At 37.8% G+C, this 243,793-nt stretch overlaps 4 protein-coding genes across 6 annotated transcripts; 2 read left to right on the top strand and 2 right to left on the bottom strand.

Moving 5' to 3' along the window:
• The first annotated feature begins 6,489 nt into the window (after nucleotides 1-6,489).
• kcnh5a (potassium voltage-gated channel, subfamily H (eag-related), member 5a) lies at nucleotides 6,490-138,410 on the top strand. 3 transcript variants are annotated; one of them, XM_063001344.1, is made up of 13 exons: nucleotides 6,490-6,564; nucleotides 21,593-21,716; nucleotides 29,853-29,959; nucleotides 31,376-31,504; nucleotides 47,701-47,816; nucleotides 50,983-51,375; nucleotides 70,744-71,173; nucleotides 102,930-103,129; nucleotides 107,487-107,739; nucleotides 111,701-111,897; nucleotides 137,211-137,389; nucleotides 137,492-138,057; nucleotides 138,109-138,410. In XM_063001344.1, exons 1-13 carry the CDS (start codon nucleotides 6,492-6,494, stop codon nucleotides 138,381-138,383), a joined length of 3,042 nt encoding a protein of 1,013 aa, XP_062857414.1. In that variant the 5' UTR covers nucleotides 6,490-6,491; the 3' UTR covers nucleotides 138,384-138,410. The 3 variants fall into 3 exon arrangements, with proteins under 3 accessions (XP_062857414.1, XP_062857413.1, XP_062857412.1); XM_063001343.1 differs by having other exon boundaries at nucleotides 137,492-138,410; XM_063001342.1 differs by having other exon boundaries at nucleotides 137,211-138,410.
• Nucleotides 138,411-176,768: 38,358 nt separating this feature from the next.
• On the top strand, nucleotides 176,769-199,881 carry ptk2bb (protein tyrosine kinase 2 beta, b). Its single transcript, XM_063002510.1, has 30 exons — nucleotides 176,769-176,954; nucleotides 181,116-181,294; nucleotides 181,789-181,876; nucleotides 182,004-182,083; nucleotides 182,771-182,833; nucleotides 182,947-183,001; nucleotides 183,365-183,505; nucleotides 183,749-183,823; nucleotides 184,614-184,715; nucleotides 184,813-184,942; nucleotides 185,657-185,696; nucleotides 185,818-185,861; nucleotides 185,997-186,044; nucleotides 186,141-186,235; nucleotides 187,542-187,623; nucleotides 187,714-187,814; nucleotides 188,723-188,838; nucleotides 188,932-189,032; nucleotides 189,768-189,857; nucleotides 190,317-190,521; nucleotides 191,210-191,324; nucleotides 191,904-191,963; nucleotides 192,099-192,221; nucleotides 193,141-193,290; nucleotides 193,454-193,489; nucleotides 197,188-197,212; nucleotides 197,290-197,336; nucleotides 197,501-197,635; nucleotides 197,786-197,866; nucleotides 199,264-199,881. The coding sequence occupies exons 1-30, from the start codon at nucleotides 176,769-176,771 to the stop codon at nucleotides 199,501-199,503; spliced, it is 3,033 nt and encodes a 1,010-aa protein (XP_062858580.1). The 3' UTR covers nucleotides 199,504-199,881.
• A 3,198-nt stretch (nucleotides 199,882-203,079) lies between these two features.
• Nucleotides 203,080-217,328, bottom strand: chrna2b (cholinergic receptor, nicotinic, alpha 2b (neuronal)). The gene is made up of 6 exons (XM_063001341.1): nucleotides 216,995-217,328; nucleotides 211,331-211,482; nucleotides 210,568-210,612; nucleotides 209,576-209,685; nucleotides 206,082-207,213; nucleotides 203,080-203,432 (listed from the first exon to the last, which is right to left on the bottom strand). The coding sequence occupies exons 1-6, from the start codon at nucleotides 217,065-217,067 to the stop codon at nucleotides 203,307-203,309; spliced, it is 1,638 nt and encodes a 545-aa protein (XP_062857411.1). The 5' UTR covers nucleotides 217,068-217,328; the 3' UTR covers nucleotides 203,080-203,306.
• A 1,940-nt stretch (nucleotides 217,329-219,268) lies between these two features.
• On the bottom strand, nucleotides 219,269-222,196 carry si:ch211-142k18.1 (uncharacterized). The gene is made up of 2 exons (XM_063002509.1): nucleotides 221,673-222,196; nucleotides 219,269-219,731 (listed from the first exon to the last, which is right to left on the bottom strand). The coding sequence occupies exons 1-2, from the start codon at nucleotides 222,194-222,196 to the stop codon at nucleotides 219,584-219,586; spliced, it is 672 nt and encodes a 223-aa protein (XP_062858579.1). The 3' UTR covers nucleotides 219,269-219,583.
• Between the last annotated feature and the right edge of the window lie 21,597 nt (nucleotides 222,197-243,793).

The following is a 243,793-nucleotide window of genomic DNA, read 5'->3' as shown; positions in this document are numbered from 1 at the left end:
TTAACCAGGGAGACTTATAGAAATATTTCAACATTAAACATTTCCACACTCTAGTTCAAGTAGACTTTAGTTTAAAGATACAAATCTGCTGAAACCCTGTTAGAACAACCGTATAGGTACTTTTTGACAGAAATGGTTCTCAATTTAAGTGCTTACTGAAGAGGTGGGTCTTTAATCTTCTTTTGAAGATGGTGAAAGACTGAAATGTTCGAATTGACAGGAGAAGTTTGTTCCACCACTTTGGTGCTAGAACAGAGAAAAACAGTACAGAGCATAGCCGTGATTTCCTGTTCTGTGTGAATGATCAATACGAGCGAGCACTATTGTTGGGATGTTTAATGCAGTTTGTTGCACTGCATGTAGCCACAACTGTAAGTTGCTTTGGATGTAAGGGTAGGGATGGGATGGAGTAGGGCATTCAAGGGGGTAAAAAGAGTCCTGGCCATTACAGGCACTACAGGGACCTTGGTTCACCAACTGCAAAACAAAGCAAGCAAAATTAAAAATTAGGAATACTTTAATAGGGGACCAGAATTCTCACCTTTATATCTACAGACTAAAAAGTATTTAGTCAACCACTGATTGTGCAAGTTCTCCTACTTAGAAAGATGAGAGAGGTCTGTAATTTTCATCATAGGTACACTTCAACTATGAGAGACAAAATGAGAAAAAAAAAATCCAGAAAATCACATTGTAGGATTTTTAAAGAATTTATTTGTAAATTATGGTGGAAAATAAGTATTTGGTCACCCACAAACAAGCAAGATTTCTGGCTCTCACAGACCTGTAACTTCTTCTTTAAGAAGCTCTTCAGTCCTCCACTCGTTACCTGTATTAATGGCACCTGTTTGACCTCGTTATCTGTATAAAAGACACCTGTCCACAGCCTCAAACAGTCAGACTCCAAACTCAACCATGGCCAAGACCAAAGAGCTGTCGAAGGACACCAAGAAGAAAATTGTAGACCTGCACCAGGCTGGGAAGAGTGAATCTATAATAGGCAAGCAGGTTGGTGTGAATAAATCAACTGTGGGAGCAATTGTAAAAAAATGGAAGACATACAAGACCATTGATAATCTTCCTCGATCTGGAGATCGTGAGAACGGTGAGCAAAAATCCCAGAACTACACGGAGGGACCTGATGAATGACCTGCAGAGAGCTGGGACCAAAGTAACAAAGGCTACCATCAGTAACACACTACGCCGAGAGGGACTCAAATCCTGCAGTGCCAGGCGTGTCCCCCTGCTTAAGCCAGTACATGTCCAGGCCCGTCTGAAGTTTGCCAGAGAGCATATGGATGATCCAGAAGAAGATTGGGAGAATATCATGTGGTCAGATGAAACCAAAATGGAACTTTTTGGTAAAAACTCAACTCGTCGTGTTTGGAGGAAGAAGAATGCTGAGTTGCATCCCAAGAACACCATACCTACTGTGAAGCATGGGGGTGGAAACATCATGCTTTGGGGCTGTTTTTCTGCAAAGGGGACAGGACGACTGATCCGTGTTAAGGGAAGAATGAACGGGGCCATGTATCGTGAGATTTTAAGCCAAAACCTCCTTCCATCAGTGAGAGCATTGAAGATGGAACGTGGCTGGGTCTTCCAGCATGACAATGATCCCAAACACACCGCTCGGGCAATGAAGGAGTGGCTCCGTAAAAAGCATTTCAAGGTCCTGGAGTGGCCTAGCCAGTCTCCAGACCTCAACCCCATAGAAAATTTGTGGAGGGAGTTGAAAGTCCATGTTGCCCAGCGACAGCTCCAAAACATCACTGCTCTAGAGGAGATCTGCATGGAGGAATGGGCCAAAATACCAGCTACAGTGTGTGCAAACCTGGTGAAGACTTACAGGAAACGTTTGACCTCTGTCATTGCCGACAAAGGTTATGTTACAAAGTATTGAGTTGAAAATTTTTTTATTGACCAAATACTTATTTTCCACCATAATTTACAAATAAATTCTTTAAAATCCTACAATGTGATTTCCTGGATTTTTTCCATAGTTGAAGTGTACCTATGATGAAAATTACAGACCTCTCTCATCTTTCTAAGTAGGAGAACTTGCACAATCAGTGGCTGACTAAATACTTTTTGGCCCCACTGTATGTGATCAAAACTGTGATTACATTTTGTTTTAATCATTGTTTTAGGCACCTTAATGTGTACACAGACCCCCAAGGATTCATTTTATGAAAACAACAAAGGTTAAGGACATCAGACTAATATATGCACACTTGTTGTTTTCTCCTTGATGCTTTTTTTACTTAAACAGTTTATTAACTAAGTAAGTGGCAAAGAAAATTGTTGATCCGTTCAAAGACAATGTTTCTCATCACAGTATTACAAATAATTTAGGTCTTTCAGACTCTACAGTAGATAATATCATGTAAAGACTCACAGTCAGGGTAACCCTTGCTAAATGTGCGTCACCATCAAGCCCTTAGGCAGTATTGATTGAGAAACCGTAATGCTACGGTGATGGACATAACCACATGGCTCTGGGAGTACTTTGGAAAATCATTGTCACTTAACATAGTCCACCGCTGCATCAAGAAATGAAACCTGAAACTGTATTATGCAAAGAGGAAGCCATTTATTAATTTTGTGCAGAAGTGCCAGTGAATTTTCTGGGCCTGAATTAATCTGAAATGGACCAAAAGACAGAGGAAACATGTTCTGTAATCAGAAAGTCTGTAATCTGTAAGTCAAAAAACAAATGTTAGGTTTTACGTGCCAAACATGAAGCATTAGTGATGGCATGGGGGTTCATCATCACCCACGGCATGGGTGATCTGCATATATGTGAACCAGTGGCGATTTCTCTAAGACTGCAAGGGAAGCTGAGCTTCCCCTAAAATGTCAAAAATTAAATAGTCAAATATGTACAGTTGTGTTAACATTTCATTGACAAATGCATTAGAACACGTTCATCTCGAAGACGAGTTTGTTCAGAATCAGCTACTTATCACAAATCGACTGACTCGAACTTCTCATACATTCCCGTAGCTCAATGCATTTGCCCGCAGAAGCTGAGCGTCTCTTCACTTCTATGGGGCTGCATGGGAGGTTTTTTTTTAATTGCTTCGAAACTCGTCGGTCATTGGATAAATGCCACGATTTTGTCCCGCCCCCGGACGCTGAGCGTCTCTGGGGGTGAATGGAGCTGTGGGCGGGTCTGGACGCTGAGCTTCTGCAAGATTGGAGGATCAGTCGAAGGGCTGAATCATGTTTTGATTGACAGCTATCACTTAAAGCTTCAGTCCCATTGCGGATTTTGCGAGTGAAGTCTAAAGACAAACTGCATCCCATTTCAGGCCATTTTCTTGAAAAGGAACAGAGGGCACAATTTATATATAAATAAATTGACAAATTTTATGATGTAAGCCGACAATGAGCTTCCCCTGTTTGAAAGACCAGCAGCCGCCACTGATGTGAACTTATAATTGATGTGAAGGCGTATATTGGTATTTTTAAGAGACATATGCTACCATCAAGACAACTTCTATTCCCAAAAGTCCAATTGTATTTTAGCAGGATAATGCCAGACCTCATTTTAAACAAGTTACAACAGCATTGCTTTGTAGACAGAGTGCATGTGCTTGACTGGCCTGCCTGCAGTGCATATCTGTCTTCTACAGAAATATATGATGTATCATGAAGAGCAAGAATAGCCAAAAATTTCACTTGCAAAACTGCAACAATTAGTATCTTCAATTCTCAAATGATTAAAAAGTATTAATTATAAGAAAAGGTGATGTGGCCCAGTGGTAAACATGTCTCTTGCCAGCTTTTAAAGGTGTTGCAAACATCCATTTCTAAATTTGTTTATATTTAACAGATATAATTGTTTTTGCCCAAACTGCCCGAAAACACTCTGCATTTGAACATAATTGTCTGACACGATTGCCTTTTTTGTGCTGATTGATTAAATCCTGTCATGTCATCCTTTGTCAGTTTCTCTTTTTCACTATACAGTGCATGGTAGCACAAGGACTGACTTTTTGTTTAGGATATATTTCATTTTTATTTTACATATTGAGAAAGCTTGGCCAAATATTATTTCTTGCATGACTGCCTCTAAGCCTGTAGTAATAAAAAGCTTGCTTGGCTGTGAGGTTACACGCTGCTTGCTTGTGTTTCAACAGCTCCTATTTCATGTTGGATCTGTTTCTGATGCTTATTGAATTACATCTGACCATCTGGACAAACTTGCACATAGCATAAGGTGACTATTCTCCCTGACTGGCAAAAAAAAAACATTTTAGTAATGTCGGGACCTGAAGTTGCTTAAAAATAGCTCCAAGTGATGTTCTTGGAATTGTAAAAAATAAAACAACAAACACTATCTTATTATCTTATCTTATTATCAGTGCTTAACTTATGTGTGGTTAGGTTCAAGCACATTCCTGTATTATAGTGTAAAACCTATCAGCTAAAAGAAAGACCAAGTCCATATTAATTCCCATTGTTTTGAATGTGATGTCCAGGATTCCATGTAATGTCAGTGTCAGTTTATATTGTAATGACATAAAACAGTCTAACAACATGCTGCATGTTATTTAAAATATACTGGCTTCGGTTTTGAGAGTCATTACCAATAATTTCAGAACTACAACACCTGAAATTGTACTTATTACTTGTACTTATAATTAATACTTATTTTTCTGTTCATAAGGATGTTAAAGAATTTGCTGCCAATCAGTAAGTTTGTCCCTTCCCCAGAGTGTACCACAGAATTATTGAAACCAATTAAATAACTAAATTTATATTTTGTCCAGTACTGCATAGAGGTGTGGGTATTGTGTTCATCCTTATCAAACACAGAATGCCCAGAGAAAACAAATAAGAACAGAGAGAACACAGAGAGTGGCCTAGGGCAAGAATTGAACCCAGATCACCAGAAACCAGTGGTGTGTAGTGGTATGATATTCTGTGTAAAAACCTAAACATTTCCCAGCTGTGTGTAGTGATATGATGTGGTGTAGTATAGTATAGTATAGTACAGCATAGTATAGTACAGTATAGTATAGTACAATATTGTATGGTATAGTACAGTACAGTATAGTACAGTATTGCATAGTATTGTATAGTATAGTACAGTATTGTGTAGTATAGTACAGTATAGTATAGTATACTGCAGTATTGTACTACAGTATAGTATAGTATTGTATAGTACAATATTGTACTACAGTATAGTATAGTATAGTATAGTACAGTATTGTGTAGTATAGTATAGTATAGTACAGTATTGTGTAGTATAGTACAGTATTGTATAGTATAGTACAATATTGTATAGTATAGTAAAGTATTGTACTACAGTATAGTATAGTACAGTATTGTGTTGTATAGTACAGTGTAGTATAGTACTGTATTGTATAATATAGTACGGTATTGTATAGTATAGTAAAGTATTGTACTACAGTATAGAATAGTACAGTATTGTATAGTATAGTAAAGTATTGTACTACAGTATAGTATAGTACAGTTTTGTATAGTATAGTAAAGTATTGTACTACAGTATAGTATAGTACAGTATTGTATAGTATAGTAAAGTATTGTACTACAGTATTGTATAGTATAGTTCAGTATTGTGTAGTATAGTACAGTATTGTATAGTATAGTACAGTATTGTATAGTACAGTATTGTGTAGTACAGCATAGTATAGTACAGTATTGTATAGTATAGTATTCTGCGCTCCTTTCCTTTACGTGTCCACATTTAGCATGTTTTTGGAAGGTGAAAGGAAACTGGAGTACATTGGGACCACAAATGAGGACATTAAAAGAACATGCTAAACTCCCCACTTTAGGTGAGGATCAAACCCAGATTTACAGAAATCCTGTTTGTGTAGTGGTGCATGTCTGTATGGTGTTTCATACATTGTGAAAGCCAATTTTTTTGGTGTATCCCCCTTCTGCATGTTTTTAGGAGAGACACCCAGTCCAAAACCCCAGTGGTGCAAAGTTATGATATTTTGTATTATAAAACAACTTCTCTGGAGTGTCCTTATAATCAAAGAAAATCAGCTAGCTGTTTAGCTGGAGCTAGCATTTAGTGTTCCAAAAACACGCCCCTGTGAAGAGTTTGGTATGTTCTCCAGTGTTCTTGTAGGTTTTTTCCCGTGTATCTGCCATAACATACAAGAGTCGAGGGTCAGTTTAGAGAAGCAGCCTAACCTCTGCACGTTAATAAAGTTTGGGATTAAAGCGCGCTCTCGTCTCCATGGCACCGCGGCACGCGCTGGAGCTTCCAGTGCCATCGGTGCGCGCAATGAGTGCGCAGGCGCGATGTGGGGTGGGGGGGACGCTAGCTCAGAGAGCCTGGCACCGTCTCCTTGCTTTAGAGCAAGTCGGGTGAGCCAGCAGGCAAGCTGCAGCGTTACCATGTTCTTCTCCATCCCGCCGCTACATCCCCGGCCGGTCCGTCTCATCCCCGCCATCAGATTCAGCACAAAGTGCGCGCGTGTGAATCCTCGGAGCCTGAGCGCAGAATGCACGGGGGAAGGAGAGGACTGGTGGCGCCGCAGAACACTTTTTTGGAAAACATCGTCCGACGCTCCAGCGGTAAGCAATGCGTTTTTTTCTTTGCAGGTGTCTAATAAAGGACTGGTATGATTGTCCAGTAATGAGGTGTCTTTGAAATCATCCTCTATGTGTGTGCCAGCATGATTTGGATAGAAAGTGTTCGATCACAATTTTAATCAAAGTTTTAAAGTGTTTCGTGAAGCTGCTCATCAGTATGAACTACTAAGAACTATAGCCCATAAATATGTTATTTAGTGCGCCTGGCTTTATCTGTATTAATATAAACGGACACAATGTTAGACAACAGTAATAATTATTGTTATTGTCATTATCATTATCATTACTGCTATTAAAACAAAACAATACTCCATTATCACAACAATTATAATAATCACCTTAGTCACCATCATCATCAGTTATTATTATTAATATTATTATTATTATTATTATGTTCATCAGACTACACCAGCAACAATACCAATGATGATTAAAGATTCATTTATTAATCCACACTAACAGCTTTATCCTGATCAGGGTCGTAGTGGTTCTGGCGCCACCCCAAATCACTGGGCGCAGAGAGGGAACACTCCCTGAACAGCACACTCATACGCTCACACTAATTACAGTAGGCAACCCACCTTCTGCATATTTTTGGGAGGCAAGAGGAAACCTGATTATCCAGAGGAAACCCACCCGGAATGTGCGGCACACACAATACCAGCTGCGCCACTGTACTGCAATAATAATAATAATAATAATAATCATGTCAGGGTCACGGTGGATCAGGTGCCACTCCGAAACACTATGCGCAAGCCAAGTAACACTTCCAAAGTGCAGTAATAATGCATAGCAGGGTAAACATTACAACAACAACAATTATCTTTAATAAGTATTTATTCTGCTCAGGGTTCCAATCCACTGTAGAACATGGTAAAATCACAAACTTATAGGCCTATACAACTGGGGGCCATTTAAAGTAGCCATTCTACTTACTGGCAAGTTTCTGAGCAGTGGATGAAAACTGATGTACCTGAGATCAAAACAACAACAATAATAATAATAACAACAACAATAATAATCATGTCAGGGTCACGGTGGATCAGGTGCCACTCCGAAACACTATGCGCAAGCCAGGTAACACTTCCAAAACACAGTAATAATTTATAGCAGGGTAAACATTACAACAACAACAATTATCTTTAATAAGTATTTATTCTGCTCAGGGTTCCAATCCACTGTAGAACATGGTAAAATCACAAACTTATAGGCCTATACAACTAGGGGCCATTTAAAGTAGCCATTCTACTTACTGGCAAGTTTCTGAGCAGTGGATGTATCTGAGATCAAAACAACAACAACAATAATAACAACAACAATAATAATAATAATAAGGTCAGGGTCACGGTGGATCTGGTGCCACTCGGAAAGACTAAGCGCAAGCCCTGTAACACTTCCAACAACAACAACAACAAAACAACAATAATAATAACAATAATAATATTATTATTAATAATAATAATAATAATAACAATAACAATAACAATAATAATAATAATAATAATAATAACAATAACAATAACAATAATAATAATAATAATAATAATAATGGATCTTTAATAAGCATTTGTTCTCCTTAGGTTTCTTGTTATCACAAGTCCTAGACATGGTGCCAATCCATTGCAAGACATGACAAAACTTATAGGCCTACACAATTAGGGGCCATTTAAAGTAGCCATTGTACCTAATAGCATGTTTCTGAGCAGTAGTTGGAAACTGATGTACATGAGAACAAAAACTCCTTACAGACAACAAGGATCAGGTTCATTAGAACCTGAAGCTATACGGTAAAATAACAAAAATAGCAGTATTTAATTCTTTTTAAATGCATGCTTTCCCTGATTTATAATAGTATGAACGTGAAACGCGTAAATAGTGAAGTTATAGCCTGTCTGTAAATGTACTGGATTGTAATCAGAAGAACGTTGGCACTGTTGGGCCCTTGAGCAAGGCCCTTAATCTTCAGTTGCTCAGACTGTATACTGTCACAGTACTGTAAGTGGCTTTGAATAAAAACATCTATTAAATGCTAAAATGTTGCGAGGACTTTTGTTGAGTTCCCACAGAAGCAGCAGATGCTTGATGAAAGTGACTTTAGTGTTATTAAACATTTCTCACTATTCCTGTGTGATTGAGAGTGTGGAGATCAGAGTAAACAGTGATCTGTGTGTATGAAGCTGCAGTGCTGGATGATGAAGTGAGTGTACAGTCGGATGTGGGTGCGCTTTGCTCTCGCTGTTGCGCAGCGGTAGATCGGGTGCAGTATCTGCTGCATGTGAAGCTTTAGGACTGGGCAGCTGCTCAGATTAAAGGCGAAGCATCTTTAACATTAAACCTCAAGTGCACTCGACTTGATTTCTAACTATTAGGCACTGGTGTAAAGGTGCTTGAACGTTTGGAGTGGACTGGAGTGAGGGACTGGAGTGCGTATTTGGAGTGGGTGGACGGAGTGTGAGCGTTCTGTATTTGATTTACACCAGAGGAGCAGAGCTCAGCACATCTCAGCTTGCACAGTCTGCCCGCACTGTACCCGACAAAACAGGAACGTTACTGTAATGTACAGGGGAATGTACAGAAAAAGATTATCCTGCGCTTTATGGAGTACTGATTCCACATCCAGTATTTTGATTTTAAACATATTCATTAAAATTAAACAAACCACAGCTTGAATGTTCATCCTGGACACAGTGCCTAACCTGATAACACTGGGCAAAGACAGGGATGCACCCTGGACCCAAGCTAATACATCATATGGTATCACAGACTTACCCATTTGTTCACACCTTAAAGCAGTTTAGGGTAGCCAGTCCAGCTACTGGTATATTTTTTGCACTAATAAGGAAGCCAAAGGAAACCTACCCAAAAGGAAACCTATAAGTTGTGAGGCATTCATGCTACAGCCTGGGTTTGACACATTATGCAACTTGATAATTTAATTCTCTTATGCTGTTCATGTGAGAGCTGTTGACCAACATTATACATATTGTCCTCTCAAAAATAGATGGGACATAACTTTGTTTGGCATAACTTGCTTGCAGAGAGTTGGCTCAGCTATTGACGTCAGTACTGAGTCAGTATCTTGTTGTTACTAAGCTTAGTAATAAACTTAGAAGTTTGAATAAAAGACTACATAATAATAAATACAGAAGTCTTGTCACTAGTTACAGTATATTTGTTATTCTTGACCCATGTCTGTGTGGGTTTTTGGATTTCTTCATGCTATTAAGTGGGGTGCTTTAATTGACTACATGTGAATAAGTAAATGAGTGTGTGGTACTCTGAGATGAAGCATCACTTTGTCCACTTTGTTTACTTCAGTTCTGTGCTTCTGGGATGCTCTATACACCCAACACAGAATGCAGTAGTACTCAGGGTGTGTTAATTATTAAATATAAAAGTAAATACAAATGATAACAATAACCATCATTTATTAATTTAGTAACTCCTTAATCAGAGCAGGATTGCAGTGGGTCAGGTGGCTTGTACTTGCATTAACTGTGGAATACATAATGCTTATTTTACTCCTTTAATTTGGTTATCAAGTGAAAACAAGTGGTTATAAGATGTAGGGGGTGAAACGACTTTTTGCTGTAGTATCACAGCTGGTAAAGTCCAGAATACCATAGTGGGGTCCTTGCCTCTGGTCATTTTCTTTGTGTCTGCATAGATTTCCCCTGGGTACTTTGAGCTACCCACACCTCCCCAAATCATCCCACTGGCTGCTCTTAATTGCTTTTAGGTGAGATAATGAGTATGTTTTACCCTGTCATAGAAAACCCTGTCATGGGAATGCTCCTGCCTTGTGCCGAGTGTTCCTGGGTGGCACCAGGCCCACTGCCTCCCTATTCAGGATTATGTGGTTGGTAAAAATAAAAACAGTTGTAAGAATAAATAAAAGAGTAAAGAAAGAGCTTCAGCTCTTGCTCAAGGACGTTATTAAGGACTTAATGCTGAAATATATTTAATTCTGTCTGTTTTTGCAGTGTATTTATTTAGAATAACTCACCAGCAGATGTCACACATGGTTATAAGAATCAGTAGTTTTCCTTTTTACTTTTATTTATTTATTTTTCACACACACAGTTGTGCATGTCATGGCAGCCTTGGAATTTTGAAAATTCCCACAACTCTTTTTCCAAAAATATGTGGGTTACCAATTAAATTTGTGGCATAAGCCATTAAATTCTTTATTAGTTGTTATGTTTGACTACAAAGTTCAACCTAAGTTTGTTTCTGATCATATGGACAGAGAAAAAGCAGTTGGATAGAATTTTTTTTTGCTCTGTAGTTAATGAGGCTGGGACACACAGTATCACCTATAGATAGATTCTAAGCAGCTTCTAAATTTAGCACACCTGACGTCTGTCCATCCAGACAGGTTTTCTCTCAGTCTAAGATGACAGTTTGTGTTTTTTCCTGTTCTTGTCAAAAGACCACTGTTCAATGTAATTTTAATTAGTGCAGTCAAACTAACTCTATTTATGTCGGCACCTAAAAGGTAACCAGTTGTAGTCAAATTATCTTACTAATTACTAACAGGTAATACGACAAAATGTAACTATGAGCTCTATTGTAATTGTGACGGGACCTAGCGTGTTTACACCAAAAATGTCAAGAGCTCACTACAGAATTTATCACAGACTGGACTGAATAATGAAGAACTCCAATTATTTTTTGCTAGTTATAACTTTTAGTTCAATTTAATTTTGTGTATGTATGCTTGTGTAATTCCTATTATTTAAATTATCATCCAGACCACCCAAGGAGGATGGCTCGCTGCTGAGTGCTATACAAATAAATTTGACTTGACTTAACTTAGCCCTATTGGCTCCAGGGGTGTGGTACAATGGCTGCACCTGCACCCTGACCCCAGCTTCCAAAAAAGCTGGGATATGCAGAAATATTTTATTGTTCTGTACATGTGTATATGTATATATGACAAAAAAGTGTTCCCTCTGTTCTATGTAAAAAATGTAATTATTTATTTGCCATAGCAAGTTGTGCAGTACTGTAAAAGTAGCCCTATTTTCAATCTTTGTTATTACATTTTTATAACATTTTAAATTAGCAGATCCTCAAACACAATGTCATGTATGTGATATCTGTCATGTAGAAAACAAATCTATAATAAATTATATAAAAATTCTGTCTAAAGCACTATTAGGTTAGGCATCAAGACATCTATTCAAAGAACAAGAGACAATCATATTCTAAAGGGCTCAAAAATAAAAAAAAATAAAGCAAGGCACAGTAGGCATAGTATGAAATGTTTTTTTTCCTACAAATATTACAATAAATAAATAAATAAAAAATCAGCCAAATGTGTTCAAACTTTCTTTAAAACTCTTCTGTGCACTCACGCCTATTTACATTTTCAGAAAGTAATGAACTTTGATTAAAAGTTTGTGCCAGCATTAAGTTGTGCCAGACTCTCATCATGTCATACCACTAGAAAGCTTGCATCCCGAATCAATGCAGATTATATAATGCAGAAATTATATTTGTTTAAATCTTTAAAATGGTATTTGACAATAAAAAATAAAAATACACAACTGACGTGATCAGTCTTGTATTGTTATGCACAGTCTGCACAACAGAAAGGTCACTCATAGTGAAGAACTGGCGATGCTGAACAAGCAAAGTTCAGTGCTTTACGATGGAAAATCTATGAGATGAGGATCAAAGGAAAGGTCTGATAGTTTCATTACACAAGAGTGCTTGATTGTGCAGCATAATGTCTTAACATTCAGTTCTTAAATGAACAATAAGGCATTATTTTTTCTGTACTAGACATGAGTGTCAAGACAAACTGAAAACAATGTGTATCTTACACAGTACTGATTATCTCTCTCAACAATTAGCTGTTTGTAATTATCCCTCACTGCTACACACAGTACAATTTATTAGGTGAGTATTTTGAGAGCTTGGAACTTCTTGTAACTATCTGACAAGATTATAGGTGTTCCATCTACACCCATTACCAAGAGGTGTGTAAAATAAATAATCAATAAACTGAAGTATACATCCCCAACTTGGCACTGCTTTAAAGAAAGCAATTTTTTGTTCCCACATGACTGTAGCCCTATGCACAATGCAAGGTCCATAAAAATACAGTTTGGTGTGAAGAAACTCCAGTGGCCTTTACAGAGCCAGGAGAATCACACCAATGGTTTTGACTGAATAGGTAAAAATGTACAAATGCATAATTCGATATCCTGTGAAAAGCCTTTCCAGAAGGTGAAGGCTGTTACATGGGCAAAAGGCAGTTGACCAACAAGTGGGATATCCAACAAGATCATGAGATCGTGGGTGAACAGTAATATTAAGCCTAAAGCATAGGACTTCAGGGATCACCTTGATGTATTGAGATAGATAGATAGATAGATGGACGGACGGACGGACGGACGGACGGACGGACGGACGGACAGACAGACAGACAGACAGACAGACAGACAGATATATAGATAGATAGATAGATAGATGACTTCAGGGATCACCTTGATGTATTGCTTCAGTGGAGCATTTGGGTTGTAAGTTGCTGATGGATTGAACAGCTGGCGGAGTTGCACCTGAGCGCTACTTTTTGAGTCTGTAGCTTTCCTTTTGAGTCTGTACATGTGTTTCTTTCATATTATTGAGTTCTGCTTAGGGCTGTGTCGTGAAAAATAAGGTCAGATGATAAAAGAAAACAAAGATTCAAGTTGACTGCACTGGAGAATTTATTGGCACGATTGTGGGTTCTTACAGCAGTGTATGAACTGAAGAACAAGGAACAGAACTGTGTCACATCGCATTGGGTGTTGGACTTTGGAACCTCCATTCTGTGCTAACTGTTTTTTCTTATCTGCTTACAATATTTTACAACAGCTTAATGAGGCATGTTACTCATCTCTTTACTTTAGACTCCCAGTCACACCTCAAGCACCAACATAAGGATTTATCAACTATAAAGATTTAATGCACAAGCAACATAATATTAATATCCAGGTTATTCTCAGCATAAAATCTATTTTTTCCGTAACAGGCTGCAGCTTTGGTTTTGTAATAAAACAACATACTCAGATATTTTAAATCAGAGTAATGCAAAAAATAGAACTTAAATAGATTAGAAATCTGATCTGAACTGTAGCCTAACCCGGTAATAAATGTATTCTAGTTAAGTCCCTTTTTTAAGCAAATGTGATCTATGTAGAACTGTGTATGTGCAGTAAAATCAATTGCAAAACACATATTGTACACTAAATGATGATAATTGTAATAGTTGCACCACATAAGTGTAATACTTGTACCACAAGACTCATTTAGTACCATTTAGGTCAGTAGCTCTACAGACAGAATTGTCCATGTCTAAGGCAGAGAAGGCAGGATGGGATCTTACATTCTGTGTGTCTGAGAAAGGGAAGGCCAAATGGGATATCACCTTGCTTTTTGAGGTAATGCAAGGCCCTAATCAGGATAAATAAATAAATTAAAGATTGTTGTGACTGTTGAGGTAATAATACCCTGCAAATTTAAGATTATCTAATTTAAATTTTATCTGTTAAATATGGTAATTGTGTAGTACTTTGGTTTGAAACAGTTAGAAGGAGAAGCCAGCGGCCAATAACAAGACAAAAAAAGAACAAAAGCAAATAACAGTGAAGGCAGACAGAGTGAGCTGAAACCACGGAAATTGTAACAAGATGCTGTCACCTTAAGTTAGTTTCTGCTGGGTGAGACAGAGGTCTGGCTCTCTAAATAGTTTTTAATATATTTTATAACATTAAACTCTATGCTACAACCAAACTAGCTTACACGAGGTCTACAGTTTTTAATTGGTAAAATAAAGGGAAGAACACAGGCCCTTAAAATGTAATGTTTTAGGCAATTAAAGGTTCATTTTGTTTAATAGTGTCTATTTCTGCTTTTGCCACCTCTGTAGGAATCCTTGCGTTTTTCTGGCACACACAACAGAGCTTCTCTTTATTGGATTCCGTTGGGTGTTATTAGGTAAATATTAAGGTGCAGGAAAATTGCTCTGTTTTTTTTTTCCTCCAGAAACATCTACCGTTTTTATTAAATTAACCAAGCTACAGTGCACTGTGTACAAGAAGTTTGATTTAGAAATGTAAGATTAAATGTGTAATGGACCTATCACACTTGACAATGCCAAGCCACATTCTGCATGTCACAACAATTCCCTCGAATCTTTTGTTAATCTCTTCTTTTGTTAAATCTTTGTTCGATTTTCAGTGTTTTCGCTGATCATTGTGGTATGTAAATATTAGGGCTGGCACCGATCCGATACTCTGTATCGGCCCAAATCACTGGATCAGATATCGGAAGGAAAAAACGTGTAATCCGATCTGATACTGTTGCTTAATGTAAATAACACTTAATCTAAATAACACTGAATGTAAACAACACTTAATGTAAATAAGACCATTGTTTGTGTGTAAAGCAAATAACACACAAAGATACGTTCCAACAGAGTGCCATTTATTGCCACTCACTCTTGATGACATCATTAACATGTGCCACTGATCTACAACTCATCCGCAACAGCCATTCAGAAATTAAAACACACTGATCTACTTAAACTTTTAGCATTTAAAAAAATCATCTACTACTGCTACATCTAAAAACACTGTTTAAACACAATAAAAACTCGCTTTATAAATGATAAATCGCTCACCTGAGATAAAGAAAAGATAAAGGAGATAAAGGATCTTATCCCAGCTTGGAGATATCTCACATCCTCAACGATTAATCCATTAGTGTTATGAAATAAAACAAACTACACTATTTACATTTACATAAAATCCAGCAGGGTTTTTTAATAAGTGCGTTTTGGTTTTTAATAATCTAAAAAATGTGACAGAACTTTAATGGAAAATATTATCAATTCTAATTGGTCCATCGCATTTGATTGACATCCACATCTTTCAATTGTAGACACTTTTGTTAAACAAGCCAAAATGCTGCTAAATGTTCTGTGTGTAAAAGTGAAAATAAAAACAGCAGTTTTGCATAAGTGTGATGTTGTAGGTTCTGTATTTATTCCTTTAGAATATTTGTTTCACAGTCTGAGCATTGTTATTTAGATAGCTAGTTAACCATGGTGCATTAAGACATGTATTATTACTGCTTAGTTGAAATGACCGTATCGGTATGGGCAGATACTCAATTTGCAGTATCGGTATCGACATAAAAAAGTAGCATCGAGCCAGCCCTAGTAAATATAAACACATTTACAGTTTGATGCCTGCAACACACTCCAAAATGTTGGGACAGAGGCAGGATAAGAGTAAAACGTGTATAAAATTTTAAATTTATGGTGTTTTGAAAAATTGCGCAATAAGCAGATGAATTGGTAACAGGTGAGAGATTTATGATTGGGTATAAAAGGAGGATCCACCAAAGGCTCAGTCTGTACAAGCAGTGATGGGTCGTGGCTCACCACTGGGTTTCAAACTTTATTAGAGAACTGTCAATCACTTCAAACAGTACATTTCTTAATGAAGATTGCAAATAATTTAGGTACTTGACCATCTACCATACATAATATTGTTAAAAGATTCAGAAATCTCAGTATCGTGGTATAGTGAGAAGGGAAACCACTACTCTATGCCCTCAGATGACATAGCATGAAACTGTCATGCTACTGTGATAAATATAGCTGCATGGGCTCGGGAGTACTTCAGAAAACTGCTGCATCAAGAAATGCAGCCTGAAACTGTATTACACAAAAAGAAAGCTGTACATCAATTCTAAATACAAACAGCACAGCGTTTCTGGGCCCAGGCTCATCTCAGATTGACTAAAAGACTGTTTTCTGGAAGAAAAGGACATTAAAATGTCCATGACAAAAAGAAAATGGCCATTCAAATAATTGAAAGCTGCAAAAGCCAACATCTGTCATGATATAAGGGTGCATCAATGCCAATGGCATGGGTGACTTGCATTTGTGTGAAGGTACTATTGCTCCAGAGACATATACAGTGGAATCTCAATTTAACAGACTTTCATTTAACGTATTTTGGAAATCTGGAAAACCTAATATCCAGTCTGATTGTTTAAAACTTCTTTAAGAAGGGCACAAGACCAGTAGTTCAGTAGTTCAGTAATTTTCTGCTAGCTGGTGCACATCTCTCTGTTTACATGAGTGATGGGCTTTATTTTGTCAGAAGGCTCGCTTTGTTCTCACCTTTTTCTGTTCGAAGTTCTAGAGCTTAGTTCTGCACCAGCACTGCTCCAGTAGCCACCAGCAGTGCTTCAGACTCCCCCCACTACACGATCACAGCAACAACAAAAAAAAAAAATCTCCTCCGCCACACAAGGTAAATGAAATTCATCCCCAATAGTACAGTACACCAATTTTAAAATTTATTTACAGGTTTTACATTACATATTTACATATCTATTTACATGTAATATGTGCATGTTTAGCACTTTTGTTGACGTTAGTGCTGTGTTTTCATATACTTTTGCACCTCATGAAAAAAAACCTCGCATTTTACAGGCCCGTGCTAATGCCTTTTAAATGTCTAATGGCTAATGTCCGTTCAATCGAGGTTCCACTGTATTTTAATTTTAGAAAGACATGTTACTATCAAGGCGACATATTTCCTAGGAAGTCAGTGGTTATTTTAGCAAGACGATGCCAGGTCTTATTTTGTATGTTCTGCAACAGCATGGCTTCAAAGACACAGAGTGTGTGTGTGCTTGACTGGCCTGTCTGCAGTCCAAATCTTTCTTCTGTTGAAAATGTATGGTGCATCAACAATCAGACATTATCTACCATGTACAGTTGAGTCGTCTTGCATCAGCAAGAATAAAAAATCCACTTGCAAATCCACTTAGTGTCCTCAGTTCCCAAACCTTTAAAACGTCTCACATAAAGTCTCATATTTTCACTGTGTCTTTAAGTACAGCTTGCATGTTACCTTGATTGTACTGTTTGAGTGTGTATGTGTGAGAAACATGTTTGCCAGTAAACAGTCAGTGATGCAGTCACTGGAGAGTTGCCGGCTGGCCTCCCACATAAAGCTGGTGCTGGTGGCACTGCATCTTTCATCTCTCTCAATATGTCTCCTATTCATAATACACATGATAAGCTTATGCCAGCATCCCGTCCGGTGCCATAAAAGCTTTGCCTACATGTGCTGAGTGAGCGCCCTGGGTTTCACCTGGAACCTATGACCACAGACAGTGCGTAGTGCATACGTAAGGTCTCATTTTAAGAGGACGTCGTCTGGCATGTGAATAAAGTGACCTTTTGTGAATTAAAGGTGGAGCAGGGTAAGAATAAATGTTGATAAATGTTAAGCACAGTATATCTGTATTCAGTTGTGCGTTTGTAGAATTGATCATTATTCAATAAAATAATTGGTATTTTTATTCAATCCAAAATGTAAATTTCAGGGGGCAACTGATAAAAAATTGCCAATTAGCTTAAAATATTGCTCATACACTATATGGCCAAAACAACCATAAGCAACCATTCCATTCCAAAACCATTGGCAGCACAAACCTGTTATATAATTTATTTTATATGTAGAACTGTTAGCAATAAGCGTGGTTAAAACACCTAAACTTAAAATTTAAAAATAGTGTATTTACTAGTCTCCTACAAGTGAAAACATTTGACTTTAACTGTACCTATTAGACACCTAGTTGTGTCTAGTTGTTTTCCTTCACCAATGATACTCTGATGTGCCAAGTTCTCATTTTTTGTTAAGATGCTATCTACAAGCTATGGCTTTTTGTCTGTAGACTGAACCCTGACACATGCCCCCTAGGCTGCTTTAGCAACTTAGGTCCGTTCTTCTTCCCAACCCTGTGCTGTCTTTGTTCATTCTGTTAACTACACAAATGTGGATTCATAATCATAATCAGATATAACGTGTATCCCCTGCACTTGATCTGCAGGATTCGAGTCAACTAGAGCCTCAGGGTAACTTCTTTCTTACTGGTTGCTTACACATGGGCCTTGTGTGTGGACAGCCCTCTAATGAGCCTCCAACATGCATCCTTCCCTGGTTCACCATGTCACTTTAGCCCTCTTTTCCAGTTCTTCTCTTAGCCGGAGACGTGGGAGGTGGACTATAGATAGAACAGAGTTTATTCAAGTAAGAAGAGAAGCAGCAACCTTCTATAATAGCTGTCAAGTGTCTAACTTATACCTTTCTCACACCAGTGTTTTCCATCTCACAGTTTAGCACTCTTTTACTCTCTTTACTATTTTTTGGTGAATGTGTCAACACTGCCTTTCACAGTGTTGTGCCTTACAACAGTGCCTTACACAAACCTTTTCACACAGTGATGCACATCTTAGGTTGGAAAAACATGTACAATTTGATGAGGGACTTTAAATAAAGACCAAACAGCAAAACAACAAAATCCTATTAACACTTTATAAGTACTTACTTACTTAAAAACAACAAAATAATACATAGTCGCTTTTACAATGTGCTTTCCAGTTTAAACTTTCTGGTTGAGGGATGCAGGATTTTATGCAATATCTCTCTGTACCACTGATTTTCTATGCTTCTCACAACCTGATGCTACCGCCACCATATTTTACAACTTAGATGTCACATCTGACTCATGTTTATTGCTAGATCTACACCACACATACAGATGAACATTTACATTGAAAAGTTGCACTTCTTTCTCACTTTCCTCTCCTCTCCTCTCCTCTTTCCTCTCCTCTTTCCTCTCATCTCTCCTCTCCTCTCCTCTCCACTCCTCACCTCTCCTCTCCTCACCTCTCCTCTCCTCTCCTCTCCTCACCTCACCTCACCTCACCTCAAGGCTCATTGTGTACCAACCTGAACAATGTTAATTCAAAAACATTGCCTTTACTTGCAGCCACTGGCAGTTGGTGTCACAGCAACTTTTTGAATTAGTGACTTTCTAGCTTGTGGACTTACAGGACTAGTAATCCAAAGGTCGCTGGTTCTAGCCCCACCACTGCCTGGTTGCCCGCTATTGGGCCCTTGAGCAAGGCCCTTAACCCTCAATTTCTCAGACTGTATACTGTAACTGTAATGTAAGTCGCTGTGGATAAAGGTGTCTGCTAAATGCCAAAAATCTAAATGTGCTGACTACTGTATTTTCTCATTTCTTTTTTAAATGTTTTAAATGGCTTTTTATGTAAGATTTTAGTTACTTTAGACTTTGTTTGTATTGTAGTTGGTCTTCACCAAAATGAGAGACTTCACGAAGAGATCACATGGTTGTTTATCATTGTGAATTAAATAAACTGCTAATGCATTTCTCAGATAATAATTTGAGGAGAGGATTGAACCCAGGTCCTGAGTTATGGACATGTTGCTGAGTGCTTTTCACTCTGTCAGCTGAATCACCTGATGCCCATTGTACTATATTCAAAATGTGCAATTTAAAGCAGTAAAATATTAAAAGATATTTATGGTCTTTGATGACTGATGAAACTGTGCTGTAATTTTTCTCTTCTGTCATTGCTTTTCTATTTTTAGATCAGTTTAATGTAGCTGTAGTTTCAAGCTAAGCTTAGCTTTACTTAGAATGCTTTAAAAAAAAACAGCAAGGTGCTTTTTTTTCTTGACTGCATTTATATTATATCACTTGCAAACTCAATCAGTAAAACGGCTTGATTTGGCAACTTGATTGTCCGGCTCCAGATTAATTTGTTCAGATGCCAAAAGTGCAATTAAATAATGCGTTTTCTTAGAGGTTTAATTAATTATCATTGATTGGGATGATTTCAGTAAAGCATTAGGATTATGGTGCAGTGTGGCCCAGAAGGAGATCTTGATACTCCACTGCTTTAGGGTCCTTAGATTTAGGTTTGAGCCTCACCTCATTACTGGTTTGTGTGCAGTTCTGCATGTGTTCTGTGTGCCCCAGTGTTTTCGGAGTAGATTCCAGACCCCAGGCAGAATAATTTGGTTATTAAATGTCAATTACTCAGATTATTTCAGTAATTCTTTAGAGTTTTAAAATCTTTTCTTTGATGTTTGCTGGGACTGAATAACACAAAGCGGGCAATTGAATAGCACTTTTAAATTTTTCTTCAGATTCTCCAGGCGAACTCTTTTCTGGAAATCTGTTCTTTGTATTTGTGTCTGTTAAATAAAGGTTCAAGAGAATTCAAATATCATAAATTCTTTTTTGTATTGCATTTTACAAAATTTGAAAAATTAAATGTTAACAAGGGCAGTTGTAGTCTAGCGGTTAAGGTACTGGACTAGTAATCAGAAGGTTGCTGGTTCAAGCCCCACCACTGCCAGGTTGCCACTGTTGGGCCCTTGAGCAAGGCCATTAACCCTCAATTGCTTAGATTGTATACTATCACAGTACTGTAAGTTGCTTTGGATAAAAATGTCTGCTAAATGCTGAAAATGTAAATGTAAACAAGGTTCCCAGGGTCCTTTTCCCCCAGTATAAGGATCCTTATTCCTGCCGTCTCTGATTTTTTACTTTTTCTCATCATAGAAACTGGTTTAGGTAAAAAAAATCCTCAGGAGAATTTAAAAAGTAATAATAAAAAACATGTTTTAGTAATATATTGTTTATAAAAAATAGGAGAGTCAAAAGTTGAGAAATGTGGTTTCATTAAAAAAGTGTGGTTTCATTAAAAAAGTTTATTTGATGAGGGTGTAGTGTTAAGCTAATATACCACAATGATATTCATTTATTCATGCCTATAATTGTGAAGCTGTGCATATCTGAGACATCTGAGAGTGGTGGGTGGTGTAAGGTTAAAGATGCCCAAGGCAAAGCCTTGGCAAAACACAGCACTGCTGAATAGCTTAATTGCACTTTTAAAACCTTTAGTTATTGCTACTTTTATTGGATTGTAATAATCATATTCAGATGCCGGGTGCTAAGTGTGCGGAAAAACACATCTCTTAAATTTTGTCTTTATGCAAAGCCATTGAACGGGTGTGTATGATCAAACCAGGTGTGTATTATACAACCAGCAGTCCTACTGTAAATCTGTTTAATACATTGTTTTGTTTTCTTTGTTTCCCTTTATCCACAGAGACCAGTTTCCTCTTGGGTAATGCCCAGATCGTTGAATGGCCTATAGTGTACAGTAATGACGGATTCTGCAAACTGTCTGGCTACCACAGGGCCGAGGTCATGCAGAAGAGCAGCACCTGCAGGTAAGTGGCTTTTCTCTCTAGCTGTCATAACTTATATTTATTATAAAAAGCCATGCCTGTCAGATACAACAAATTTAAGGAAGTCAGCTATTTTGCCAGCCTAAACAGCGGTTTTTGCACCACGGATAAGATATAATTTCACAGATCGACGGGGCAGGAGGATTTACAATAAAATTATATGACGAGCATAATTAATACACAAAGTGCATAACATTACCAATGATACCAATGATGGAAAATGGAATCAGTGGAAACCCTGAGCTTTTTTCGCTGCAACGAGACACTCCCACCTAGGGGTGTAATAACACCCGAAGTGTTTTCCTTATGTGACATAAGTTATGTCCAGTCTGCTCCGTAACTTTGTTTTGGTTGCCATCACTGCACATACTTTTTGAGTATGTAAACAATGCACAATTACGGTCCGATAATCTGTCCCATAATGCAACTGGAGCTGTAAAGACGTTCGTAGCGAAGAAGAAAGATGGCGGAAAGCGGAGTAAGACAAACATTAAACATGTTATGATTTAGTACAACCCTAAACAAGGTTATGAATAGCTTTGTGGAGAACTACAAAACTAATTTTGTTTGAATTTACAATTGTTATAACTGTGGGGATGAGACGTCATGCATTACATGACGTTGGTAAGATGGTGGAGGTAGTACGTACGAGGTTGCATGCATGCTGCGCACTTGCGCACATACTGCCTCAAATCTAGTACGTACTGTTAAAGTATGCGATTTCGGACGCAGCCAGGATGTTGGAAATGGAAGCAGTGATTTCTAATAATTAATTTTTTCTGTGCGGCCCGGTAATGAATGACCCACAGACCGGTACTGGTCCATGGCCTGGTGGCTGAGGACCACTGGCCTAAAACCTAAATCTTAGTCCTTTAACATGAGTCAATTTCAACTAGTTTACTAAATGAGTTGTAGCATAACAGTGGCTTTAAACCTTAAAAAGAAGCGTACAAAGACAGCATTTTAGCATACATACAGCCCATGGTAAGAACTACAAATCAGGATGTTTGCAAAGAGCTAGCACTTATTGTTTAAAATATTCCAAACTGTGCCAATTGTCACAGCCAATTAGTCAAAAAGATATTTGGGGTCACTGCTTAAGTTTAGGAATTAATATAACAGACAATCATTGGATTAACACACTATATACAGTTTATGGCCAAAAATGTATAGACATCTCTTTTATTATGGACTGGATTATTTTAGCATAAATAAACACCTACACAGATCCCTGATCTCAACCCCATTAAACACCTGAGAGATGAACTGAAATGTTAATTTTATCAAAATATGTTTTATTTTTTTGGTAAAAAATATGTTATAAAATGTGGGTCTGATGTTACTTGGAAACATTAGACACAAAGCAGGAATACATCCTGGACAGGTTGCCAATTTATTGCAGGGCATCAGACATATCTACTCACTCAACCCTCTAGTAGCATTTCAGAGCAGCGAATTTACCTAAAAAACTCATGACTGGACACAAGGATAAAACCAAAGGTTTTAAGATTCATGTTGCTATGCTGTAACCGCTTTAACCACTGCACCACTGTCTCCCAACTGCATTTATGTATATCAGAATCAGAATCAGAATATCTTTATTGTCATTATACCAGGTATAACGAAATGAAGGTGCAATACTCTACAGTGTTACAAACAATAAATTTAAAAAACTAGAATATAAAAAATACCAAAATTTGCATTCACTAAATTTACAGAATATACAATAACAAAAATAACAATAACACACAAATAGACCTTCTGTCAGTAACAAGCTGGTGGAAATTGCACATTACCCTTTGTAAACATTTGTAAACATTGCTTGAAATTGCACAGTCCCATGTGTATAGTGAAATTGCACAGTCCCATTTGTTTAGTGAAATCACTTTATATAGAAGTATTAATGAAACTGCAAAAAAGTGTATACCTGCGCCTAACCAATATGAGAATAGGAGTACAAATAAGTCACTTAATGATTGTGTTTCTTTTAGTACAGTGGGTAGTTTTTTGCTTATTTTTAAGTTTGGTACATGTGCTGTTTAATGTTATTTCCAAGCTAGAAACCTCCAGAAAAGTAACTACAGTATATTGAATGCAACAAAATTACTTTTACACCCTAGTGCACTATTAAGCCAATAAAACAAAGCCACTTTACTGATTTTGGCTTTATATTTTACTTTCATCATAGCTTATAGTAAACATTCTGCTCTTTTCCAATTATATTTTAGCCAGTGTACTGTCTCCAGTTTAACTTTCTCTTAATCTACTATAGCGCTGGGATGAATCAACTGGAGCAAGTCAAGGTCTGTATTCGTACTAGCGCTTTTATTGAACCCAGTGGATGGTACACTGAGAGGCAAGGAATGCTCTATGAAGCAATTACAAGATTCATCCCAGAGTCTAACTAAAATCAACAACAAAAACAGAACAACAGAAACAGTAGATTGTCCCCAAACCCCATTCTCAGAGAAGAACACACCCACCCACATAAACACTTACAGAACCCAATACACAAGCAAGTTCCCACAATTAAAACAAAATATTTACACTTTTTTCATGAATTCCAATCTTGAAAGTCCAATCTTTGGTGGTGCGTCTTTTATTTTCAAAATAAAACACACTGTTATACTTGAATCACTAATGCCCCATTTCCATTGCATGGTACCCTGGAGTACAATATGTTCTAAAATCTAAATTTTGAACCAACTTAAAAGCTCTGTAATCAGGTAAATAAACGCTTTTGCACTGGGTTTAAATATGGTTCTAAGGACTTGTCTTATTAAAGTGGCAACTCTGTGACAATTGCAATTGACCAATTGACATTCTTTACTGATGCCTTCCATATGACCCAAGTCAGCAAGCTCGTTCCCTGACCATTTCTGTGGAAAGGTTTTCAACTACATTTTGCACTTTTCTACCAGGTTGTTGGGGAGTGGCTGACATTCAATTGCAAAAGCATTAATTAAAATTAGGCGATGGCTGTGCAGAAAACTTGGGTCCCACTGGGCATTCCACAGCATTGTGCCCAGGTCAATTTGCTCTACACACACCTTTGTAAACTATTTATTTATGTAGTATCATTTAAGAAGTGGGGCTGCACGGTGGCTTGATGGGTAGCAAGAAGGCCCTGGATTCAATTACCAATATTCAATATGGTTCTTAGGAATTGGTTTATTAAAATGGCAATTCTGTGACAATTGCAGTTGACCAGTCAATGTTCTTTACTGAAGCCACTCATATGACCCACATCAGTGAGCTTGGTCCCTGACCAATGAGAACACCATATTGCAGTCTGGAGTGCTTGGGTAGTGCAGTGGGTAGTAAATCACACCAGCTCTCTAGCTCTAGTTCCAGGGTTTGAATCTCAGTAGTGCTATCAGCTGGTCTGGTGTTTACATAGACATGATTGGGTATGTCTGAGGTTGGGGTGGATATCAGAACGGCCTAGCCATTGGGACGCACACTTGTCAGTGTTATCTCATTGCCAGTCCCAGGTCAAGGTGGGTTGTGTCAGGAAGGGCATTCAGCAATGGAAATGTGGGATCACATGCATAAAAACGTGCAGCAAAAAAGATGGCAGTATTAAAATGATGTACAGTTTGTTCTTAGCATTGAATCTGTTCTTAGTGTTGAATTATTCGTCTAGGAGTGAGTGGGACTGACTTACTTTCATGTGTTCCAACCAACTTTTAAGACAAACCTACGCTCATGATTCACGGTCAATTTCATGTTCCACTGTGTTTAAATTAAAAGTGATAAAATGTAATTGTGCACTGGCTTGCCGATGCTTCTGGTCAGCAGTCACTGGTTGGGCTCTAATTATCACTTCTCTCTGCAATGCTGAAAGGAAAATGCCACACTCCTCCTCCCAATCTCAGTGGGTGATGGTTTTAAATTGACTTAGCCCCACTGCAGTCCTAAAATGTCTGTTACCATACAATGCCTAAACTATTTTATTTTACCTAGCCTTTTACATGCTAAATTTCCTCTGCCTTAATTAGGCTTCTCAGAATAGATGATCCTGTTATTGCCCAGTAAGACCAGTAGGCTGTCAGGTACCTATGTAGAAACCACCCACTGAAACTGATAGCATCCCTGACTGACTGGGGGCACAGAGGTGGATTAGAGCCAGATTTGCGGTTAGAAATTCTTAGCTAAAGCAATAAAAGCACTGCAGATGTGTTACTGTATCCTACTAAAGCACCCACTGGTACCGGCTCCATAACCCCTTCGCTGAAGTCATTATGCCAGTAGTGCATGCTTTAGGAGGCAGAAGTAATGGAGAAAGATTGAAAACAAGCGAAAACTTTCAAAAGAAAAGAATTAGGAGCTGCTTTGGGCTAAATTTGTCCTATAAACCCTGTAGCTGCATTCTGTTAACAATCATCACTCAGATCATAGTCATGGACCACAATTAGAGAAAGAGGTAGAGAACAGCAAGATAACTGTACCTCCTGTTTTTGTGAGTCATTGCCACCTGTCTGCAGTCTCAAACTCGACCCTAAATATCTCTGCCAAGCAGTCACTGTTGCCATGGGGACAGCAACTTTCTGATTTCCCTTTTTATAAAACCACTCACAGAACTTATTGTTTTAGATCTGGTGGTGGCCATTGTGAAGCAAAGTTTATCTTTTTATCTTAAATTAACCAGTTTTGAGTTAGTTTGGCTGTATGTTTGGGGCTGTTGCTGTCTGGTTAAGACATTTGGTTGACAGGTGGTACATGACATGTTTACGTTGCTTCATGTGTAATGTACCAGTAACATTTCACTTTGAGTTTTGGTTTCTTGGGATTACACTTGCAAACCTTTTGATTTTCATTGGATGCATACACTGATCAGCCATAACATTAAAACCACCTCCTTGTTTCTACGCTCACTGTCCATTTTATCAGCTCCACTTACCACATTGAAGCACTTTGTAGTTTACAATTACTGACTGTAGTCCATCTGTTTCTCTGCATGCCTTGTTAGTCCCCTTTCATGCTGTTTTTCAATGGTCAGGACTCTCTCAGGACCACTACAGAGCAGGTATTATTTGGGTGGTGGATCATTCTCAGCACTGCAGTGACACTGACATGGTGGTGGTGTGTTAGTGTGTGCTGTGCTGGTATGAGTGGATCAGACAAAGCAATGTTGATGGAGTTTTTAAACACCTCACTGTCCCTGCTGGACTGAGAATAGTCCACCAACCAAAAATATCCAGCCAACAGCGCCCTGTGGGCAGCGCCCTGTGACCGCTGATGAAAGTCTAGAAGATGACCAATTCAAACAGCAGCAACAGATGAGCGATCGTCTCTGACTTTTCATCTACAAGGTAGACCAACTAGGTAGGAGTGTCTAATAGAGTGGACAGTGAGTGGACATGGTGTTTAAAAACTCCAGTAGTGCTGCTGTGTCTGATCCACTCATACCAGCACAACACACACTAACACACCACCACCATGTTAGTGTCACTGCAGTGCTGAAAATGATCCACCACCTAAATAATACCTGCTCTGTGGTGGTCCTGTGGGGGTCCTGACCATTGAAGAACAGGGTGAAAGCAGGCTAAAAAAAAAGTATGCAGAGAAACAGATGGACTACAGTCAGTAATTGTAGAACTACAAAGTGCTTCTATATGGTAAGATTTGTGGTTGAATACACTTACATAAATGCACATCATGACATTTTTATAGAATAAATACTCAGTTGCTGCTATTACAGTCCCCAATCTTGTGAATAGGCTTTCCACAAGATTTCGTACTTCAGATTGTTGGGGAGTGACTTACATTCAGTCGCAAGAGCATTAATTAAAATTGGGCGATGACTGTGCAAAAAGACTTGGGTCCCACTGGGCATTCCACAGCATTGTGCCCAGATCAGTCAATTTACTCTACACACACCTTTGTGAAATATTTATTTATGTCGTATTATTTATGAAGTGGGGCAGCATGGTGGCCGGTGGGTAGCACTGTCGCCTCACAGCAAGAAGTCCTGGGTTTGATTCCCAGGTGGAGCAGCTCGGGTCCTTTCTGTGTGGAGTTTGCATGTTCTCCCTGTGTCTGTGTGGGTTTCCTCCGGGTGCTGCAGTTTTCTCCCACAGTCCAAAGACATGCTTTTAAACAAACTGGTGATACTAAAGTCTTCCTAGGTATGAGTTTGTGTGTGTAAATGTGTGTTTGCCCTGTGATGGACTGGTGACCTGTCCAGGGTGTTTCCTGTCTTTTGCCCTGTAAATCGGATCCACCGCAACCCTAAATAGGGTAAAGCGGTGGTAAAACAAACAATGAAGGAATGAATGGATTTAAGAAGTGGCCCAGCACAAATTATGAAAAGAAGACATAGACAGACCAATATAACTTAGTGCTTAGCTTTTCTGTAATACATAAAAATCCAATTGTCAATCCACAGAATGAGTTTTCACTGCTCAAGCTTATGTTTTATGTAAAACAAAGATTAGATAATATTAACACATACTTTTGCAGCTTATGTAAGAAGCAATGCCATGTTGTATTGCATACATCTATAACACTTGGCTCCTGTGTCTGCGTGGGTTTCCTCCGGGTGCTCCGGTTTCCTCCCACAGTCCAAAGACATGCAAGTGAGGTGAATTGGAGATACAAAATTGTCCAGGACTGTGTTCGATATAACCTTGTGAACTGAAGAACCTTGTGTAATGAGTAACTACCGTTCCAGTCATGAATGTAACCAAAGTGTAAAACATGACGTTAAAATCCTAATAAACAAACAAACAGACAAAACACTTGGCAAGTGTTAAATAAAAACCTGAGCAATAAAACCCAGATAGATAAACTGAGCAGCATGTTTGTGTAAAATGTGTTAAACCAATACCTTTAAAGTAAGGGGCATTTAAGCATTTACAGGCCTCAAATTCAGAATGGTGACTTGTCATTATCAGTGGGACACTACTGATAGAAACATTACTACCACATTAGGAAACCCTAGCGGACAAACCTATTGTTGACATATTTTGTAGAAAATGACCATGCAGTGTAGATTTAAGAATAGTACAGTACAACGAAATTCTTTCTTCGCATATCCCAGCTTGTCTGGGAGCTGGGGTCAGAGCGCAGGGTCAGCCATTGTACAGTGCCCCTGGAGCAGAGAGGGTTAAGTGCCTTGCTCAAGGGCCCAACAGTGGCTGCATGGCAGAGCTGGGATTCAAATTCTCAACCTAGCCCAACGCTCTTTAAAAGCAAGCAAAACAACAGTTGTTTTCCTGTTTTGTGATTGCTTACATGCAGCAAAGCTAAATATTTCTGGCATGTCGGGCTTTCCAGTGTTACACTATACCTGCACTTTAGCCATTAGTGGATGGGCTAATCAATACACTTTCTTGTTTATGCTGATGTGTTGATTCTTGTGAGGTGAGTTCTTGAAAACATAATTGTATCAGTTCTCTCCATCCTCTAGAAATGGCTTTGGTGATAAAAAAAATAATAAACACAGAACAATTTTTACAAAATGCTGATTGGTCCATTAGTGTGTACAACAGAATCTAATAATACTGCTGTTAGATTTTAATAATTGTATGTTCCTGCTTTAATTTCTTTTAATTATATATTGCAATGTAAGATATTATATTTTATATAATAGTTATCATTAACAAATAATTGTTTATGATTTTTACTAAAGTCGTAATGTTTTTTTTACCACATGCTGACTTGATATTTCAAAGACTAGCTTTAGCCTCTAAAAAGAAGCTTAGCCCAAATGCACTATTTAATCCAAGCTAATCAAGTGTCTGAAAATCAGATGTATTAAGTGGCTGAAGAAGCATTAAGCAATAAGATTGGGATCAGTGTTTTAAGCAGGCTGGTAGTGTAAATGTTTACCCAGCTTCCACTTTATTGAAACAGGGCAAATGTGGGGTCATTCAGCCATTGTCAGCAACCACTGTACCCAAAACACACACATGGTAAATGGACCGATGGTGATGGACATGAGTTTGTGAGAGGTATTGTGTTATACAGGTGTATTTAATCAACTGACCTCTGTTTCTATTCCCCTTCTCTCTCTCTCCTATCTTATTCCCACTATCTCTTAACCAATTCTACTCATCCCTGTTTTATTTTCCTTTCTCTTTCCCCACTTTTCCCTCTCTTTACCTTGGGCAGTTTTATGTACGGCGAACTGACAGACAAGAAGACAATAGAGAACGTCCGGCAGGCGTTTGATAACTATGAGTCTAATTGCTTTGAAGTGCTGCTCTATAAGAAAAACCGTAAGTATTCAGGACATGATACAACCTTTTATTTTGTGTTTCAAACTCTCTCAGCTCAGCCCTCAGTGTCCATCATTCCCATAAAGTAAATTCACATGAACCTTTACACCTCATGAAAAGAGAAATGTTGGTAAATGGTAAGAAAAAAAATCTTTAGATAAATGTTGGGAGTTGGCTTATGATTGGCTGTTTTTTTTTTAAATCCTAGTATGCAGCAGTCTGCTGTCACAACCTTCACAACACTCAGTTCTACACCACACCACAACAGAGTAATAACACTTACTGTCCACTCTATTAGACACTCCTACCTAGTTGGTCCACCTTTATATAAAGTCAGAGACGATCGCTCTTCTATTGCTCCTGTTTGAGTTGGTCATCTTCCAGACCTTCATCAGTGGTCACAGGACACAGCCCCAGGGGTGCTGTTGGCTGGATATATTTTTGGTTGGTGGACTATTCTCAGTCCAGCAGTGACAGTGAGGTGTTTAAAAACTCCAGCAGCGCTGCTGTCTGATCCACTCACACCAGCAGAACACACACTAACACACCACAACCATGTTAGTGTCACTGCAGTGCTGAGAATCATCCACCACCCAAATAATACCTGCTCTGTAGTGGTCCTGGGAGAGTCCTGAAGAACCATTGAAGAACAGCATGAAAGGGGGCTAACAAAGCATGCAGAGAAACAGATTGACTACAGTTAGTAATTGTAGAACTACAAAGTGCACCTATATGATAAGTGGAGCTGATAAAATGGACAGTGAGTGTAGAAACACGGAGGTGGTTTTAATGTTATGGTTGATCAGTGTATTTCAGCAATGTAAAATTGAAATAAATATTTAATATTTTTAAAACTAAAGTGGCTAATATTGAGCACAAAATCCTTCACATGAAACATGTAAACCAAACCTTTTAAAGTGTTTTTAAAATAGTTATTTAGTATCTGTAGGGAGTTTGTGTGGAGTTCAGAGAACGGAATCTTCACAGACATCTCTCAGAAGTTTCAATATTAAGTTTTTATATTATATTCTTATATAATATGAGACATTAACAATCTTATATAATGTATTTTTAAGGCCTGTGTTCTTATTATACACCTTCTATTTGTCTGTTCGGCCACTTAAGATCAATAGTCCTAAACCACTTCCTTATCATAAGCCAGTCTAGGTAATCTCATTTTTAATGATTCTTTAGCAGCTTTTACATCCTAATGGAGGAGCTGATTATATTTAAAGTTTCAGCTTTCTCAGCTTCCTTTTTATACCTTTGTTCTCCATACAGTATGTTATCTTTAAAACATTCTTTCAGTACCCTTCTCTTCTTATTTAACTGTACCATTCTGATTCTTTTCACCATTCATACCTCATCCCTCTATTTATCTTCATTTATTTTTATTTTTCTCTTCTGTCTCATCAGGGACTCCAGTGTGGCTCTACATGCAGGTGGCCCCGATTAGGAATGAAAATGATAAAGTGGTTCTTTTCCTATGCACCTTCAAGGATATAACCGTCTTCAAACAACCCATTGAGGATGAGACCACTAGAGGTAGAACTACAACTTTTTCTAAAAGTAGAATAGTAGAGCTTTCAATTACAGGTAGAACTTTTTTCTCTATTGTATAGAAATTCTATTGGAACATCACTCACTCATTCACTAATTCACTTAACCGCTTATCAGGGTCAAGGGGCTGTGTGTGTGCTGGAGCATATCCCAGCTCTTCAATGGGCGCAAGGCACACAGTAACACCCTGGGCAGGGCCCCAGTCCATCGCAGAGCAGACACACATACACACATACACACACCCATTCACCTATAGGGCAATTCAGTGTCTCCAATTAATCTGACTGCATGTTTTTGGACTGTGGGTGGAAACCGGAGCTCCTAGAGGAAACCCACGCAGACACAGGGAGAACATGCAAACTCCACACAGAAAGGACTCAGACCGCTCAGAGATGCTGTTTCAGAGCTGATTTGTGCAGCACTGTAAGCTGAAGTCTGTGTTAGCTGAATAGCTTGGTGCTAAAGTGCAAGACGGACGAACTGTCACTTTGCGTTTGAGAATGCTCTCTTTTCCTGCAGTACAGAAGTGGGCGCTGGGGAATTTCTTTCATATAAGTGATTGATATGCATTGTCAGATCTACCCCCCTGTGTGGTTTCTGTACTATTTCCTCTCTCTTGTTTTTTTCTCTCTCTGGGAATATGATCACGTTCCTTATCAGCTCGCTTAGTTGTAGCATTATTTTGACAGGATTGTTGCTTGCTTTGGAACCGTAATTCTACACACACACACACACACACACACACACTCTTAAATTTGGAGGTAGGCTGGTAGCTTCTGTCATGGTCCTCTGAGGCCTGTGTCTGTCAGTGGCAGAACGACAGTCAGGTGCAAGATTTCAGCTGTAAAACTGAAGCAAAAACTCACCAGAACTCTTTGCAAATTGACATCTAGAACTGAGGAGGAGGAGAACTGCTTTCTCTTCCTCACCATTTCTTCTGGCATGTGGTAGATCTGTAACATATTGCTTTAAAGCTAATGGTTTGTGCAAGGTATGCAGTTTTGATTAAACACTTCTCGCCAATAACCTACCAACTGTTTAAAATGTATTTTACATGTAAAATTTTATAAGTTCAAACAGCATATATTACATAATTAGTTTTGAATAGTTTATTAAGGCTTAGTTATAAATAATTTACATATCATGCCTGCCCTTGTATAAAAGAAGCAAACATAACTACACTGCTCAATAACATTAAGGAAACACTTAAATCACAAATTGGATGAACGAAAGATTTAGGTTAAAAATCTACTAAAATAAATTGTGTAATCTGTTCAAAACAATCTAAACCAAAATCATCAACCCACTGAGACCTGAATTCAAAGTCACACCAAAAATCTAAGTAAAAAATTGAAATCACAGGCTTATACAATCTGCATGAATTTTAAGAATAAGAAGAATAACAATGCCTTTATTTGTCATATATACATATATAGGTGTACAGCACAACGAAATTATTTCTTCACATGTTTGAAAGCTGGGGTCAGAGCGCAGGGTCAGCCATTGTCCGGCGCCCCTGGAACAGAGAGGGTTAAGGGCCTTGCTCAAAGGACCAACAGTGGCTGCACGGCAGAGCTGGGATTCAAACTCTCAATCTTTCAGTTGATAGCCCAAAGCTCTACCCACTAAGCTACTACTGTTTATCACAACAGCCTATGTTGTGACTCAGTGTGTTTGACCCAAATGTCTATGTGAATCCATGACTTTTCCTCATCAGTGTACATGTCTTACTGGTCCTGTCTTCTGATCCATGGCTATGTCAACTTCATTTTTTAAGTTTGTATTTTCGCTGCAGAAAATGTGTAAACTATTAGCATTACAAACACTGTTTGGCAAGTGGTGGCCATGTTTGTTTAGATCTAAAGCAAAATCCAGGCAGAAGACTCATATAAACACAATGATAGTGTTTAAGCACTGTAACCATGCTGAACTTGTGGTATTTACTTATCACCTTTAATATTCAGAAACTCTTCAATTCTTCATGTTCAACCACCTCCATCAATGTACCATTAATAATAGGGCAGTAGTAGCCTGGTGGTTTAGGAACTGGACTAGTAATCAGGTCGCAGGTTCAAGCCCCACCACTGCCAGGTTGCCACTGTTGGGTCATTAAGCAAGGCTACTAACCTTCAGTTGCTTGGACAATATACACTGATCAGCCATAACATTAAAACCACCTCCTTGTTTTTACCCTTGCTGTCCATTTTATCATATCATGCTGATCCACTTACCATAGAAGCACTTTGTAGTTCTACAATAACTGACTGTAGTCCATCTGTTTCTCTACATACTTTTTAGCCTGCTTTCACCCTGTTCTTTAATGGTCAGGACCCCCACAGGACCACCACAGAGCAGGTATTATGGTGGATCATTCCCAGCACTGCAGTGACGATGATATGGTGGTGGTGTGTTAGTGTGTGTTGTGCTGGAATGAGTGGATCAGACACAGCAGCACTGCTGGAGTTTTTAAATACTGTGTCCACTCACTGTCCACTCTATTACACACTCCGACCTAGTTGGTCCACCTTGTAGATGTAAAGTCAGAGACGATCGCTCATCTATTGCTGCTGTTTGAGTTGATCATCTTCTAGACCTTCATCAGTGGTCACAGGACGCTGCCCACGGGGCGCTGTTGGCTGGATATATTTTTGGTTGGTGGACTATTCTCAGTCCAGCAGGGACAGTGAGGTGTTTAAAAACTCCATCAGTGCTGCTGTGTCTGATCCACTCATACCAGCACAACACACACTAACACACCAACACCATGTCATTGTCACTGCAGTGCTGAGAATGATCCACCACCCAAATAATACCTGCTCTGTGGTGGTCCTGGGAGAGTCATTACCACTGAAGAACAACATAAATGGGGGCTAACAAAGCATGCAGAGAAACAGATGGACTACAGTCAGTAATTGTAGAACTACAAAGTGCTTTGATATGGTAAGTGGAGCTGATTAAATGGACAGTGAGTGTAGAAACAAGGAGGTGGTTTTAATGTTATGGCTGATCTATGTACTTTTACAGTACTGTAAGTAGTTTTGGATAAAGGCGTCTGCTAAATGTTGTAAATGTACAATCACCACTAGAAGCAGCTCCACATCTGCATGTAGCTTTAGTTTGCATTCTCATTTTGCTTGAGAATGCAAATATTTGATGTTTGGCTTAATATACTGATCTTTTTCATTAAAAGTACATACATATTTACGAGCAGTCCAGTCAACATCAGACCAGTGGCTAAAAATACTTGGTATTATGCTGGTATTGAGCTGAATTCTGATAACCCGCAGCACCCGGCTCTGCTTCACTGGTATTAATTGGCACTAATGGCACTGATGTGTAATATCTGCTCTGTTCTTAATTTCCATAGAAATAGTTAGCTTTTGAAAATGAAATTACCTTCATCAACTCGCACCATTGATTGAATAATTACTAATCTGTCAATCAGTGTTTAAATGTTCAGTGTTTTCAATTGTTCAGTGACTGTACAGATGTTAAGATATGTTCTGTAGGCTTTGTTATCACTGATAAAATACAGTAACATTTGGCATTAGGAATCATAATCATAGTTTTTTCATTGTGTGTATGAGATAGAATCAAAAAGTCCAGTCCCTAGGTACATGTCAATAAGGCCAGGTCACAATAAAATATGAAAGTGATCAACTATTTATTCACTAACACGGCAGTTTGTGGTATTTGTAGAAATACGGCCCTGTTTTACTGCAGACACTGCAATGCACTGCTGATTTCATTTTTCAGACTCACTTGCTCTGCATTGTTTATCCTTCAGAAGATAGTAGAGCTGATGCTGTAGTGCCTAATGTGTTGTTAACTTCAAACAGGATTAAAACAATATGGCACTTAAGCCATTATGGACATAATAGATATGCTGCATCAGACAGGCTTCATGTTACAGATCTCAGACAGTAACAGATAGGGAATAAAAGGGTGGATTAGTAGGTTGTTTATGCTAGGCATTCTGAGAAAGAGTCTGGAGTGAATGTGAAGCATGTATCACGAAGCTGTTGGCTTTGGTGTAAAAATCAGAATTAGTTTTAGGGGCAAATAATGACATTTTCTTAAAAGCTCTGGCATTATACATTTACACCATTAAAAAAAGATCAACTGCAACTGTTAACCTTTAGGTTACATTTTTAAAGAACAGACCAGCATAGCATTTTAACTGCACATATACAGACTAAATGAATAAAATATTTTCACTGTCTGATTATATGCAGTAGCAATTTTACCTGCAATATATGGCCAAAAGTATGTGGACACTTCCTAATTATTAATTTCAGCCCAAGCCCTGATCTCAACCCCAATAAACACCTTTGGGAAAAATTTGGCACAATTGTCCCCAGACAGACATAGTTATAAAATATTGTTAAAAGCTTTTCCAGAAGAGTGGAAGCTCTTATAGCTGTAGGTTGCTGACCTTATGCAAAACACTACTTTTTATATTTGGAAGTCTATATTGAAGGTGGCACGGTGGCAATAAGCTTGTGGGTTTGATTCCCAGGTGGAGTGGTCCCCTCTCTGTGGAGTGCATGTTCTCCCTGTTTGTGTTTCCTCTGGGAGCTCTAGTTCCCTCCCACTGTCCAAAGACAAGCAGTCAGGTTAATTGTAGATACCAAATTGCCTTAGGTGTGAATGTGTGTGTGTTTGCTCTGTGATGGGCTGGTGACCTGTCCAGGGTGTTTCCGACTCTTCGCTTGGTAAATTGTACCCACCGCGACCCTGAATCTGATAAAGTAGTGGTAAAACACAAATTAATGAGTGATGTCTATGTAGAGTTCATGGTTTATAATGGGATGTCTTATAATGTCATTAAGATGTGCAGGAAACATCCTAGACAAGTCACAAGGGCCAGTGATAGCTCAGTGGTAAAGGTACTGGGCTAGTAATCAGAAAGGTTGCCAGTTCAAGCCTCACCACCACCAAGTTGCCACTGAGCAAGGCCCTTAACCCTTAATGGTTGAAATTGTATACGAAACACAATTGTAAGTCACTTTGGATACAAATGTCTGTTAAATGTCAAAATTGTAAATGTCAAAATACATTCACATATTGGGTTTTAGGCAGTTGTAGCCTAGCGGTTAAGGTATTGGACTAGTAATTGAGAGGTTCAAGCCCCACCACTGCCAGGTTCCCACAAAAACAGGAGTAGCCAAACAAAGAGGCTTTTATACAAACTCTGAAATATGGACTAATTTATACAACACATATCAACAAACAAACTATTGCTAAAATGTTTTTTAAAAATATTCATAATGCCAAAATCCTGGAAAAACTTGGCATAACACCAAGGACACAATGTAACACCAATGAAACAAAAGTTTGATTCAAACATTTTTAAATACAGTTCAACCTATCAAACTGAAATTTTAACAAAATGGCCACCATTTTTCAGACCACGTCATCATAAATATTAAAATTACTAAAATTATTCAATATTATGCATTTTTATGTGAAAATTTTCACACCCTCAGCTATAAAATGAGTAACTATAAAATGAGTAAACAAATAAAGTAAGAAATCTCACAAACCTTATGCTCTTGTCCACTGCACTTTTTCCACTGACCTCTTGACCCAGGAAAAACCCCAAAGAGTATGTGCATGTTTCCAAAATAAAAGTCTTTTGTGTGGGGTAACACCAACGACATAGTTTGTGGGGACAAATATTTATTTTAAATTATATATATTATAATAATTTTTTACCAATTCAATATTCTATTTATTTTATGTAATGTTAACGGTAAATATAAATGAGATTTTATTTAATAAAAAATATATTTAAATGAAAGTACAAAGCTTATCACCCATCTACGATCTAAGGGACATAGTACTTTCTTGATCTAGGCATTTTAAATAAAAGGTTCAAATGAAAGTGAAGATTATATAAATAAACTTTGTTCACTACAGGGACGGTCCATATTTATTGAATATATACAATTAATGTGATTACTCGGTCTAATCATATGTTTTAGCAGGCTGAAAAAGTAAGGGACATGTATTTCCACCATTTCTGTAGAATGACCCATATACCATCACAGTACTGTAAGTTGGAGCATCTGCTAAATGCCAAAAATGTCAATGTCAGTGTGCAGTCAAAAATGTCTTTAGAAATGCTTTCTGTGCAAATTAGAACAATAGCCCTATTGCACACTGTAATAGTCAAATGTTTATTATTAGTGTGGTCAATTTCTTTTTTTTATCTTGGTTAAAAATCAGCTAAACCTAGAATTTATAAAGTTATGTTGGTTCCTAATGAGGCGTGCAATGCATCCTTGCCCTGTTTTGGCAATTTAATAAAATCTGTATAGCTCTTGATAGAATATCTATTTAAATGACAAATCAAATAGTCATGAACTTTAAATACTTTTAGTTTAAAAGCATAATAAAAATAAATCTGTGTGGGCATTTAAAATGAAAGACTACTTCTTCAGAAATAATCTACAGTTAATCTAAACTACACATGACCTTTCTGATTATGTAGCAGATATAATGTTTGACCCAGTCAGGCAGTTTCTGATGTATCAGACACATGGTTACATGCTATGTATCATATCTGTGGGTTACTGTATATGCAGGGACCTTTAAAGTGGGAGATTTATGCATGAACTTTATGAGCCAGGTGTGCCTGTGAAATGATGCATGGTAATTATGGTTTATACACTGTAATCCAGTTTAATTATTAAGGCTGGAACTCACTCATGACATTTATCAAAAGACTGCAAAGAACCTCAGTAATTAATCCTGAAAATAATTTAGGAATTTCAGGTCAGTTTTTTGCAGTTGCTCATGCAGGTAACTTGTGTGGTCATGTAAAAAAATACCTGGAGCAACCTTGTCCAGCCTGGATTTTTACAGGGTCTGTGTTTGGGTTTGAAAATTGACTTATGTCTTCATTTTCTTTTTTATTGGATTTATTTGTAGGTTGCAAAGTTACTGTAAGGCTGCATACGTTTCATATTTAGAAATAAATCAGATCATATTTAAGTGCATGTATATGTATTGATCCAATTATGGCCAATTTTAACCTTAGCTTTGCATAGGACACTACTTCTTTTGCCACATTAACAAGGTGTCAGTTGACATTTCATTTGATTTGATTGGAATTAGTAAACCATATAGTGACATACCAAGCTAATAAAAAATGGGAAAAAGGACACACAAGTAAACAATCTACTATTTCTATCAGTATGTTTTAACAAATATAAAATATATAATTAACATAATGTTAACATGAGATGTGATACATCCACCAGTTTCCAAACGTTGGACATTAAGATGCAGCTTTAACAGCTTTTTATTTCTGGAAAGAGTATGTTTGTGGGACTTTGAGCCCATTTATTTAAAAAAAAAAACTTTTACAAGGTCAGGCACTAATGTTGCACTAGAGCCCATAGCTTACAGTAAATGTTCTAGTTTATCCCAAAGGTTTTTAATAGTGCAGCTGAGCCAAAAGAGTTTCCCTATACCAAAATCTTAATATTCTGTCTTTCAGGTCCTCACTTGCACAGGGGCACAATCATTCTGGTACAGGAAATGACCTTCCCCAAACCATTGCCACAAAGTTGGAAACAATATAATTGGTTTTATATACCTGTTAACAATGGGTGTAACTGAAACACCTGAGCATTATAATTGGAAAGGGATACATGTTTGAGGTAGAACCAACCGTAATAATAGTGCATAATAGTGCAGCTGGCCCATAGGACATCAGGACAAGGTTTTGTACTAAATGCAATCTGATGAGAAGAATAAACTAAGCAGAATCCATTGCTTTAATGTCAAAAGACACTCATTTGCTTTTATTACATACTTTTTATGTTAGTCATTGTAATTAGCAGGAGATGTAGAGCTATTTTAGAAGCCTTATTTCATATCTTGGTGTAGCTTTTTCTACTTGCCTTAGGGTATTAAGATTTCTGAGTAGAACGTATTTGTGTAAATGTGTGTGTTTTAAAGACAGTAGAACTCCCCCCATGGGTAGCGTACACCATTCAAGGTGACAGCGTTAAGATTTACAGTGCTTTTAGGGAAGTTATAAAATATGCACGAGCTCTTCAAAACAACAGCAAACCTACCTCATCTTGACGTACAATATGGTAATGGATTTTTGGTTTTTCCACAAGCTTTAGTGGACAAAATGTGAATTTTTAATAATTACCTGGTTTTCTGCATAAATTACAGATAATGTAATAATAATAATAATAATAATAATAATAATAACAGTAATAATAATAAAATAATACTTTCATTTATACTTCAATACTTTAATTTTTACATGTGTATTTTATTTTTTACCACCATTTTATCATGCTAAGTGTTGCAGTAAGTTTGGCATTCTTGGAAACACTTGGAATAATAATAATAATAATAATAATAATAATAATAATAATAATAATAATAATAATAATAATTAATAAATACATAAATAAATAATACATTAATGAATACTTTTAATCTTTTACATTTATATTTAAAAAATTTTACCACCATTTTATCATGCTAAGTGTTGCAGTAAGTTTGGCATTCTTGGAAACACTTGGAATAATAATAATAATAATAATAATAATAATAATAATTAATAAATAAATAAATAAATAATACATTAATGAATACTTTTAATCTTTTACATTTATATTTAAAAAATTTTACCACCATTTTATCATGCTAAGTGTTGCAGTAAGTTTGGCATTCTTGGAAAAACTTGGAATAATAATAATAATAATAATAATAATAATAATAATAATAATAATAATAATAATTAATAAATAAATAAATAAATAATACATTAATGAATACTTTTAATCTTTTACATTTATATTAAAAATTTTTTACCACCATTTTATCATGCTGTGTTGCAGTAAGTTTGGCATTTCTTTAAAAACTTGGAATGTAACATTTAATAATAATAATAATAATAATAATAATAATAATAATAATAACAATAATAAAAATAATAAATAAATGAATTATAAATGAATTAATACTTTTTTTTATCTTTTACATTTATATTTGAATTTTTTACCACCATTTTATCATGCTTAGTGTTGCGGTGAGTCTGATATTCTTAAAAACACTTGAAATCCATTGTGTAATAATAATAATAATAATAATAATAATAATAATAATAATAATAATAATAATAATAATAATAATAATAATAATAATAATAATAATAATAATAATAATAATAATAATAATAATAATAATAATAATAATAAAAGGTGCTAGGGTGGGACAGTGTTTTAATGCACCAGACCACTTAAGCTATTGAGTACTATTCAAAATCGAAAAAAAAAAAACAGGTCTAATGTGTAGTCTGCTATAAAATCCAGATTTTTTTTCTTGTCTGTTACTCTCTGCTAGAATCTTCCTAACCACAACCACTGTACACAATGGAAATTAATTAAATTTAGCAGCAAGATTGAGAAAAACAATTTGGCCGAATAGACAATGTCATCTATCCTGCTATTTTCTCTCTTTTCAGCTCTGTCACTATGTGTTACAGTAAAGTTGCTGTGGTGCCCGTGTCTTGCGTAACCCAGTTCAGTTCGGTGAGTTTTTATGGCAGTCAATTGTGAGGATAGAAGGCAGAAATTAAACCCGCTTTGACCCCTGAGGGCAAGATCTGCCTTGTGAAACTCTAAGAGAGGAATAGACTGCTCCCCAATAGGATGCTTTGGGGTCTGAGGTCCTCCACTGTGCCATCACTTTGCTCTCAGAGAAAATTAGATAGTTTCAGCAATCTTTTATACTCCAGCTGTCTCTTCATGTTTTTGTGATGTTGCTCTCTGTGCCAGGCAATTCTGACCAGCTTTTGCTATTTTTGCTTTGTTTGAAATTACATGAACATATCTAGAGATATGTTTTAAGAAAAAGCAATTTCATAAGTGTCATATAGAACATATAGAATATATACAATGCTTTCAAAAAGTAATTGCCTTCCCAATTATTTTCTATTTTTGCATATGTATATGTTTTACACTTATGCAGTTTCAAAACTACAAAACTAATTTTAATATTAAGTAAAAATAACCAAAGTAAACACAAAATGACTTTCTAAACAATAATTTCATTTACTGAAGGATAAAGAAGTTGTTTAACCTTACCTGACCCTATGTGAAAAAGTAAATACCCCTTTAGCTACTCAGTTGGGTTTAATTTCAGTAGCCACACCCAAGCATGATTACTACCAGACCTCAGACCTGTCAGATCTAAACATCACTTAAATAGAACCTGTTTGGCCAAAAATACTAGAAATAAAACTTAAAAAGCAGCACATGATACAATGTTCTGATGTGAAACAAAATCATTGACATTTTGAAAAGGTTCTAGAAAGGGTTACAAAGCCATTGCTAAGGCTCTGGGCTCCAGTGAACCACAGTGAGATTTATAACCCACAAATGGAAAAACTTGGAACAGCAGTGAATATATATGACCTTGAGCAGACATAACTGATGGATAATAATAGATGACTTTTGTATATACACTGATCAGCCATAACATTAAAACCACCTCCTGGTTTCTACACTCACTGTCCATTTTATCAGCTCCACTTACCATATAGAAGCACTTTGTAGTTCTACAATTACTGACTGTAGTCCATCTGTTTCTCTGCATGCTTTGTTAGCCCCCTTTTACCCTGTTATTTAATGGTCAGGACTCTCCCAGGACCACCACAGAGTAGGTAATGTTTAGGTGGTGGATCATTCTCATCACTGCAGTGACACTGACATGGTGATGGTGTGTTAGTGTGTGTTGTGCTGGTATGAGTGGACAAGACACAGCAGCGCTGCTGGAGTTTTTAAACACCTCACTGTCCCTGCTGGACTGAGAATAGTCCACCAACCAAAAATATATCCAGCCTACATCGCCCTGTGGGCAGCGTCCTCTGACCACTGATGAAGGTCTAGAAGATGACCAACTCAAACAGCAGCAATAGATGAGCGATCGTCTCTGACTTTACATCTACAAGGTGGACCAACTAGGTAGGAGTGTCTAATAGAGTGGACAGTGAGTGGACACAGTATTTAAAAACTCCAGCAGCGCTGCTGTGTCTGATCCACTCATACCAGCACAACACACACTAACACACCATCACCATGTCAGTGTCACTGCAGTGATGAGAATGATCCACCACCTAAATAATACCTACTCTGTAGTGGCCCTGGGAGAGTCCTGACCATTAAAGAACAATATGAAAGGGGGCTAACAAAGCATGTAGAGAAATAGATGGACTACAGTCAGTAATTGTAGAACTACAAAGTGCTCCTATATGGTAAGTGGAGCTGATAAAATGGACAGTGAGTGTAGAAACATGGAGGTGATTTTAATGTTATGGCTGATCAGTGTATTCTGAGGTAAGCAACAGTGTTAAGATATTGTATAAGAAATAGATGTGGGCGTGAAATCACTGTGAAGCTAAACTTTTTTATTGTGAAATCACATAAACACATTAAAATAAATATTAGTTGAAAGAGAAATTATAAATAAATTAATTAATTAATTAAAATAGAAATTACAGTTATTAACATATAATTTCAGATTCTAGTGACTTGCAAAACTGTAATAGAGGGAATAAAAAATATTTACTCAGATATTAATTATTATAAAATATTTGAATACTAAAATATTTCTAATGTAAAAATACGTTTCCATGGCTTCTATGGTTAAAAATGCTTTAGAACTATATAAGGTGTGTATACGCAACATAATTCTCCAGGTATGCTGTTATATAAAATCTTGAGCTTAATCTACTCCACCAATTAGGTTTTCAAGGCAGACAGATGTGCAGACACAGGCAGAATAAGAATTGGATCCTCTTACCCCTGAGGGAGAGATTAACCCAGGGAGAACTGATGGGAATTATGGCACGTCCCAATAGTGAAGCTGGGTGCTCTGGGGTCTGAGATCCTGCACAGTGCTGTTACTCTACCCTCAGTGAGAGCTAGTTTAGTTTCCACAATCTCTTTTTCAGAATCTGTCACTGTGTGTTACGATTTTGGCTTTGTGCCTAGAGGACAGTCTGTTTCACCCAGTATAATGCAGTGGTGGGTTTTCTAGGCACACAGATGAGCTTATGGAAGGCAGAATAGATGGTCTGGTGTCCTGTATAGTAATTATACTGGATAGCTACAGGGGCTTTAAAAGGATTCAGAATTTTATTCATTCATTCATTCATTGCCCGTTTTACCACCGCTTTGATCTATTTAGGGTCGCAGTAGGTCCAATTTACTGGGAGAAAGGTAGGAAACACCCTGGACAGGTCACCAGTCCATCACAGGGCAAACACACTTACACACAGATTAACACACCCACTCACACCCCTTCGGCAGACACGGAAAGAACATGCAAACTCCACACAAAAAAGACCCGGACAGCTCCACCTGGGGATCAAACCCAGGACCTTGTTGCTGTGAGGTGACAGTGCTACCCACCGAGCCCCTGTCAAATTTTTATTTTCTTTCTTTTTTGGTTTTTACCTAGAAAATTAGTTTTTGATTCAACTGGATAGAAACTTCTTGTAACAAATTATTTGAATGTGTTTGTGTCAGGGGGCACTATTTTTGTATCTTTTTTCCCAGCATTCCATACTTTTACCTTAGTCACATTAATGACCTGTGTTACAATGCTGAAGTCATTATTGCTTGTGTTGTTTTCTCTCATGCACTATAACACCCTTCTGAATCCTTTTTGCAATCTCATTTAAAAGAACGTTAACAGGCCAGCTTGCCATTCTCACCAGTCAGTTCTTACGGTTCATTTGTCGTTCATACCCACAACGGAGCTAATTTGACCAGACAGTGAGAGTGCTTCTGTGTATTAAAGCTGCAAAAGAGACAAAACGGCCTCAAGAGAGACACTATGCTCCAAGCCAAGCTGCTCTTCTTTCCATTTTTTTCTTTGCACATTCACAAGATATGACGTAAACTGGAGAACAGCAGAGCCCCTTCCTGCGGTCCACATAAAGCTAAACATCTTTGGGGAGTAAGCTTATTAACGTGGATCTCATTGCTGCTGTAGGCTAAATTCTGGTCCTCAGAATCATCAGCTTCTCTGTTGTGTAAGGTTTAATAAGGGCCCTTGTGTCTGTTGCCTTAACCCCGTAGGCCCTAAGTGAGTTTTTTCCCCCAATTTTTTCCACTAATCTAGTCGTATCCAATTACCCTGGTTGCGTTACGCTTCACCTCTACCAATACAACCCTGCACTGATCAGTACCGACTGCCTCTTTTCACCTGCACATGGTGAGTTCATATGCGGATCAGCTCTGTGCACAGAGAGCCACACCATGATCAGCATTTTTCCCCAACTCTGTGCAGGGGCCATCAATCAGCCAGCAGGGTCGCAAATCTCAGCTCTGGTGTGCTAGCGTGTTTTACTGCTGGGTCACCTGAACTACCCTAATTGAGTTTTAATTAGGGTGGTTACTTTAAACTCAGCTCCCAGCCTGTTCCCATGCTTCCAGTATTGTGTTTCAGTGCTCTAGAATAAAAATGGAAGTGATGTATTGGCCTTCAAGGATCTTTTGGACAGTGGAAGACTAAAATAAAAGGTGAAGAATAGAAATGTACAGTAGCATTTTGGAGGGGCAAGGATTTAGTGTAAGATGATGTCTGTTTGCTGCATGCACTGAACTGAATGCTAATCACTTAGAATATACAGTGGATTTAGACAGTAATTCAGACAGCCACTTCACCCATCAATCTACACTTATTACCCATACTGACAAAGTAAAAAAATGTTTTAGGGTTTTTTAGAAAATCTATTAAAAACCAAAAACTTAAATGCATTCTGTTTGCTTTATTTATTCTATGTGACTAAAACTCAGTTGGAGTTTACCTGTTGCAATTATAGTTTAAACATAAAGGCCCACAATTTACATGCCATGCCACCAAGGACCCCCAAGGACCCGTCTGTGAATCTCCACGATTAAATCAGGGCAAGGCTTTTAAAGAATATCTAAGGCTTTGAGTGCTCCCAGGACCACACTGCCACCTAATTCAAAAATAGAAGGAACCTGGCACAAACCTAAACTTTTCTAGAGTTGGCTGTCCAGGCAAATTTGGCATCTAGGCAAGTCTCTGAAAATTTTTGCATAGCCAAGACCAAGACCAGACCTAAGCCCCCATTAAACATCTATAGAAAAGCCTGAAGATGTCAGGTTACATATGCTTAACATCCAATTTAATAGACCTTGACAGGATCTGCCATATAGAATAGCATAAACTGCCCAAATCTAATTGTGCAAAGCCTGTAGGGCGCATCCAAGAAGACTTGCATCTGTAATTTGTGCCAAAGGGGCTTCTACAAAGCATTAAATGAAAATCTAAATACCTTTGTGAACAAATTTTCATTCATATAAAAACCTCTTTTTGTCATTATAGGTAATTCACTGAAATTTGATTGAAAATGTTACTATGGCTGAGTGACATACTACTTAAAATGTGTTAAAAATGGTAATTATCCATTTAAAAAAAAGTGTTCTTAAAGTCAAGTGGGTCTGAATAGTTTTGGATTACACTGTATGTGCATCATAATTACATCATTCATCTGTAATTACATAATCATTTTTCCCAGAAAGCATCAGTTTTTTATATATTAATTTTTTTAAATGCAATTTTCTCCCCTTTTTCTCCCCCTTTAGCGCGTCCAATTGCCAAATGGCATCATGCTTCCTCTCCGCCTTTGCCGATCCCTGCTCTGACCGAGGAGATGCCCCCTCCGACACATGGGCAGCAAGCCGTATGCATCTTATCACCCACACATTGACGAGTGTGCCACTTAGCGTTGTGTACGGAGAGACACACCCTAAGAGCACTCTTTTCTCATCTCAGTGTAGCCTCTAATCAGCCAGCAGGTCGTAATTTCACCAGTCTGACAGAGAGAGACCCATATCCGGCTTAGTCCCGCCCATCAGGCCAATTATTGTTCATGTGACCGCTCAGCCTCAGCCGGCAAGGCAGAGCTGAGATTCGATACAATGTATTTGAGATCCCAGCTCTGGTTGCAGCGTGTGTTTTTACCGTTGCGCCACCTGAGAGGCTTTATATATTCATTTTAAGTAAAGAACGTGTTTTAGTGTTAAATATGAATACTACATTACAACCATATACAAACTATTTTTTGCTTAAAAACAAACATTTTTAGCCACAATTATGCTGCATCAAACCTAAAATTGACTGTGTAGTTTAACTGCTTAAACATTTAATGATTTACATTTTCAGCACTTGGCAGACACCTTTATTCAAATCGACTTACAGTACCGTGACAATACACATTCTGAGCAATTAAGGATTAAGGGCCTTGCTTAAGCAACCTGGCAGTGGTGGGGCTTGAACCCGTGACCTTTTGATTACTAATTCAGCACCTTACCCGCTAGGCTACAACTTTTAAAATGTTTCTGCTTGAAAAAGCAAGAACAGGTTTCATAAAAATGTAAAGCTTGTTTGACGATCTATCTATAGTTCAGCATCTTTTTTTCTATTCTATTTATACATTTTTTCCATATTTTCTCCCAGTCTAGTCGTATCCAATTACCTGATCCGCATTTCGGACTCTACCGATCCAGTCCTTTACTCCTCGATCTTAGGAGAGCCACAACCGTCACATGCCCCCTCCGACAACTGTACTAAGGCAGATTAATATGGGGATCCATATCGCCTATGGAGAGTCACGCACCGATCCCCATTATCCCCTGTCTCTCTTAAAGCACCCTTAATCAACCAGAAAAGGTTGTAATTACTGAAGTCCCAGTCCCACCCCATGGCGAACCAATCATTGTCTGTATAGGCGCATGGCAGTTTAAAGTTTAAACTTGCGAGTTCGAAATGTCAGTTCTGGTGTGCTAGTGTGTTTTACCGCTGGATTTTTTAATTAATGTTGGATTTTTGTATTTGATTTTTTGGGGGATTCTTCTCTTATCATAAGGGGACAGTTTTATATACTTTTATATTACTTTTCACTGGGGACACAAACAAGTCATGTTTACTGTATATGGGTGCAAAGAAGTTACCATCTGAAGTCTATAATATTTTCTAATATAGAATTAGAAGACCATGTCACAAAGTTAAATGACTCAGTATGTACTGTATGTAAAGCAGCATAAAAATAAAAGTTTTATGTATGTGTAGTTGTCCAGACATTCTCTAATTTAATTTTGCTTTATTAGGATGGACCAAGTTTGCAAGACTGACCAGGGCTCTAACCACCAGTCGTGGCACCCATCAGCAACTTGCACCCATAAACAAGACTGAAGTCAGTCATAAGCCTTCACGACTGGCTGAGGTGAGTATGTTTCTCCTACTCAAACATATCCAATACAGAAAGGTCAGCTTCCTATAGCAGCCAGGAACATTACTGATGAGTCCCATTCTGTAAAGGTCTGTGCCTTTTTTACACTCAGTTTGTTAGACTGTTATTGTACAAAGCTGACTCTACCACCCACTAAATGCTGATAGATGTAGTATTTCACAGGGAGTCTTTATGTTTCTGTAATGATGCTGTGTTATTTCCCACAGTACCCCTAGAGCACAATTTAAAAGCTGTTTTATATCAAATGCTATAAAAGGAAACCACAGCTTGAGAGCAGATCTAATATTCTATGGTCATACAACATAGAACCTCTGCCAGAGAAACAAATAAGTGGTGGAATTTATTTATCCAATTAAAATAAATAAGCCCCCATTCACAAAGATTCCAAAAAAAAAAAAAAAATTTAATTTGCTTAAAGTACAAGTTTATCAGTGTTTAACTTGAAAATACGGTGTTTTTTACACTTGGTTTGAATACTTGGTCTGTAACCAGGATCAGTTTTAGAAATTTGCATCATTACAGCTGGATTGTGTTCACATAGACATAGTCTTTTAAACCCCGGCTCAACTGCACAACTCTTCATAATTAATTCTCTCACTGATGGCAGCAATCTGTTCACTACCAGAGTCAAATTTGATTTGAATATGATTGACAATTTGTTCGCTCAGACCTTCACAGTGCAGCCACAGTTGTGCATCGCATTAAACAGCCTAAATAATCTAAATCCAACCATTTTTATTTTATTTTCATGTTTTAACACCACCACATCTTGGTCAGGATCACAGCAGGTCCGTTTTCCCTGGAGATAATGTGCACAATGCCGTTCAGGGTGCCAATCCGTTGCAAGGCCTCAGACATGGCCAGTCATGTTTGTATGTACATACTTTTTTTTTTTTTTTTTATTATTATTTTTCTCAGAATTTTCTCCCCAAGTTTTCTCCCAATTTTTAGCGCTTCCAATCTGTCTTCCGCTGCTAACAGGCACACCAGACCTGCATCCAAGGAGAGCACGCCGCTGCCGCTGCCCCACGCCTTCTTTACACGTGTACAGCCCTCCTCTTCTCGTCCGTGCATTCTGCACGGGCGTCTCTTCTGCAAATCAGGGTCCTTACACAGCGCATGAAGACCCACTCACCCACATATAGTCCGGTCCCCCACCCTGCAGGCACTGCCAATTATGCCCGCCAGATGGCGCCCAGCCGACCGGTGGCAACACCGAGCCTCGAACCGGGAGGTTCAGAAACTCGGTGCTGGTGCGTCAGCGAAATATCCCGCTGCGCCACCTGGGCGCCTTGTATGTATATACTTGACCGGCCAATAGCACTACTAGGGAACTGAACCATTAATTCCAGTGGTAGTGGGTTAGAGCAGTTCTGCTGTGCCACCCAGCTCCAAAATCTTTAGTTAATACTTAATTTTATTAGCATTAATACATTTTTAATTTTAACATTAAAATAACATTGCTATTATATGCTGACTAAATATTTGTTTAGAAAAGGCATTATTTAATCAGTAGATCAGTAGTGGCCAATCAGGGGCAGTCATGCTTGAAATAAACCAAAAGTTACAACAATTACATTTACAATAACATTTTCGGCATTTCACAGATGCTCCTATCCAGAGCGACACAGAAGTGCTTCCACAGTAAACATTTTCCCAACCTAGTTTAAGTAGACAACAGTCCAAGGATACAAATCTGCTGAAAACCTGTTAGAACAAAGTTTTTTTGTAAACTGAATGCGGGTAGCTACAGGAAGCCAGTGAAGAGAATGCAGCAGTGGGGTTATGTGGCAGTGTTTAGGTTGGGCAGGCGGACAGCTGCATTTTGAATTAATTGCAGGGGTTTTATAGTGGACATGGGAGCACCTGCCAGAAGGGAGTTGCAGTAGTCCAGCTGAGAGATTACAAGTGACTGGACAAGAATCTGAGTGGCCGAAATGACCGAATATTCCTGATGTTGTAAAAAAGGAACCAGCATAATTTTGTTGCGTTGTTTACAGAGCTTTTAAGCGACTATGATCCAAAAAGTTTTATTACATCTAACTGTAATGCAACCACCCCATAAACATGCTGCTCAAATTTGATATAACATCTTTGGAAGCTTCATCACCGCAGAGCGTCAAAATGCATGTAAAACACGAGATTGCCGATAACACTACTGCCGTGCAACTAGGGTTAGAATACTTAGGACTTCTAACAGCAGCTAGGATAAAAATGTGTCCGTTCATTTGAATTGTGTTAGCTCACATTTTTAGATTCAGTTGGCACCCTCTCCTGCTTCAAACATCTTCCCACACGCCTGACAGATGATATTTGGGTGGTGGACCATTTTCAGCCCTGCAATAAAAATAAAATGGTAACAATGTGGTAGTGTGTGTTGATATGAGTGTATGAGTATGATGGTATGAGTGTATCAGGTGCAGCAGTGTTGTCAGTATTTTTAGACACAGTTTAACATAATGACCTCTGTATTAGGAACACATACTGTGCTCGCATCTGTTGTAGGTGTACATTTAGAGACCATAGGTGTTTTCTTTTATTATGCTCAGAGTGTGGTAATTTTCCTCTAGTCTTATCACTGTTGGCTTTATATATTTTTTTGTTGGCGCACTGTGCTCTCCCAAAAACTGCTGCACCTGATACACTCACACAACTGCAGCAAAAGTGCAGAAATAGTTTGTTCTTGGACAGAGTTTTGAGGTGAGCAGCATTTGGAGGAGCAAAAGGCAGATCATTAGATCATCTGGTGTCTGTTTCTCCACACCAAACTCATCACACCACAATAAAAGGAAATACCCTCCCCAATATCTTGGTGCAAAAAAATGAAAGCATATAATTTATAACCTGTGCATCAGATTTATACTTTCTCATTACTATTGTTTTCTATTTGCACTTTGTAGATTTCTTTCAGGTTTGGTAAATAACAATATTAATGCTAAATAAATCTGTTTGTACTGACTTCACCCTGTAATATTCACCCTTTATTTAAATGTCTTAGATTTCATATAAACTAAAGCAAGCATGCACAACATACAAATATAATTCTGCTTATTCAGATGTTTTACACACAATAGCCATTAGTAAATTTAGATCTTTGTCCATTTTTATTGCTTACTATTCTTTCTATCCTCCCATCCAGGCTCTTCAGTTAGGCTCGGACATCCTTCCGCAGTACAAGCAGGAAGCTCCTAAAACCCCTCCTCATATAATCCTGCACTACTGCACCTTCAAGACCACTTGGGATTGGGTCATTCTCATTCTCACCTTTTACACTGCCATCATGGTGCCATATAACGTCTCATTCAAGACTAAGCAGAACAACCTGGCATGGTTGGTGGTGGACAGCGTGGTAGATGTCATCTTCTTAGTGGATATTGTGCTTAATTTTCACACCACATTCGTGGGCCCTGGAGGGGAGGTCATATCGGATCCTAAACTCATACGTATGAACTACATGAAGACTTGGTTTGTCATAGACTTGCTCTCCTGCCTACCCTATGACATCATCAACGCCTTTGAGAATGTGGATGAGGTAAGTGAGATGGGGCAATTTTCGAACATTTAAATACTGAAAGCCTTAATTTCCATCTTTGATATTATAATCTGTGGTAAAATTATAGTTCTACAATTACTGACTGTAGTCCACTTTTTTAGCCTGCTTTTACTCTGTTCTTTAATGATCAGGACCCCAACAGGACCACCACAGAGCAGGTATTATTTGGGTGGTGGGTCATTCTCAGCACTGCAGTGACACTGACATAATGGTGGTGTGTTAGTGTGTGTTGTGCTGGTATAAGTGGATCAGTCACAGCAACGCTCACCTCACTGTCACTGCTGGACTGAGAAAAGCGCCCCGTGGGCAGCGTCCTGTGACCACTGATGAAGGTCAGAAGATGACCAACTCAAACAGCAGCAATAGATGAGCGATCGTCTCTGACTTTACATCTACAAGGTAGACCAACTATGTAGGAGTGTCTAATAGAGTGGACAGTGAGTGGACACAGAATTTAAAAACTCCAGCAGCGCTGCTGTGTCTGATCCACTCATACCAGCACAACACACACTAACACACCACCACCATGTCAGTGTCACTGAAGTGCTGAGAATCATCCACCACCCAAATAATACCTGCTCTGTGGTCGTCCTGTGGAGGCCCTGACCATTGAGGAACAGCATAAAAGGGGGCTAACAAAGCATGCAGAGAAACAGATGGACTACAGTCAGTAATTGTAGAACTACAAAGTGCTCCTATATGGTAAGTGGAGCTGATAAAATGGACAGCGAGTGTGGAAACAAGGAGGTGGTTTTAATGTTATGGCTGATCAGTGTATGTAGCCCTTTTCTTGAACAAAAATGATCTTTTAACTAAAAGCATGCATATGGATTTTTTTTAGAATTTCCGGAGCCTTCCAGATATACGGTGCAAGTCAATCATACACTACTGACAGGGTGTTAATTAATTGCAAAGCATATCTCACCCATTTACTTACACCTAGGGACAATTAAAAACAGACCATTCTTCTACCTGCATATTTTTGGTGGAGTATACTTACCTGGAGTAAACCCAAGGGAGGAACAACTCCTTATAGACTGTGATCAAAGATAGAGTTCAAATTTTGGTTCACAGAACCCTGTGGCTGTGTGGCATACTACCTGATGTGCCACTGTGGTGCCCTATTTTTTACAATAGTTCAGCTTTTCAACAAGAATGTTTGTTGTTTTATCAAACCAAGACCATTTATAGACATTTTTTGCATGTGTGTTATTTCTGTGTGAAAGACTGCAGTTCTGTAGCCATTGTTTTTAGTTCTTATTTGTTGTGTCTTGTATGTATGTGAACTTTAAAGACTGAAAATCCTACATAATTATTATTTTCTCATGTTTTGTATCGATTGCTGCTAGTGTGTATGTTGAGCTGTACATTAGTTTGAGTAATTGTTGCTGGGGCGAACAGTAGCTCTTGAACACTTAAAATACAGCCTCATTCTCATGCATACCACTAAGGTCTTGATATACCACTCTTTACCAAACCGTGAATATCTACACTGTAATACACAGATAATGCATTTTATAAGCTATACATTTCCACTCAATATGCAACTGGTTTTATTGTTGCCCTGGCAACGGGAGTCATCTCCCATCATGCTGATTCCACTGGTGTGCATACAGCTCAACAAGATGAATGCAATAAAACCGGCAAATTGCAGTGCGCTGGAATTGCAATAAAGAGCTCCTTTACTGTGGCATCTGGGGCTCTGCTGGCATGGTTTAATCTGATGTGCTTAAAGTGCAATAAACTCTGACACAGCAACTGACATGCAGGAGCCTGTAAAAGGCATGTTATTCTCAACTAGCACCGGTCTGAAGTGCTCAGCTGCAAGCTACAGGTTCAATGCAATGAATTTTTTACTGTGTCATTGTCACTATTTAACAGGACTCTTCACAACTGATCATTGTCTATATCTAGCACCTAGTATCCTTTAGATGTAGTCTTTTCTTCTTCTTCTTCTTTTGATCCAAAGAATTGTTACTGCCAAGCAAGTTTTGTATATAAAATTAGAAAATAGTAATATTACAAAAATGAAAACAGAAATACAGTTTTTAAATGGCATAAAAATAAGAGCTTCATTTGTTGTTTTGTCCCAAGAAAAAAAGACACATTTGTCCCAATAAATAATAAAAAAGTTAACAAAACATAAGAAAACCACACCAAATAATAAAGCCTACTAAAACTAGGCTATAAAGCAAATGATCAATCAAAGTTATATTTGCTGCTGTGCTGAGACTCACAAATTATTTAAGACAGTGTTATGACAGGACATTGAAGGAGACCAAGAATAATGAGGATTGGCAACATGGGTTGCGTTATCAGTTTAGAAGCCCAAATGCATCTTTTTTTCTCTTTCTTAAGTGACTAGCCTTCACATCCATATGTGGCTACTGGCCAGACCAAGGCTTTCATCAATCATAGCTTAGTGATGATGCTAATTGGCCTATATCATTGTCAATTTCACCATCATCGCCATTCCTACTTCAATTCAATTCACCACGCAGCACATTCTGCTGGTAAAAAGATTCCACTTGTTTCAGTCTTCTACCTTCCACCGTAATCTTCAGTACTTCTCCAGTGTTTGGCATCAATGTTGTTTCTCCTGCATTTATCAACATGTTATATTCCTTTGCAGCCCTCTCGATGACACACCACATTTACATTTCCGGCATTTAGCAGACGCTCTTATCCAGAGCGACTTACAGAAGTGCTTCCATAGTGAACATTACCTTTACTCTAGTTCAAGTAGACAACAGTTCAAGAACACAAATCTGATGAAACCCTGATAGTACCAAAGGTTTTTTTTTTTTTTTTTTTTGCAGGAAATGAATAAGAGTGTTAGTAAGTAAATACATGTCAGCTTAAGTGCTTAGTAAAGAGGTGATGAAGGTTTTTAATCGTCTTCTGAAGACAGCAAGAGACTCAGATGTTCGGACAGACAAAGAAAGTTTGATTCACCACTTGGGTGCAGGTACAGAGAAAAGCCTTGATGCATGTCTTCCTCGAGTCCTGGATGGAGGATCAAGTTGAGCGAGACTAGTGGCTCGGAGGTTGCGTGGTACCACCTTTGGTTGTTCTTCTGGTGATGTGACTAACAATATGATTAGCATACTTGATATTGCTAATGGTCTTTTTTACCAATCCTGAATCCCCCTGCAAACCCTTGTAACGCCTTTATCATTACATGTTCTCCCAGGATGTTAAACAGACATGGTAAGAGTATGTTTCCAGTCAGACTCCCTTTCTTACTCTGAACCATGCTAATGTGTGTTTAGCTGTCCTGACAGCAGAGATTTGAGTCGCACTTAAGTCAGATACAAATAGACTTCACACTTGACTTGCAACTCATCCCTAATGACTCCTAACTCGACTCGGACTTGTCAAAAATGACTCCTGAACAATAAGAGCCTTTCCATTTCACTCACTTTCAGGTAGCAGTATGTGGCTGGTGGGACTCGGTTACTATGGTACAGAACTTTATATTAGCATGTCACATCAATATAGTCATAGTGCTTCGGCTTTTGTAAAAAAAAATTAGCGCCATTTATTATTCTCGGTCGATATCGCGTTTTGGCGCGCATATGAACAGTTGTTTGTAATGAACGGCAAGAAATTTGTTTAATTTAAGTCGATGCTTGAGCGTAAGTCGATGCTTGAGCTAGAGCGTTTTAGCTACTTTAACCGCTGTGTAGTGTTTTTCTATCTAAGTGACACTTTGATTTTTGTTCTTTTGTGTATTGTGCTTATTTTGTTCTCCGTGAATAAAGCTTAGCCTGTTTGTGTGCTTCAAAGAGTAAATACTCACCTGTTTATATTTTAGTTTAATTTGGGCTTGAGGACGAATGCTCTCTGAACGAGCCATTGTCTTTAAAGTACCAAAGTAACTAGCATTAAAAACAGGTAGGCCTTGTACATGAAATGGTTTTATTAGCATATATTGCCCTGTCTGGCAGAGGCTAATTAGTGGTGTTTTTATTGATGGCTTTATTGTTTATAATGGGTTTTAAGGAAAAGTAGCCAACTTGTTTAATAATGTATATGAGTATCAATTGGTGAAGACCATTAGGCCTGAGCCAGAGTGGTGAAGTCTATATTAAAAGTTGGGCTGTATTTCTGAGGTGTGTCACCAGAGTCCTGGCACTATTTTGCTTGCATTAATGTGTAGAGAATTGTAAGTAATTGAAGCAATAGTGTGTTTGGTGTATTTTTGTGGTGATTTGATTCAAGTGTGGTTTGCGCTGTAGATTGGTAGTGTCCATGTTCTGGTTACCAGACCACGATAGTTGTATTAATCTATAGTTGTAGATAAAAGCAGGAGTAAACCGTCTACAAAATAATCTTAATTCATAGCTGAAAGTATGAGGACTGTTTTACAAAGTACATTTAATAATTCGGTGTAATTTCTTTTTCATAGAACAGTCAAAACTTGCTGTATTAGGTATTAATACATATTTTGAGAAATGATGCAGATTTTATTTATTTTGATTTTTTCTGGTGCTTTATTCTGCTCAGGGTCACGGCTTGTCCAGTTTTATTGGGTGATAGACAGATAGACATATAGAGAGACAGACAGACATACTTTATTAATTCCAATGGAAATTACTGGCCTTCAGAGAAGAAGAAGGAAGAACTAACAGAAATATTGGATGCATGGCAGTAATACACCACCATGTCATTGTCACTACAGTGCTGAGAATGACCCACCACCTAAATAATACCTGCTCTGTGGTGGTCCTGTGGGGGTCCTGACCATTGAAGAACAGGGTGAAAGCAGGTTAAAAAAGTATGTAGAGAAACAGATGGACTACAATCAGTAATTGTAGAATTACAAAGTGCTTCTATATGGTAAGTGGAGCTGATAAAATGGACAGTGAGTGTAGAAACAAGGAGGTGGTTTTAATTTTATGGCTGATCTTTACAGTGGTCTTTACACCAGTTGGCTACTTTTCCTTAAATCTATTATAAACAATAACCCACAAATCCAACAACAAAATCAGTTTAGAGAGGAGTATGGAGAGGAGAAGACAATGATTGAATCTGCTCACAACTTGCAAGGCTTCGGCCATCCCCAGTATATAACCAAACATGTCTGTGTTGACGCCGTACAGCGGATAGCACAGCACAGTTTCAAACAACTTCTTAGTGATAGTGGGCTAGTGTAATGGACCACTGCCTCACCTGAGCGCTGTGCTGCAGATAATATGATGCTGTGTATAAAGTTGCACTTTATTTACTTAATTTTTGATAGGAATTGAGCTCATTTTTACTGTTCTTTTTAAAAGATGCCTTGCATTGTTGTTTATATTAAGCTATTTGATCATATGCATCCCCTAGTTGTAAAAAATGCTCATAAATGTTTGATTGCCTTTCTTCAGCTGTATGCATCATTACAGTAGTAATTTTAGGTAACATTTTTGTAAATGGAATATGTTTGATTACTTGACTTGAGAGAAATAATTTTTCTGCCTGGAATGTGATCAGTAAGTCCAGTAAAGACATTGCTTGTACTACATGACCTTCACTTAACCCTTATCATACTTCTCATAGTTTTGTAAGCTATTGTTTTTATGTATTCCAAAGCACTATTAAAATGTGGAACATTTAATGGTAGAAAAAGTACACTCAATACATCTCGGGATCCTCACAAACTATGCACGCTCTATGAAATGAAATCTAAACTAAAGTGGATGGAAGAGTGAGTGGAGGGGAAAATGATTGCAGAGCCTGGTGATACATATAAAATGTTTTGGAAAATGAAAGGAATTCACAGGGGACTAAAAAAAGAGGGCTGGACTGAAATAAGCCAGCACTGAAATACTTCAGAAAGATTTTCAGTATATGAGATAAGGAATCTGTGTGTGAATGTCACTGAAGGTTTCTGTTGTGCTAGTGTTAATCAAATGATGCAGGTCAGTTGCTGCTGACACCCCTGCTGTGGAAATGTCACACCCTGTTTTGCTGTACCGGACCCCACTGAATTCTTTTTCCTTTCAGTTATAACGAGCTGTCAGCTTCAGCAGCACACTTGTTGAGTTGACAGGTGTAATGTAAAGCCACCATGTTGCTCTGATAGATCCACATTACACTCGGTCCACACCAGCACTGGACTGTTGCAGTGGAATATACAAAGGTCATGTCACGCACATGTGACAGCTGATTTTACACACTTAAAACATGCACCAAGCACAGCTGGATGTCAGCTTTTTGGCATGCAGCTGTCACAGGATCTCTCGGGAACATTATGTGTGCAAATTGGGTCCTGCTCTCTGATTTGTACACCACTGATGCCTAGTGCTGGACAATAATTCGATATCGATATATATCGCGATAGAAAATGTTTCAATAACGGTGATATGATTTTTAAACAAATTCGATCGATATGCATACGTCAGTGCGTGATGACGTACGCCACAGGCATGACGCCAGTGCTCAGCGTTACCGCTCTGATTACACTCCGCTACCTACAACACGGTGGATATCAGCGGCTAAATGAGTTCAACAGCTGTGAGTGAACGAGCATCCACAGTTTAAAAAGAAGCAGTAGAAATAGTTGATAAGAGAGGAAAGACTAGACTCTTTTTTTCTGTATTCTTCAAGCACAACACCTGATATAGTAAATTCTGCAGCAACTCTTAAGCACTTTTGTTCGAAAATGTTTACATACAAATAATAATCAGTCCATGTTGTGGATTGAAGTTGGGACCAGAGGTGGAAAGTAACATTTACAGAGGTGGAATTACATTTACCCGCGTTACTGTAATTGAGTAGTTTTTTTGTGCACTTGTACTTTTTAAAGTAGATTTCACAGCCTGTAATTTTACTTTTACTTAAGTATGTTTTGTATTAAGAATTGTAATTCGCTACATTTTAAATAAGATCCGTTACTGAGTAAAATAATAAACGCTAAAGAAATCGCGTCTGGGAAACTGCTGCAGTGAATTCTGTGACGGGGAGTCGAATCTTTTGTCTCGGTTCCTTTAAAGAGCCGTATATATACATAACGACTCCCAGAAGCGGTTCCTTTATTTCAGTTTAAAGGGCCGTTCAATAGAATCGAATCATTCTACGACACATCACTAGTGGTTATACAGTTTGAAAAAGTTTTATGGGACTAAAACTACACATTACACATCCCTAAATGTTTTAAATGTTGTATCAACATGTTTCTTCTATTATATTTAAATTAAAAACAACTATTGTGAGATTTATATCCACTTGTCCTGTTTGCATTACACAGAAGATACCCCCCCCCCCCCCCCCCCCCGCTGTTAATAAAGTAACGAAGTGAAGTTTACTCTGAGTACATTTTAAATTAGTTACTTTTTACTTGAGTAGAATTTTAGACTAGTAACTTTACTCGTACTTAAGTAAAAATTCATTAAAGTAATAGTACGTTTACTTGAGTACAATATTTTAGTACTCTTTCCACCTCTGGTGAAGACATATGTTAATATATTATATTATATATTGTCAAAGCTTATGTTTATTTGAGAATGATGTCGTGTTTTTGTCTGTATACAAATGCTGAATACAAGTAAAAGGTAAAAGCTAATTTATTTGTATTATTATTATTATTATTTCTAAAATATTATGTAGTTGTAAAGGGTGAGATTTCATAGACTTTTGCAGGGTTCAGAGGTTTGCAGGTACAGCCTTTCAATGTTGGTGTTCTTGGCAGTTTTTCTGACATTTGTATTATTCATATCGATATCGGAATTATATCGTATCGACCAAAATTAGGAGTTATATCGTGATATAAATTTTAGCCATATCGTCCAGCCCTACTAATGCCCCTTTTTACCAAGACTTTACATATGTAAAATGTGCAAACTTGTTATAAATGAGCTGGTTTACTGGCAAGATCTGGGTCAGTGGTAATATTTTGGCATTACATCAAGTAAATTTACGAACATCTTATCCTAACAACACAAAATGTGTAATCACATAAAACCATAGACATGTGTGGTGTGGCTGTTACAGCCTCCACTGTTTTGTGTATTTGTGAAAACATTTTGTCAGTTCATGTAAAAAAGAATTTGTGAGAGTTTGAAGTAGATTATTTATTTTGCATAATGATTTTATGCACCTGTTGGCAATGGTTAAGGCCACATTTTTAATAAAAATAAGAGAGCCATTTTTGCTGCACTCCATAAATCGGGCCTTTATGGTAGACTGCCAAGACGGAAGCCCCTGTTGTGAAAAAAGGCATATTATGGCATGAGAAGGACTCTGAGAGTCCAGATTTAGATTTTTAATTCCATTTCTAAAAATCAGTATAAGTGCCAATTATGTTCACTTAAATTCGAATTCACAACGTAAAGTATGCAAAAAGTGCTCTGAATACTTTCTAACAGTACTTGCATTCAGTACAGTTTTTCAGTGGGATGTAATGAAGTATACATAAATTAATACAAATTTAGAAGATTTGTATTTGAGTACTTCTTTGACTTCATATCTCAATTTACAATAATCCCTCTGTATTATTTTTTTTTTATTTTTTTTTTTAACCAAAAAGTACCTATCAAAATCAGTCAGTTTACCATCTTCTGTTTGGGTTTAGGGCAGTAAAATGATTTTCAGGAATTAAAAAGTAGATATTAATTCATTTCGAAAAGGTGTACAAATACAAAATGCAAAACACATTTATCAGTGATGGTCTACAAATACATAAAACAATGTATTCATGGCCTTTTAAGTGGGATGCTTTTTTAAAATTTCAGTATAAATACAGCAACTTACTCTTTTTATTTCATTTTGCTTAATTTTATTTTTATAATTTTAGTTTTGTTAGCAGTAATGGGGAGTGATCATAGTGTAACTCTTTTACAGTACACACTACGGCTACAAAGCTGTCTTAATGTCACATTTAGGGTGTTTCTATCTAAGGGGGTGAAATACAAGGGAATATCATTTAATTAATTTAGCAGCCATAATGTAACTGACCAAGCCTGAATGTCAAATTACTACTAAAAGACAAGCATTAATTTGATGCACATTTTTGCACCATTGCTGCAATTTTTGTGACAGCAGAAGAAGAGAAAGCCTTACTACCTAAATATTTAAACAATATATAAACTAAAAAAAAATAAAAGACAGAATTTAAGATTTTACCTTACCACTTATTATTATGTTTGCAGGACTTTCACCCCCACAGTATTTCTGTCCTATACCTGCCACTTCTGGCTATGTTTTCACACAGTCACTTGGCATTGGTTTTAAAACCAGTTTATATTTAATCCTTCTTAATTACATTTACACACATTAGAATAGAAAAGAATACCTTTATTTGTGAAATATATACATAAACAATGTACAATTTTTTAATGGAAATCTCAGCTGTTGTTCAGAAGCTGGGGTCAGTTTGCAGGGTCAGCCATTCTACAGCACCCTTGGAGTCTAGAGAGTTATGGATCTCACAACTTTTCAATTGATAGCCCAAAGCTCTACCCACTAACCTACCACTGTCCACTAGTAGTCAACTAACTGGTTTATTAAAATAAGTCAACAAGTCTCCAACTGTTTCAGGTTTTCTTTCCTAGAGAACATTTCTGTGTTGCCTCAGGACACTTTCCATTCCATTCTTATATATATATTTACTGTTATGTTTTACTGCATTACCGGAGCTAAATAAATCACATCTAAAAAGACATTTTTATTTAATCCAGATTGCTTATCTTTTCACATTTACTCAATCATTCCTACCCAACATGGCAGATCAAACGAATGCATGGGAGTCAGCAACAATTCTTTTAAGAATTTCACAAAGTCAGCAAAGCAGAAAAGTATCTCACCTTTTTTTAGCCTAATGGTGGAGATATGTGGTACTTTTACAGTATATGCACTTATTAATAATTGCTATTTCTGGTAACCCATATAAGTAGACAAAGAAAGTGCTGACTGTCAGAGCAAGCAACTAATGTAATTCTCTTAAAGTACAGTAAGTTATTACTGCCGTTTCTTTTTCCTGGCTTTACACTTTATAGCAGGAGCTAATAAATTACTTGGACATTACCACTACTACTCTAAAAAGACTACGATGAGTCTATTACTCATAACTACCTGTAAAACATAGTTTATGTTGTTAAAAATGAAAAAGCCATTTTTACTTTAATTTGACACATCATTGGATTAATGGATTAATGATGAATTGGACTACTGTTTAATTTGACACATCATCTGATTAAATTCACACTGCTACTCCTAAAGCACATGTTTTTTTGTCCTCCTTTTATATCTATTAGCTTCTGATAATGATAATAAATATTCTTTGCTTTTTTTTTAACACTATCTACTGTAAGTTATATTTTGTTATTGCAGTGGCCAGTAATTCACATAGACACAACTACTGTAAAAATCTTAATTAAATGAGACTTTCCCATTTGACCATTTTTATAACAATATTGGGATTTTTTTCTGGCTTTACTTTATGGGTGCATCTTAGGGATGTCCCGATCACTTTTTTTTGTTCCCAATCCCGATCATTAATTTTGATCCCGATCCGATACCGAGTCTCAAACCGATACTTGTATTTTCTAGATATTGTATAGATAAGAACTAGATAATACTGTTCACACAGTGCACACTTCAAGTACATTACAGTTATTCAAATTAATCCAATGTACATGTTTAACAACTGAATAGCTCTGCAGTGCTGTAGGAAAAAATTGCCTGCATGTTCTTTTATTTTTACAAAATAAAACTAAACAAACTTAGTGCAGCATTGTAGTAGTAAAACTAGAACACTCAAAATGAAGTGAAGGTTCTTTTTGAGGAAACTCAGCATCTCTGCCGCGATAGCGGACAGCCGGTTCCTCTTTTCATCATATAATAATAAACTCGCTGTATTCGACTGAGTGTTTATTTTTTAGGTGCCGTATCAAATTGGTAGTAATTGTAGATTGTTTGGTTAAATGATATCTGGTTTGTTTCTTCTGAGCCACCGTACTTGTATGCGTGTTGTAAATGTAACACATTTTTCTGTGGTTGTATTGTGACAATGGTTTGATGGATGTTTCTAAGCGTAGTGAGTGTGTTTTGACCCTTTGGGGCTTCCATAGTGCAAGGAATAGCGTGCTTGGCTAACGCGATGACACTAGCTGTCCGCTATTCGGTACCGTAACAGAAGAACTTAATAAAGTGTTATGTTCCCGACAATTTGTGAATATACCGTGTATTTATTCCTTTATTAAGCAAGTGCATCACTACGACGCTCGGTTGCATAACTAAGCCAATCAGAGTGCTTGATACTGAGATGTTGTTCAGTCTTGTAACACGTAAACTCGTAAAAGCTGTATGTTATGGTCCTGAAGTTTTCATACTCGGATTAAAAGTTATTGTTTTGTAAACCGGAGTGATCCTTGACTCACACACCATATAAATAGTAAAATTCTACAGTAATGAACGCAGCTCTGCCACTACCGCCTCGTGAAACGCTCGCATTACAGACATTACACTTCACTGTTGGACTTGTTTCACTTTCCAATTTAAAGTATTTCCACACAGCGGACATGCTGACGTAAAACAAAGGATTGGGCGTAGGATCGGCTTTAGTACAGCCGATACCGATCAGTTAAAAAATGTCTTGATCGGCCCCGATTACGATCTTTGAGATCAGATCGGGACATCCCTAGTGCGTCTTTTCTCTCATAACTCTCCATTTAGAACCTTATAGGGCCCAGGAAAATGTGCTTAATTTCACAGACCTCATTTTTTTTTTTAAATCACAGTTTTCATGGATTTTTAAAGAAAAGTGCCACATTCCACAGGTCATTAAATAACACTCATCCATTGAATGATAGAATGATTGAAAGCTACTACACACAACACAGCCTACCCTAATGGTTGAATGTAAACCTAGAACATACAGCAACAGTGTTAGTCTTCATGTTCTGTCTCACTGACAGAAATTCTCGTCTGTGTTCTGACATGCCCCCCTCTGCATCCACAGAATTGGATGGGAGTTTTCCAAACTCAGTTACCCGAGTCGTGTGTTTACCTGCGTTACACTTGGACATTTTGACTAAGCGATTACTAACTGAATTGCAGTAGGATTGCTAGAACTGCCTCATGGTGCAAATGAACCTGTAAACATGAGGCACTTGAATGCTCTGAATTAAAAATGTTAAATCACTGAACACAAACCTTAAAGTTTAAATTTCACAGCAACTTGCATATTACACAGGAAAAGGCTCATTTTCAGTCCATGATGTGATTTGTCATGGCCGTGAATTAGGCATGGCCTTATGTATATGACATAACTTTAAAACTTTACATACTTCAGAACTTTTCACATTTTTCACAAACATTTTCATTGTTTACAATTATATTTAGAATCTGTTAATTAAAGCTTAGCATCCGATTTCATTTAGCTGTCCTAATTGGAACATTTGAGAGGATCAGGACTGGCTGAAGTTACCTGTAACCTTTTGTGATCTCCATCGTTTCAGGACTTTTCGGGATCTGATTCTTCTGGAGTCGGCCACGTGCACGTTGTGCGTAATGGCACTCGAACTGAAGACTCCGTGTTGCCGGTAATTTGTTCTTCTTTTTTCTGTTGTTGTCACACTGTTCTCATCATGTTTTCTCTGTGTGAGTCCTCTGCACTGCCGCGTATTGAGTGGAGAGGTGTTTAATGTTATTGTAATGTTATTATAATTTCATGCTAATGATGTTTTGAACATTACACCCATGTGTTCATCCATGTGTTTGTCTGAAGTGACTATAGATGTTTGTCAATCCAAATTTTTCTGTTACATTAAAACGTTATTCTCTATGATGCATATACAAACATACACACAGAGAGTGGATTATGGGAGTGTTCGAAAACCTAGGGAGCTGTCTTACTGTCTACATAGGCAGCGGCCTAAGTAGAGAGGATTCTAATAAGTCATTGACTTATAAGTCAGGTTATTCGATGCACCACTTAGACAATTCCATCAGTTTATGCTAACTAAGCTATGCCAATGGGATGAGGTGGCACAACACGCTAGCATGTCAACTAACATCTCCCTCTGTGTACCGAAAATGGTTAAATTCGCCGACAAGCCCGAATTTATTTTTCATTTATTTTTTTTGCAAATAAATGACACTTGTGCAAGTTTATACAAATTACAATTCAGTAATAATTTATTTACATTTCAAATAACTCTATTCGTTTCTCTTAATTGCGTTAATTAATGTGATTAATGCGTTAAAATTTTAATCACGATTAAAAAAATTAATCGAGATTAAAAATTTTAATGAAACAATTTTTATTGGGCTATGTTTGTGCCTCGTAAATATGTGTCACTGTGGTAATTTGCGCTGCTTTAACACAGCAACATGTTTATACTCACTGTAGCGATAACGGGCATGAAAGGTATCGTGAGTTACAAATTACTCGAGCTGCTGTTGCTACACATTGCAAAATATTGGGTATTTTAAATAATCATTTTCAAAAAGTGAGAAATCATCACTAGACAAAATTACAGTTATTAATTGATGCTTTAATATCATCTTTGGTCAGAGCATGCATGTGTCTCGTCGGGCGCACGGATATGCGTTACAGGCTAAATGAGCTTTACAAACACATTACAAACACTGGTGTAAAATGGATCACAATGGACTGTATAAACGCGTTAACATAGTTAACGATGTGGGTCAACAGGACGTTATACGTGTTGCACAGGGGCGTAATTCCGGGGCCCATGGCGGTGCACCTGCCCCTCACCTCACTGCCCCCCCATTGGCTTACTTCGCCAGGTTGTTATTATTATATTACAATATTTTTGTTAAGTAAAATTAAAATAACTAAAACTGTGCATTAAAAATACCAGAGGCAGGAATTTGGACTTGAAGTCTAACTTCAAGTACTTTTAATTCATTCTGATCAGCTATCAGCATATGCAATTTGATGAGGCCCCAAATTTTATTTTTTTTGCATTGGGACCCATGAGCTCCTAGTTACGCCACTGGTGTTGCATGGTTGAAATGGTTCATATTATGAGTGCCTGTTTTCAGTGGCAGGGTTATGAACAGGAAAAGATCCTCACTTTTGCCAGATAATGTGAACTTGTTATTTTAAATAACTGGCTGAAAGATGGGTAGCTGTTAACAACTCTATATAGACATTGGCTGGCTTTCTAAAAATAATTTAGATTTAATAATTTTATCAAAATTTTATGAATGTTTTTATTGGCAAACATATTCTTGCAAAAAAAATGTGCATAACTGTTCAAATTTTGCTTAGTTATTGGTTTGCGATTAATTGCGATTAATTTGGTTCTTTAAATAAAAATTTTAATCGCGTGACAGCCATAGTTAAAATCTATTTTATTGTAATTGACATAATTAGGGTTAACAAGCCCCTTGTGCACAATGCTTTGTCCATAACTAGTTTTGTGTACACACATAAAAAAAAATACCAATATTTCGTAAAAGCAATAAAACAAGAAACTAAGATTTTAACATTCTCCTGAACCTGGATTTAACTGAGTTTTGTCACCTTATTTTGAATTTGATGCCTGTAACACACTTTATTAGAAAGTTGGGACAGAGGCATGTTAACCACAGAGCTACATCACCTTTCTTATTAATGAGACTTTATAATGGTTTGGGAACTGTTTTGGAAGTGGCATTTTTGCCCATTCTTGCGTGATGCAAGACTTCTGCTGCTCAACAGTGTGTGTATAGCTGCTGTCAGATTCTTCTCATGATGAACCATACATTTTCAATCCGAGACAAGCACAGACACTTTGTGTCTGTAAAGCTACACTGTTGTAGCACATGCCAAAGGAGGCCTGGCTTTGTCTTGCTGAAATAACTATGGTTAATGGCAGCATATGTCTGGATGGATATCAGTGTGGATGGTACTTTTTATCTTTGGCATGGAGAACTGGATGTCCATTTTTCCCTAAACCAAGCTGAATTGGGATTTATCTGACCACAGCACATATTTTTACTGTTTTTCTGTCCATCTGAGATGAGCTTGGGCCCAGAACACTTGGTGGTGTTTCTGCATTAAACTCTTTAACACCCATGGTTTGGAATATGATGTCCAACAAGCACATGGTCCAGTGTCTACATACCTTTTGCCATATAGTTTATCTTTGCTAGAAAAGAAAATGTGTTGGTAAATGCAAATACGTGCTAAGAAGAGCGCTAAATGATAAATTACCAGTCAAACATTGAGAAGATGGATAGTCTACATGTATAGCCAAACACTGTCTACCTAGCTGAATCGGGGGAGTCATGTACAAGCATGAATAAAAGCTTAATGTAGTACTATGAACACGTCTATTTTTACCTTACACTCCTTTGTGTTGCTCCTTTCAAGATTATAAAGCATGTTTGAGAAATTACCCTCATGATTATGTGACAGCTGGAACAAAAAACTTGTAGAGTAAATGCTAATTAAAACTGCACACTGGTGCGGCTATTTATAAATGGTTCTGCACTGACAGCCTGCCACTAGCTAATGCTAATGAAGATGCAAAAACAGGCTAGCTATTGCTATATTAAACTTTCCCCTTCTTTATTCTGTGCTATTTGTCAGGTGTGTACATGGACTCTGTCATTAAGATAATACAGAAATCATGTTTTACAAGCAAAAAGCCATTATTAATTAAAAAGCCACAAAGACCTGAAATAACCTGTTAACTGACTTCAGGCAAGCAAAGCTTTGCCAAACATTAAATAAGGAACATTGTTTAGTAGCTTGTGAACTGGTCCAGTTAAAATTATCTGTCTATAAAGTAAAGGAATTGTTCTTTCAATGTAAAATTGTCCAGGAACATCTCATTAACTTAACCTCATTAAAATACCAGGCTCTGTGAATATATACGTATATTGCCTCATGTCTAATAAAAGCTTTGGCTAACTAACATTGTGAGATAAATTAGAGATACTGAGTACAGTTTCCGATCTCAATATAAAATAAGATAGCCTTTTATTATCCCACAGGGGAAAATCTGCAATGTCACATCAGCTTCAAGAGGATAGAGATTTAAAAATATTTATACATATATTAAAAAATAGAAAAAAGTGTTTATACTGTATGTATAAAAAAATAGAAAAAAGTGTTTATACATATATAAAAAAATAGAAAAAATGTTTATACATATATAAAAAAATAGAAAAAAATGTTTATATATATATAAAAAAAAATAGAATTTTTTTTATACATATATTAAAAAATAGAATTTTTTTATACATATATTAAAAAAATAGAAAAAAATGTTTATACATATATTAAAAAATAGAAAATATATATACATATATTAAAAAATAGAAAAAAATATACATATATTAAAAAATAGAAATATAAAGATATATATATATATATATATACATAATTACAAATAAGTTATAATGCAACAATAACAAATATTGCATTGTTTTTAAAAGGCATTGCACATAGGTGTAGTACAGTGATCACATTGTAAAGGCTATTGATCACATTGTAAAAGGTATTTCACATTAGTGTAGCTCAATGATTACAGTATTGCACATAGTATCATAATATAATAACATATATAATAATAACATAGTATAATAACAACCAACAACTGTTCTAAGTCTGGTGTTTGGGACACAGCCTTTTATCAATAATGAAATTAGCAGGCCAGCTAGCTAACTGACGGCATGTGTTTTATACTAAACTCAAGTATGATTTCTGTGTCAAGGTCTTAATTTATGTGAAATATTTTGGGGGGATTTATTCGAAGCTGATTGAGTTAAGATGTACCTGAACTGAACTTTTATAAATTGTACTGCACAATTTTAGAACATATTAGACATGCCATCTACATGCAGACTGGCAATTTCCAAAGATTTTTTAAACTTCTAAGTGTTGATGTTACATGGTGGCACTTTCAAGCTACAAATGTGACTATCTTCTGTCAGAATTACTTGGTAGTCCTGCTTTGTAACAGGATAAATTTTTGACGTGATATACCATTTTGTACTACTTTGAACTTTTGGGTACTAATGGGTACTCCTGTCAGTTACTAATTTCACCAAAAAAGAATGTATGTAATCAAAATCAACCAAACAAAATATCTAAAATCTAAATGGTTTTGACCTCAATAATACTTTAAACTCTATAAAAATACCTTAGCAGGGTGTTGCATGCTAATTTGGAGTCTTAATGACTGCTTATTTTCACTAGGCTAAAGCTGTAATATTTAGTTTTCGTTTAGTCTGAGAAGCTGTTGTGCTGGAAAAGCTATTTTAATGCTTCAGGCTTTGTATATGAGACAAAGAGGATGCGCTATTGCAGGTACACCCACATACTAACACATTACCCAGCCTCAGCCTGGTCCAGCCATTTTGGTTCCTTGCTATATCATTTATATTTAGATCAGTAGTTCAGCAGTTTACAGGATAAACAATATATTCACTTTCTTATCTGGGCGCAATGGTTGGCTATTGATTTGTTTTAATAATAGGTTATTTAATGAGGTGTGAGCCTGGCACAAAGACGAGGTGAGCAGATGTCAGTGGAATGTTTGTGTTGAAGTTTGTGTTGAGATAGTTTGTCCTGAAATGCCTATGAAGTTTATATTCCTTTGACACAGATAAGCTTCAATTGTACAGTCAATACTCCAATCGAGCACAGACCCATTTTTTGTTGAAGGTGAGATTATTACATCAGAATCAGTAGTAATAATAGCTAATCAAGCATGCTGGACATGAATGTGAGAACTTCAGCACATTAGCAATAATTGACTGTTAACACTGATGTTATAGTGTGCAGAAGAAATAGACAAAACTATATACAAAATGTATTTTGCTGATTTGAAAGGGAAGTAGGTACTTTGATGTGACTGGGCAAGGCTATAGCTGGCTATTACAACTTTCTTTTCCCCTTCTGTAACATGAAAACTGTCTGACTGAAGTGGCTACAAGCCAATTGTGGAACAATGAAAACTCTAAAAATAGAATTATTCATGTGGAAATGATCCTGAGACTAGCTTAAAATTCTCAACACCAAGCGCTTCCTGGTGTGTTATGGATCTTTTGTGATCTGTGACTTTTGCAAGATGTTGCCAACCAACTTCACTGCACAGTAATGTGGCTAATAGCCTTACCAGAAACATGTTTTTTCCTCCCTCTTGTGATACATACAGCAACCAGGGCTGTGTGAATGTGCCATATCTATAATAACAATAATAATAACAGCAATACTAATAATAATAATAAAGTATGAAAAAGTATTAGTATTAGTCTTTTTCATTTGTCACTGGCTGCTTGTTAAATTCTGCATTGGCTTCCACATCTATATATCTATATCTTTCAGTTACACATTTAGTTGAGTTGACAAAAAGACAGTGTTCGTGACAAAAATAGTGTTTGTGTGATTCTGCAAAAATTCTGCATGTACTTGGAGCATGCACTCACTCCCTTTCACTCTCGCTGGAGCCTATCCCAGCTTTTCAATGGACGCAAGGCACACAGTAACACCCTGGGCAGGGCTCCAGTCCATCGCAGGGCAGACACACATACACACACCCATTCACCTGTAGGGCAATTCTGTGTCTCAAATTAACCTTGACTGCATGTTTTTGGACTGTGGGAGGAAACCGGAGCTGTGGGAGGAAACTCACGCAGACATGGGGAGAACATGCGAACTCCACACAGAAAGGGCCTGGACACCCCCGCATGGGGATCAAACCCAGGACCTTCTTGCTGTGAGGCGACAGTGCTACCCACCGAGCCACCGTGCCGTCCACATGTTTTTTTTTTTGATCGATAAATGGGGTATAAATTCAACTAATAATTACAAGCGGTCTAGATTTCTAAACCATTTTGGTTCCTGTCAGTCACTTATTTTGCTGAATTGACAAAAGTTTAAGTAACTGTCTGTAAGTGTGTGCTGACTTGGGGATTAAGATTTTTGGGGTTTAAATCCAATAAAATTAAAATGCAAAAGTAATTATAAAATCCAAAGCTGTTTCACAACGGACAAATAAATTGTGCACCCGTTTTTATCTTCCCAAGAAGTACCAACTAATCCACCAAATATATATTTTTTTATTGTGTACGTCTCGCCTGACTAAAAATTGACATTGAAAATTATAATGTTAGTCAAAGTAGGTCTGTCTTAGAATTTTCTGATCTGGTCTAAATTTTGGGTCCCACAATTTTTTTTTGACGTGATCATAGTGGTTGCCTGTAACTTTAAATTTAAGATGTCTCAATGGCATCTCATTTAATGTTTTATTAGTATTTTAATAGATGGCTGTGTGTACTGGGTAAAGGCTAATGTTTAGCTAACTTGGAATTATTTTATCCTGTGAGATTAAGCATTATAGCCTGACTAATTGTTGAATAACATGACAACTGCTTATATATCTTCTGTTTACCTTACAGGGTCTGAGCAGCCTTTTCAGTTCACTGAAGGTGGTGCGTCTTCTGCGATTGGGCCGTGTGGCTCGGAAACTTGACCACTATCTGGAGTATGGAGCTGCTGTCCTGGTTCTCCTTGTCTGCGTCTTTGGCTTAGTGGCTCATTGGCTCGCCTGTATTTGGTATAGCATTGGCGATTATGAGGTCATCGACGAAGCCACCAACACTATTAAGACGGACAGCTGGCTCTATCAGTTGGCGAACAGCATTGGCACACCTTATCGTTACAATGTCAGTGGATCGGGGCATTGGGAGGGAGGTCCCAGTAAGGACACCCTGTACATATCATCACTCTACTTCACCATGACCAGCCTCACTACTATTGGCTTTGGTAACATCGCTCCTACCACGGATGGGGAAAAGATCTTCTCTGTGGCCATGATGATGGTGGGCTGTAAGTCTTCTTTTTTACTTTCTTTTACTGCTTCAATGCTGTGCTACAAGGTTTTGAGTACTGTAAGGTTTGCTTGGCCCCACAAAATGATGGAATATCATAAAAAATATATGATGGAATCAGTACACGTGAAACAGGTGCAATATATACAATGTTTATTATTAATATTATACTTAAGTATTATACAATTACCGTTAGCTCTCCCTTTAACAATGACGTTTGCAGTCTCCCATTATACTGAACCATGACTCCACTGATTGTACAACTTGATCACAGGTCTGTTGTAGAAAATTGGACGACTTTACATAATAATGCTTTCAGCTTGCTTCGGTGTTGTTGGTATGATGTCACGAAGTATTTTCACCCCGGTAGTAACGTCGCTTAACCGTTTGCTCTTTTGCAACAACCGTGCCCCGACAAACCGTACAATATATAGTGTTTTAATCTGTCTCGGAACAAAAGAAACCTTCTAAACTGTTGACACAGCTCATTTATTTTTTTCCACCATATTGAGAAGAGCTCTCATGTTTTAACACTGTTATGTTAACGCTACCTGGTTAACAAGTGAGCTGTATATAATCTGCTAAGCGCTCCATAGCGCTTTTAGCGGAGAGCAATAATATATGATTTGCTGCCTATTAAAGTATTAACTGTGCTACGGTATGGCGGTATGTAAAAAAATCCATACTGTACGAGGAATCAAAGCTAGTATAATGAATGTACCATCATACTGCCCAGCTCTAACTTGTATGATATTAATATTTAACATGTTGCATATTTTTTTACTTTTGTTGTTGAGAGACTGTGTACTTTTACCTGAACAAGCAATCTGTCTACTTCTCCCACCTTTGTCTTTGTGCGCTGGCAGACATGGCCAAGGGGCTTGTGCTGACTTTTACTTTTTAAGTTTATGAAGAAAAGTGCAGACTAGTGAAAAAAACTTTAAGTGAAAAAAAAGTACAAAATAAAATAATTGGCTTGCTGCTTAACCTAACGTCACCATGCCTTCCACCACTCCTCCTGTGTCTGTCAGCTGTCTGGAATGCCAGAAACTAACTCAAAGAATAGCCAAAAGAATTCAGGACAGGAATTCTGTCTTACACTTTATACAGGATGATAAAGAATATCTGAACTTGACCTTCTGTACTTAATCTGCTTAGAAATCAGCAACTGTTGACAGACTGTCCTGTGGAACAGAGTCAGCAAAGACATCATGCTGTTTAGCCGTAGGGATACTTTGTGGGCCAGACCAAATCTAGTTCTGTCTTACTGTCTTAAAATAAGATGAACAGGTACAAGCCTTCCCCAACTAAGCAGCACCAGGATATTTCGCTAGCACACCAGCGCTGAGATTCTGAACTCCTCGGTTTGAAATTCGGCGTTGCCACTGATCGGCTGGGCACCATCTAGCGGGCATAATTGGCAGTACCTGCAGCAGACACATTTCTGCTAGGTTGGGACGACCAGACTATGTGGGTGGGGTCTTCAAACACTGTGTAAGGACCCTGATTAGCAGATAGAGAGGCGTCTGTGCAGAATGCAAGGGTGAAAAAGGGTTTCACTAAAGGCTGCGTGTGGGTAAGAGGAGGCGTGAGCAGCAGTATACCCACCTCGACTGCAATCGGGGATCCCCCAGCAGCGGAAGACAAATTTGACCATGCTAAATTTGGAGAAAATGGGAGATAATGCATCAATTAAATAGAAAAAACCCAGATTTGATGCTCTGTCATCACCAGAATCTGAAATCGGAAACTACCACAGCACGGCCTACTGTGCCAGGCTTGATTGCAATGATGCTGGGGAATGGAAGCCTTGCTTCTACATTTTATACATTTTGAAGTATCTATTTTTCTTTTAGATCTATGATGGACTTCACTGGGATTCAATTTATAGACAGGCAATTTCCTTTAAGAATTGTTTTAGTGGGAATACGTCTGAGTAAAGAGGAATCTGATTTGTGATCAAATTGTTTTTTCTGTACGCTCTGTAGATACAGTACAGTATGCTGTACTACCATGGCATTTGCTTTTCCCCCTTGGCTTCAGTTAAACCATGGTAACCGAATACCCGCAGGTGAAAATGATGCTGCTGATGACGCATGGTGATGTGCGATCTGCGATTTGAAGCGAAAAGTCTGTAAAAGGTTGCTGCCAATATAAATGCAAGCAGATTTTTGGCGGGAATTTACCACCTTTGAATACCTGGCAGTACAGTTAAAGCGAGATCATCCTGTCCTTAAGTTCATTATCTATCATCCACCCAGGAAGCATGTAGATTTTCTTGATGAGTTTGGGGAAAATGCTTTCTAGGACAACAACAGATTTTGACTGTTTTATTTATTGGAGGTTTTAATATTCACATGGATTTGCCCACAGACCCAATAACTTCCAAATTAAGGTAATAATATCCTTTGATCTAATATAGCATATGACAGGTTTCACTCATAAACATGGGCATTTGGTTAACTTATTTCTACTATCATTGATCTAAAAGATCCTGAAAAAGTGATTTCTGATTACTTTTTACATTTACATTTTCAGCATTTAGCAGATGCTTTTATCCAAAGCGACTAACATATACTGTCTAAGCAAATGAGGGTTAAGGGCCTTGCTCAAAGGCCCAACAGTGGCAACCTGGCAGTGGTGGGTTTGAACCAGCAACCTTCTGCTTACTAGCCCAGTACTCTAACCGCTAGGCTACAACCACCCAACATACTTTTAAGTATGTCAGCGTGTACAAAAACTATTAAGTGTTAAGAGAACACTAACAAAGCACTATCTCATTATACTGTAGATACTGTGGTCTTCATGGATGTAATGCATTCCTTACCCCAGCCTACATCCTCTATAGTTGATACTTTAGTGGATGTGCTTAACTCTATGTTTATAAATTAAAATAGAGTTAATTTCTGGTAAAACAAAATCACCATGGACAAATACTGTACATCATCCATTAAAAAACAAAACAGTGGCTTGGTGGGTAGCACTGTTGCCTCATGACAAGAAGATCTTGGGTTCAGTTTGCATTCCACTCGTGTCTGCATGGGTTTTCTTTGGGTGTGTTTTTTTTTTGGGTGCTCTAGTTTCCTCCCACAGTCCAAAGACATGCAGTCAGGTTAATTTAAGCTACTAAAAATTGCTCTAGGTTTATCTGTGTGTATGTGTAAATGTGTGTGTGAGTGTGTTTGCTGTGTGATGGACTGGTGAACTGTCCGGTGTGTTTCCTACAAGTAGAATAAGTAGAATAAAGTGGTGATAAAACTGTCAATGAATGAATGAATGAAATGAATATGCTTCCAATTTTTGTTGTAATTAAGAGGCATAACATTGGTTATCACTGGTATATATGTGATACACAGCTTTATATATCACTAGCCTCAAAGGCTTGCAATTCCTGCAGCACACAAATGAACTGCATAAGTGATATCAATATTTGAATGCCTAACTATTTTATGCAGGTAAACAGAGAAAAGACAGAGATTCATTTATTAGAAAGTGAGACACAAAGGAAGATCAGGCTTATGTAGAACCTATACAACTTCTACATTCTATTGTAACATCTAGACGGGATAATTGCAATGCTCTGTTATCTGAACTAAAAGCTCTATCACATACCTATAGAACACTGCCTCTAGAGTACCGACCGGTATGAGAAAGAGGGATCATGTTACACCAGCACTCCAGTCCCTCCATTGATTGCCTGTATGTTTTAAAATAGATTTTTAGATTCTCTTATTGGTTTTTAAATGTCTCCATGGTCTTGCTCCATTATACCTTAGTAAACTGATTGATAGATTTGTTCCATCCAGGGCACTTAGGTAATCTAACAGCAATACGCTGGTACTGCCCAAAACATGACTGAAGAGTGGGGAATCTCCAATTAGCCACTATAGCCCAAAGTTCTGGAAATCTGTCCCTGAGGAGCTGAGGGCCAATCATTGGACACTTTCAAAAAGGAGCTTAAGACCCTCATTTTCAAATGTGCATTTTGAGGATTTTTAAGCCTTTATTTTATTTTGGGCGACACGGTGGCTCAGTGGGTAGCACTGTCGCCTCACAGCAAAGAGGTCCTGGGTTCGATCCCCAGGTGGGGCGGTCCGGGTCCTTTCTGTGCGGAGTTTGCATGTTCTCCCCGTGTCTGTGTGGGTTTCCTCTGGGAGCTCTGGTTTCCTCCCACAGTCCAAAAACATGCAGTCAAGTTAATTGGAGACACTGAATTGCCCTGTAGGTGAATGTGTGTATGTCTGCCCTGCGATGGACTGGCGCCCCGTCCAGGGTGTTACTGGGTGCCTTACGCCCATTGAAAAGCTGGGATAGGCTCCAGCACCCCAGCGTGACCCTAATTGGATAAGCGTTTAAGACAGTGGGTGAGTGAGTGTATTTTATTTTATTTTCATTTATTAGAAAAGATCTTGAATCAGCGTTTTTCTGCCGCATACGTAAAGCTTTCAATCCTGGATTGACATAAATGAAAGGAATCCTAGGGCATCAGTGACATTCTAATTTATAGTTTTTATTTATCTCTTAATCATGTTTTTTCTTTCAATATAAAGCACTTTAAACTGCTGCTTGTATGTACCAAAGATTTTTATTGTTAATAATTATTATTATAACAAGACTAAAGTGGTCAGATCTACTTGTGCAGTCCATGCACCATTTTTGAATCTGCCAGTGGATAAAGTGATGTACTGTAATTGGTTTGCTTTTTCGTCATACTTGCAAAACAGGTTTACAGATATCATATTTTTATATTTCTGACATAGTGTAAAAACTATTATAACTGTATGTCTTTATAACTGTTCTCCTTTAAGGTTAATACAGTCTCAATGCAGTCTGCAATATACAGAGTTGGTGTTTCTGTTTTGACCTTTAATGCATTAGGACAGGACAGGACAGTACAGGACAAGATGTGTAACATGGTACATCCAACTATGGCATATTCTCAAGACAGGGCTATACTGTAGCATGCAAATTCACCAAAAACATCAGTACATGAGTACATGCTGGCTTTCTTAATAAACACTGTAAGTATTAGTGCAACAAGCGGCACAGTGGCTCAGTGGGTAGCACTGTTGCCTCACAGCAAGAAGGTCCTGGGTTCGATCCCCAGGCGGGGTGGTCTGGGTCCTTTCTGTGCGGAGTTTGCATGTGTGTGTGTGTGTGTGTGTGTGTGTGTGTGTGTGTGTGTGTATGTATGTATGTGTGTCTGCCCTGCGATGGACTGGCACCCCGTTCAGGGTGTTACTGTGTGCCTTGCGCCCATTGAAAAGCTAGGATAGGCTCCAGCAACCCCCCCCCCCCGGGCACACTAATTGAATAAGCGGTTAAGAGAGTGAGTGAGTAAGTATTAGTGCATAGGAAGCAAACTGTCATGAACTCCTATATTTGTAGATAAACGTTTTGTAACAAAATGGGGCATTTAATGTTCAAGAGAATCATATCACACATGCTGGTGTGTCAACATGCAGCGTAAGCATCTGTTCCTCTCACATCAGTTCCACAACATTTGTAAGCTCATTCCCAAACGGCTTATATAAAACCGACAGGCTTACAGTAGTTGTAGTATTTGGCGTTAATGTGGTTCTACTAGCATAGTGCACACTACGTGACTTTAAAAATATGAGTGCTTGTGCTGCCTGAAATACTTAATCATGTGTTGTCTCAAATTATGTAATTATTTTTTAATAAATGTAACACATAAATCATTTTTAATTGCAGAGAGAGAACATCTAACAACAAAATCCTTGTCTCTGGATATACATGACTGGCCAAATAGTGTTTAGAGGAGTTATAGTTGTTTTTTTGCTCATTGTCTATACAAACAAGTAGTAAAATGTGTAGGGAAAAAATGAGCTCTTTACTTTGGATTTTGGTTTGCATTGTGGTCCAGATTTATCCTTACATCTGCTCACTGTCTGTAAAAACATTTGGCATTTTTTCACGGTCTGTATAGAGCAGGGGTGTCAAACTCATTTTCACCGAGGGCCACATCAGCATTATTGTGGCCCTCAAAGGGCCGATTGTAGCGTATTCTGCTGTGATTGCAGTCTGTTGTTTTTCTTGGAGGCTAAATTCTGCATTTATATTGTCCTGCTTTACCACAGACACAGCCTCGTAACACAAGAGACGCAGCGGTTTCTCTTCCTGAAGCACAAACTTGTTTTCATTTTCATTCAATTTCCTCCTTCTGCTTAATTTTCTTACTTATCTTCTTGTACATTTTAGGATCATGTGTAAATATTTCTTAACATCATCTACTGGCGGGATGTGTCACTTTGCAGGTCACAAAATCAGCATGCATTTTGAGAGATGCAGTTAATGTAGGATTTTACAGTGTATTTTAAGACAATCGTTCTGCCCTCACTAATAGTTTATCCCCCTTGCTCAGCTAGACAGACAGACAGACAGACAGCTCCCTTCAGAATACAGTCGGTTTATTTGCTTCCCAGCTATGTGATACACTGTGTGCACCAGAATGAAGTAAAAATACAAACAATAAAAACAATAAAGAACCTAATACAGTACAAGCACACAGCTGTAGTCAAGTGTTACATCTGGTACAATATGAGATTTAACCAAACGTAAAATAGCGCTAAGGAGTTAGCATTTTGTGTAAAGATACTAATTGCTATAGTAACGGTAACAACAGTATTTAATTACGGTAAATTTGTAACTAAAACGCTGTGATATACTCACTAAACATTTACAAACAACTGAGAATATAAACGCCACTACTTACAGACGATGCTTTGGTATTATACTGCAAGATAATTATCTGTATTTATTTATTATTGTTTACATTACTGACTACGCTACCCCGCGTTCTTTTTGCCGTAAAAGTCACATGGCTTCTCAGCGAAGGTCAAAGTTAGTTGCCATGACTACGATGTCACCGGTTGCCGTTTAAAGGTGCAGGTGTCCCGTTAAATTATAAGCGCGTCTCTGTAACGACTCGAACCATCACAACAATTGTACAGTCGTTTAAGCTCTCGCGGGCCACATCAGATGACGTGGCGGGCCGGATCTGGCCCGCGGGCCGTGAGTTTGACACCCCTGGTATAGAGGTTTTGTAGGTTTATCTGAAGGGTTTTTCCCTGGGAAATTTGGTTTCTTAAAACCTCACAAAAACTTGCAGAAGGTAGATTAGGTGCTCTAGATTGCTTCTGTGTGTGAATGGCAAAATAACAAGGTAATTTTATATCATCTGTATTGATTTCACTCTTATCTTATATTCACTCTTTTCTCTTTCTCTGTTTTCTCTGATTTCATGTTCCTCACTTCCCGTGTCCCACTGTGCTAAGCTGTATTGTACTGATTGGGTTTTGTTGGACTGGACGGTAGCTTGACTGTAGTCATGAGTGATGCTCATCAGGCCATTCACACTGTCTGTTTCTGCTGCCTATTCTGGGAGCTCCCTGCTGACCGAACAGTCGCTAGCACTGTGGGATATGACCAGCTCTGAGCTTCATTCCTGATTGCTGTAATTGGATACAGGGTGACTGGCACTGGAGGTTTAGGTGGAAGAGATGGAAGGGCCGCTTAAAGCTAAACGTTGAAATATATTGAAATAACGATGGGACAACACGAAGTTTTATTTGTGAGTCAGATTGAATTGGGATTACCCAGCGAGTACATTAAAGTGAGTAGATTAGAAGAGACAGTTTAGTATAATTTCCATTGTCCAGGCTATTGCCCCAGAGGGTTTGTGGTATTTTTGTTGCATTAACTCAGAGTCAATAAGTCAGTGGTGTTCATAAATAACAGAAGGAAGGGGGTTGTTAATTTGAAGCCGCACTGTGATGCATCTTCAGTTTGTCCAGGCATTGATCTGCTGAGAAGTGCAGGACAAGCTTGACTAATTACAGATCTGCTCCACCTCTCCAGATGGACTTGTTAACATCACTACTGCTGCATTTTCAGTAAGCCATGTAATGAAGACTCAAGTGTCCCTCGGCATATAAGAGTGTTTGTCTAACCTTCATGTTAGGCTAAAAAGAATAAAGTACTCCTCATCTTAAAAAGGGGGAGGGAAAAGAAAAGTGTTAAATAGTGAAATAATGTTTTGAGGTCAGAGTATAAAAGCTTGTTTATTTTATTTCAAACAGACACTTCACTAATTCATTTTAGTTTATCTTGTCATTTTAGAAATGTCACTTATGGCTAAGGATGCAAAACATTGATTTAATTATTATATACTGTATACATTTATTTAAATATACTTTCAGAGTTCAATCAAAAGGCTCAGTGGGTAGCACTGTCGCGGGGCCCCAGGCGGGGCGGTCTGGGTCCTTTCTGTGAGGAGTTTGCATGTTCTCCCCATGCCTGCACGGGTTTTCTCCAGGAGCTCCGGTTTCCTCCCACAGTCCAAAAACATTCAGCCAGGTTAATTGGAGACACTGAATTGCCCTATTGGTGAATGGGTGTGTATAAGTGTGTGATGTGTGTCTGCCCTGCGATGGACTGGTGCCCCGTCCAGGGTGTTACTGTGTACCTTGCGCCCATTGAAAAGCTGGGATAGGCTCCAGCACCGTTAATAAATATTATGCCCCTGTCCCACCTTTTTACAACTCCTCCCCTGCGTTTCCCCTCAAGTTTTGAACTATATTTTTAGTCAATGGTTTAATTTATTTATTTGCAAGCAAAGATGGGTCATGGCTCACCACTTAAATTCCAGCATTGTGAGAGAATTGTCAATCATTTCAAAAAGAACATTTCTCAATATATTACGTTCTTTTACCATCTACCAGACATTATATTGTGAAAAGATTCAGGGAATCCAGAAAAATCTCAGTCTGTGTATGGCAGGGCCAGAAACCACTGTTGAATGTGGGTGACCTTTAAGCTCTCAGACAGTATTCCATGAGAAACCATCATGCAACCATGATAAATATAGCCACATGAGCTCGGGAGTACTTCTGAAAATAATTGTCACTTAACACACTCCACCTCTGCATTAAGAAATGCAACCTGAAACCTTATATACAAAGAGAAAGCCGTACATCAATTCCATGCAGAGATAGCAAAAGTTCTCTGGGCTTGAATTCATCTCAGATTGACCAAAAGACAGTGAAAATGTGTGTGGTGGTCAGATGAGTCCATGTTTCAACTTGTGTTCGGGAAAAACGGACCACTGATATTTGGTGCAAATGGTGCGAAAGCCAACAGCATGATATGATACGCCATGACTTGCATATGTGTGAAGGCAATATCAACATGTGTTTTATGATTTTACATGTTTACAACATGTTGTTCTTTCCTGTAAATGCTATGGTAATTTAAGTAAGGCTATGTCAGGCGTCATTCAAAGCTACAACAGCATGGCTTTGTAGAAACAGAGGGCGTGTGCTTGACTGGCCTGCCTGTAGTCCAGTTTAGTCTCAGGTTGAACATTTATGGCATGTCATAAAGAGGACTGTGAGCAGCTAAAGTCTTGTAGCAAGCAAGAATAGGCAAAAATTCCACTTGTATAATTGCAACAATTAGTATCATGATGTTCAGGTCCCCAAATCAGCGATGTATATGTTTATGTACATGTGTAATGATCTGCTTGCAGTGACTACAGGATTTTAGACATGGCTCCTAAGCTGAAACCTTACCCTCCCACTGTGCTGCTGCCGTCAGCAGAAAATAAATATTCCCATTAAATCTTAAGCCATGCATAGAGAGGATGCCAGGTATTATGCAATCTGTGATAATATCCCCCCTCATCAAGTGAAAGGCTTATTTTCAGTATCATAGTATTAAGACGCAGGAAGTCTCCTCAGCCTGCTCGTGTGCATCTTCAGAGTAAACATAAGATATTTTAAAGAAATGTGCTCGTACAGTATTTGCAAGAAATGGTTACATTTGTTTAAAACATTAAAAAATCAGGCGTTTGGGTGGTTCAGCGGTAAAACACACTAGCCCACCATTGCTGACATTTTGGACTCGCGAATTCGAATCTCAGCTCTGCTACCGGCCATCCAAGCACTGCTTAGACCGCTGTTATTACTTATAACTGCTGCAATTACGACCTCTGCTGGCTGGTTGATGGGGCCCCGCACAGTGAGACGGGGAATAATGGAGATCAGTGTGTGATTCTCCATGTGCAATACAGATTCCCATATGAACCCGCCTGGTGCAGGTAAAAAGAAGCGGTTGGCTAATCTATTATTATATTTCTTTTGTTTAAAGTGAAATGTATGTGAAACTGTCAGATGATTGCCAAATATTGTAATCCGATCAATAATGTTTAAAGCGACGCATCTTCATCTTTAAGTATTTAAATAGAATCTTTCATACTGGTAAGCAGGACATATTTTAGGATCAGCTAAGTGTTTTCTTTTTGTTCATCTTTTACTGTTACTTTGTTCCATACATGTGCTACAGTACATGTGCCTCAGCTGATGCTGAGGTTTTATATGGTGTCGTGCCACAACACGCAAACAAAACAATTTTATGTCCCTTGGCACTGAACTGAACTGAAGGGGTGGAACAACACTGAAGGGAATCACCCTCAGTCTGTGTTTTAATATTATAGTGATGTAGAGGCAGTCTAACACATGGTCAGAATCTCCCCTAGGTGTTCAGTGTTTAGATCTGGTAAATGCGAGAGTTCTAACTCATTTAACATTTTAATGACCCTTTTATTGCAGTGAGTGTTTATCCAGCAAGAACACATTCTCCTCAGAACTAACTAAATAAATAAATGAATAATTTGCGGGGACAAATCCGGACCCAAACCATAGCAGCAACGTGCGTTGTAGAAGACTTTTAGGCTTGACGAGTTCTCTTAGTGAACTAATCTCTTCATTTCTCTATTCGTGCACATCTGTTAAGAGCAGTGTCTTTAGTTTTGCACAGTTAAACTTTATTTTTTGCCATGATGATCCAAATCGAGGGCAACTGGAACTGATTTACATTTGATGCATGGCGGGATGTTAAAAGCCTAACTGTATAATGCAGTACACTTGTTCTCATTATGTTTTTTTCACCCAATTATTTAGGTTTATGTATCAGTTTGCTTTTGTTTCCAATGTTATACACCTATGGGAATTTTTTTAGTTAGCCAAACCACCTACCTGCACATGTTTGGGGTAAAGAAAACCTAAGGAAAACAAAAAACTCCAAAGAGACACTGAAAAAACCCCCCATAGGAACCAAAGTTAGTTGGTGCCTGCACCTACATTACCCTCTGTACCACCCTAGTTTCTGCTTTTGCCTCTCAAATTACACTGATCAGCCAAAACATTAAAACCACCTCCTTGTTTCTACACTCACTGTCCATTTTATCAGCTCCACTTACCATATAAAAGCACTTTGTAGTTCTACAATTACTGACTGTAGTCCATCTATTTCTCGACATGCTTTGTTAGCCCCCTTTCATGCTGTTCTTTCATGGTCAGGACTCTCCCAGTACCACTACAGAGCAGGTATTATTTGGGTGGTGGGTCATTCTCAGCACTTCAGTGACACTGACATGGTGGTGGTGTGTTAGTGTGTGTTGTGCTGGTATGAGTGGATAAGACACAGCAGCGCTGATGGAGTTTTTAAACACCTCACTGTCACTGCTGGACTGAAAATATTTAAAAAATAAACCAAAAATATTTAGACAACAGCGCCCCGTGGGCAGCGTCCTGTGACCCCTGATGAAGGTCTAGAAGATGACCAACTCAAACAGCAGCAATAGATGAGTGATCGTCTCTGACTTTACATCTACAAGGTGGACCAACTAGGTAGGAGTGTCTAATAGAGTGGACAGTGAGTGGACACGGTATTTAAAAACTACAGCAGCGCTGCTGTGTCTGATCCACTACCAGCACAACACACACTAACACTCATGATCCACCACCTAATTAATACCTGCTCTGTGGTGGTCCTGTGGGGGTCCTGACCATTGAAGATCAGGGTGAAAGCAGGTTAAAAAGATGTGTAGAGAAGCACATCGACTACAGTTAGTAATTGTAGAACTACAAAGTGCTTCTATATGGTAAGTGGAGCTGATAAAATGGACAGAGTGTAGAAACAAGGAGGTGGTTTTAATGTTATGGCTGATCAGTGTATATTGCATGTATCCATGTTATTGCTCAGGCTTTTGATGTGTTAAGACAAGATCTATAAATTAGATTTATCTTCATAAAATATCCTGGTTTGTCATCTGTATGTCAGGTGACCCAACGTGGATATTTTTTATTGTATTCTGTAAATATGAACAAGTTTAGAATTTGATTAAGTTAAAGTGTAGGCGATGCAAGTGTGTATTTAAAGGTTTGTGTAGAAGTGAATCCTTGCTTGAAGTGACAGTGTTAATGGCTCTCGGAGGGTTTGTATCCTGGGCTCCTGGAGGAATACAACCGATCGTAATACTGAGGCTCTTCACACAGCATTTCTCACACACAAACAAGCTTAACAAACTGAACTGAATGATCTAAGTTTTACATTTCAAAGCTACATAATGCCTTATTAGGGCAAAGCTTAAAGTAAATTCAGTCAACCTCATGTTTAACATGGCATGTCAGAATAGTTTACCACCAATAGTATCATTTTACAGTAGTTGGAATATTGTACACAGTTTTAGCAAACAGCCTTCTGGAATCATTAAGGAAATTATATCAAATGATTAAATAAAAAACCTCAAACGATCATCTGGAAGCCAGACTTAAATGAGCCCAGAAGGGATTGAACTTTTTTATAGAAGCTCTTATTTCCTTTTGACTGTTTGAATAAATCACCCAGAAGTACTCTGGGTTTTTAAAATGCATTTTTGCAAACCCCAGTTCTTCTGGGAAACAGAAGAAGATAGACAGAACAAAGTCAGAGCTTTCAGAGAAAAGTTACAGGAACTTGAACTGCATTAACATTAAATGGCCAAAAGTATTTAAACACCTGGTCACTTGCTGGGCATTCCATTTAAAAACACATGGAATTAAAATTGAGTCAGCTATATGTGATCTTTTTTTCCTAAGTAGGCTTCTTACAAGACTTTGAAGTATATCTGTGGGAATTTGTGCCCCTTCAGTCAAAATAGCATGTGTATACCTGGGCAGTTGATGTTCCAGTTCAATCCAAAGCTGTCAGAGCTCTGTGCATACCACTAGAGTTTCTTTAAATCAAGCTTTTCTGCGCCCAGGTGACGCAGTATGATAATCCACTTGCACACCAGCGATGGGATTCTGAATTCCCGAGTTAGAACCTCAGCTCTGCTACCGGTCGGCTGAGCGCCCTCTACCGGGCATAATTGGCAATGCCTGCAGCAGACAAAATTAGCCATTTAAGTCTGCTGGGTGGGAAAAAGATTGGACTGAAAAGTGGGTGGGGTCTTCGACGCAGTGTTAGGACCCTGGGTGGTAGCTGAGGCGCCTGTACAGAAAGTAGAGGAGCACGGAGATCAGTGCATGGCTCTCCGCATGAGAATACTGGCCTTATGCGCGAATTCACCAAATGTGTGGGTGAATAAGACGAGGTCAGTGGACTGTGCACACGTCGGAGGGAGCGTGAGGCTGGCAAAAATGCCCTCCTCGGACACGACCGGAGTGTCCAGCAGCGGAAGTCAAATTGGGAAAATGGGAAAAATGCATAAACAAAATAGCAATGAATAAATAAATAAATAAAATCAAGCTTTTCTTATGTCCCTATGTGCTTATAAACATTGCTTTGTACACAGTGGCACAGCCATGCTTGAACAGTAAAAAGCCTTTTGCACTGATGCAAGGTTGGGTGCATATAATTGTCTTTATATAATTGATTTATTACACTTGTTAACAACTGTTGTGGCTGAAACACATAAATTTAATAATTACAAGGGGTGCCCCAATACTGTCCATATAGTGTATCTTTAATACAATCTAGTAAAATAATGCTAGCCTGAATAAATTTAACAGGCCCACTGCCCTATTAAATTGTAGAGCAGTGGTATCTCAGCAGTTAAGATACAGGACTAGTAATTAGAAGGTTGCTGATTTCCTGAAGTCCCACCACTGCCAATTTACCACTTCTGGGCCCTGAGTTGCTTAAACTGTATCCAGTCACAATTGTAATTGCTTTGGATAAAAGCGTTTGCTAAATGACGTAAATGTAAAAATGTTAACACAGACTTTAGATTAACAAAACAACCCGACTCTACACATATAGTTAGGGCCCTACTAAATTCACTGGAAAATGTGCTTTTCAAAAATGTCAGTTCATGGATTCAGTTCACTGATTTTTACAAGTGCCACATTTCACGGCAGTAATTTAATTACACTCATAAATTAAATGATAGAATAAATGGAAGCTACAGTACAAAGCACGGTTGAACGTAAACCTAAAACTCGTCCGTGCTTTCATACCCCCCCTCTCTGTGTCCACATAATCGGTTGGGAGTTTTCCAAACTCAGTTACCTGAGTCATGTTTTTAGCTGCTTTACACTTCGACATCTTGGACATTTTGTCAAACCGGTTGCTAATGTAACTGAGCGTCTTTAGAGTTTGCTGCGTTTATTAAGAAAGAAATAAACTGTACACTATCAGGAACGTAATACTTTACTGGCTTGTTCTTTTGAGGTGCAGCACAGACTACAGAGAGTTTCACACTTTTTCATTGACTATAGAATCCACAAAGGGACAAAATGCACTTAATTAGGGCTGTAACAATGCGCCACAAGACAGTTAAAAATCGGTGCACATGTGCCACGATTCGAATCGGTTTTTCATTTAAGATGATTCGATATTCACTTTAAACAGCAGAGGGCACTGGCGCTATTCACCTCGCCTGGTTGTTGGCACTTCACAAAGTTGCCAGGTAGGGGGATTTTCCAGCCAGATTTATTTATTTGAGGATACTTTCTTTATTTGTATTATTCATTTATTTATATAATGTGGGATTTGTTTTTAAATTGAATTACAGTTTTTTAGTTTTTTTTTGTTTTTTACACAATAAGCATTATTTGGCATAGTTTGTACCTACCTCAGAAATAAAAGGGCATTCATTATTTAGATAAATAAAAGATAAGCACAAATACATATTTTTTAAAATTTTTAAAGAGAAATAATGAAAAGAAACGTCATAATTTGTCTTCAATTTCATTTTGTTTAAAAAAAATCGGGAAAAAATCGTATCGTGAACCCAGTATCGTGAATCGTTTCACATTGTGGGTAGAGTGTATCGTTACATCCCTACACTTAATACATAAACACATACATCAAACATGGTCAGCACACTACACCACAGAATAGTCTGTTACACTAACTTAATTGCTGTATGATTGCTGGGACCGCCTCATTTTGCGCCTCATATTTCATACACTACATGAATAAAAATGTTAAATCGCTAAACGCAAACCGTAAATTCTAAATTTCACACCAAATTGCATATTTCACAGGAAACGACTCATTTCACAGTCCGTGATGCAATTTTCATGGCCTTACTTATAGATCTTCACCAATTTGCTTTTTACTGTTTATACTCTGCTTTCTGTCTGGCTAGCTGTTTATAGATACAGCTTATTTATTGCCTGCTTTTGCAATAACAGCTCACCAAATTTAAGTCTACTGACACCAAAATTAATCAAACAAGAATGCCCATTTGGGTTTATAATTAGCCATGCATCACACACATTTCTCCTTTCGTGACTCATTCCTAGGAAGTGTGACGTCCCGATGGCACATCTTTAAGAAAAGTTAATTTGTTTTGCATAATATTGCAACTGCACAAGTCAGAGGTTCAACATCAGGGAAGGAAAGATACAACTGGGTAATTGGATATGACTAGATTGGGAGAAAAAGGAAGCAATGCATTTTCATTTTTAGGTTTTGTGTCTGTGTTTAAATACATGGTTGAGGTGAATTTTGCCACCTTCCGTCATGGATATCTAATGTGTGCCTGGACCACACTTTGTAATAACTGGGATGATTTTAAGGGCAAATTTCTTTTACCGATGAGTGCTGAAGATGTCTTGGTTTTAGCCTGGTCTCAAATAATTATCTTCATAGATTTTCTTGTGGGGTGAAGTGTGTATAATAAAATTTTAATGCTGCTGACCCACTCAAAGTCCAGTCAGCACTTTCCCAATTTCGAATTGTAAATATTTAACATGTTAAATATTTATTTCTCATAAACCTGTAGTGTGTGGAGAACTGAAATCATAGTAAAATACATAATCTTGATGTCATATATAAAATCATTAAGAGTCAAGCTGATTTATGTCAAGTTCAAGAGACTCTTTCATTTTTAGCTATATACATATAAACGATCCTCCAGGACCAGGGTGCAACACAGCACAAAATAATACAATATAAACAATATAAATAAAGTGCAAAATAATACAATATGCACAATGCAGATAAAAACAGTGTAATAAATACGAGGGTCTACGAGACATTTCTAATCTAAAGAAATTGAGGGGGACAGGACCAAAGACTAGTGTAGTGTTGGCCAGCACATGTTACTGAGTAAATGATAAGTGAGGTAAAAACATATTCTGGTATACACCGATCAGTCATAACATTAAAACCACCTCCTTGTTTCTACACTCACTGTCCATTTGATCAGCTCCACTTACCATATAGAAGCACTTTGTAGTTCTACAATTACTGTAGTCCATCTGTTTCTCTGCATGCATTGTTAGCCCCCTCTCATGCTGTTCTTCAATGGTCAGGACTCTCTCAGGACCACCACAGAGCAGGTATTATTTAGGTGGTGGATCATTCTCAGCACTGCAGTGACACTGACATGGTGGTGGTGTGTTAGTGTGTGTTGTGCTGGTATGAGTGGATAAGACACAGCAATGCTGATGGAGTTTTTAAACACCTCACTGTCACTGCTGGACTGAGAATAGTCCACTAGCCAAAAATATGCAGCCAACAGCGCCCCGTGGGCAGTGTCCCTTGACCACTGATGAAGGTCTAGAAGATGACCAACTCAAACAGCAGCAATAGATGAGCGATCGTTTTTGACTTTACATCTACAAGGTGGACCAACTAGGTAGGAGTGTCTGATAGAGTGGACAGTGAGTGGACACGGTATTTAAAAACTCCAGCAACACTGCTGTTTCTGTTCCACTCATACCAGCACAACACACACTAACACACCACCACCATGTCAGTGTCACTGCAGTGTTGAGAATGATCCACCACCCAAATAATACCTGCTCTGTGGGGGTCCTGACCATTGAAGAACAGGGTGAAAGCAGGCTAAAAAGGTATGTAGAGAAACAGATGGACTACAGTCAGTAATTGTAGAACTACAAAGTGCTTCTATATGGTGAGTGGAGCTGATAGGTGTATAATTAGCAGCAGGAGGGGTGGCACGGTGGCTTGGTGGGTAGTACTGTTGCCTCACAGCAAGAAATATCCTGGGTTCGATTCCCAGGTGAAGCAGTCTGGGTTCTTTCTGTGTGGAGTTTGCATGTTCTCCCCGTGTCTGAATGGGTTTCCTCCGTGAGCTCCGGTTTCCTCCCACAGTCCAAAGACATGCAAGTGAGGTAAATTGGAAATACAAAATTGTCCAGGACTGTGTTTGACAATGAACTGGAACTGATGAATCTTGTGTCATGTCATGAATGTAACCAAACGGGAATGTTAAAATCTTAATAAAATAAATAAATAAAAAGCAGCGCAGGTTTTATACAGCAGCAGAGATATTAAAGAACAGTGTGCAAAAATGCAATATTGTGCAATAAGATGCAAGTGATATAGTTACTGAGTAGTTGTATGTATTGGAGTTGTCATGATCCAGGGAGCAAGACTGTATTGGTTGTGTGTGTGTGTGTGTGTGTTTGTGATTTAGGGTCACAAAAAGGTGAGGTAAAATAACTAAATAGAAAACCACTTGATAGATAAAGGTGCAGATTACTGTAGTATTAATGGATGTTTAATTGCTGTGCTGCAGTCAGAAATATTTGTGCTGTATGTCCAGCAGCTACAGTACCTGTACATTGGTATATAAGGTTGTATTTGTGCCAACCCAGCGGGCACTTTTAGTTAGAAATACACTCAAAATGCTATATCATCACTTGTATCTATTTCCAGAGCGTGTAAAGCCCTGTGCCACCTCGACAGACTCCTCATCAGTGTCAGTATTAAGAGAAATCACTAAGGCAGTGGCCTCTGGGCCCTGGCGTTTTCAAGTGCCTGAGATTCTGCTGAACTAAGTGAACAGTAATGTCTCATAAGTACATCAGCAGATTTACTGGGTAATAAAATGAAACCTGTGTATGGAGCTTTGCAATCTAGACCAGCACGATCAGGCTTATGAAGCCTTTACCCTTGCAGCTAATTTTTTTAGATTTTATTCTCCAGCTATCTTTGGAGCATATTCTGAGTTGGTAAATATGCCAGCAAATGTGTAGTGGAAATGATCTTTTGTGTTTCATCTTGACTGTACTCGTGTACAGAGAGCGAGCTCCAAAAAGCCATAGTTTGACAAGTTTGGTGTGAAAGAACTTAAATAGCCTGACCAGAGATCTGACCACAATTATCTTTGGGATGTCGATTGCAAGCCAAGCGCTTTTGTCCATGCCAGTGCCTGAGGTCACAAATACTCTTGAATAGGCAAAAATTCACAGACACATTCTGAAATATATCCACATAATAGTAAAGAGCTGCATTTTGGGGGTGGGGGGGGGTGTATATTAATGCCCATCATTTTGGATTAGGATGTACAACAAGTTCATGGTAATCGCTACATATTTTTGCCCATGTAATTCACGTAGCTGGGGAAAGTTATTTACATCCAGACTGGCATAACAGCCAATTAAAAGATTTCTTGTGTCACATTAATGCATTTGGAGTTTTAAGTTACAAATTGGTCCAACCCCTTTAAAACCATTTTTAAAACGTTTGAACCAAAACATGCAGGTTCTTTAATAACAACATAAATGATTTTGTATCTGGGCAGAACTGAATAGACTTCTGAGCTCCGTTCAGTTTGTCTTAAAAAAGCAATAGAAGCCGCTCAGGTGGCGCAGCGGTAAAGTACGCTAGCGCACCAGAGTTGGGGTTTCGAATACATCATATCAAATATCAGCTCTGCCTTTCCGACTGGGCTGGACGGCTGCATAAATAACGATTGGCTGTTGTTCAGGGTTAGAGGGTAAGAAAGTCGGATCATAGGTCCTCATAACTGGTGCGACTGCGGCCCCTGCTGGCTGACTGATGGCGCCTGCACAGGGCTGAGGAATAATGCTGATGCGGGCTGATGGCCCTCCGTACACAGTGCCCATCAAGTGTATGAACTTGACTCGTGCAGGTGAAAAATGCACTATCTGTACTAACTGTGCGTACCGGAGGGGGCGTATGTCAGTTGAGAGGCGTCCTCAGTCAGCGGTGAAGGGTCGAATTAGTATAGAGGACGCAATCAAGGTAACTGGACACGACTAGACTGGAGGATAAAAATTTGGGGGGAAAAAGAGGGGGAAGATATATAAAAAAAAAAAAAAAAGCAATAGAAAATATAAACTATATCCAAACAGCAATGCCTAGGTCAGGCCACCTTTAGAAACTTAGTTAAAAAACTATAATATAATAAGCATTTGTCAGACTAGATACTTGGGAAGGGAGCAAAGCTATTGCAGATGAAGTGCAGCCAGGCAAATGAACAAGGCATGTTCGAGCACTGCTAACGCAATATGGACAAGCTTGTGAGAGTTCCACATTAAAAACTGAAGACACTTAATGCATTTCACTTGTAATAATTCCACTGTAAAGCTCATTTGTCACTTTATAAGAAGTTGCAGGTTTTTTTTATTACAGTATTTTAAATTAATTCCAAAGGAGTTTGGAAGCAAGTAGGGCTGCCAAGATTGGTCGACCTAGTCGATGACGTTGACGCTAAAAAATACATCGATGTCAATATTTTAAGTCGATGCATCGTTTTAAAAACTATGTTTATAAATGATTTTTTTTAATTTTTACAATGTTTCCATTCATATGATTTCCCTCAGCACTACTTTCTGCGTGCATGACCCAAGTCGTGTTTGGTCCAGTCACTGGTTTCTTTGAGAACTTTGAGAATGTGTAGGTTAGAATGCTCAGTGCTCATTTGTCTTTACTGTACGTTGGACTTAATGAGACGTGCCCACCTCTATTTTATTTCTGCTATAAGTTTAAGCAAATTGCTTTGTGTACGGAATGCCATAAACACATGTAACACTTTGTTTAACATGGAGCACTTGAGAATTTGATAATATGGACATAAACCCTGTTTACATTTAGTTTTGTGCCATATTATTATGCCATACAGTTTAAATAAAAGAAGCGTAAATGAGTTACATTTTTGAAGGAAAATTAATCGTTTAGATTAATCAACTAATCAATAAAAATAGTCTATAGATTAATCGATAGAAAAATAGTCGTTAGTGGCAGTCCTAGAAGCAGGACATGTACAGTGTATCACAAAAGTGAGTACACCCCTCACATTTCTGCAAATATTTCATTATATCTTTTCATGGGACAACACTATAGAAATAAAACTTGGATATAAGTTAGAGTAGTCAGTGTACAACTTGTATAGCAGTGTAGATTTACTGTCTTCTGAAAATAACTCAACACACAGCCATTAATGTCTAAATGGCTGGCAACATAAGTGAGTACACCCCACAGTGAACATGTCCAAATTGTGCCCAAAGTGTCAATATTTTGTGTGACCACCATTATTATCCAGCACTGCCTTAACCCTCCTGGGCATGGAATTCACCAGAGCTGCACAGGTTGCTACTGGAATCCTCTTCCACTCCTCCATGATGACATCACGGAGCTGGTGGATGTTAGACACCTTGAACTCCTCCACCTTCCACTTGAGGATGCGCCACAGGTGCTCAATTGGGTTTAGTCCATCACCTTTACCTTCAGCTTCCTCAGCAAGGCAGTTGTCATCTTGGAGGTTGTGTTTGGGGTCGTTATCCTGTTGGAAAACTGCCATGAGGCCCAGTTTTTGAAGGGAGGGGATCATGCTCTGTTTCAGAATGTCACAGTACATGTTGGAATTCATGTTTCCCTCAATGAACTGCAGCTCCCCAGTGCCAGCAACACTCATGCAGCCCAAGACCATGATGCTACCACCACCATGCTTGACTGTAGGCAACATACAGTTGTCTTGGTACTTCTCACCAGGGCGCCGCCACACATGCTGGACACCATCTGAGCCAAACAAGTTTATCTTGGTCTCGTCAGACCACAGGGCATTCCAGTAATCCATGTTCTTGGACTGCTTGTCTTCAGCAAACTGTTTGCGGGCTTTCTTGTGCGTCAGCTTTCTTCTGGGATGACGACCATGCAGACCGAGTTGATGCAGTGTGCGGTGTATGGTCTGAGCACTGACAGGCTGACCTCCCACATCTTCAACCTCTGCAGCAATGCTGGCAGCACTCATGTGTCTATTTTTTAAAGCCAACCTCTGGATATGACGCCGAACACGTGGACTCAACTTCTTTGGTCGACCCTGGCGAAGCCTGTTCCGAGTGGAACCTGTCCTGGAAAACCGTTGTATGACCTTGGCCACCATGCTGTAGCTCAGTTTCAGGGTGTTAGCAATCTTCTTATAGCCCAGGCCATCTTTGTGGAGAGCAACAATTCTATTTCTCACATCCTCAGAGAGTTCTTTGCCATGAGGTGCCATGTTGAATATCCAGTGGCCAGTATGAGAGAATTGTACCCAAAACACCAAATTTAACAGCCCTGCTCCCCATTTACACCTGGGACCTTGACACATGACACCAGGGAGGGACAACGACACATTTGGGCACAATTTGGACATGTTCACTGTGGGGTGTACTCACTTATGTTGCCAGCTATTTAGACATCAATGGCTGTGTGTTGAGTTATTTTCAGAAGACGGTAAATCTACACTGCTATACAAGCTGTACACTGACTACTCTAAGTTATATCCAAGTTTCATGTCTATAGTGTTGTCCCATGAAAAGATATAATGAAATATTTGCAGAATTGTGAGGGGTGTACTCACTTTTGTGATACACTGTACGTGTGTGTGGGTGTGTGTGTGTGTGTGTGTGTGTGTGTATGGGGGATTTTGGGCTGGAAATTAGTCTTATCTACAGAAGGGGCACTGCCTTAATTTTCTTTCTGGATCTTTGATTTCTTTGGGATTATTAAAGTATTTGTCTGTCTGTCCATTCATCCATCCATCCATGTGAAAAAATTCTTAGGTGCCCAGTCAGAGTGGTTATCCTAATTCTATAGAACGTTTGTTAAGATCTTAAAATTGCTTACCTACTAACCTAACACAACAGAAATTTAATAAAGAGAATTGGTGTGCAAAATCTATTAAAACAACCCTAAATGAATACCTGCTGCAGTGTAGCTCACCCAGGTAAATTAATACTTATGATTTGTTTTTCATTGGAAATGCATGTCTGATGTGTATCTGATTTATGCTTCAGTGCTCAGTTGAATTGTTCCCTTCCTCAGTCTGGTTACAGTTTTGTGTAGACGGCTTGGTTCTGCCATTGTGTGCACTCTGTAGGGATCTGTAAAAGTACAGTGAACAAGCCTGCAGCACACATGCTGAAGTGGTGACTCCAGCTTCTGAATATTTTATAGCAGCTTGGTTATTAAGCAAGGAAATAATATGTGCTCCACTTTGTGGCAGGTACACTGTCGTTACTCATTATATCATGGTCGTGGTTATACACCCCGTCACCCTTTCAAGATGACCATAAAACTCTAATTCACCCCTCTTGACAAATCTGAAGTTTTCTTTTAAGGTTATCATAAAGCATGAATGTGTGAAGTGGAAGTCTGTTTGAAATGAGAGGGCTGTATTCTGCAGGATACTTTAACAGAGATAAGTTAAATGTGATATGCTCTTTTCTGCATGTTGCATTATATTGAAACAAACCGGTAAGCCAAATAATTGGCCTGCATTGGCTTTATATATATGTCCATTTTATCAGCTCCACTTACCATATAGAAGCACTTTGTAGTACATTTACTGACTGTAGTCCATCTGTTTCTCTACATACCTTTTTAGCCTGCTTTCACCCTGTTCTTCAATATTCAGGACCCCCAGAGGACCACCACAATGCAGGTTTTATTTGGGTGGTGGATCATTCTCAGCACTGCAGTGACACTGACATGGTGGTGGTGTGTTAGTGTGTGTTGTGCTGGTATGAGTGGATCAGACACAGCAGTGCTGATGGAGTTTTTAAACACCTCTCTGTTCCTGCTGGACTGAGAATAGTCCACCAACCAAAAATATCCGGCCAGGCTCGTAGGCAGCGTCCTGTGACCACTGATGAATGTCTAGAAGATGACCAACTCAAACAGCAGCAATAGATGAGTGATCGTCTCTGACTTTACATCTACAAGGTGGACTGACTAGGTAGGAGTGTCTAATAGAGTGGACAGTAAGTGGACATAGTATTTAAAAGCTCCAGCAGCGCTGCTGTGTCTGATTCACTCATACCAGCACAACACACACTACCACACCACCATCATGTCATCGTCACTGCAGTGCTAAGAATGATCCACCACCTAAATAATATCTACTCTGTGGTGGTCCTGTGGGGGGTCCTGACCATTGAAGAACAGGGTGAAAGCAGGCTAAAAAGGTATGTAGAAAAACAGATGGACTACAGTCAGTAATTGTAGAACTACAAAGTGCTTCTATATGGTAAGTGGAGCTGATAAAATGGACAGTGTGTGTAGAAACAAGGAGGTGGTTTTATTGTTATGGCTGATCGGTGTATATATGAATGTAAATGTTCAGGTTGCCACAACAAATCACAATAAATGTACGCTATTTCTTTTAAAGCTCTTATTGATTCTAAGATTACTGTGCTTTAAGTGGTTGATAGTAAAGTTGAAGAGGCCCACCCAATCATGTTTACATTTAAAAATATGGTTCGTAAGTCAAAACTGGGTGCTTCACAAAGAAAAAAAAAAGTCAAACTCTAAAATCCAGCTATGTTAAATCATGATGACAACAGCAAGAACTAAATAAATACAAATTTTCTTTTGTCAATTATGAAACTAATTAATCTGAAACTAACTCATACATCTGTTAATGGGTGATTCTTCAACTGGGGGAACTTTTACGTCCCTAAGTTATAAATTTGTGTTAAAAAATACTTTATTACAAAACAAATATTTTAGGTATTAAAAAGATCATTCATTGCATCACTAAAAAAAATTACATACCAAAATAATTATGATTTTCATTTTTTATGATGATTTAAACATCAATATTTTGCTACTTTGGCCTTGTCCCCAACCCAGACTTTAAAACTTCTCTGCTCTAATAAAATGCTAAAAAGTGATCAATTCATTATAAAAATCACAATATGAGTTTTATAATAACTTAAAAAGAAACAAAATGAAATGTTTTTTCATATTTGTACAACCTATGCATATTTTTGAGCAATATATTACTGTCCCCAGCATTATCGTCATTACTGCAACAGTGTATGGTTTCTGTAGGGAATCATTTGAAAGTAACACTTGTTTATGTTGTAACCATGGAAACAAAGACTTGCAAGGAAGCACATGCCAGCCATGAGAGAAGATTAACATTTTAATGTCTGGAAATGTGAGTAATTTAATCATGTATTCCTCCTGATCATAGAGTATATTTATTCAGCGTCATTACCATTTACATAAGTATGGCAGTACTTTACCAAAAAAAAAGAAATTTACACATTATATGTATTTAAAGTGCATCTTGTACTAGCTGTTGACTAGCTTTAGCAAATCCATGGCCTATCTAGTTCTTTTCTTAAAAAAAGTAAAAATTGTCATTACCGCAACACATACCAACACATAATGACATTTTGCTATGCCACTTCGCAAATAAATATGAAATATTAAAATTCTATATAAGCTCAATTGTAGCCATCATTAAGTCTTTGCTCTAGCATCATCTTGACATAATTGAAACTAAATTATTCCTAATTTTATTTTTCAAAAGTTAAGATGGTCAAAAGAGCCCGCAATTGAAGAATCACCCTAATAACAGTTAAGGCTGAAAGACTTACTCCTGTGGAATTGCATTGCATAGATGAGTTCAAATGGTTTTGACCTACACTTTTGTAAATTCTGTAAAAGTTTCTGAGGAGTTCTGTGTGGAACTGAGTACACGTACAGTATTTGATCTAAATAACTAATGCCTAATCTTCTATCTTCCATTCTCTTGTGTTTTGTTTTATTGATTTGAGTGTTCTATTTTTAAGCTAAAATCTGCAGACATGGGGCAAAGCGTTCCTAGATCTATTTGACTCCTACACTGCTTTGTTTTGCAGCGCTGTCAATGAAAACTAAGCTGCTGTAATTTCTGTCTGATTACTCAGCTTATTAGACTCTTATCTGCTCTGACCTGATTTATGAAAGGCTTGTTTACGGTACTGCTTATGCGGTAGAATGTGTGACTTGTGGTCTTACGTGTACGTGTGTGTGTGTGTGTGTGTGTAAACAGTTGGTGTTAGAATATTGTGTTTGGCTTCTGGGCTGTCTATTTCTGAGAGGTCTTGAGAAGTCAGACATGATCTTATAAATGTCTGAAAAATGATTTTTGAATAATTTAACTGTTAGTAAAAGTAAAAGCAAACAGGCTCACACCCACAGGCATTGGCTTATAAACCTGCCCCTGTAGTCTTTTACCTTCCAGAGAAGTATTATTTATGACAAAGAAAATGCTAACACGTCTGTAAAGTGAATGATTTTGGAAAATCAGATATTGTTATATTTTTAATAAAATTATATGGGTACAATAAGGGGAGCACAGTGGCTCAGTGAGTAGCACTGTTGCCTTACAGCAGGAAGGTCCTGGGTTTGATTTTCAGAGCAGTTTGGTCCTTTCTATTATGAGTTTGCATGTTCTCCCTGTGTCTGCATGGGTTTTTTTCCATGAGCATTGGTTTTCTTCTACAGTCAAAAGACATGCAGTCAGGTTCATTTGAGCTACTAAAACTGCCCTAGGTGTGTGTGTGTGTGAGTGAATGTGTGTATGTGTGTTTGTCCTGTGATGGACTGGCCACCTGTTTAGGGTGTTTCCTGTCTTCTGCCTGGTAATTTGGATCCACTTCGCCAGACAATAAATGAATGACTTTAGGTAAAAATATAAATAATGGCATTATTTCTTCATGGTCAGTGTTTCCTTGGATACAGGTATATCTTGAATGTGTATTTATTTTAATTTTCATACTCATTTTAGTGTGTGTTTCTGCTGCTGATCCTCCTCATGCCTGTAAGCCAGTAAAACAGTAACAACTGGTATACACATTTAATTGTAAATTATTGGTTCAGAATGGATTGGCATCATTACTAATGCTGGGGTCCCACCTAAATTACACGCTGCATTAAAGTAAAAGCTGTTGCCCCTACTCAGCCTGATCTCATCCTCATACACATTAACAGTGTTTTATTTTCTGTAGAAAGCAAACACATACAGTGCTGCTTAACTATTTGCTCACCTGATCACTTGATTTCTTCTATTTTTGCTCATTTGAAACATTTAAATGTTTCAAAGGCAACATTAGTAAACACAAAACACAGATTTTTGCATTTTGTGTTTACCTGGGTTATGTATTAGCATATACGTGTGACAAATCTGCAGAAACTGAAACCATTCGGAACAGGGCACTAATGACGACCTGTACAAAGAGGACAGATTTCCAGTTCAGTCTGGTCGTGTTAACACTTATTTTAAATATTAGAGCAATCTAGTTTGGGCTAATTGGGGTGGCACGGTGGCTCGGTGTGTACCACCGCCTCACAGCAAGAGGGTCCTGAGTTGGATCCCCAGATGTGGCGGTCTGGGTCCTTTCTGTGTGGAGTTTGCATGTTCTCCCCATGTCTGCGTGGGTTTCCTCTGGGAGCTCTGGTTTCCTCCCACAGTCCAAAGTCATGCAAGTGAAGTGAATTGGAGACACTAAATTGTCCATGAATGTGTTTGACATTGAACTGATGAATCTTGTTTAACAAGTAACTATCGTTTCTGTCATGAATGTAACCAAAGTGTAAAACATGACATACTAATAAATAAATAAGTTTGGGCTAATTACAATATCTTTGAGTTGATTACAAGCGACTAAACAAGCTAAACAATCACTAGGAGGACTAATCACATTTGAATTTGGTTTCATGTTTGGGGCTTTAAATTGGGATCAGAACAGCATTGTATGGCCAGATTTTTCCAAAGATGTTTTAGATGTTTCTCACCCATCTCAGTTTTCAGGCTAAACACATATTTGCTATTAAAATATAATATATATAATACAAGATATTAGAGGGTGGCACAGTGGCTTAGTGGGTAGCACGGTCGCCTCACAGCAAGAAGGTCCTGGGTTCGATTCCCGGGTGCGGCAGTCCAGGTCCTTTCTGTGTGGAGTTTGCATGTCGTCCTCGTGTCTGCGTGGGTTTCCTCTGGGAGCTCCAGTTTCTTCCCACAGCCCAAAGACATGCAAGTGAGGTGAATTGGAGATACAAAAAATTGTCCATTACTGTGTTTGATATAACTTTGTGAACTGATGAAGCTTGTGTAATGAGTAACTACCTGTCCTCTGAATGTAACCAAAGTGTATACTATGATGTTAAAATATGTTAAGTACAGAAATAATGTAAAGTATTATGTGCCTTTTCAAGATTTTTGAATCTTTGATTAAATGTTGTTTAATCAAGTGAAATTTTTACTCAACTGCCAGATAATGTTGCTTCTTTAAATAAATAAACTTTAAAAAAGGAAGTTGGCAGTGTAGTGAGAAAACTTTATATTTAATGTTTAATAGCTGTGATAAAGGTCTAAATGTGTGTCATGATCGTGATTAGATGCCAACGATTTCTGCAAATATTCTTTTTCTGTAACTGAATAATTAAAACACACTTTTTTTCTCTCCAAACGATTGCTGTCCAACCACCCCCTCATTTTTTAAAATATGATGTTTTTTAAGGTCAGACTATACAGACATTATAAAAATCTAATTCGACTGCATCCATTAGACTTAATATTTATTCATTAGAGGTAGAAATATTAGTGGTAAAGTCTGTAGCGCTTTGTACAGATTTACGCAGATTTTCATTTAGGAATGTCTTTTGGAGCATTTTAAGGATCATTTAGCCCACACTATGACCTGATTAAACTGCTGTCTGTATGTACAAAATACACATAACGACAACAGTTTTAATAGGACATGTACTAAATGTGATGGCAGTCTTGTGATAAGAGTTTATGTAGCTCTTTTTTCTGTAAATGAATACAATACGTATTTTTTCTAATATTAACTTTTGCATGTTTTTTTGTATTGTAAAGTTGTGGATAAAAATAATATTACACAATAAGAACACAATAATATTACATTTTGCTGTTTCTTGTTAGGGCAGCACGGTGGCTTAGTGGGTAGCACTCTCGCCTTAGAGCAAGAAGGTCCTGAGTTTGATCCCCAGGCGGGGCGGCCAGGCCAGGTCCTTGTCTGCGTGGGTTTCCTCCGGGAGCTCTGGTTTCCTCTCATAGTCTAAAAACATGCAGTCAGGTTAATTGGAGACACTGAATTGTCCTATGGGTGTGTGTGTGTGTGTGTCTGCCCTGCGATGGGATGGTGCCCCGTCCAGGGTGTTACTGTGTGCCTTGCGCCCAATGAAAAGCTGGGATAGGCTTCAGCACCCGCGACCCTGATTGGATAAGCAGCTAAGAGAGTGAGTGAGTGAGTGTTTCTTGTTATGATTGACTACAAATGGGGACTTCTTTGTGCCTATATGACCATGGCTAGCCATAAACATAAATACATACACTAGCCCAAATTATAAAGGCAAGATAAAATAAGCTGACAGAAACATAATACTTATTTTATCATAAAATAAAACGTACGTGTTAAGCATGGTAATACAATCCAAATAAATAAATATTAACTTGGCTAGTTAAACTGAACATAAGTTCATGAATACTGGTTTGCCAAGTCCAGGAAAAATGCAAACTGCGACTTTATGATAAGAATAAATTTGAATAATTAAATGTAATTGATTTAAAAAAGGTTTGTGTTAAGCTCTATTAAGCTACTGGAACATGTGTGACACTGTCCGCAATACAGTGAGATTCACATTGTCATGGGCTTAAAGGCTTGCACATGACGAAGAAGCCCTTTTAAAAATCAGCACCTTAAAGCACAAGCACAAACAAATGTAACAATAGCACAGTCACCTACCAACAGCTCAATAGTTAAAGTTCATTTTAGGAACAGTAAAGCAGTGCAGGCTTGTTTTACTCTTGCTTTTGTTAAGTGAACACTGGTTCGAGCTGGCATCTTTAAGCTGTTTCTGTTAGTGAATTGTTTTCTCTGTACTCGGGCTGACACTTTTCATATTTAGCATTTGAGGGTCTGAACCTTTCTTCCTCTCCACCAGTAAACATACTGGTAAGCACATAGCTTGAGAACTATTTCGGTCTGGGTTTGTTCCCATGGAAACATCCTGAGGTGTAGAGAAATGCAAGACATTGCAGTAGTTAAGTTACCTCCAAGCAAACTGTGTGTTTGTGTTTCTTTAGCAGTTTTTATCTTATTTTGCTTTTTTATTTGACAGGCATAATGTGATTAATGTATTTGCACAGTTTTATTATGTAGATTCAGTACTTTCACCTGGTGCAGAACATTTGCAGTGCATCAATTGAATTATATATTTACAATTGCTTAAATATTTACAATCTTGATTAATATTTTGATTAGACACAATCTACTGAGATTGTAAATAAAGAGCATGTGTAATTAAATAAATTGCATGTGTATTGTTGGTGGTTGTGTTGTAAAGATAAATCAAAAAGACTAATAAGATCTACAGAAAAAACATTCTATACAAAAATGCAGTATGAGCCATAAGTTATATATATATTATTTATGCATTTTCTCCCCTTTTTCTCCCTTTTTTTTTTTTAGCGTGTCCAATTGCCCGATTGCGTCATGCTTCCTCTCCACCAATGCCGATCCCTGCTCTGATTGAGGCAAACAAAGCTAACCCACACCCCCTCCGACACGTGGGCAGCATGCTGTATGCATCTTATCACCCACACTTCGACGAGTGCAGTGCAGCTCAGCACTGTGTACGGAGAGACACACCCTGAGAGCACTCTTTTCTCATCTCTGTGCAGGCGCCATCAATCAGCCAGCAGAGGTCGTAATTGCATTAGTTATGAGAGAAAGACCCCATCCGGCTTAATCCCACCCATATCTGAACAACAGGCCAATCGTTGTTCATGTGGCTGCTCAGCCTAGCCGGCAGGCAGAGCTGAGATTCGATACAATGTATTCAAGATTCCAGCTCTGGTTCCAGCGTGTGTTTTTACCGCTGTGCCACCTGAGTGGCGAGCCATCAGTTTTTAACTCTAATTCACACAATTAAAAAAAATGGATATAAGAAAAAAACAACTATTGCTAGATATTCTTGCTGCAATGGCTGTGTCCTAATTGCATACTACCCATTTCAAATCGTATGTACTTGGTAGACTTTATCATCAAGCCAAATTTATTTGTATAGCACTTTTTACAATATACATTGTCTCAAAGCAACTTTACAAAATCCAGGAACAACAGACCAAAAAACCCTGTTGAACAAGCCAAGGTTGACAGTGGCAAAGACAAACTCACTTAAAATTACAGGAAGGAACCTTGAGAGGAACCAGATTCAACAGGGACCGCCATCCTTCTTGAGTGGCCTGGAGAAAAAAGTTAAATGAATTAGACCTACACAAAATTTATTTAAACTAGAAGTTATAATTAACAAAAAAAATAAAAAAGCAATTGGAGTTCATCATTATTCAGTCCAGTCACTATGTGACCAATATGTGATGAGTTTTTGCCTGTCAATCATATTAGTTTACATAATTACATGATAGTTTATTCAATTGCTTAAAATATCGTAAATGCTTGGTAAATTACACTGTGCACTTTATGCATCCATTTGCTTTTACTTCAACCCACATTAATTCCCTTTTACAAAAGACAAAGTTCGAAAGATGCAGTATTCAAAAATCTGGCCTTTTTGTTTAGTACCTTACTTTTCATATTATTAAACTGGTATACTGTATTTACCCTATTAATTAAATGTTCAGGCAAAATGCGTAGCCTAAAATGTTTTCATTATTATATGTAGGGCGGCACGGTGGCTAAGTGGGTAGCACTGTCGCCTTACAGCAAGAAGGTCCTGGGTTCGATCCCCAGGTGGGGTGGTCTGGGTCCTTTCTGTGTAGAGTTTGCATGTTTTCCCCGTGTTCACGTGGGCTTTCTCCGGGTGCTCCGGTTTCCTCCCACAGTCCAAAGACATGCAAGTAAGGTGAATTGGAGACACTAACTAATCTTTATTATTATTACTATTATAATGTATACCTAACTAATCCTTTATTATTATTATTACAGTTATTATTATAATACATACCCATTTTTATTCATATGCTTATCGTTATTATTGCTATTATGTATATCATACTATGTATATACGTAGATATAATTCCATATATGTAAATAGCTATAGTTATAACTTTATATTCATATTAATCATAGATATATGTTACTGATATTCTCAGTGTTTTGCACAATGCTACTATTTGCACTTCTGGTAGATGCTAACTAAGTTGAATCTATCTATCTGTCTGTCTGTCTGTCCGTCCGTCCGTCCAAATTGTCCATGACTGTGTTTGATATTAAACTTGTGAACTGATGAACCTTGTGTAATGAGTAACTACCGTTCCTGTCATAAATGTAACCAAAGTGTAAAACATGACATTAAAATCCTAATAAGCAAATTAACAAACATTATAATATGTATGTGGCTTCTCTACATTTCTAATTTTCTGATTATCTCATTCACAGCTCTTTTATACGCCACAATCTTTGGAAATGTGACCACCATCTTCCAGCAGATGTATACCAACACCAACCGCTACCATGAGATGCTGAACAATGTGCGGGACTTTCTGAAGCTTTATCAGGTGCCCAAAGGCCTGAGCGAGAGAGTAATGGACTACATTGTGTCCACATGGGCCATGTCGAAAGGCATCGATACAGAGAAGGTGAGCCCTTACCCTTTTCTACTGAGTGGGGCATTTGTACCACATACTTTAAATTATCTTACTGTTGCACTGGTAATGTTTAACAGAATGATATAAAACTTGTCAGACATTTTTGAATACTAAGACATGGTATGACTGTTTTTGGACCACTGGAATATTACAGACAACACACATAAACTGACAACTAAAAATATATATGCAACAAATGTAACAAAAAAGATTTTTTAACACAAAATTAAATTACAGGGGTGGCACATGGTGCAGTGTGTAGCACTGTCACCTCACAGCAAGAAGGACCTGGGTTTGATTTCCTGGTCCGGCAGCCAGGATCTTTTCTATGTGGAGAAAATATATGTTTGCATGTTCTCCCTGTGTTCAAGTGGGTTTCCTTTTGGTGCTCTGGTTTCCTCCAGAAAAGTTCAAAGAAATGCAACCAGGCCAGTCGTAGCTACTAAAAATTGCTCTAAATGTAAGTGTGTGTATGGTGATGTGTGTCTGCCCTGGTGACTGGTCCAGGGTGTTTTCTGCCTTTCACCAATGAAACGGGCAGAATGGTGGCTCGTTAGCACTATCGCCTTACATCAAAAAGGTCTGGGGTTCGATTCCCAGGTGGAGTGGTTATGAGCCTTTCTGTGTGGAGTTTGCATGTTCTTCCCGTGTCTGTGTGGGTTTCCTCCGGGAGCTCCAGTTTCCTCCCACAGTCCAAAGACATGCCAGTGTGGTGAATTTTGGATACAAAATTGACCATGACTGTGTTTGATAATAAACTTGTAAACTGATGAATCTGGTGTAGCCAGTAATTACCTGTCCTGTCATGAATGTAATCAAAGTGTAAAACATGTGTTATCTACCAATGAATCTGGGGTGGCACGGTGGCTCGGTGGGTAGCACTGCAAGAAGGCCTCACAGCAAGAAGGTCCTGGGTTTGATCCCCAGGTGGGGCGGTCTGGGTCCTTTTCAAACCGGAGTTTGCATGTTCTCCCCGTGTCTGCGTGGGTTTCCTCTTGGTGCTCCGGTTTCCTCCCACAGTCAAAAAGACATGCAAGTGAGGTGACTTGGAGATACTAAATTGTCCATGACTGTGTTTGATATAACATTGTGAACTGATGAATCTTGTGTAATGAGTAACTACCGTTCCTGTCATGAATGTAACCAAAGTGTAAAACATGACGTTAAAATCCTAATAAAACAAAAACAAAACGAACCAATGATGTGGATCCACCCAGACCCTGAACAAGATAAAACGGTGGTATAACAGACAATAAATAAATTGATGAATTGAATGAGGAGTAAATTATGCAGCACTAAAGAATACACAAAACAAAAACATTGTTACACATGATAAAAATTTATTTTACAACAAATGTATTGTGTGTTAATGAAAACTAATTATAGAACACAATAACAAATACTCTTAGGAAAATTCAGAAAATAACATTTCAAAAGCACCCCAACCATACATGTGCAGGACATGTCTGGCCTATACGAGGGTCGATAACATCTCATCAGCCTTCTCATCAGTTGGGGCCAGGGAATGGATGAATGGTGGTTGGGCACAGCAGCATTTTAATTAAGTTCTGGTGAAGTGAAGAGGATGAGATCTAATTCGTTTTCTACTTAGGTACTGCCATGATTTTTTCCTCTGTCTCTAATGGAATCCTCAGCAGGTGAATAAAGCCAGAATTCTTTGCCACTTTTGATAACTTGAAAATCAGTAATATGGCTTTGGCGTGATGCTATACAACCACAAGCTTTTGAAATACACTTATATATGAAATATAGTTTTTATATTTTTCCTACAGAAAATCACACACCAAGTAAATATTTCAGTAATTAACATTGTCATGTTTGATGAAATTTGAATACTTGTTTCTCTTTTCTGTAATATAGTAGAATTGTATTACCCACCAGCTTCAACCATATGTTATTTCTTAGATTTTTTTATTTAAGTATGATACAGCATTTCTTACTAGTGTCTATAAAAGCTGTTGACAGTAAATAAACAACCTGAAAGACTTGACATGACTTTTATGGTAAAATATTCAATCACACAGCAGCAGAAGATCATAACCACTTATCTGCTTACCTGATCTATATCCATGTGTTGTTCCATTAGGGATATAATCCACTTTACATAAGACCATCTTGTATGTTTCCAGAATATATAAATCCATATCCAACTGTTTTATCCACCTAACTAATGAAAACTATATTTATTCTCTCTGCTTTCCCGGTAAGAAGCTTAAATTGGTGATTCGTTCACTAAACTGTCATTTATAGAACAACCAATGAAGAAAGAGATTGAAATTCCGCCCAGAATGTGAATTCTGAAGCTCTGATTGCTTTATACATCTGAATATCTTCACCAAATGAACCGATTCATGGAGTTGTTTATGTACAACATCATAATGAAACAGAGGGAGTCGTTTCTGACTCGTTAACTCAGTGATTCAGTTCGCAAGCCCTACTCTAAAGAACAGTTTCGTAAATGCTCAGCAGGATCAAACAGCCTAATGGGTCGGTTTAATGTCGAGTCAGTAACGGATGTTTTTTAAAATGTAGCGAATTACAATTCTTAATACAAAACATACTTAAGTAAAAGTTAAATTACTGGTTGTAAAATCTACTTAAAGTACAAGTACACAAAAAAACTACTCAATTACAGTAACGCGAGTAAATGTAATTCGTTACTTTGCACCTCTGCATATAATATGTCTAGTTTGCTTATTTACCTGAACCACAAGAGGCGGCACGGTGGCTAAGTGGGTAGCACTGTCGCCTCACAGCACGGTCCGGGTCCTTTCCGTATGGAGTTGGCATGTTCTCTTCGTGTCTGCGTGGATTTACTCCGGGTGCTCTGGTTTCCTCCCACAGTCTAAAGACATGCAAGTGAGGTGAATTGAAGATACTAAATTGTCCATGACTGTGTTCGATATAACCTTGTGAACTGATGAACCTTGTGTAATGAGTAACTACCGTGTCTGTTATGAACGTAACCAAAAAGTAAAAACAGGACGTTAAAATCCTAATAAACAAACAAACAAACCTGAACCACAAGCATCACATTAGAAAAGTTGATAAAGCTCTCTCCAGATGAACTTTATTCTCCAGATGAACTGGATATATTTTTGGTTGGTGGACTATTCTCAGTCCAGCAGTGACAGTGAGGCGTTTAAAAACTCCATCAGCATTGCTGTGTCTGATCCACTCTTACCAGCACAACACACACTAACACACCACCACCATGTCAGTGTCACTGCAGTGCTGAGAATGATCCACCACCCAAATAATACCTGCATTGTAGTGGTCCCGGAAGAGTCCTGACCATTAAAGAACAGCATGAAAGTGCTCCTAAATGGTAAGTGGAGCTGATAAAATGGACAGTGAGTGTAGAAACAAGGAGGTGGTTTTAATGTTATGGCTGATCAGTGTATATGACCATATAATCTTACCACAACCATGCTTAAGAATAGGTATGTGTTAAGGCCACTGGAAATAGTGCATTGTGCATGGATTAATAAGGGACAAGTATTTCAGAATTTTTGAATCGAGCAGGGCAGTGACTCAAACTTATGCAAGCTGGTTTTGGAATGGCTAAATTAAACTTGTAGAATGGTATTCGCCTAGTCCTGATGCAACCTTATTGAGAATATAAAAACTATATTTGGAAGTCACGTGTTAGCCAGATAACCAACACAGCTGGTTAGAATTTATTAATTCTGCTAAGTACAGTGATTCAAACAGTGTTGTAAAAGACATGTAATCAATTTTTTTTCAAGAAACTCAAATTCATAAGAGCTCTTACTTGTGAAAGGATTTTGGTACAAATGGTGTGTTTTAATTATTAATATGCAGAAAGACAGCTGCTAAAAAAACATTTCAGTCCCAAGACTGTCAGAATAAACATGCCCCTTAGAAGCATGTGTAGACTTTTGACTTTTATCAGCAGGAATTCTGATGATATGTTGAAGCATATGAGTGTGTGTTTGCAAGACACTTGACTCACAGTTAATTTAATTATGGCTCTAGACTGCATCAGAATGAAATATTCATGTGTGCTGAGGACTGCCATTTTTAAACAACGGCAGCAGCTGAGCAAGGTTCTGACAAAATAATATAGTATGCTAAAAAAAGCTAAATCATTGCTTACCCAGGCAGCACTTTTAGACTCGCGTATATTTCAGAAGGGAATTCTTGCTGAATTGTCTTTTCCTTGATCGTTATTGCTGCCCTTTAAGAGTATCGAGTCAGCTAAGGTCTACACTGTTTCAGCTGTGATAACATAATGTTGATTCACTGTTTCAGTTTTAATGGATCGCTGCGCTACACTTACGTCGTACTGGCTTCCTTTTTCCAGGTGCTGTCCATCTGCCCTAAAGACATGCGTGCAGACATCTGCGTACACCTAAACCGCCAGGTGTTCAACGAACATCCTGCCTTTCGGCTGGCAAGCGACGGCTGTCTGCGCTCCCTGGCCGTGGAGTTTCAGACGACACACTGCGCACCTGGAGACCTCATCTTCCACGCTGGCGAGAGTGTTGACACGCTCTGCTTTGTGGTGTCAGGATCCCTGGAAGTCATTCAGGACGAGGAAGTTATTGCTATTCTAGGTGAGACGTGTTGCGTATGCTTTCCAAAAGTTATCATTTACAATAATACAAAAAAATTAGTCAAATCTTTGACAGCGCAGTTGTAGCCTAGCAGTTAAGGTACTGGACTAGTAATTAAAAGGCCCACTTCTGCCAGATTGTCACGGTTAAGCCCTTGAGCAAGGTCCTTAACCCTCAATTGCCTAGAATGTATACTGTCACAGTACTATAAATTGCTTTGGGTAAATGCATCTCCTAAATGCTGAAAATGTAAATGTCTGCATCAGTTTCCATTAAATATGGTCTGATTTTAATCCAGGTCATAACATGCAAACACATTCTCTCAAAACTAATAACATGCACTTTGTGTCTATAGTAATGACAGTCATTATGATTATTATGATTTATTATTATTGTATGTGAACATTTTTATTTAATATCTGGCTGAACCTTTCACAATATACACTGATAAGCCATAACATTAAAACCACCTCAGCACTGCAGTGACAATGACATGGTGGTGGTGTGTTAGTGTGTGTTGTGCTGGTATGAGTGGATCAGACACAGCAGCACTGCTGTAGTTTTTAAATACTGTGTCCACTCACTGTCCACTCTATTAGATACTCCTATCTAGTTGGTCCACCCTGTAGATGTGAAGTCAGAGACGATCGCTCATCTATTGCTGCTGTTTGAGTTGGTCATCTTCTAGACCTTCATCAGTGGTCACAGGACGCTGCCCACGGGGCACTATTGGCTGGATATATTTTTGGTTGGTGGACTATTCTCAGTCCAGCAGTGACAGTGAGGTGCTGCTGTGTCTTATCCACTCATACCAGCAAAACACCCAAATAATACCTACTCTGTAGTGGTCCTTTGGGGGTCCTGACCATTGAAGAACAGCATGAAAGGGGGCTAACAAAGCATGCAGAGAAACAGATGGAATACAGTCAGTAATTGTAGAACTACAAAGTGCTCCTATATGGTAAGTGGAGCTGATAAAATGGACAGTGAGTGTAGAAACAAGGAGGAGGTTTTAATGTTATGGCCGATCAGTGTATATTGGAAGGAACACTCACCACCCCAATATTTTGATATGCTCAGTGTCCCTTCCCAATATATTGATGGAAAAACAATACACATATTTCACTCACTAGCTTTGCGTAATGTTTATGATTTATCAGAGTTCTCATCTGTTGTAGATTGCAGGAATGTTTTAGAATGGCAACAAAACCCAATCCCCCTACCCCCAGGTAGATTCCCTCACCCCATGTTCAGTTCATGGCTGTGACCTGGCTGCTACTCATACAATAAAAAGATAGAAATAAAATGTTGGCCCTTTCTGGGATTTCTTTACATTTTCATCTATTTTGGGTAAATTATCTGTTGCAATATCTAAATTTTATTCATATTTAGACAGATTCTTTAAAAAAGATATTTATTTGACATTAATGCACTTAAAAATGGGATAGATTAGATATTGTAAATATTGTGATTTCGGGAATGTGGAGAACTCATAGTCCCTCCATGAACTCACCCCCCCCCCCCCCCCCACTACACTGCCCCCCATTGGCTGCACTCGCCAGGTCCTTATTATTATATTAGAATATTTTTGTTAAGTAAAAATATTAAAATAACTAAAAGACAATGAAATATTAGAATACATGTAATCAAAATATACAGTGAGTGCACAGCAATGGATTTTGGGAAACTGTGTAACCTGCTTAACACTACTAGAAGGCACGCCGCATGAACTTCTGAGTGAGTACCTTTAATTCATTCTGGTATATTCATTCATTCTATATATATATAAATGAAATTGGTTGAGGGGGCCCAAAATTGTTTTTTGCACTGGGACCCATGTGCTCCTACTTACGCCACTGCTCCCTTTAAGCCCTAATTTGGCACTACAGGATAAACCATCATGCTCCTATGATAGATAAAGCCATATGGTCTTGGGGATACTTCATAAAAACGTTGCCACTTAACACAATCCATTAAGATGATCTCTTGACCTGTGAAGCCTATGGTTGTTTCAACAAGACTTTGCCAGACCTCATTCTGCACATGTTTTAACAGCATTGCTTCATAGATACAGTGTGTGTGTGTGTGTTTGATTGGCCAGACAGAATGTGTTTGTCTCATTTTATGACTTAAAGGTCAAACCACATTTTATGATAAAGCAGAAATCTAGACAATTTCAAATGTTTTATAAACTTTTTTTAAACAAGTTTAGTGACTGACTGCACATGCACTGGAAAATTTTAAGAAAAACGTTGCACCTTGCTTTGCTCAGCATTCATTTTAACTTAGTTTTACTTCATACTGAAAATTTGTATTATTCAGCAAAACTCGGCTATGAATAATTACTCACTAGGTATTATTGTGTGGTGTAGCACCTCTAACAAATACCAGCACAGACCAGAAAAATGTGGCGTGATTCCTTTCCATGTGTACTGATTATAATATATTATAGAGAATTGTTTAACAGGTATAAATGGACAATAGGCTTATTGAACAATAGACTGAAATACATGGCCCTTCATGGTAAAAAGCAAAGTCTGTGTTTATTAAATTATCTATATGTTTTTTTTCCTCTATGTATAATTGTGCTACATTCATTTATCCACAGAGACCTATGCTGTTTTTCATAGGTTGTTGGACATTAAAGGATTAAAGGAATTAACAGTAGTTAATTTTCCTGCTAAGACACACATGCAGTCACATCACTCTGCAAAAAGAAAAAAACAACTCTGTGCCAGTTTATGGAAGAAAAGTGCTGATAAGCCTTCATTCCACATTTCTAAAATGTAGCCTGAATTGACTTCATTCTGTTGGCATAGTAACGTTAATATAAAAAAAAAACAATAAATCACTCCAGGAGAATTAGCCACAGCACAAACGTTTCAATAGTTTTTTATAGATTTGTCCCCTCTTGTTTTTGGATAATGAACATCTAATTTGGCAAGAAAAACAATAAATGTTTATTATTTGTATTTTCTCAGCAGTTGAACATTAGTAAGGCCATAAAACAGCCAATAATGATCTCAGGAGATTCTCCATAATGACTCCAAACAATAAGTAGTGTGAAAATGTGTATCCAACATGTTTAATAGCCTATTTGTTAAATCCTCTATTAGAATGGAATCAACAGCCGAGTAATGGTGATGCCCTCGGCTCATACCATAAGAATGTGATGTGTCCTGCACGGACTCCCACATTGTGAGTGAATGGCTTCACATTAAGTGTGATTGGATGCAGGGTGGCACAGTGGCACAGTGGGTAGTACTATCGCCTCACAGACGAAAGGGCCTGGGTTTAGTTCCCTGTGCCACTGGGGTCCTTTCTATGTGGACTTTGTGTGTTCTTCCTGTGTCTGTGTAGGTTTCCTTCGGTGCTCTGGTTTTCTCCCACAAGTCCAAAGACATGCACTCAGTCTAATTGGACCTTCTAAGAATCGTTTTAAGTGTGTGTGTGTGTGTGTGTGTGTGTGTGTGTGTGTGTGTGTGTGAGCCCTTCGATGGACTGGCGACCTGTCCGGAGTAGTTCCTGCATTTTGCCCAAAAAAATAAGACCCACCATGACCCTGACCTGGAAAAATGGTCATAAAACAGACAATGAATTAATGAATGGATGCAACAGAAAGGAACTTTGTGAGGACTTGTTGTTCTAATGGAGGAGCATTAGAAGCTCGCTTTCTCTAATGATTATAAAATGAAACAGGATAAGATTGCTTGAACTCACTATTCTGAACCTGCTGGGCTCCTAATGATGGGACTAGCATCTTACATTGTGTGTAACACAGATTAAAGCTTAGCCTGACCAAAATCAGTTTTGAATTTGAGGGTTTTTAATAAAAAATATCAAATGAAAATGGGTGCAGAGCTGACATTTACCTGCTCTTATCCAAAAAGAAATGTAACAGAAAAATCAATGTTGTGCATAATTTAACATGTTTTTGCCTATAAACAATTATTTCTCCCAGGTAAGGGTGATGTTTTTGGTGATGTGTTCTGGAAGGAGACCACACTCGCTCACGCATGCGCCAACGTTCGGGCACTGACTTACTGCGACCTGCACGTGATTAAAAGAGAGGCTCTGCTTAAGGTGCTGGAGTTCTACACGGCCTTTGCCAACTCCTTCTCCCGCAACCTCTTCCTCACCTGCAACCTCCGGAAACGGGTAGGACGAACACACACACACACACACACTTAAAAAATGAAGAAAAAAAATACATGCATATTAAAAACCTCTGATTTTATTAGACACATATAGCCTGTGATTACGACTACATGGATGGTGAGTAATAATATAGTAATGTAGTAATCAATAAAATTAAATTTAATACTTGTAAATATCCTATTTAAATATTTACCATAATGTTACTTTTAAAAAACTCATTAATGATAAAGAAACAAACATTAAGCTATTATTTTAAAACCAAAATAAGCATATATTTACAATTATAAAGAATACCTTTAAAAATATGAAATTAATATACCTACACTACAATGAATCACCTTAGTACTTTGTTGCAAAGTCATTGTTTACCAAGACAGTTTTGTATCTCTGTACCTGTTTTATTCGCTGAAGTTTTATTATATGCTATGAAATCTTTTTATTATCTTCTTATGTCCTCCGTTCTCTTTTAATGTTCTTTTCTAATCTGTTATTTTAGTCTTCTTCCTAGTGTAATGTTCATTCTTCGGCTCAACCCATTGCAGTAGTCATGCTGTATGTTTCTTTGTAAATCTCATCCCAAATTTTACTTTGTTTTTAATAGCAACACATAGCATATGACTCAAACTTTAAAAATACTTCACTATATTACTCATTTGGGTAAAGAATAGGACTAGAAAGGATTTTCTGTTTGCTTTTTTATATGAAGGTCTGGTCCCCTCGTCTAAACCTGCATCATTCTGTCTTGTAGTCTCGTGGAAGCACTTGTTTAATAGAGGGGCAACGCTTCCAAGCTCATTTATTGCTTTGGACCGTGGCCCCATGCTGGTTAAGCACATTGAATGATTCATTTAGACTGACAGTGTGCAGAGAGTGCTGAGCCCTACAGCTTAGAAAATACCTCCACAACACAATTAAGGAAATGTGTTAATAACAGTCTTTTCCTTTTAAAACACACTTTCACATTTTAAGACAATCGATTCTGTTAGTATAAAATAAAAGGGTGAAAGGAAATGATTTGTTAGGACCTGTCTGTGTTCTATGATTTAATCCCATTCTCTAAATAAAGACTTTGCCTGTTATGCTTTGTCTATGCCGTTGCTTCTTGCTAAATTAAACAGTGCAAATATCATTAGTTTCTAAAAACCCTCAAGAAATACATTTACCATAACCTCTATTTTTTCTTTCATTTAACACTTACATTTTTAGTTAATTTAGGGTTACTGTGGGTACCAGAAACTTTTAGGAGGTACATTGTGTCCTTTATTTTTCTGATTGGAGGGAGTGAATGAGCAAATGTGAGTGTGTGCAGCCCTGCAATAAATCATCACTAAGTCAGTGCTTTTAATGTTGAGACTGATTGGTACAGTATAAATGCAGATACTAATCTGATGCACATTTTGCTATATAACCACAGGATTTCGGATTTAACAGACAAAACCTAAAAAAACCAAATCTCCGGTTTGATTGTTTAAAATTCCCGTGAGAAGTGTACCAAGACCAGTAGTTTCAGTAACTGTACACTAGCCGGTGCAAGTCTTTCTGTTTACAGGAGTGATGGGCTTTATTTTGTCTGGAGGCTCTCTTTGTTCTCGCCTTTTTCTCTGTGTTTTACGCTTAATTTTTGCAAATTCTTGTGCTTAGTTATGTACCAGCACTGCTCTAGTAGCCACCAGCAGTTCTTTAGACTTAGAATAATAGATACTCCGAGTACCCAGTATACGATCACGCCAAAAAAAAAACATCTTCTCCACCACACAAGATAAATAAAATTTCTCACTAGTAGTACAGTACACCAATTGTAATATTTATGTACAGGTTTTACATTACATATTTACATATCTATTTACATGTAATATGTGCATGTTTAGCCTTTTTTTTTACCTTAGTGCTGTGTTTTTGTATATTTTTGCACCTCAAAAAATAGCTGTTTCGGACAGTCGCATTTTCCAGTCTCCCCCTTTTCAAGTTCATTAAATCAAGGTTTCACTGTAATTGCTACCGGATGGCTTGGCGTCTGTGGCAGACAAAAATTGGCCACCAAGTCTGCTGGGTGGGAAAAGACCGGGCTAAAAAGGGTGTGGGGTCTTCGACGCTGTGTAAGGATCATGGTAAGTAGCTTGAGGCGCCTGTACAGAAGTGGTAGAACGTGGAAATCAGTGTGTGACTCTTTGTGCACGGAAACAGGCTTCACCTGCGAATCCACCGAAGTGGACTGAGCACGTGTCAGAGGGAGCGTGTGTCAGGCAAATATAAAATAAGAAAAGGGGAGAAAATGCATAGAAAATAGCTAAAAATATAATAATTTATTTGCTTTATTTTGTTCAGTTGTATTTGGCTCATAAATGTTCCAAGTTATTATAAATTTTACATTTAAGTTCATTTTGTGTTTGATGAAACTCCACCACTACAAGTGGTGCTGTGTTAATTCGTATGTTGAGTAGGTTGTGGTATGTGTGGTTGTGGGATCTGAATGGAGGGGGTGGGGGATCTCATGCGATGACACAAGCAGCTCGCCTCCCCTTTGCTCTGTTTGCTGGGCGGCTCTGCTGATGAACCTTTACTGAGGAAAAACACCCCCTGTAAAGTACATCCTGAATAAAGCATGAGTCAGACCAGCAGGAAGAGCAGTGAAAAGCACACTCATGATGCACAATGTTCAACTTCCCAACTGTTCTACACTTACACATGTTTAATGTGATCATTCTAATAATTCAGAACATGTACACGCAAGTGACAAATTATGGAAAAAGGGAAGTAAGATGTTAGGCCACTAAAACAACTTGAGCTGGATCAGTTCAAAAAATGTCTTAAACTTGGCTGAAATGATATGAAGTGGGTTGGGCTGAATATGTGAAGCAGAACTGCATGACTATGATATACAGGTCAATGATGTAATAGTGCGACACTACACTATATGGCCAAAAGTATTTGGGCATATGACCATGAGTTTGATGGACATCCCAATTCAAAAACAAATGGTATTAAACCAGAGTGATCTCTATATGATCATGTCAGTTACAACAATAGTCGGTCTTGTGAGTTTTTGTATGTGCAAATTTCCACAGACATTCTTTAATCAAAAGAGCATGTGTATAGCTGGTCACTGATGTTGGTCAATAAAGCCTCAGTTGATGTTCAAGTTCATTCCAAAGCTGTTCAGTGGGGCTGTGATCAGGATTCTTTATGTTTATCATTTCCTTTATGTAATTCATTTATTACACCTGTTAGCAAGTATTATGGCTGTAATACATACATTACATACATTTAAAAATGGAAAGGGTGTCCCAATACTTTTGTCCACTCAGTGTATATGGAATGTGCAATCCAGTAGTGCAACAGTTATTGTAATATAGAAACTGGCATGGTCATTTAGTATCTATGTAAACTGTATACTGAGTGAAATAGGGACGTGTGTCCTAATGGGTGTCCAGTCTAGACAGTGAAGTTCAGTTTAATTGGGTCTAGGAAAAATTTACGAGAGCTAATGGCTGTATTTTTGTTTGGTTTAACAAGGATATAGCTTTAGGGTCAAAGAGTCTGGTACCATGGCATTGATCATTCTATAGATATTGTGGTGTTCCTGTGGAGGCAGCAGGTATTGTAGATTTCATCAAAAGTTGGGATTGGTGTCAGATGATTCTCTTAGCACTGCTGAAGACGTGTTGTAGCAATGTAGTTGATGTACCATAATTACTCTCTTAATTCTTCACTTGTCAATGGTGATGAGTGTCTTTACTGAGGTTAAAAGTCATCTCAAAATTGATTGTGATCTCAAAAAGTATAAAAGTGGTGTGGTATGACTGTCCAAGAGAGACAAGTGGGCATTTATTTACTGTTTAATTTAATCAGCCAAGTCATTAGGAACAAATACTTATTTACAATGGCTGCCTGACCCATTAATATACCCATTTGATTGGTAGGCCACCCCCATCTCCCCAATGATCAAGATTCCAACAGTGGCAACCTGGCAATGGTGGGGCTTGAACCAGCAATTTTTTGATTACTAGTCCAGTACCTTAACCACTAGGCTACAACTGCCCCAAGGACATGAGTTTGGCTACACCCACTGACTTTCAGACCCACCTGCCAAAAGCATGCCACTAAGTGATTTGGCTGCATTGATGAATAAGAGCTACTTATAGCAAGGTGAGCAGATGGATTTTATAGGGATGCTTTGTGATGCCTAGATTTCTGCCTTGTACAGGTTTTTTTTAATTTAATGTTTAATTTAACCAGCCAAGTTATTAAGAATAAATTCATATTTACAGTGGTGGCCTGGTATTCCTAACAAATTCATAGAAAAACCTAAAAGAAGAGTCTACCATTACTGCCCTAGTAATTCATTAACATATTTTCCACCTACTAAGATCCAAAGAGAGAGAGAGGACCTTTTTAGCATTTGTATACATGTTGTACTTACCTGGAAACATCTGCATGGATTATACATTTATTATTTATTCAGGTTTTTTTGTGTACATATGGTATGTTTATGCAGAATGCAGACACAGCTATATGTTCCTATGCCAGTTTAGATCAAATAACCTAAACTTGCCCACAGACCAGGCTAGAGAATTGGTTCAGCATTGTTCTCTGCATGATTTTGGTCTCATGCAAGCATACTTCAATGAATTGAATGAATCAATGAATCAATTCTCTTTGTCACTTATCTGAAAGCCTGCTCTTTCTCACTGCTGTACCCAAGCACCTTTTATCTTTAGGATGTCACTCAAAGCATCTCACCAGGCTCTGTCTGCTCTGGTCAATGGCTTTCTGCATCACTCTGAATAGTTTGGCTCTCTGAAACTCCTTCAACTATCCTTGCTGTGAGAGAAGGAGGCTTAGTAAAAGCCCACAAAGTACCACTGAAAAGAAAGACTCACTTTGAAAGAACTCAGAGAACTAAGTCTTCAGTTCTGTATCGATTTACAAGTAGTTCACTTTTTTGCTGGCAAAAACAGTTCTCAACACTTGAGCTTACTCAGGCTGTGGCATTTCAGACAGATTGTGCTGCGATGGGCCGAAAACATGTCATTCTTGTGTCATTGGTGGGTGGTCAATGACTGGCTTGATTTGACCTTATATAACTGATATTGGCTCTATCGCATTTAGATCTGCTTGAGATGTAAAAAAGTCTAAGCTACCTCCAAACTTTTTTGACAGGTAGGTCAGTCTCTGAACCCCAGAACCACAGCTAAAATCTCCACCCATCACTGCAGTGACTGGTTAATAAAACGGAGTGAAAAGGTGTGGGTAGAGCTTTAACACTACTGCTCAGTTACAAAATGCACTCAATGAGTGTTTTGGGTATGGCTGATTAGTCCTGCTTGGCTAACTGTTATTTGATTAAAGTCAATATAGACATGAGTTTGGCTACACCCTTAAGGATGTTTTGTGATGCCTAGACACTCTGTATTTTTGCCTTTTTCTAGACAAGCTCTGCCACATCACTCCACTGCTGCATTCTCTTTACTGGCTTCCTGTAGCTGCCCACATTCAGTTTAAAACACTGATGTTTGCCTACAAAGCCAAAAATGGACCCAGCCCCAAGTTACCTTCGAGGTCTAATAAAACGCCGCTCTGTACCATGCAACCTCCGAGCCACTAGTCTCGCTCGACTTGATCCTCCACCCAGGACTCAAGGAAGACAAGCATCAAGGCTCTTCTCTGTACTCGCACCCAAGTTGTGAAACCAGCTTCCCCTGTCTGTCCGAACATCTGAGTCTCTTGCTGTCTTTAAAAAAGGGCAAGGCAAGGCAAGTTTATTTGTATAGCACCTTTCATACACAGTGGCAATTTAAAGTGCTTTACATAAGGAAAAAAATAATTAAAAGCATTAAAACATTCCTGAGATCTAGAACCTCAGAAAGACTTCTTGCAAACATTTAGTTACAATTAAGACAACATGAAATTCAAACAGGAGAGATAAAAAATTAAGGACATGAAAAATTAAAAGAAAATATTGTAAAATATAACCTACAATTTAGGGAATATGAAATACAAAAATTAAAAACCTTCATCACCTCTTTACTAAACACCTAAGCTGATTGTACATACTTACAATGCTCTTATTTCTTGTCAAAAAAAAAAAAACACTAACTTGGTTTCAGCACATTTGTATTCTTAAACTGTTGTCTACCTACTTTAGTAGGTAATGTTTACTATGGAAGCTTTTCTGTAAGTCGCTCTGGATAAGAGCATCTGCTAAATGTTGAAAATGTAAATGGACCCATTGTGGTCCAAGTAAACCAGTTAGGGCGCATTAACATGAGAACTGACAAAACTGCTTTCGTGCTGGCTGTTCCGTTTATTTCTATGGAGCGTGGCGGTGCTGCTTAGTGTGCCGCTGCACTTCCCTGAGTGCCTTTCACCATGTTTGCCGTGTTTTTTGCGGTTGCCGTGGTGCTCAAAGTATACCTGATTGAACCCGTCCAGTGAGACTAACTGTTTGATGTGACGTGGTAAAAGTGACTCAGCCAGCTCAACAATGCTTAACATGACATTGTATTAAAACAACTACAGAGAAATTTGATTAGTGGAGAGTACTTATGACTATTAATAATTTAGTGACATTTAGTGTTCCTTTGTCGTTCTTTTAATACATTAAACCACATCAAACTTTTTTAATTATAAGTGTTTTAGACTCTCGGAAAAGCTGATTCTCACAATTCTTCAGCACCTCGAGCTATAACACAAGTTTATAACTGATACAGTGAGGAAAATCTAGCACAGATACATGTGGATGCTTTCAGAGTGGATTTGACTGTTATTCCACACAAATGCAGATTCGACTTTGATGACGTTTTACCACACCCCTCAAGCCAAGCACTGAGCAAAGCACCAAGGCTCGTGGTAAGCAAAGCACTTCTTATGTGAATGTGCGCTTACTGAAGAAGAATACATGTTCATAACTAGCAGGCAGAGTGGACGCCTATTCAACTGGGAAAGTGATTGGATGATTGAATGGTAGCACTTCAACAATAAACCTGTTTTGGGCTGTTATTAATGTTTCTGGACTCGCTTTTAAAACCTGATACCAGCAGCAAGTGCAAAGAGAAAACAAGATCCTGGGTGTATATCGGACTAGATTTACAAGTCTGTTGCTAGGAACAGCACCCCTCGCTGCCAATAAGCTGAACAAAGCAGCTTCATCATCCTAGCCGTTACTGTGAACGAGGAGATAGAAAAGTGCTCCTTCAGCAGCAAAGGGAACGACCTAACACTAAAGAAATATGCGCAGCTGCAAAAGCCAAAGAAAAAAGCTTCTAGATTCTTGGTGTATCCGTTATCTATGCCTACAAGAGTGTAAACATGTTATTTGGAGGTTATATCTCTGATTGCCAGACCACCAGACAGTCCTGTTTTGTTTTCAAAAACTGATTTTTAGCGTTTGGCATTGCACTCTAAAATCCAAACACTAAATGATCTCCAATAAAGTCGTCTCATTTATGCCATTCTGTCTCACACTTCTGCACAGGCAGTGCACCCTCTTGGATACTGAACTCTGTCTTGAACACTTCAAACGTGGGCGTTCCAGAGGAAGCTTTAATGAGGAAGAATGTATTTGTGAATCTGATTTAGACCATAATATATCTCTCTGTGGTTGCTAACGGCAGGCACTAATCTGATGATTGGCCTGCGGTGCAGTGGGAGGTGCTGAACGGGATCTAGCTGGGCTGCTAATATCACACTTTGAGAATGCAGGATGCTCTGGATAACTGGCAGCCCACCAGGCCTTCCTGAGATGAAGCACTGTGTGAAGACGAACAATGAATAAATAGATGCCAAATTTCATTTATCGAGACTTTTGTAATTTGCTGATAGAGTAGATAGTGAGCATAGTGGGGTTTTTTCAGACCTAGGTTCAACCCTGACTCTAAATTAATCATTTAGAGGAGTTTTTTTTTTCTATTTATATAAATAGATGTGTAACTAGGGCATTTACAGTGTATCACAAAAGTGAGTACACCCCTCACATTTCTGCAAATATTTCATTATATCTTTTCATGGGACAACACTATAGACATGAAACTTGGATATAACTTAGAGTAGTCAGTGTACAGCTTGTATAGCAGTGTAGATTTACTGTCTTCTGAAAATAACTCAACACACAGCCATTAATGTCTAAATAGCTGACATAAGTGAGTACACCCCACAGTGAACATGTCCAAATTGTGCCCAAATGTGTCGTTGTCCCTCCCTGGTGTCATGTGTCAAGGTCCCAGGTGTAAATGGGGAGCAGGGCTGTTAAATTTGGTGTTTTGGGTACAATTCTCTCATACTGGCCACTGGATATTCAACATGGCACCTCATGGCAAAAAACTCTCTGAGGATGTGAGAAATAGAATTGTTGCTCTCCACAAAGATGGCCTTGGCTATAAGAAGATTGCTAACACCCTGAAACTGAGCTACAGCATGGTGGCCAAGGTCATACAGCGGTTTTCCAGGACAGGTTCCACTCGGAACAGGCTTCGCCAGGGTCGACCAAAGAAGTTGAGTCCACGTGTTCGGCGTCATATCCAGAGGTTGGCTTTAAAAAATAGACACATGAGTGCTGCCAGCATTGCTGCAGAGGTTGAAGACGTGGGAGGTCAGCCTGTCAGTGCTCAGACCATACGCCGCACACTGCATCAACTCGGTCTGCATGGTCGTCATTCCAGAAGGAAGCTGACGCACAAGAAAGCCCGCAAACAGTTTGCTGAAGACAAGCAGTCCAAGAACATGGATTACTGGAATGCCCTGTGGTCTGACGAGACCAAGATAAACTTGTTTGGCTCAGATGGTGTCCAGCATGTGTGGCGGCGCCCTGGTGAGAAGTACCAAGACAACTGTATCTTGCCTACAGTCAAGCATGGTGGTGGTAGCATCATGGTCTTGGGCTGCATGAGTGTTGCTGGCACTGGGGAGCTGCAGTTCATTGAGGGAAACATGAATTCCAACATGTACTGTGACATTCTGAAACAGAGCATGATCCGCTCCCTTCGAAAACTGGGCCTCATGGCAGTTTTCCAACAGGATAACGACCCCAAACACAACCTCCAAGATGACAACTGCCTTGCTGAGGAAGCTGAAGGTAAAGGTGATGGACTGAACCCAATTGAGCACCTGTGGCGCATCCTCAAGTGGAAGGTGGAGGAGTTCAAGGTGTCTAACATCCACCAGCTCCGTGATGTCATCATGGAGGAGTGGAAGAGGATTCCAGTAGCAACCTGTGCAGCTCTGGTGAATTCCATGCCCAGGAGGGTTAAGGCAGTGCTGGATAATAATGGTGGTCACACAAAATATTGACACTTTGGGCACAATTTGGACATGTTCACTGTGGGGTGTACTCACTTACAGTATGTTGCCAGCCATTTAGACATTAATGGCTGTGTGTTGAGTTATTTTCAGAAGACAGTAAATCTACACTGCTATACAAGTTGTACACTGACTACTCTAAGTTATATCCAAGTTTTATTTCTATAGTGTTGTCCCATGAAAAGATATAATAAAATATTTGCAGAAATGTGAGGGGTGTACTCACTTTTGTGATACACTGTATGTACCAGTAAGGCAAGTAATTAATGTATAATTATTATTATTTTTAATAACTGCTGAACTCACATATTAAAGCCATCGTCTTCCAGTGGGTGGGATATATTAGGCAGCAAGTGAAAATTTTATCTTTAAAGTTGATGTGTTAGAAGCAGGAAAAATGGGCAAGCGTAAGGATTTGAGCGAGTTTGACAAGGGCCAAATTGTGATGGCTAGACGACTGGGTCAGAGCATCTCCAAAACTGCAGCTCTTGTGGGGTGTTCCCGGTCTGCAGTGGTCAGTATCTATCAAATGTGGTCCAAGGAAGGAAAAATGGTAAACCAGCAAACAGGGTCATGGGTGGCCAAGGCTTATTGGTGCACGTGGGGAGCGTAGGCTGGCCCGTGTGGTCCGATCCAACATACGAACTACTGTAGCTCATATTGCTGAAGAAGTTAATGCTGGTTCTGATAGAAAGGTGTCAGAATACACAGTGCATCACAGTTTGTTACGTATGGGGATGCATAGTCGCAGATCAGTCAGGGTGCCCATGCTGACCCCTGTCCACCGCCGAAGGCACCAACAATGGGCATGTGAGCATTGGAACTGGACCACAGAGCAATGGAAGAAGGTGACCTGGTCTGATGAATCACATTTTCTTTTACATCACATGGATGGCCGGGTTCTTGCGCGTCGCTTACCTGGAGAACACATGGCACCAAGATGCACTATGGGAACAAGGCAAGCCGGCGGAGGCAGTGTGATGCTTTGGGCAATGTTCTGCTGGAAAACCTTGGGTCCTGCCATCCATGTGGATGTTACTTTGACATGTACAGTGGGGTCAAAAAGTATTTAGTCAGCCACTGATTGTGCAGGTTCTCCTACTTAGAAAGATGAGAGAGGTCTGTAATTTTCATCATAGGTACACTTCAACTATGAGAGACAAAATGAGAAAAAAAATCCAGGAAATCACAATGTAGGATTTTTTAAGAATTTATTTGTAAATTATGGTGGAAAATAAGTATTTGGTCAATAACAAACAAGCAAGCTTTCTGGCTCTCACAGACCTGTAACTTCTTCTTTAAGAAGCTCTTCTGTCCTCCACTCGTTACCTGTATTAATGGCACCTGTTTGACCTTGTTATCTGTGTAAAAGACACCTGTCCACCTCCTCAAACAGTCAGACTCCAAACTCAACCATGGCCAAGACCAAAGAGCTGTCGAAGGACACCAGGAAGAAAATTGTAGACCTGCACCAGGCTGGGAAGAGTGAATCTACAATAGGCAAGCAGGTTGGTGTGAATAAATCAACTGTGGGAGCAATTGTAAGAAAATGGAAGGCATACAAGACCATTGATAATCTCCCTTGGGGTCAAGATCTCATCCCGTGGGGTCAAAATGATCATGAGAACGGTGAGCAAAAATCCCAGAACTACACAGAGGGACCTGATGAATGACCTGCAGAGAGCTGGGACCAAAGTAACAAAGGCTACCATCAGTAACACACTACGCCGAGAGGGACTCAAATCCTGCAGTGCCAGGCGTGTCCCCCTGCTTAAGCCAGTACATGTCCAGGCCCGTCTGAAGTTTGCCAGAGAGCATATGGATGATCCAGAAGAGGATTGGGAGAATATCATGTGGTCAGATGAAACCAAAATGGAACTTTTTGGTAAAAACTCAACTCGTTGTGTTTGGAGGAAGAAGAAGAACCCAAGAACACCATACCTACTGTGAAGAATGTGGGTGGAAACATCATGCTTTGGGGCTGTTTTTCTGCAAAGGGGACAGGACGACTGATCCGTGTTAAGGGAAGAATGAACGGGGCCATGTATCGTGAGATTTTAAGCCAAAACCTCCTTCCATCAGTGAGAGCATTGAAGATGGAACGTGGCTGGGTCTTCCAGCATGACAATGATCCCAAACACACCGCTGGGGCAACGAAGGAGTGGCTCCGTAAAAAGCATTTCAAGGTCCTGGAGTGGCCTAGCCAGTCTCCAGACCTCAACCCCATAGAAAATTTGTGGAGTCCGTGTTGCCCAGCGACAGCCCCAAAACATCACTGCTCTAGAGGAGATCTGCATGGAGGAATGGGCCAAAATACCAGCTACAGTGTGTGCAAACCTGGTGAAGACTTACAGGAAACGTTTTACCTCTGTCATTGCCAACAAAGGTTATGTTACAAAGTATTGAGTTGAACTTGTATTATTGACCAAATACTTATTTTATTATAGCACGACAACGAGTTTGAGGTGTTTACTTGGCCTCTGAATTCCCCAGATCTCAATCCAATCAAGCATCTGTGGGATGTGCTGGACAAACAAGTCAGATCCATGGAGGCCCCAGCTCACAACTTACAGAAGTTAAAGGATCTGCTGCTAACATCTTGGTGCTAGATACCACAGCACACCTTCAGGGGTCTAGTGGAATCCATGCCTCGACGTGTCAGGGCTGTTTTGGCAGTAAAAGTGGGACCAACACAATATTAGAAAGGTGGTCATATATGGGTGTCAGACCAAATTAGGCCAGTCAGTACAGGAAGGTGTTTGAACATGCCTGTCAGTCATGCTTCAGTGCTTGTGTGCTAGAACATGGCTTTAGATTAAACATTTGTTGTTGAGTAGCGCCAACATTCTTTTTAATTATTATTTTTATATTTAATGGTACTCCTCATTCCAAATACAAATCAGTTAGTCATAAGAGAGATTTTATTTTTCCTAAATAAAATGCAGCAATTGTGTTTTGTTACTTTAATGATCACACTATGAGGAGTAAAATCTCACAAAGTTAAGTCTCTTAATTTGCTTACATCAGTCTGGTTTTGTGTCACCCCATTATCCCTGCTCTGTGAGCCTGAACACCGGAGCCACTTCAGGTGCACGGGATTTCTGTTAATTACCATGAAATGTTAACTGGGTTGGAACATGGCAAAGTTGGAAAACTTGAGAAGTGAGAATTAGGCCAATTTGCATTCATTTAATTGATGAACGCTGAGATCGTAGCTGTTCCCTGGTGCAATAAGGTCTTTTTGCTTCTTTTTTTTCCCTCTAAAACCCGAAAAATTCATATTTTAACAAATATACACACACATACTGTACAGTCTATATGTGTGTATATATACTATATATATATATATACACACACACACACACACACACACGCTGATCAGCCATAACATTAAAACCACCTTGTTACACTCACTGTCCATTTTATCAGCTCCACTTACCATATAGAAGCTTTTTGTAGTTCTACAAATACTGACTGTAGTCCATATGTTTCTCTGGATGCTTTGTTAGCCCCCTTTCATGCTGTTCTTCAATGGTCAGGACCCCCACAATGCAGGTATTATTTGGGTGGTGGGTCATTCTCAGCACTGCAGTGACACTGACATGGTGGTGGTGTGTTACTGTGTGTTGTGCTGGTATGAGTGGATCAGACACAGCAATGCTGATGGAGTTTTTAAACACCTCACTGTCACTGCTGGACTGAGAATAGTCCACCAACCAAAAATATATCCAGCCAATAGTGCCCCATGGGCAGCGTCCTGTGACCACTGATGAAGGTCTAGAAGATGACCAACTCAAACAGCAGCAATAGATGAGCGATCGTCTCTGACTTTACATCTACGTGGTGGACCCACTAGGTAGAAGTGTCTAATACAGTGGACAGTGAGTGGACACAGTATTTAAAAACTCCAGCAGCACTGCTGTGTCTGATCCACTCATACCAGCACAACACACACTAGCACACCACCACCATGTCAGTGTCACTGCATGCTGAGAATGATCCACCACCTAAATAATACCTGCTCTGTCGGGGTCCTGTCTATTAAAGAACAGGTTGAAAGCAGGCTAAAAAGGTATGTAGAGAAACACATGGACTACAGTCAGTAATTGTAGAACTAATTAGTAGAACAAAGTGCTTCTATATGGTAAGTGGAGCTTATAAAATAGACAGTGAGTGTAGAAACAAGGAGGTGGTTTTAATGTTATGGCTGATCAGTAGATAGATAGATAGATAGATAGATAGATAGATAGATAGATAGATAGATAGATAGATAGATAGATAGATAGATAGATAGATAGATAGATAGATAGATAGATAGATAGATAGATAGATACATTTACATTTTCAGCATTTAGCAACTTACAGAAGTGCTTCCATAGTAAACATTACCTTACTCAGGACTCAGTTCAAGATACAAATCTGCTGAAACCCTGTTAATTAAAGGTTTTTTTGCATGCAAGAGATAAGTAACAGCATTAGTAAGTACATGTCAGCTTAAGTGCTTAGTAACGATGGGTTTTTAATCGAGAACAGCAAGAGACTAAGATGTTCGGACTGAAAAGGGAAGCTTGTTCCACCACTTGGGTGCCAGTACAAAGTAGAGTCCTGATGTTTGTCTTCCTCGAGTTCTTGGTGGAGGATCAAGTCGAGCGAGACTAGTGGCTCGGAGGTTGCATGTTACAGAGCGGGGTTTTATTAGGCTTGGAAGGTAGCCTGGGGCTGATGGATGGATGGATAAATGGATGGATGGATGGACATTCTAAATTTTATGGATGCAACACATTGTAAAAATTTGGGACACTGTGTTAAATCACCATTTTTTAAAACAATGTTCTGTAATTATTTGGTACTGTGGACACCAGAAGTCTGTATGGAACAGACACAAAGGAAAATATCTAAAAACTTTACAGAACATTCATAAAGCCTTATTCTTTACAATATGACATTTATATGATAATATTTCATAGGCCTTTATTGTCTTTATTTCAAAAATGCAACTTATATTTCATGTTAGTTTTTTTGTTCATGTGTGCATGCTAAATCATGCTTAGAACAATTTGTACACCGTGCCACATTTACTCACTCACTCATTCACTTTCTTAACCGCTTATCCAATCAGGGTTGCAAGGGGGTGCTGGAGCCTATCCCAGCTTTTCAATGGGCGCAAGGCCCATATTATCAACCTGGACGGGGTGCCAGTCCATCGCAGGACAGACACACACACACACACACACATTCACCCATTCAGTGTCTCCAAATAACCTGACTGCATGTTTTTGGACTGTGGGAGGAAACCGGAGCTCCTGGAGAAAACCCACACAGACACGAGGAGAACATGCAAACTCCACACAGAAAGGACCCGGACCACCCCGCCTGGGGATCGAACTCAGGACTTCCTTGCTGTGAGACGTGCTACCCACCAAGCCACCGTGCTGCCCCTGCCACATTTATAATTCATTATCTTTTTTAATTTTACCAAAAATCTTCTGTGCCTTTTCAAAAGCATTTTCAACTGTGCTGTCTTTTTCTGTTTGTCAGATTCATTAAATGCAAATGAGAAAAAAATATTATTTGGTTTCTCTCATCGAATTAGTTTCTTCTGATGCAGCAGTTTGTTTGCAGTAATGGCAGAAATCCTGTAAGATCAGTAAGAGGGAATTAATTATTATATGCATATGGTAGATGCATAAATTCCTCTATACATCCAATAATCATACACTTTTTTCTGCATAGCTGCAATACATGACAATTATTATAGCAGTATGTGTTGTTTCTAAAATCAGGTGTCAGATTTTATGCATTTTATCTTCATTCATTACCATTTATTTACAAGTAAGTGCTTATGTGTCTGCATCACTGCATTTAGGTTATGACCCTGTAGGCCAGAGAAAAGCTCACAGGGGGAGTGAGTGGTAGAAATACTAATGTATTTGGACCTGTCTGTATACACACACTGCCATTTTAAGCTGTGTTGCTAAATCAGTCTGCATGAATAATTGATGTTTTTAATTTGCACGCCATGGGTGAAGATTAGTCTCCACAAAGCTTGCATAAATAACCGTTGACAAGCTACATTCTTTTTGCACATTGACTCCCTTATGCTTAACTTAAAGGATATCAAAACAGTTACAGGTGTAACATGTACAAGCTTAAAGGAATTTTGGAGGTACAGATCACCAAATATTGTACCATAATCAACCAGCATGACTACATAGTCTTCTAATATGCTTTCTGATCACTAAAGTGTGTACATTTAATCTGAGCAACATCTGCAAAAACACTGATTAAACAGCATGGCCAAATATTTCTGAACCGTTGATGCTTATACATTACATCTCAATCCACAAATTGATCTCATCTTAGCTGCTATTATAGCGCAGCAGGATATTCCGGTGCTACCGGTCCGCTGGGCAAACCCTAGCAGTGCCTGCAGCAGGCAAAATTGGCCACTAGTCTGCTGAGTGGGAAAAGACTGGACTAAAAAGGGGTGTGTGGTTTTTAATGCTGTGTAAGGACCCTGGTTAGTACCTCGAGGTGCCTGTACAGAGGTGAAGGAGTGTGTAGATCTGCACATAACTCTCTGTGCACATGACTGGCCTCACCTGCAAATTCACCAAAGTATGGGAAAATATTTAGCCACAAGTGCATTAGTAAAGTTTGGTGCTGATGTTAGTTTTAACTGTTAAATAATGTTTTTAAGTGATTTAAAATGAAATCTTAATAGTGAAATAAATCTTGTGTCTACCTTCAACAATTCAATCTAGGTGTTAATAATTAGATTACTTATTTGCTAGTTGTAAGTGTGCTAGCTATGTGCTAGACTTCTACAATTCAGTTTTTTATTATACTGTATGTAGTTGCTTTTGCAGTTGCAACAATGTGAATATAGGTGGCCAGTTTTGTGTGTAGATTATCCGACCAGGCTGGTGTCACTACTGTCTTACATTTGGCTAATGTAAAGAAGCATGATGAAGCTGTCTAGATAGCAGCATAATGCTGTAGAGCAGATGCTATAAAATGTGTATGTACAGTGGATTCAGAAAATATTCAGACCTTTGCTTTTTTGTACGTTGTTAATTGTGTGATGGATTTGATTTTAAATTGATATGTCATTTTGACCATCAATCTACCCGTAATTACTTACAATAACAAAGTAAATACATTAAATTAATAAAAAATTGTAACAACAAACTGTCAGGCAGAGATCAGGGCAAGAATGTAAAAATGTCTAAGGCATTGAGTATGTTCAGACCACAGTGGCTTCTAATTTTTAAATGGAAGAAGCTTGGCACAATCCTGAACTGTCCTAGAGCTGGTCAAGTGAAGATTGATGGGTAAAAATGGCAATTATATCATTTTAAAATCAAATCCACAACAGGACAAAGTGTGCAAAAGTTACTGTGGTAAATGTGTTTTGAATTCAATTATGTGTTGTGGTGTTTATGTGTAAGTAATTTTTGCCACAGGCACTATAAATGGTTTTTGGACATTACGCTGGATGCTCATTTTTTAGATGCTTCTGGTTTACCCGAATGTTGTTGATTAGGATATCTGTGTTTTGAATTGCCCCGTCTCGACTTATTTTAATTCATTGATGGCATATGGTAAATATAATAAACAAACCATTACAAAACAGTGAAGTTAATAAAGTAAAAAAGTTTTTGTAATGTTTTTGTTCAAATACTGGTTAATGTGGATTTAAAAATCTGATTTTGGTTTTATTTGGATAGCACATACTGTTCCTAGTTTTCTGCATTTAATTGAGATGCATGTTCAGAGGTACTTTAAAACAAATAGCATCACAGAAGCTCCTCTTTAGATGTTTCTGTAATTGAATTATCTGTATTATTTTCAGTCATTTGCTTTATGCAGTATTTTTATTATTCTCGATCTTCTGTTTTTGCTGCCTCTTTCTCTGACATTTCTATCTATACTATGTAAGTGATACTTATATAATTTAACTGCAAACTGGCTTTGGATTCGTTATTTATCTCCTGGGAAATAGAAAGTGACAAAACGATTGCAGCTCTTGCTGAGAGGCTGTACAGGGATAACTGAGTCACATGACAGCCTTAGATCTATTTTTACTACCATGGACCACCACTTGCTCTGAAATGATTTTTTTATAAGTCAGCACAGCTGCTGAGTTTCTTTGTTTTTTTCTTTTCTTGTTATGGGCATAAGTGCTGAGCGTACATAAAGTGATGTTTGTATGTGGCAGAAATAAGCAAGGTTAGAAAGTGTAGTGTAGAAGTGTAGATTTGTCATGGTCTAATGATTAAATGGATTTTGATTTATTGACACGTGAGGCAGTCACTCTGAGAAACTCTGCTGAGGTGATGGGCTTTATTTGTTTGTTTAAAATGCTTCTTTCTGGTTTAACAGGTAAAAAATACATTATTAACTAAAGAATAATAGTAAAAATAACATAACTGATCAATGAATGGGGAAAAAACAAACCTAAACCCTGAAACTTGACGTCAGTTGGTTCTGGGTGTTTAAAAGTGTTAATGCATTCCATGGTTTTGTGGAACTGCAAATAATTTAGACTGATGTAAAATAATGGAGTGGTTTTTGACACGTTCAAGGGAAACATTGAGTTTAAGGGAAACGTTGCGTGAAAGGGAAACGTTGAGTTTCGAGGGAGACATTGAGTTTATGGGAAACATTGAGTTTCAAGGAGATGTTGAGTTCAAGGGAAACATTTAGTTTAAAGGAGATGTTGAGTTTCGAGGAAGATGTTGAGTTTCGTGTGAGATGTTGAGTTCAAGGGAAACATTTAGTTTAAAGAAGATGTGGAGTTTAAAGAAGACGTTGAGTTTCGAGGCAGATGTTGAGTTTCAGGGGAGACACTGAGTTTCGAGGGAGACGTTGAATTTAAGGGAAATGTTGAGTTCAAGGAAGATGGTGAGTTAAAGGGAAACGGTGAGTTTAAAGGGAATAAGTTGAGTTCAAGGGAAACTTTGTGTTCAAGGAAAACTTGAGTTTCAAGGGAACATTGATGTTAAGGGAAACATTGAGTTTAACGTTGAGTTCAAGGAAAACGTTGAGTTTAAGGGAAACTGTGAGTTTAGGGAAATGTAGAGTTCAGGGGAAACATTGAGTTTAAGGGAAACGTTGAGTTGTGGGGTCAGCATAAATTTATTGTGGTAGTATGGTGCAGCAAATTGGAACATGGAAAGTAAGCCATGTCTGCCATGTTTTCATTTTTTTTTTTTATCAAGTCTGTTATAGCTGTAAAAATGGGGATCCAGTGGCTCAGTGGGGAGCACTGTTGCCTCACAGCAACAAGGTCCTGGGTTTGATTCCCAGGTAGAGCGGTCTGGGTCATTTTTGTATGAAGTTTGCATGTTCTCCCCGTGTCTGCGTGGGTTTTTTCCGGGAGCTCCGGGTTCCTCCCACAGTTTAAAGACATGCAAGTGAGGTGAATTGGAGATGCAGAATTGTCCATGACTGTTTGATATTGAACTTACACTGATGAATCTTGTGTAATGAGTAACCGTTTCTGTCATGAATGTAACCAAAGTGTGTAAAACATGACGTTAAAATCCTAATAAATGAATGCCCATGCTTTTGGAATGATGTCCAACAACCTTATGAGCACATGTCCACATTATTTTAGCCATATAGTGTACACTGTGGTATGATTTGCCATACTTTGTTTTTTTGTGAAACACTGCAACTGGTGCTAAAATCTGTTATTTATGGTAATGATGTGCTGTGTCTCCCTGAGTAGAGAATAAGAAGTCGTGGAAACAAAAACAAAACTGGAATATTTTGCCCAGGATAGGCATTAGATATAGTGAGATGAGAAACCTTATTAAAAATAACAAGCTGCATGGTGAATGTCTTCGTACTATGTCAGGTAAGGCCATACAGTCCCCAGGGCATCGGCAAAGAAGCCCAGGCGCCTAATTAGCGATCAAAGTTTCTGTCACAAGCGCACTCATCGCTGAATAGATGTGAAAGAGGAGGAGGAAAGACGCGGTGAGGGCACTGGTCTGTGTCTGAATAAAGTGCTGAGCTTGCCTAAGGCTGCGTCGCTTCTTCCACAGAGGACGCACAGCTCTAAAGCTGCTTATTTACCATAGGAGAGCACAATGCTTGTTAATGTCTGACAACAGGGCCTGTTGTGCTCCACGCCATGTTACTGTTTGGCAGAATTTCAGCTTCATCTGCAACAGCATAATCTATGATCCCACTCCTAAACCATGTGTAAAGTAACAGTCCCAGTCCTAAACCACATGTAAAGTAACAGTCCCACTCCTAAACCATGTGTAAAGTAACAGTCCCACTCCTAAACAACATGTAAAGTAACAGTCCCACTCCTGAACCACATGTAAAGTAACAGTCCCACTCCTAAACCATGTGTAAAGTAACAGTCCCACTCCTAAACCACGTGTAAAGTAACAGTCCCACTCCTAAACCATGTGTAAAGTAACAGTCCCACTCTTATACCACATGTAAAGTAACAGTCTCACTCCTAAACCACTTGTAAAGTAACAGTCCCACTCCTAAACCACATGTAAAGTAACAGTCCCACTCCTAAACCATGTGTAAAGTAACAGTCCCACTCCTAAACAACATGTAAAGTAACAGTCCCACTCCTGAACCACATGTAAAGTAACAGTCCCACTCCTAAACCATGTGTAAAGTAACAGTCCCACTCCTAAACCACGTGTAAAGTAACAGTCCCACTCCTAAACCATGTGTAAAGTAACAGTCCCACTCTTATACCACATGTAAAGTAACAGTCTCACTCCTAAACCACTTGTAAAGTAACAGTCCCACTCCTAAACCACATGTAAAGTAACAGTCCCACTCCTAAACCATGTGTAAAGTAACAGTCCCACTCTTATACCACATGTAAAGTAACAGTCTCACTCCTAAACCACATGTAAAGTAACAGTCCCTCTCCTAAACCACATGTAAAGTAACAGTCCCACTCCAAAATTATGTGTAGAGTAACAGTCCCACTCCTAAACCATGTGTAAAGTAACAGTCCCACTCTTATACCACATGTAAAGTAACAGTCCCACTCTTATACCACATGTAAAGTAACAGTCCCACTCCTAAACCACATGTAAAGTAACAGTCCCACTCTTATACCACATGTAAAGTAACAGTCCCACTCCTAAACCATGTGTAAAGTAACAGTCCCACTCCTAAACCATGTGTAAAGTAACAGTCCCACTCTTATACCACATGTAAGGTAACAGTCCCACTCCTAAACCACATGTAAAGTAACAGTCCCTCTCCTAAACCACATGTAAAGTAACAGTCCCACTCCTAAACCACATGTAAAGTAACAGTCCCACTCCTAAACCATGTGTAAAGTAACAGTCCCACCCTTATACCACATGTAAGGTAACAGTCCCACTCTTATACCACATGTAAAGTAACAGTCCCACTCCTAAACCATGTGTAAAGTAACAGTCCCACTCCTAAACCATGTGTAAAGTAACAGTCCCACTTCTAAACCATGTGTAAAGTAACAGTCCCACTCTTATACCACATGTAAAGTAACAGACCCACTCCTAAACCACATGTAAAGTAACAGTCCCACTCCTAAACCATGTGTAAAGTAACAGTCCCACTCCTAAACCACGTGTAAAGTAACAGTCCCATTTCTAAACCATGTGTAAAGTAACAGTCCCACTCTTATACCACATGTAAAGTAACAGTCCCACTCTTATACCACATGTAAAGTAACAGTCCCACTCCTAAACCATGTGTAAAGTAACAGTCCCACTCCTAAACCATGTGTAAAGTAACAGTCCCACTCCTAAACTACATGTAAAGTAACAGTCTCACTCCTAAACCACATGTAAAGTAACAGTCCCGCTCTTATACCACATGTAAAGTAACAGTCCCACTCCTAAACCATGTGTAAAGTAACAGTCCCACTCCTAAACCACATGTAAAGTAACAGTCTCACTCCTAAACCATGTGTAAAGTAACAGTCCCACTTCTAAGCCATGTGTAAAGTAACAGTCCCACTCCTAAACCATGTGTAAAGTAACAGTCCCACTCCTAAACCACATGTAAAGTAACAGTCTCACTCCTAAACCATGTGTAAAGTAACAGTCCCACTTCTAAGCCATGTGTAAAGTAACAGTCCCACTCCTAAACCATGTGTAAAGTAACAGTCCCACTCCTAAACCATGTGTAAAGTAACAGTCCCACTCCTAAACCACGTGTAAAGTAACAGTCCCACTCCTAAACCATGTGTAAAGTAACAGTCCCACTCCTAAACCATGTGTAAAGTAACAGTCCCACTCCTAAACCACATGTAAGGTAACAGTCCCACTCTTATACCACATGTAAAGTAACAGTCCCACTCCTAAACCATGTGTAAAGTAACAGTCCCACTCCTAAACCACGTGTAAAGTAACAGTCCCACTCCTAAACCACGTGTAAAGTAACAGTCCCACTCCTAAACTACATGTAAAGTAACAGTCTCACTCCTAAACCACATGTAAAGTTACAGTCCCGCTCTTATACCACATGTAAAGTAACAGTCCCACTCCTAAACCATGTGTAAAATAACAGTCCCACTCCTAAACCACATGTAAAGTAACAGTCTCACTCCTAAACCATGTGTAAAGTAACAGTCCCACTCCTAAACCACATGTAAGGTAACAGTCCCACTCTTATACCACATGTAAAGTAACAGACCCACTCCTAAACCACATGTAAAGTAACAGTCCCACTCCTAAACCATGTGTAAAGTAACAGTCTCACTCCTAAACCATGTGTAAAGTAACAGTCCCATTTCTAAACCATGTGTAAAGTAACAGTCCCACTCTTATACCACATGTAAAGTAACAGTCCCACTCCTAAACCATGTGTAAAGTAACAGTCCCACTCCTAAACCACGTGTAAAGTAACAGTCCCACTCCTAAACCACGTGTAAAGTAACAGTCCCACTCCTAAACTACATGTAAAGTAACAGTCTCACTCCTAAACCACATGTAAAGTTACAGTCCCGCTCTTATACCACATGTAAAGTAACAGTCCCACTCCTAAACCATGTGTAAAATAACAGTCCCACTCCTAAACCACATGTAAAGTAACAGTCTCACTCCTAAACCATGTGTAAAGTAACAGTCCCACTTCTAAGCCATGTGTAAAGTAACAGTCCCACTCCTAAACCATGTGTAAAGTAACAGTCCCACTCCTAAACCACATGTAAAGTAACAGTCTCACTCCTAAACCATGTGTAAAGTAACAGTCCCACTTCTAAGCCATGTGTAAAGTAACAGTCCCACTCCTAAACCATGTGTAAAGTAACAGTCCCACTCCTAAACCATGTGTAAAGTAACAGTCCCACTCCTAAACCACGTGTAAAGTAACAGTCCCACTCTTATACCATGTGTAAAGTAACAGTCCCACTCTTATACCATGTGTAAAGTAACAGTCCCACTCCTGAACCACGTGTAAAGTAACAGTCCCACTCCTAAACCACGTGTAAAGTAACAGTCCCACTCCTAAGCCACGTGTAAAATAACAGTCCCACTCCTAAACCACATGTAAAGTATCAGTCTTTGCTTTCTGAGTTTCTGAATTAGACTCTAGCTGATAATAGCGTTCAGTAACATGCAGTTGAATCTAAGTTTTACCTGAAGTTACAGTTTAGCTAACCAACGACTCCCCTTCTCCTCCCCGAACTGTTATTTTTACGGAGGGGTGTTTCCTGTCTTTCATCCAGTGAATCAGATCCACCGCGACTCTGACCAGGATAAAATGTTGGTAAAACAGACAATGAATGACTGAACACAAATGCTCTAGCAAACTAAGAATGGTTTCTCTGGTGATTATGAGGTAAGCACGATGGGCCACAGTAAACCTGTTCCTTAGCTGAGCCTGTAGTCTTTTATAAGCTTTAATGGCTTAATGTGACTCACATTTAGCTTTAAGGGGCCTTTATTAGGCACTCCTGTACCCAGTCCTTTGCTAATAAGGTCAAAAATGGGGGACAATCCACTGTTAATGACAGCAGGTCAGCCTTTATGACACATTCATTTTTACTGTACTTTAGCAGGGTTTTGTAGACTTTCTCTTGGTCAGTAGGTCATTTAAAGAAAATGTTAACTACAAATGCATGAACTATGTTTATGTTAAAATATTTATGTAGTACACTGTGTTTTTTGAGTGTTTTTATTTATTTTAACATAAATTATGACATCAGGTTATTAATGGTAGCTCCATTAATCACCCATTAATACATTTGTTATATGCATGCCAAACCATTGCAGTGGTGATGCAGCAGTTTCCAGGGTATAATTTTCTAATTTGAATAAGGGAGAAACTCTTTGAGGATGTATCTTTATAGAAAAGGCATTAAAGCAAAAGACAGTGCTAAAGTGGACATTTATGTTAATTCATCATTTTATGCCTGCTACACATTATTAAAAGTTTTGTTAGGGGTAATGGAATCTTTAAAATAATTAAGACTATGTTGTAGGTAGGTAACATGTGCCGCTATTATGATTAGAGATAGAAAGAACATTATCAAAATGCTCTGTCTTGGGCAAAGATGGATTGAGATGTGTAAATAGCCCAGCAGTTTAAATACAATGTTTCTCAAGGAACAACTTCAAGGAATTTAGGAATTTTAAACTATAGTCTGTAACATATGCACAAAGATACCTCTGGATTACCTGTATCTTTTAATTCAGGCAATGCAGTAAACAAATGTTAAAAGCCTGTTAAATGCTCGCAGGTGTGACGTCAATAAAACTAACACGCTTCTGTAATTAATGATTACACTAAATTAAACTTAAAACTTGATTGGTCACTTCATCTACAAATGCAAGTTAATACTCTATTATGTGTAGCAGATGCCATATATCAACAACATCCAGAAATGAGTTTCTTTTGGCTTAAGCTCAATTGTAAATGGACATATTGTTCTCTGAGCCAAAGCAAAAAAGGACCATTCCCATCATCATCAAGTTCCAGAGCCAGCACTGGTCATGTTACAGGGGTGGGTAACCTGCACATTTATGAAGGTGCCATTAATGCTGAGGGTCACTTACACATGGTGCAGCCATCTAGACAATTTTTTTAGAGACATTCCTAATTGTTTCAGCAAGACAATACCAAGCCACATTATGCGTGTGTTACAACTGATTGGCTTTGTAATAAGAAAGTACGGATACTAAACTGCTCTGTCAGCTGAGAGCATCATGAGAGCATTATGAAGCACAATTTATGACAATTTCTACTTTCACAACTACAACATGTTCTGAGTTTCTAAATGATTACCAAACGTTGTTAAAAAGAGAGATGATGTAACACAGTGATAAACATGTCTCTGTCCCAGAGCTTTGGAACATGCAGCAGCCATCAAAATTTGAAGGAGCATAAAAGATTAAGTTTAGTACTTAATACATTTCTGTTCCTTACTGAATACACGATAAAGAATTTGCTAAATATTGCTGTCTTTGTTGCCTTGTTTTCTTAAATGTGTAAAAATATATATATAAATTATTAAACCTTAATTTATCAGACAAAAAGGCAAAGAAAATATTTTGATTGTTTTTAATTTCAAACTTAATTCTATTTGTTAAATACAAACAAATTTGGAAATTGTTTTCTTTTAATATTATTTTTAATTGTTTGGGAATTTAGATACTATTTGTTGCTGTTTTAAAAGTGGCTGTTCTTATTTTTATTCTTGCTGCTTAACAGTCTGTGGTTGCTGTTGTCTGATTCTCCTCACCATATGTTTCAGTAGGAGACAGATTATTTCTCTGGAAATGTGGTTTGTGTGTGAACATCTTTTTTTTGGATAATATCAAATAAACAACATCTTTATTTTTTAGCTGTTTAAATATATGTATGCTGCATGTACTGAATTGACATGGGAATAGGGAAGTAGCAGTTTTACTATTTGGAAAAGGCAAACCTTGCTTCTGTTAGGGTGATTAAATGGTCATTTATTGGTTGTTAAGTATTTATGCCTAAATGCAGTTTAGTTTTAAAGTTACTATACTACAATTTCCTTTTTACAGATTGTCTTTCGGAAAATTGCTGATGTAAAAAAGGAGGAGGAGGAGAGAAGACAACAGAAGAACGAGGTGACACTCTCCATCCCTGTGGACCACCCAGTACGCAAACTCTTCCAGAAGTTCAAACAGCAGAAGGAGATGAGAGCAGACCTAGAGAGAAACCAAATCCACATGGAGCACCAGCTCCATCCACTGCACCAACAACAGCACCATTATCATCAGTCCCAATACCAGGTGCATCACACACATAATCATGGACCCCCTATGCAAAATGGTGCCCCCAGGTCAGGTGGAGGTTATGGTAACGGTGGCCCCACTGTTGTTACGGTCTCACAAATAACACCAGTTCGGAGATCACTGGCTTATGTTCAAACAGAGGACTCCAGCAGGAGAGGGTGCCATGAGGCGTTGGAGCTTAAGCCCAGCCTCAAGGTGGCAGAACAGAACTGTCTCAAGGTCACCAGCCCTGTCCATCCCAGAGGAGGTGGAGTTGGACGGGGCTGGATGCGTCTCAGGAACTCAGGGTCTGGAGCTTCACTCGCTCCACCATCTACACCAGATCAGCCACGGAGGGAGGAGGACTGGGGGGAGGATAACCCATCACTTGAACTGCACTCAGAAGATAGTAAGAACCAGGTGACGGGAATGAAAAAATCCATTACGATTACGTTAGAGAGAATTGACAGTGGCAGTGACAATGTTGGCTTTGAAGAGGTTGATGAAAATAGTGCGCTACACAAGTCTGAGTCTTGTGATGGTGATATTACCAAAAGTGACTTGCATATTAGCAAGGCAAGCGACTCGCAAAGCTCCACTGAGAACAGCTCTATTGAACAAAGCCTTACGGAGTGTAACCAGTTTCATCTGCTCAGCCATGGAGTAGCTTGTTTGACCCCACAAGGTCTTCCCCTCCAGCCTGTGCCTGATCAGGCTTTGCTACAGAGCTCCTTGCAGGAGGCTAAAATAGAACTAAAGGGCGACATTCAGACACTGAGTGGTCGTTTGTCTGTCCTGGAAGCCCAGGTTGGGGAGATTTTAAGACTGCTCTTAGAGAGGAAGAGCCGAAGCTCACCTGCACAGACTTCAACTCCAAAAACTGAACCCGACAGTCAGGACATTTTTACAGTCTCAAGGCCTGTAACCCCAGATGCAGACATAGACAACGGACCTTTTTGAATAAGTAAAAATGCTTTGTTTATTTCATATAGTCTAGTGGGTTTGTTTCTTATTAAAGTCCTTCCAACAAAAGGCGGTAAGAATACTTTCTACTGTAAATAGATGCATGTCCAGCTGGAATCTGGCCTGCCAATGATGTCTACTTTCAAACCAGTGGTTGCTTGTATATTTATGACTGCATGCAGAAATATTTAAAAAGACACAACTTTTATACTGACCTTATGTGCTAGACTATCTTTTGACTGACTGATATTTCAGGGAATTTATCTACAGTATAAGAACAGAGGCTCTGTGCCCTGCACACAGTAGCTTTGAGTCATTTAGTGGCACTGCTTCTAGAAAACACTTCTGCCAACCAGAGTAGCTGTTTCAGTCTTCTCACTCCTTTTTTTCTACCATATATACCCATGTGTTATTCCAAGATACTTTCAGATCATAGCATGCTGACTCTAAGTGGAAATTAAAGACATTAATTTTTGACACAACATACAGATGTATGTATTCATCTCATATTTCTTTAATCTTCAACTTTAATTCGTGCAGCATTATTTACAATTCGTTTAGCATTAAGAAACATTCGGAACTGTGTGATGGTTGTGTAAAAGCTTTAATATGAAATGAGTGCATGCTGGATTTGTATTATGAATTGGCATGAACGAAAGATACAACCATTTACTCATATCACGTAAACATTAAGTCCGACACTAAGGGCTGAATTTCGGGGGGAAAAACACGTCAGTCATAAAAGCATGAATATACCCATGTCTGTCTTATCACTAGCATGGACATATTCCCCCCTGCATGAGTTCAACAGAGATATGGGTCCATTTGATTGATTACTATATGTACTGCAGATGGATATACATTTAAATGTCATTTTTTCTTCCCCTTTTTCTGGTTTTCATGTTATCTTAGCTTGGCTATACTCTGATACAAGAAAATTCGACATGTATTACATTACACATTCTTCTCCAGCTTATTAAATCTATTTCTACAGTAAAAGGAAAATACTTACTAGAACACTATCAAACCAAGACATGCATATTAAGCAATGTAGCTAACAGGCCTTATATGGGAGCTAATGCATGTAGTTTAGTCTCTGTTAACCCCAGTCACAAAGTAAACATTCATATGTCATATTTAGGATATGGGTCAGTCTTTGAAAAGTCTTGCACACCTGCTGAGCACATTCAAATAGCATAAATATTAAATATTATATATTTAATTACATAGCCCATATATTTACGTATTACATATATTTCATTACGTAGTAATATATACAGAAGTCATACAAGGACCTACCAGCCCTAAAAGTGCCTGCTGGGTACAAGGACTTTGTATATCCTCTTTTACATTTTTAATTACATTTGACCAAAACACAGACATTTTGGTTGTTTATGTTGTCCATTTAAAAATCAAGTGTCGTACAGCCTCACATTGACACCAAATGTCTGTCTAAGAGGTGACAAGGACCTCTAATGTTAAAATATCACAAATAGTTTAGACATTTTATAACTTTTTGACAGCAGTATTACATTTAAACCATATATAAATTTAAGTTTTCTGAAACATATGCTATTCAGTGTCAGTAATATGACTGTATCACAAGCATTATTATTATTATTATTATTATTATTATTATTATTATTATTATTATTATTATTATTACTAAACATGTTCTTGCAACACTAATCAAACAGTGGCCCATGTTCCTTGACATGTTATGCCTCTTTATGGCTAATGTCCTTGTTACTTTTTCTTAGCATTACCAGAGCTACATCCAGCTCACATCGTACTAAGCACTAGCTTAGATTGTTAGTATTTAAAAAAGTGCTTTACAGTCACTCTAGCATCAGTGCACAGTCAGCTTCTTAGTTCCACAGCCCAAGTAAAGCTAATTTAGCTCTGCAGATGTTCCCACTATGTAGCGTCCTCATTAAAACTGAAAGTAAACAAAATATCACTGAGCTCATATGCTTTATTTCTTTCACTTTGTTAAATTTAGCTTAATTAAATTGGTTGTTAGACATCTAATATGAATTAAAGGAATCAGGAATCCATTTAACAGTTGCTGCAGTGAGGTGAATAATTAAGAATTTTTAAACAGTATGTAAAGGTAATAATTTGATATGTATTGGACTAAGTTTTTACTGTCTTCTACATTGTACTGATATAGTTTGTAGCTTTTATTTCTCATGAAATTACAATTGCAGCTAGTTATCCAATGAATTCTCAATATTTAAACATGTGATCAACATATTTGTGAACTCTTTATATTACATTTTCTGTAATAAATTAGCCTTTTTAGTCATCTGTCTCAACATCTGGCCTTAACAATAATAAGCAATAACTCTACATTTATAACCTTCCGAGACACTAAGCAGAAATGTAAGAATTTAAAAAACATCTATACGGCCCAATTCAAACTGACACGTTCTGTTGTGTATTTTAGACATCAATTGTATATTTTTTACATTTGAAGATTTTGTTCGACTGATCTCATTTATACCATCTGCTTTCAATGTAATGTTTATCCACAACAAAGCTCTGTATCCCTGGCAGACTTTTTGGAAGCTAAAAGTTGGCATAGGACTGAACAGATTGCACTTTCTGTTTTAAATAACCATGCAAACCATGAAATAATGCAGTAACTATTTAAACTAATTATAAATTATGATTTAATACCAATACATGATCCATAAAATTTAAGAATAATATAATGTAGATGTATAAAACAGATATATTGTAATTTACCTTAAATATGTATATTTTGTCTATAATATATAAACATTACAAAGGTGGTTATGAAGTAAAAATTAATTTTTAGTTTCAAATACTTACTGCATTAATTTATGATTTGCTATTGTATAGATACCAGGGCTCTGTTTTTTTTTACTAAAGACTTTTGTGTGCTTGTTTTCCTCCCAAAGGCACAAATGGTTAAGACTATTTTGCACATAAATCAGCTGATTAAAGGAAGATTGATATTGATCATTCTTGACAGAGGCATCATAACACATCAATGCCTTAACCTAAGATCAGGTTAATAGTGACAAATTTCTAATAATTAAATAATAATAATAAACCATTACTTTTGAAGAAAGAGAACTATGGTGCGTCAGTTTCTATAACTTAAAATTGTATGCCTTATGTGACATTATATTGTATAATCTAATCTGTCTGCATCACCAGTGTTGATTATATGTTTATTCTAAATTGATTGATCATTTGATTTCATTGAGATAAAAAATACAAAGTATATTTTATAACGTTTGTGTTGATGAGCTCCCTGCATCATAGCTTATTCATATCAGTGCATTATCTTGCTCAGATTTTTGTAGAAGTGTGATTACTTGTGACAGTTGTAGATGAGGTAAGAGAATAATAAGCAGTTCTCCTGTTGAAACTGTATTTTATTAACAAAGTAACGTTATGTGAAAAACTCAAGGCATTTTGCATAACTGTGTACTGATCTTTGCCTTCAGGTACAAAAGGAAAACACAAATTAGCTTTGGTGCACCAACTCATTTTCTCTTTTCTTCTGTTCATTCTGTTCGAGTCTGTTGTTTTCTCTACAGTATAAAAGAGAGGAGCACAAAGACTGTATCATGTATATTAACAAAGATGCTTTAGGATACAGTGAAATATCCCATTTTAATTACGTATTATTGCATATTTGTTCACAATGAATGATTTTAGAAAAATAAATATTGCACTTTATTATGAAGAGCAAATTTAAGTAAAAACAACTCATTTTGTAAGACAATTTTAAAAAAATTAAAGAAACAATGTTATCTAGTACCCTTATTACCCTTGTAAAGAATACAACCCCCGCATTAATTACTGCAATTAAACACTGTCTTTAGTATTAGTTTTTCTCCTAAGCAATTCCAAAACAATTAAATTTTTAATGAGCTTTTATATTTTGGATTATTATCTTGATCAATAAAGTAGTATTTAAAAAGGTTTAGTGATCATCCATTGATGTTTTTTTTTTTTTTTGGTCAGCAGTGGTGTTCTCCTTGCTACCACCACCCCATGTATCCTATTTTGGCCAAGCCTTTTTTAAATCATGGAGTCACAAATCCTGACCTAAACTGAGCTAAATGTTGACAAATGTAAAAAAAAAATTTTAAATGCATTTTGTAAAACCTACTATTTGTCAGTGGATTTAGAAAGTATTCAGATCTCTCAAATTTTGCACACTTTATTGTTTAGATGTTTTTATTTTAAATGGATATGATTGTCATTTTTGCCCATCAATCTACACTGAATTCAAGTGAAATTAAATAAAAATCAAAAACTCAAATCTTTTCTTAACAAAATCTTTTAAACCCTTTATTTAATGCTCCTTTTTACAGCAATTACAGTCTTCTGTAATTTGGCTAGTTAATCCCATTCTTCATGTCAGATCCTCTAAAACTCCATCAGATCAGATAGTGAGATTTTATTTGGTTTAGGTTTAGTGAAGACATGTGAAGACTTTCTCCTTACTCTGGGTTACTGTTTTTGATGCACGGAGGGAGATGTTAGCAGCCTAGTAAGCGAAAACTGACTGAAATCACCATAATGTCTGTCTAACTAGTGCATCTAAATAACCTGCCTTTTGAGTTTGATGTCTCATTAGAATCCTCTCTACTGAAAGAGCTGCCCAGGTAGGCAGTAGGCAGCAAGGTGTGTGTTTTCAGTCCAAATGTTGTTCTAAGGATATTTTCCTTAAGGATGTTCTTGTATTTGGCTGCATTAATCCGTCCCTCAACCCTCCTTGTTCCTGCCACTTAGTAGCACACTCATAGCATGATGCTGCCACCACCATGTTTCACCATAGAGATAATATTGGATGAGGACTAGTTTTGTCTAACAGTGCTTTTAATTTATTTCTTGGAAAAAACATGTTTTTACTTTGTCAGTATGGGTCATTATGGGTAGATTGATGAGTAAAAAATTGGCAATTCAAAAGCAAATCTACAACTCAGTAAAGTGTCAAAAAATCAATGGGTCTAAATACTGTCTCAATCCACTGTATACTGACCACTTTTCCAAGTTTTCTCTGTTTGATGTTAATGGATCCAACTGTGATCTCAATTTGTTGGAGTGGTATATCCATATAGATGCTTTGTTACCTTTTTAAGACTATATATTTTAACATTCTTAGTTCTTCTTTATATTGTGGCATAGTGTTATTGAAGAAGCTTACAATTATTGCTTAATTAAATGATATTACATATGATCTGACTGTTTAATTATTGAACTAGTCGATTGAGGAGCCAAGGGGGAATAAGGTTTTTACAGGGTGATAATTGTATTGCTAACTTTGTTAAATAAGCTGCCGTATTATATATTATATTTAGTTTTACTTAAGTATAATATTATACTATGTTTAACCATGTAAAATAATTCAGTGTAACAAATATGCAATGGGCAATGAGGCATAACATTATGACCACCTTCCTAATATTCTGTTGGTCTCCCTTTTGCTGCCAAAACAGCCCTGTTTCATCGAGGCATCTGACACCTTTCTATCAGAACCAGCATTAACTTCTTCAGCAATTTGATCTACAGTAGCTCGTCTGTTGGATCGGACCACACGGGCCAGCCCTTGCTTTCCATGTGCATCAGTGAGCTTTGGCCACCCATGATCCTGTCGCCGGTTTACCACTGTTCCTTCCTTGGACAACTTTTGATAGATACTGACCACTGCAGAGCGGGAACACCCCTCAAGAGCTGCAGTTTTGGAGATGCTCAGACCCAGTCGTCTAGCCATCACAATTTGGCCCTTGTCAAACTCGCTCAAATCCTTACACTTGATCATTTTTCCTGCTTCTAACATCAACTTTGAGGATAAAATGTTCACTTGCTGCCTGATATATCCCACCCACTAACAGGTGTCGTGATGAAGAGATAATCAGTGTTATTCACTTCACCTGTCAGTGGTCATAATGTTATGCCTGGTTGGTGTACATGACTGTACACTCGTTTTATAAATATGGATTTCAGAATAGAAGTAGCATTTCTTTAAAAGCTGTAAAATGTGTCAAACCTGCCAGGGAATAAAACTACTGAAAGTGAATGAAAGTCAGCCTCCATTTCTGTAATGTACACTGGAGCTACACAAAGCTGTCCGTGGTGGGTTCAGACGTTTGACTGCATGCTGCCAATAAGACCGATGTTATCCTGCTGAGTTGGCACTTTGCTGCAACTTTGTGCACAGAGATTGCCAAGACAGCCTGGGCAGATAAGCTTTTTTTTATAGTGCTGGACCGATCAGAGACGTGATCCTGTAACAAAATGAGAGGCTTAACAATATGGCATACTGATTTAATTACAAAGTCTATACCACATCAATACACTGGATTAATAATGCAGCATGGTACAACTTTTACTGCTAAATGATTTGGTTTCATTTTTCTGAACTCCATACAAGCACTTCCTTTTAGAGAACCCTATTTTTTTTTAAGGAAAATTTCCTTTTCATGAACATGAGACTTTACTTTTTATGTAGTGTAAAACATATTTAGAAACTGTTGGCAGTGCAGGGACAAAATGTTTATTTTTACCACACTGGCATGAAAAATACTATAATTTGTTATATACAGTGTAATACACTGGTGTTTAAATAAAGATCATTGTACTAATTTTGTTGTATTGTTTTTATTATTAATTATTAATCACATTTAACAGCAAGCAGCATGACTGTAGAGGGGGGTAGAGTGGGTGCCAAAGCAACATTTTCTCTGGATCTAGGTGGGATTTTCACTAATGTCAATGTCTGTAAGGAGTTTTGCATATTCTTCTCAGAATTCTTTATTGTGGGTTTTTTTTGGGTACTTTAGGTTCTTTTCACCTTCTAGCACATGCAAAACGTTGTATGGCTGCTCCTCTTAGCTGCTGGTGAGTAAGTAAACGTGTCACTGGTGGCACCGGACCTACTAAGACTTAAACCAGGAATAAAGTGGATAGTAAAAATGAATATAATTAAATTATTAAATGAATGATAATATTAACTTTAAGTTTGGTTCATTTCTTGCAGCACATATTTTACAGCAGGTAAGGTAAAGCCTATAATGTCTATAAAGCTTATTCATAAATATTTAACACTTTATCCTGATTAGTGCTCAGTGGGTGCTGTGTCACCCAGAAACACTAGGTACAAGAAAGAAGCCCCAGCTTCAAACTGGCAAATTTAGGCTCAACTGAAGTTCATTACTTATCACAGAAGAAGCAGGAGCTGGGGTTTCCTTCTTGCATGGCAGGTTCTAAGCCAGTGGTGGGTAGGCTGTTTCCTAGTTTTTCCAGGTATTTAGAAAATTGTCCTAAAGACGGCATTCATTATGGATGGATGAATGGATGGATGGATGGATGGATTGTCCATGACTGTGTTTGATATAACCTTGTGAACTGATGAACCTTATGTAATGAGTAAGTACCGTTCCTGTCATGAATGTAACCAAAAGTGTAAAACATGACGTTAAAATACCAATAAACAAAACAAAACAAACTAGAGCAGCTTCTTTAGTTCTAACTGTGAGAATGTAATTAGAATTGTCTGTTCCAAAATCCACCAAAATCACCAAAATAAATCAGATTTGACATTTTTATTATTACAAAGTAAAAAACTTTCTTTTTTTAGAAAAATGATTGACCAGACCTTCTCACTTTTTATCTGCAGCATGCTGCCTTAAACATGTAGCATTTGTGACAGATGCATCATGTACCCTGCATGGTTTCAGTGATAGTGATTCAATACCTTTAATTAAAGCTCCTGTCAGTGACTGAAACTCAGCCTCACTGTCGCCCCCATACTAGTCCCACTTTGGAAACAGTGAGCGCTGTAAACAGACATGTTGAAGACACTTTTTGTGAAAGCATTAACAGCCTTTTAAAAATTTTATTGCACACATGATTTATGCTTTCTGTATACACCGATCAGGCATAACATTAAAACCACATCGTTGTTTCTACACTCACTGTCCATTTTATCAGCTCCACTTACCATATAGAAGCACTTTGAAATTACTGACTGTCCATCTGTTTCTCTAAATACTTTTTAGCCTGCTTTCACCCTGTTCTTCAATGGTCAGGACCACTACAGAGCAGGTATTATTTGGGTGGTGGTGATGTGCTGTGTGAGTAGATCAGACACAGCAGTGCTGATGGAGTTTTTAAACACCTCACTGTCCCTGCTGGACTGAGAATAGTCCACCAACCAAAAATATCCAACAGCACCCATGGTGTCCCGCGACCACTGATGAAGGTCTAGAAGATGACTAACTTAAACAGCAGCAATAGATGAGCGACCGTCTCTGACTTTACATCTACAAGGTGGACCAACTAGGTAGGAGTGTCTAATACAGTGGACAGTGAGTGGACACAGTATTTAAAAGCTCCAGCAGCACTGCTGTGTCTGATCCACTCATACAAGCACAACACACACTAACACACCACCACCATGTCATTGTCACTGCAGTGCTGAGGAATGATCCACCACGTAAATAATACCTGTTCTGTGGGGGTCCTGACCATTGAAGAACACGGTGAAAGCAGGCTAAAAAGGTATGTAGAGAAACAGATGGACTACAGTCAGTAATTGTAGAACTACAAAATGCTTCTACAGTGTATCACAAAAGTGAGTACACCCCTCACATTTCTGCAAATATTTCATTATATCTTTTCATGGGACAACACTATAGAAATAAAACTTGGTTATAACTTAGAGTAGTCAGTGTACAACTTGTATAGCAGTGTAGATTTACTGTCTTCTGAAAATAACTCAACACACAGCCATTAATGTCTAAATGGCTGGCAACATAAGTGAGTACACCCCACAGTGAACATGTCCAAATTGTGCCCAAAGTGTCAATATTTTGTGTGACCACCATTATTATCCAGCACTGCCTTAACCCTCCTGGGCATGGAATTCACCAGAGCTGCACAGGTTGCTACTGGAATCCTCTTCCACTCCTCCATGATGACATCACGGAGCTGGTGGATGTTAGACACCTTGAACTCCTCCACCTTCCACTTGAGGATGCGCCACAGGTGCTCAATTGGGTTTAGTCCATCACCTTTACCTTCAGCTTCCTCAGCAAGGCATCTTGGAGGTTGTGTTTGGGGTCGTTATCCTGTTGGAAAACTGCCATGAGGCCCAGTTTTCGAAGGGAGGGGATCATGCTCTGTTTCAGAATGTCACAGTACATGTTGGAATTCATGTTTCCCTCAATGAACTGCAGCTCCCCAGTGCCAGCAACACTCATGCAGCCCAAGACCATGATGCTACTACCACCATGCTTGACTGTAGGCAAGATACAGTTGTCTTGGTACTTCTCACCAGGGCGCCGCCACACATGCTGGACACCATCTGAGCCAAACAAGTTTATCTTGGTCTCGTCAGACCACAGGGCATTCCAGTAATCCATGTTCTTGGACTGCTTGTCTTCAGCAAACTGTTTGCGGGCTTTCTTGTGCATCAGCTTCCTTCTGGGATGACGACCATGCAGAGCGAGTTGATGCAGTGTGCGGTGTATGGTCTGAGCACTGACAGGCTGACCTCCCACGTCTTCAACCTCTGCAGCAATGCTGGCAGCACTCATGTGTCTATTTTTTAAAGCCAACCTCTGGATATGACGCCGAACACGTGGACTCAACTTCTTTGGTCGACCCTGGCGAAGCCTGTTCCGAGTGGAACCTGTCCTGGAAAACCGCTGTATGACCTTGGCCACCATGCTGTAGCTCAGTTGAATATCCAGTGGCCAGTATGAGAGAATTGTACCCAAAACACCAAATTTAACAGCCCTGCTCCCCATTTACACCTGGGACCTTGACACATGACACCAGGGAGGGACAACGACACATTTGGGCACAATTTGGACATGTTCACTGTGGGGTGTACTCACTTATGTTGCCAGCTATTTAGACATTAATGGCTGTGTGTTGAGTTATTTTCAGAAGACAGTAAATCTACACTGCTATACAAGCTGTACACTGACTACTCTAAGTTATATCCAAGTTTCATGTCTATAGTGTTGTTCCATGAAAAGATATAATGAAATATTTGCAGAAATGTGAGGGGTGTACTCACTTTTGTGATACACTGTATATGGTAAGTGGAGCTGATAAAATGGACAGTGTATGTAAAAACCAGGAGGTGGTTGCAATGTTATGGCTGATCGGTGTATATTGTGTTATGTAACGCTGGTTGGCGTGTGTGTTTTAACATATGCCCCAGGAAACAGTATTCCAGACTTTGCACATGGATATTCTGGTTGCACAATGCACCTTTCTTGTATATGACTGTATTTTTAGACCTGTGTCCTGAAAAGCTGAAAGTACCACCTACACGATGCTCTGCATACTCAAGTTATGATCATGTGAAAGTAATTTAAGTGGAAGATGTGTAGTCTTAATATGAAGTTATTATTTACTCTTCACTTTATTACTTGGTAACAGAAGGTTTTTGGTGAGAGTCCTGAAAATATCTTCTCTGAATATCCTGTTCTGCCCACATCGTCTAATTTTGTATGATGCTTTGCCAAATGCCACCATCTCTGCAGAAATAGGAGGGATTTTTTTTCTGATTTTAGTGGGATGGAGTTCTGTCTGCCAGGTTTTTAGAGGCAGACTGTGAATGATTTATTTTAATCTAATTAGCACAAGAGTGTATTTTACGTCTTGTCGGTTCCATGAAACACATTACTTTTCATTCATGGTGAAGATGCCACATGTAGTGATACAAGCAAGTGTCTGATTTCTCTGTTTTGTATTTTTTTTTCAAGAGTGGCACATTGGCTCAGTGGGAAGCACTGCCACCTCACAGCAAGAAGGTCCTGGGTTTGATTCACAGGTGGGGCAGTCCAGGTCCTTTCTGTGTGGAGTTTGCATGTTCTTCCCATGTCTGCGTGGGTTTCCGTTTGGGTGATCTGGTTTCCACCCACAGTCCAAAAACATTGTATGATTGTCTTAGGAATTATTGTGTGTGTGTGTGTCTGTGTGTGTGTGTGTGTGTGATGTGTGTGTGAATGCATGTTTGCCATGGACTGGTGACCTGTCCGTTTCCTGCCTTTCACCCATTGAATGAATTCATATCCCAGTTATGAATTAATGTTCTTTTGCTCTAATCTTTATCATTTTAATACTCTATGTTTTTGCTCTATACACCGATCAGGCATAACATTATGACCACCTTCTTAATATTGTGTTGGTCCCCCTTTTGCTGCCCCATACACAACAAACTGTGATGCACTGTGTATTCTGACACCTTTCTATCAGAACCAGCATTAACATCTTCAGCAATTTGAGCTACAGTAGCTTGTCTGTTGGATCGGACCACACGGGCCAGCCTTCGCTCCCCACGTGCATCAATGAGCCTTGGCCGCCCATGACCCTGTCACCGGTTTACCACTGTTCCTTCCTTGGACCACTTTTGATAGATACTGACCACTGCAGACCGGGAACACCCCACAAGAGCTGCAGTTTTGGAGATGCTCTGACCCAGTCGTCTAGCCATCACAGTTTGGTCCACAAATTGTCAAACTCACTCAAATCCTTACACTCAGCCATTTTTCCTGCTTCTAACACATCAACTTTGAGGATAAAATGTTCACTTGCTGCCTAATATATCCCACCCACTAACAGGTGCCGTGATGATCAGTGTTATTCACTTCACCTGTTAGTGGTCATAATGTTATGCCTGGTCTGTGTATGTTCATGTATAGTTATACCTAAGTATCTTAAGAGTACTAATGTATAATGTACATTTTCTTTCATATTTATAATTTTCTTAATGTAATACATTTCAGTTATCTAAAACATTTCAAATAACCTAAGTGCCTCCTTTTAAACTGCTGCTCATATAATATCATTGAGAGTGAAGAGCGTTCCAACATGATCTAAATGATGCCAGCTTCACCTAGTGCTGCTCTAATAAAAAACAGGTCCAATTATTTTTCTTCCACTCCTGGTCACTGATGACTGTGGCCCAAGACACACAAACTAAAACCCATAGAGAAGAAAGTTTACTGAAAGCGTGTACACAGGTTCCTTCCAGGCAACACAGGAATCTGAGGTTAAATTAAGAGTGATCATTTGTCATAGCTGAGGCCAAAGTATCTCATGGGTAGGACAAAAACCATGTCTCAGTGATCCCAGTGTAGCCAAGAGCTGCAATTTGGGCCATTACCACAGAGCTGCACCACAGCAATTATTTCTGATCTGGGAACCCTGTAGTCATGGATACAATGACCGGAGCCTATTCTTACCAGCTCTGATCCACCTGAGACACATCTGGATGAGATGAAAACCAGCCTTTGTTGAAAGGCAGCTCAAAATGCTTTCAACCTGCTATGATCAAACTTTGGTGCAAAGCAACACTAGAGAGCAAGGTGTGCTGAACAAAAGTTTTTCTGGTTCCTCCAGTGTTTGTGTGGGTTTTCTTTTAATACTTCGACCTTCCAAAACATAAAACGCTGAATTGTTTGTTTTACAGTGCTTCTAGGAATGAGAAAATTATTAAATGAATGTTATAGATTGCTGCCCTGTTCCTGTTATACACCCAGTGTTTCCATGTGATGCCAGACCCTCATCTAACAGGATAAAGATAAAGTGGTTCTATATATAAATGAATGAAAACTAATATTAAGCCATTCACTAATCCTAACTCTCATTATTTAAATTAACAGATGATGAGGTGAAACTCTGCTGCTTTCTACCCATGAGCTTTAGAGCAAGAATCTTTTTAGTGCCATAATTTTAGTAATAAACCTGCAGTCGCCAGCTAAAGGTAGGTTCAATTCATTATAAGTTTATATTTAGAAGGCTATTCTCAGTTCCAGCAAGACTGTGTCCCTGTGCATAAAGCAAGACATTGTTTGTTGGGTTAAATCTAAAATCGGAATCTTCAGTGACATGCACAAATCCCTGACTTTTTTAGAAGGTTCCTTAGATGATGAGTGTTATTGTAAACATTTTAATGTAGCCAGTGTTTGACTTTAATAGCAGGGTTAAACAGTAACTGTATGTTTAGTGTTAAACTAGCTAATCAAATTAGCAAACTGACCAAGGAGAAATTTATTTCACACCACTGTGTATAAGTGTACCCACTAATAACATTAATGAACAGTGTGTAGGATGCAACTATAGATGTAGCCAAATAACCACAATCACTTTATTTAAAAAAATAACTTATTTAAAATACATTTTTTCTTAAAACATAAAATATAAGTTTCTACATATTGTGTTAGCTACATGCACATATTAGCATGAATAACTGTCTTAGGCTGCACATAGTGCTCTTGTTTTAAAAAAGCATCCACTCACTCACTCACTTTCTTAACCGATTAGGGTTGCTAATCCAATTCCACATGCTAATCCAACTAATCCAATTAGGGTTGCGGGGGGTGCTGGAGCCTATTCCAGCTTTTCAATGGGCGCAAGGCACACAGTAACACCCTGGACGGGGCGCCAGTCCATCGCAGGGCAGACACACATACACACACACACCCATTCACCTATAGAGCAAATCAATGTCTCCAATTAATCTGACTGCATGTTTTTGGACTGTGGCAGGAAACCAGAGCTCCCGGAGGAAACCCACGCAGACACGGGGAGAACATGCAAACTCCACACAGAAAGGCCCCAGACTGGGCCGCCTGGGAATCGCCTGGGAATCGCCTGGGAACCGGGCCGCCTGGGAATCGAACCCAGGACCTTCTTGCTGTGAGGCGACAGTGCTACTCACCGAGCCACTGTGACACCCAAAAAGCATCCAATATACTAAATTACCAATGATGAGGCTACTACTTTGACCACAATGTACATGATATTGTGTGCAGATTGAAACACAGCCCTCCACATTGTATCCCTGCTTCAAGATATTTTGTTGAGTTATTTTGTGCACTTCATTAAACAGTCCTTATATTTGAGGGATTTGATTTTGATTCTTTTGTGGACTCGCACCTTCACATTGCAGCCCTTTTCATGTGCTGTACATTTTTTTTCATGTGCTGTATAAAAGATGTTGTGCCTCTTAGCTGTAATACCAGTGCACTGTAAACATTCTGAGCAAATTTGATATAACATGCCTTATTGGAAGCTTTATTAGCATCTTGGCAGAGCATCAAACTGCAGGGATGACATGAGATTACTGATAACACTGCTGCTCTGCAGTAAGATTTTGATTATTCAGCACCTGTAACACAGCTAGGATAAAATTACATTTGTTGGCAACACTGCTACTACACAATTACTGTGTATGCTATTTTAGTCTGTGTGTGTGTGTGTGCACACTTGTGCATTCATCTTGCATTCCCCCATCCTACCCATTTACATTTGCTGCGTTTGGTAAGCGACTTACAATTATGACTGAATACAATTTGAACAATTGAGTGTTAAGGGCCTCAGGGCCCAGCAACTTGGTGGAGGAGAGGATTGAACTGGCAACCTTTTGATTACTCGAAGTTGTAGCCTAGTGGTTAAGATACTGGACTAGTAATCAGAAGGTCATTGGTTCAAGCCCCACTACTGCCAGGTTGCTGCTGTTGTCTTGCCTTAAGCAAGGCTCTTAACTCTCAATTGCTTAGACTGTACACTGTCACAGAACTGTAAGTCGCTTTGGATGAAAGCGTCTGCTAAATGCTGAAAATGTAAATGTAGTCCAGTACCTTAACCACTGAGCTACTGCTGCCCCACCCCCATTAAGAATATCCTCCAGTGCTCATGGAAGACCTGTTTTTGGTGTTTTTAGGATTACATCTGACCATCTTAAGTTTTCCTTTAATCTTAAGGAGACAGTTTGGAGGTTATTCTCACCTTGGTAAAAGACTATTGTTCCATGTGCATTGCATTGACTGGCAGCTGATGCTGATTAGAAATGCAATGACAACGATGACCTGATCCTGACAATGAAATCAACCTTGAGGCTTAGTCTAACAGGAACAGCCAAACTAGATCTATTTATTTGGGCACACAAAGCCACCATCTGTTGGTAATTATTATAACACTAATAAGGAATTATGAAGTCATGCTACAAAGTCAAATGACATAATGGAACATATTACTCTACATCCAAATATTGTTATATATAAGTTGATATATGCTATTTGTTATAATTTTTCAGCTGATGTGTCAGTTATTTAGGATAATCGTACAATATTATTAGAGTTTATTGGGCAAAAAAAGTATGTTTTACTTAGTAAGAGAAAAATCATTATGCTGGTTGTGTAGCAGCTGTATGCATATGCAGTACATACCATTAGAAATACATAAAATTAAAGATGCAAATGCAGCATCTATCAGATTATTCTGTAGACTGCATTAGATATGCAAGGTTTTAAATTCCTTGCATATACTGCTATGTTATTTATCACTATTGTGAAAGAAGTGAACAATAAAACATATTTATCCTTAGTCTTAACTGTGAAACCCTAATGAAAATCTTAATCCTTTGGGTTTGTAGCCAAGTATTTTTAGCTCCAGAACTTTTTTCCTTCACGCACTTGACCAAATAACCACTATTCAGAGAGAACCTGACAGTTGGGCTTCCACACCTGACTGCTTGACTTAATTGTTTCTAATTTGGAAAAGAAATTGTTCCAGGGTAGAAACTTTAAAGTCTGACTTTGTGACTTGAAAGGCTGATAGGAGTACTGATGCATGCTTGTTCTTTAAGACTTGCAGGTTTTAAAGAATGTGGGCTTGATGTGACATTAAATATGAGTCTATATTTCTAATTAATAAAAAAAAGGGGTGAATTCAGCTCTGTGAAGGCACTTTTAATAGGCCTGGTCTTCTTTATCATATAATTTGGGACAGGTGGGTGGTAGCCTAGTAGGTTAAGAGTTTGAATCCCTGCTCTGCCATGCTGCCACTGTTGAGCCCTTGAGCAAGGCTCTATAACTTTTGGCTCTAGGGGTGCTGTACAATGGCTGACCCGGCGCTCCAACCCCAGCTAAACAAACAAGCTGGGATATGCGTAAAAATAATTTTGTTGTACTGTACATTTGTATACACTGATAACATAACATTATGACCACCTTCGTGATTCTACACTCACTGTCCATTTCATCAGCTCCACTTACCATATAGAAGCACTTTGTAGTTCTACAATTACTGACTGTAGTCCATCTGTTTCTCTACATACTTTTTTAGCCTGCTTTTACCCTGTTCTTTAATGCTCAGGACCCCCACAGGACCACCACAGAGCAGGTATTATTTGAGTGGTAGGTCATTCTCATCACTGTAGTGACAATGAGATGGTGGTGGTGTGTTAGTGTGTGTTGTGCTGGTATGAGTGGATAAGACACAGCAGCGCTGATGGAGTTTTTAAACACCTCACTGTCACTGCTGGACTGAGAATAGTCCACCAACCAAAAACATCCAGCCAACAGCACCCCGTGGGCAGCGTCCTGTGACCACTGATGAAGGTCTAGAAGATGACCAACTTACTACAGTCAGTAATTGTAGAACTACAAAGTGCTTCTACATGGTAAGTGGAGCTGATAAAATGGACAGTAAGTGTAGAAACAAGGAGGTGGTTTTAATGTCATGCCTGATCGGTGTATGTATATATGACAAATAAAGGCATTCTTCTTCTAGCTGCAACAGCTACTGTGGAGTTGGCCCAGCACAACATCAGCAAACCAGGTTTGATTGCTGTTTCCAGTTACTTTTGCATGTTTCTTCTGTCTGTGTGGATTACTTGAATTTTAAAAGACACTACTGGGTAAACTAAGTACCACAATCGACTTTTGGTATAATTGTAAAAGAAAGAGTTTATGTCCTTTAAAAAAATGAAGCCCTGTTGAGGATATTTTTCTGGACTGTTTCTGCCTTGCAACTCCAGGCCTACAGTGTTTTGTCAAAGACTCTGGACACGACACAACCCTGTTTAGGTAAATGGTTTCCAAAAATAAAATGTCTTTATTTGCTTTTAAGTGATATTTAAGGGAATATGCCTAACATTCTACCTAAAGGGCCCTGAAGCTGTGCAGCACTGACTCTACTTGCCTTGCTGTCCTTCTACTCTAAAATAAAATTATTTTAATAATTGCCAGCACAACAATTTAAATTTTGCTACACATGCATTGATTACACATGGAGGACGGGTGGAGGCAGGACTAATAGACCTAAGCAGAGGTTGTGTACTGATGCATGGACATTGGGTTAAAGGGAGGCAGAAAGAGGAATTTAAACTTAAATATGTCTGTCTATAGCTTGTTATAAAATGATTGAGCTAGAGAGATCAAGTTCATTTATAGGTTTTCTAAAAATATGTTGGGTCAACAGTCAACACAGGCCAAAGTAATTTAACTTTGGGGCGTGGCTACATGGCTATTCTTCTCAATTCCTTATTAGTCATTATGATAGGCCAAAGCTAATACTTTCTTTGTGGCCATTAAAATAGGGCTAGTGTTACTGCACAGAACAGTGAGCTATTTGCCAAGGTCACCTCATACTTATAGTACCTGCTGTGCCTGTGTTGCCCGGGAGGGAGTAGAGGAGCAGATTGATGGAATGTGCACTTCTCTTTTGTTATGGTTTTCGGGAGCCCAGCCAGTTGAGGAAGGCAGATTTCAGTCACCCCTCTGTGGTTGTGGTCACCCTTCTGGTTTGAGTTATACCATGGGTGGCGAACAGTGTCCTAAGTTTTTAGCTGATGCTGGTTTACTATTCTGTTTCACACTGGTTTGCATCTCATTTTTGGATTAAATAGCTGACAGGGCTGCTTCTAATGTGTATTTGTTTCTACTTGAGTCTCCTTGTTTTGTGCAGTGTTTCTGTTCCAATGGGGTAGTCACCTGCATGTTCTACCCCTAAATCCTGCTCCTTGTTGTGGCTCCTGGTTTGTTTTTGTGCTTGCTGAGTTCCTGAGTTATTCTAATTTGTTTATTAAGTAATTATTATTTTCTGTTCTTTTATCTTATGGCTTTTCAGCAACAGTATTGTAATAGTATTGTTGTGGTAAAGCCTTCTGCAATTGGGTCCACACCTTTAAAACTGCATGTGTGGCATTACGCCTGGTGTCTGTTGCAAAGCACTCACCACCCTGTAATAATTACATATAACTATTATATAACTATGGAGACAAATTTCACAGGATGAAAGTTTGAGGGGATTGTTTTCTAACCTTGACAAGAGACCATTGATCCATGTAGTATTTAATGTGTGCTGTCAAATGACTGTATATTTATTTGGTATTTAAATACTAGCTGTAATCAGTCAAAATTACTAACCAGAAACTTGAACACCATGTTACAAACTTTAAAATGACATTAAAGAACTTTCTGCAGCACCAAATAAATAATTCACTCAGGTTAAAATAAAACACTTGTTTTATTCTGTCCCAAACCCCTCTACCACACCTAAAAAAGCAGACATGTCATTTACAAGTGTATGTAATTTTTTTAACCCAACTGTCTGTAAAACAGTGCTGTTCTAAAACTCTACAGCACTGTGTACTTTCTCCAGTGTTTAATAATTAAGCAACTTTTTAGACTTTTAGGTGCATTAATGAACACTGTACCATGTCTGGATGTTCTAACGCACTACTTAGCAGGCAGTTTTTTTTTTTTTATATAAAACATGTATTCAAGAGTGTGTAATATGTGTGTATGAACTGTTATAAGCTTGAGGTGTCCTACAGATCTAGTCTCTCTTATCTGTTTCATGCATAATGCATTTTAAATGCATTAAAAACTAACTATGTAAATTATTTACAAAGGAATGGGAAAGAAAGAGGTTTTGGTGTTTCTGAGGCCATCATGTGAACAAGGCTACATGTGGACAGGGTGCCAAATTTATCAAATGCATCACATACTTACCCACAAGAGTAAACAACCCACCTTAACAATCTCTGTGATTTATTGTGTAGAAATACCATACAAGTACAGTTGTCATGATTTCAGTTTTTGGTTGAGCATGCTGGGTATACCTGAGCTCCTGAGCTGCTGCTTCTTACAGCATTTCTTATCATTTTCTTCTTCTTTTTTCTAGATGTCTGTCTGCAGTCTTCTGAATGTAGGTCTTGCAGGTCCAGCTATTACTGTGATGAGATTAAATCTGGATAATCTGTTGGGTGATTTTAGCTAGCAGGTGGGAACACAGATCATTAGGAAGGAAATAAACTAGATTAGATTAGATTAAAGCTGCTTTATTTAGGGCTTCAACAGCTTGTAATTATTGATGAAACAATCAATTCACAATTTACAGGATATTTTGAGAGTAATGATTAATCACAACCTTGGTGATGCAGCAAAGTACTTAAGTGTTTAAGTCGGTTGTAATTAAACTTTATTACATATACAAACCTTAGAATTATGAGATTTTATCTCAGTAAAGACATTTAGGTAAGAGATATTATCTGGGGCATCAGCTTTTTGAGCTATACAGCTATACAAAATAGAAAAATGTACAGATTGAAAACACATTAAATCTTATTATAGTGCAAACTCAAACCTTTTTGGTTTTATAATGTTATATCTAACTGAAAAGTTCAGCTGTTTGCAAACTTTGCAAAAATCATTTAAGGAAAAAAAAACAGCAAAAGAAAACCCCACAATCTTTGATGTATCTGTTTTGCTAAGTGTTCTTTTTGTCTTTGGTCCCGAGCACACGACGTCCATCTCTGCCAAAAAATCTCAAATACAGGTTTGTCTGTCCACAATACACGTGTCCATTGTGTGATGGTCCATTGCAGATGCCTCCGAGCCCAGAGAACTCAGCGCTTCTGGACATGGTTACCATAAGGCTTCTTTTTTCCACAATAAAGTTTTAAATGACATTTGTAAATGTAACTCTATATTGTACTGCAGGGTTTTCAAACCGCAAGCCAAAAAAATGGGTTGCAGAGAAAAATAATAATAACTTTTATGTAAACACCCCCTTGTGGAGGCTTTGTGTTACATCTTGTATAGAGAGAGTAAGATGCGTTGTGTTGCCTGGGTCACGTAAAACATCATGGACAAAATGTGGGTCGCTTAAATTTCTTTTTTGAAAAACCCTGTTGTAGTGCTTGACAAAGGTTTGCCAAAGTAATTCCTTGCCCATGTGGTTATATCAGCTACTGTCGAATGACGGTTTTTGAGTTAGTGCCGTCTGAGGGATCAGAGATCACAGGTGTTCAGCTTAAGTTTGTAAACTTGTGCTCGTTACACACTGAAATTCCTCCAGATTCCTTGAATCGGTGATGATATTATGCACTGTAGAGGAAGAAATATGCAAATCTTTCTTTGACTAACATTGTCAACAAATGCATGAGAAAATATTGAAAAGTTTAAAAACAAACTGCAGATCCTCTGCTCATATTTGCTTCTTAATCCCAGCCTTTTATGGATATTGTTTTTGGTCCAACTTTTTTGATCTGGGTTGTAGAAGAAGTTAGGTGAGGGGCATGTACATATCCCTTTTACATGTACACTTAAACTTTTACTGTACTTTATTACTTGCCTCTGTGTCTCCTGAGTAAGTTCAGCTGAGTATTTTGGAACAAAACCCACACAGAAATGACTTTTAACCATATGAATTTACTTTTGCAGCATTCTGTTGGATTTATGCAACACTGCTACTTTAACACACTGTGTACATGCGTTTGTAAAACTTTTACGAACTCACAAAGCACAGCATCTCACTGTTAAAGATCATTCTGTGTGGCTGCCAACACGACAGCACCTTTAGTAGTTAACAAAACTTACATTTTTCTGTAACCTCTTGCTTGTTTTTCTTTATTATGGGAGGCTTCCATGCTCACTGGTTTCCCTGGCAACTACCAGAACCAGCCAGTGGTATAGCCTCTGCAAAACTTCTTGCTGTAAATCACAGTCTGCCAAGTAAATCAGTAAGGAACCTCGGGCTTAGAGTTTCTATTTCTAGATATTCAGTGGGGAAAAAACCTAAACCTAACTTTTATTACACAACAGGAAAAAAACTCAATGTGTTCTTTACAATGTAAATATATACCCCGAGCAGCCATAACATTAAAACCACCTCCCTGTTTTTATATATATATATGGGGTCGGTGTGGATGTGCAAGAACACTGAAATATGAATTCATAACAATGCATGATTGTCAGAGGTTATTCAAGGAATATGGTGTACAGTCTGAGACCTTGCATTGTCTGACAGTCACACCTTGCAGTTTATTTACCTTCTGCTAAAAATAGAGATACTGTATGAGGGAGGGAGGAAACACAGCAGAAGAAACTAAGTGGCTGCATTTTAAACTGGGACCGTTCATGTGAAAGTTCTATTTATAGCTCTATCTTAAGCAAGATATCCAATTAGTGATTGTAACTATTTTAGCTAATTTATAGCAGATATGGGCATAAAATTCAGCATACAGCCATGTCATCTACGTAGATAAACAAGTAAATTATGTTTTATAAAGGGGCTTTGTGAGTTTCAACAGCTCATATGGAGTTTATTTATTGAAAACTATAAAACTGCAGGGTTATAATACTTTTGAATATGGCTGCAAGCCCACAGTGCTACAAAAGCAAGCAACTCAACTAGCCTTTAAGTGGATAAGAAACCTACTAAATAAAAAGGTAAGTGCAGATGTACAGCAAGCTCTCATGTTACCCTCCCAAATTTTAAACTGAATAAAACCTTGACTCAAAAGAAGCTTAATTTAGTTATAATCTCGCCCTTTTTCATTCTGATTGGTCGCCTCAAAGAACCAGTTGTTTGTGAATCTGCCCTCAGAAGGTCTTCAATAAATAAAACTCCAATGAGCCTTTTAACATGGGTATTAAGACTGTATAAGTGCTCGTGTTGTACAGTGGAAATACACTATACTGGGACACAATGTTATTATTGCATTCAGGTGTTTCATTTAGTCCCATTGACACAGAAGTGTAAATGAAGTACCTAGCCATGCTGTCTGGCTTTATAAACATTTGTGAACGTTCTGAAAAACTTACTGAATTTGAGCAATGCTAAAAGCTGTAATAAATCAATTATATAAATGAAATTACATGCTTCCAACTTTGCAGCAACGGTTTAGGCAGAGACCTTTCCTGTTCCAGCATTATTATGCCCCGTTCATAAAACAGGGTCTATAAAGAGATAAAGAAAAGCTTGGTTTAAAGAAACTCCAGTGACTTGCACAAAGCCCTGACCTCAACCCCATTAAACAGTTTTGGAATGAACAGGAAGGTTGAGCCTCAATTGAGGCTTTCTTGACCAGCACTAGAGTCCACCCAAACAAATGTTCTTATGACTGAATAAGCACTGATTCTCCACAGACGTAAGAAGCCTCGTAAGAAGCCTTCTAAAAAAGGTGGATAAAGGTGACAAGGCAGGTCGCTCTATTTAATACCATTTGTTTTTGAAATAAGATGTCCTGCAAACTCAAGGTACTTATGGCCATACAGTGAATGTTACAGGTCATAGTATTAACAATAATTGTCATATTTTTGGAAGTTATGTTCAGGTGTCAGAAGCAGTCAGTTATTAAGGATAAATGACTGAATAAATTAATAAAGTAGAAATTATTCTGCAAGAGATGAGCACTGTATTCCCCATGTTTTTCCACCTTGTGTATAATGTTTTTGCAGTAGCCTTTAGATCAGTATAAACTATACAGTCAAGATAAATCAATTAACTTGAAATAATTATCCATGCTAGTTAAAAGAACTATACATTTATCATGGTAATGTTCTGAATATTCATATTATTTTAATCAGAAACACTGAGTGCAAGGCAGGATTATACCCAGGAGAAGCTGAACATTTATAGCTTGGCAACTCACACTTACTCATTTACTCACTCACAGCTAGGGGAAACTTAAAGAAAGAAGAAAACAGAGAAAACCAGTGTGATCAGTGGAAAGCCACTTAGGGACAACTTGTCAAATTCCTTTTCCAAAAGTTACCAGAGACAAGCTATGAATCCAGGTCTCCTGCAGTCTGGTGCTGTGTGGGATCCAGACAAGCTGTTGTGCCATTATACTGTGTAGTTATGTAATGATTTGTTGTAATTTAATTGGCCCTTATTTATTTGTGTAATCACATATGATTAGACATGCAATCCTATTTATATAAAATTCTAGCAGATCATCAGAGTCTTTTAATTTCTAAAGAATTCAGAACCTACACTTCACTTCAAACAGCCATGAATCAAACCACAAGATGACAGAAAGATGTGATCAAAGATCCACATTTTTTCCAGCTACTAAAGAGAAAGTCAAGACAGGAGCAGCCAGGATCAATGCTTTTACCTTCCTTCATTTTTAAAAAGGTCAATTTAACTGAAATTTTAATGTGCTTTAATTGGAGAAATAAGGAGGGGGGGGGGGGGGGGGGGGCAGGCAGGCATGTTTTGGAAAAGAGCAATCATGGTATTTTAACGACTGCCCATGCCCACCTCCCAGGAGAGAGCAAGCTGAGGGACTAGGAAAGGTCAGAAGCAATGCTGAAAGCTGTGGTAGAGTCCCCACTGAGCACTGACTGAATGGAAGCAGGGATAAAAGCCGGAGAGGGGGTCGGAAGTGAACGAGAGACACATGAAGATGGCACTGTTAAATGAGCTCCAAATACTGCTATGCTCACCTAAAGCTCCCCCTTTACTCTGCTCTCCCACCAGGTGACTGAATAATGTAGAAGAGAGGATTGACAAAATGAGCTGAAATTGGCAACAGGGAAGATGAACAGGAGCAGTTAGAAAAGACATATTCATAATAACAAAAATTAATGTTAAATAATCATTGTCTATTTATTCATGTATTCAATCTTTTTTTTATGTGCTTTATCCTGGCCAGGGTGACTCTTGGTCTGGTACTACTCAGAAACAATGGACGCAAGAAAAGAATACACCCTGGTCAGGGTCCCAATGCATTGCAGGGTAAAGAAATACAGTTAATGTCTTAATGGAGAATGAATCTTCAATGCTACAGAGATCAGTAGAAGTTTGCCTTACACCTCTCCATCTAACACTTAGCTTTATACTTGATCTGATATTGAGCTGATATTACCAGACTGTTAAGCAAGAATAAGATTTAATAAATCACTTTTATGATTACAAAATGTTTTAGTCTCAAATTTTATCCATTTATATCGTTGAATGTGATCAAATTATGAAATGCTGTCAGGTAAATACAGTTTCAAGAAAATCAGCATCACAGATTGTTGTTTCATATTGCAATGTTTTACCAAAAGGGTTTGTGTATCATAATTATTTACATTTATTCTACTGCCCAAAATGTTTAGGTAATGCTGTTGCATATAATTGATTTTATACACGTGTTTGCAATGCATATGTCTAAAAGTCTGAACTCAATAATTAGGAAAGATATCCACAGCTTTAAACCCATCTTATATAATGAACGAGTCAAACTTTTAATTTTCAGTTGGCATTACATTATTATATGAATGTGGATGTGACAAATATTGAGATCGTTTTCTGTTGCGTGGTACTTTTGTAAATAAATTCAGAATTTGGTTTGCTGACCGAGCACTGCTTGTTGATGGCATAGTCCCTGATGATTTACTACAAAGCATACACTTCAACTAAACATGCACTAAATGGTGCTAGTGAAAAACGTGTTATTTTTAAAATCAGGTCAAGTATTAAATTCAGGTCAAAATAATCATAAAATCTAAATATTTAATGATTTAAGGCATAATTAACTTTATTCAAGTGCTGGTTTTAAAACAGCTGTAATTTAAGCACTGCCAGAACCTTTTTTGGAGTGACTAAATTTCGATATAATACAAGTTGTATTTAAAACTAGATTATGAGACAACTAATAGTCAATTATAGACAATTTATAGTCTTTCAACTTGGTGGGAATAGTTTGTGCCTCTGTGCACAAATCAAGGTTCATAAAGACATGGTTTGAGCTATGAAACAACTACGAAAATAAAGTTTCATTTACATTGTGATTTCATTTTTTTCATTTTTTTCTTTTTCTTTTTCTTTTCTTCTTGACAGTTTTTGTTTCACCAAGGTTGCAAATTGGCTAGCCATATAAGCATCTCTGCCCTGAGACTTGATGCTGATTATTTGTCAGAATACATTGTTCAAAATGTGTTATGATTTCTGTAAATTTGCCTGTGTGCAAATTTAAAACTGTTTGCTTCATTTCTAAGAAGGGAGTTTAGAAAATAAGATGTTAGAAATGCAGCTTTTTGTAACTGTTGTTTCTGCTTCTTTTAGGTTGCCCTGCCTTTATATTCCAGTAACTGCTGGGTTCTCTCTTATCAGCCTTACCATTAGTATAAGAGCATATTGTGAAATGTGACGTGGCTTGCCAGGGGGATAATGATCATTCTGTGATCATTTCATTTGTGGATGATCTTACAAATTGTATTGCAAGGGATTTGACATCTTCTCAACCAAAATCATTAAAGCCAGATGCAGTTTACTGTTACTATTTTAATTTAGTAGTTAAACAGTTTATTTTTACTTGTTTATGTATTGTACTTTGTACACTTTGTTTACAGACACCTGTAAGCCATGCTATGTTATAGCAGTCTAGGAATTTTAATGATTTGTTCAAGCTGAGGTACTTTCTAAAAAGAAGTTTGAGTCTGATACATACAGCAACTTAGATTTGGCGGTGCTGCCATGTAACAATGTGGCATGGCTTTCCAATTTGTTGTTAGTGATTTTAAGTGACTGTAGCTGGTGACACTGTGTCATATAAATAGAGGTATGTTTGACTGCACCCATTAAAAAGTACATGGAACAGACATCTCTTGCCAGGAGAGTTGGTTTGTTCACATGGCCATCATTACATTAGCTTCCATGCAAAAGAAATCCTGTTCCTGATTTTTCTATGTCTATCTGATCATCTGAACATTTGGTCAGAAGAAGAAAGGCCACATCACAAACTTAAATGACATTATAAATAACATTATAAAATATTTTACATTGGCAAATTCATTATCTAAATATTATTTTTGAATGTAACTGTATGTATGAGTTATCTCTCTCTCTTTAATTCATTCTCTCTCTCTTTCTCTAGCTCCATTACCTTTTTTTGGGAATAATGCATTTTGTCAGGGGGTGAGAAGATCATGTCTCACAGCTCAGCAGCAAGAAAGAAGGTGTGCAGCCATCTCTGCATGTTCTCAACTAAATGGCCATTGGGGAGAAAGGGATGTGTCACTGATGTACAGCTGCTGTCATATCACCAATAGGTTGAAATGTTATGCTTCAGCATTATTAAGCTAATTGTACTGCACTGATAGCATGTGATACAATATTACAGACTATATATTTGACATCCCTGTACTCACTTATAATATGAATGGCAGGTGTTGGGTAAGCAAAGGATTATGGATTACCAACACATTTCAAAGGTTAAAAAATGATTTCCATTTTTTTACTGAACAACTTTATTGTTTTATAATTGTTTTGTAACAAAGTGTTGGGTCATGACTCATCTTTGCTTGCAAAGATTGATCATTTGGTGGATCCTTCTTTTATACCCAATCATGATTCCCTCACCTTCTACCAATTCATTTGCTTATTGTGTGTGGAATGTTTCAAAATGGTGTAGCGTAAATATTCTATTAACTTTTTACTTTTTTTTTTGCCCCGTCCTAACTTTAAGTGTTGGACAGCCAAAACATTAAAAGTAATTTCTTTGTACTCTTGTCAGTAACATGAAAGTTCAGGAGAATTAACAAATCACAGATTCTTGTTTTGTTGCATTTTGCAATATGTACCAACTTTTGTACCTACACTATATTAAAACACTTTTTTGAAATACAAAATACATAAAACAGGATTTCAAATGCATTTACTGTATTTGAAATACAGGTGTACAGCAGGTAGTGTGAGTGCCACACTGCACCAGAATTATGAGAACCTGAATATGAACCTTACCTCTGGTCACTGTCTGTAAGAAGTTTGTCAGGTTTTTCTTATGTCCTCATTAATGTTATCTGTCTGCTTAAATTTTTTCCTGGGTTTAAGCAAATGGGTAAACGTGTGATACCCTGGAATGAATTTGTGTATGTCCAAAGTGTTTGTCTGCCATGCACCCACTGTTTGTTGGTGGCACTGGACCACCGCCACCTATTAAGTGGTTATTAAATGTAAATGAATGAAATATGTACTATGCCGGTCTTGGTCCAATAAGTAAAAGAGGACAAGTACAAACCACTGTATTGTGATGATCCCAATTATAAAAAATGGCAATTGTTTAAATTGTAAACCGACCTGCTGCAATAATTTGGAAGTAACTCAGAATATCAGGGATACAGTGTGTCTGGCCACCCTGTCTGGAGCTTTGTGAATTTGTTTGTTTGTTTGTTAGGATTTTAACATCATGTTTTACACTTTGGTTACATTCATGACAGGAACTGTAGTTACTCATTACACAAGGTTCATCAGTTCACAAGGTTATATCGAACACAGTCATGGACAATTTAGTGTCTCCAGTTCACCTCACTTGCATGTCTTTGGACTGTGGGAGGAAACCGGAGCACCCGGAGGAAACCCACGCGGACACGGGGAGAACATGCGAACTCCACACAGAAAGGACCCAGACCACCCCACCTGGGGATGGAACCCAGGAGCTTTGTGAATAAATAGACCTCTGGTAAACTGTATTTTTTAACATGTTGCTACATTGACTGGTTTTATGATGTGTATTTGTAAAATGCTACCCCCCTCATCTGGTTCTGTTCAGCCACTGCAAGTTCTGAGGACAGCTGAACATATTACCAGCAAGCGCTCTACACTACAGTACTAGTCTTGAACTATACACTGCAAGTTATCAATAGAAAATGAAATAGATATCAATAGAAAATGACATTATATGGTCTTAACATTATACGGTAAATTCAGCTTATCATTTGCTAACAGATGCATACAATCAGGCAAAGAAGCAACATAATTCTCACAGACAAACAATAGCAATAGATAGTTGGGACATTTTGGTAAATGCAAAGAGTGTGTGCACTTAACTGGCCTGCCTGCAATCCAGATCTGTCTTCTATTTAAAAAGTATGGCACATCATAAAGAGGAGAATCATACAACATCAGCTATGGACTGTTGAGCAGCTGAAATCTTGTATCAAGCATAAAATTGGCACAAATGCCATTGCAAATTTGCAACAATTTGTATCCTGAGTGGTTAAAAAGTATAATTAGGAACAGTGATGTAACAGGTGTTAAAAATTCCTCTGAGTGTGTTGCAGGCATTAACTACCATCAGTTTGACTACACAGACACATTACTTGTACTAACTTTACATTCTAAAATTTTGAACAGAGACATATGAATGTGATGTACAGGTGTCTACATATTTTTGGTCATGCCATGTCTGTACACATGTCTGTTGTGTAATCAGTGGCTGAGTGCGTCACTGTGCTGGTATTATTCATTTTGTAGTGTGTTACAGGTGTGAAGGTTTTATGTCAGCTTGTCATTGTTGTAATGTAGAATTGAGTAAATGATGATGTTGGAGAAGCAGCTTCGCCCACTCTTCACCATTATGCATTAGACGACAGGAGAAGCAATTGGCGTGCCACTAACTAAAAGGTGGTGGAAGCTGTAATTAGACAGTCTGAGGCTACAGGTGTGACACCCTCCTCTGTAGCTGGGTAAGATATGTGGTGAAAAAAGTGCCAACTAGAGGCAATTAAAATGACCTTGCAAAGTGGTGTGTTCACATTAATTAGTAAAAATGGTGTGAGAAAGTTTTTTAAGAAATGCATGATGCAAGGATCAGAGGAACAAACTTTGATTAATGTAAGACTAAAACTTCTTTGTTTTATTTTTTAACTTGAGTATAGTCACAGCCTACTTTTAGTTTTTTAACTGTGAATCCATAAATTCCATGTTCAGTTACCACTTCATATGCCTCATACTTTAATTTACCATGAATGTGTATTTTTCTGCCTTTATAAAACATGTTGCATAAATGTATTCATTTATTAAAATTTACAATTTACAATACAATGGAGCACCACTCCATTGTATTGTAAAACACACTCACATTTACTGACTCACACTTGCTGTAAATTTAGAATAGTCAATCCACCTAAATGTATGTTTTTGGTATGTAGGAGAAAGCCACATTGACAGAACACACAGGAAGGTAAGCAAATGAAATGGATAAAATCTGGTTCCTCTGTAGCAGACTTACAGTGTATCACAAAAGTGAGTACACCCCTCACATTTCTGCAAATATTTCATTATATCTTTTCATGGGACAACACTATAGACATGAAACTTGGATATAACTTAGAGTAGTCAGTGTACAGCTTGTATAGCAGTGTAGATTTACTGTCTTCTGAAAATAACTCAACACACAGCCATTAATGTCTAAATAGCTGGCAACATAAGTGAGTACACCCCACAGTGAACATGTCCAAATTGTGCCCAAATGTGTCGTTGTCCCTCCCTGGTGTCATGTGTCAAGGTCCCAGGTGTAAATGGGGAGCAGGGCTGTTAAATTTGGTGTTTTGGGTACAATTCTCTCATACTGGCCACTGGATATTCAACATGGCACCTCATGGCAAAGAACTCTCTGAGGATGTGAGAAATATAATTGTTGCTCTCCACAAAGATGGCCTGGGCTATAAGAAGATTGCTAACACCCTGAAACTGAGCTACAGCATGGTGGCCAAGGTCATACAGCGGTTTTCCAGGACAGGTTCCACTCGGAACAGGCTTCGCCAGGGTCGACCAAAGAAGTTGAGTCCACGTGTTCGGCGTCATATCCAGAGGTTGGCTTTAAAAAATAGACACATGAGTGCTGCCAGCATTGCTGCAGAGGTTGAAGACGTGGGAGGTCAGCCTGTCAGTGCTCAGACCATACGCCGCACACTGCATCAACTCGGTCTGCATGGTCGTCATCCCAGAAGGAAGCTGACGCACAAGAAAGCCAGCAAACAGTTTGCTGAAGACAAGCAGTCCAAGAACATGGATTACTGGAATGCCCTGTGGTCTGACGAGACCAAGATAAACTTGTTTGGCTCAGATGGTGTCCAGCATGTGTGGCGGCGCCCTGGTGAGAAGTACCAAGACAACTGTATCTTGCCTACAGTCAAGCATGGTGGTGGTAGCATCATGGTCTTGGGCTGCATGAGTGTTGCTGGCACTGGGGAGCTGCAGTTCATTGAGGGAAACATGAATTCCAACATGTACTGTGACATTCTGAAACAGAGCATGATCCCCTCCCTTCGAAAACTGGGCCTCATGGCAGTTTTCCAACAGGATAACGACCCCAAACACAACCTCCAAGATGACAACTGCCTTGCTGAGGAAGCTGAAGGTAAAGGTGATGGACTAAACCCAATTGAGCACCTGTGGCGCATCCTCAAGTGGAAGGTGGAGGAGTTCAAGGTGTCTAACATCCACCAGCTCCGTGATGTCATCATGGAGGAGTGGAAGAGGATTCCAGTAGCAACCTGTGCAGCTCTGGTGAATTCCATGCCCAGGAGGGTTAAGGCAGTGATAATAATGGTGGTCACACAAAATATTGACACTTTAGGCACAATTTGGACATGTTCACTGTGGGGTGTACTCACTTATGTTGCCAGCTATTTAGACATTAATGGCTGTGTGTTGAGTTCTTTTCAGAAGACAGTAAATCTACACTGCTATACAAGCTGTACACTGACTACTCTAAGTTATATCCAAGTTTCATGTCTATAGTGTTGTCCCATGAAAAGATATAATGAAATATTTGCAGAAATGTGAGGGGTGTACTCACTTTCGTGATACACTGTATATGACTCTGTACATTACTCCCAATGGTGCCTCTAAAAATGTTCAAGGTCTTGGAAATCAGCTAAAATTCATTGCCTTTCTGATGAACGGTTCGGATCTCATCAAGTTTTTGGGATTAAAGCTGCTGTTATTTGCGGTTTCTACCACAAGATGACAGTGCTGTTAAACAAGAGAAAAGTTGTCGGTTCTTGATCAAGGACCAGGTGTACCAAGGCAGGCTGTGTGAGAAACAGTGTAGAATGGTAAAAACTTACAATACTTCTGGATTTGAATGTGTACCATACTGTACTGTAGGGCATTTTTAAAGTGACTTAAAAGTGTAGTGGAATACAACATAAGGAATTCAGGGCCTTGACCAGAGGGCCAACAGTATCACCTGGGTGATGGGGGGTTTTAACCAGTGACCTTTTTTATAAATAATCTTGTACCTGACCGCCTATAGATTATTTGAAGCTTTGACATTTGACACCCTGTCCGGGGTATTCCTGCCTTGTGCCTAGTGTTTCCCCAGTGAGACTGGCCCTGACCCTGACTAGGGTCTTAACTTTAATATCTAAATGAATTGGGCTGTTTATTTGAACCCTGAATTGAAATCTAGTTTTAGGATGTTGAGCTTTTGAGTCATTCTATAATTTGGGGTACATTCCATGTCCAATGATAATAATTATATTTATTCTAACTATTTTCTTTAAAAATGTCATATTTTACCTATTAATGGAAAACATGTTGTAATATCACAAAAACATTATGTGCATCCTATGCTTCATTTAGCTTGAAATTTGTCATGATGTTCCTAAATGAACAGTTTTTGCTGTGTCCGTTTTTTAAGTTGAGGGTGCCTTGGTTTTAAAATAATGAATAAAATTATTAAGGGCAACAACATCTATTTTTTTATTTATTTCAATAGTTTAAATACTAAAGAAAAATAATATTTTTTTAAATTGAGTTTCTCTTTTAAATAATTTAAATATATTTATTTATTATTGTCCGCAAAAGTTCTGTCAACTATGTTACTAACAGAACATTTTTCTCTGTAGAGGGCATATTGAACAAACTGTGGTGAATGTTTTTTTATTTTTAAAAATATTTTATCTATAATAGAACATTGTCAATGAGTATATTAATTGACCGTCAACTATGGTTACAATTTTTTTTTAATAATTTTAATTCAAATGTATGTTTAAATTAGACATTACTCTGTTCAAGAAATGACATGTGGTCAGCCAGGCAAGGTCTACCACTGAAGTTAGGGGTCAAAATAGGGAAATTGTCAACTATGTTACCTGTCAACTCAGTTACCTAGTAGTCTACATCTACTTGCCCTTTTAAATAAAATAAAAAATAATTATGTTTAAGTTTTGCAACTAGTGGATATGTTACACTAAAGGAATATATTAACTTGAACCACTGATTGTTCTGTTGAGAAAGAACATTGTTTTTGTACTTTTTGGTGATGTGAAATGTACCCCAAATTATAGAATGACCCTTTTACAGTTCTTGATGTGTGTATTAAACAGAAGGAACGTTCTCCCTCTTTCTTCCACCCGTGTACAAACTGCAGCCACTTGTAGATGGGAGGAACTAGGAAGTACGAAGTGCGAGTGCAGTTCAGGCGTGGCTGCATCTACCTGAACGCGGAACGAGTGTTATTACTGCTGACCAACTTTTTCACTGACATGAACACGACTGAAAACGCCGCTTTGCAAGGTCAGTGAGCAAGAATAAAAATACAGTTTTAATATCTTCGTGTTTGTATCTTCCACATTTGCGCACTTATAGTTAAAGAAAAAGTCAGGTGCTCGCGGTATACTTGATTTATTTCACAAATATACTAATATTTTGCAATATACATGCGTTGAGAATGTAGTTATGTACAAAAATACGAATTTAAATTGGAATAATTTGGAATAATAGCGTTGTTTTTCCTTTAAAAGTTAAATACTGTTTGGCTACAAGTAGCTCCTGTCAGGACAAGTCTGCGCAGGCCAAACGGTTCCAATGCGCATTCCATTAGGGCTCGAGCCGCATACTAACCTACTAAACAGTATGCCAGAATAGTACGCTATGTATTGTTTGGCGTGCTATGTAGTACGGTAGTACGCTGTTCAAACGTAGCCATTGATCATGAGGGTTGTTTTTTTTACAGCATATTTGAGTGTTTTTATGGTTTTACAGTAAATTTAGCACAACTTTTACGAATTCATACCAATACAGCAGTGTGTTCTAGAATGACTAATGTGAAACAGTACTAGGGCACCTGTTGTTTTTAATAATAACAATGTTTAACAGAACAACACAAAGTGATTGAGTCTGTTTACTGTAATTCCTTGTCTAAAGCTTGTTTGTATATGGCACTTGTATTAAGTCCAGTCGTTTTGTGTGTTTACTGTAGTGACTGACTTAACATTACATGCCTGCAGCAGCTTGATACATATCTCATTCTCATTCTGTCTCATTGAACAAGTGCCAGCATGAAAGTCTAACATAAGCTGCTGGGACACCCCCTCCCCCCCACACCCCACATTGTATATATGAAGAGCATGAAAGTTTCTTATATACAGTACACATATTTGTTGTATAGATTTTGTGTTCTGTATGGACGTACATAAAGTACATATGTTTTCCTTTTTTTATCTCATTATAACAATCTATCTTATTATCTCTATCTACATTATCTCATAACATTATGTCTCATTTTTTTAATGAGAATTGGCATGAATAAAGATGTTCCCATGTTTATGTTCCCAGGACTCTTTATGCCTTCAAGTGCTTTATGCCTTCAATCCTACCATTATAACATTAATAAATCATAAAATAATTTCTGACCAACTCACATGTGTTACATTTAAAGCTTAAGTATGTGAACCTCTTGGAATTTTATGGTTTTCTGCATTAATTTGTCATAAAATGTGATTTGATCCTCATCCAAGTCAAGCGTATCGACAAATATAATGTGCCTAAAAGAATAACACACAAAAATTTTGATCTTTCATGTCTTCATTGAGAACAACCATAAAAACATCATAGTGCTAGTGGATAAAGTATGTGAACCCTTGAGTTAATGATCTCAAAAAAGTTAATTGGAGTCAGGTGTTAGCATACCTGGAGTCTTGTTAAGAAAATGAGTTTGGAGGTGTGGACTAGAGCTACTTTGACTGATAAAAACCACTTAGACTTTTTGAGTTTGCTCCACACAAGAAGGATACGCGTATGTAAGCCATGCCTCACCAAAAAGAGCTTTCAGAGGATCTACGATCAAAAATTGTTGATTTACATAAAGCTGGAAAGGGTTACAAAGTGATTTCAAAGACTTTAGAAATTCACCAGTCTACAGTAAGGCAAACAATCTACAAATGGAGACAATTTGGGACTGTGGCTACTCTGCCAAGAAGTGGGCGCCCCGTCAAAATGACCCCAAGAGCACAACGGAGACTCATCAATGAGGTGAAGAAACAACCCCGAGTGACAGCCAAAGATTTGAAGGCGGCATTGGTACAGGCTAACATCTGTGTTCATGAGTCTACAGTTCGTAAAACCTTGAACAAGCAAGGTGTCTATGGCAGGACACCACGAAGGAAGTCGCTGCTTACTAAAAAGAACATTGCTGCACGCCTGAAGTTTGCGAAAGAGCACATTGACACTTCACAACGGTACTGGCAAAATGTTTTGTGGACAGATGAAACTAAGATTGAACTATTTGGAAAGAACACGCAGCGATACATCTGGCGTAAAAAAGGCACTGCACATCATCATGAAAATATCATCCCAACCGTCAAGTATGGTGCAGGGAACATCATGATTTGGGCCTGCTTTGCTGCATCAGGGCCTGGTCAGCTTACAGTCATTGAGGGGAAGATGAATTCCCAAGTGTATCAAAAAATTTTACAGGATAATGTGAGAGTGTCTGTACGCCAGCTGAAACTCTGTAGAAGTTGGGTGATGCAACAGGACAATGACCCAAAACACCGGAGCAAGTCCACAACAGAATGGCTTATGAAAAACAAAATCCGCCTTTTGGAGTGGCCAAGTCAGAGCCCAGATCTCAACCCTATAGAAATGCTATGGATTGACTTGAAGAGAGCCGTACACATGAGGCATCCAAGGAACATGACGGAGCTAAAGCAGTTCTGCCAGGAAGAATGGGCTAAAATTCCTCCTGAACGATGTGCAGGTCTGATCCACAGCTACAGGAAGCGCCTGGTTGAGGTTATTGCTGCCGGGGGGGTCAAGAGACCTATTAATTCCAAGGGTTCACTTACTTTTTCCACTACCACTTTGAATGTTGAATGAGTGTGTTCAATAAAGACCTGAAAGAAAATTTATTTTTTTGTGTTATTATTTTGGGCACATTATATTTGTCAATACACTTGACTTGGATGAGGATCAGATAACATTTTATGACAAATTAATGCAGAAAACCATAAAATTCCAAGAGGTTCACATACTTTTTCTTGCCACTATATATATATATATCAACTATCAACATCAACTGCAAGCCTTTGTGTGCAATATTAAGCTTTAAGTTCAGGCAGTAATATTGCACACAAAGGCTTGCAGTTGATGTTCCATGTTCATCCTAAAGATATTCAGTGTAGTTGTTGTCTGAACTCCAATAGGCCCCTGGAGTTCCTCCATTCCACACTAGTAAAACTATTTCTTTATGGACCTTATGGCTGTTTCCACAAAGTCTGTAACTCATTTTCTTAAATAAATTTTTGTATGTTTGTAAGTTTTGCATGTTACTAGCAGAATAATGTATACCTAATTACTGTATGAGAAAGTATGTTATTTTTGATTAGTTGTTATATTAAATGTGTAATCAGTCTCTTTTGTTGAGCATCAGTTTCTGTGTTTGTGCTCTAAAGCTTTTGCCAGCTTTCTGTTTGTAAAGACTCTGATCCCTGAAGGTCAAACCTCACCTGTGTGTTACCATTTGGGAACCTCCAGCCGTCTCTTCACCCTGTAAATTTTAGCGAAAGCAAACAACTATTTAATATAACTTTCTTGTTTCCTAGCAATTCTATTAATTACTACAAAGAAAATCAAACAATTTAAGACAGCGGAAAACATACAGCTAAAATCAAGTTGCTTTTTTATGGCAAGATTTTCAGCAAGACTTCAGTTTTTGTAACATGTAAAAAAAAAATAGATTTGAAGTGCACTAGTTTTAAATGGTTGTGAATAGTTCCTGTCTTCTCTTTTGAATGATATAGGTAGATGAAACACAGTAGAATGACATGGAATGTTGCTTCAGTCCTAGTGAGGAATTCATTGCCTCAGGTTTGCAAAACAAGCAAGGCGGGACTAGAAACGCTGAACAACACACACACACACAGCAGCTACCCCATACTTCCCCATCTCACAACGGCACAAAGTAAACACTGACATTACTAATAACTTTGAGGTCATATCAAGTTAAATGTTATCCCAGTATTATTTAAACTTGACAGCTTTTCACATTGTTAAAGATAAGCTTTCTAAAATTCTCAGTTTATATTTATAAGTGAACAAAAACTGAAGTATTGCAGAAGATCTTGCCAGAAGCAACTTAATTGTATCTATATGTTTTCTGCTGTCTTAAAAAGTTTGTTTTTCTTTAATGCTGTAATTATTAGAATAACCGGGCCTCCAGTAAAACACAGTAGGAGCCTATTATTTTACAAAATAAAATAACAACAATAAACATTTATACCAGTTTCAAATTCCTATTTCTCATAGTCTTCCTCTCACCGCAAAATGTGTATTAAATTAGCACATGCCCTTCCTGTGTGTAAATTTACAATTAACAACATCTAAACTAATTTCAGGCATTGTGAATTACACTGCATGTTTTAAAAGAATCTGTTTGCATTGACACCATGGTGTCCAGCACTTTAATTGGAACGCCCGAATTATCAGTGTAAAACGTTGCTGGTAAGCTAATAACTGATAGCAGTTTTAAAACTAATGTATTAATAAACTTTTAAATTAATAAATGAGGTTTTAATCACATGGCACATGACATGACTAGAATGACCATTCTATGCAAAATTATATAGAGCTGTGCTTGCATAACTCCACAGCAGTTAGTGTGAGCAAACACATGCTGGCCTGATAGATTTATGTTAGCAAAGCCTGCATACACACACAGTGAAAAGATAACAGTTACTTTAGATTATTATCTATGTATTTTTGCCTATTTATTTGTCTGGAAGCGTCTTTGACGTAAAATTGTGTTTCTAGCACAAGTCTTCTTTTACCTGAACACTGGATATAGAAAATATTTAGATTTTTTTCATTTTTGCACACTTTATTTTGTTTTACATTTGAGTTTGAATGAAAGAAATTTTTATTCATTGATCTTTACTTAATCACCCATATTGTTGAAGTGAAAACAAGTTATTTAAAGTGTATTAAAAGTCAAATGATTAAATCTCAATTTAGTGCTTGTTAGCCTTTATAATGCAGGATTATACATATAATCTGTGTAAATAAAAAAAAAGAAAAGAATGTAAAACATGCAGATTTACATCTGCACGTTCAAGAGCCACTCTAAGTTCAAATCAAGCATCAGCTGTTGGAAATGAATTTAAACAACATTTTAACTGACAGCATTAACCAAACAATGACTTCTTTGTTGGCTATTGATTAACCTGTTCCATTAACATCCACAGAACTGTTACACAAACCAAAGTGTGTTAAATCCTTACTTAAATGAGCTATATACAGTGCTGTGTTTTTGAGTTTTTGTCACACATTTTTTTAAGATCATTAAACTTGCATATAATTAGGTTTGACATGTTAACAGGCAGAAGTTGCTAACATTTTTCGTCATTTGTTTCTGTTGGGAGTTGCTGCTGTTTTCATTTGGGAATGGGCTCTAACCAGAAAATGCCTTTGGCTGAACAGTATTCAGTATTCTAAGTAATATTTACTTACCAGTGTGTTACATTTGTTTTTAAATTTATCTTAATGAATTAAAACTAACCTTTATAAAAACCAGAAAAATATATGACAGTCATTATCCATATTTCTTTTCTGTAATATGAGCTTTAATATGAGCTAAACTTATGAGGCGTTAAGCACTGTAAGTAAATGATGTTATGACACACAATTGGTCCTTTGGATTTATTGGGGTAGTTCACTGGGATTTTTCTCTGAACTGTGTCATGTTTAATTTGCATTCCTGTGTCGAAAGAGTTCAGTTGCAGTTATTGGTGCTAAAGGTGGCACAACTAGTTTAGGGGGCAGTAATTTTTTCACATGGATAATGTAGGTCTTGCATAACCTTTTTCTTTATTAAATGAAAACATTTTTCCCCTCATGTTCCTCTTTTTTTCCCTCATTTTATATCAGGATCTGAAACCATTTAATGAGACAATCATGGGAAAATCAGGGAGCAAGTTTTTAAGGCCCTTTGTCTCACCTAACAAATCCCTCTTTTAGTAATTGCAAAGCATTAAGTGCATTTGTCAAGAATCATAAGCTCATCAAGCATATTTAATGATTTCCACCACTGGAGTGACAATCACAGGTTATTGGTTGGCTCCATTCCATTGGCTCCTATTCTTTGTACATATTACTATGTTTATACTGCAAAGGACAAAAACTCAAATGATAATCTATATCAGCAGCTACAATTTTATAAATGATTCTCATTACTGTGTTTGTGTTCTACAGGCCTGAGGAGGGTGTGATGTTCTACTTGTTGCAGTAAGCAGTTTTAAAATGGCAGGTGATACTACCACGCTGTCATGGAAAGTGCCCACCCCTGGCGCCGATGGGCCGAAGAGCCCTGTGTTTGCCCTTGCTGGAGATGGAGGAGCTGTGAAAATCCTCAAAGTGTGCTTTAGCAGCAGCAACAACCTGAAGAACTTCAAACTTGTCAAGTGTGATAGCTCTTGGAAAATAAGGGTAAGGGTCAGTGTGTGGTCATGTGTACACTGAACATTTTCTACAGTTTTCTAGATACGTTTGAGATGTTTAGAGCATGAATGAAACATTAGTAAAAACTTAAAAATAAGTTAAAATATAATTAACACTATTTTAAGTTATGTATTTTTTATTATTTCCCAGTAGAAATAAAGAATAAACAATTATATTTACACTTACTGTATATCTTATCAGGTAACAATATGTATGTTCATACTTGTTCTTCAATCTCAAAGTCCCCTGTGAACTATAGTGTCTTCTGATTACTAGTCCAGTACCTTAACTGCTGACCTACCACTGCCATCTACAGTGTATCACAAAAGTGAGTACACCCCTCACATTTCTGCAGATATTTAAGTATATCTTTTCATGGGACAACACTGACAAAATGACACTTTGACACAATGAAAAGTAGACTGTGTGCAGCTTATATAACAGTGTAAATTTATTCTTCCCCCAAAATAACTCAATATACAGCCATTAATGTCTAAACCACCGGCAACAAAAGTGAGTACACCCCTAAGAGACTACACCCCTAAATGTCCAAATTGAGCACTGCTTGTCATTTTCCCTCCAAAATGTCATGTGATTTGTTAGTGTTACTAGGTCTCAGGTGTGCATAGGGAGCAGGTGTGTTCAATTTAGTAGTACAGCTCTCACACTCTCTCATACTGGTCACTGAAAGTTCCAACATGGCACCTCATGGCAAAGAACTCTCTGAGGATCTTAAAAGACGAATTGTTGCGCTACATGAAGATGGCCAAGGCTACAAGAAGATTGCCAACACCCTGAAACTGAGCTGCAGCACAGTGGCCAAGATCATCCAGCGTTTTAAAAGAGCAGGGTCCACTCAGAACAGACCTCGCGTTGGTCGTCCAAAGAAGCTGAGTGCACGTGCTCAGCGTCACATCCAACTGCTGTCTTTGAAAGATAGGCGCAGGAGTGCTGTCAGCATTGCTGCAGAGATTGAAAAGGTGGGAGGTCAGCCTGTCAGTGCTCAGACCATACGCCGCACACTACATCAAATTGGTCTGCATGGCTGTCACCCCAGAAGGAAGCTTCTTCTGAAGTCTCTACACAAGAAAGCCCGCAAACAGTTTGCTGAAGACATGTCAACAAAGGACATGGATTACTGGAACCATGTCCTATGGTCTGATGAGACCAAGATTAATTTGTTTGGTTCAGATGGTATCAAGCATGTGTGGCGGCAATCAGGTGAGGAGTACAAAGATAAGTGTGTCATGCCTACAGTCAAGCATGGTGGTGGGAATGCCATGGTCTGGGGCTGCATGAGTGCAGCAGGTGTTGGGGAGTTACATTTCATTGAGGGACACATGAACTCCAATATGTACTGTGAAATACTGAAGCAGAGCATGATCCCCTCCCTCTGGAAACTGGGTCGCAGGGCAGTGTTCCAGCATGATAATGACCCCAAACACACCTCTAAGACGACCACTGCTTTATTGAAGAGGCTGAGGGTAAAGGTGATGGACTGGCCAAGCATGTCTCCAGACCTAAACCCAATAGAACATCTTTGGGGCATCCTCAAGCGGAAGGTGGAGGAGCGCAAAGTCTCGAATATCCGCCAGCTCCGTGATGTCGTCATGGAGGACTGGAAAAGCATTCCAGTGGCAACCTGTGAAGCTCTGGTAAACTCCATGCCCAGGAGAGTTAAGGCAGTTCTGGGAAATAATGGTGGCCACACAAAATATTGACACTTCAGGAACTTTCACTAAGGGGTGTACTCACTTTTGTTGCCGGTGGTTTAGACATTAATGGCTGTATATTGAGTTATTTTGAGGGAAGAATAAATTTACACTGTTATATAAGCTGCACACAGACTACTTTTCATTGTGTCAAAGTCTCATTTTGTCAGTGTTGTCCCATGAAAAGATATACTTAAATATCTGCAGAAATGTGAGGGGTGTACTCACTTTTGTGATACACTGTAAGCTTCACGATTGTAAACCCATGACATTCTATGGGTTAGATACACTATATATCCAAATGTATTTGGAAATCCGACCATACAAATGGTACTAAAATCGAGTGACCTCTATGTGATCTTTTCAGCTTTAACAACCGTCACTTTTCTGAAAAAAGCTTCTGACAAGACTTTTACATATGTCAGTGTGAATGTGTGCCTAGTCTGTCAAAAGAGCATTTGTATATTAATGTTGGTCAAAAAAGCCTTCATTGATGTTGTAGTTCATTAGAGAGCTGTTCAGTGGGGCTGAGGTCAGGGCTTTGTGCAGGTCACTGGAGTTTTTTTTAAACCAAGCTTTTTTTCATGTCTTTGTAGATCTTGTTTTGTACACAGGGGCACAGTCATGGTTTAACAGAGAAGGGTCTATGTTAAACTGTTGCTGCAAATCTGAAGAGTATGCTTTATATCAGGGGTTCTCAACTGGTCTCAGCCCGGGACCCACATTTTCTCATGGTCTTTAAGTCGCGACCCACTTTTATAGAATACAAACCAAAAAAATTTATTTTTGAAAAATAGCCTTCAAAAACACATTTAAACATACATATGCATGCAAAGTGAATTTAAGAGCAATTTTTTTAAAGAAACTGAGGAGGACCATGCCAACTGCATGTATAAAAGTTACTACAATAAATTTAAATATCAAAACTGCATAAAATAAATAAGGCTACAAAACAAGATGCTTTCACCTAACCTGTCTTTTGTGGAAGTCAGTGAGACAGTTGGGCATGTACTTTACTTCTGATCAGAGTTTCAAAGTCTGGGGTGACAGTAGACAGAGTTACTCTCAGATCATGCTCAGTGTTCAACCTGTTTCTCTGCTTTGACTTGAGCTGGACCAAGGTAGAAAAGCCACTTTCACAAAGATAGGTAAGACGCCCGGAGTGCATGTTCTTGTTTGGAGCAAGATGCTGTCAGACACTTCTGTGATACCTTCAGCTCATGAAGTCGTCTTTGAAAAAACTCCACCGGCTTGTCTTTACATGCGGGATGTTTCGTTTGTAAATGTCGCATTAGTTTGGATGGTTTCATGCTCTCATGTGCCAGCATGAGAGCATTACAAATAACACACTGGGGTTTCTGTCCGTGTTTGTCAATGAACGAAAATCCACATTTCAAATACTCCGGGTTATATTTGCGTTTCGCCATCTTGCCTCCGAACATCATTACAAATTTAAAGAGAAGGGTAACCGGCAAACGAATGGTGGTTACCATGGCAACGAGAATGCTGTGCGCGTCTGATGCGTGCCTCTCTCTGTCTCTTTTTTTTCCAGATAAAAGACGAGTACAAAATCAGATGAGCATTAATTATTTTAAATTTTTTTAATGTATTTATTTTTTACAAGCTGTCCGCAACCCGCCCAGAACGTGTCCGCAACCCACCAGTTGAGAATCGCTGCTTTATATAATTGATTTATTATACCTGTTAGCAATTTTTGTGGCTGAAACACATAAATTCAATACTGTACTTTTGTCCATATAGGGTAACTTAGACGTTATGGTTATGGAACCTATGGCAAATCTTCTTACTAATAAAAAAGGGTAAAATGTTTACATAAACCATTTGGTAGTGCAGTACTTCAGATTTAAGGAAGTGTTTTGTATCATTTAATATAGTAAAAAAATTAAATAGTCATCTGTTAAAAAAAGTATATAAAATCTGCGTTCCTAGTTCAGCTGCATGTGCTTTGGGATGCAGCCAGAATAGTGAATTTGGTTTTAAGCACCTTTGGCTGGAATTCAAGCCGTTTTAGTTCCATAATATATATAATATATTGTATATTTATAATTTTTCTTATCAGTTTTTGTTATATCATACAAATGTACAGTAGTTGCTTAGAATGTACTTGATTGATATTAGTACATCATTTTTGCATACACAAATTTTTTTATATTATAGTGATGTTAAAAAATTGTAAAATGACATTTAAGTATATTAATTAGTTTAAAGAGTTTCTTAAAAATGATGTTTTGTTACTGTAATATACAATGAATTCGATTTTTATGTAGCTGCTCATAGTGTGCACAGTGGTCCATTTTTTTGTATTAAAATTTTTTTCTATGCAAAGTATTGCCATTAAACAAAAATATGTTTCTTTAAATTATATGAAATCATGGGTAAACATTCACTGTTTACTCTCCCCTCTGTCCATCATCAGGCCATCATCCAGTCAATTCTGATTAGTGGTCGTTTAGGGCCAAATGTGCAGAATGCAGGCTGTTTTGGTCTAAGACTCAAACACCTGAAGTCTGAGGAGCATCACTGGCTGCACCCTGACCTGACTGTAGGAGAGGTGGAGCAGCGCTATGAGAAACTCCATTTAGAGGCAGAGTGGAGGTAAGCAACAATAATATTAGCGCCCCTGGAACATGAACTTAGTCTAGAACTGCTTGTTAACTTGTTAACCAGCATTTCTCTCTGCTGGTGGCATAGGCGGATTCATTACATTTAGTAAATTAGATTTGGGCTAAGCTGTGATTATATTATGGCAAACACACATTTTAAAAAACGTATATTCTTGCTTTGGGCTTTGTTTTGTAGACAGTTAACTAGATATCTGTTAACATGCACATAGGCAATTTAACACTTTAAAGGCTCTTTTTTTAAATAAGAGTGCTACATTCAGTTATATTACTGGTCTAAGTTTTAACATATCTGAAAACTAATGTCTGCTGTCTAAAGCACTTGTATTCCTTTAAAAGATTTACTTTTAGTCTAACTGAGGGAAAGTGCTATCAAGGAGTACTATTTTTGGAGCACAGCGTTAAAGTGGCAAAGCCTTATAATTCTATTATGCTAAATTTTGATGTATTTGGCTGTATGTGTTTTAGGTATGACCTAAGGATTCGCTATATACCAGCTAATTACCTGGAGAAGTTGAAAGAAGACAGAACTTCATTATTATATCTCTATCACCAGGTTAGCGATTTACACAAAGGTTACATTAACACATTGTTCTCATGTTAGATGCAAGAGCAAAATAACTGATTACCATGTTTTTTTTGTCCAATTTTATCCTTTACTTCACTACATTGTAATTGTACAGGTTCGCAGTGACTACATGCAGCAGTATGCCAGTAAAGTCAGTGAGGGCATGGCACTCCAGCTGGGATGTCTGGAGATCAGGTAGGACTGCTTATGATTTTTAAGGATTTATCAAATAAGTAGTGAAGCACAATGGGGCGTTCTGTTAGTTGGTGTAATAAATCCAGTTTTCACCTTTAGTTTAGTATTTTCAATAACAGCATTTCACAGAATACTTTACTGCCACGAATCAAATGTTCATTTGCTACTAAACAACACATCAAACGTTTATGTTTATTTATTAATTGTCATTTTACTCAATACATATTAATGAAATGTCCACTTAGCCAAACATTTGCTAATAACACCTCATGGACTATAACTAACGACTACATTTTGCAGATAAGCCCCCAGCTATCAGACACTATGACTTTCACTGGTCTGCTAAACAATGTTCAGCTAAATGAATTTACTGCTTCGGCTCGAAACTCCATCAAAACAGCTCAGGCAGATGGCAGCAACATTACTGTTATATTGAAGTAGAATGACTGTAATATCAATGTATTGCTGTGATTGACCCTCTTCTTAATAGCTGTTCATATTAAAGCTTTGTTTTTGGAGTAAATTATCAAACACCTTGTTAAGAGCATTGCAGTTTAAAAACAATAACATGTATGATTATGTTGAAATAGAACTGCTGTCTAAAATAAGTGTGTATCAAAAATATTACTATATAGTAATGTAATATATAATTCAATGTAAGTCGTTTGTATCTTTGTGTTCTGACAGGAGGTTTTACAAAGACCTAAATGACAAAGGTCTTGAAAAGAAGTCCAATTTTGAATTGTTAGAGTAAGTCATCAATTTAATATAGTAACTGAATAAACATACATTATATATTAATAATTAATATTATATATTAATTGACTTGTATTTGTATTGTGTGTATTATGGTTTTGACATAGAAAGGAAGTTGGTCTTGACCTTTTCTTCCCACAGAAACTAATAGACAGTATGAAGGTAAAGTTTTTTCAGTAATAAATTGTTTTTCAGTAACTTCTCTATTGTTTATTCATTATATGTAAAACTGTGGTAGTTTTGACCATTTAAACTACTTGTTACCTGATAAAAGCATTGTATTGTTTTTCTGGGTTTATTGGAATGACAAGTAAACTGTAGTGCAAATGTTAATGTTCTGTACAAAAAAAACTTCTTATGCAATAATCACTTTCTATAACTGATCTTCTTTTACATCTTCATAAAGGATTTGTAGTACTGTATGTTGCAAAAAACTAAGCTAGGAAATTCACTTCTTTTGTTCTAAGTTTGATGTTCAACAAGAATAAATTGTTTTGCTGTTTTTGTGTGTATGTTGACGCATAGCCTAAGCAGCTGAAGAAGTTGATCCAGCAAACCTTTCAGCAGTATGGTACACTCAAAGAGGAAGAGTGCATGTTCAAGTTCTTTAAGACCTTTGGTGAATTTATTAACTTTAATGAAGAAGTTTTCCCTTGTGAACTAGTGGTAAGTTTTACTCATTTGCACTTAAATAATAGTTAACTGCATAGATGATCATGACATATTTCTGTATATATATATATACAGTATATACAGTATAGTATATATATATATATATGTATTTTTTTTTTTTTTTTTTTATATTACTCTTTTTCTGTAGCACTTTGAGATTTGTTTTCAAATGTAAAGTGCATTATAAATAAAATGTATATATAATATATATATAATCTATATATACTCTCCATATAGCAAGGGTGGAGTCTAGCAGTGGATTTAGTTATTGGAGCAAGAGGTATTCGTCAACGCACACAAAAAGATTTATCGGTAAATACACACACAAAGAAATATTTTGTTTTACCATTTTAAACCTTTTTTTTTATACGATTATTATGAAATAATGATAGGAATTAATGTGAAAAATGCAAAATGTATGAATGCTAATTTTTAGTTCTGAATTTAGTTTTAATTAAAAAAATAGGAATCAAGTCTGCATCAGACAATAACATCTCATATGGTGCTGTGTTTGTGGGAACTGTGGTCATTATTATTGAGGAAACAGACACAGATTGTTGCTGAATACTACAAGAATCTTGTAGGGATAAATATTATGTCATGGTTTTGTGTGGTGGAATAAAGCGTTGCTTACAGTTGCAATGCTTCAGATATACAATTAGATGCGACTGGACAATTAAAGCTAAACAAATTTACAATGTTTATTACAATGTCAAGAAAGACATTATCATTTATCCAGATGTCTAAAAACATAACTGATGTGACCAGTAATGTTATTCTTTCATGCAATACCTGGCCTTAAATGGCCTAATGGCATTATTTAAAAAAATGCTGAGATGTTGTCAAGAAAAACCTGGTAATCTTTGAGCCATATCTTACATAATTTTACTTATTTAAATGGCCCAGCGCCGGCTTTCCACAATCCTGAAACATACCTGCAAGTGGTCTAATACTGACTTAATTCTGAATGTGGTCCAGATAGCACTATAATTGTAATTATAGTCTGAGTCAGTGCATTTATAATTTGTTATTGTAATAATTACTTTTGTTTACCACATTGAAGTTGCAAGATTTGTTTACACTTTCACTTTTTTTCTTCCAGACAGTCTGTCTAGCAGAATTTAAACATATCAAAAGTATCAAGTGCACAGGACAAAGTGATGGAAAAGCTTTGCTAGACATTGATATAAAGGGAGCCAAACAGGTAATGATCTCTTCATGGTACAGAATTATTATGCCTTGTTTAAAAATATTGCACCTGTTTCTTTAACAGCTTCTTTATGCTTATTTGCTCCCCTCAGCCTCTCTCTGTCAATGTGCCTACAATGGCAATAGCAGAGAACATGGCAGACCTGATTGATGGCTACTGTCGGTTTGAAAACAACACAGAGTCATCAGTAATATCTCGGCCCAATAAAAGTAAGCTGAAAAGTCAGTTTCCCTTTTTAGGCATATAATATAATTTACAAATACATTTTTACTTTAGGACTATGTAAATGAATAATTGATGATGAACTGAACAAAATGTAACTTACATTAATACTAGTTAGTAAATTGCTAGATTTTGTTTACCATAGGTGGCAGTTTTAGTCAGGGGTACAATTGTAAGTTTTAATTCGCATAAAAATGAGCTTTTATTGGATCCTTAGGAAAGCACAATGCACTGTTATCAATACAGAGCCTATTTAAATTTTTAAATCACAACAACCACTACTATAAGGTTTTTTTTTTTATTTAAATTCATTATAAGTTAATATAAAATGTTATTAATATTACATTTCAGTATCACTTATCTGAATATGTTGGTAGATGTTCTTGATATTGTCATGATCATAGGTTTTGATAGTAAGTTGATGCAAATTGGTAAAACTGTAAAAATAATCTAAAGTTCAGGGCAGACATGTTATGGGGATGTCCAATCAGATTGTAGTTCTACAATAATTATAAATATAATACATGTTGGTGATGTTAGTGGTAGAAATAACCAGCCGGCTGTCATCTGTCATTAGAGATTCAACATTTTAGATATTTCTGTGTCACAATGTGACAGTGTGCAAAAAATCAGCTGTTTAGCTATTTCTTATTAGAAATAATAAGATTAAAGAACATAATGTGTGGAAACCTAAACTTACTTGACTGTTATAGATGTCGAGCTTCGTAATTCACTTCCTGCAATTCCCTCAAGGTGAGTAAAGCTGTGTGTTATTTAAATTATCTACAACTTGAAGAATGCTATACATTGTTACACTGAATGTCTGTCACATACAGATGTGTTTTGTTCTCATTTTTATGTCTTCTTTTGTTAGTATGCTGTCTAAACCGTCAAATGATACTGAGCGTCACAGCAGGAGTGAGTACCTGCATTTATTTCTTATGTCCTTGTCATAGCTACATTTATATAATATAAACAATTTAAGAATGCACTGACTAAATGTCTGATTTTATAATACATTTAAATGTTTTTGTTTGTTGTTCTATTATTTAGACTCTGATATATACTGTGAAATACTGGATGAAAAACCACCTCCTCCTGGTAAGTTTTACTCATCTGTTGAAATCGTGCCCTTAATTGTATCTCTTTTATAGAAATAAGAATTAGTAAATGAGTAATGAGTTTTTTGTTAAGCAGTGAAATATGGAATCTCGAGGAAGTCCATTGTCCTGGGACGGATTTTGGGCTCAGGATTTTTTGGAGAGGTCTATGAAGGAATTTATAAAAAAGAGGTGAGCCTGTTCTAATTTACAACCAATTTTTGCTGTTAAATTTCATTATTATTTAAAATGTATGTTTAATTGGCTGCATAATGATGCCAGAAAAGGCCAAGACCAGTTTTTTTACAAAAAGTCTCATACACAATGCAGTCTTTTTACATTGTGCATGATTACTATATTTTTGAATGTTGCATATTTGTTTTTATTTGTTAAGGACTGTTTCCAAATCACAGTGGCCCTCATGCATCAAAGTGGCATAAAACCTATACTAGATTTAAGCTCCTAGAATGATATACAAACTACTTCTATGTCAAAATTCATGTCAGCATTGAAACAAGCTGTAATTTGAGTGCCCTTGACGAATCTCTTCAGCTGAGTGTGATTCACTCAACCCTCATTTGGATATAATTTACATCCAGTGCTTCTCTTCACTGTTATTTACACAACATACATGGTAATTCATGCAAGTGTACGTGTAGTTTAGTTGGCTGAGATAAACAGATGGGTATAAAATCATCAAAGGATTTTAATTTAGCTTGGATGAATTCAGATATACAGGTATTTGTATCCACAAAAAACTAAACTCACCTGTCCTAAAAGTGGCATTAAAGAAGGAATGAAATAATGAAAAAGGAGCCCAAGGGGTACAGTGGATTCAGAAAGTGTTCAGACCTCTTGATATAATTGTCACTTTTACCCACCAATCTACACTTATAAAAACAAAGTGAAAGCATGTTTTAAATGAATTTCTCTTATTTATAACATTATTTAGACTTAGTACTTTTATAGAAGTATTGAATACACCACCATTTTTATTCCAATATTTGCCAAAACTGCCTCTAGATGTTCCCAGATTTCTACAGTGGCCAATTTAATATATTGTCTTTTACATATTAAAGTACCCCATAAATAATACAATGCAAAAATACAGGAAATTGTAGTGAATTTACCTGGTGTGTCTTGTAGTTCTGCTTATGATTTTCATATTAAAACTCACTGCTAACATTTTAGTGGAGCACAGTAACATTTCACTGAGCCACATGACTTAGTACTGAGACTAATGATGTACCTGATATAAACTGGAGTTATTCATAACACAAGGGTTAGTTAAGAGTCATACTACCCTTTAAATGATGCATTATTATTTGGGAAATCTGAAAATTGTAATCAATTATGCAATACAATTTCTTATTTAGCCCTACTAAAATAGTACAGCGTTGTGCATTAAAAGCATTAAATCTAGATCTGTTGTGGAAAAAAATATATATATATATAATAGATTCACACACTGTTTGACTAGATTATGTATTCTTATTAGAATGGGGAGAAGACCAATGTGGCAGTGAAAACCTGTAAAGAGTGCTCACCTGATGTCTTGGAGAGATTTATGAGTGAAGCAGGTAAAGATTGCAGCTTTTAAAGTCACTCACAATGTTTCATTTTTGTTTTATCACTAAAACCATTGTATTTCTGTATTTTAACCATCCTAGTTATCATGAAAAATCTGGACCACCCTCATATAGTGAAACTAATAGGTATTATAGAGGAAGAACCAGTGTGGATTGTCATGGAACTTTACCAGCATGGAGAGGTACATGGAAAAAATTTTTATTGTTTAAATCCTCCTTCCCGATAAGTGCTGTCTGTGTAAACACTAGTACTGTGCAATATCTAACACTATTAAATGGGCAGTCGTACAATCCTCATTTTAAACAGGTACAGTTTGCACAAGTGTGGGCACCCTGACCATGTTTTATTTATTTATGGAGGAAAAAAAGGAATAGAACTTATAGAAATAAAGAAATAAAAATATAGAAATAAAAATAGAAATAATAAAGTAGAACTTGTATGTGCAAAAGTTTGGATATTCATTATAAGTCAGTATTAGTAATATGATCTAATAGGATCTACCCACAGATTTTTAATAATGTTTAAGATAAGGGACAGTGGGGGCTCCAGGGCAGTTGTAGCTTGGTGGTTAAGATACTGGACTAGTTATGAAAAGGTTGCTGGTTCAAGCTCCACCGCTGCCAGGTTACCACTGTTGGGCTCTTAAGCTCTTAACCTTTAAGCTCTTAACCCTCAATTGCACAGACAATATACTGCCACAGTATACTGCCCTTAAGTTCATGAAGAGCATGTTTATGCAACCAACACCACCACTCATGTGTCATATGGAGGTTTGATTTTTCATTAATGGACAAAAATGAAATAGTTGTTTAAGAGTTATCTTTGTCAGTTTTGTCTTAACTTCCACAGTTCCCCCTAACTGCAGTTTTAAATAAGATTTCAGACAGCACAATTGGATATTTTTACTATAGTGAGGCAAAGATTAAAAAATCTAAATAAAAATGATAATGAATGAAATTATAAATGATGATTTATAAATGCTTTATAAATATGTTGTTACATATTTAACATCTAAGAGGTATTCCTCCAAATGCATTTAGTTACAAGTTTTTATGCATTCTTACATACTGCATTTTTTCTTACTTTCAGCTTGGGAACTACTTAAGCAAAAACCAGAAAACCTTAACCAATGTCACATTAGTCCTGTTTAGCTTGCAGATTTGCAAAGCTCTGGTCTACTTACAGGGAAAGAACATGGTGCACAGGTATGCCTTTTAAAATCATTTTAATCTGTTTTATTTCATTGCTTATTCGGATTAAACATATAGATGATTTTAAATGAATTCTGTATGTAACAGAGACATTGCTGTGAGGAATGTGCTTGTTGCAGCACCAGATTGTGTAAAGCTAGGTGACTTTGGGCTGTCCAGATACATAGAGAATGAGGAATATTATAAAGGTAAGAATTAGCTGATTTAAAGCCATTCTCTGTCCACAAAAATACATATTTTCTAAAAAAAAAAAATAATAATAAAAAAGTTATTTTTACTGCCTTATCTCTGACATACAATCCAAACAAACAACATACTGCCCATTGCTGTCTTGTTAGTACTGTGATTGCATTGGACAAAATGCAGACAACAATTTTTTTGTGGTCACTAATTATGTTATGTTCTAATGTGGTGTGTTTAGTGCTATACAACAGTCCATATATAGTGTGGATGCAGAGAATATCCTCACTGCATTTGGTGTGTCCATGCTTGTGTGGACAGAGCATCAGTCAGCAGCCATCACTGAAATATTAATGACAAAATCATTGAACAATGTGCTGAGGCATTGGTAACCCACATAAAACGACTGAAGAGTCGAATTTATAAATTGTTACCTAATGGTCAGTGTCTCAGAGAACCCCAAGCCAGTTGTGGAAACACTTGGTGCAAGTAATACACCTTGGACAAACTATCAGTACAATATAGGGCATCACATACTCGCTAATAATTCATATTCAGATCTTTTAGCAGTTCAGTGTAGCTAGTTAACATACTGGCATGTGGTCAGGTAACAGGTAGCTTTGGTTGTCTCTCTCTCATAACTGAAAAATTCTGTCGTTAATCGGTTCCAGCCAAACATGCCATGTCTTTTTCACTTCAGAGGGGAGCTATTTAATTTAATAATTTCTTTTACATTTCTGCAGCCTCTGTTACTCGATTGCCAATCAAATGGATGGCCCCAGAGTCCATTAACTTCCGACGCTTCACCACTGCCAGTGATGTATGGATGTTTGGTAAGCAACCTATGCTGCTGTTGTTGTTTTTATTTTGTTAGATTTTTATAATTTACAGTCATGTTCTAAAAAGTAAACCTTGCACTTGCTTTACTCATTCAGTTAGTATAACTGAAATGCATCTTTTTACACTGATAAGCCAAAACAATAATACAATTAACCAAATTGTACATGACATTTCTTATTTTATGCATAAGACCATCAGGGATATCTAGATTGTTGGGCTGATGTTAATAACTTGAAGTGTTGAACATAGTAGATGGGCAGCATAAAGACCTAAATGACTTTGATAAGGATCAAATAATCATGATCATCACACAGCAAGGGTTGCTTACAGACAATGGTGGTGAGCACTGGTCTAAGAAAGGAGATGTGGCAGGTGATCTTAATGTTTTGGCTCATCTGTGTAGTTTGCATTGAGTAAAAATGTGTACATTTTATTTTATTGCTCTTGTCTAGCTGTCTGCATGTGGGAGGTAATGAGTCGTGGACAGCAGCCCTTCTTTTGGCTGGAGAACCGGGAAGTGATTAATCAGCTGGAACAGGGCATTAGGCTCCCCAAACCAGAGCTGTGCCCTCCTGCTCTGTACTCGCTCATGACCTGCTGCTGGAGCTATGACCCGAGCGAAAGACCCAGCTTTACTGAGCTCGTCTGCAGAATTAAGTAAGCTGCTCTTTCATCCTCAGCAAAATTTTACACTCAATACATCCTGCACGTGTTTTAAAAGCATCATTTATATGCTTTTTTATTATTATTATAAATCTTACTTTTATTTTTGTTTAATTTATTGGATGTAAACTATACACAGCTTTCTTATTGATTTGTTACAAACAATGGTTACCTGTAAGGCCAGCCATGCTCAACTGGTCAGTTGCTATTTGTGAGTATTATGTTTGTGCAAATCTATGTTACGATCAAAAGACAGAGATCTCCCAACCAAGATAGACACAAAACGGTATATACAATTGTTCACCAACAATGTGATTGCCAGTTTTTGTCACAATATTGGTAGCATAAGGTCTGAAATGTTGCCAGGCTTATTTCCTTACATTTTGTACAGTTTAATAAAATTTGAACAGTCAAAATGTAATACTGGTCATAAACACACATTGTTGTATATATGAGACTATACTTTTTCTGAAAAATAAATTACTAAGTTGCTGCAATAGGTACTGTTGTATTTTTTTCTATTTAGGTACCTATATAAATGTGCTGCCCTATAGATCTAACTTGGTTGGATGCTGGATCATTTATACTGCAAACACCTTACATTTGTACTATAAATTCCTTTTTAGTAAGCCAAGTGCATTTGTTTTGGTAAATGTAATTCTGTATTTTCTCTACGACACAGTGATGTACATAAAATGGAAAAGGAGTTGGAAGTGGAAAAGGAGCGAGACAGAAATCGAGTCACCAAGTTTCTGGAGCCTAACATCAAGTTCAACTTCAGTGAACCTCCGCCAAAGGTAACAGGAAATTCTCACTGCAGTGTGGTTTCACTCACATGTCTTAAAACCTGAAGGGCAGTGGTAGCTTAGTGGTTACCATATTAGACTAGCAATCTGAAGGTTGCTGCTTTAAACCTCATCACTGCCAAACTGCCACTATTGGGCCCTTGAGCAAAGTCCTTAACCCTTAGTTGCTTGGACTTTATTTGGTTACAGTTGTGAGCTGCTTTGGTTAACACCATGTGCTAAATGCCTGTATCTGTATGTTATACATGTAAAGATGCACTCATGCATTTGTTGTAGACCATATAAACCAGTCTATAGTAGATTGGTCAGATGAACAAGAGTCACAGCTAAATATTGTACAACAGTTTAATAGGGTTTTAAACTAAGATTTAAGAAAAAAAAAACATAAATAAGGGCTGGAAGACTTTATAGATAAAGATAAAGTATTTTTACACCCAGTCCTGACCAATTAGATTTGGACTCTGAATTCACCCCCTTAGATTTATTACTATTGAATTTGTGTGCTTGTGTCTGTGTTAAGGGGACTTTTGGTCCCTCCTGTAATTCACTGCTGTCTCTATACATGTGCAGCCTTCAAGACTGAACCCTGGACGATTTGGGAATACGCTCAGCATCGGTCTGCATATACAGGTATTGTATTTATCATCACACTATCAACAGATAGTGTCTGCTGTTTAGGCTTTTTGGTTTCATGAAATGAAAGAAAGAATTTGTACTGATGTGTGTTTGCATGTGTTTTCCTGGCATGTGTCATGCTATTTACAGCTGAATGAGGCATTGTGTGCAAGTTCTCCAGACCTGGCTAGTCCCTGTGACTATCAGTCTCCTGTAGACTCCACCAACAGCCTCTCAATTCTCAGCATGCCTGCTCGGCGCCTCAGTTTTACGGTAAGATTGACTCGTAAGTTATTTTAATGTTCTACTAATGATTGGGGTGTGATTGTATACCAAGCAGTGTTTCTTGGAGAACACCCCTATGCCAGAAAGTGAAAACACAATGGAGAAGTTTGGAAGAGGATACACAAAAGACTTAAGAAGAAACAAAAGACTTGACTGGGTTTCACCAAACCAGCTACTCAGTTCACTAGCAAGTTACAATCCAAAAGCTAACTATAACAAGAATAGAACAAGACTCAAAAAACAGGTAGAGACTAAAGAAGCTAAAAAAAGTTACCACAGCAATCATGAGAAAATCGAGAAGGTAGAAGACCAAGCAACAGGAAAAACCATAACCAGACAGAGTGATGTCTGTCTGAGCTGAAACTCATGTACACTTGTAATGCATTGCCTTCAGGTGCTGTGATTAACACTTAATGGTTTGCAGTTAGTGCAAGGAAGTGTAGTTCTCACCTGTGGGCCTGTGTGTTTTTTTCTTGTTTAAGTAAAATAGATTTATTAAATTAATTTTTCTAATTTTTTCACTGTGAGATTAAGCAAATTTGTCTAAAGCTAAACTTTTACAACCCTTTTAACTAACTGTGGAGAGGACTGTATAAACATAAAACATTACTTGTGTGACAAGTGGTAGTAAGTTCAATAGCAGTAGAATAGCCATAGATTTAACCAACTTTTAGAATCTGGAATTAAGACTGCTGAATGTATTTGAACACTATTGGCTCCTAACTGTAGCTATTAGCACTATGATCAGAATGGCTAGCCATTGTGGGATGGCAGGAGGAATGTTTCTATTTAGCATATTTATGCAGATTTTTTTTTATAATGGTATATTAAAACAGTATTCCGTGTAGTTAGTAGTTATTTACTGTAAATTCTCCAGTTTTGAGGTATCCTTGTTTATGTGATATAGGAAGGGGAGTTCAGCCCAGGGCCGTCAAGTGTGGAGGACGCACAGCGCCTGTGGCAGTTAGAGAAGGAGCGTTTGCAGGAGACTATTAAGAAACAAAAAGAGGAGATGGTGGAGGACAAACATTGGTTGGATAAAGAGGAAAAACTTCTGGTAAGAAAATAAAAATATCATCATTACTATGTAACATATACAAGTACTAATGAAATACTTTACATACAAATAACTTAAACATATTTTACATCTTTATTCTCAGAGACAACTTTTTTTTTTAACTTTTAATTATTTTTATTAATTAAATGTTCCTGTTTTTAAGGCTCCTAATGTGAATGGGACCACTGTAGTGGAGTTGGTGAGTATTGCTATTAAGCATATTATTGTTCTTTCTATTATATATCATTTTTTATTTATATACTATTATATTGGATCTGTGTGTAGCGTTTTTTAGTAAAATGAAAATGTCGCAGTATAAACATAGGACACTTTATCGTCTTATAATAACTACTTCTTTAAGGTTGTCTTTGATTATCGTGTTTAGTTAGTGCTTGTAATGAGCTGTTTACTAAATTTACATTTTCAGCATTTGGCAGACACCTTTATCCAAAGTGACTAACAGTACTGTGAGAGTATATTGTCTAAGCAATTGAGAGTTAAGGGCCTTGCTCAAGGGCCCAACAGGGGTAACCTGGCAGTGGTGGGGCTTGAACCAGCGACCTTTTGATTACTAATCCAGTACCTTAACCACTAAGCTACACCTGAAACACTGCTATTGAAACACTGCTACTGACGGCTACTTTGAACTGTTTATGTTTACCATACTGTTCTACATTACTGACGTGTGACTTGTTAATATGAATCATTATGATGTGTTTTATATTTTGATGGGAGGCTATACACTTGTCAGTTATTGGTTAATTAACAACTAATGGCGGTTAGTTATCAGTTAAAATAATTTATCAATATTTGTGTCTTTAGTTACTAGATTCTTATCCATTTAAAATACAATGATTAAAAAGCTACTTCACTTAGTTGTACATTGCTGTATTTCTGCTTAAACTAATAACACACACATTATTCAATACATTGCATGGACTTATCATTTTCAGCAGTGATACAGTAGTAATGATCAACTGATAACCAACAAAGAAGTCATTGTTCGATTAACACGGTCTAGTTAAATGCTATTTAAATTCATTTTTAGCAGCTGACAATTGATTTTTATGAGATTTAAGGCTTACCAATACAAGGTAGGTGTACAAACTCATTTAGAAAAAGCCGCCTTTTTTATTTTGAAGTTTTTTAAAATACATTATTATTAATTATATCATGAATGATGGAACTATTGAACATTAAAACCACAAACAATTGCTGTTTTTTGTACATGTGGATCTATCTGCTTGTTGCATTATAATTATTATAATTATTATTTTACAAAACATGGCGGCATTGTGGCTCAGTGGGTAGCACTGTCGCCTCACAGCAAGAAGGTCCTGGGTTTGATTTCCATGTAAAGGGGTTTGTGTCCTTTCTGTGTTTGCATGTTTTTCTCATGTCTGCGTGGGTTTCCTCCGGGAGCTCCGGTTTCCTCTCACAGTCCAAAGACGTGCAAGTGAGGTGAATTGGAGACACATAACTGTCTATGACCGTGTTTGACATTAAAGACTTAAACTGATGAGTCTTGTGTAAAAAGTGGCTCTCTGTCCTGTCATCAATGTAACCAAAGTGAATAAATAAATACTTCGTAGCTCATCTTTATGCTGGTAAACTTCTCTACTGGCAAACGTTTCCATTGCTATCCGGTATGTACCAGCATGCCTCTGAACGTTTGGGGGGGGGGGGGTGTTGAGGGAACTTTGGGGGCGAATGTTGAGGGAACGTTGGGGGTGGGGTGGGGGTAGCGTTGAGGAAACGTTGAGGGGGAACGTTCATGAAGGAACATTGAGGGAACGTTCGTGGGGGAACGTTGAGGGAACATTCGGGGGGTAACGTTGGGGGAACGTTCGGGGGGGAACGTTGGGGGAACGTTCATGTGGAAACGTTGGGGGAATGTTCGGGGGGAACATTGGGGGAACGTTTGTGTGGAAACGTTGGGGGAACGTTCATGAAGGAACATTGAGGGAACGTTCGTGGGGGAACGTTGAGGGAACGTTCGGGGGGTAACGTTAGGGGAACGTTTGGGGGGAACGTTGGGGGAACGTTCATGTGGAAACGTTGGGGGAATGTTCAGGGGGGAACATTGAGGGAACGTTTGTGGGGGAACGTTGGGGGAACGTTCGTGAAGGAACGTTGAGGGAACGTTCGGGGGGAACATTGGGGGAACGTTTGTGTGGAAACATTGGGGGAACGTTCGTGAAGGAACGTTGGGGGAACGTTTGGGGGGGAACGTTGGGGGAACGTTCGTGAAGGAACGTTGAGGAAACATTTGTGTGGAAACGTTGGGGGAATGTTCGTGAAGGAACGTTGAGGGAACGTTGGGGGAAAAAACATTGGGGGAACGTTCGTGAAGGAACGTTGAGGGAACGTTCGGGGGGGGGACGTTGGGGGAACGTTTGGGGGGGAACGTTGGGGGAACGTTCGTGAAGGAACGTTGAGGAAACATTTGTGTGGAAACGTTGGGGGAATGTTCGTGAAGGAACGTTGAGGGAACGTTCGGGGGGGAACGTTTGAGGAACGTTCGTGAAGGAACGTTTAGGGAACCACCCAAACGTTTTCTCAACAATCCACCCAACCATTCAACAATCCACCCAACCATTCAACAATCCACCCAACCATTCAACAATCCACCCAACCATTCCCTCAACAATCCACCCAACCATTCCCTCAACAATCCACCCAACCATTCCCTCAACAAGAAAACGAGTCGTTATTCGTTTCAAAAACCAATATAAATATACAAGCGCATGCACGCGCTGACATGCATGTATTTACTTCATATACAGTGTAAATAATGCAAGTGTTGAGAAAGTAATAATAACGTTACGGTGCGTCTCCTGTTGTTCTGACTTGTGTGTTTGTATATGTGATGTGCATATATCTGTAAAAAACAAACATTATGGGGAGTGATTTCTGTACTGGATGTTGTACGTGGTCATGTTAGTTTATACTGGATGATCGCCCGATGTCGTCATTTATTTATTTATCTTCTTTTTATAATATTTCTTGTTGTCGGCCAATAAACAACCAAAAATTAATAAAATTGCATGAACTAACTCTGCAGTAAACAAGGAGCAAACAGCAATTAAACAACAAATAAAGCTGTTAAATAATAATAAAGTGCATGAAGCAGAATGCTGATTAAAATGCATTAAATGTTGTAATAGTTACACAGTAACATGAACGATTAGTTCTGCCTGTATTACAGAACTGAGTTCTATACAGTAAAAGAAAATATTAATGTAAATGTTGTGGCGATGGTGATGTAAAATAATTCAAAGTCCAAACATGTGAGGGGGGTTTAACGAGAACGCTACTTTTAATACCACACAAGCTAAGTGCAAAACAACAGAAGAACATGAGCACAGCCGGAAACGATAAATTCTGATACCTTCCCTACACACTCGCTCCCTGCGCCCTATAGTGCACTTAACATTCTTAAAGGGCCAGACAATATATTTGTAATTCACATTACACGACAGGAGATACCTTAGAAACAAATTTCTTAGAATAGCTCTTTTTTTTTAAAGTAAAAATAGTTCTTGTGTGAAGCTTCCCCAGCATGAATTTTAATAAAAGTGCCTGTAAAAAATTTGGAACATGTAGCTTTGTCTCAGAAGTGTCTTTTTGATATTACCTTATGGGATAAAAAAATATCGAGATATATATCGTATATCGCCGTTCTGCGCGAAAATATCGAGACATTATTTTTGATCCATATCGCCCAGCCCTATTAGGAACAGATAATAACTGTATAATATTATGTAAGAATAAATCAATATAGAATAAATGTGAAGAAATGAGAACCGGCAGCTAAATTTATAACAGCATCTCAGTGGTGGAAGAAAAGGTTACTTGTTACGTGACTGAATGTGTTTTTTCTGTTTTCCATGTCAGGCACCAGACCCCCAGCCTAATAATGGTAATAGTAATGTTCTTTCAGGTTATGAAATGCTTACTAATCACTTCTTTGCTTAACTTTAATATGTTTCTTTATAGCTGATCTTCAGAAGGCCCCTGCAAAACCTCCAAGAATTTCAGTGCAGGTAATTACACATCTATATGTTCTTAGATTGAATTACAAAATCCACACAAAGTTTAACCAAAGTTTAGACAGACTGGGGCTGCTTGAATATTAAGAGAGTTTTGATGACTGATCTAAACTGTACAGTATGTCTTGATGTGAATTATTGCCCCCACTCTCATCTAGCCGGCCCCTACAGCAGAGCTGGACCGCTCTGAGGACAAGGTGTACCAGTGTGTAATGGATCTGGTTAAAGTGGTTGTGCAGCTGAAAAATGATGTGAACACTCTGCCATCCACAGAGTACATAGCCATAGTCAAGGTAACACATTTTTAAAAAGTACATTTTACTATACTACTAGATTTTGTAATTATACAACATGGTGATGAAACACCACATTTATTAGTTATTAGCTTTTGCAATGTTTTTGTAATGTTTTTTATGTCATCCTTTATTTTTTGTTTCCCACAGTCTGTTGGATTGACACTGCGGGATCTGATTTCCAGTGTAGACGAAGTTCTTCCATCTCTGCATGGAGCCATTAGGACAGAGGTAAGTGATCTTATTAGCTGATTTTACGCAATACTTCTTTAGATTTTTTAACCTAGTTAGAAGTCTTTCAGTGCTTTTCTGCCAACAGTTGTCAAAAGTTTATCAGGCACATGCATGCCAACTGTTCTTTTTTGGGGGCTTAATGACTGAAAAAAAGACTTGCAAGAAAAAAGCTGATGCATCTAAACAAACATACACCGATCAGGCATAACATTATTGACCATCTTCCTAATATTGTGTTGGTCCCCTTTTGCTGCCAAAACAGCCCTGACCCATCAAGGCATGGACTCCACTGTACCCCTGAAGGTGTGCTGTGGTATTTGGCACCAGGATGTTAGCAGCAGATCCTTTAACTCCTGTAAGTTGCAAGGTGGGGCCTCCATGGATCAGACCCCCACAAATGCTCGATTAAATTGAGATCTGGGGAATTTGGAGGCCAAGTCAACACCTCAAACTCATTGTTGTGCTACTCAAACCATTCCTGAACCATTTTTGCTTTGTGGCAGGGCGCATTATCCTGCTGAAAGAGACCACAGCCATTAGGGCATACCGTTTCCATAAAGGGGTGTACATGGTCTGCAACAATGCTTAGGTACCAAAGTGTCAAAGTAACATCCACATGGATAGCAGGACCCAAGGTTTCCCAGCAGAACATTGCCCAAAGAATCACATTGCCTCAGTCGCCTTGCACACCAATAGCCCACTGCAGGTCGATTTGTATGTCTTTGGCAGTGCTCCTCTTGTTTTTCAGTGCACAATGGCAAATACCGGTCCTACCGGCAAATACCGGTCCTCCTTGATACCCTGTTACTTTCCTGTCTAGCTCTTCTTATGTAACAGCCTAACAGAGACACCGCAAACAAACAGGGAGCTGGACCTGTGCAAACTGAACTGACTGTAGGCACCACCTCATGCATCAGTAGTGGAGAAGAGTCAGTCAGGGAGGATAATGAAAGAGTAAATGTCTATGTCCACCACCTGCAAAATCATTTAGTTTTTAAGGGTTGTCTAGCTGTTGTCTCCAGTGCACCTGTTGTCACTTTAATTGCACAATGCAGGTGCAATTGATTCATAATTGCTTATACTTCCTAATGGGGCAGATTGCATCCCTGAAGTTTAACTGACTTGGTGTTATATTGGGATGATAAAGTCTTACGCTAATTATTTACAGCTGTACATATGAAATTACTTTAATTTATAAAAAATTTTTGGACAAATAGATGTGTTCCAGTCTTTGTGTGTCTTTTTAAACTTCGAGTATTTGGACTATTTTGTGTGATACTACCCTCATGGGTATTTCTTGAACCTAAACAATATATGAAGTAAAGTGGAGGTGATAAAAAAAAGTAATTAGTTGAGTGTCATGAGCTTCTCTGTGTGTCTCCCTGTGCTGGTAGATTGAAGGTACCCAGAAGCTGCTGAATAAGGACATGGCAGAGCTGATCAGTAAGATGCGGCTGGCTCAGCAGAACTCCATCACCTCTCTTAAGGAGGAGTGCAAAAAGCAGATGCTGGCAGCAGCCCACACACTGGCAATGGATGCCAAAAACCTGCTAGATGCTGTGGATCAGGCAAGGGTGCGTGCTAATATAGCCAAACCCAAACCTGAGGATGCAGTCCCCTCTGATACAGACTAAAGAAAAAGTGAGTTTTGTCAGTGTAAGAATTTTTCAGCAATAGTTTCCTGGATGCTGATTAGCCCTGAAATCCATTACTGGTTTAAAATAGGATGCATACTACTTATACTACGTCTCATTTAAAGCACCATATACTGTATATCACACAGTACAGCCCATACAAGTGTGTGGACTTGTATGCAAAATCCACTAGTGCAATGAGCAGTATTAAATTCAGTGCCACTGTCTGACTATGTGTGGTATCCACATAATTTAATCTCTCATTTCATCTCTTTTTTACATTTCTTTTTTCATCATGGTCAGGGCTGCAGTGAAACACTAGATGTAGGACAAATACACGTATTACACTTTGGATGGGGCATCAATCTATCTCAGAGCAACAGACACATTTACTCACTCACAACTTGGATTGGCAACTTACATTTGCCAGTCCATCTGCTGCATGATGGGAGAAAACCAGACTTGGGAAAATAGGCTGAACTCACAGTGACCAGTGGCTTGTGTTAAATACAGGTCCGAAGAACCCATGTTGCTGTGCAACACCCATTCTTCCAGCTGCACTCCCGCTCATATTCATGAAAATACAAAATACACATAAAACACATGCAATGCCATTTACAGACAGGAGTAAATACATGTATGGCCAAACGTATGTGGATACCTGACCATAAGCTTGTTGGACAGCCCATATCAAACTCATAGGCATGAATATAGACTCCCCTACCCACCATCCCCTGCAGCTATAATTTTCAGTCTTCACTTCTCTTGGAAGGTTATTAATAGCATGTCTGTGCTAATGTATACAAATTTCCAAACTTGACTCCCAATCAGAATTATAGTTCATCCAAAACATGGTAGAAACCATGTCCTTAAGGCCTTTGCGCAAAGGGGCATAATCATACTGAAAAATAAAAGGTTACAAGCTGCCACGGTTTCATGTTGGAAGCATATTATTCATTTTCATTCATGCAGCTAAAGGTGTCCACATACTTCAGGCCATATAGTGTATGTTTTTCTGACAGACTCAAAGAATTGTCATGTAAACGCAGGCTCGATGTGCATTGTTGAAAAAAATTAGGGTAACACTTAAATCACACCCCGGATCATGATGAACGAAAGATACAAGTGAAAAATCTTTACTCTGACACCCCGTCTGTTCCTACTCACACAAAGGAGCAGATATCAGTCCTACTTCTCTACGGCTCTGTCCAGCTTTCCTCGTGTAACAGCCAGTGTCCTGTTATCTCCTTCATGCTCTTGAGACTGCTGGAGGAGATAGCAAACGTTCCTGGAGGAGCTGGACTACCTGTGCAAACTGAATGGGCTGCAGCCTCTTGCTCTTGCCTCTGTAATGCACCTGTTGTCACTTTCAGGTGAAATTAATTCACAATCATTTATGTTTCCTAACTGGACAGATGGAATCCCTGAGGTTTAACTGACATGGTGTTATACTGTGATGATTAAGTGTTCCCTTCATTTTCTTTAGAGCAGTGTATATTTTGTGAATTACTGTACTTACAGTATATGCTTGTACTTTTTCTCTATGAAGTAAGTAAGTTCTATCTCCTGTATCAGACTGCCAATTACAAATATTGTATTTCCTTTTTAAGTTATATTTAGACATTTTAATTCAAGATTTTACTGTGGTCATTTCATTTCAGGATTGATTTGTCCTATGTATGTACATTTTCAAAATATTATTATACATTCATATATACTTTTAAAAGAGGTTTAGTTCTTATACTGACTGATAAATGATGGGTGTTACAAGAATCTAAAAGAATAAATACATAAATCGATGAAACCATCATTATCTGAGTGAGTGGTTCTCAATAAAATAATAATAAAATGTGAGTAAACTTTCTTATTCTTCCTTATTGCAGAATTTACTCAGCAATTACTGTGATGTACTAACTATTAATGCTTTTATTACTACTATAGTCTGGGAGTGTTTTAGGGCCATTTTTAAAAAGTAATCAATTTTTACATTTTTAACACAAGCTCATTTTTTATTTTCACTTTACTCAAGGTAACTTTTCCATTACCTGCTCCTCCTCCACAAACAGACATTGGTGGCACTAACCGCTTATCACAGTGATTCTCAATTTTGCTGGTACATGTTGGGGAATGCTTCTGGCATTAGTCAGTGTCAGGCTGTGTGTTGGAGCAGTCAAGATAAGAGTGAGTTCTTGCTCAGCAATAAGAGAAAGAGAGATATTCATTTTTTAGTAATCATGATTAAGTGTCCATATAAATACAGCCAGTTTGACCACATTCATTAAACTTCGAAATGGGAAAGTGTTTGGAGCTCTGTAACGATCTAAGAGAGCAGGTGTAATATGTCGAATATATTGTACTATGTAAAGTGGCTTATTTAGCACCCAAACTATTTTATCATTATTGTATATTGTACATTTTAACTGTATTTTTACAGTTTATTAAGAAAACAGTGTGCATTATGTCAAATATGAAGATGAAATGCTTTAAACAACTTGTGTGAATAAATACATAACACTACAACTGTCAATCTACATGTTGCTTTGCCAATCAGGACCTTTTTAATTGTATCTGCTTGAAAACCAATTCTGGATGATTCAACAGATACAACAATCCCAAAAATAAAGCCAAAAGAGTAAAGAGTTTTAAGTAAGGTCATTTTGTTAAGAAGAATGAGAAATGATGCTAAATAAAAGCAAATTTCTTAGCATAGTTCTCTTAAAACTGTATCTGGCAGTGGTGACTTTGCAACAATGTGTAATGTTTTGTTAATTTGTCCGAATCCTCCCTGATATATGTGAATATATCAGCAGGGCGGCACGGTGGCTCGGTGGGTAGCACTGTCTCCTCACAGCAAGAAGGTCCTGGGTTCGATCCCCAGGTGGGGCGGTCCGGGTCCTTCCTGTGTGGAGTTTGCATGTTCTCCCCGTGTCTGCGTGGGTTTACTCCGGGTGCTCCGGTTTCCTCCCACAGTCCAAAGACATGCAAGTGAGGTGAATTGGAGATACTAAATTGTCCATGACTGTGTTCGATATAACCTTGTGTGAACTGATGAATCTTGTGTAATGAGTAACTACTGTTTCTGATATGAATGTAACCAAAGTGTAAAACATGACGTTAAAATCCTAATAAACAAACAAACAAAATATATCAGCAGTGTTATGCTGTGTATTTAGCTATCAAAGCTAAATGTAAATTAAATGAATATTTGATGATATTATGCTAAATAACTTCATTAAAAGCCTTTTTTCTGTGGCAAATTGTGCACAGCAACATAGTGACAAAAGCACATGTTTATATGAAAGGTGTACCAGCTAAAACGGCACCTGAGTGTAATATTTACTGACATCATGGTTTGGAATTATAACTAAAAATCAACTTTTTAAAGTACACAAAAGAACTCTACATAACTCACCTTCAGGAATTCTTTGAGAGCTGATCCACTGACTCATGAGCAAAACAAAAATAACAAAGAAAGCTAAACCCTGTAGTAACACTAAGGTATAAATGGTTGAGGCGAATAATTTTACCCACCAAATTAAGCAAATGAACCTGCCTGGACAGCACGGAAGTCTTTTTGATGGTAATGCATTTTATTCATCACATGGTTTTACATTTAAAAACTTCTCTCTCAGACTCTTTTAGCAGCCACTGTTATAAGAAGCTCTGTGACCTGTGATGAATGTCTTGCTGTACATTGCATTTTATATTATTTATCTTTGTGGCATGCTTGCTTAATGTCTGTACTGACAAGTGCTCTCACAGCAGCAGTACGGTAACCTGCTGGTAAGTGTGTGTGACTGGCTCTAAATCATACCAGCCAACCATGGAGGAAGGAACAGGCCAATGGTGCCCAGCAGACACACTATGATGAACATCCACAAAAAGATCCGGTCAATCACCATGGCAACGTATTTCCAGTCCTCTTTAACCTGTATGAAAGAATAAAAATGATTAATACTACATAGTTACAGCATTTTTTTTTTACATTGCATACATTGGAAAGCCAACTAGACTGTTAATCTGGACCATTTATTACCACCTTAAAGAACACAGTGGTAGGGCTGGGCGACATGACTGCATACTGTAACCATTAGACAATATATCATTTGGTATACATATACTGTAGATACATAATTACAGCTGTGCATTAAACTGTCTTACAGTCATGAATTTTCTTAAATCAACTAGCCAGAACTACTTTATTTCAGTGTGAGAAAAATGAGTAAGCTTGTTGGTGAAGAGAGGAATTTTATAGATGCAGAACGTCAAATGACCATGATCTCAGAATGCACCAAAATGTAAGCTAAAATTAATGATAGACAATACTAATACAATATCAATGATTTACCAGCTAATGGGCTGTGGTAACTCAGCAGTGAAGGTAGCTGGTTTGAGCAAGACCCTTAATTTTAATTGCTTATATTTTATACGGTCACAACCGTTAGCCGCTGTGGACAGAAGTGTCTGCTGAATGCCGTGAATAAAATGTCACTGGACTAATACTGTAGAATGCAATGCAAATGTGTGGCGACATTTGGTGTGGAGAAATAACCTTATGCACAGTTTTATACATTGGGATTATGCAGCTAATTGGATTTTGTGTGAAATGATTCTGTGCTAGTCTGTGGTATTACCTTGATTTAGTAATACTTTTTGCAATAAATGTTAATGATTTTTGTTAGTTATGCCTATAATAATAACAGACAGGCAAGAATAAGTAAAGAAGGATGACTGGACTTGAGGTCTGCAAAGCTGTAGTTGCAGGACAGGCAAAATAGTCTGCCTGAAGCCCCAGGCATTGCCAGGCCACCCAAGTCTAATCACACATTATACAGACAAATGAATAGTCAATTATAGTAAATATTATTATGCTCAAAGACCTATCATCCCTCTAAATGTTTTTTTCAACAAAATTAGGGGTTCCTGACCTTATCATCAACAGGACAAAATGATTTGTCTGAAATCACATACCTGCCTGAATTCAGTGTAATAACAGAACACAACAGAACACAAGCATCAGTTATTAGTTTGTGGGCAGTATGGGGGGGGGGGGGTGAACATAATATGCATGTACTTTTATATCATAGTGATGATTCTATCTCAATATCAACAAATGTGTATTTGCCAGTAAAGCACTGGTATTGTATGTCTGTTAAATAATTCCTGATGCAACCCTCCTATTTTTATCTAGGCTTGGAACCTGCACTGAGAGCACACTGACAAGTGCACCTCCCACTGGCTACTGTTTCTGCCAAACTCCCCCAAACATCAACCAATCGAGATTGTGCAGACATCAGACAAATAAGATAAATAGCACTGTTTTTGTATGTTTACACACAAAAAAGGAAATGATATGATTGTACCATGGTAGCTGACACGTTCTTATTGTCACACAGCATATTTGAGCAATTTAACATGAGAAGATGAAATCCCAATTAACATGATGACTAAACATCACACTGTTTAGTGTGATCACAGATCATTATATTATCTTCATTATGTATGCGCTGTTGTATCAACTGTTGCCTAGACTTACGTACACATGCAACTACTGTCAATGCAGCACATATCCCTGATATACACTTTTAAAAAGACACTCAGTCGTTTACTCTGTATGACCGATATAACTTGATCTTCACACTTTCTGCAATCTGAGCTAATTTGCAGGGGAAAAATCAATAATTGAGGAGCTGTATAAACATATGACCATGTGTGATTTTGTCACATGTGTAATCTTGTGAAACCATGTGAGTTTCAGTACTTATCAGTACTCCTATGTGAGATTATTATTACAGAAAAGGCATGTAAAATTCTGCATGAAAATAATTTCAGCACTCCGTGGTGCAGCGGTCGTTTACGCTAGTCCACCACCACTAAGATTCAAGTTTGAATCTTAGTGGTTCTATCGGCCACTATGTCTAAAGCCCTGTGACGGACAGGCGTCCTGTCCAGGGTGGTCCTGCCTTGCACCTAGTGTTTTCTGGTAAAACCACACTCATCGCGACCCTCACCAAGATAAAGTGATGAAAATGTTAAAAAATCCAAATAGAACTGTAGACATGCTTTAGAAGACAACATACTGTACTATATACCTTTGTACAGAAATAGTTTTTGCTATTTGAACAAATTTAATACATGTTATTATTTATGTAAATGAGAAAATTATTAATATTGCCAAGAAGTAATCTCTAAAAACAGAAAAATAACAATTGCTTATTGTGTGCAGCTATTATAAGGTTAGACATTTTAAATTGTAAGTCTTCGTCTGAATCATTTTAAGAAAAATATTTAATTTTAAAAATTGTATTCACCCATATTTTATTTATATATGTAACTTTATTTATTTATATAACTTTTTAATTAGCCAATTTAATTATGGCAAGTATATCTGACCAAATATTATTCTACTAGGTGCAAATATTATTGCACTGTTGCTTGTAGAATTGCTACCCCGTATAGACTGTACCTGCTTCCCTGTGCTTTACCCCCTCTATTAGTTGTACCACAATAGTGCTCTTAATTATTTAAAAATGTACCCAGTCCTACTCATTTTTTACATTTCATGACTATTCACTTACACTGAAGTCTGCGTCCTCTGCCCTCAGGTGGTCTGCGATGTAGTGAACTCCCTCCAAAGCCTGTATGATGCTGGGTGACAAAGAAATCCTCTCATCTGACTTTGGCTTAGGATGATTTTCGTTCCCCAGCATATTACTGGCTCCCATCCACACATCATGGCTAGTAGAAGGTCCATGTTTTTGGGCCAGGGCAGGTGGATGAGGCGAGGGAGTGGAGTCCGGTGGACAAGGAGAAGGAGGACGAAAAGAGAAAGAGAAATTGGAAGTGAGTGTTCCCAGCTCCAGGTTCTCGTAGCAGCAGTGTCTGTGCGATTTATCAGCATCCCTAAACCAGATGGCTGAAGTGCTCAGACAAGCTCCAGAAGTCACAAGACCTTTCGACTGCCGACTTTGCATCAGCAAAAGCGTTTGCCTGCGGCGACCGTAGGCTGCAGGCCTGCGCATGAAGAGCCAGCGTGGTATAAGGTCAAGAAAGATAGTGCGCACCCAGCGTGGCATTTTATGAGTGCCTGGTGAGCGGTGGTGCACATTTAAAACGAACACTGTAATGATGATTGAGAGTGTGACGAAGATCATAGTGAAGAGCAGGTACTCCCCGATGAGCGGAATGACCAAAGACGTGGATGGTATGATCTCAGTGATCAGCAGCAGAAAGACGGTGAGCGAGAGGAGGACGGAGATGCACAGTGTGATCTTTTCACCACAGTCTGATGGCAGGTAGAAGACCAGAACGGTCAGACAGGAGATCAGCAGACATGGGATGATTAAGTTGATGGTGTAAAAGAGCGGAAGGCGGCGAATGATGAAGAAGTATGTAATGTCCGGATAGATCTCATGGCAGCAGTCATACTTCTTGGTGTTGTAGGTGCCTACAGCATTGATGATAGCCCACTCTCCGCTTTCCCAGTAGTCCTTGAGGTCTACAGTGGTCTCTAAGCGCTCCAGGTCGATCTTCGCTTTGTCGTATGTCCATGAGCCGAACTTCATCTTGCAGTTCTGCTGGTCAAAGGGGAAGAATGTGACATCAATGCTGCAGGAGCTCTTGTAGATAGCAGGGGGAACCCAGCGCACTTTACCTGTGTAGAACAGGTGAGCTTTGGTCATGTGGGTCACAGCAAACTCTCCGTCTGCACTGAAAAGAAAACACAAACTGTTTTGAAATTTGATTTGTTTTAGTTTGCTTTAGGCCTGTCACGGTTATGACATTTTGTGTTATTGACAGCACTGCGTTCAAATCAACATGATTTTGTAATAAATATCGGCTCCAAAATACTTAATTTTTAAAAAATAATAATGGATATTGTGTTCCCAGGACCAAGGAGAAAGAATTGTAGTTGTTACTAACAAAGGCAGCCTCTGTCATGGTAAGGGGTGTTCACTGCTATACGCATTTAGTAGCAACGAATGCTGCCATCTTGATGATATCTTTTTTAGGCAACGTCCCTGCTTGTTTTCAGCAAGACAATGTCAAGCCAGATTCTGCATGTGTCACAACAATGTGGCTTTGTAATAAGAAAGTGCAGATACCAATCTGGCCTGCCTGTGGTGTGATGCATTATCGGATGGAGATAATGGATAGAGATCCCTGACTGTTGAGTAGTTGAAGAGTTACATCAAGCAAAAAAAGGGAAAAAGGTACTTTTACAACTACAACAATAGATGTTTTATTTTCACTAGTTAAAATATGAAACATATTGACTTTGTACGGTTTTAAGCTGAGTTTAGGTTAAAAAAGGATTTGCAAATCACTTCTGTCTGTTATTCTTTACATTTATTTTAACTGTTCTAACTTCTTGGAACTGCGTTGATAAACAATATTATTATATTATATTATATTATATTATATTAAATTACTTTATACTATATTATATTATAATTGTACTATATTGAATAATACTATGATTTACTTTAAATTAATCAATAGTGAAACTGGTGTTTGCCAGTGCATGGTAATTTAGGAAAGTGAAACCAGATGACTGTTATCTGACAATAATCACAACAAACCTAAATTTACATGTAATCATTTGGCAGACATTAAACAATACAAGAACTCGTTACAATACAAGCAAGTTACTCTTACTTAAGGGTCCAGCAGTCTTTGACCTTTCAATGAATAGTCCAGTACATTAACCAATAATTCATCTTTGCTGAAGACTCAAATAACTGGTATTAGATGATTAGGTAATAATGTAGACAGGCAATGAAATACCATTGTATGCTTTAATTAAGTTGAATTCAGATTTATTCAATGGATGATGTCTTTAAATATACTGTTATATGCTTGTTTACTAACATTTACATTGATCAATTTATGATTCATTTTTCAGTCATTTATCAGTAAAATAAATAACCAGTTACAATAACAACTATTGGATATGATTTAGCACAGCAACAGTTATTAAGTAATACACTGTGTCACTTCACTAAGTATCTACTTTTATTTAAAAGATTGGTTGGTTCTCCGGTCTGCACAGGGAAACTGTACAACCTAAAAGTAACCAGCAGGTGGTACTGTTTCAATATGATAAAACCATTTAGAGAGTATCATACGGTTTTGTATTACACGTGTGAGTGCATACAGCACATAAACCTCATGTCACCTCTCTGTGAACCAACCAGGGCCGGCGCTAGGGGGGGCTGAGGGGGGCATTGCCCCCCCAAATTGTGTCTTTGCCCCCCCAAGCACAATGCAAGCAACGGCTATTTTTAAAATGATCTCTGAACCAATCACAAAAATGCATTTTGTTTTACAGTGTGAAGATATTTCCTTGCTTATTCCTGATTGGCTCTTTGAGTCATATAAAAATCGGCAGACTGCCCCAAACAGTTCAGTTCGGCAGTATATGTTCTGTTAGTGTGAGCGAGAGGCAGGTATACTGGTAAACACTTTTTTTTTACAGAATTAGTATTCTTTTGTTTTCTTTATATTTTAATTTCCCAATAATATAAATATTCTCACTCATTCCTATTTCCACGTTTGAATATTCTCAGTCTGTGTGTAGGTACATTTGTCAGCTTTGACTTAAATTTGTATTAAAGCCTTTCAAGAAATAGAGTTGTTCTATTAGTAATGGCAATTTTATTAAGGGGGCGTATTAAAATGAAATACAATTAGATAATCTTTTTTCTCAATTTACATAATCAACATGTATTTTTTAATCATTGGGTTTTAAGTTTAAGTTCGAAAACAAGCATTTTTATTTCTTTACCTCATACATCACTTTAAGCCAGTATCAATAGCTTGGCTGTCATCATTCATGCACAAATCAAGCCTTGAATATATTTCTGGCTTCAAAAACATGACTATCAACATGCCCCCTCATTAGGTTTTACTGCCCCCCCAAGCAAAGCAGTCCAGAACCGGGGCTGGAACCAACTCAGCATTATAAAAGCTCCACACAGCGGCTGTGATTATTGGCCATCACCACGACCCCAGTGTCCTTACAAATAAACGTCTACACATTTCTGGCAGTCCCCTCATATACTGTACTTACTTGTTATACAGCACAATATCTGGAACCCAGATGAGCTCTGATGGCACCCGGATGGAGGTCACGTTGTCATAATCAGACGGATTCCATCTCAATTTATAGTCATTCCACTCCTGTAGTAAAAAAAGTAGGTGCTTAAATTTTAGTTTTCATATTGTAGATTTCCCCTTTAACTTCATCTTTAACAGATGTTTGATCTATTGGTTGGCACACAGCTATGACAGAACCATAAACTAAACTATAACTCTTGTCCTAATCATAGTTCTAACCCTAAAGTAAAACATCAAAATTTGTATATAGTTAACTTTAATTAGATGTATTATTAATAGGGATATTTTTATTTTTCATTTCATTATTATTTTATACCACTACTTTATCCTGGTCAGGGTCGCTGCGAGTTGGTTCAGCATCCCAAGTTTCCCAGGTGCAATGCATCAATGCTTTGGACAAGATGCCAATCTATCATGACATGGCCTCAGACATAACCAGTCATGTCAGTATATAGTCGTCCATTGTCGACAACACCGCCAGGGATTTAATCCCTGGATTCCAGCAGTAGTGGGTGGTAGTTATATATTGTTACATATAATTTTAATATTGTTATATTGTTATATAATAATATTTTAATATGATACATGCTGCAAATCAAATTTTTTAAAGTGTGCTTTAGTAGTAAGGATAGGCTGAATTTTAACACAGATTCTGTCTTCCTTACATGACATGGCATGCAGTGTTCTGATAAACTGATAAACTCTGTTGATTTGGTTATTACCAAATGATTTCTGGGATTTTATATGTATTGTTGCTGTGCTATATTCCTAGCTCTGTGCTAACTAGCTCCAACTTGTCTGATCCAAACTGTTCAGTACATATTGAATTATTTTGTATTGTTACCACTCTATATCAAGTGAGTGATGCTATAGTTTAGACACATTTGCTAAATGCATTTACTGTTAACTTTCGTCCAAAAAGATGTTCGAAAACAATTTACTTACCTGCTTCAACCAAACGTTGGTTGTCATCATCTGATTTTTCTCATCCTACAGGAGAGCAGAAAGAATAAAGAGAAGGACCGTGGGCAAGAATAAGAGAGTATGAGCCAGAAAGCTGGGCTTGGTCCAAACACAGCATCTTTAGTGTAATATCCTGATGGACTGTCTTCAGGGAATATCTGACTCATCAAGACTACTGGTTAAAGGTCTGCTAATGCTGTTTCTGGTAAAAAAAATTTACTGTCATAAACTATAAATTACAATGTGACAAAAACAGACCAGGACGCTTATAAAAGAGTTTCCCCTTTTTATGATCTTTACCTGATTTTGGATAAAGTGCAAATATGTTTTTTATGATTAACCAGATTTGACCAAATGCAATTAGAAGTGCTTTGTTTTATAATCTGATTTTAATAATAAAGCTTTGAGTGTTAGCCATAAATGATCCCAATAGTGGTATCCTCACAGTAGCCATACAAACTCTCTGTTAGCTAGTTATGTAAAATGTCAATGGCATGACAGAGGTAAACCTATATGTCATGTGTTCAAACACTAAGGCACCACATTGGCTTGGGAGTACCTTGAAAAACTGTTTTTACTTAACAGAGTAACGTTTGGTAGTAAACATGCTTTTACCACTTTTGTAAACTTTTGTACCACTTTTGTTAAGTGTAATGCAGGCACCAAATTCTAAATATTTTCATATTTACAAAATACAATTAAGTTGATAAGTAAAAGTTCATAACTTTATTGCTAAGACATTTACCACATCAATGAGCTGGGCAATGGACAAGCCAAACTTAATGATGACCACATCTGAGGTGTTGGGCACAGGCCGAGACCACTTGTTGTATCCCACAAAGAGCTTTTTGAAGAGTTCATCTTCAGCATGTGAGTGAGTCTTCTCATAACAGGACACTGTCAGTAAAAGAAAGATTTATGTTAGAGGCAAAGCTAATGAAATTTGCCATTTAATGTTTCAGGTTTGTGTATAGAAAGGTTTGTGTAGAAATGATTAAAAAGATGTTTGAAGATTAAAGTAATCCAGGCCTGTGCTCTCTTACTGACATCAGAAGATCTGTCATCAGTCACTTAAAACACAACTGATCAAATGAGTGCTGTGCAGCATTTGAAGCAACAAAATCATTATCACGTCTTAATCAGCTTAAAATATAAGAAATATATATTCAATGTAAACACAAATGTGTGGGCCAATTCATTAAAACTTTACAGAACACACAGAATCATCTGCACAGAAAATACACATTACAGACAGCCTTTCAAAGCATTTATATTTAATTAATGCTTTTATCATCCACTAATATAGAAATATTACACTTTTTCCATTCGTGTCTCACTTGTTTTTGGAGCACACTTTTTAATTTAGGACAAGGAAAAGTTATTCAAAAAAAATAAATTAGAAGTATTTCGTGAACCCTTGAGGGTACAAGTACCCCAGTGTGGAAAATTGATTTTTAAAGTGCTTTAGTTTCAGTTTGTTAACTGTTATGTTTTTATGTTTTTCTTATACAGAATTAACTTCTAATGTAGTAAACTGACGTTGACTTGACATTCTATTTAAATAGCTACATTGTTTTTCCATTTTTATTTCTAAGGCAAGCATTTGCACCATTTTGACAGGGTGGGTTTTTTATACAACATTGTCCAATGTTGTCCCAATAAAATTGCTGACAGTGGCTCAACAATGGCTCAATGTCTCTTCTGTTGGTTTCCTTAATGCCTCTTAATCCACTGCCTCTTACTGTCCCAATTCACTGCAGACTAATTAGAAAAATACATATGTAGATAAAAAATATACCATTATATATGTTTGTTGTCATTGTTATATCGGATGTGGTGTTTTAAAACTGGAATTATATTTTGTTAGTTCTAATCTACACTAAACATGTTCCCAATGAAATTCAGTCAAAAATTACTATTTGTTGTTATTATCACATGTAACTAAAAGTTATTATATCAGACCTAAAAACTGTGTTCAATGTGGTCAAGTGTTATATCTATTTAATTTTATTTTATTAAAACACTTTTATCACAACTAACATTATAATCTGGTAATGAGTTAAAACCAGGTCCCAATATGTTTCCCCGTGGCCATCTCAGTCAATGTTTAAGTGACATAAAATAGAAAATGATCTGATACATTTATTTAGTTTTATTGTCAATTATAAATACTTATAAATAGTTTGCCCAAAAGTCTTTATGATAAACCCAGAGCACATTTGGAAATAAATGCAAATGATTAGATTTGATTTTGGGCCAATAAAACATTTAATATATTAAACTGGGTGAAACGGTACAATGTGTGCACATTTTAGCACTGGGTGATCTGAAGGACCGGATGCTGAACATTTGATGCCAACTGTTCAGCATGGCTGGACTTCTTGTACTGTAGTGTGATTAGCTTAGTCTGAGACTGAATGGCCTGGGGGTGGACTAGCTTATCGATTACCAGACATTAAATCAGCCTCCGAGCTAATAGCAGCATGTCATTATCAAGTCAGATTTACAGTCTGCTTCAAGCTTTTGGTACTGAGATGGTTTTAAATATGCAATGGTAACACAGCCTTCTCTTGAAAACTCACTACTCTTTACAGTGTAATTTAGATTTTATAAAAGGCTCACCTATTAAGGTCACTTGAGTTAAACTTGGGTTTAGAGATCCCTCTGTTTAGAGAATGTAGTTCTTTATTATGCATTACAATTACATTTTTAATTCTTGTAATGAGCAGTGAAAAGCACAAGTTAGTAATTTTGGAAATCACCACACAGCTTAATCTGGAGGCCGTTATAACCAATGCTTCACTGTATAGTGCTAATCAAGACCATCTGGTCCCAAGTCTGTGCAGACCTGGTGGAGAAATTGCTTCGATTCATGTAAAGTGATTCGTTGAGATTGATCCAAGAGATGGTCAGATATCGGATACAGCCTTAAATCATAAAAAACCCTTAAACACCATAACACCCCTTCCTTATTGAACCTTATCAGTAAAAAAAAAAAGCTTTTATTCAATTGACCAAAATGACACACTGCAAACTCCATTTCTAATCCCTAAAGCTGTTGTATGGCATCAAACAAGCTGAGACTTGAATGAAATTGATTAACTTTAGCTTCACTTTAGCTGTGTGGGATGAACTTATTTGCGACTGATACCCCAGTTCACCCTTATGTGCATACAATTAACATTTAATTAATAGTAAATGTAATGTATGGCATACAAAAGTAGATAGCAGGTTATGGTCACGCAAAGATTAAGAAGAAGAAAGCAGTAAATTGCAACACGGTGGCATTGCAGTGTGGGTACGTCTACAGTTTGTATAGAGCTTGGCATGTTTTCCCTCTGTCAATATGGATTTCCCCAAGGTACTCTAGTTTTCTCCTGCTTCACAAAACAGCAGAATGTTGATTGGCTAATCTGAAAGCTGCTGTATGTCTTTTTGTAGGGGGGGGATATACATCAACTTAAAATTCCTAACCCAACAGTTTAAAATGTTTAACAATTACAGTGATTGTACTGCTTCAAAAAATAACAACAAAATACATTCCCAGAGATTCAAGCTAATTACTGGTGTCTCTGGCCAATCTAGGAGGGCTAGCAACCCCCGGTAATGGGTTTAAGCCCAGATGATGCCACAAGATGTCCCATGGCACTAAACTGGAAGTTAATTGGCCTAACACTCTACTCTGTGTGGGAGAAATGGCAGCCCCATCCACAAAGTGTCTTATTGCATTTACAAATAAGGAATAAAAAACAAACTGTAATATGAAGTCTTATCTAAAAGTTAAAAGTATACATTTTACATTTGTATTTGTCATGTAGAATTAAGTGTGCTTAATTAAAAAAAATTAAAGAAATGGAATCAGAGAAATGGACTTTGAAACAAGGCATTTAGTATTTTGGCCTCAATAATGTTCTAATATCACAAATTACAGCAGTTGTTTAACAGTGCATGATTAGATCAAATTGATATTGGTTTAAAACTTGTGTTTCCATTTTGTAACATTAGATATTCTTTAATTATGCCTATTTTTGTGCCTTTATAAATCCTTCCAACATTTATCCTATAAACAGCCTCTGAATCCTCTCATCTTTTTCTGCAATATCTGTTTTTTATCCAGTTTTTTCCCCCCAGATACCTAATGTATGGTTGCATTAATTTGCTCCAAGTGGAAGTGTTTCTATTAATCACACTTTTCTTCCTCACAGAAGAAGGCTCCTCTCTGGAACCACTTGGAACCATGATGCAGTGCACTGGTCTGATCCGGCTTTCCACTGGTGCAGATAGGAGGACAAATTAAGGATACACGAAAAAGCCCTGATCCTGAATTATTTGTGCTCAGAACATAATCATTATAATTATTTTTATTATTATTAGTAGTAGTAGTAGTAGTAGCACCATAATAATATTAAATACGCAGTTGGTAAAGAGGGGGCCACATACAGTGTATCACAAAAGTGAGTACACCCCTCACATTTCTGCAAATATTTTATTATATCTTTTCATGGGACAACACTATAGACATGAAGCTTGGATATAACTTAGAGTAGTCAGTGTACAGCTTGTATAGCAGTGTAGATTTACTGTCTTCTGAAAATAACTCAACACACAGCCATTAATGTCTAAATAGCTGGCAACATAAGTGAGTACACCCCACAGTGAACATGTCCAAATTGTGCCCAAAGTGTCAATATTTTGTGTGACCACCATTATTATCCAGCACTGCCTTAACCCTCCTGGGCATGGAATTCACCAGAGCTGCACAGGTTGCTACTGGAATCCTCTTCCACTCCTCCATGATGACATCACGGAGCTGGTGGATGTTAGACACCTTGAACTCCTCCACCTTCCACTTGAGGATGCGCCACAGGTGCTCAATTGGGTTTAGTCCATCACCTTTACCTTCAGCTTCCTCAGCAAGGCAGTTGTCATCTTGGAGGTTGTGTTTGGGGTCGTTATCCTGTTGGAAAAAAAGTTTTCGAAGGGAGGGGATCATGCTCTGTTTCAGAATGTCACAGTACATGTTGGAATTCAAGTTTCTCTCAATGAACCGCAGCTCCCCAGTGCCAGCAACACTAATGCAGCCCAAGACCATGATGCTACCACCACCATGCTTGACTGTAGGCAAGATACAGTTGTCTTGGTACTTCTCACCAGGGCGCCGCCACACATGCTGGACACCATCTGAGGCAAACAAGTTTATCTTGGTCTCGTCAGACCACAGGGCATTCCAGTAATCCATGTTCTTGGACTGCTTGTTTTCAGCAAACTGTTTGCTGGCTTTCTTGTGCGTCAGCTTCCTTCTGGGATGACGACCATGCAGACCGAGTTGATGCAGTGTGCGGCGTATGGTCTGAGCACTGACAGGCTGACCTCCCACGTCTTCAACCTCTGCAGCAATGCTGGCAGCACTCATGTGTCTATTTTTTAAAGCCAACCTCTGGATATGACGCCGAACACGTGGACTCAACTTCTTTGGTCGACCCTGGCGAAGCCTGTTCCGAGTGGAACCTGTCCTGGAAAACCGCTGTATGACCTTGGCCACCATGCTGTAGCTCAGTTTCAGGGTGTTAGCAATCTTCTTATAGCCCAGGCCATCTTTGTGGAGAGCAACAATTCTATTTCTCACATCCTCAGAGAGTTCTTTGCCATGAGGTGCCATGTTGAATATCCAGTGGCCAGTATGAGAGAATTGTACCCAAAACACCAAATTTAACAGCCCTGCTCCCCATTTACACCTGGGACCTTGACACATGACACCAGGGAGGGACAACGACACATTTGGGCACAATTTGGACATGTTCACTGTGGGGTGTACTCACTTATGTTGCCAGCTATTTAGACATTAATGGCTGTGTGTTGAGTTATTTTCAGAAGACAGTAAATCTACACTGCTATACAAGCTGTACACTGACTACTCTAAGTTATATCCAAGTTTCATGTCTATAGTGTTGTCCCATGAAAAGATTTAATGAAATATTTGCAGAAATGTGAGGGGTGTACTCACTTTTGTGATACACTGTAAACATGGTCCCTGGGTTTCAGCCTTGCCTTTGGTCACTGAAAGGAGTCCGGCATGTTCTGTCTGAGGGAATATTTAGGTACTTGTGTTTTCTCCCACTCAAAAATACAGTAGTTTAATTGACTGCTCTAATTTGACACTGTGATGGTTTAATGCTCTGTCCAGGGTGTATTCCTGCCTTGTTTTCTTGAGGCACAGGAGCCACCTGACCCTGACCAGGATAAAACTCTTGGTGAAAATCAGTTAATGAAAAACAGAAATAAATGTATATTAATCATACCTAAATAAAACTAAATTAAGTGGGGATGTTTTGTACGAAGGGACACAGTTAAAGCAACTTTAAATATAAGAGGGATGAGCCCTTTTGGTAGAAAAAGTAGAGCAACTTACTTGAGTGCACAATGATGCTGCAGAGCAAAGCACTCCTCACTGACACCAGCAGAGTCCTGATCCGCTCCATCATACAGGTTCATTCAGCTCTCCATCTGCGCTCTCCGCTCCTGATTACACTCCATGTTTCCTTCTCAACTTCTCTCCTATGCTTACAGTAATGTGTTGTAGCGCAAAAACACGCGACTCGTGTAGTTTTGTGTAGATTGCGGCAGTCAAAACAATGTAAACAATGTAAGCAATGTAAACAATGTGGTTTTTTTTTTTGCCTTATAAAGTTGTCCGTCATGTGTAGTAAATACAGGCTATCATCCTGAGCACTCTCACAGAGCTCGAGCGTCTCTTCTCCGTGTTCAACCAACGCTTAAAAGCGCAGGAAGAACAAAGCCGTCAGTTTACTCACTTGTTTAGGTGTTAGTATTTATACCTAGTTAGTTTTTAGTTCATTTTTAAAGTATTTTGTGTCGGTTTAAAAGTTTAACACTGAAGCGTTTCTGCCTCCTTGCTGTGCTCCGCGCGCGCGCCCGTCTGTCCTCCTCAGTCCTCCGTCTCCCAGGTGATGATCCTCGCGCGCATTCTACCATCCTAAGGGACGTCATACAAGGGGCGGGGCCTCGTCACGAGGGCTCCATAAAAATAAATAAATAAACAAATAAATAATACTAACCAGTTCAGGCACACCCTTTACTAGTGTCCAACAGGTTCTCCCACCTCAGCACAGAACTTTTTTTTGGTTCTTTCCAACCTCCCTTGCCCAGATGCCCAGTTTGTCTTATGGCTAGCTTTCTTCCTACATGTCCCCAGGTAGAATAGTCCAGGCCCTTTCTGTGTGAATTTTGCATGTTCTCCTCATGTCTGCGTGGGTTTACCCAGGAACTCTGGTTTCCTCCCACAGTCCAAAGACATGCAAGTGAGGTGAATTGGACATACAAAATTGTCCATGACTGTGTTTGATATTGAACTTGTGAACTGATTAATCTTGTGTAATGAGTAACTACTGTTTCTGTCATGAATGTAACCAAAGTGTGTAAAATATGACGTTAAAATCCTAATTAATAAATAAATAACCTACATGTGAACATTTTTGAGGCCACTGCAGTCTTGGAAACACTCAAAGCCTTAGATATTGTTTTATATCCTTGCCCTGATCCATGCCTTGTCACAATTTAATCCACAGACAGTACATGGCAGTGTTAACTGAGCAGTTAAGGTACCAGACTATTAATCAGAAGGTTGCTGGTTTAGATACCACCACAGCCAAGCCAAGCCATCATGAATTTTCAGTTGTACTTGTCCATAATTGTTATTCACTTTGTATAAACACATACGCTAAATGCTGTATATGTATGTCTGTCCTTGTACATTGTGGTATTTATAGTACCATGTGCGTGCCTTACCAGACTATGTCCAATCAATTCAGATTGCAACAGGTGAAATTCCTTTCTAGACAATTGTAAAGGATAATTAAAGCAAACAATGCACCTGATTACAACTTGGAGAGCCACAGCAAAATGTGTAAATACTTCTGTAGATAATAAATGTTTTAAATCAAAATCTGTACCAAAGGCCGCTCAGGTGGCGCAGTGGTAAAAACACATACTGGAACCAGAGCTGGGATCTCGAATACATAGTATCGAGTCTGAGCTCTGCCTGCCGGCTGGGCTGAGCAGCCACATGAACAACGATTGGCCTGTTGTTCAGATAGGGGTAACTAATGCAATTACGACCTCTGCTGGCTGATTGATGGCGCCTGTACAGAGACGGAAAAAGAGTGCTGTCAGGGTGTGTCTCTCCGTACACAGTGCTGATCCGCACTGCACTCATCAAAGTGTAGGTGACAAAATGCATACGGCTGCTGCCCACGTGTCAGTTAGCTTCCTCAATCAAAGCAGGGATCGGCATTGGTGGAGAGGAAGCATGACGCAATCGGGCAATTGAACACGCTAAAATGGAGAAAAAGGGGAGAAAATGCATAAACAAAATTTTACTGAATACAACTGATTTATTACTTACATTGTAGAGACATATGTAAGTTAGCATTATATCAATTAATGCTAATTAAATTAGCAATATGTATGATAGTCAATTGGCCAAAGATGTTCAAAATGGCTCTTCAAAAATGTTATTCTTTTTTATTGCATAAATTCCTTCTAAAGCAGAACACTGTAGGATTATAAAATACATGCCATGTATTTATTAAATGATTTTGAAAGAAAATGATGCACATCAACACAAACACATCATGTAATTAAGTCATATATTTATATGTATTAGTGGTCCAAATTTTGCACATACTATATATTCAGCTCAACAGGTTTTATGTTAATCCTTACCAACTAAGGACATGAGTAATATTAATAGTTACTCTTTGCTGAGCTTTGGATGCCAGATAAAGGCTCCACCTTGCATGACCTCAATGTCATTTGTCTGTTTTTCCACAGCTGTAACATGTATCTGTGCTAACTGAGGGGCCCAGAGTTGACTGCTCTCCATCTGGACCCGAGCACCGAGCCAGCCAGTAACACTCAGCTAGCGATCTGAAATTGGACTGCATTGCTTTTTTCTGCTAAATTCAAGTTGAGTCAGGGTTTATGTCCTTTTATCTTTGAGCTGGACTCCCTTTCTCAGCTGCTCGGTTAGCTGCATGTGCAGGGTCTGTGTGAAGATTTCCAGTCGGCTGGCAATGTTCGCTGTGGATCGCAGCATCGCTTCAAAAGTCACTGACTCCTCTTTGATTCTTAAAGTGAGACACAAAGCAGAGAGAAGTCCTAATAATTAGAAATTAGAAAAAAATGAAGTATGGGCAAATGGAAACCCTTGGTTTTGTTAAGAAGCCTGCTAAGGGTTAAAACACATTCCTTCCTACTGCTGATCATGATGATGGAAAACCCAGAGATAGCAGACAGGGCAAGTTTGTAGCAGTTTGTTAGAAGCTTTCTTCTATATTAGATTTAACATGTTTGGCAATTCTGTTAATTAAATGGCAAATTAAAAAATACATTACAAATTTCTAATAACTGTATTTATTGTCTACACAGAGGAAACGAATAGTTGTTATCAGCATATTGTAAGCATAAATTAAATTGCGACAACTGTGGAGTGGGGATTCCTCATTACTACTGTGTCTGCACAAGGAGTGATGGCGGATGACTTATGTTTAAAAAAACCTAGCATTACTACATTATTCCAAACGTATTTTGTGATGTTACTCAATGCTTGGCCTTTCCTTGTCTTTAAGTGCCACCCTAAAAGCTTGATGGGGTTTAGGTCAGGTGACTGTAAAGCAACGACAGTCAACACACCTTGATTTTCTTTGATCTTATGGTAGCATTTAGGGTGAAGAGTTGTAATGATTTAGATCATTATTTATTTGCTGCCTCCTGATTTCATCAGTTTTTGCTAATGTCATATTTAAATGTTTCAGATCTTCCAACTAATTGTAGAATAAGATAGTCAAGATTTATATCAAAACCTATATTATAACCATTGTATTAAAAAGTAATTGCCCCCTTAACCTAAAAACTGATCGTGCAAAACTTAGCAGTAGCTACTGAAAGCAAACATTTGTCATAACTTGTGGCAACATTGGAGAGTTTTCAAGCATGAACCCTTTAAGAAACTTACCACAGCATCTCAATGGGATTAAGATAAGAACTTTGACATTCAAAATCTTAATGCTGTTTCTTTTGAGTTTTTCAGAGGTGTGCTTACTTGTGTGCAGTAAATACAGTGTTAGTTTTATGCCAGATGTAACAGAACCCATGTATTCCAAAAAGTTCCACCTTTCACCCATCAGTCCACAGAATATTATTCCAAAAATCTTGGTGGCCATCTAGATGTTTTTGGCAAATGCTTGATGAGCCTTTGTGTTCTTCTTGGTCAGCAGTTGTTTAAGGCTTGCAACTCTCCCATGAATGCCATTTTTGCCGGTGTCTTACTTACTGTATAATTATGTACATTGATCTTAACTAAGGCAGTTGAGGCCTGCAGTTATTTAGATGTTTGTTTGTGTTCTTTTGTAATCCTTCTGTTTATTTTTTTAATTTCTTCCACTCCCAGGAAAATTTACCACTGTTTCTCTATTTGCAGATAATGTGGTTCACTGTGTCCCAAAGCCTCAGCAATGGCTTTGTAACCCTTTCCAGGCAGGTAGATTTCAATTTCTTTGTTTCACATCTGTATTTGAATCTGTTTAGAAGGCGGCATTATGTGCTGCTTTTTTAAACCTTCTAGCCTGCATTATATTGTCAGACAAGTTCTGATATTTAGATTCAACACTTATGGCAGTAACCATGCCTGGAAGTGGCCAGTGATTGTCAAATGAATTTGGTTAACCGGTTCATTTAGCAGGTAACGGAGCAATTAAAGTAATTGCTCCATTACCTGCTAAATGAACCGGTTAACCAAATTCATTTGACATCCTTGTATGGCCAGGTAGGGCTGAACAGCATTTTTCCTTAAATGAATGAAATCATCATTTAAAAACATTTTGTGTTTACTTGGGTTATCTCTGTCTAATATTAAAAAATGATTTAATAATCTTTTGGCTTTATGTGCTCTATAGCTTGCTAGGTAAGACATGATCTCTTTAGTAAATTAGAGAGTTTATGAATACTTTTTTAACCATGTGTATTATGCTTGTTGGCTATTACTATTAGCCTCCTTAGATAATACTTACTTCTGAATAGCAGACTCAGCTTTCAGGACATCTCCCTCCAGCTGGTTCTCCAGCTCATCAGTTGCTTTTGTCATCATTTCTTCACAACTAGCATGATTCTCCTTGACGTCAACGACATTTTCCTGAACAATCTCCTCATAGCGTCTGTCCCCCATCTCTGCGCCAACAAACTGAATAAGATTTTCCACTACTGCCTGGTTTCCATGCTGGAGGGTTTTTAGATAAGCCAGCTCTTCTCTGGCCACCCGTAGTCGTCTGGACAGAGTTTGGCTGGTGTAGAAACTGACAGAGCAGTCACCTGCTTCTTTCTCTGAAATGCCTTCAAAAAGTGGTCTGGCCATGTCTGTGCTCATAGGACTTCCTGGATCGTCTCTGACAGATTTTGGAAGAAGATCCATGGAACTGTTGAACATAAACTCTGCCATGCTGCCTGATCCCCAGTCCCCTCCATCACCACTCTGGCAGTGGACTGACGTCAGTAAGGCTATGAATAGCAATGCACTCAGAGTCCAGGGCCAATCCATTCTTACCTGGGAAGGGAAATAGGTTTACAATGAGTAACCTTTTTAACCAGTGAGCCGAGGCTTGGCTGCAGAACAGGCAAGATGGGTAATTGCCTTGGAACCCAGAATTAAGGAGGAGCTGGACGGCTGATAAATTACAACTTGTTAAATTATTGGTTATTTACTGTAATTTAAATTTCAGTAAGAAAGCAGTGAAGTAACAATTACATTTACTTTTTAGAAATTACACTGCATTGACAAAGTATTAGACCTCGTAACCAAGGAACTGGCATTCATTTCGAAACATCAATTTTTTATTAGATTTTCTCAGTAAAGACAAAATGCAACCTGCCCCCTCAAAAATCTAATGTGTAATGTCAGAGTATTCAAATACTTGGTTAAACCATCTTTGGGAACTATTACAGACTTATCTAAAGTCTTTTAAAGAAGTCCTTAAAAATTGCCTATGCCAGTAAATTTAAGGAGTGATTGATGACACCATGAAGAGATGACAGATTCTTTTTAAGTGTATCAGGTTGGCTGGTGTCTTTTCCAAATAATTTTGAGAGCTGATGCCAAAACCTGATCTCATCTAAATTTAGCATAAACAAAGAGGCTTAGTAAACTCTATTTGACTGGAGGATCCATAGAGACCTTGAACAAAACACAGAATGATATACGTGCCTGCAACAATCTCAAAAAAGTTGGAACTGATGCATGTTTACAATGTGTTACATCAGCTTTCCCATTAAATGCACTTTTAATCAGTTGGGAACTGAGAATACTTATGTTTACAGTTTTGCAGTTGGAATAATAAAGCTTGTTTGACTGTGGACAGTGATATATATGTACCAACAGCCTCCTGCAGATCTCTTGAGGAGCTAATACCTTCATAAAATGTGCAATGAATTACAATTATAATCAAACTAAATTAACATCCTCAATTACAAAGACACTATTTTTATACTGAGTTATACATTTGTAAAAGTATGTATATTGTTACATCTGCCATCTGTTCACTCGTAACTAAATGACAACATTTTTACGAGTTTTCCTGCAGCATGTGAAGGCAGTTTTACTGCCGGTATGTACACTGTGTTGACTTTGTATACATGAAGGTTCTGAGGTGCCTCACATGAAAGCATTAATAAAGGACACTGTTGATGTAGTGTTCCCATATGTAAGAATTTATGTTGGCTTAGTTTTAGGAAAGCCTGCACATAAAAAACACCATGCAGATAATCCTTCAACAAAAAGTCAATTTCCTTTAGTTTACAAGGTCAGTTTGTGGGACAAAAGAAGGTAAAAAATACCCAGGATTTAAGAATAACTGTTACGCCTCCTGTGAATCCTGTCCACAAAGCCCTGATACATGTTCTCTGGGATTTATCTGTAGAGGCATTAAGCTGCATTACGAAAGATTTCTTTCAATGTAGAAAATTACATCTATTTGTAAAAGATTGCAGATGTAATTGTTGGTTTTATTTCTCTGTTTTATTTCTTGACATTTATAACAGCAGTACCTAATTAAGGTGCTCATTAGCAACTTTATTTTCTATATCTTACCTTTTCAAAACCTTTTATGGTTGACGTAAATATACTTCAAAACACTTTGGTGTTCTTCAGCACATCATAGCCTCTCAGAAATGCAATTGCATTGTATAAATAAAAGGAAAAGTATACTACCAGCCAGTGGCGGCTCCTGCCAAATCTCTCAGGGGGGGCAATTGTTGCGATGATGGCCAAGGTCACCCGTTCAATGGGTAAATTAAAGCTTAAATAATTAACCTCTTAAGTCATCTGTCAGTTTGCCCTCACAAATAACTTTGAACATTGAGAGAGACCAGCTTTACCATTAATCATAAAATTAAGTAAAGCCTTCACACTAACAATTTAATTCAGTCTTCATCAGATAGCATTTTATTTTAGGTGCAGCAGATCCTGAGGTAATGGTAGTCATGTTGACGAGATTGCTAGCTGCTCCAATAAGTGCTAGCCCTCCCGGAACCCATACAGATTGTATTGCAGTGCCTACAGTTAGAAAAAAAGTGCCTTAATATGAGAGTCTATTAGAGCAATCCGGGCGATTTTCAATCAGACTGAAATGGCCCAAAAGGGGCGGTACTGTACGGAACACAACTCAACGCTGATATTCAGAGGCAAGACAGACTGTCCAGAACAGTCACAGTTAGTTTAACACTGGTTTAACACTAGTTTAACATAAAGTACAGTGATAGAAAAATTTCGTCCCTTTCGCCCTTTGGTGGTGCGTCGCCCAATCGCCTAAGGAACAAGCCGTCCATGCTACCAGCTCTTTTACACCAGTGTCACATTATTAGCTGTGCATGAGTTTAAAGTCCGTGACCAATCAATTTCAATTTCAATTCATCAAAACCTTAGGCTTTTAATGCAAATGCATTGAAAGTTTTACTTATTAGTACATAACTTACAATTTCCCTAGTGGTGGTAATTACAATTAATATAGATTATAGTTCACACCCACTTCATATCATGGCCAATTTGAGCTTGCTTACTTGATGCCAGCCTGCTTATTTAAGTGAATTAAAAAGGCTGCATCCCAAACTGAACACTACAGTATATCAAAAACTCAAAAACCAAATAAATCTGCTAATGGTTTGTTTACGTATTACTGTAATGCTAAACATGACAAATGAGCTGTTATGTAATTCAAAATATGTCATGTAATTCCAAAAATTGTTACAATTATGAAAGTGGGGTTACGAGTTGTTTGGTAATCAACCTGCTAGTAGGGATAACAGTAGGATATTAAACATGTTTTTAAATTGCAAATGTATATAGGATGTATATGTATATATGTATGTATGTATTCTTACATGCAAAAGAAATACGTGCATATTACACTATATGGCCAGTATTTGGACACGAGCTTGTTGGACAAAGTATTAAAATAGAATGATCTCTATATGATCTAGGGCTCTGTGCAGAGTTTCTTGACACCAAGTTTTTCTTCATGTCTTTATAGAGATTGCTTTGTACACAGGAAAACAAACATGATAGAACAGGAAAAGGCCTTCCTCAAACTTTTGCTGCAAAGTTGGAACTTTATATAATTGACTTATTAGACCTGTTAGCAATGAAAGACTGTTAAGACTGAAACACATGAATTCAATAGTAAGCAAAAGTGTTCCAATACTTCTTACCATTCAGTGTAGATTATTATAAATGTGCATAATTTTCATGTTTAGTGATACTTGAACTTTTCTTGAGTACTGGATTTTGGCTAAAGTACTTTTCAAATGGCTGAACTAGGATTATTTATTTGTACATTTAAAACAGTTTACTGTTTCCTGCTTCTTTATCATTTCTGTTTCTAATTATCAGGCAGAGTTAATGAGGCAGAGGAAGCAACATATGCAACCTTGGCATTCTGTCACTGAAACAGATTGTTATTTAGAGGCCTACTTGTTGATTGTTGTGTACACTTTAGACAGCAGAGGATAAAGTACAGATGAACTAAGCATCAATCCATCACTGGGCACCACATTTTTCACTTTCAGTCATTCAGACACCTAGTGGAAAATTAAAGTGGCCAAAGTACCCTCTGCAAAGTACCCTCTACCCTTGTTGGAGAAAAGTGAAGTACACCCACTTGGACACAGGAAGAACTTGTGGACCACTTGTAAACAGTGTAAGATTGTATTTGTCAAAGGTAGACATGAGGAATTTCAGTATCTTTATTAATGTCATACGTTTTTATCAATTATCAAAAAGTATTTAAAATGTGTGCATTTACGCTCAAAGCTATTATAGTCTCCCAAACTATGTTAATATACCATTCTGTAGTTATGTAAATATAAGCATTGTGACACAATATGAATGGATATATATATATATATATATATATATATATATATATATATATATATTTATATATATATATATATATATACAGTATATACAGGTATATATATATATATTTAAACATATTTACATACATACATACAGTACATATATTCATAGTGTGTCAGAATTCTTAAAAACTCCAGCAGCGCTGCTGTGTCTGATCCACTCACCACCACCATGTCAGTGTCACTGCAGTGCTGAGAATGATCCACCACCCAAATAATTCCTACTCTGTGGTGGTCCTGTGGGAGTCCTGACCATTGAAGAACAGGGTGAAAGCAACGTGCTCCTATATGGTAAGTGGAGCTGATAAAATGGACAATGTGTGTAGAAACCTGGAGGTGGTTTTAATGTTATGACTGATCGGTATATGTCAAAAATGTTAATAATCCAAAACAAATTAAGGGTATAAATAAGTGGAGTTTTTTTCTGAATACTTAATGAGTCTTAATTAATTTACATTCATATTTAGTTAATATTTGCAAAATATTTTGAAATACTGCACACTGTAATTGTAATTTTATGTGGGTAATGTTAGCACAAAACTAACAGACCAGCAAAATAAGGTTAAACTAAGGTCAAGGGTGGAAAGGGTTTTATTATCAGTCCTGCATAACTAAAGCTGAGTGTATTTAATATTTTAAATAATATTTATTTTTAATAAAAAGTGATAGCTCAGTGGTTAAGGTACTGGATTAGTAAACAGAAGGTTGTTGGTTCAAGCCCCGCCACCACCAAGTTGCCACTGTTGGGTCCCTGAGCAAGGCCCTTAACCCTCAATTGCTCATCGTGTTCCGCTCACTGTGTAAGTCGCTTTGGATAAAAGCGTCTGCTAAATGCTGAAAATGTAAATGTAATGAAATGTAATTGGAGTCACAGAAGGACATTTGTTGCATCTGATTTTTACATTTCCTTTAGTTCTGTGGGTCAGTAATGAATACTAATGCATTGTGACATTCAGTGAAATAAATGCCAAACCCTTTCTAACTAAATGACACATTTGATCTTTTTTTTACTGGTAACAATGCACATCTGCAGTTCTGATCAAACACAAGGCCACCATAAAACTCAGATTAATTACAGAATTAAGCCACAGTGTTTTGCCACAATGAAATTGGCTGAAATGGTAAAGAGTGACTGAAATGTTCCATACTGATTGCCAAAAACATTCTAGAGTCATTTAAGAGGTATTCTGTGGTATTCTACTATTTTAAGTATAAAATCAGATTGTCTTTATTTTGCCTAAATTGTGCTGACTCTGTGTTTCCCTCTGTACCCTCATTCCTTTTAAATTAACCGTTTAGGTCTGGACGCCTGCACAGGCAACATCTTACACAGTTTACGCTCACTATACTGTAGTTGATATTACAATTCATCATCTGCCAATGTAAGCAGAAAGACTGTGTGTGTGCATGTATACATCGGTTGCCACGTTTCACATTGCAATGTAATTTTTTCTCTAAAGAGAACTGCAGGCTGTATCAGTATGAGATGGGGATGAAAAACAATATGGCAAGGACTCTGAAGCAACAAAACCAAATCACAAACACAAAACTACACAAAGTTGCACAAGTAAGTTATATTAAAATGATTTAAATTAACCACATGCACCAGATATGTAAAATGTCTGAAAATTAGCAGTTTGTATCATGATCCTTCTAACAAAGGAAGAAACATTTACTTCATTAAATTTACTTTAAAAGTTACAGGGCAGTTGTAGCCTAGTGGTTAAAATACTGGGCTAGTAATTAGAAGGTCCCTTGCCCTTGAGCAAGGCCCTTAACCCTCAATTGCTTAGACTGTATATTGTCACTTTGGATAAAAACACCTGCTAAATGCCAAAAATGCAAATGTAAAAGTTCATTAAAAGTAACTTTTAAAAGTCGATAGAGTAATTTAAACTGAGAATACTTATTACTCTTATACTCCTTATTACAGCTTATTACTCCTAGTTTAGAACACTTGAACTCTGTTACATTTACTTTTTTGCTCTTCAGTATGTATTTTTTATAGTTTTGTGTGGCCCATTACGCAGTGTCTGAATCCCATTATTTTGAACCCAGTGTTGAGTGCATGTGCAGTTAGGAAAAAGTCGTTTGTGTTTAGAAAAAAAGTCTTGGTGAGTGAAAAATCTAAGATGAATGGAAACAAACAAAAATCTGAAACATTTTATGATTAAAAAGAGGATTATTTTCATCATGTGATGGGTGGCATGGTGGCTCGGTGGGTAGCACTGTTGTCTCACAGCAAGAAGGTCCTGGGTTCGATTACCAGGAGCGATCTGGGTCCTTTCTGTGTGGAGTTTGCATGTTCTCTCTGTGTTTGCATGGGTTTCCTTCAGGAGCTCCGGTTCCCTCCCACAGTCCAAAGAGGTGCAAGTGAGGTAAATTGGTGATACAAAATTGTTCATGACAACAATAAAGACTTGAACTGATGAATCTTGTGTAACCAATAATTACCTGTCCTGTCATGAATGTAACCAGAGTGTGTAAACATGACGTTAAAATTCTCATGAATAAATAAATACATATTTTCACCATGTGATTATTTTTGCTTGAGCAAGCAACAGATTTCATCCTCAAAGCTTTAGTTGATGCCCATGTTTACTCTGCATGTACTGATGTAACCTTACACAGTTAATATTTAAGTACATTTAAATATTAAAGCTTTGAATAACCAAACTTGTTAAAGTTTTTTTATGTTAGCAGCTATCATTGTGTCTCTATATAGCATTTTTCAAAATCCAAAGTCCAAAATTTGGCATTAGTTTCTTAATAAGTAATATATTTGTATTAAATCAGAATGTGATTCTAATACATTTGTAACATAAAAAGGTAAAATTCAACAAAAACTGTATTTTAAAGAAATAATATTGATGTAATAGGGTGTGCTTGTTTTCTGGTGAATAGATGGTTTGTAATTCTGGTTAAATATGTGCATCCCTACACTATTCATACAAGACATGAATATTACAAATACAACCAAGTATTGTATATTTTAATGCATGTTTTAAATGGTGTCTCAATTTATCAACACATTTCTTTATTATTCATAATAAAGAATGTAGTAAGTAAACCCTTTTTCTTTGTTTCTATACATAATTACTTTGTAAAGTAATGGTGTTTTCACTTTTTTCCAACTCTCCATACCTCTGAATCTAACGTATCATACTTTCAGAGTCCAATTAGTAAAAAAAAAATAATGTCTCAAACATAAACAAACAGCATCAGCAAAGAAAAACATTGTCATAGGTCAAAGTTCAAGGAATCAACTAAGCCTCATTGTGAGCCTCATGAAATAAATAACATACTTGCCATTTGAAAAACAAAGAACCATAACTTGGATTACTAAGCAAAAGATCATCCAATGTACACATATATTTCAGGATAAGAATACCCCCTGTACTAATACAATTATATAGAAGGTATAAAATCAAGCACCTGGTGTTCTCAGTTAGTATATTAAACCAACAAACCTTCATCTGAAGTAGAGCAAATAATGTAAAATATTCACCTTCATCTGTTAAAGAAATGGACCAGCATCTCAAAACAAACCATTTAGGACTTGAATGAAAAAAGTAATAATCTCTTTCACTACTATCATTTCCTCCTCTCTTTACTTCTACTTTATCTCAGACCTCTTCAAAGAAAGTCGTAACAATTCCAAACAAATGCTCAACAGAACTTACCTCAATTTCTTGGCCCCTAAGATAAAGAAAACCTTCACTTCTATTCAAAAACGTCTTAAATTCCCATTTAGAGATTTAGAGGTAGAGCACAAACAAACAGTTAATGCTCCGTTCCAACAGAAAGGTCTGCTGAGCTGTCTGGGGAATCTGAAAGTCTTTAACCCTGTATGGTTATTACTGCAAGGGGAGGAGTGTTTTTGAACTCAATGGTTTCTTTCTACTCAAAGGAATACAGAAGTGTGTGTGTGTGTGTGTATGGGGGGAAGGGGGTTTGGGGTAAAATCTAGTTCCCATCTGTGCTAAGTAAAAGTTAGTGGGCCAAAGAAACGGTTTTAATCAAAGAATTGCTGAAATGTATGGATTTCATGCATAATGAAAGCAGATTTGGTAAATGGTACCTAAAATCAGTTAAAGGAAACAGTGTGATTAGGTTATATATGTATTGTAAATTGTTTCAGCATGCATAGTTACTACATTTTTTCTAATTTCCCCAAAAGTTTGCTGATGGGGATTTACATAATCTTGATTCACTCCATTTACATTTTCAGCATTTAACAGACACTTTTATCCAAAGCAACTTATAGTACAGTGACAGTATACCGTCTAAGCAATTGAGGGTTAAGGGTCATGCCCAACACTGGCAACCTGGCAGTGGTGGGGCTTGAACCACCTTTGGATCACTAGTCCAGTACCTTAACCGCTAGGCCACAACTGTCTCCCACTCCAGTATGTTTGAGAACAACAAAAAGAAAATGCGCACCTTAGGGTGCACTTGGTCCTAAAATCTTGCTTTATATTTATTGGCTGTCATGAGCCCATGCAAAGCAATAACTGGACCTGAACATTTCTAGCAGATAACTACTCATACAATTACTGGACAGTACGTTGTGGGTTGAAAAAAACCCATTCTATTTTCTTTGAGCATATACAGTGGACCCTTGAGTTACGAACAGTTTACCATACGAACATTTCTTGTTACAAACGATCTTTTTCAACTTAACGTACAAACAAATTTCGGATTACGAACAGAAATTCGCGAAATACGTGACGTCACGAACAAGTTCACTCCAACCGTCTCTCTCTCGCTATATATATATACAATGAGTGAACATTCTGACAGTGGACAGTGTTTTTCAGGTGTTTTCTTTATATTTTGTAAAGTTCAATATTAAAATGTCCCCAAAGAATGCGCAGAGGAAGCGTAGTGCTGAGAAAATGTACAAATCTATTACATTTGTTGTGTGTATAATTACTCCTGCCAGTAGCGGTCACTGTGTATCAGGCAGAGGGGACATTGAGTGAGAGAGAAGAAGGAAATCGCTGAGTAAAGTATTCTTTCTTTCTTGCAATTACACCTACAAAATACAACACTACTGAAATAAAGAAGGAAATAATAGAGAAATATGAGAGTTATTGTTGTTTCTGGTAGATACATTTTATAAGAAAAGACGGAAATTTATTATGTTGTATAGTACAGCACACGTACTGTACTGTGTATTGTTGTTTATTATTGTTTATTACAGGAATGTCTATTCTATTATTTAAGATTTAAGGGAAAATATACTTGTATTTATAACAAAAAAGACCATTTAAGACATTAGAAAGCTTAGGTTAGGGGGGTGGTTTGGGAGGTCTGGCACAGATTAATTCTTTTTACATTATTTCTTACTGGAAAAATAGGTTTAACTAACAAACATTTTTACTTAAGAACAGCCCTCTGAAACCAATTAACTTCGTAAGTCAAGGGTCTACTGTATCCTAATGTATGAGTAATGGTAAACAGTAAAATGTTTTAATTTTGTTCACATTATGTTTTCTACTGCGTAGAAAGCCAGGTTTTGAGTTTCCTACACCTATGTGTGCATTTTTGTTCATTAATGCAAAGGGCATTTTTTAATGGAAGCACTGTGAAAGGTTTCTTATTAAAACACACAACATAAAAAAACTCATTATGTGCTTATTTTTGTGGGCCTTTAGTCTCTATCCTATTACTGAGCTTCTACTTGTAACCACTGTTCCTGTTTGATACTGTTTGTGCATGATTGATACATGCTGTTATGTCTTTTGAGAGCATAATTAAAACCCCTAGTTCATTTCTGTTGCTTTGAAAATGGACACATCGATAAACAAATTGTCAGAGCTTTTAATAGCTAATGCATGCTGGGAATTGACAATCAACCTAAAATACAAATGTATGTCTGAATGTTTTAATCACTTTAAAATCAGGCTCATTTTTAATAGACCTGATCACCACCTGATTTACAAACCTAAATTAAGAGTGCCTAAGGTATTTAGATAACTACACATTGGTGATTTCCAGTGATTAATACAGAGCGCAGTGGACAAAATGTTAAGAGCAACAGATAATGTACAGACCCGTAGCCCTACCACCTTGAAAATTGGCCAGGCAATTACACAGTCTGGATTTAATAGCAGAAACATTGGGATTGGGCTTCAGTCTTTTGGTCACCCTATAATCCCTTTAATGTGCATTTTTCTAGCATAGTTTATACCCAGCTGCATCATTAAAAGAACACTAATATTTATTTATTAGGATTTTAATGACGTTTTACACTTTAGTTACATTCATGACAGAACAGCTAGTTACTGGTTCCACAAAATTCATCAGTTCAAGTCTTTAATGTCAAACACAGTTATGGACAATTTCATATCTCCAATTCACCTCACTTGCATGTCTTTGGACTGTGGGAGGAAAGCGGATCTCCCGGAGGAAACCCACGCAGACACTGGGAGAACATGCAAACTCCACACAGAAAGAATACGGACCACCCCACCTGGGGATTGAACCCAGGACCTTCTTACTGTGAGGCGACGTTGCTACCCACTGAGCCACCGTGCTGCCAGTCTGCTTAACAGTTTGCTTTTCTCCTACTGAGCTCCAATGCTTCTTCATACTAGTAAAGTTTAATTCATTAAAACTTTTTTTTAGTTTGGATTTATTGTTTGGACTCTTTTTAACTGCACCATAACAACTGAACAGTGTTCTAAGTAAAGTTAACAATGACTCAGTTTGCTTCAGGCCAGAACACATTTTTCAAAGTATAATTGTTTTAGATCAGTTACAGAAAAAGTACTGTGCCTTGCATACAGTATGTACCTCTTTTACCACCACCTTCCTAAACCTTTTTATATTACCTAGTGTTATAGCTTAGCTTTTAAATACACCTAGCGGGGATATTTATAATTCAATGTAAAATACGTCTCAGTGTAACATTGATCGACTGAATAAAAAAAATATTCACCCTCAAACCCCATTCATCCCACCACCCTTTGTGTATCCACTTTAAGTAGTCTTCTTGAGGTGGTTATTCTTCTTATGTCTCTACTAGATTTTTACATATGAATCTTTAAATAGAATAGAATGTCTTTATTTGTCATATATACATATACAGGTGTACAGTACAATGAAATTCTTTCTTCGCACATCCCAGCTTGTTTGGAAGCTGGGGTCAGAGCACAGGGTCAGCCATCATATGGCACCCCTGGAGCAGAGAGGGTTAAGGGCCTTGCTCAAGGGCCCAACAGTGGCTGCATAGCAAAGCTGGGATTCGAACTCTCAACCTTCCAGTTGATAGCCCAAAGCTCTACCTACTAGGCTACCACTGTCCCATTTACATTTTGAGACATTCGGCAAAATTGTTTAAGCACTGTCAGAGTAAAAACTGGTGGTGAAACATATTCAGTAGTACCAAGGTCAGTTCATACATATACACTTTTTACAGTTGCAGTTTATTTGAATAACTACATCACTTATAAAACTGTAACTATTACAAACTAATTGGTCTCTAAAGGTTGGATTTTAACCTGCAGCTAGCCAGGACTGCACACTCTCTCACGTAGCAGAAAAATAATGGCACAGGTCAGCATTGTTCTGTGCAAATGTATGGGTGTCAATGTCAAAGTCAAAGTGTAAGATAGTCAGCATTCTCATCTAATGTAAAGTATTATGTTTAAAGCAATTTTATATACAGTATATATCTAATATTGTTCCATGTATGTACAATGCAAAAGTAATCAGTTTATGTTTTTAATAAATGTTTGTTAATCTACAAAACAAAGACATTTTACTGAGTTAGTAGTGAGGTGTGTATTGTCCAATTCTAGACCAAAGTTAGAGCAAATTTAAGATTTTGAAAAGGTGGGGTGGTCCGGGTCCTTTCTGTGTGGAGTTTGCATATTCTCCCCGTGTCTGCGTGGGTTTCCTCCCACAGTCCAAAGATATGCAAGTGAGGTGACTTGGAGATACAAAATTGTCCATGACTGTATTCGATATGACCTTGTGAACTGATGAATCTTGTGTAATAAGTAACTACCGTTCCTGTCATGAATGTAACAAAAAGTGTAAAACATGACGTTAAAATCCTAATAAACAAACAAACAAACCTGACAGTTTTGGTCTTCAGTTCTGATTTGAAGGACTGAATATGATACCTAGCAAGATGATATGGTATTAGATGTTATAAAGAGGGTGCTCAGGTGGCACAGTAGTCTAACACACTAGCACACCACTGCAAAGTGTTTGAAAACTTGTGTTCAAATCTCAGCATAGTCACCAACCTGGTTGAAATCCACACACAATTAACCCTATTTGAGGGAGAAAATGTCAGACAGGGTTTCTATAGCTGCCCGTATGCGATACAGCTCTGTGTGGCAACCCAGCATTGACATGTGATAAGAAGCAGCCACAAAGGTATAAGCTTCAAAAGCTCACAGAATAGGGCTATTGACTGCTGAATCATATCTTTTGTAAAACTGATCTGCCCTTGATTTTTGCACTGACAAATTGCTTCTGTTAGCAATTTAACCACAATACCTGTTCTTTGGAAGCATGATGGGTAATTTTACCAAGACCAGGTAGCTGTACACAAGCATGGAGATTACCAGCATTCACATTGCACTGTGGCACATTAGAAACGTCTACTCTGGTATGAAAATCATCTTAGAATTTGGCTATGTGACAAGCAAATCTTGGCTATGTGACAGGCAAAAATGAATGTTGTATTCCTTATAGCACATGCACCTGCTCTTTTAACATGGTTCTTTTCTTTGCTTTTACTGCTTGTTATGTTAAAGTGCATTTGTACTTTTAAATGTTTGTATTTTATCTATTTTTTAATTGTTTATTTCTGAAATCTCAGTCTATTGCTGTAATTTGTAAAGCACTTTGCTATATAAATAACATTATTATTATTATTATTTGGCGGATGCTATCGGAGGAGTAATAATGAGGTCTAAAGGTAATATGTATGTTTTTTTTATTTTTTTGTATCTGTTCGTGTGTGTGTAACAGGTCCACCTGCTGTGAAATCAGTGGGAAGACAGTTAGTGTTGCATGGTCTCTTCATATGCTTGTCTGTGGGAACCCTGTATTCCTCCAACCTTCCAAAAATGCAGAAGTAAGATTACATGTAAGTGAGTAAATGTGTGTAACCATATGATGGATTGGTACTGTGAAGAACAGAAATAAAGAATTTGAATGCATTGACACCAAACCTGTGTTTTACACCCAAACATGCAAACAGGACAATACAGTATATTAAATATAAAGACAATGTAATTCCCTGTAGACTGTGTTTGCAAAGTTTAAAGACTTTACAGATGTAGACCTTTAGTCAGCTTTTAATCAGCCCAGGTGGTTTGATACACTTGTCATCTGCACAAGCTCAATGAAAAACCACATTAATCTACAGTACAACTCTTCCTATCTACAATAATTAAAGTTGAAGAGGAAACCAATTAGTTGGAAGCTTAAGAAGTCAATCCACTAAATGCACTCCAAGCTCTCATATTTGCCTTGCTAAATGATAAATTGTTCCAAAAAGTCTTGCTGACAGCGTGCAGAGCTGGATAATTTATTTGTGATACAGATGAATTTGATGAAGGAAGAGGGAATGAAAGGATGTAGCTACTGAAATTAAACTCCATATTCACACAGTGAGTTATTGTTCATAATTGGGTAGAGAGGGAAGATGGTGAATGTCATGTTGGGGGAATGAGGATGGATGCTTTATTACAGACTCAATCTAGTGAGGTGGTTACACTCTGTCATCCTTCTCACCAAGGTTAACAGCATTGCTTTGGCTTACTGCAAATCATTTTAAAAAACACATTGTATGGGATATTTGACCTAAAGTACAGAAAAATGAAAAAGGTATGTATCTAAGTATATGCACATATTAGACTTAGTATTAAAGCACACAAAAAGGTTGCCAGTAAAAAAAAAAGCATGATAGAAAAAGACAAGTATGTTGTTAGAAAAATAATCAATAATGAGGTGGTGCAGCATGATGTGTTAACAATCCAGATATTGATCTATTTCTTTTAATAGGACACCCCAACCTGGTTCTTTAAATGTACTAAATTCCTTCCTCTGATATGCTTTCACCTCTCAAAATAGGCCAGTAGATAAAATGGCTCTATGTTGCCTCAAGGTGTTAATGAGGAAATAGGTTAGTTTTCGATGTTTTGATTGCCACTGTGTCAATTGAGTATTCTGGCCACAGTCCTAGTCTGGGTGAAGAGATGTTAAAGATGAACGTATAAATGAATGAATGCCTTAGGGCAAGCAAATGACTGCCTGGTAGTTTATGGGAAGCGCTATTAAAAAAAAGATTTGCTGTAGTGATTTCTTACACACAGGAATGTGAAAATTTCCTGTCTCCGTGGACTGTAGTGGAGCTAACAGAGCATTTAAAAATTCAGTGGGGCAAATACTCTTACAGTGACAGATATATAAATTCCTTCCAAACTGTTGCTCAAATTATTGCACCAGGTTAAATGAAATAACAAAAATGAAGCAGACCAAAGTCATTACAATCAGCTTAGCACTATCGGATCTAGTTTCCACTAATCTTTAATATCGCTGGTCATTGTTGGCCCAATCACCCAACTATTGATGACCAGGAGAAGCTGATAAACCGATGAATCAAAATGTGGAATGTAGGTGAAAGAATAGCTCCTCAGTATGTGACACAAACTGTCAAATATGGAGAAGGAATCATAATCTGTCTCTTTTGCTGGATTACAGTCAGGAACATGAACAGAGTCACTGGAATTTCAACCCAAAGAGGCTACCACAGCATTTACAGCTCCATGCAAACAGTCTGGCCTGCTTCTAGTGTTTGGGCGGCACAGTGGCTCAGAAGGTAGCACTGTCGCCTCAAAGAAAGAAGGTCCTGAAAGTTCGATCTCTGGCTGGGGTGGTCTGGGTCCTTTCTGTGTGGAGTTTGCATGTGCTCCCCATGCATGGGTTTCCTCCGGGAGATCCAGTCCAAAGACATGTAGCCAGGTGAAATGGAGATACAAAATTGTCCATGACTGTGTTTGACATTAAACTTGTGAACTGATGAATCTTGTGTAACGAGTAACTACCGTTTCTGTAATGAATGTAACCTAAGTGTAAAACATGAGGTTAAAATCCTAATAAATAAATAAATATTTCTAGTGTCTCAGGGGTTCATTAACAGAACAACACAATTAACTGAATACATCTTTATAAATGTTAGAATTACAGGTGCAATTTGTGGGAACTTCTCTAAGAGAACTATCTAATGAATATGAAATTTCAATAGTAGAAAGAATGTTTTTGGTGTATTCAAATATTTTTTAAAAAATGGCTACTTTCACAAATTTAGATTAGGTTTTGTTTAACATTAAAATTGTTTCCATTTTTATTTCTTTAACTGTTTATTAGTTCTATAAAAAGTACATCGACACATTAATCAGAATATTATTATCAATAAAGACAATGGGGTTGTTTCAAAGCTTTTTAGTATATATACTGTACACTCACTTAACCCATCCATTGCCCTGTATGTTTTGTCAGATGATGTCTGGGTGGTGGACCATTCTTAGCACTGTAATGGCATTACAATGGTAGTTATGCAAAAGTGTTTAAACTCACCTCTTTATGAGGAACACATGCTGTTGGCACTCACTGTAGGTGTGTAGACTTGTTTTCTTTTCCTTTATTTTTTCCTTCTGCTTCTCCTTTTTCCTTTCTTCTTTCTCCTCCAATACACACAACAATGCAATGAGATTTTTTTTTTCCACCACCGAAATAACATCTGTTCAGCGTGGTTCATTTTAGTACAGAGCAACAGATGGGCTAAAGTCAGTAATTGTACACCCACAAAATTCATTTGTATGGTAGGTGTACTTTAGCAGCTACCACCAACTGGTAAAGGGTAAACTGCAATAAAAACAAAAAGACTCATAAAAATACAACTACAGGATGTCAGGTTCCATAATATACACAACCAAAGCTCAGGGTTAACTCCTAATAAACATTTTTAAAAAATGCTAAGCACACTTCCTGCCATACTGTAGCTTTTGTAAATTGAAGAGCTCTGGAGGTTGGAAAACATGACGGCATTTGGTTGGGTGATGTAAATTAGTGGTTTTTAGGTAAGGACTGAAACCCCCTTGGCACCCAATCAGGTTGATTGTTGGTCTAATGGTACTGTACTGGACCTCAGTGCTGTGCCTTGGACACACTTAGGCTCCATTAGGCTGATTGCTGGCCCTGCAATTTCTACTGGCAAGAGCTCCACAATGCAGTTGCATTCAAAAAATTAAACATACACTTCACTTTCTATGCTCTGCACCAGCGTTTAAATGAAAGGCAATTGCTGAAGTGAAGAATTTTACAGGTGTAAAGTAAGAATTTCACAATTTCTTCTTTGCTGTTATTTACCTTTGTGAGGATTAATGTACCTCGTTTACTGCAGTAAACTGAAATACTTTCTTGGCAAAGAGTTTGTGAACATTACAATCAGCTGCTATCCTTAATACTATATGAGTAAATTATCACTTAACCGTCTAGGGATATTTTACACACATCAAGGCAAAACCTTTGGCCAATAAAGACCTATAATATAACATGCTAATCAGTATAAACTAAACTTGTAAAGATTCAAACATAAGTGAAGAAACAAGTGAAGAGTGTTGACCAGGTTTGTCTTGCTGGTTTACAGTCATGACATTTCTTTAACAGTTACACCTTCTGCCATGTTAACACTACATCTTTAGGCCAGTGATCTTCTAGGCCCCTAAATTGTAGCCAGCTTATGATTTGCAATTTCAATTGAGGTTTTAAAAGACTAATATGGACTAATAAGGAAAGATAAATCCTACTTCAGCTTACAAGCAGCACTGATTTGACACAGTCAACATGTGTGTGTGACATCTACAGTCCATGACCCCCTCTTGTATCATAATAGCAGGGATCAGCGCCTGTTTACTCTAAATTCCAAAATCCGGAATAAAGCTTGCTAATTAATACTACATATTTGACTGATCATTTAAATTGCATGAATGTAACATTAACACAGATCAAATTTAAATTTTTAATTTTTCAAAGTAAAATAAAGTACATTGTGACTGATTCAAAGTATATTCAAATCCAAAGTAAAACAAGACATTAATTAAAACACAGGTATGTGTATTTACCCAGTGTTTATACATTAAATAAGTCTATTGAGGTCATGAGTTATAAGTCTATAAGTTCTTGGCTTTAGAAGTTGTAAACTGAGACAGCTGATCACAAACAGCACCTTAACTGTGGAATATTGTCTGTATCTGTTTACTGAGTTGTGTTACACCTGATTAATAGCTATAATTTCTCATGTTTTGTTACCAAAGAAGTAAATTAATGGTGTAAAGGCTGTAGCTTCTTAATTTTAGGCCTTTCCACCAGGTTTATCTCTAATTAAAAGGCAACCTGGGCAAAAACAGGCACAACTTAATTCTATTCCAATCATACTGCAATTTAGTTTAGGGTTATTTTTGAAACTTTGATAATTTGGGCAATAACAATAATCATGTACCTATATAGCTGCAGTTAACTAATTTGAAATGTTTGGTCTTAAAGGCGTAGCGCTGTCTAAAGCAATATCATACGACCTCAAGACTTGAAATTGCTGTTCACCACCCCACCTTAGCTAACCAAGTGGTTAATTTTATAAAAAAAAAAAAAAAAAAAAAAAAAAAAAAAAAAAAGGCCTGACACAAAATAGAATTAATATATGAAGTAATTTTTATATACTTTTTTGATGAGGAAAAAAATCTGAAAAGATTGTGTGTGTGCAATGGGAAAATGCATTAAATAGTGAAATTAAAGGTGGTTAAATGCTTTTCCCAACATTATCTTAATTGAATTTTATTATGAACAATTTTCTTTGTAAATATTGATGTAAATATGTCTCTAACATCTTTCTGTAACAGAACACATTTTCTAACATTGTCAAATCAAGGTAAAATAAATATTCCTTGACAAAAACATATAGTTTGCATTCTGTGTTGAAAATAGTCCTATGACTTTCCTTTTATTACCTAGGGTGAAACAATAAAGACACCTCTTTTATTCAGCCTCATCACCACAAGTGTACACATTTTATTGCTTCTGCCAAAAAGGTCATCAAATAATGTTATATGATTTATGCATTTCCATACCTGCCACATCTCTTCACATGGCTTTTACAACTGCAGTTAATAAGCCTCTTTTTAGCCCAAGTAAGGACTAATAAATGTGTGCACCCTGCAGGTTACATGCTTAAAAATGCTGAGTACACTTTCAAGGGAGGCTTTTTCATTTGCAAATGCTAATTTAAGTATTGGCTCGAAGTTTACTCAGGATTTTTGATATATAATACATGATATATCACCAGGGAAATATAAATTAAATAGAGCTAAATTAAGCTTACAAGGCATGAGGTTAACATGCCTTTAGCTTAAAGTACTAAATACATCATCGTTTTTGCTAAATTGTAAAAGATAATGTCAGAATTATATGGCAAGGTGTAAGTGCATACTTGCTGAGGTTTATTGGAAGCAATCCACTTAAAGAAATCATTCCAGGCAAGCATGTTACATTTAAAGCAGCAGGTCCAACCAAAACATACGCATACCCAAGAACCAGACAAGTATAAAACAGACAAGTAAAAACCAGTCTTTAAAGAGGTGAATAAAGACAGGAAGCAAATAAGGTAGAGAAGATATAATACAGAGTACATATGACTATGCACGTGAACACAGAACTCAGGGTAGGGATTTAATATGGTTATAAAATTATGTACTTCATTCATTCATTGTTTGTTTTACCTCTGCCTTATTCTGGTCATGGTCACGGTGGGTCCGAGTCATTGGACAAAAGGCAGAAAACACCACGGACAGGTCACCGATCCATCACAGGACAGACAAACACACATAGACACACACATACTTACACACAGGGCACTTTTTAGTATCCTTAGTTGACCTGATTTGGAAACCTTCACAGAAAGGACCCTGGCCTGGAGGAATCAAACCCAGATCCTTCTTGCTGTAAAGTGACAGGGCTCCCCACAGGGTCACTGTACTACATATCTTAATTATACAAACCCAAAGACACAAACATAGAGAAATGATGAATTGGAGAGAAAGTGGAGAAAGGAGCAAAACCTGGATCTGCAAAAGAGAAAAAACAGAACCAGAGGGTGTGAGTGACAGAAACAACAAAATAAGGTTAAAAACCACAAAATGAGGAGATTAGAACAGGTGAGCTGGGACTATGATAACTGCAATGTTTTGGTAACTAATCCTGACACCAAGCAAGTCTCTGGGGAGAAGCTTACACTGACAAAGTCTAGAAGACACAGAATAACAATTATAATGCTTTGGGAATAAAATAGTGCATAAGTCTGCCAAAGTCTTGTGATAGAAAGAAGCTATACTCTGCAAAAACCTTGGAATGGGATGGAGCCTGACTTTGCCAAAGTCTCAGAATGGGATGTAGCCTAACTTATGCCAAAGTATTAAAATTAAATGGAGCCTGGCTCTGCTGAAATCTCATCATGGGGCCTGATTCAGCCAAAGTCTTGGAAAGAGAGGGAGGGAGCCTGACTCTGCCAAAGTTGGGTTATGATGAAGCCTGAATCTGCCAATGACTTGCCAATCTGCCAGATATTTTTCACAAATTTGTTTTGTTAAATTGTTTTTAAAAAGGTCAATCAATTTTAGCGGGAAAACTAATACTGTGGATTAAGTGTGGATTAGATAATTGGTCCTCACCAACATGAAACATGCATTTGAGGGATATCCCGGATTCCTAATCATTCCCTTCACTGGGCATGAAATACCTTATTAAATCAGCTAGTCATGGGTAATGTTTTGCTTAAGTGTATTGAAAATGCTAATAATTTAATTAATGATAATTATAATATTTTTTGGCAAAGGATGCATTTGTACACATCAGTTTAAACAGCTTATAAAATAAACATGTTTTCCATTGTTGATGAAGGCAGAAGTCCAGAAATAGGTGAAGAAACAGGGCGGCAGGGTGAAATACCACCCCAGCCTTGAAGCCACACTGAAGACACAGAAATATCATTTTCAGGACCTGAGGTAGGTTGATAGGTGACAGGATTGAATCCTTTTTCAGGAACACAGGGGTGAAAAACAGAAGGGCGGTAAAAGCTATCAGGAAAAAAAGGATAATGTGGGTGATGTCATGATGACACCATGCTTCATGTATACCAGATCACTGGCTTTCTGTGTGCAAAGATAAATCGTTCGAGACCAATATTAATTAGTCCTTTATTAGTTTGCAGCACAGTGCTCTGTGAACTTCGCCAAGCCAAAATATATTATACATGATATATCACCAGGGAAATATAAATTAAATAGAGCTAAATTAAGCTTACAAGGCATGAGGTTAACATGCCTTTAGCTTAAAGTACTAAATACATCATCGTTTTTGCTAAATTGTAAAAGATAATGTCAGAATTATATGGCAAGGTGTAAGTGCATACTTGCTGAGGTTTATTGGAAGCAATCCACTTAAAGAAATCATTCCAGGCAAGCATGTTACATTTAAAGCAGCAGGTCCAACCAAAACATACGCATACCCAAGAACCAGACAAGTATAAAACAGACAAGTAAAAACCAGTCTTTAAAGAGGTGAATAAAGACAGGAAGCAAATAAGGTAGAGAAGATATAATACAGAGTACATATGACTATGCACGTGAACACAGAACTCAGGGTAGGGATTTAATATGGTTATAAAATTATGTACTTCATTCATTCATTGTTTGTTTTACCTCTGCCTTATTCTGGTCATGGTCACGGTGGGTCCGAGTCATTGGACAAAAGGCAGAAAACACCACGGACAGGTCACCGATCCATCACAGGACAGACAAACACACATAGACACACACATACTTACACACAGGGCACTTTTTAGTATCCTTAGTTGACCTGATTTGGAAACCTTCACAGAAAGGACCCTGGCCTGGAGGAATCAAACCCAGATCCTTCTTGCTGTAAAGTGACAGGGCTCCCCACAGGGTCACTGTACTACATATCTTAATTATACAAACCCAAAGACACAAACATAGAGAAATGATGAATTGGAGAGAAAGTGGAGAAAGGAGCAAAACCTGGATCTGCAAAAGAGAAAAAACAGAACCAGAGGGTGTGAGTGACAGAAACAACAAAATAAGGTTAAAAACCACAAAATGAGGAGATTAGAACAGGTGAGCTGGGACTATGATAACTGCAATGTTTTGGTAACTAATCCTGACACCAAGCAAGTCTCTGGGGAGAAGCTTACACTGACAAAGTCTAGAAGACACAGAATAACAATTATAATGCTTTGGGAATAAAATAGTGCATAAGTCTGCCAAAGTCTTGTGATAGAAAGAAGCTATACTCTGCAAAAACCTTGGAATGGGATGGAGCCTGACTTTGCCAAACTTATGCCAAAGTATTAAAATTAAATGGAGCCTGGCTCTGCTGAAATCTCATCATGGGGCCTGATTCAGCCAAAGTCTTGGAAAGAGAGGGAGGGAGCCTGACTCTGCCAAAGTTGGGTTATGATGAAGCCTGAATCTGCCAATGACTTGCCAATCTGCCAGATATTTTTCACAAATTTGTTTTGTTAAATTGTTTATAAAAAGGTCAATCAATTTTAGCGGGAAAACTAATACTGTGGATTAAGTGTGGATTAGATAATTGGTCCTCACCAACATGAAACTTGCATTTGAGG

This window comes from Trichomycterus rosablanca, chromosome 9 (genome assembly GCF_030014385.1).
Source record: "Trichomycterus rosablanca isolate fTriRos1 chromosome 9, fTriRos1.hap1, whole genome shotgun sequence".
Lineage (NCBI taxonomy): Eukaryota > Metazoa > Chordata > Actinopteri > Siluriformes > Trichomycteridae > Trichomycterus > Trichomycterus rosablanca.
This window is presented reverse-complemented; position numbering and strand designations above follow the sequence as displayed.

Coding starts and splice junctions, on each gene's coding strand:
- kcnh5a (XM_063001342.1), top strand. CDS start 6,492: ATGCACGGGGGAAGGAGAGGACTGGTGGCGCCGCAGAACACTTTTTTG. Junction 6,565..21,592: donor CATCGTCCGACGCTCCAGCG/GTAAGCAATGCG, acceptor CTTTATCCACAG/AGACCAGTTTCCTCTTGGGT. Junction 71,174..102,929: donor GGCCATGATGATGGTGGGCT/GTAAGTCTTCTT, acceptor TCTCATTCACAG/CTCTTTTATACGCCACAATC.
- ptk2bb (XM_063002510.1), top strand. CDS start 176,769: ATGGCAGGTGATACTACCACGCTGTCATGGAAAGTGCCCACCCCTGGC. Junction 187,815..188,722: donor AACTTTACCAGCATGGAGAG/GTACATGGAAAA, acceptor TCTTACTTTCAG/CTTGGGAACTACTTAAGCAA. Junction 197,337..197,500: donor CTCCAAGAATTTCAGTGCAG/GTAATTACACAT, acceptor ACTCTCATCTAG/CCGGCCCCTACAGCAGAGCT.
- chrna2b (XM_063001341.1), bottom strand. CDS start 217,067: ATGATGGAGCGGATCAGGACTCTGCTGGTGTCAGTGAGGAGTGCTTTG. Junction 210,613..211,330: donor TTGCCCAGCTCATTGATGTG/GTAAATGTCTTA, acceptor GCTCTCCTGTAG/GATGAGAAAAATCAGATGAT. Junction 207,214..209,575: donor GATATTGTGCTGTATAACAA/GTAAGTACAGTA, acceptor TTTTCTTTTCAG/TGCAGACGGAGAGTTTGCTG.
- si:ch211-142k18.1 (XM_063002509.1), bottom strand. CDS start 222,196: ATGGATTGGCCCTGGACTCTGAGTGCATTGCTATTCATAGCCTTACTG. Junction 219,732..221,672: donor GCTGAGTCTGCTATTCAGAA/GTAAGTATTATC, acceptor TCTCACTTTAAG/AATCAAAGAGGAGTCAGTGA.